General features: G+C 42.0%; 5 protein-coding genes and 2 long non-coding RNA genes across 7 annotated transcripts in view; 4 read left to right on the top strand and 3 right to left on the bottom strand.

The window, feature by feature from the left end:
* The first annotated feature begins 6,071 nt into the window (after positions 1-6,071).
* LOC117433879 (deleted in malignant brain tumors 1 protein-like) lies at positions 6,072-36,883 on the top strand. Its single transcript, XM_059008860.1, has 6 exons — positions 6,072-6,233; positions 11,474-11,540; positions 23,019-23,336; positions 35,035-35,349; positions 35,876-36,190; positions 36,792-36,883. The coding sequence occupies exons 1-6, from the start codon at positions 6,072-6,074 to the stop codon at positions 36,881-36,883; spliced, it is 1,269 nt and encodes a 422-aa protein (XP_058864843.1).
* A 41-nt stretch (positions 36,884-36,924) lies between these two features.
* LOC131696762 (antigen WC1.1-like) lies at positions 36,925-40,423 on the top strand. The gene is made up of 6 exons (XM_059008861.1): positions 36,925-37,403; positions 37,752-38,054; positions 38,599-38,670; positions 38,999-39,316; positions 39,727-39,858; positions 40,317-40,423. The coding sequence occupies exons 1-6, from the start codon at positions 37,061-37,063 to the stop codon at positions 40,421-40,423; spliced, it is 1,275 nt and encodes a 424-aa protein (XP_058864844.1). The 5' UTR covers positions 36,925-37,060.
* A 228-nt stretch (positions 40,424-40,651) lies between these two features.
* LOC117972062 (uncharacterized) lies at positions 40,652-41,717 on the top strand. Its single transcript, XR_009310890.1, has 3 exons — positions 40,652-40,826; positions 40,964-41,050; positions 41,660-41,717. It is a non-coding gene; the product is annotated as an uncharacterized LOC117972062 (long non-coding RNA).
* An 11,332-nt stretch (positions 41,718-53,049) lies between these two features.
* On the bottom strand, positions 53,050-206,451 carry LOC117433802 (scavenger receptor cysteine-rich type 1 protein M130-like). Its single transcript, XM_059008862.1, has 18 exons — positions 206,241-206,451; positions 202,789-203,103; positions 197,381-197,695; positions 196,692-196,778; positions 196,167-196,481; positions 59,268-59,582; positions 58,644-58,958; positions 57,957-58,043; positions 57,432-57,746; positions 56,787-57,083; positions 56,187-56,258; positions 55,538-55,855; positions 55,004-55,141; positions 54,455-54,541; positions 54,045-54,116; positions 53,824-53,910; positions 53,488-53,559; positions 53,050-53,183 (listed from the first exon to the last, which is right to left on the bottom strand). The coding sequence occupies exons 1-18, from the start codon at positions 206,449-206,451 to the stop codon at positions 53,050-53,052; spliced, it is 3,552 nt and encodes a 1,183-aa protein (XP_058864845.1).
* On the bottom strand, positions 124,347-126,507 carry LOC131706944 (uncharacterized). The gene is made up of 4 exons (XR_009310886.1): positions 125,878-126,507; positions 125,416-125,529; positions 124,855-124,953; positions 124,347-124,420 (listed from the first exon to the last, which is right to left on the bottom strand). It is a non-coding gene; the product is annotated as an uncharacterized LOC131706944 (long non-coding RNA).
* A 22,294-nt stretch (positions 206,452-228,745) lies between the features above and the next one.
* On the top strand, positions 228,746-275,809 carry atf6b (activating transcription factor 6 beta). The gene is made up of 16 exons (XM_059009217.1): positions 228,746-229,091; positions 237,254-237,336; positions 237,631-237,712; positions 241,709-241,803; positions 245,188-245,314; positions 245,970-246,149; positions 252,598-252,806; positions 253,150-253,335; positions 253,423-253,520; positions 256,203-256,421; positions 267,150-267,257; positions 267,546-267,642; positions 270,996-271,063; positions 271,705-271,816; positions 274,069-274,153; positions 274,653-275,809. The coding sequence occupies exons 1-16, from the start codon at positions 229,019-229,021 to the stop codon at positions 274,883-274,885; spliced, it is 2,055 nt and encodes a 684-aa protein (XP_058865200.1). The 5' UTR covers positions 228,746-229,018; the 3' UTR covers positions 274,886-275,809.
* A 9,074-nt stretch (positions 275,810-284,883) lies between these two features.
* LOC131706915 (olfactomedin-like protein 2A) overlaps positions 284,884-288,358 on the bottom strand; it is a 9,121-nt gene continuing 5,646 nt past the window's right edge. The window contains exons 3-5 of the mRNA XM_059008863.1: positions 286,337-286,526; positions 286,007-286,195; positions 284,884-285,491 (exon numbers count right to left, since the gene is read on the bottom strand). Coding sequence (XP_058864846.1) covers positions 284,884-285,491; positions 286,007-286,195; positions 286,337-286,526 — 987 coding nt within the window. The remainder of the gene's footprint in view (positions 285,492-286,006; positions 286,196-286,336; positions 286,527-288,358) is intronic.

The raw sequence follows: 288,358 nt of genomic DNA on the forward strand, positions 1-288,358 counted from the left end.
CTGTTCCTCTGGAATCTACCACACTCTCTCCCTCTTCCTCCGCTAAGAACCTCGGAGTCACCCTGGACCCCTGCCTCTCTTATTCCCAGCATATCTCCACTCTGGCACGCACTTGCCGATTCTTCCTGAGCAACATCCGAAGAATCCGACCCTTCCTCACCAACTACGCCACCCAGCTCCTGGTCCAGGCCTTGGTACACTCCCGCCTAGACTACTGCAACTCCCTCCTGGCTGGCCTCCCTGCGTCCGCCACCCGTCCACTCCAGCTCATCCAGAACTCCGCTGCCCGCCTGGTGTTCTCTCTGCCTTGCTTCTCCCACACAACTCCACTACTCCGCTCACTCCACTGGCTCCCGATCACCGCTCGCATCCAGTTCAAGACTCTTGACTAGCCTACAGATGCCTTGACCAGACTGCACCCAGCTACCTCCAGACCCTCATCTCTCCCTACACCCCCACTCGACCTCTCCGCTCCGCCTGCACTAGAAGACTGGCTCTACCTCCTCTACGCTCCCCTGCCTCCAGAGACCGCTCCTTCTCCACCCTCGCTCCGCAGTGGTGGAATGGCCTTCCTACAGATGTCAGGACCACCCAGGCCTCCTTAAGACTCACCTCTTCAGACAGCACCTGTAGAACTCCTCTGTTTTTCCCCTGGGACACTATCACCCTTCCTTAAATGCGCTTTATTTGCTCTTATCTCCCCCCTATTTTACTGCATTTAATCCTGTACTTCAGAGTACTGTAATCTGCCAAGTGTTTAATCTGTAGTATTTTGTATTTAATCATATCCTGATGTAACTATCACTGTCACTGTTATCTGCTGTATTACTGAATTGTATTTTGTCACACTTGTACTTGCTTGAACCAAAGTCATTGTATTTATCTTGCTCTTACTGTAATATTACTTGTACTGTAACACTTGAAATGTATTTGCTTACGATTGTAAGTCGCCCTGGATAAGGGCGTCTGCTAAGAAATAAATAAATAATAATTCGACATTATGAAGCAAAATTGGTTAATTCTATAGGGTCATGCTAAACTTTCGGCCATAGCTGTAGATCTAGGACCACCTTCATAAAACTCCATTTAGTTCATCTAGAGCCTTTATGAAGTGTTATCGCAGCACCTGCTTATTAAGAGCACAGTTTGCCTCGAGGAAAGGTAGCATCGCAGAGAATTAAAGCAGACCAACAAAGCACTTTCACAGGGACACAAACGCATGTGGACTGATCGCTAGCAAGAACATTGCAATTGCAAAGCTCTCAAAGCTGTCGTATTAGGCTTCATGTGTGTGCAAGCACTTAACCACTCTGTGTTTATCATTACTAATCTGGACACCAAGGCAGCCTCGCTATCTCTTTCTAATATCTGACTTGTACAATGGCTGCTGTAACGTTTACATTTCCTAAAATATACCTAAGAGCTCGTCTATAGTAAAGGTGTGTATTCCGTCTATATGTAAGGGTTTAGATTTTCATAAAGCTCACCTTTATATGTCCACGTGTGTCAAACTATACTCAAAAGAAAAAACATGTTTTCATGTCTGCTTTGTCAAGGTAATTTAAGTCATTATTTTGTGTCTTAAATATAAAACGCTCAACTGCTGTGTTTATAAAATACATCATTTAATACATGCGTTTTCCTTGGAATATAGTATTTAAAATAAGATAAACGGATGGGTCCTTGAGTTTAGATTTTGGTTGCCAACATAGAGTGTTTTTTCTATGCTTTGATGTCCAGTAAGTCTTGTAAGAAACTGCATTGCGTCCTTGTGTTCTGTAGGCTTATGTAATTCAGTTTGTAGTTTGTGGATGGACGGTTATGACGTGTCACCATATCTAAGAACATATTTAGCCTGTAGTGTGTTTAACATAGGAAGGGCCAGTGAATACTCAAGTTTGTATCTTTAAAGCTGCACCCTCGATTCTTCAGTTGGTAATTCAGCGGCACAGCCAGTTATGCCAGAGCTCCAGTAATAAAGTGTTCAACAAGAGAGGTTGTCTCCTAAAATGTTCTGTCAGGGAAAGAGGTATCGGTGAAACTTGCTCAGTGGATGTACAGCTATGGTCAAAGGTTTTGCATCACCTAGAATTTTAGGACTGAGACTATATTGAAAACTACAAAGCGGTATGTAATTCAATATGTCAACATAACATTATTCAGCAGGTTTCATTCGACTTTCTGAAACAAAATGAGTTAATCCTCTCTTATGATGCAAAACTTTTGGCCAGTTATTTTTTGTGACAGAGTGCAGACTTTTTTTGTAGGCTGTTGCACATACATAGTAAGTACAGTTAAAGGAACCTTGAATACATTCTCCATGTATTACATTAACCATTTTTGCAACAAAAACACATGCCATCCGCCAGATGTTACAGATGTTAAATTAAACTTTATTGTTTAAAAATAGAATACAGCCGTCAAGCCATTGCACACTCTGCAAGAAATGCTACAAAATTAGAAAGAGTACATTAAAGCAGAATAGATATATTCAAATAATAAAAAAACAAACTAACATTTTAATATAGAAATCATTTTTTATCTGCACACCTAGCTCCAAATGAATTACAAACAGGGTAACTGTCAAGAGTTGGGCTACAGGAATTCTGTAAATCGAAACTTTAGAATGGAATTTCAAAACAATTCATTTTCAAACCAGATCCCCTTTCAAACTGCACACCACCACAATTACAGGCTGAAAGAGGGAACACAGACCCCTATTAAACAACAATCTGTATTTAAAGACTATGGACTGGATTTAAAAGAAAATCTGACCAGAAGAGACATTGCTAGAAAAAATACAGACAGCAGACAGCCAAGTGAATTTCCTTTACACATTCTAACCTTACAAAATTGTTGGATACTTTTGGAAATCTGTATCTACCTTCATAATTGTGAGGGGGGGAGGGGGGTACAGAAAAACCATTGTTATAACAATGTGTTTCCCCAAAGCCCACCCAATGGCTATTAGTTACATTTCTGAACTGTTTGTTACTTTGGTAGTGGATTTTTAAAATATATATATAATAGTGATCTTTGAGGTTGCTTTGCAACACTCATAATTTGATGATTTTATTTTTCTTGGGAAAATATAATTTCTTAGTTTCTTTTAACGTTCAATTATCATTCGAGACGGTTTGCTAATTTGATGCTTGTTTGCTACAAGATGCAATTTTGCAGCATAAAGGGAAACATTCATATTTGAAATGAAGCACTTTTATGAGAAGCCTGCTAAATATTCAGCCAATGGAGTTTCACAGTGAAATCCCAGAGGAAGGCTGGAACTGCAGTGAAACTGTCTGGTAGGTATACAGTTAATGGCGCTCTTACAGATCTAGAACTCTAGGGGGCTCCAGCTGCCCCTCTATTCTCCTCCAGACACACTGCCAGCCTCACAGCGCCCAACCCTCTCCTGGAGACTCCTCCCCAACATCATTGTAGTCAGTCCTGTCAAGGTGCAGCGGGTCCTTCTCTCCTCTCCTCTCCAGGGGGAGTGAGGGGAAAACCTGCCAAAGAGAGACACACACAATCAGGGACTGGTTGGGTTTACGCAGTGGGAGGGTTCACAAAGATCTGGGGTCAGGGATTGGTTTAAGCAATGGGTGTGATTAATGTGCCATGGGTGTTTTCTGAGAGATTCAGAACTAGAGCTGTGCTTTTGTGTTTATGTGTATAAGAGAGTAGTGTCTGTGAAGTTTAAAAGGTGCTGCTTTTACCTGTTTTCAATGGAGAGCTGATAGTAGTTGGAACACCTATAAAACAAAATGAAATGACTCTTAATATTTGCAATGTAAGCAAGTACTCCCTGTCAAACACAACAGAGCATCTCCCCAGTACAGCTAATTCCCCATCTCCCCTGCTCAGATAACCCCCTCTCTCACCTGCACAGGTAACCCATGCGTCCTCTTTGTGGTCGCAGTCATTGTGTCCCAGTGGAGAGTGCCGGCAGTCCCACAGGTGCATCTCGCTGCCCCTGCAGTTCACCTCGTCCAGCCAGATGGTGCCGTTCCCTTGTCCAAACGTAGCCTCACCCCCCCCCTGTGCTCTCTGCTGCCCCACAGCCTAGTTGTCTGCAGACCACCTGGGCGTCCTTCAGGTCCCAGGAGTCATCGCAGACTGTCCCCCAGGACCCCTCGAACCGCACCTCCACCCGTCCGGAGCAGGGACTTGAGCTTCCAGCTAGCCTCAGCTCTGCTGGCTCTGGAATAAAACAGCAGGGCTTACTGAATCAGTTCAGCACAGAGGCTGCTGTGTAAGTAGTAGAGAGTGGCTTGATATCCATTTCTGGAAAAAAATCTAGGTAACCAGTCTCAGAGATCAGAGGCAATCACAATTCAGTGTTGAATTATTAATTTAAAAAGACTCTATTATTGGAAACTATAAGAACCGCTCATTAAAATTAGTTTACAGCAGAAATTTAAAGGCTAAACGTTGATAATATTGTATAAAATGTCAGTACATATCACTGTAAGGTCATGCTTTTGCAATTGTATGCATTATTTTTTAGACGTTGTTAAATAAAAAATAACCTGAGCAGTGCTCTTGAGTGAGGTCTTCAGAACATGACTTGGGTATGCTGGTGACAGACGGCTTCTCTTTCACTGTTAAAGAACAATCAAGTGAATTCAGTGTTTGAAGAAATATACATTGCATTCACACTCTGCTCAAGCATGCTCCTGCTTTGTGTCTCATTTGTTTTGAGCTGAAACAAAAAATGGTGAATGCAAAGTATTCTGAAGATATTGCTGTAGGGGTTTCCATAAGGCCTGGGCATATTTCTATTGGGATCTCTTAAGTTTCATCTCCTCTCTATTCTAAAGAGGCCCTGCTTTTCTGTACTTGAACACATCCCTGCTTAGAAAGGACAGTACCTCCAGTAACACAGCTACCATGTTGTGTAACTTGCTAGGGGCAGCGTGTCCTTGTTATCTCAGGAGGAGGATTCAAACCTGTGGTCTTTAACTGCTGAGCCATCAGGTGCCCAGCAGAGGAACAACAGAGGGAGATCTTTACCTGTGCACTCAATCGCAGCCACCTCATAGTTAAAGCAATTTGTCTGACCCCAGGGTAAGGATGGACACTGCCACAGTGTAGAGTCGTGTCTTCGGCAGTTCACTCCATCAAGCCATTTGTAATCAGAACTGGATTTTGCATTTCTAATGGCAGCACTTTCTCCACAGTTCAGCTGCTGACATATCACTGAAGCTGTAATCTGTGTCATTCTGTTGCCGCAGACACTACGCCAGGTGCCATTGTAGAGAACCTCTATTGGTCCAGAGCAGCCTTCAGCCAGTCTAAGATCCTTGAACTCTGTCAAAACAACATACAATCATGAAAGAAAACTGCACTGCAATGAATGACACTCAAAACTATCCTGATTACAATACTGCTGCGAGACAATATTAAAAAGCTTTTTATATAAAACGTTTTAATACAATCAGCTAGAAATTGGAGAGGTGGTATAAATGGTTTGAAATCTTCATGTATTACAGGATCACCAGTAATCTGCACTGCTTACTGAGCTCCTCCTCTCAGTTTAAATAAGTTGTATGTAGTAATTGATATTGCTTTGGTTTCCACAATTATTATATTAATGGCTAATATAGAGATGACTCACTTTCCACTGGTTAGGCATGGTGAGTTATTGCAGTCCTGTACCTGAATACACGACTCCCGCGTCCTCCTGCAGTTGTGTTGTCACCACCTTCCTGAGGCACACCCCCACAGAATCGATTCGTTCCCCTGACAGCGCAGCTTGTCCAACCAGATGGGTCCGGTCCCCTGGCCGAAGGAGACTGACACTGAGGCGTTGAGTGCCGTCCCACACTGGAGCTGCTTACACACCACCTCAGCATCTGCCAGGTCCCAGGAGTCATCGCAGACCGTCCCCCAGGAGCCGTTGTACATTGTTCACTTGGCAATGTAAGTTATAATGCAAGTTCATTCAGGAAAATGGAAGACCTAAATTTCAATACAGAGAGTTAGTCAGTGTGATTGCACTTAAATAAGTCAGCCTCGTTGCCCTCACAGTTAAATTTATCAGCCCAGATTTGATCACTGCCTTGCCCAAAATGGGCCTGTCCAAGGACGGCTACAGCATATCCACATTTCAGCTGCTGACAGAGAACTGTGGCATCTTGCAGATCCCAATAGCGATCGCAGACCGTCCCCCTGACTCCTTCATGATGCAGCTCCACTCGGCCAGAACAGGAATCAGAGCCATTCACCCACCTGTACTCTGAATAGCAAGTATACAGACAGTAAAGTTAAAGAGTCGCTCCCTATTACCTTTGCAGTGCATACATACCTGTTGCTAGTTGTAAAGCACTATCAGGTAATACATTAGTTCTTGATTCCTGATCATTGGAAATCTGTTTTACTAATCCGATCCTTGAGTCACATGTTCAGTGTATCCTTATTTAAAAATCAGTAATTTATAAGACTGGTTTCTCAACTGAATAAAAATACAGAATTAGTTCAGTATACAAACAATTTATACAAGATGTGTTTTTCATTTCCTTAAGTGAAACGTTTGTCTTCTGGACTACAGTATTTTTAGCTTTATTCACTGTAGAGATGCCCTTTACAAGATAATGGGTTTTCATAACTGTGAAAGAGGATGTGGGTGTCAAGTTGTCACGTGACAGATGGAGAGGTACTCAAGATGTGATGCTGCAACGCCGCCCAGGCATTTATTTACAATGATTTTAGCTGTAGTTGCAGGTGAGCGCCCCCATGGATTCAAACACGGGGTCGCTGGGGTCCTGGATCCAGGAGGGCCCGCTTCGACCCATGGCTCCCCTGGGTCCACCCCGGAACCCTCCCCACTCCCCATGCCCAGCACTCTTAAATCAAATATCTATTAGAACATTTTTTTTATATATATTTTTTTTAATAAACTTCACATATTACAAATACAAAATCGTGCAGTTACGATTAAAATAGAATGCATTCTTCCAGCTCAATTAACAAAGACACCTGGACGTGCAAGCGATTTTCAACTAGGGTTTTTATTTATTTATTTATTTATTTATTAATTTATTTATTTATTTATATTTTAATTATGTGAAGTTGTGTATTTGTGAAGTCAACCTTATTCAGTCATTTATAGATGAAATCTGTTGTGGATCTGTAAAACTGCATTTACATTATGAGAGACAGACAGGTATATTTATCTGCTATTATTATTATTATTATTATTATTATTATTATTATTATTATTATTATTATTATTATTGTTAGTTGTGATTAAGCAGTAACTTATACTAAACACTTCCCTGCTCATATACTGTTGTTATAACACGCATATTGTTCAGGTAGAAAGGAGCTGCTGTGTGTAGAAACAAACAACGATGCAGAAAGTTATCAGCAGTAACATTAGATTCTTACAATATTTTAAATACTGAAAACAAAACTATGGCTGGAAAAATAAAAGTATATTAGGAAATATTCATATTGATATTTGGGGACATTTTAAAAATACTATAATGTGATTTAAAAAAAGAAAATAGAATCAGTGAAGTAAAGATTATTTCATCTTCCCTCGTATTGCTGATTTGAGAGAAATCAAACCTTAATCCGAGCAGAAATATCTCTTTACACAACCTCGCCTACCTGACGTTTTATCTTTATATATTTACACTCTATTAACCAACATTTCCTCTGTCATTTTATAAATGGATCCAGCAGCTGGTAACTTTATACATTTTCTGATTACTTCATGCATTTACTCATGGACGTGGTTATTTGATAAATAAAGTATCATGTTAAAAAATGACAGAGAGATCTGATAGACCCATCAGCCCCAGAACTATTTTGTGTTTTTCCAAGGCAGTTTAATGTTTAAATAACTTTTTGTTAAATCATTTAAATATTTCCCTGTACATTTCCAATATTATTCTTCCACATTGATGATTAAGAACCCTGACACAGCTCTCTGCTAGAAATAAACCCAACATCTGCACCTGGGTGAATAAAACCAGCAGCACCGAGATCACGGATATACAAGCACACAAGATTACACTGCACATTACACATGCCAGATTTGAAAGATAGAATTACGTACTTATCCAGCGTGTCAATTAAACTTGACATTGTCCATCATAAAATTAAACATCTATCTATCAATCACAAACACACACTGAATAACCAGGGCATAGGCAAACATGAGCAGAGGAGCCCTGTTTATTTCCGCTCCAGTACTGTATCTGATCACACACTTTTGATTGATTTCAAAATGTTACAAATCATACAAATCTCACTGGGATGCAACTCCATCAACAAAACAAATCAATACACAAAAGCGACAATTTGAGGAAGCAGCAGTGAGAAAATTGCATCAATACAAGATATACAAATGAACACCATAAGACATAATGTAGACGGGTCGTGCGCCAGCACCGTGAATAATAAGACTGTAAAACACTGAAGTTTATAATAAAATGATCATTCACCATGTAAAATAATAATAATAATAATAATAATAATAATAATAATAATAATAATAAATACAACTTAATAATAGACCACTTCAATTACAGGGGCATCAGATACAATTCAGCTTAAACAAATTGGTCTCAATGTTACAATTCAATTTTTAACATTTTAAACTGCTGCAGTACAACTTGTTCTCCAGTTCAACAGCAGCACTGCCTGACTATTCTGGTAGATTAACACACTATAATCTAGAAGTTACATCTTTGTGAAGTTGCAGGCTCACCAGCAGACACAGCCGTGGCACCATGAAGTGTTATTACTGCAATGCAACACAGCTGGAAATACACTGTGCTTGAGCAGGGACTTTCTTTACAGTGAAACAAATTCAACTTGCACAAAATATACTCAGTATTTTAGATCCCATTTTACTGCATTGAGAGGTTACTGTGTCCACCTGAACACCAGTATCCCCTCACCTCGGCTGGGTTTAGGCAGGTTTGCAGGTGGAACCCAGCCTCCAGAATCTGTACCTCTACAGTTCTATCCCAGTTAACAAACTCAATAAATCAATCAATAAAAACAGCCTTGAAAGGAAAGCATCCTAATGGGCAGTTCTACCCACCAAGTCACTCTGTCCCTGGACCACTGAACCGGACTCCCTGTCTCAGAATAAATAACCGACTCCATTAAAAAGCTGTAAAGAAATAACAGCGTGGAACTTACTGGCTGGTGAGTGCAGAAGCAGGACAGTGAGACAGAAGATGGGCATGCAGCTCTCCATTGTTATCAGGACAGATGAACCCTCCTCTGAGTGAAGTCAAGACCTGCGCTTATCCCCCTGAGCCAACACAGCAACTGAGAGGGTGCTGAACGCCCCATAACACCAGCAGAAACACAGCCCCCCCCCCACCCCCCCCCCCACCCCACCAATCACACTCAGCATGTCCTTTTTGAGACAGAAAACAGGAAGATTTCAAACAGGTGTGCTGACAAATCAGAGGGCTCTTTTCAGTTCTATCCATATATATCGCTAATACATCACTGTTTCCTCCCAGACCGCCCAGCATTGATGAAACACACGATATGGCGAAAGGGGGAGAGCTCTGAAAGTTAGAAAAAGAAAAAAAAAAACATTTTTTAAAATTTGTGTTCATGAAAAGCTTGAGAAAGCTGTGTGCAGAGAGCAAGGAACTTAGTAGTTATCTCTGAGCTCTGGTTTCAGACCCCAGCCAGGCTTCACTCTGCCTAAAGGCCTGGGTTTCGATACTCTTGCATTGCGTATCTCTTCTGGGATGTCTTCTTTTTGTGTGATTGAAACCTAGGATTTCCAGAGCAGTGCTAAGTCTATGAAGCCGTTGTAATACCCAATTCTGTATCCCTACTTCTCTATGCCCTGTCCGTCACACAGCAGAGCCTTGTCTGTACAGGGCCGGGGCGGGATCAAAAGCTGTATTGCATTTGCAGACATGCCTGTCCTGTAGGATGCTTTCAACATGTAAGATACACACCAGGTTATATAGGCCAAACGTAAAACCAATCAAATTAGTTTTTTCTTTCTTAAAGGGCCAGTGGCCTAACCCTGTGAATTCTAATAAAACTGTCCCACTGGCATTTCCGCCCTACAATACACACTTCGGACTCCATTGTTTACCAGCACTGTAGATGATCCTGAAAGTGTGATGTACTGCACCTGCCAGCAGGGGGCGGTGCTACATCACAATTCCATACAAACAAGCACACAAGTCAATTAATTCGAAGGCATTCTTGTAAGAAGTGTTAGTGTGCTGCTGTGCTATTTCTTTAACTGAAATATTTTGGGTTTTTGAATTCCAATTGTGTTGCTGGACAACACTGTAAATAAAATAGAGGTACAAACCCCCTTTTCTGCCATGTATGGGCAGGATAGGGTTACTATAAGGTCAGTTGAATCAAACAGCTTTGAAATAATGGCAAAACTGAGGTCTAGTAGCCATCAAACCGTTCTGAAGTCAAATATGAGCCTAGTTATTATGCTCATAAAGCTAAGGGGGACCCACACATTGGTTTCTTTGACCAACTCCTATTGGATGAGTACCTCTTTGATAATGCACATTTTAAACATTTTGGAGAAAAGGTGATTTTATAAATGTCCCCTCCCTGCTGACATTAAGATGGCCTGAGCAGTAGGTCTGAGCTGTGGAGAGCCCATTCCCTTTGTATAATGGGGGGAGCAGTGGTAGCCAGAAAGGTATCCTCCCTTAGCGGAGCGCAGTTGGCTGGGGGTGAGGCTGGGGTCACGACTGGTGGTAAGTATAGAGGCAGGTATGCTGTTTGGAGGAAAAAATGAAGGTACAAGCCCCTTTCACACTAACTCTCCTACCCGGGTCCCAACCTGGGTTCTGGCTACCCGGGTCACAATACCACGAACTCTGGGTCTGCAGCGACCCACCTCAGGATGTGGGTCGACACACTTTGACCCGGGTTGAGCGAGACAAAATGCATGATGGCTGTTCGTAAGCCGACAAAGCAACAAACAGCCACGCCTGCGTGAAGGTTTCACTTCCAGAAGCAACATTTCTGTTTATTCTGTTGTGCAATATTTTTGTTGATTGAGACACCCCATGAGCCAGATTGCAGCAGGGATGAACATTTGGGTCGACGAGTCAATCCAGAGAAGCTTGTATGGAAGCTGCTTCTTGGGCATTGCGTGTGTGCATTTACTTGCTTCTGTCACCCAGGTCGACCCTGCTTCTACAAAAACCAGTGTGAAATCACGTAGCCCACCCGCGTGACACCAGGTCACAACCCGGATACAGCACGCCAGTGTGAAAGAGGCTTTAATGTACTAGGGGAACAGCGAGTGCAGACATCAATTTAACATACAACTGTGTATAAAACATGAAAGTAAGCATTTTTTTTTTCTTTAAAGAAAAATAATAAAATAATAGTTATACGCAAATAACTTTAAATAGCACCAGCCAACACAGCAGAATTTTATACTTCGTCGTTCAATTCTGAGGTTCTGTAAGTCCCCTCTCCTTAGATCTTGTCACTACAGATTGGGAGCTTACAGCTCTCATCTTCACACCAGCGCGAGACCAAGAGCTGCACCTACTCTGTGGTTTGTACAGAATCTGATAAACAAGCAGCTGTGTGACGTGAAGCTGTGGTCGTCTGTGTGCTGAAGCTGCTGATAACTGCTGCACAGGGTAACAGCACAGGGAGACAGTGTAATGAGAGTATTAGTGCTTGACAAGATGCAGAGAGCTGAGAATGGGATCTTTTAGTTCTCATGAAGGTACAGCACTGGGTGATGTATATGGAGTGCTTTAATGCTCATTAAGATCCTGTAGAGCCTTATACAAATATTATAATAGGAATCATTAAACTATGAATGAAAAGCAATGGGGAACTGTATTTTCAATGGTAACAAGCTACATCTCAATTTCTCAATGGCAAATTTACTATGTATAATATTAACTACCATACATACAGTAATGTTCCAAAAACCAATGCATTTACCAGTGGTATACTGTGCCATTATAACATTGCTTTGGCAAACCAAGCTCTCTGATTGGCTGAAAGGCCTGTACAACTCTGCTAACAATGCAGAGCTGAGGAGGCAGGTCCGAAGGGGCGCTTAACCTAAAAGAAGATCAAAGTGAGTCTGTTAACAACTGTGAAAAGTGTAGCACCGCCATCTGGCTTTCTCACTGCTGGTATTGTAGGCTTTAATAGTATTAGTTATACTGCCCCACTTCTATACGAATTCCTAATCCGTACATAACACAGAATACCTACTGAGTACAGGATCTGTAAATGCTGCCAAAACCACACTGTGTGTCAGAATAGGGCTCTAACCACAGCCAACTGTTCAGAAGTCATCGACTTGAAACAGAAACAGTGGCATGTAGCTATCGATAGATTATTCATTTGATGTGGATTCTCATTACACTGTGCACTTGTAGTGGAGCATTTGCTATGTAGGGGAGTTAAGTTTCAGTCTTTAAATGTATTATTTGCATATGTGGCCCATTGCTGACAAGACTGAAGAAAGAAACGGCTGCAGCTGAGAGCACTTGCCAGAGGAAGCAGGAAAAACCTTCTTTACGTTTATTTTATATTTGTAAAAAAAAAACAGGCAGAAAAATGAGGGAAACTTTCTTTCAACCTGCTTTTTTGTTTTTTTATGACGATTAAGTAGGCTTTAATAAAAATACGTCTGGATTTTAAATGTTACTTAATAAAAATAAGGGTGATGTTAATCTGGTTTAAGAAGATATTTATAAAAATATGAAATTGCATTTTTTTTTGTTAAACAGATTAATATCAGCCCCTGTGGTATCACACCTGCCCTGCTTTCCTTCACTTTCTCTGTCTCTCACTCCTGATATATTGAGATGTTGTGGTACTTCGCTTTGCAAAGCTTTTGATGTCAAAATTCTTGCATGCTTGCAACCCTAACCTCGTTCACATCTAGGTTATTTTAGACGAGACCCACCACGGTGATGAGTTCAGAGATTGTTTGTGGAATAAATACTTCATTTGCACATTATTTTTGTATCATTTTGCAAAATGAACCCTTGACATCCCTTTCACTCATTTCTGGATGTTTGCATTGTTTAGACTGCAATATTCTTAAAGGACTCGGATGTACCGGTAAGGTCTTAAAGGAATTCGATGTGAGGAAACTAAACAAACAAAACATGGCAAGTTAGAAGGAAAGAAAAAAAAAGATAAAGCTGCAGAAATTTTAAAAAGTATTGATTTGCAGCGGAACATGTTCAGTAAAGCAAAAACTGAAAGTGAAGCTTCAGTAAAGGCAAGTTATGTTGTATTGGAGTTTATTGCGCAATCGTCAAAGCCTTTTTCGGAGGGTGCTTTTGTAAAAGACCGCAGGCCCAATATTGATCACAGGGAAAGGCACTAAAATGAAGGCACAGGTTGTTACAGACTACCCATGTGACCCGCATTTCCCGGGTCAGAATCGCAGACCCAGACCCGCGACAGTCATTCACACTTGTGTGTAAGATCACTGTTTGGGTGAGGCAAAAAAATTGAACTTTGTCATTAACAACATGTGATTGTATGTACATTTTATTCATTGATGGGTTCTTAATTTGCCTAACAGGTGATAGGTGGGAGCAAACAGGCACAATCAGACTTGTGTAATGTGATTCATGGGAGCCTGCAGAGTCTGCTGAATCTGTAGCAGCTGCGGCCTCCAGACTCGGGGGTTTCAATGTCAGCATTTTTACCTGATTTCTTTTTTCATCTTTCCTTTCCATTTATTACAATGAAAATACTGTCTCAAGAAATGGATTGTCAGTCAGTAATCTGGAATGCGGGAATACCTGTCCATGCCTGAATTCCGAGATCACTTTTTCCTTCAAAAGGCTTCACTGGACTTGCCTGACCTCAGCACCATGTTACTGGATCCTCAGCTGATGCACTATCCTTGCACTATTGCACTACAGTTAGGTCATTGTAGATACAAATGCTCTTAATCCTTAATTGTTTCTTCTTATCTCATAGTGCATTCTAGTTGTATTTGCACTTACTGTAAGCTACACTGAATTTAAATATTGTATTAGCACTGTAACCTTGCATTGCCAAATAAACTAATAATAATAATAATAATAATAATAATAATAATAATAATAATAATAATAATAATAATAATAATACCTCTGGTACTTTATGTATTTTCTATTTACTGCTTTGTAATCAGTGACTTTTTAATTTTTTTCATTTCTCTATACAGGCAAAAATATAAACGCATTAGAGCCCTTCCAAGCACCACGTGATGTGGATGTGACAGACGTCTCTGTGAGAGATGCCATTTTAAAGGAGGAAGGCTGATAATTCTACCAGCAGTAAAATCAATAAAGAGATTCTGCAGTGAAAAAGCTTTTACTGCTTGAGCCACTAGGGGACATGCTGCTCCTCATTAAAAAGTTTGTTTCGTGCTATGCGGGCTTCTGAATAGCAGGCTGTGGTTAGAGCCCTATCCTGACACACAGTGTGGTTTTGACAGCATTTACAGATCCTGTGCTTAGTAGGTATTCTGTGTTATGTACGGATTAGGAATTCGTATAGAAGTGGGGCAGTATAACTAATACTATTAAAGCCTACAATACCAGCAGTGAGAAAACCAGAGGGCCCCGCTACACTTTTCACAGTTGTTAACAGACTCACTTCGAAATTCTTATAGGTTAAACGCCCCTTCGGACCCGCCTCCTCAGCTCTGCATTGTTAGGAGAATTGTACAGGCCTTTCAGCCAATCAGAGAGCTTTGCTTGCCAAAGCAATGTTATAATGGCACAGTATACCACTGGTAAATGCATTGTTTTTTTTGGAACATTACTGTATGTATGATAGTTAATATTATACATAGTACATGTCCCATTGGGAAATTGAGGTGTATCTTGTTACCATTGAAAATACAGTTCCCCATTGCTTTTCATTCATAGTTTAATGATTCCTATTATAATATTTGTATGACGCTCTACAGGATTTTAATGAGCATTAAAGCACTCCATATACATCACCCAGCGCTGTGCCTTCATGATTACTAAAAGATCCCATTCTCAGCTCTCTGCATCTTGTCAAGCACTAATACTCTCATTACACTGTCTCCCTGTGCTGTTACCCTGTGCAGCAGTTATCAGCAGCTTCAGCACACAGACGACCACAGCTTCACGTCACACAGCTGCTTGTGAAGATGAGAGCTGTAAGCTCCCAATCTGTAGTGACAAGATCTAAGGAGAGGGAACTTACAGAACCTCAGAATTACCTGCCTCTATACTTCCCACCTGTTCTTACCCAAGATTTACCCCCATTTCTGCCAAATAGGAGCAGTCACCATGGGGTAGACCAGATCAGATAAGTAATTTTTTCACAATTATTGCAATGTTAGCCTTGTTGCCAAAGAAGTAACAGAAACTACTGCCTATACAGTGCCTTGCGAAAGTATTCGGCCCCCTTGAACTTTGCGACCTTTTGCCACATTTCAGGCTTCAAACATAAAGATATGAAACTGTAATTTTTTGTGAAGAATCAACAACAAGTGGGACACAATCATGAAGTGGAACGAAATTTATTGGATATTTCAAACTTTTTTAACAAATAAAAAACTGAAAAATTGGGCGTGCAAAATTATTCAGCCCCCTTAAGTTAATACTTTGTAGCGCCACCTTTTGCTGCGATTACAGCTGTAAGTCGCTTGGGGTATGTCTCTATCAGTTTTGCACATCGAGAGACTGAAATTTTTGCCCATTCCTCCTTGCAAAACAGCTCGAGCTCAGTGAGGTTGGATGGAGAGCATTTGTGAACAGCAGTTTTCAGTTCTTTCCACAGATTCTCGATTGGATTCAGGTCTGGACTTTGACTTGGCCATTCTAACACCTGGATATGTTTATTTGTGAACCATTCCATTGTAGATTTTGCTTTATGTTTTGGATCATTGTCTTGTTGGAAGACAAATCTCCGTCCCAGTCTCAGGTCTTTTGCAGACTCCATCAGGTTTTCTTCCAGAATTGTCCTGTATTTGGCTCCATCCATCTTCCCATCAATTTTAACCATCTTCCCTGTCCCTGCTGAAGAAAAGCAGGCCCAAACCATGATGCTGCCACCACCATGTTTGACAGTGGGGATGGTGTGTTCAGGGTGATGAGCTGTGTTGCTTTTACGCCAAACATAACGTTTTGCATTGTTGCCAAAAAGTTCGATTTTGGTTTCATCTGACCAGAGCACCTTCTTCCACATGTTTGGTGTGTCTCCCAGGTGGCTTGTGGCAAACTGTAAACGACACTTTTTATGGATATCTTTAAGAAATGGCTTTCTTCTTGCCACTCTTCCATAAAGGCCAGATTTGTGCAGTATACGACTGATTGTTGTCCTATGGACAGAGTCTCCCACCTCAGCTGTAGATCTCTGCAGTTCATCCAGAGTGATCATGGGCCTCTTGGCTGCATCTCTGATCAGTCTTCTCCTTGTATGAGCTGAAAGTTTAGAGGGACGGCCAGGTCTTGGTAGATTTGCAGTGGTCTGATACTCCTTCCATTTCAATATTATCGCTTGCACAGTGCTCCTTGGGATGTTTAAAGCTTGGGAAATCTTTTTGTATCCAAATCCGGCTTTAAACTTCTCCACAACAGTATCTCGGACCTGCCTGGTGTGTTCCTTGTTCTTCATGATGCTCTCTGCGCTTTAAACGGACCTCTGAGACTATCACAGTGCAGGTGCATTTATACGGAGACTTGATTACACACAGATGGATTCTATTTATCATCATTAGTCATTTAGGTCAACATTGGATCATTCAGAGATCCTCACTGAACTTCTGGAGAGAGTTTGCTGCACTGAAAGTAAAGGGGCTGAATAATTTTGCACGCCCAATTTTTCAGTTTTTTATTTGTTAAAAAAGTTTGAAATATCCAATAAATTTCGTTCCACTTCATGATTGTGTCCCACTTGTTGTTGATTCTTCACAAAAAATTACAGTTTCATATCTTTATGTTTGAAGCCTGAAATGTGGCAAAAGGTCGCAAAGTTCAAGGGGGCCGAATACTTTCGCAAGGCACTGTATAACCTGGTGTGTATCTTACATGTTGAAAGCATCCTACAGGACAGGCATGTCTGCAAATGCAATACAGCTTTTGATCCCGCCCCGGCCCTGTACAGACAAGGCTCTGCTGTGTGACGGACAGGGCATAGAGAAGTAGGGATACAGAATTGGGTATTACAACGGCTTCATAAACTTAGCACTGCTCTGGAAATCCTAGGTTTCAATCACACAAAAACAGAAGACATCCCAGAAGAGATATGCAATGCAAGAGTATCGAAAACCAGGCCTTTAGGCAGAGTGAAGCCTGGCTGGGGTCCGAACCCAGAGCTCAGAGATAACTACTAAGTTCCTTGCTCTCTGCACCCAGCTTTCTCCAGCTTTTCATAAACACAAATTTACAAAAATATGTTTTTTTTTTCTTTTTCTATCTTTCAGAGCTCTCCCCCTTTCCTCCATATCGTGTGTTTCATCAATGCTGGGTGGTCTGGGAGGAAACAGTGATGTATTAGTGATATATATGGATAGCACTGAAAAGAGCCCTCTGATTTGTCAACACACCTGTTTGAAATCTTCCTGTTTTCTGTCTCAAAAAGGACATGCTGAGTGTGATTGGTGGGGTGGGGGGGCTGTGTTTCTGCTGGTGTTATGGGGCGTTGAGCACCCTCTCAGTTGCTGTGTTGGCTCAAGGGGGTGAGCACAGGTCTTGACTTCGCTCAGAGGAGGGTTCATCTGTCCTGATAACAATGGAGAGCTGCATGCCCATCTTCTGTCTCACTGTCCTGCTTCTGCACTCACCAGCCAGTAAGTTCCACGCTGTTATTTCTTTATAGTTTTTTAATGAAGTCGGTTATTTATTCTGAGACAGGGAGTCCGGTTCAGTGGTCCAGGGACTGAGTGACTTGGTGGGTAGAACTGCCCATTAGGATGCAGTGTAATCTTGTGTGCTTGTATATCAGTGATCTCAGTGCTGCTGGTTTTATTCACCCAGGTGCAGATGTTGGGTTTATTTCTAGCAGAGAGCTGTGGCAGGGTTCTTAATCATCAATGTAATATTGGAAATGTACAGGAAATATTTAAATGATTTAACAAAAAGTTATTTAAACATTATACTGTCTTCGAAAAACACAGCCTTGGAGCTGATGGGTCTATCAGATCTCTATGTCATTTTTTAACATGATACTTTATTTATCAAATAACCACGTCCATGATTAAATGTATGAAGTAATCAGAAAATGTATAAAGTTACCGGCTGATGGACCCGTTTATAAAATGACAGAGGAAATGTTGGTTAATAGAGTGTCAATATATAAAGATAAAACTTCAGATAGGCGAGGTTGTGTAAAGAGATATTTCTGCTCGTATTAAGGTTTGATTTCTCTCAAATCAGCAATACGAGGGAAGATGAAATAATCTTTACTTCATTGATTCTATTTTCTTTTTTTTAAATCACATTATAGTATTTTTAAAATGTCTCCAAATATCAATATGAATATTTCCCAATATACTTTTATTTTTCCAGCCATAGTTTTGTTTTCAGCATTTAAAATATGGTAAGAATCTAATGTTACTGCTGATAACTTTCTGCATCGTTGTTTGTTTCTACACACAGCAGCTCCTTTCTACCTGAACAATATGCGTGTTATAACAACAGTATATGAGCAGGGAAATGTTTAGTATAAGTTACTGCTTAATCACAACTAATAATAATAATAATAATAATAATAATAATAATAATAATAATAATAATAATAATAATAATAATAATAATAGCTGATAAATCTATAATAATCTCTGTCTCTCATAATGTAAATGCAGTTTTACAGATCCACAACAGATTGTTTCTATAAATGACTGAATGAGGTTGACTTCACAAATACATAACTTCACATAATTAAAATTAAAATTAATTAATAAATTAAAAAAAGAAAAAAAAAAACCCTAGTTGAAAATCGCTTGCACGTCCAGGTGTCTTTGTTAAACGAGCTCGAAGAATGTATTCTATTTTAATCGTAAGTGCGCGATTTTGTATTTGTAATATGTGGTCAACCCTATTCAATCATTTTATAGATGAAATCTGTTGTGGATCTGTAAAACTGCATTTACATTATGAGAGACAGAGATTATTATACAGGTATATTTATCTGCTATTATTATTATTATTATTATTATTATTATTATTATTATTATTATTATTATTAGTTGTGATTAAGCAGTACTTATACTAAACAGTTCCCTGATTATTATACAGGTATATTTATTTGCTATTATTATTATTATTATTATTATTATTATTATTATTATTATTTAACATTTGTACATATAATATATACAGATATAAAAACAGAAAACAGAATCTTTGCTTTTGCTTCAGGTACATTTCTTATACTGGTATATCTACATTAAAACATTGTGTGAAATGCTACCCAGGTGCAGCTGAATTTAGGCTTTACGACTGACTTGAAGAAATTGTGACTGGCTAATCTGACTCGGTGATAGAAATACAATTTAGCAAGATTTTCAACTGACTTTTTCAACTTAAAAAATAAAACAGCAATACACATATGAATGTATTATGAATTATTTCAATTATTTTTTTAATTGTGTCAGCATAGTTACTGGCAAAGTCAAACCAGACATAACCTTATAGGTCTACAGTAAGTTTTAATGCTTTTATTTTTTTTCTTAATTCATTCTATTATTATTATTATTATTATTATTATTATTATTATTATTATTATTATTATTATTATTATTATTATTATTTCATGTTATGCTACATTGTGTTTCCTTGCTGACCCTGGGTGTGTCAGGGTATTACAGTGCAAATGCATTTAGGGGCAATAGGAAAAGTAAAATAGCGCAGTTTATTTTGAATGTTTATTTTCCTAAGAAAAGCAAAACACTGAAAAAGGCTTTTTTTGCTGCCCTTCATTCAAACAATGTCTGAAGAAGAAAATATATCCTACAGTTGAAACATTCCAGTATTGAAATAAAATAAAGAATTATACTATATCTATAAACACTAACAATTAATATTTCAGCTAAATATCTTTATATGAAATGTGTTTCTACAACAAGCAGTCAGTCAGCAATGGAGCATTTGTAAAACATATTACAGAGATCCATCCACAGCTATTAAACACTCAACAGTGCTGAATTAAGAAATACAATAAATAAATAAATAAATAAATAAATAAATGAGGATCCTTTCGATTAGAACTCTTTGTTTGGACTGAAGACATTGATAAAGACTTCTAGTCGAAACGTTTCTTATTGAATTCTAGTTTCTTTCAGTATTGCTTTGTTACAGAATGCGTCGCATCATATAGTGCAGGGGCTCTCAAACCCGCTCCTCGGGACCCCAGTGTCTTCTGGTCTTCCTTCCGAGCTCTCAGTTACTTAACTAAACCCTTAATTGAACTAATAATTTACTTAATGAGGCCTTTTTAATTGAATTAAGCATTTGTTGTTAAGTAATTGAGAGCTCAGTTGGAATGAAAACCAGAAGACACATGGGGTCCAGAGGACCGGGTTTGAGAAGCCCTGCAAGAGTGTCTAGAGAAACCTGTCTAACCCGGCATCGCATAGGACCAGAAAAGTGTGCTGCCCAATACAGTGTGCTGCTTGATAGAGGGAGCTGCTGTGAAATGTAGTAATGTACCTGAAAAAGGTATAAATGACAAACTAAGTTAACACTTTGAAAATCTGTAGGAGTTCTGTTGACGTAGGACTATACCCTGAAATTCTAACTTTACAAAATTACTTTTATATCATGCAGTAGTTGGTAAACCAGGTAAACTTCTTTTTCTGGGACCCTAAAAAATGATGCCGATACAGAATGCTGGTGTGTAGAGGGGCAGCATTAGACAGGGTTTACTGTGTATTTGGTTATTGACTCCTAAATAATTAAAATGCAATAAAAAGTTTTAAAAAAATCAATGTATTTTTTTCCACTTGTATAGTCTTCTGGTTGTATTCCATGTGCTTTGGTATGATAGCATACCCATTTTATAATCTGATCTTCATATATACTGTGTGCTGTTGCTAATAACTGCACACTTGGGTGGACTGAGAGGCACGAGGAGTGTTCCGTTCCACTTGTATAGTGTTCTGGTTGTGTTCCGTTCCACTTGTATAGTGTTCTGGTTGTGTTCCGTTCCACTTGTATTGTGTTCTGGTTGTGTTCCATTCCACTTGTATAGTGTTCTGGTTGGGTTCTGTTCCACTTGTATAGTGTTCTGGTTGTGTTCCGTTCCACTTGTATAGTGTTCTGGTTGTGTTCCATTCCACTTGTATAGTGTTCTGGTTGGGTTCTGTTCCACTTGTATAGTGTTCTGGTTGTGTTCCGTTCCACTTGTATAGTGTTCTGGTTGTGTTCCGTTCCACTTGTACAGTGTTCTGGTTGTGTTCCGTTCCACTTGTATAGTGTTCTGGTTGTGTTCCGTGTTGTTCGGTGCTGTTCCTAATAACTGCACACTCGGGTGGGCTGTGAGGCACGAGGAGTGGCTTATTGCTGTTATAACATGACTCTCGTGTTTATTATATAAAAAGAAAACTAAAAGAAACTCTCAATTTGAAACTTGAAATCTAAATGTATTCCATGTATCCTTAACATTGTCGGGAAGAACTTGATACTCCTGCATTGTGAATATATGTGTGGAGAAGATCATTTATGTGTTTATTATAGTGTTGTTTGAATGTATTAAGAAATGAATAAATAAAGCTGCTGACTTGCATGTTGTACACAGATGGGTATGGAAAGTTGATGTCTGGTATTTCTGTTTCCATTACTCAGTAATTGCGCTCTGCACTTTACATTTTGTAGCATTCAAAAGCAATGCCGTAGGATGTTACTCATTCTACACAATACTGCTCACTGCATTTTGTAATGCGCACTGCTGTGTAATTCTAATGACATGATGTTCCTGTTAGTGTTTGAATAATAAATAGTTTTGAAAATATCTCATACAGTTGATAAAAATTAGAAATATGTTGATGTAAAAACATCACTGTTCTGGGCATTGTAGAGCTTCTTGTACCATTGCTGCCTTTTATTCTGTCATTCACTTTGCTTCTTTGGACCAAGAGTAACACCTCTGGGTCATTAAGCACTACAGTGTCCTCAGAAACAGCCCTTATTGCTGTATTATTGATGCTAAACGCCTGGGCGGAACATTAACTAGGTGTCTACAGTGGTGTCTGCCAGGACAGTCAGTGTCACAAATAAATCAGTTAGGAGATACAGTAGATGTTGTTTTGCTGGTACTGAGCTGTATATCATCAGTTCCAGGCCTTTTACGTTTTCTTTAAAACTTATATTTATAAGCCACTGCCAGTTATTATGAGGCACAGCAATTACAAATAATACTGACCCCTGCTGGTGAGTCTAGGTAATGGAATATGAACAACAAAAAAAAAACAATTGGCTAGGGAATTGCTGCTTTTGTACATTCTTAGAATATAAAGACCTTCTAAGATATATAGAACTATACAGTCCCACTGATATTTCTCAGGAAACATTACTTAGTCAAGTTCTACACAGAGCCTCAGATAGTCTGATCAACACAGGCTTCTAAATATACAAATAAAACTACTAGAACGAACAGAACCATAATTTTGAGTTCCAAATATGAAGCATCAAATACATGTCAATTACATTTCCTATAATAGTAAGCTTGTATTTCTCATATTGAATAATTATATATGATGTATGCATGCTTATCAGGGTTGTGCTACGTTTCTAGAAAAGTTTAATATTTGTCAGGTACTTTACCTGCTGTAGTGTTATCTCAGAGACTTGGTGGAAACCCTTCTTAGCACATGCCTTATGCAGCGTGTGAACATCATGAAAACATTTCTATACATGAAATATATATAGAGGAGTTTTACTGCTGATGTTTACTTGGGAAGCTTTGTGATATGGAGAATAATACAACTCCATGCAGTGTAAACAGTGTGTGATTATAAACTCGTGTTCTCTTGTGGCAGGGCCTGTGCAGACTCCCTTCTCTGATTCCCTTTTCTCTTTTTAAAGGCGGTGGTGATCTGAGGCTGGTGAATGGAGGCAGTCCCTGTGCTGGGAGAGTGGAGATTCTTCATGAGGGACAGTGGGGGACAGTTTGTAGTGGTGGCTGGGATATAGAGGATGCTGGAGTTGTGTGTAAACAGCTGGGCTGTGGATCTGCTGTATCAGCACCAATCGATGCTCACTTCGGAGCCGGTTCTGGAACCATCTGGCTGGCTGGGGTTTCCTGCAACAGCTCTGAATCTGCCCTGCGGGACTGTGGGTCATTGGGGTGGGGTGAGACCTCTTTCCTCACTCACGCCTTGGACGCTGGAGTGATCTGTTCAGGTAAGAGACACACATTCCATCACAGAAACACTTACTCAATATACAGGGGTCAGACAAACTGGACCACCTGCCCTCTGTAGCACTCCTCCAATGTGCAGCTCATCACACTGATTTATGTGTCATGCAAATGAAATCCCAGACACATATTCAATAAGTCTCACTTGTGTTGTGTGCAAAATCACCACCTCGCTTGATTTTGATGATGTTATAGATGATTTTGTGTCTTAAAAAGCAGAAAAAAAGCCACTTTAAAGTGTATTTGGTGCTGCGGTGCCGATGCGGGGACCGGAATAGTCCTGTACTGGAGTTATAAAACACATCTAGCAAGCCAGGCCATGTAAACAAAGCAACCACTTCTACAGTAAAGCACGTATCAGCAGTGCAGTGTTTCGAATGCTGTTGTGTTTTTACATTAGTATTCACTTGTTTTAGTAATTGTGTTCCCAAGTCTCTATGTTTGTGGGTGTGGTCTGTTTCCTGTCAGAATCCGCGTTTGCCTGGGAGAGGCGGGGACTCAGGATATCAAATTTGCTTTCAGTATGTTTAATCGAAACCAAACTTTGTTGTGGACCTGTGTTTCAGTTTTGGAACTTGTACATTTTAAAAATAGAAGTATCACATTTTCGGATTAAAGCTGTCTACGGTCCCTGGTTCACATTTGACCTGGTGTCTCTTTTTGTTCAATACTCGCTCGTTCAGTTCAGAACATTGCGTGAAAGTTTCTTCAAAATGAATTCATCATAATACAGCATAATTCACAGATTCTAATCAAAACCATGAATGCTATCCTAAACCCTTGTGAGAAAAGAAAAGTTTACTGTACAAGTGTAAAAATTGATAAAACGATATATGGTAAACCTGATCTTAACAAATGGCACGTGTATGGGAGTAAGTGTAAACGTGTGTACATGTCTGCTGTTTGATATTATTCATGTTAGAGGGTAGGGCCTACAAGTGTATGTTTGCCTAGAGTCCAGTGATGGGTTAATCTGGCCCTGTCCCTGGCTCCCTCCATTCCAGCCATGTAAGACTGCAGGACCCTGATTGGTTGACCAACCAATTATTCAATATGGTCATTGATTCAAGGCAGGTGAATATAAAATGATAGTGTCCTCCTCATGCAGGTGAAGAAGTACACATGAGGAGAGTTGCTGGTCCCTAAATACAAAGTGCTGCAGTCTGTCTGTCTGTCTGTCTGCCTGCCTTAAAGAAATCTTTTATTTAAGTTTAATTTTGTTTATTTATTATCATTACAAAATAGTGGGGAAAGTGAAGCCTCGTGAAGCACTGAACTCTTTAAACCAGTGGTTTGGTGAAAAGCTCACCGATCTGAATCTCATGAAGCCATTATGCTATTTGCACATGTTAAACACAAATTAGTCCCGAGGCTGATGGGTCTATCAGATCTCTCTGTCATTTTTTAACATGATACTTTATTTATCAAATAACCACGTCCATGAGTAAATGTATGAAGTAATCAGAAAATATATAAAGTTACCAGCTGCTGGATCAGTTTATAAAATGACAGAGGAAATGTAGGTTAATAGAGTGTAAATATATAAAGATAAAACGTCAGGTAGGCGAGGTTGTGTAAAGAGATATTTCTGCTCGTATTAAGGTTTGATTTCTCTCAAATCAGCAATACGAGGGAAGATGAAATAATCTTTACTTCATTGATTCGATTTTCTTTTTTTAAGTCACATTATAGTATTTTTAAAATGTCTCCAAATATAAATGTAAATCTCCCAATACACTTATTTTTCCAGCCATAGTTTTGTTTTCAACATTTAAAATATGGTAAGAATCTAATGTTACTGCTGATAACTTTCTGCATCGTTGTTTGTTTCTACACACAGCAGCTCCTTTCTACCTGAACAATAGGCTTAGTATAAGTTACTGTTTAATCAAAACTAATAATAATAATAATAATAATAATAATAATAATAGCACACATTGTACCGTTACAAAATTATACCTAGGCCTATTTAATAATCTGTCTCTCATAATGTAATTACAATTTCACAGATCCACAACAGATTTTATCTATAAATGACTGAATAAGGTTGACTTCACAAATACATAATTTCACTTAATTAAAAAAAAAAAAAAATTAAAAATATCGTGCACGAGCAATAGCCAGGTGTCTTTGTTAATCGAGCCTGAAGAATAAAGTAGCCCGTGTCTTAAATTCGAGTACAGTATAGTGATGCGTGCATTCAAATCACCAACAAAAGACAAGACTACCTGAGTACACAAACAGCAATGTGACTGACTGCCGAGAAAAGACGAACAAAGATGTCACTGCCCGAATACACAAATAGCAACGTGACTTACTGCCGAGAAAAGACGAACCAAAACGTCACTCGCTGATCTCGAATCATCCATGACGTACAGGAACCATTTTCTAAGAAGAGTCATTAGCTTCCTGAGGAATTCGAAGAGACGCTTTTACAATTTCAGCGTTTCGTTATTAGGCTCAGTTTTAACAAACAGTACCAGCTTGGACAGACCGGAAATGCTGACCAGACCCCTGTATTTTCCGACATGCTAAGCAATACCACAGTTCACAAATTGGGAGAAAAACAGGTGTGAGTGATCACGAGTGGAAATGAGAAGCACCACAGCACTGTAATTGTGTGTGATAGCAGACGCTCGCAAACTGACTACATATGCGTAATTGAGGTGGTGTCTTTGTAAATGTATATTTATTTGATGTTTTATTTTTTCCTCAAATTGAGGGTGGGAAATGTGGGCTGCGTCTTAAATTCGAAGGCGTCTTAAATTTGAAAGAATACGCTATCTATATTACACCAACATACACACAATCTAGTCTGGCAAGTCTTCATTCCAGTTCTCACCTTTCCCTCACCTCTACAACTCAGTACCAATCAATGGCAATTAGTTTCCGCAGCGAGTGTTTTAAAAGCCGACTGGAAGCGGATTTTCCTCTCATCCAGGACGCTGCCGTTTTTATTGCCGTGTTGCTGTACCGAGGTGTGAGAGGGGAGGGATTTGGACTGACCGTCAGGTGCATGCGGGAGCCTGTAGGGGGTTCGTATTCTCCGTGTATTCACACGCTGTCAGGCAATGTGTTATGACGGGACTCAGCTGTGAGGAAATCGGCTGACGTTCTGTCATTGGCTGGGGGGTGGGACTACACGGGGTGAATGAATTAATAAAAAGGCGCTGTTTTGTATCCTCTCTGGCTCATGCAGGAAACATAGTGGAGCGTGACTTCACGGCAGAATCCTGAACAGTCAGAGGCTCTGGAGCAGCGACTCGGAGACGGAGTGGCACTTCAGCGCCAGGCTAACAGACTCGGGGTGCAAGCAAAGCACACGGGTTCATTTATTGGAAGACTATTTTAGGTAGCGAGTTTAGCGGGACTGAGCCGTCCCACAGTATACGAGAGGGTGCAGAGCAGTGCCTGTTCCTCAGGGCTCCCACCGCTAGAGGGAGCAACGAGCCGCGGAAAAAAACCTGCACACTTTATTTTGTAGTTTTTCCTTAAAGTATTTTGTTTTCCTTTTTCCTTTCGCTTTTTTCCTTCTTGTTCTTTTGGATTACACACCTGTGTGTTGTATGAAGACGGGGCACAATACCATTGTTGGTAGAGTGTCCCGAACTGTAACAAAACACCTGCCAACTGAGCGCAAACTAATAAATCTGGGCGCTACTACACGAGGCTATAAACTTAAATTGTCTTTCAGCTGTCCCTGAATAATATCCTGTAACACAAAACTGAAACTGTGCTTTCTGAAAAAAAAGTGTACAAATTCTACATAAGCAAATGTATTTGAAAATATTCAGAACCCCCCTTCAATACTTAGATCCACAAACAAGGCTGTTGTTACACACGTGTGTTGGCTGATTGATTTGTCAATAAAATATACAAACAAATAAAACATTTCATTGTATTACCTCTTCACCAGAAAACAGGGATTGTGACCCTTTTGTCTTCTCCAGATCCACACAACGTTGTGGTATCTGAACCCAGTATAAAATGCATGTTTCAGGAAAACAATGTAGGATTCTCACATTGTTTCATTCTTCTTATGAACTGGAATATGATTTCCATTACACGAGAGTAGATGTTAAAACTTCATGCTGATTTGAACTCGGCTCTCGCCAAGATAAGCACCAACTAAGACGTAGCTTTACAGTAAACTAATGTGATCCATATGTGTCTCCATCCATTTACGTTTCCTTCCATATGATGATGTAGATATCCTTCTGTCTGGTGTTAATGGCTGAAGTGTAATGCTGGCTCCAGGGATCAGCTTATTTTGCCTCCCTGGCGCATCAGCACACACAACGGCTGCGATGCTGGCTCCGGGGATCAACCATAGTGCGGCCTCCCCAGCGCATCAGCATGACAACCGTCTGGATTGAGCTAAGTAAGGTACATCTCTGGGGTTTTCAAGTGGGCACCTTCCATCCTCAGTGTTTCGTCGACTAGCCCACGACACCTCAAGAGGGCTCGACGGTGATTCTGGCGTCCCAGCATCACCCCCCTCCGTCCCCCACTCAACTCAGCCCAGCTTACTTACCCGTACATCAGCGTTTCTTTCTTTCTATTGTGCTTGAGATCCCCAGCCAGAATCTTTCCGTCTCAACCACAGCCAGTTGCTGCTCCTCTCTGCTGCTTCAGATAAGTTCTTCACTGTGCGACACAACTCTTGGCCACTGAATCCGACGTCTCTGAGAAACCGGGTTTAGAGTGTGCCACAAATCCTCGACAACCCACTTCCACTGGGTAAACCCGAACTCTCCATCCTCGCTGTTCCACTTCAGTGGCTAGTTGAGCATACCGCAGTTTCTTCCTCTCATACGCCTCATCTACAGCATCCTCCCATGGCACTGTTAACTCTACCAGGTGAACAAGGCGTGCTGATCCAGACCACAAGACAATATCTGGTCGAAGGTTAGTGGTGGCAATCTCAGGTGGAAAAATAAGCCGTTGACCAACATCTGCCAGCATTTTCCAGTCTCTAGCAGCTTCCAGTTGTCCTGGGGGAGGATTGGTTTTAACACCTTTTCTTGGTGGTTGCTCTCCTGGGCGGAGGAATGTTGTCTTTTGTGTGTAATGTTTTAATGGAACAGGTGACAACTTATTGGTCATGTTACGCTTGTCTTCCAATGCTAAGGCTAAACATCGCAGCACCTGGTCATGGCGCCAAGTAAACCGTCCTTGGCTAAGAGCAACCTTACATCCTGTCAAAATGTGCCTTAATGTTGCAGGTGATGAACACAGAGGACATGAGGGATCCTCTCCTACCCAGAGGTTTAGGTTCTGTGGTGATGGGAGAACATCATATGTTGACCTGATGAGGAAACTGATCCTGCTCTGTTCCACTGACCATAGGTCTTGCCAGCCAATCTTGCGTCGTTCCACACTCTCCCATCTCATCCATTCTCCCTGCTTGGCCTGGAAATGGCCTTTATGCACCTCATCCTCTCCTCCTGCTTTTGCACCTCATTGACTACCAGCTTCCTCTGTTGAGCTGGGGCTGCCTTGTGCCATGTAGGAGGAGCTGAACGGAGACCAAGACCCCCTCTTCCATGCTGAACTTGCCCCTGATATCACCAATTCGAAGGGCAGCCTTTGCATCTTCCACAGCTTTCTTTGCCGCCCACTTTCTTCCAGTTTTCAACACAGGTGCTGCCTCCCTTACGCATTTGTCGCATGACTCTACTAATGTCATTTCCAGTCTGACCTTGGCGCACTTAAACTCCTCGGTTAGAGCAGAGACTGGTAGCTGCAGTATTCTTTTACCATAAAGTCCCACTCTGCTGAGGCAGCGTGGAACTCCCAACCATTTCCTGATGTATGAACTGATTAAAGCTTCCAGCTTCTCTACTGTTGTCAAAGAAACCTCGTACACAGTCAGTGGCCACAGCAACCTCGGCAGTAGACCAAACTGAAAGCACCAGAGTTTTAGTTTACCTGGTAGAGCGCAGCTGTCTATGCTCTTCAACCATACTATGATACTAGACAATGAATGATAACATATAAGGGCAAGGGCAATTTATTTATTTACCAAGTTTCACCCTCTTTAAATAGATGTACAAATTACCCTCACTACTTTTTGTAATAGGCCGTTTTAACAGCTTGCCTGCAGGATCTTGGCAGAGGTTAGTGCTGCAATGTGTCCGCTAGGTGGCACCAAAACACTGTTCAAAGTTTTTACATTCCAAAGGTCAGACTAATACATCCTGTTTAGCTGCATTAATTGCTGCATTGATCAGTGAAAAAAGAGCAATAATTAGGCTTCCTTTGCATGCGATCAAAACCTTTTGTTATCCTCCTCACTCAACAGCTTCCTCATTAGAAAGTATCAGAACTCCTTCACATCTTTTTTCTGATATGGCAGGGCACCTTGCTGATCTTGTCGAAACCACAATACGAATTCACTCTATTGTTAATATGAGCTAATCTTATATTGCTGCTCTTTCAACAAAGCTCAATGTCCTTTGGATAGGACAGGAAGTGTGTTGTTTGAATAAACAAAGACAGAAACTGACGTTTTAAATTACCAACCCCACACTGCTACTTGTCGTGTGTGTGGAAGCGACATCGTGGGAGAAGTACGAGTGGACAAGTACAACGCAGTTAGAAGCAGTTCGAAAGCAGGTTGACAGCTGCAGAAGCTAAACTAAACAAAAAAAATGGTCTTCAAGCCAGTAATCTGTTACAACTGCATGATGTGGGAAATCCGAGAAAACCCAACACAGCTCAACCAAGTGTGTGTAAAGTGCCGCACCATCCAGGACTTGCTTCAGCGATTAAGCCTGCTAGAAAAGGAGCTGGAGGAAATGAGACAGCAACAGGAGCTTGAGGAGCTGACACACCCACAATTCATGGAAGTCTGCACCCCTGGCAGACTGAAAGCCAACAGGGAGATGGAAGAGAGTCGAAACAGCTGGGTTCAGATAGGCAGAAGCAGGGAAAAAAAGAAACTTCGTCTAACACAACCACCAGAAATCCAGACAGCCAACACATTTGAGCCACTTCAACATTTAGATGACCAAAACCAACATCACGAGAATGAAAGAAACAACACCCAGGACCCTATAAACAGTGCTGACCAGGCAGCAAAAAGAAGGGAGGTCATGATTGTTGGGGACTCCATACTGAGAAACACAGCAAGTTCAGTTCGCAGTTTGGACCCCCTTACTACAACAGTGTGCTGCCTTCCAGGATCCTCAGTCAAGCACATCACTGAGAATGTGGACAGGCTCCTAGAACGAACAGGAGATGACCCGTTAGTAGTCGTCCACATTGGTACAAACAACGTTGGAAGAGACAGGCCAAGATCCCTGCAAAACAAATTCAGAGAGCTAGGAAGGAAATTAAAAGACAAGACCAAAACTGTGGTATTTTCTGGGATACTGCCGGCGCCTTGCAAAGGACCATATGGACAGCTGGAAATACAAAATCAAAATGCATGGCTGAAATCGTGGTGTACACAGGAAGGCTTCACCTTTCTTGAACATTGGAGCACTTTCTACAACAAGGACTATCTATACAGGTGGGACGGACTGCACTTAAACAGAAAGGGAACCAATCTACTCGGAGAAAGGATCCTTCAGGCGGTACAGAAGCATTTAAACTAGAAAGGAAGGGGGGAGAAAACAAAAAAACAGAAGGGAGACTACATCAAAACAAGGGCAACAACTCAGGTAAGACCACTATTAAATGTATTTATCTTAATGCTAGAAGTCTCAGAAACAAAATGTTAGAACTTGAAGCTACTGCACTAACAAGTAACTACGATGTGATAGGTGTTACAGAAACTTGGTTGTCTGAGAGTGATGGAGACGAATATAATATTAGTGGGTACACACTGTATAGGAAAGACAGGCAGGACAGAAGAGGCGGAGGGGTAGCGCTATACATAAGAAATAGCCTTGAAGCCCAGGTGTTAAATCAGGACAAAGAAAACAATGCAAAATCAATATGGGTCAGAATAATGGACACAAATTCAAAGGGCATAATAATAGGAGCATGCTATAGACTTCCAAATTCAGACGCTGAGCAAAATAATCTGTTGTACAATGACATTCGAAATGCGTGTAGAAAAGGAGAAGCCATACTAATGGGGGATTTCAACTTCCCCTCTATAAAATGGGAAAACCCGATGGGGGGCACGACGGACGAAATTGAAATGGTGGAAATGACAAATGACTGCTTCCTAACGCAATTTGTCAAGGCACCGACTAGAGGGGAGGCATGCCTTGATTTAGTCTTTTCAAATAATGAAGACAGAATAACTAAAACAGAGGTCAGAGAGCCATTGGCAAACTCAGACCACAACATGGTCTCATTTGAAATATTTTTTAAAACCCCCAAAGTAATGACTAAAGCTAAGGTTTACAATTTTAGAAAAGCAAACTACGAAGGTATGAAACAGAGACTAATAGAAGTAGATTGGAGTAAAATAGAGAAAACATCCACAGAAAAAGGGTGGCTGTTTTTTAAAAATGTAGTATTAGAGGCACAAAACAATTACATCCCAAAAGTAGACAAATCTAAATCTAAAACAAAATGGCCAAAATGGTTTAATAGATCAATTAAAAAAAATATTCAGCGAAAAAAGGCACTTTACAGAGCGTTTAAAAGGGACCAAAAACAAAGCACACAGAAAGAGTACTTGGAACTGCAAACACAAATCAAAAAGGAAGTTAGAAAGGCCAAGAGAGAGATAGAAATCAATATTGCTAAGGGGGCTAAAACCAATTCCAAAATGTTTTTCCAATATTATAACAGCAAGAGAACATTCAAAGAGGAGGTTAAATGTCTAAGAGACACAAATGGCAAAATCATAGATGAAGAAAAAAAAATAGCAAATATATTAAATGATTACTTTTCACAGGTTTTTACAAAGGAGGACACGGACAACATGCCCCACATGTCGACCTGTTCCTATCCAGTTTTAAATAACTTTAGCATAACAGAGGCAGAAGTGTTAAAGGGACTAGGAGCTCTTAAAATAAACAAATCCCCTGGGCCGGATGAGATCCTCCCAATAGTACTCAAAGAAATGAAAGAAGTTATTTACAAACCGCTACCCAAGATCATGCAACAGTCTCTTGACACAGGGGTTGTACCAACAGACTGGAAAATAGCAAATGTAATACCAATCCACAAAAAGGGAGACAAAACCGAACCAGGTAACTACAGACCAATAAGCCTGACTTCTATTATATGTAAACTTATGGAAACTATAATAAGATCCAAAATGGAAAATTACATATATGGTAACAATATCCTGGGAGACAGCCAGCATGGTTTTAGGAAAGGGAGATCATGTCTAACTAACCTACTTGACTTTTTTGAGGATGCAACATTGAAAATGGATAACTGCAAAGCATACGACATGGTTTATTTAGATTTCCAGAAAGCTTTTGACAAAGTCCCGCATAAAAGATTAATTCTCAAACTGAACGCAGTAGGGATTCAAGCAAATGCATGCACATGGATTAGGGAGTGGTTAACAGGTAGAAAACAGAAAGTACTGATTAGAGGAGAAACCTCGAAATGGAGCGAGGTAACCAGTGGTGTACCACAGGGATCAGTATTAGGTCCTCTGCTATTCCTAATCTACATTAATGATTTAGATTCTGATATAGTAAGCAAACTCGTTAAATTTGCAGACGACACAAAAATAGGAAGAGTGGCAGACACTGTTGAAGCAGCAAAGGTCATTCAAAATGATCTAGACAGCATTCAAAATTGGGCAGACACATGGCAAATGAAATTTAATAGAGAAAAGTGTAAAGTATTGCATGCGGGCAATAAAAATGTGCATTATAAATATCATATGGGAGATAGTGAAATTGAAGAAGGGAACTATGAAAAAGACCTAGGAGTTTATGTTGACTCAGAAATGTCTTCATCTAGACAATGTGGGGAAGCTATAAAAAAGGCTAACAAGATGCTTGGATATATTGTGAGAAGTGTTGAATTTAAATCAAGGGAAGTAATGTTAAAACTCTACAATGCATTAGTAAGACCTCACCTAGAATATTGTGTTCAGTTCTGGTCACCTCGTTACAAAAAGGATATTGCTGCTCTAGAAAGAGTGCAAAGAAGAGCGACCAGAATTATCCCGGGTTTAAAAGGCATGTCGTATGCAGACAGGCTAAAAGAATTGAATCTATTCAGTCTTGAACAAAGAAGACTACGCGGCGATCTGATTCAAACATTCAAAATCCTAAAAGGTATAGACTTGTGAGAATTGTGAGGGTCTGGAACCAACTCCCCAGTAATGTTGTTGAAGCTGACACCCTGGGATCCTTCAAGAAGCTGCTTGATGAGATTCTGGGATCAATAAGCTACTAACAACCAAACGAGCAAGATGGGCTGAATGGCCTCCTCTTGTTTGTAAACTTTCTTATGTCACTAATGATGTTTTTGCTCATTTCACATCTATAGACTACTGCACTGTGGCAGCATAAACTGTTCACTGCTCTGTATATATATATAAAACAAGCATGACTACAAACAAAACAGGAATAGGCAGGGCTTCATTTTGTTGCTTAATAATGGATCATCTAAAAGCCTTTCAGTCAGTATGTGATTGTAACACAATACAAAAATGAACCAGAGAGATAAGTGAATCAGACTTGTCAGGTGCCCAGAGTTTTATAATGAAGGAAATAAAGATGTTTAGGTGGCAGCCTTACTGACAGGATCCTTTATTGCTCTCTTGAACTCTCTGATTCAAAATACGTCTTCTTGCTATCTTGCTTCATCAATGGCATAGTATTTACTTTTATTTTAATTACCATGTGTGACCCAGTGGTTTGCAGTGCTCAGGTGTACAGGTGATGCAGGTGCTGTGATCGAGTGGTTTGCAGTGCTCAGGTGTACAGGTGACGCAGGTGCTCCAGCAACGACAGACACAAAGTTTACGGTTCAAAACAGTTCTTTATTTTCTCTTGGTCTGCTTGAGACCGTTAAATAATAATGCTGGCTCTACACAACGATGTGTATAAACCACAGGGTTCAGTCCCGAAATAATAATACAAAGAACAACACACAACACAGACACTTCTCCTGACAGTGAGTGCTCTGAGTGCAGGTTCGGTGCAAGGTAATACAGTGACAGTCGTGCAGTGTAGTCCGGGCTTGATGCTGGCCTGTAGCGACAGCTCCCGGTTCATGTTAGCTGTCTAACAGTGACAAACACAGACAGTTAGTTTCCACAAACAAACAAAACACTTAATACTGACTATTCGCTTATCACAGTCCGTTTCCTTTCTCACTCATTCTCATAACCACATCAGAGGAACAGATTACATCGTCACATCCTCAATTATACCCTTAGTCATGCCCCCAGCGATAGCTAGTCACGTCTCCTCCAATCCATGACTGACACATCGCCTACCACTTTAGGGCAATGACTTTGGGCATCGTGAATCCGCCCCCTTCCTAGATGGCTGGCTTCCGACTGACCCTGGAATGAACTGCCAGACCAACCAGTACAAGGCACTCTGTTCCTGTTAGACAGCGCCCTCACAGATCGGGAGGGAGATTGTTGTCTAGGATTCATTCGCTCTTTGTCACGTTTGTATGAGGTTTAGTGAAAGAATTAACTGAATAATAATATTTAGATGTTTTCCAAGGTGCACTTTGTAATTATCTGTTAACTGTTGCCCCCAGAGTCTAATGTCTGCAGTTTTGTGATTTCAGGACATAGAGCAGTGCGGTTAAGTGGTGGCAGCAACCTCTGCTTTGGGAGAGTTGAAGTAGTGCATGGGCAGTGCTGGGGAACGGTCTGTGATGCTGACTTTGACTGGCAGGATGCAGAGGTTGTCTGTCGGGAGCTGCAGTGTGGAATTCCTCAAAAGGTGCTGGGAGCTGCTCAGTTCAAGGAGGGGAATGGTACACTTTGGTCGGAGGAGATCCAGTGCTTTGGAAACGAATCCCGGCTCTATGACTGTCGAACTACAGACACAAAGAAGCAGAGCTGCACACACAGGAATGACGTGGGCCTTGTCTGTTTTGGTGAGTCTTTATTCTTGTTTATTAATCAGGGGCTATAAACATTATAGGCGGATAGCAAGCAAGTCATTTAGATAAATGTTTCAATGAGAATTCTTTATCAAAGTTTTTGCAATGTGGGCTCTGTGATTTTGCTTTAGGAGTCTCAAGTGTAAAGAAAGTAAGCATACCATGAAGCATTTTTAGATACAATAGAGCTAATTTTTTTAATAGAAATTGACGAGTTTTATACCGCTAGCTGAATGCTGCTTCATTTTTGGCAGGCCTGTTGTTGATCATATACCCGAGGGTGTGAGGGATTGGGTTGTTCTAGATGAGTGTCACTCTTCAGAAGTCTGTAATTAAATGAATACTGATGCATAACTATTAGAAAGCTAAAGAAATGCATGACCACCAATCATGCCCTTGCAACCAATATTACAAGAACATAGCAACCCTTTTGTGATTGATAGCTAGAGTAAAGCAAACCCCATGTCCTGGTTCTCTGCTTGTGCTGTGCCCTGCTCACACTCTGCTGCCCTGTGTACAGGGTACACTGAGTACAGGCTGGTGGGTGGCCCGGACTCCTGTTCTGGTCGAGTGGAGCTGCAGTACGAAGGTCAGTGGGGGACGGTCTGCGATCGCTATTGGGATCTACAGGACGCCACAGTTCTCTGCAAGCAGTTGAATTGTGGGTACGCTGTATCAGTCCCAGGGCAGGCCTGGTTTGGTGAAGGCAGCGGTGATGTACGGGCTGATATATTCGACTGTGATGGCAGTGAGACACACATATCAAATTGCTCCATCTCTGCATGGGGACAAGGTGCCTGCACTCATAGCAATGATGCAGGAGTGAATTGTTCAGGTGAGTAGTAACCACTCTAATGGGTGGAAGATTGAATAGGTAACTTAACATCCTATCTGCTAAATATATCTCGGTATTCTAGGTATTCAGATCTTCTACTGCCATCTGGTGGAATTGTAAATTAAATCAATTTACTGTTACAGTATTTTTTTATACCCATTAGTATTGATTAACTGTTCCCATATTTGGGGTGTATTAGATGTGTACAGTTTATGATATTTTATACATTATGTATGCATACAAATAAAGCAAACGGTCTCACATTTAAGCTTATATAGTTTGAAATGCTATTTATACTTTTAATTAAGTTTTCAATTATCCATGTTGGTTCTGAGTTCTAAAGCACCAATACCATTATGAGTTTATTCATTTCTCTATAAAGCTAAATCTCTGAATAGCTTTGAGCTTGCTCCAGGTGGAAGAACAGACAGTGCCCAAACAACAGAATTACTCTGAAACCATGTTTATGTTTTAACTGATTCAACATACAAGATAACAAACTGTAGACTGATGTAGAAGCTGTAGATGCAGTAAATAATGGTGCTGTTCCTTCAGCTTTGACGTGTTTCATTCCCCCCCTGCTCACTCTTATTATCTTCAGGTCCATTGCTACCAGCAGAAGCAGGTCGAGTCGGGCCTCTACTAAGTAAATGCAACACCAGTAATGAAGGGACCACGCTGTGCTCAGGTTAGTGCAATTCAAACTCTTGTGTTAATAAGTTATTTCAATGTGACTATTCTGACATTACTGCCATGGGTACAGTCTGTGACAAGGATTCTTATCTGAAAATCGGCATGCATTATCATAGGGTTATTATTTATATTATTACAAACTGATTCTGTGCCTAAGCTGCAGTGATTGTGTTATTGATGTGTGCTTGTGATTCTGTCCCCCTAGATCACACGGCCCTCAGGCTGGTTGGGGGAGGAGGTGCCTGCGCTGGGAGGGTGGAGGTTTATCACAACGGCTCCTGGGGGACGGTCTGCGATGACTCCTGGGACCTGGCAGATGCTGAGGTGGTGTGTAAGCAGCTCCAGTGTGGGACGGCACTCAACACCTCAGTGTCAGCCTCCTTCGGCCAGGGGACCGGACCCATCTGGCTGGACGAGCTGCGCTGTCAGGGGAACGAATCGACTCTGTGGGAGTGTGCCTCAGGAGGGTGGGGGCAACACAACTGCAGACACAAGGAGGACGCGGGAGTCGTGTGTTCAGGTACAGGATTGCAATAACTCACTATACCTAACCAGTGGAAACTGAGCCATCTCTATATTAGCCATTAATATAATAATTGTGGAAACCAAAGCAATATGAATTACTACATACAACTTATTTAAACTGAGAGGAGGAGCTCAGTAAGCAGTGCAGATTACTGGTGATCCTGTAATACATGAAGATTTCAAACCATTTATACCACCTCTCCAATTTCTAGCTGATTGTATTAAAACTTTTTATATAAAAAGCTTTTTAATATTGTCTCGCAGCAGTATTATAATCAGGATAGTTCTGAATGTCATTCATTGCAGTGCAGTTTACTTTCACGGTTGTATGTTGTTTTGACAGAGTTCAAGGATCTTAGACTGGCTGAAGGCTGCTCCGGACCAATAGAGGTTCTCTACAATGGCACCTGGCGTAGTGTCTGCAGCAACAGAATGACACAGATTACAGCTTCAGTGATATGTCAGCAGCTGAACTGTGGAGAAAGTGCTGCCATTAGTGATGCACAATCCAGGCTGAGTTCTGATTACAAATGGCTTGATGGAGTGAACTGCCGAAGACACGACTCTACACTGTGGCAGTGTCCATCCTTACCCTGGGGTCAGACAAACTGCGAAAACTATGAGGTGGCTGCGATTGAGTGCACAGGTAAAGATCTCCCTCTGTTGTTCCTCTGCTGGTCACCTGATGGCTCAGCAGTTAAAGACCACAGGTTTGAATCCTCCTCCTGAGATAACAAGGACACGCTGCCCCTAGCAAGTTACACAACATGGTAGCTGTGTTATTGGAGGATTCTGTCCTTTCTAAGAGAGGTCCATTTGATGTTCCCTCTGCTTGGTGGATGTTAACAACACTTCTGGAAGCAGAGCAGCGGATAGTGTCCCCAGATCCCTGATCAAACCCCTGCACATCAAAGAGGAGAGGCCAGAGCAGGGATGTGTTAAAGTACAGAAAAGCAGGGCCTGTTTAGAATAGAGAGGAGATGAAACTTAAGAGATCCCACTAGAAATATGCCCAGGCCTTATGGACTTCCCTACAGCAATATCTTCAGAATACTTTGCATTCATCATTTCTTGTTTCAGCTCAAAACAAACAAGACACAAAGCAGGAGCATTCTTTCAGCAGAGTGTGAATGCAATGTACTTTTTTTTCCAAACACAGAATTCACTTGATTGTTCTTTGTTTTTAACAGTGAAAGAGAAGCCGCCTGTCACCAGCATACCCAAGTCATGCTCTGAAGACCTCACTCAAGAGCACTGCACAGGTTATTTTTTATTTAACAGCGTCTAAAAATAATGCATAAAATTGCAAAATCATGACCTTATAGTGACATGCATTGACATTTTAGACAACATTGTCAACGTTTGGCCTTTAAATTTCTACTGTAAACTAATTTTAATGAGCGGTTCTTATAGTTTCCAATACTAAAGAGTCTTTAAATTAATAATTCAACACTGAATTGTGATTGCCTCTGATCTCTGAGACTGGTTACCTAGATTTTTTTCCAGAAAGGGATATCAAGCCTCTCTCTACTACTCACACAGCAGCCTCTGGGCTGAACTGATTCAGTAAGCCCTGCTGTTTTATTCCAGAGCCAGCAGAGCTGAGGCTAGCTGGAAGCTCAAGTCCCTGCTCCGGACGGGTGGAGGTGCGGTTTGAGGGGTCCTGGGGGACAGTCTGCGGTGACTCCTGGGACCTGAAGGACGCCAAGGTGGTCTGCAGACAACTAGGCTGTGGGGCAGCAGAGAGCACAGGGGGGGGTGAGGCTACGTTTGGACAAGGGAACGGCACTATCTGGCTGGATGAGGTGAACTGCAGGGGCAGCGAGATGCACCTGTGGGACTGCCGGCACTCTCCACTGAGACACAATGACTGCGACCACAAAGAGGACGCATGGGTTACCTGTGCAGGTGAGAGGGGGGGTTATCTGAGCAGGGGAGATGGGGAATTAGCTGTACTGGGGAGATGCTCTGTTGTGTTAGGCAGGGAGTACTTGCTTACATTGCAAATATTAACAGTCATTTCATTTTGTTGTACAGGTGTTCCAACTACTAGGCCTATCAGCTCTCCATTGAAAACAGGTAAAAGCAGCACCTTTTAAACTTCACAGACACTACTCTCTTATAAACATAAACACAAAAGCACAGCTCTAGGGGGAAATGTTTCTTATTGTGTAGCGTTCTGAATTTGGGAGTCGTGTGGATAAACGATGGGAGGCCTCAGTTAGGGCTTTCCTATGTAAGCAATGTGAATACAGCTTTATTTACAGTACAGTACCCAACTGTTTACAGAAGTGTCTGTCTGTCCTCCTCTCCAACAGAAACCTCTCCATCCAGGCTGCAGCCACAGAGAGACATGACCATCACAGTGATAGCCTGCATCGTACTGGGAGCTCTGCTGGTGTTGGTCCTGTTAGCCGGGCTGCTGCAGCACAACAGGATGTTGAGGAGAGGTAGGGAACAAATCCCTTTAAAGAGACGCGAGCTCAGGAAGGTGACACACTCAGGTCCTAATGCGCTGTTCTAGGATTGTATTCAGTAATGCCCTACACCGGCATTTTAAATCTGCAGTGCTTTCCAGACAACACAAATGCACTACCCAGATCCTTTATAGCAGCGGTCATTGTTCTGTGCATCTCAGATGACAATTTATAAATCATTCTCTTTTATTAATGATCTGGTTAGAGAAAAAGCTTGTCTTGACCCACATGTGCGATACCAGCCTGCTGCAGTAGGGGCAGCAGAGGACACAATCTTGACAAGTTCTGTCATTAACGAGCTGTTAAAATGGCAGTTTTAAATAAAGAAAAGAAATGGTGTTCTTGCACTGTGGATCACTGAAGGCTGTGCTGTTCAGTACAGTGTGTGCAAAGCTGTGTCACTGTGAATGAGAGCCTGTTTCCTCCCATAGAGATTGCTGAGGAGGAGCTTGACCCCTTCCATGAAGCCGTTTACGAGGAGATTGAGTACAAACTGGCCAGACAGGGAACCTATGATGCGCCCAGGAGAGGTGAGTAAGAGGGGAGGGGGAGTGGAGAAAGAGAGAGCCAACACACACATCACACTGCCACACAATCCACAAACATGACTCCAAGCAGCAGACTTGTAAACATCTCATCACAGGAAACACTACAAAGAGTGGGAGACAGACAGGAACAGAGCAGCACACAGTATTTAATATGTAGTTACTTAGGGTGTAGATCACAAAACCACTGTTTTAATTTCCTATCCTGAATTCAGTAATCCAAACATTGAACAACAGCTACAATAGTAGTCAGTGTGCAACAAGTAGCAGGTAGTGAATTTGCAGAGTGAAAGCAGGCAGCACTAACCCTGTTTCCTGTTCCAGGGAGTTTCCTTTCTGATGAGCTGCCCTCTGACTACGATGATGTGGAGGACAGTGAGGGGAACCCCATCCCAGGTAAAGAGGGGCTGTGTTACAAACCTATGAAGAAACAATTCTCTCACCTGTATCACCGATTCTGTTCTCTGTCTGGTTTAGGTGAAGCAGTGCTCTCTCTGGTCTGTAACACTAATGCTGTTCTCTGTCTCTTTTAGGTGAATCGATGCCCTCTCTGGAAGGAGAGACCCCAGGGCACTATGACGATGCCGTCCCTATGAACAGTAACCCAGAAGATTTATCAGGTGAGTTCTTGCAGAGAAGCCCTGTAGAGAAGCCCTGCACCAAACCCAGTCTTGGAGAAAGTAAATGTATTCAATCAGGTTCCTAATTTAGCTCACGTTTGTCAAACCCTCAGTCACTGCATATTGTTTGTGCAGGTAAGTCCCAGGACTGTGCAACATCCCCCGCCATGCCCGTTGAGCAGTAGAGTGGGTTTGATTCTAGGGTGCCAAGTAGTTTTTCTGCATTTGATGGGTTAGTCTTAATGTTATGTAAACAGTTTTATTTAGCACTCTGAACCCTGTAACTCTGTTTGTGGACAATAGGAGGGAGTTAATATTTGTTTATTTAGCAGACGCCTTTATCCAAGGCGACTTACAGAGACTAGGGTGTGTGAACTATGCATCAGCTGCAGAGTCACTAACAATTACGTCTTACCCGAAAGACGGAGCACAAGGAGGTTAAGTGACTTGCTCAGGGTCACACAATGAGTCAGTGGCTGAGGTGGGATTTGAACCGGGGTCCTTCCGTTTACAAGCCCTTTTCTTTAACCACTGGACCACACAGCCTCCTAATATACTGTGGGTGAAAGCAGGTCAAACTCCAGAGCTAACCTTGATTCCTGTTCCTAGGGAGTTTTGATTCTGATGAACTTCCCTCTGGCTACTATGATGTGGAGAACAGTGAGGGGAACCCCATCCAAGGTAAGGGGGACTAGTCTACAGTGGGGAGGGATTGGGAGGGCCCCTTAGATATTCTGCCCCGCTTCAGCAAAGCACACCCTACTGCCCCAGTAGCAGCACGCTGTGGGGGAGCCTGTAACTGCCCCACTCCCACCTCTTCCAGCAGGTGTCACTACCAGGCAGTGGAGTTTGAGAAGTTCTGAATCTCTCAGAAGCCACCCATGGCACTCTAATCACACCCATTGCTTAAACCAATCCCTGGCCCCAGATCTGTGTGAACCCTCCCACTGCATAAACCCAACCAATCCCTGATAGTGTGTGTCTCTCTTTGGCAGGTTTTCCCCTCACTCCCCCTGGAGAGGAGAGTGCCCGGGCCGCACTGCCCCCTGAAGAAGGACCCGCTGCACCTGACAGGACTGACTACGATGATGTTGGGGAGGAGTCTCCAGGAGAGAGTGGGGCGCTGTGAGGCTGGCAGTGTGTCTGGAGGAGAATAGAGGGGCAGCTGGAGCCCCCTAGAGTTCTAGAGCTGTAAGAGCGCCATTAACTGTAAACCTGCCAGACAGTTTCACTGCAGTTCCAGCCTTCCTCTGGGATTTCACTGTGAAACTCCATTGGCTGAATATTTAACAGGCTTCTCATAAAAGTGCTTCATGTAAAAAATGAATGTTGTTGCCCTTTATGCTGCAAAAAATTGCATCTTGTTACAAACAAGCTGGTTAAATCAAATTAGTACACATCTCGAATGCTAATTGAACTTTTAAAGAAATTAAGAAAAATAAATTGTTGATTTCTCAAAGATCAGTATTATGTCAAAAAATCCACTGTTTCTGCTACTAAAGTAACTGAAACAGTTCAGAAATGTAACTAATAGCCAGTGGGTGGGTGTTTTCAATGTTTTTGGGGAACACATTGTTATAACAATGATTATGTATCACCCACCTCCATCACCCATCACAATTATGAAGGTATAAGCCTACACAGATTTCCAAATGTATCCAACAATTTTTTCACAAGTTATAAGGTTATAATGTGTACAGGAAAATAGGTTGTCAGTCTGCTATAAGAAATTCTAAATGCTAGAGAAAGACATAAAAATAAATCTGGCAAATTATTAAAACCAGAAAACGTATTTTAATTCAATATTGCCAAAATGTTGCTGTTATATTTTACTGTGAAGTTCCCCATTAGTTGATTCTGACTCTGTTAAGGTGTAGCTGGGGAGTAATCAGATACCAGTGTCTGGGAATAGTGCATTCTAATTATTAAAAATAAATACATATTGTCTGAATAAAAAGTAAGCTGTATATTTTGTACCTTTTTTTTCTAGCAATGTCTCTCCTTGTCTGGCTTTCTTTTAAATCCAGTCGATAGTCTTTAAATACAGATTGTGTTTTAATAGGGGTCTGTGTTCCCTCTTTCGGTCTGTAATTGTGGTGGTGTGCAGTGTTAAAAGGGATCTGGTTTCAAAATGGATTGTCTTGAAAGTCTATAGTAAAGTTTGGACTTAGAAAATGTTCTGTAACCCAACTCTTGACATTTACCCTGTTTGTAATTCATCTGGAGCTTGTTATACAGAATAAATACACATTTAAATGTGTTTATTTTATTATTTTAATATGTCTGTTCTGTTTTAATGTACCCTTTCTAAGTGTATAGCATTTCTTGCAGAGTGTTCAATGGCTTGAAGGCTATTAGTCTGTTTTTAAACAATAAAATCTCATTTAACATCTGGCCGATGCCATGTGTTCTTATTGTAAAATGTTTTAATGTAATACACTGAATTGATTAAAAAAAAAAACTGTTTTAATGATGTTAAAATGAGCAGAAATGAGAAATGTGGATCAACAGATGTATTTTTAAAAATGATATAATTTTGTCTTAAAAAAAAATAATGAAGAGACAAAACGTTTCAGATAAGGAAATATTTATTATCTCAAGAAAACATACCAGAAACAGAAGCAGTTTCTTGGCAGAGAATGTACTTGTTTCTACAACATATGAGGCTTGATCCATAAAATCTAGCAAGAGTCTAAGAAACTTTTAAATGTTTGGGCACATTTTTCAAACAGCTTGAAATTGAAATTGGGAACTAAATCGTAAGTTCTGGACATTGATAAGATTGCTGCTGGCTTTTATAGTTCAGGCCCACTGTTAAATAAAGTAAAGAAAGTATAAAGTAAAACAAGATATAAGATCCCATTGAAACGCATTGTACTTTCCTGCCTTCTTCAGTATCGTTTGAAATTAATTTCATTGTAATGAATATATAGTACTTCTCCACACCCCCAAGGGGTTTCACCAAAGCTGGCGTTGCTAAAACTGGAAATCCCCCCCCAAAAGAAACATGCACAAGTAATAAACTTTATACTTGTGTGTTACTCAGACAAATGGTCATCTTCATTATTGGTACTCAACTATACTTGTTACAAAGAACACCCATGATGATTTCTAATGAAAATCCCACGTTCCATTCAAATAGATAGTTGTGATTAATATGTTAAGTAAACTAGGGCAGGGTTTGCCAATCCTGGTCCTCAGGGACCCCCTGTGTCTGCTGGTTTTCATTCCAACTGAGTTCTCAATTACTTAATCAAACCCTTCATTGAACTAATCATGTCCTTAATTAGACCTGTTTAATTGTTCTCAGCTCCTCAAAACTTGCAGATTTAAAGTTCCTGTATAGTTAACTTGAAATCTCCAACTGTTTAAAAACTGAAAACAATTTAAAAAAGGTCAACAATTTAAATTTAATTAAACTCATTGCCAGAAAAAAAGTTACCTGGTTAAACATGGGCTTCAGTTTCTTATAATTTTGTCTCTGGGTTTGTGTTTTAAATGTTAGCTTGCGAGGTTCGGGGGGCGTAGAGCTGGGGGGGCCGCTAATCTCTAATCTTTCAATTTTCTAATCTCCCGTTAATTAGTATCTATTTACTATTTAAGACCTGATCACCTGCACCTTTTTTGTCTAGTGTTTCGTTTTTGTAGCAAACGCTTAGACGCCGTCGTTTCGTGCTTCATCGCTAATATCTAAACTTCGTTGCCTCGCTCACGCAGGTTGTTTCTCTGCACATCGCTGCCAAGATATTATCAATCATTTTCTTACATGCTCAGGTGATCTTTCTTTTCATTCAGCTTCTCTTTTCGGCTCCAAGAGCTCCAACGTTACTCTTTCCTGTTCCATCCAGTCTCCACCTCGGCATCATAGCCGTCCAAAGCGCAGCTTCATTACTCAACTTGTCTGCAACCTTATCAGAAAGTCTGGTCCTCCGTTAAACTTTCAAGCTCCTTCGACATGACATCGACATTCCCGTTGTCTGCGATTGCCTTACCTTAGCTCTATTTAATTCTACTACGAAGTTTTGTCGGCGGAATCTTTCTTTACTCCTCGCCTGCAATCAGACGCCCCTCCCCCGCTCCCACAGAGCCAGCACAATTACCGTTTCATCAGAAGATCCTGCCCTGGACCTCCATCTGCTACGTTCAACCTTTTAAAGACGTATCCAGCCCATTCTAAACTCCATTTTTAACCAATGGCGGCTCGTGACTTGACTAGTCACAACATTCTCCAGCGACACTATTGTACTGTAACTTTCGACCGGCGCCTCACAGACTATGGTTCCCACGGCAACGCCCTTATTGAGTGACTGCGGGGAGTGGTAAGTCGTCATGGTGACCAGGCTGCTTCAGCAGGCTCTGCGCCTCAGCACTGCATTCTTCCGGCTTCCTGTTGCTGCGCTTTCACAACTGGCGGAGACGAATTCAGCGCGCCGAACCATGACATCTAAATACTGTGTTAACTTATTTATATTCATGACTATCTGTCCTAAACATGTCTAGAATATTTATTATTCAAATCTAAAGGAATAAGCAAATGTTGTTCTACATAGACAAGGATTTTAATCGTAATAACTTCATAGATTCTACCCTGATTCACTCAAGTCAATGATGTAATTCCAATCATAACCTCTGGATGGCAGTATAATACCACAAGCTCTCTCTCTATACATTAAACCATTTTGGTTTCGCTGCAAAGCTCGGACACTACAGCTTTTCTATCTATTCCCGCGGTTCTCACTCGGATGGATTCTCGGGAGTTCCCCCTCCTGCCTCATCCCCTGTCTATCTATATCAAATGACATTCTTCAATTTCAACTCTTACCCCCCCAGTCTCTCAATGTGAGTTCACCTTTTCCATTTCAAGCAGATGATAGTAGCAGACCGCAGATCGATCCCGTATTAACTGACACATAGGATAGTCAACATCTCATCTCTGCCCTCCATTCCAGTAAATGGAGCACAAAGCGTGCTGAGCTTCCCCAGCAGTCGATTTACAGTTCCAGCTCCCCTTCGGCCTCCACTTTTAGTATTCAAGTTCCGTCGACTGGTCCATCGTTCAGCTAGGGATTTTTTCTTCCCACCATTCTCTCCATACCAGTAGTTTGTCTGACTCTTTGCGGAATCTTCAAAGTCCCCCCCCCCCACCCCCCCCCCCCCCCCCCGCTGCACCTTCCCGCCTGCCCATATCAACAGACATTCTCCATTCACTCATCTCTACTCTTTGGAAAGTTTGCTTGTCCCCTTACGAAGATCTCCTCATCTGCCTAACAGCTGATTCTTAAGAGCCTTCCCTTCTGCCTCACCTTCCCGCTGTCTGCATCAATGACCATTCTCAGTTTGCTCATTCTACTCTTCTGAAACACCACTTCTCCCCATACAAGGATCTACCTATGGAGATCATCTGCATCTGAGCCCTCTTCGGTCTCAATAGGAGCTCAGAATCCACAGTTCTAATTTACTCCATCATTCAGTCGTGTACCTCCAGACGGATCCATTTCAGCGCGGTCAGTTAATTCAGCTGTCAAGCAGATTCCCCTATCTGCCCCTTATTTTCAACGTCAAGGTATCTCATCTGCTTCTCGGCCTTCTTCGGCTTCCTCAGAAGCTCAGAATTCACAGTTCCTTCAGCTTTAAGCTTCCATGCAGCGACAAAGATCTCCTGATCAGCCAACCTCTCCACTCTCCTTTCGAGAGCAGGCCTCCCTCCTCAGCTGTATTCTCTCCATTCATTTCGTATAGGTGCAGCTACCTCCGCTGCGAGAGCCAGCATCAACCACAGTCTGATCAAGACCATGGGCCGCTGGTCCTCTTCCGCAGTAGATTATTACGTTCAGAACTCGCAGTTTCTTCTGCTTCTGATTTACTTCACCATTCGGTCGTACCTCCAAGAGGGATCAATTTCAACGTGGTTAGTCCATTCAGCTGTCAAGTAGAGTCCCCTATCTGCCCCTTTCATCATCAAGGTATCTCCCCAGCAAGAACCCCCCCCCCCAGGACCCTCGGTTCATTGATTCCTCTCGCTCCTATCATCACTCGTCACTGGTTCTCAACCCACCTTCCACCCTCCAGAGCAAGCCTCCCTCCTCTACTTCACCCCCTCATTGATTTCTCTCGCTCCTAGGATCACTCGTCACTGGATTCCAACCTACCTTGCCTCCAGAGCGGGCCTCCCCCCCCCCCCAATCATTCCGTAGGCACAGCCCCCTCTGCTGCGAGGGCCAACATCGCTCACAGCCTTCTTCGGCTTCCTCGGAAGCTCAGAATACACAGTTTCTTCGGCTTCAAGCTTCCCTGCAGCGACAAAGATCTCCTAATCAGCCCACCTCTCCACCCTCCTTTCTAGAGCAGGCCTCCCTCCTCAGCTGTATTCTCCCCATTCATTTCGCATAGGATCCAGCATCAACCACAGTCTGATCAAGACCATGGGCCGCTGGTCCTCTTCTGCAGTAGATTATTACGTTCATTCATCTCCTCCGATATAGTTGCAGCCCATTTTAAAATCGCTAGCATGCCCGGAGTGGGGGCTACCTGTTCGCCGGGGCCACCAGAGGTTTTCCCCTAATCTGCCCCAAGGGGTTTTTTCCTCTCCACTGAGCGGCAGGTATACACATAGTCACATCCCACTAACAAATTTACTAATCTCCCTCTGTTCGTCCTTCTGGTCTTTTGTTTATGTTATGCGTTGGCATGTGCTGTCTTGTTTGTCTCACGGTGTGGGAGTTTTCGTGAGGTGCCGGGGGTCCATCCTTTGGGGGGCAAGTGAGGCTCACTTCCCCGACCTCAGGGCTAGGCAGCCGCCTCCCTTACCTTCAGGGGTTCTCACCGTGTGAGTCAGAGCGGACCCCCGGCCAAACTCTGTCCTGTCGCAGCTCCTGCGCTCATCTCACTCGAGGCTCTCTTCTATTCTGCCTCTCTTCAGGACGTGGTCACTCGTGCCGAGTCCTATACTAACCTCAATGCTTTGTCCTTATTTTCAGGTCCCAGGCAGCGTGATGTCTCGGCCAATCAGGGGTTCTACGAGCGCCCCTTACAGAAGCCTCAGATGCTGGGTACCTCTCTCATCTCCTCCTTCGGTTGCCGGGTCCTCCGCCCCTGGGATGTCGACAGCGTCGGCCCCAGTCGGTGACCTCTTTTTCTATCCTGTTTCCGGTGGCCGGGTCCTCCACCCGTGGGGCCGACGCTGTCGACATCCCAGTCGGTGACCTCTTTTCTATCCTGTTTCCAGTTGCCGGGTCCTCCGCCCCTGGGATGTCGACAGCGTCGGCCCCAGTCGGTGACCACATTCTGTCCTACTAACTGCTCCTTGCTGCTTCTTCTGCCTTATCTTTCCCCCCCAGCTCACGCCCAGTGAAATAGTGGATGAATAACCGTAGTGGTAACATTCATGGCTTACTATACAGCTGCCCTTGTGCTGTTATTGTCTTACAAAAGCACTGCATTGTCATTAGAGATCATTTGTTAAGGGACGTCATGGACCATTTGCAATTCAAACATGGGGAAAGCATAGTGAAGTGCAAAATGAATGCACGTGCGATTTTGGTGCAGTCTGCTTTCCGTTCCAACGGCATTTTGAAATTGATACTTGGGCCCTGTCCACACTATGCCTTTAAACCGTATTAGTTGCATTTAAGCCGGCTTAAAAGTGCTAAATACGGTTTGCGTCCACACTACGCAGCATTTAATACCGTACTAGAGAACCGGACTTGAGACCACCTCAGGAGGTAGTCTCGAGTCCGTTTCTAATTAGATCGCATCAGGTAGTGCGGTTTATCAGAAGTGTGGACGCTGTAATACCAAACTACATTTTTTGTGTATCCTCCAATATCCCCAAATGCTTTGTGGTATGTTTGGTGAAATACTCAGAGCAGGCGCCTGAAGGACTTGCTATCAGTGTACACTCCGCACTAGGTATTCATTTTTATGCTTCAAAAAATCTTTCAGGACATCTCTGTTAAACTAGTGGGGAAAATCGTCATTGTATTTATCTTGCTCTTAACTGTATTATTACTTGTACTGTGATCCTTGAAATGTATTTTTGTTTACGACTGTAAGTCGTCCTGGATAAGGGCGTCTGCTAAGAAATAAATAAATAAATAAATAAATAATAATAATAATAATAATAATAAAAACACAGCGTTAAATTAGGCGACTGCAATAATGAAATGCGAGTTAAAAGTAGGATCAGGGATGAACAAATTACGTAATTTGTCAGCTCTGTTTGAAATAAAATTAAGAGGACCAGAATTAGGCACAGGCAAGATATGAAGGTAAAAACAATGATTGTTTTGTAATTAACAGCTTTTTCTGAGTTTAATTATAAAACAGAATCCGCTCAATTTATTTAAAGGGACTTCACCTAATTAAAAATAAAACCTGAAAACTTCAAGCCCTACTTGTGTGTGTGTGTGTTCGGATTTACTTTTTCCCACAATACTTGTTATATTTCATTTATGCAATATGGACCTCTGTTAATATGGGGCATAACACATTATTTTAAAATAAAATACAGTGCATGGTGGGATACTGTCGTATTAATTTCCACGGTTTGTTGCGCTGCTGGGAATAGTAACTAAACTATTTTAATGGTGTGTGGACGCATTAAGCCTGACTAAACATGAAACGGTACTTCAGTGTGGACGCTTTGAGCTGTAAGTAGAGCGGTTTCGAGTACGGTTCTCGAGATCGGTTATGTAGTGTGGACAGGGCCTTAGAGGAATGATCGCTGGCCACCTCCCCAAAAAAGCCCCAGCAGTCGCATCTTTTAAATCCCAGGAAGGAGTCATTTGTGAACTGTTCCCTTTGCAGGACCTACGATGCGTTCTCTACGTTTTACCTGGGATCGGATAGACTCATTCACTGTCACAAGGTAGACAAGGTGGGTGCTGCTGTCTCTGTAGATGTATATATAGGGTTGAAAACAGAGACGATTGAATAAAGATCATTTCTAGATTATCTATTATACCTCTGGCCAAACGCTTTGCATCACCTAGAATTTAGTCTTCATTATATATATATATATATATATATATATATATATATATATATATAATTAGCTCAAAGAGCCAGCTGCCCTATGTTATATTATATTATGTTATATATATATATATATATATATATAAATAACATAGTTTATGTAATCAAAGATAAACAAAATGATATCGGAAATACAGTCTACCGGAAAAATAGTAATATTGTATTTCATGTTAGATTTAAAAATGTAACATTTTTCAATTGTTTTGCCATTTTTTTCATTAAGTATATGGAAAACTACAACACGCTCTGTCATTCAATGTGTTACCGTCACATTATTCAGCAGGTTTCATTCGACATTGTGAAGCAAAATTGATTAATTCTATAGGGTGATGCTAAACTTTCGTCCATATCTATAGATCTAGGACCACCTTCATAAAACTCCATTTAGTTCATCGAGAGCCTTTATGAAGTGTTATCGCAGCACCTGCTTATAAAGAGCACAGTTTGCCTCGAGGAGAGGTAGCATCGCAGAGAATAAAAGCAGCCCAACAAAGCACTTTCACAGGGACACAAACGCCTGTGGACTGAGCGCTAGCAAGAACATTGTAACTGCAAAGCTCTCAAAGCTAGCATTGTTGTTACTTGCAATGCTCTTGGTCTCGGCCGTGCGAGATGACATCCTTCAATCGGGCAGCGATGTTGTGTTTTTTCACATTAGCATTAAAACCTGATTTGAAATCTTGTTTCTCTGAAGTCGTTTTTTTTTTTCTTGAAAAGAAATATTTTAGTTCCAGGGATCCAAAATGCCACTTCAAGAAGAAAGTTTGCATATAATTAATGCTAATGTAATGGCTACACGGTGATGGATATTAATTTATTAATATGTCATGCGGCGACTGTCGTGTTAGGCTTCATGTGTGTGCAAGCACTTAACCACTCTGTGTTTATCATTACTAATCTGGACACCAAGGCAGCCTTGCTATCTCTTTCTAATAGCTGACTTGTACAATGGCTGCTGTAACGTTTACATTTCCTAAAATATACCTAAGAGCTCGTCTATAGTAAAGGTGTGTATTCCATCTATATGTAAGGCTTTCGATTTTCATAAAACTCACCTTTATATGTCCACGTGTGTCAAACTATACTCAAAAGAAAAGAAAAACATGTTTTCATGTCTGCTTTGTCAAGGTAATTTAAGTTATTTTGTGTCTTAAAAATATGAAAAACTCAACTGCTGTGTTTATAAAATACATCATTTAATGCATGCGTTTTCCTAGGAATATAGCATATAAAATAAAATAAACAGATGGTTCCTTGAGTTTAGATTTTGGTTGCCAACGTAGAGTGTTTTTTCTATGCTTTGATGTCCAGTAAGGCTTGTCAGAAACTGCATTGCGTCCTTGTGTTCTGCAGGCTTATGTAATTCAGTTTGTAGTTTGTGGATGGACGGTTATGACGTGTCACCATACCTAAGAACATATTTAGCCTGTAGTGTGTTTAACATAGGAAGGGCCAGTGAATACTCAAGTTTGTATCTTTAAAGCTGCGCCCTCGATTCTTCAGTTGGTAATTCAGCGGCTCAGCCAGTTATGCCAGAGCTCCAGTAATAAAGTGTTCAACAATAGAGGTTGTCTCATAAAATGTTCTGTCAGGGAAAGAGGTATCGGTGAAACTTGCTCAGTGAATGTACAGCTATGGTCAAAGGTTTTGCATCACCTAGAATTTTAGGACTGAGACTATATTGAAAACTACAAAGCGGTATGTAATTCAATATGTCAACACAACATTATTCAGCAGGTTCCATTTGACTTTCTGAAGCAAAATGAGTTAATTCTGTAGGATGATGCCAAACTTTTGGCCAGTTATTTTTTGTGACAGTGCAGCCTTTTTTTTGCAGGCTGTTGCACATACATAGTAAGTACAGTTAAAGGAACCTTGAATACATTCTCCGTGTATTACACTAACCATTTTTGCAACAAAAAAAACATGCCATCCACCAGATGTTAAATTAGACTTTATTGTTTAAAAATAGAATACAGCCTTCAAGCCATTGCACACTCTGCAAGAAATGCTATACGTTTAGAAATGGTACATTAAAACAGAATAGATATATTCAAATAATAAAAAACAAACTAACATTTTAATATAGAAATCATTTTTTATCTGCACACCTAGCTCCAAATGAATTACAAACAGGGTAACTGTCAAGAGCTGGGCTACAGGAATTCTGTAAATCCAAACTTTACAATGGAATTTCAAAACAATTCATTTTCAAACCAGATCTCCTTTCAAACTGAACACCACTACAATTACAGGCTGAAAGAGGGAACACAGACCCCTATTAAAATACAATCTGTATTTAAAGACTATGGACTGAATTTAAAAGAAAATCAGACCAGAAGAGACATTGCTAGAAAAAATACAGACAGCAGACAGCCAAGCGAATTTCCTTTACACATTCTAACCTTACAAAATTGTTGGATACTTTTGGAAATCTGTATCTACCTTCATAATTGTGAGGGGGGGAGGGGGGTACAGAAAAACCATTGATATAACAATGTGTTTCCCCAAAACGCACCCAGTGACTATTAGTTACATTTCTGAACTGTTTGTTACTTTGGTAGTGGATTTTTTATATATATATATATATATATATAATACTGATCTTTGAGGTTGCTTTGCAACATTCATAATTTGATGATTTTATTTTTCTTGGGAAAATATAATTTCTTAGTTTCTTTCAACCTTCAATTAGCATTCGAGACTTGGTTTGCTAATTTGATGCTTGTTTGTAACAAGATGCAATTTTGCAGCATAAAGGGAAACATTCATATTTGAAATGAAGCACTTTTATGAGAAGCCTGCTAAATATTCAGCCAATGGAGTTTCACAGTGAAATCCCAGAGGAAGGCTGGAACTGCAGTGAAACTGTCTGGCAGGTTTACAGTTAATGGTGCTCTTACAGATCTAGAACTCTAGGGGGCTCCAGCTGTCCCTCTATTCTCCTCCCAGACACACTGCCAGCCTCACAGCGCCCCAACCTCTCCTGGAGACTCCTCCCCAGCATTATCGTAGTCAGTCCTGTCAGGTGCAGCGGGTCCTTCTTCAGGGGGCAGTGCGGCCTGGGCACTCTCCTCTCCAGGGGGAGTGAGGGGAAAACCTGCCAAAGAGAGACACACAATCAGGGACTGGTTGGGTTTACGCAGTGGGAGGGTTCACCCTGGGGCCAGGGATTGGTTTAAGCAATGGGTGTGATTAGAGTGCCATGGGAGTTTTCTGAGAGATTCAGAACTTCTCAAACTCCATTGTAGTGACACCTGCTGGAAGAGGTGGGAGTGGGGCAGTTACAGGCTCCCCCACACCGTGCTGCTCCTGGGGCAGTAGGGTGTGCTTTTCTGAAGCAGGGCAGGATATCTGAGGGGCCCTCCCAATCCCTCCCCACTGTAGACTCCTGTCCCCCTTACCTTGGATGGGGTTCCCCTCACTGTCCTCCACATCATAGTAGCCAGAGGGAAGTTCGTCAGAATGGAAACTCCCTAGGAACAGGAATCAAGGTTAGCTCTGGAGTTTGACCTGCTTTCACCCACAGCATATTAACTCCCTCCTATTATCCACTAACAGAGTTACAGGGTTCACAGTGCTAAATAAAACTGTTTACATAACATTAAGACTGACCCATCAAATGCAGAAAAACTACTTGGCACCCTAGAATCAAACCCACTCTACTGCTCAACATTTACTTTCTCCAAGACTGGGTTTGGTGCAGGGCTTCTCTGCAGGACTTGTCTTCAAGAACTCACCTGATAAATATTTTGGGTTACTGTTCATAGGGACGGCATCGTCATAGTTCCTTGGGGTCTCTCCTTCCAGAGAGGGCATCGATTCACCTAAAAGAGACAGAGAACAGCATTAGTGTTACAGACCAGAGAGAGCACTGCTTCACCTAAACCAGACAGAACAGAATCGGTGATACAGCTGAGGGAATTGTTTCTTCATAGGTTTGTAACACAGCCCCCCTTACCTGGGATGGGGTTCCCCTCACTGTCCTCCACATCATCGTAGTCAGAGGGCAGCTTATCAGAAAGGAAACTCCCTGGAACAGGAGACAGGGTTAGTGCTGCCTGCTTTCACTCTGCAAATTCACTACCTGCTACTTGTTGCACACTGACTACTATTGTAGCTGTTGTTCAATGTTTGGATTACTGAATTCAGGACAGGAAATTAAACAGTGGTTTTGAGATCTACACCCTAAGTAACTACATATTATCTACTGTTTGCTGCTCTGTTCCTGTCTGTCTCCTACTCTTTGTAGTGTTTCCTGTGATGAGAGGTTTACAAGTCTGCTGCTTTGAGTCATGTTTGTGGATTGTGTGGCAGTGTGATGTGTGTGTTGGCTCTCTCTTTCTCCACTCCCCCTCCCCTCTTACTCACCTCTCCTGGGTGCACCATCGGTTCCCTGTCTGGCCAGTTTGTACTCAATCTCCTCGTAAACGGGGTCAAGCACATCATTAGCAATCCCTATGAGAGGAAACAGGCTCTCATTCACAGTGACACAGCTCTGCACACACTGTACTGAACAGCACAGCCTTCAGTGATCCACAGTGCAAGAACACCATTTATTTTCTTTATTTAAAACTGCCATTTTAAAAGCTCTTTAATTAATGACAGAACTTGTCAAGATTGTGTCCGCTGCTGCCCCTACTGCAGCAGGCAGGTATCGCACATGTGGGTCAAGACAAGCGTTTTCTGTAACCAGATCATTAATAAAAGAGAATGATTTATAAATTGTCATCTGAGATACACAAAACAATGACCTCTGCTATAAAGGATCTGGGTAGTGCATTTGTGTTGTCTGGAAAGCACTGCAGATTTAAAATGCCGGTGTAGGGCATTACTGAATACAATCCTAGAACAGCGCACTAGGACCTGAGTGTGTCACCTTCCTGAGCTCGCATCTCTTTAAAGGGATTTGTTCCCTACCTCTCCTCAGCATCCTGTTGTGCTGCAGCTGCCAGGCTAACAGGACCAGTACCACAAAGAGCAGAGCTCCCAGTACGATGCAGGCTATCACTGGGATGGTCATATCTCTCTGTGGCTGCAGCCTGGATGGAGAGGCTTCTGTTGGAGAGGAAGACAGACAGACACTTCTGTAAACAGTTGGGTTCTGTACTGTAAATAAAGCAAAAAAGCTGTATTCACATTGCTTACATAGGAAAGCCCTAACTGAGGCATCCGTTCGTTTATCCACACGACTCCCAAATTCAGAACGCTACACAGTAAGAAACATTTCCCCCTAGAGCTGTGCTTTTGTGTTTATGTGTATAAGAGAGTAGTGTCTGTGAAGTTTAAAAGGTGCTGCTTTTACCTGTTTTTATTGGAGGGCTGATAGTAAACCAAATTAAATGACTGTTAATATTTGCAATGTAAGCAAGTACTCCCTGTCTAACACAACAGAGCATGTCCCCAGTACAGCTAATTCCCCGTCTCCCCAGCTCAGATAACCCCCTCTCTCACCTGCACAGGTAACCCATGCATCCTCTTTGTGGTCGCAGTCATTGTGTCTCAGTGGAGAGTGCCGGCAGTCCCACAGGTGCATCTCGCTGCCCCTGCAGTTCAACTCGTCCAGCCAGATGGTGCCGTTCCCTTGTCCAAACGTAGCCTCACCCCGCCCCGTGCTCTCTGCTGCCCCACAGCCTAGTTGTCTGCAGACCACCTGGGCGTCCTTCAGGTCCCAGGAGTCACCGCAGACTGTCCCCCAGGACCCCTCGAACCGCACCTCCACCCGTCCGGAGCAGGGACTTGAGCTTCCAGCTAGCCTCAGCTCTGCTGGCTCTGGAATAAAACAGCAGGGCTTACTGAATCAGTTCAGCACAGAGGCTGCTGTGTAAGTAGTAAAGAGAGGCTTGATTTCTCTTTCTGGAAAAAAATCTAGGTAACCAGTCTCGGAGATCAGAGGCAATCACAATTCAGTGTTGAATTATTAATTTAAAAAGACTGTTTAGTATTGGAAATTATTAGAACCACTCATTAAAATTAGTTTACAGAAGAAATTTAAAGGCCAAATGTTGACAATGTTGTCTAAAATGTCAATACATATCACTGTAAGGTCATGCTTTTGCAATTGTATGCATTATTTTTTAGACGTTGTTAAATAAAAAATAACCTGTGCAGTGCTCTTGAGTGAGGTCTTCAGAGCATGACTTGGGTATGCTGGTGACAGGCGGCTTCTCTTTCACTGTTAAAAACAAACAATCAAGTGAATTCAGTGTGGAAAAATGTAGACTGCATTCACACTCTGCTCAAGCATGCTGCTGCTTTGTGTCTCGTTTGTTTTGAGCTGAAACAAGAAATGGTGAATGCAAAGTATTCTGAAGATATTGCTGTAGGGGTGTCCATAAGGCCTGGGCATATTTCTATTGGGATCTCTTAAGTTTCATCTCCTCTCTATTCTAAAGAGGCTCTGCTTTTCTGTACTTTAACCCATCCCTGCTCTTGCCTCTCCTCTTTGATGTGCAGGGGTTTGATCAGGGATCTGTGGACACTATCCGCTGCTCTGCTTCCAGAAGTGTTGTTAACATCCACCAAGCAGAGGGAACATCAAATGGACCTCTCTTAGAAAGGACCTCCAATAACACAGCTACCATGTTGTGTAACTTGCTAGGGGCAGCGTGTCCTTGTTCTCAGGAGGAGGGTTCAAACCAGTGGTCTTTAACTGCTGAGCCATCAGGTGACCAGTAGAGGAACAACAGAGGGAGATCTTTACCTGTGCACTCAATCACAGCCACCTCATTGTTAAAGCAATTTGTCTGACCCCAGGGTAAGGATGGACACTGCCACAGTGTAGAGTCGTGTCTTCGGCAGTTCAATTCATCAAGCCATTTGTAATCAGAACTGGATTGTGCATCTCTAATGGCAGCACTTTCTCCACAATTCAGCTGCTGACATATCACTGAAGCTGTAATCTGTGTCATTCTGTTGCTGCAGACACTACGCCAGGTGCCATTGTAGAGAACCTCTATTGGTCCGGAGCAGCCTTCAGCCAGTCTAAGATCCTTGAACTCTGTCAAAACAACATACAACCGTGAAAGTAAACTGCACTGCAATGAATGACATTCAGAACTATCCTGATTATAATACTGCTGCGAGACAATATTAAAAAGCTTTTTATATAAAAAGTTTTAATACAATCAACTAGAAATTGGAGAGGTGGTATAAATGGTTTGAAATCTTCATGTATTACAGGATCACCAGTAATCTGCCCTGCTTACTGAGCTCCTCCTCTCAGTTTAAATAAGTTGTATGTAGTAATTGATATTGCTTTGGTTTCCACAATTAACATACTAATGGCTAATATAGAGATGGCTCAGTTTCCACTGGTTAGGTATAGTGAGTTATTGCAGTCCTGTACCTGAACACACGACTCCCGCGTCCTCCTTGTGGTTGCAGTTGTGTTGCCCCCACCCTCCTGAGGCACACCCCCACAGAGTCGATTCGTTCCCCTGACAGCGCAGCTCGTCCAGCCAGATGGGTCCGGTCCCCTGGCCGAAGGAGGCTGACACTGAGGCGTTGAGTGCCGTCCCACACTGGAGCTGCTTACACACCACCTCAGCATCTGCCAGGTCCCAGGAGTCATCGCAGACCGTCCCCCAGGAGCCGTTGTGATAAACCTCCACCCTCCCAGCGCAGGCACCTCCTCCCCCAACCAGCCTGAGGGCCGTGTGATCTAGGGGGACAGAATCACAAGCACACCTCAATAACACAATCACTGCAGCTTAGGCACAGAATCAGTTAGTAATAATATAAATAATAACCCTATGATAATGCGTGCCGATTTTCAGATAAGAATCCTTGTCACAGACTGTACCCATGGCAGTAATGTCAGTATAGTCACATTGAAATAACTTATTAACACAAGAGTTTGAATTGCACTAACCTGAGCAGAGCGTGGTCCCTTCATTACTGGTGTTGCATTTACTTGGTAGAGGCCCGACTCGACCTGCTTGTGCTGGTAGCAATGGACCTGAAGATAATAAGAGTGAGCAGGGGGGGGAATGAAACACGTCAGAGCTGAAGGAACAGCACCATTATTTACTGCATCTACAGCTTCTACATCAGTCTACAGTTTGTTATCTTGTATGTTGAATCAGTTAAAACATAAACATGGTTTCAGAGTAATTCTGTTGTTTGGGCACTGTCTGTTCTTCCACCTGGAGCAAGCTCAAAGCTATTCAGAGATTTAGCTTTATAGAGAAATGAATAAACTCATTATGGTATTGGTGCTGTAGAACTCAGAACCAACATGGATAATTGAAAACTTAATTAAAAGTGTAAATGGCATTTCTAACTATATAAGCTTAAATGTGAGGCAGTTTGCTTAATTTGTATGCATACATAATGTATAAAATATCATAAACTGTACACATCTAATACACCCCAAATATGGGAACAGTTAATCAATAGCAATGGGTATAAAAAAAATACTGTAACAGTAAATTGATTTCATTTACAATCCCACCAGATGGCAGTAGATCTGAATACCTAGAATACCGAGATATGTTTAGCAGATAGGATGTTAAGTTACCTATTCAATCTTCCACCCATTAGAGTGGTTACTACTCACCTGAACATTTCACTCCTGCATCATTGCTATGAGTGCAGGCACCTCGTCCCCATGCAGAGATGGAGCAATTTGATATGTGTGTCTCACTGCCATCACAGTCGAATATATCAGCCCGTACATCACCGCTGCCTTCACCAAACCAGGCCTGCCCCGGGACTGATACAGCGTACCCACAATTCAACTGCTTGCAGAGAACTGTGGCGTCCTGTAGATCCCAATAGCGGTCGCAGACTGTCCCCCACTGACCATCGTACTGCAGCTCCACTCGACCAGAACAGGAGTCCGGGCCACCCACCAGCCTGTACTCAGTGTACCCTGCACACAGGGCAGCAGAGTGTGAGCAGGGCACAGCACAAGCAGAGAACCAGGGCATGGGGTTTGCTTTACTCTAGCTATCAATCACAAAAGGGTTGCTATGTTCTTGTAATACTGGCTGCAAGGGCATGATTGGTGGGCATGCATTTCTTTAGCTTTCTAATAGTTATGCACCAGTATTTATTTAATTACAGACTTTTGAAGAGTGACACTCATCTAGAACAACCCAATCCCTCACACCCTCGGGTATATGATCAACAACAGGCTTGCCAAAAATGAAGCAGCATTCAGCTAGCGGGATAGACTCACCGAAACAGACAAGGCCCACGTCGTTCCTGTGTGTGCAGCTCTGCTTGTTGCTGGGTGAAGTCAAACACCTACTGACGTGGGGCTCCTTTCCCTGGCACTGCATCTCCTCGGACCAGACCGTACCCTGCCCCTCTCCAAAAGGGGCTCCTCCCAGCACCTCTTTAGGAATTCCACACTTCAGCTCCCGACAGACAACCTCTGCATCCTGCCAGTCAAAGTCAGCATCACAGACCGTTCCCCAGGTCTCTACATGCTGTACTTCAACTCTCCCAGAACAGAGATCGCTGCCACCACTTAACCGCACTGTTCTATGTCCTGAAATCACAAAACTGCAGACATTAGACTCTGGGAGCAAAGCAACAACAGTTAACAGTCAATAACAAACTGCACCTTGGAAAACATCTGATTATTATTATTCAGTTAGTTCTTTCACTGAACCTCATACGAACATGACATGGTAATTCAAATATATTCAATTAAAAGTAAATAATATGCCATTGATGTAGCAAGATAGCAAGACGACATATTTTGAATCAGAGAGTTCAAGAGAGCAATAAAGGATCCTGTCAGTAAGGCTGCCACCTAAACATCTTTATTTCCTTCATTATAAAACTCTGGGCACCTGACAAGTCTGATTCACTTATCTGTCTGGTTCATTTTTGTATTGTGTTGCAATCACATACTGACAAAGGCTTTTAGGTGATCCATTATTAAGCAACAAAATGAAGCCCTGCCTATTCCTGTTTTGTTTGTAGTCATGCTTGTTTTATATATATACAGAGCAGTGAACAGTTTATGCTGCCACAGTGCAGTAGCCTATAGATGTGAAATGAGCAAAACCGTCATTAGTGACAAGTAGCAGTGTGGGGTTGGTAATTTAAAACGTCAGTTTCTGTCTTTGTTTATTCAAACAACACACTTCCTGTCCTATCCAAAGGACATTGAGCTTAGTTGAAAAAGCAGCAATATAAGATTAGCTCATATTAACAACGGAGTGAATTCGTATTGTGCTTTCGACAAGATCAGCAAGCTGCCCTGCCATATCAGAAAAAAGATGTGAGGGAGTTCTGATACTTTCTAATGAGGAAGCTGTTGAGTGAGGAGGATAACAAAATCGCATGCAAAGGAAGCCTAATTATTGCTCTTTTTTCACTGATCAATGCAGCAATTAATGCAGCTAAACAGGATGTATTAATCTGACCTTTGGGATGTAAAAACTTTGAACAGTGTTTTGGTGCCACCTAGCGGACACATTGCAGCACTAACCTCTGCGAAGATCCTGCAGGCAAGCTGTTATAACGGCCTATTTCAAAAAGTAGTGAGGGTTATTTATACATCTATTTAAAGAGGTTGAAACTAGGTAAATAAATTGCCCTTGCCCTTATATGTTATCATTCAGTATCATATTCCTAGTATCATATTCCAGTTCATAAGAAGAAAGAAACGATGTGAGAATCCTACATTGTTTTCCTGAAACATGCATTTATACTGGGTTCAGATACCACAACGTTGTGTGGATCTGGAGAAGACAAAAGGGTCACAATCCCTGTTTTCTGGTGAACAGGTAATACAATTAAATGTTTTATTTGTTTGTATATTTTATTAACTAATCAAACAGCCAACACACGTGTGTAACAACAGCCTTGTTTGTGGATCTAAGTATTGAAGGGGGGTTCTGAATATTTTCAAATACATTTGTGTATGCAGATTTTGTACATTTTTTTTTCAGAAAGTTCAGTTTCAGTTTTGTGTTACAGGATATTCTTCAGGGACAGCTGAAAGACAATTTAAGTTTCTGGCTTCGGTACAGCAACACGGCAGTAAAAACGACAGCTTCCTGGATGAGAGAAAATCCGCTTCCAGTCGGCTTTTAAAACACTCGCTGCGGAAACTAATTGCCATTGATTGGTACTGAGTTGTAGAGGTGAGCGAAGGACACAATGTGAGAACGGGAATGAAGACTTCCCGGGCTAGATTGTGTGTATGTTGGTGTAATATAGATAACGTATTCTTTCAAATTTAAGACGCAGCCCAAATTTCCCACCCTCAATTTGAGGAAAAAATAAAACATCAAATATACATTTACAAAGACACAACCTCAATTACGCATATGGAGTCAGTTTGCGAGCGTCTGCTATCACACACAATTACAGTGATGTGCTGCTTCTCATTTCCACACATGATTACTCACACATGTTTTCTCTCAATTTGTGAACTGTGGTATTGCTTGGCATGTCGGAAAATACAGGGGTCTGGTCAGCATTTCCGATCTGTCCAAGCTGGTACTGTTTGTTAAAACTGAGCCTAATAACAAAACGCTGAAACTCTAAAAGCTTCTCTTCGAATTCCAGAGGAAGCTAATGACGCTTCTTAGAAAATGGCTGCCTGTACATCACGGATGTTTCGAGATCGGGCAGTGACGTTTTGGTTCGTCTTTTCTCAGCAGTAAGTCACGTTGCTGCTTGTGTATTCGGGCAGTGAAGTCTTTGTTCGTCTTTTCTCGGCAGTAAGTCATGTTGCTGTTTGTGTACTCAGGTAGTCTTGTCTTTTGTTGGTGATTTGAATGCACGCATCACTATACTGTACTCGAATTTAAGACACTGGCTACTTTATTCTTCAGGCTCGATTAACAAAGACACCTGGCTATTGCTCGGGCACGTTATTTTTAATTTATTTATTTTTTTAAATTATGTGAAATTATGTATTTGCGAAGTCAACCTTATTCAGTCATTTATAGATAAAATCTGCTGTGGATCTGTGAAATTGTAATTACATTATGAGAGACAGATTATTAAATAGGTATAATTTTCTGTAACGGTACAATGTGTGTTAATATTATTATTATTATTATTACTATTATTATTATTGTTAGTTGTGATTAAGCAGTAACTTATACTAAACACTTCCCTGCTCATATACTGTTGTTATAACACGCATATTGTTCAGGTAGAAAGGAGCTGCTGTGTGTAGAAACAAACAACGATGCAGAAAGTTATCAGCAGTAACATTAGATTCTTACCATATTTTAAATGCTGAAAACAAAACTATGGCTGAAAAAATAAAAGTGTATTGGGAAATATTCATATTGATATTTGGGGACATTTTAAAAATACTATAATGTGATTTAAAAAAAGAAAATAGAATCAATGAAGTAAAGATTATTTCATCTTCCCTCGTATTGCTGATTTGAGAGAAATCAAACCTTAATACGAGCAGAAATATCTCTTTACACAACCTCGCCTACCTGACGTTTTATCTTTATATATTTACACTCTATTAACCCACATTTCCTCTGTCATTTTATAAACGGGTCCATCAGCCGGTAACTTTATACATTTTCTGATTACTTCATACATTTAATCATGGACGTGGTTATTTGATAAATAAAGTATCATGTTAAAAATGACAGAGAGATCTGATAGACCCATCAGCCCCAGAACTATTTTGTGTTTTTCCAAGACAGTATAATGTTTACATAATTTTTGGTTAAATCATTTTCATATTTTCCTGTACATTTACAATATTATTCTTCCACATTGATGATTAAGGTAAATCTAGTTTTGTGTTTTGCATTCTGTAAGTTAAATAAACTTTCACTGTGTGTTAAACAGGGAATAATAATAATGAAATAGGTACTGAACCCAGATCTCCACAGGAAGTGAATATACTTAAACTACAGATGTTACCTGTATGCATCGACAAGCTAACAGTTTTTGGAAACAAAATCATTTTAAACTGTAAGGCAGCCCAATTCTCTTTGTGGTTGCAGCACACATCATGTAGTGCTTATAATCAGGTTAAAAAAAAAAAAGTTTATTCCATGATCTTATTATGTTCTTACCTTGTCAAATGCAAACCATTAAATCATCTGCATGTTGGACTTTGTCGTAACAACTACTGCACTGTTAGAACAGTAGGATCAAAGACTATAGAGTTTATCAATGAAGTTTAACATGTGCAAACAGCATAATGGCTTCATGAGATTCTGATCGGTGAGCCTTTCACCAAACCAGTGGTTCAAAAAGCTCAGTGCTTCATGAGGCTTTACTTTCCCCACTATTTTGTAATGATAATAAATAAACAAAATTAAACTTATATAAAAGGTTTCCTTAAGGCAGACAGGCAGGCAGGCAGGCAGACAGACAGACTGCAGCACTTTGTATTTAGGGACCAGCAACTCGCCTCATGTGTACTTCTTCACCTGCATGAGGAGGACACTATCCTTTTATATTCACCTGCCTTCAATCAATGACTATATTGAATAATTGGTTGGTCAACCAATCAGGGTCCTGCAGTCTTACATGGCTGGAATGGAGCGAGCTAGGGACAGGGCCAGATTAACCCATCACTGGACTCTAGGCAAACACACACTTGAGGGCCCTACCTTCTAACATGAATAATATCAAACAGCAGACATGTACACACGTTTACACTTACTCCCATACACGTGCCATTTGTTAAGATCAGGGGTGCGTTCAATAAGCAGAGATCTCCAGAGCGTTACGTGGTGCTTTCTATTGAACGACTTGCATGCTGAGAGCGCTGCCTAACAGTAGCGAGTCAAACTCAGAGCTGCCTCGCTGGAGGTCCAAAAAGGCCAGCCTGCATTATCAGTGCGGTGGCTGCAAATTGATTTTTTCAAATATGTTTTTGTGTGATCAACACATGTGTGATAAGTAATATTTTTGTTGTAATTTTTGGCTTTTTAAAACTGATTATGTGACGATTGTATTAAAAAAGAAATATGGACTATTTATAACGTGACAAATATGACTCGCGCCTCAAGATGCTAAACACACACAAAAATGGCAACACTCGCTTAAAGCAACTGTTTTAATGCACCACGATGTATTGGCTGCTATTGTGAAATGGCTCGCTCCTAACAGACCATCCAATAACTGCTAACATAGGTTACAGGGAGACACGTGAGAGCACTCTGCTATTGAACGCACGGCTGGGTATTGTTTTACAATTTTTTTTAATTTGTAGAGCAAAATGTTCTTTTCTCACAAGGGTTTAGGATAGCATTCATGGTTTTGATCAGAATCTGTGAATTATGCTGCATTATGATGAATTCATTTTGACGAAACTTTCACACTGACAAGAAAAAAAATGACTGTGTTGAAACAGTGCCAGTGTCAGGGAGTAAAGTTCTACTTTGCCTACGCATTAATCCAGCCCTGACTAGGGAGACAATTTCCATGCAAGGATAGGAAAAGGTAACCCAATCCCTGCCAGCCCATCACCACAAACACACAACACATACATTCATAGTTTACATTAATATTGTGAAACAGGGGACACTTCAGTGTCACAGAATTACTGATGAAAATAATAATTCTGATAAAGTCAAAAGAGTCTGGTGTTTACACACATATTTATACTGTATAATCGTAGTATTTGAGTTTCCTGATTACAATGAGAACGACTCGGAATGATTGCAAGCATCATACAAAGGGAAGGGGGCTGTCAATCAAAGGAAGACTAGAAACTTAACCTGAAGATACTTACCCTTTAAGTACTGCTACAATCTGATGATTTCTAAATTGATAGATTACAAATGTATCTCAAAACCTGTAATACATCCACACAAAGTGCAACACATTTGTAAACTGGATCACAATTTTTTCCATATATATATATATATATATATATATATATATATGTATATATACATGGAAGGAAATTAATCTTAAGTACGCAGTGTCAGAGATGAAGACAATGGCAGAAATAGCAGTAATCTGTGTTGATTGTTTTAATTACAAAAGCCTGCCACCCGAGAATCTACTATCAGCGCTCTAGCCTGTCATATTTAATGTCTTGTCCATGAAGATGCTTTTATGTATTATTGAATATGTGTCTGGGATTTCATTTGCATGACACATAAATCAGTGTGATGAGCTGCACATTGGAGGAGTGCTACAGTTGAGTAAGTGTTCTGTGATGGAATGTGTGTCTCTTACCTGAACAGATCACTCCAGCGTCCAAGGCGTGAGTGCACATATAGACCTTACCCCACCCCAATGACCAACAGTCCCGCAGGGCAGAGTGAGAGCTTCTGCAGAGAACCCCAGCCAGCCAGATGGTTCCAGAACCGACTCCGAAGTGAGCATCGATTGGTGCTGATACAGCAGATCCACAGCCCAGCTGTTTACACACAACTCCTGCATCCTCTATATCCCAGCCAAAACTACAAACTGTCCCCCACTGTCCCTCATGAAGAATCTCCACTCTTCCAGCACAGGGACTGCCTCCATTCACCAGCCTCAGATCATCACCGCCTTTAAAAAGAGAAAAGGGAGTCAGAGAAGGGAGTCTGCACAGGCCCTGCCACAAGAGAACACGAGTTTATAATCACACACTGTTTACACTGCATGGAGTTGTATTATTCTCCATATCACAAAGCTTCCCAAGTAAACATCAGCAGTAAAACTCCTCTATATATATTTCATGTATAGAAATGTTTTCATGATGTTCACACGCTGCATAAGGCGTGTGCTAAGAAGGGTTTCCAGCAAGTCTCTGAGATAACACTACAGCAGGTAAACTACCTGACAAATATTAAACTTTTCTAGAAGCGTAGCACAACCCTGATAAGCATGCATACATCATATATAATTGTTCAAATACAAGCTTACTATTGTAGGAAATGTAATTGACATGTATTTGATGCTTCATATTTGGAACTCATAATTATGGTTCTGTTCGTTCTAGCAGTTTTATTTGTATATTTACAAGCCTGTTCAGAATATTTGGGAGGCTCTTTGTAGATACCTAGTTAATGTTCCGCCCAGGCGTTTAGCATCAATAATACAGCAATAAGGGCTGTTTCTGAGGACACTGTAGTGCTTAATGACACGGAGGTGTTACTCTTGGTCCAGAGAAGCAAAGTGAATGACAGAATAAAAGGCAGCAATGGTACAAGAAGCTCTACAATGCCCAGAACAGCGATGTTATTACATCAACGTATTTCTAATTTTTATCAAATGTATGGGGTTTTTTCAAAACTATTTATTAAACATCATGTCATTAGAATTACACAGCAGTGCACATTACAAAATGCAGTGAGCAGTATTGTGTAGAATGAGTAACATCCTACGGCATTGCTTTTGAATGCTACAAAATGTAAAGTGCAGAGCGCAATTACTGAGTAATGGAAACAGAAATACCAGACATCAACTTTCCATACCCATCTGTGTACAACATGCAAGTCAGCAGCTTTATTTATTCATTTCTTAATACATTAAACGACACTATAATAAACACATAAATGATCTTCTCCACACATATTCACAATGCAGGAGTATCAAGTTCTTCCCGACAATGTTAAGGATACATGGAATACATTTAGATTTCAAGTTTCAAATCAAGAGTTTCTTTTAGTTTTCTTTTTATAGAATAAACACGAGAGTCATGTTATAACAGCAATAAGCCACTCCTCGTGCCTCACAGCCCACCCGAGTGTGCAGTTATTAGGAACAGCACCGAACAACACGGAACACAACCAGAACACTATACAAGTGGAACGGAACCCAACCAGAACACTATACAAGGGGAACGGAACACAACCAGAACACTATACAAGGGGAACGGAACACAACCAGAACACTATACAAGTGGAACGGAACACAACGAGAACACTATACAAGTGGAACGGAACACAAACAGAACACTAAACAAGTGGAACGGAACACAACCAGAACACTATACAAGTGGAACATAATACATTGATTTTTTTTTTCATTTAACTTTTTATTGCATTTTAATTATTTAGGAGGCAATAACCAAATACACAGTAAACCCTGTCTAATGCTGCCCCTCTACACACCTGCATTCTGTATCAGCATCATTTTTTAGGGTCCCAGAAAAAGAAGTTTACCTGGTTTACCAACTACAGCATGATATAAAAGTAATTTTGTAAAGTTAGAATTTCAGGGTATAGTCCTACGTCAACAGAACTCCTACAGATTTTCAAAGTGTTAAATTAGTTTGTCATTTATCCCTTTTTCAGGTACATTACTACATTTCACAGCAGCTCCCTCTATCAAGCAGCACACTGTATTGGGCAGCACACTTTTCTGGTCCTATGCGATGCCGGGTTAGACAGGTTTCTCTAGACACTCCTGCAGGGCTTCTCAAACCCGGTCCTCCGGACCCCATGTGTCTTCTGGTTTTCATTCCAACTGAGCTCTTAATTACTTAACTACAAACGCTTAATTCAACCTATAATTTGCTTAATTAGACCTTTTTAATTGTTCTCAGCTCCTAAAAAGTTGCAGAATTTAAGTTAACTTGAAATCTCCAAATGTTTAAGAACTGAACACAATTAAAAAGGCCTCATTAAGTGAATTATTAGTTCAATTAAGGGTTTAGTTAACTGAGAGCTCGGAAGGAAGACCAGAAGACACTGGGGTCCCGAGGAGCGGGTTTGAGAGCCCCTGCTCTATATGATGCGACGCATTCTGTAACAAAGCAATACTGAAACAAACTAGAATTCAATAAGAAACATTTCGGCTAGAATTCTTTCAGTGTCTTCAGTCCGAACAAAGAGTTCTAATCGAAAGGATCCTCATTTATTTATTTATTTATTTATTGTATTTCTTAATTCAGCACTGTTGAGTGTTTAATAGCTGTGGATGGATCTCTGTAATATATTCTTAAAATGCTCCATTGCTGACTGACTGCTTGTTGTATGAAGCACATTTCATATAAAGATATTTAGCTGAAATATTAATTGTTAGTGTTTATAGATACAGTATATTTCTTTATTTTATTTCAATACTGGAATGTTCCAACTGTAGGATTTATTTTCTTCTTCAGACATTGTTTGAATGAAGTGCAGCAAAAAAAACAAACCTTTTTGAGTGTTCATGGAAACACAATGTACCATCATCATAATAATAATAATAATAATAATAATAATAATAATAATAATAATAGAATGCATTAAAAAAATCTGGGGGCTCCCGAGTGGCGCATCCAGTAAAAGCACTCGCTAGAGTGCAGGATGCGCGCTATAGCCTGGACGTCGCCGGTTCGAGTCCAGGCTATTCCACAGCCGACCGTGGACGGGAACTCTCTCCCACCCCGGACGACGCTCAATTGGCCGAGCGTCGCCCGGGGGGAGGGAGGGTTAGGTCGGCCAGGGTGTCTTCGGCTCACCCCGCACCAGTGTCCCCTGTAGTCTGGCCGGGCGCCTGCGGGCTTGCCTGTAAGCTGCCCAGCGCTGCGTGGTCCTCCGGCGCTGTAGCTCTGAGGCGGCTGCACGGTGAGTTCGTAGTGTGTAAAGAAGCGGGCGGCTGACGGCACACGCCTTGGAGGACAGCGTGTGTTCATCTTTGCCCCTCCCGAGTTAGCGCAGGGGTGGTGGTGGTGAGCTGAGCCTAAAAATAATTGGGCATTTCAAATTGGGGAGAACATAATAATAATAATAAAAAAAAAAAAAACTGATTGGCAACGACTAAATTTAAAAAAAAAAAAAAGAAAGAAAAAAAACCTAAACATTAAGCCCTGCAGTAGACCTATAAGTTTATGTCTGGTTTGACTTTGCCAGTAACTATGCTGGCTGACACAGGATAGCAGATAAATACTGTATACCTGTATAATAATCTCTGTCTCTCATATGTAACTGTAAATGCAGTTTTACAGATCCACAACAGATTTCATCTATAAATGATTGAAATAAGGCTGACTTCACATATTACAAATACAAAATCGAGCAGTTACGATTAAAATAGAATGCATTCTTCCAGCTCGATTAACAAAGTCACCTGGACGTGCAAGCGATTTTCAACGAGGGTTTTTATTTATTTATTAATTTATTTATATTTTAATTATGTGAAGTTATGTATTTGTGAAGTCAACCTTATTCAGTCATTTATAGATGAAATCTGTTGTGGATCTGTGAAATTGTATTTACATTATGAGAGACAGAGATTATTATATATTAATCTGCTATTATTATTATTATTATTATTATTATTATTATTATTATTATTATTATTAGTTTTGATTAAGCAGTATCTTATACTAAACAGTTCCCTGGTCATATACTGTTGTTATAACACGCATATTGTTCAGGTAGAAAGGAGCTGCTGTGTGTAGAAACAAACAACGATGCAGAAAGTTATCAGCAGTAACATTAGATTCTTACCATATTTTAAATGCTGAAAACAAAACGATGGCTGGAAAAATAAAAGTGTATTGGAAAATTTTCATATTTATATTTGGAGACATTTTAAAAATACTATAATGTGATTTAAAGAAAGAAAATAGAATCAAAGAATTAAAGATTATTTCATCTTCCCTCGTATTGCTGATTTGAGAGAAATCAAACCTTAATACCAGCAGAAATATCTCTTTACACAACCTCGCCTATCTGACGTTTTATCTTTATATATTTACACTCTATTAACCAACATTTCCTCTGTCATTTTATAAACGGGTCCAGCAGCTGGTAACTATACATTTTCTGATTACTTTATACATTTACCCATGGACATGGTTATTTGATAAATAAAGTACCATGTTAAAAAATGACAGAGAGATCTGATAGACCCATCAGCCTCGGGACTATTTTGTGTTTTTCCAAGACAGTATAATGTTTAAATAACTTTTTGTTAAATCATTTAAATATTTTCCTGTACATTTCCAATATTATTCTTCCACATTGATGATTAAGAACCCTGAGACAGCTCTCTGCTAGAAATAAACCCAACATCTGCACCTGGGTGAATAAAAACAGCGGCTCCGAGATCACTGATATACAAGCACACAAGATTACACTGCACATTACACATGCGATATCTGAAGGATAGAATTACATAATTAGATGGATGTGTAAGATCCCTTAAAACATTTTTTTAATCTCATCCAGCGTGTTAATTAAACTTGACGTTGTCCGTCAAAAAATGAAACATCTATCTATCAATCACAAACACACACTGAATAACCAGGGCATAGGCAAACATGAGCAGAGGAGCCCTGTTTTTGCCGCTCCAGTACTGTATCTCATCACACGCTTTTGATTGATTTCAAAATGTTACCAATCAGACAAATCTCACTGGGATGCAACTCAATCAACAAAACAAATCAATACACAAAAGCGACAATTTGAGGAAGCAGCAGTGAGAAAATTGCATCAATACAAGATATACAAATGAACTTCATAAGACATAATGTAGACGGGGCACAGTGTATAACAAAACTGTACTGAATTATTATTATTATTATTATTATTATAAATGCAACCTAATAGTTTGCCACTGTGTTTAAATTACAGGGGCATCAGATACAATTCAGCTTAAACAAATTGGTCTCAATGTTACAATTCAATTTTTAACATTTTAAACTGCTGCAGTACAACTTGTTCTTCAGTTCAACAGCAGCACTGCCTGACTATTCTGGTAGATTAACACACTATAATCTAGAAGTTACATCTTTGTGAAGTTGCAGGCTCACCAGCAGACACAGCCGTGGCACCATGAAGTGTTATTTCTGCAATGCAACACAGCTGGAAATACACTGTGCTTGAGCAGGGACTTTCTTTACAGTGAAACAAATTCAACTTGCACAATATATACTCAGTATTTTAGATCCCATTTACTACATTGAGAAGTTACTGTGTCCACCTGAACACCAGTATCCCCTCACCTAGGCTGGGTTTAGGCAGGTTTGCAGGTGGAACCCAGCCTCCAGAATCTATACCTCTACAGTTCTATCCCAGTTAACAAACTCAATAAATCAATCAATAAAAACAGCCTTGAAAGGAAAGCATCCTCATGGGCAGTTCTACCCACCAAGTCACTCAGTCCCTGGACCACTGAACCGGACTCCCTGTCTCAGAATAAATAACCGACTTCAATAAAAAGCTGTAAAGAAATAACAGCGTGGAACTTACTGGCTGGTGAGTGCAGAAGCAGGACAGTGAGACAGAAGATGGGCATGCAGCTCTCCATTGTTATCAGGACAGATGAACCCTCCTCTGAGCAAAGTCAAGACCTGTGCTTACCCCCCTGAGCCAACACAGCAACTGGGAGGGTGCTCAACGCCCCATAACACCAGCAGTAACACAGGCCCCCCACCCCACCAATCACACTCAGCATGGCCTTTTTGAGACAGAAAACAGGAAGATTTCAAACAGTTGTGTTGACAAATCAGAGGGCTCTTTTCAGTGCTATCCATATATATCGCTAATACATCACTGTTTCCTCCCAGACCGCCCAGAGGTGATGAAACACACGATACGGAAGAAAGGGGGAGAGATCTGAATGTTAGAAAAAGAAAAAAAAAACATATTTTTTTTAAATTTGTGTTTATGAAAAGCTTGAGAAAGCTGGGTGCAGAGAGCAAGGAACTTAGTAGTTATCTCTGATCTCTGGGTTCGGAGCCCAGCCAGGCTTCACTCTGCCTAAAGGCCTGGGTTTCGATACTCTTGCATTGCGCATCTCTTATGGGATGTTTTCTGTTTTTGTGTGATTGAAACCTAGGATTTCCAGAGCAGTGCTAAGTCTATGAAGCCGTTGTAATACCCAATTCTGGATCCCTACTTCTCTATGCCCTGTCCGTCACACAGCAGAGCCTTGTCTGTACAGGGCCGGGGCGGGATCAAAAGCTGTATTGCATTTGCAGACATGCCTGTCCTGTAGGATGTTTTCAACATGTAAGATACACACCAGGTTATTTAGGCCAAACGTAAAACCAATAAAATCAGTTTTTTCTTTCTTAAAGGGCCAGTGGCCTAACCCTGTGAATTCTAATAAAACTGTCCCACTGGCATTTCCGCCCTACAATACACACTTCGGACTCCATTGTTTACCAGCACTGTAGATGATCCTGAAAGTGTGATGCACTGCACCTGCCAGCAGGGGGCGTGCTACATCACAATTCCATACAAACAAGCTCACAAGTCAATTAATTCGAAGGCATTCTTGTAAGAAGTGTTAGTGTGCTGCTGTGCTATTTCTTTAACTGAAATATTTTGGGTTTTTGAATTCCAGTGGTGTTGCTGGACAACACTATAAATAAAATAGGTGTTACAAACCCCCTTTTCTGCCATGTATGGGCAGGATAAGCTTACTATAAGGTCAGTTGAATCAAACAGCTTTGAAGTAATGGCAAAACTAAGGTCTAGTGGCCCCCAAACCATTCTAAAGTCAAATATGAGCCTAGTTATTATGCTCATAAAGCTAAGGGGGACCCTCACATTGGTTTCTTTGATCCACTCCTATTGGATGAGTACCTCTTTGATAATGCACATTTTAAACATTTCCTTGAAAAGGTAACAAAGCAATACTGAAAGAAACTAGAATTCAAAGCCTTTTCAGTGTCCAGTCCAAACAAAGACTTCTAATCGAAAGGATCCTCATTTATTTATTTATTTATTTATTGTATTTCTTATTTCAGCACTGTTGAGTGTTTAATAGCTGTGGATGGATCTCTGTAATATCTTTTACAAATGCTCCATTTCTGACTGACTGCTTGTTGTAGAAACACATTTCATATAAAGATATTTAGCTGAAATATTAATTGTTAGTGTTTATAGATACAGTATATTTCTTTATTTTATTTCAATACCGGAATGTTCCAACTGTAGGATTTATTTTCTTCTTCGGACATTGTTTGAATGAAGTGCAGCAAAACAAAAACCTTTTTGAGTGTTCATGGAAACACAATGTAGCATCATCATCATCATCATCATCAAGGGAAGTAATGTTAAAACTCTACAATGCATTAGTAAGGCCTCACCTAGAATATTGTGTTCAGTTCTGGTCACCTTGTTACAAAAAGGATATTGCTGCTCTAGGAAGAGTGCAAAGAAGAGCGACCAGAATTATCCCGGGTTTAAAAGGCATGTCGTATGCAGACAGGCTAAAAGAATTGAATCTATTCAGTCTTGAACAAAGAAGACTACGCGGCGATCTGATTCAAACATTCAAAATCCTAAAAGGTATAGACAATGTCAACCCGGGGGACTTCTTTGACTTGAAAAAAGAAAAAAGGACCAGGGGTCATAAATGGAGATTAGATAAAGGGGCATTCAGAACAGAAAATAGGAGGCACTTTTTTACATAGAGAATTGTGAGGGTCTGGAACCAACTCCCCAGTAATGCTGTTGAAGCTGACACCCTGGGATCTTTCAAGAAGTTGCTTGATGAAATTCTGGGATAAGTAAGCTACTAACAGCCAAACGAGCAAGATGGGCTGAATGGCCTCCTCTGGTTTGTAAACTTTCTTATGTTCTTATGTTGTTATCATCATCATCATAATAATAATAAGAAGAAGAATAAGAATAACAGAATGCATTAAAAAAAAATCTGGGGGCTCCCGAGTGGCGCATCCAGTAAAAGCACTCGCTAGAGTGCAGGATGCGCGCTATAGCCTGGACGTCGCCGGTTCGAGTCCAGGCTATTCCACATCCGACCGTGGACGGGAGCTCTCTCCCCCCCCCCCCCCCGGACGACGCTCAATTGGCCGAGCGTCGCCCGGGGGGAGGGAGGGTTAGGTCGGCCCGGGTGTCTTCGGCTCATCCCGCACCAGTGTCCCCTGTAGTCTGGCCGGGCTCCTGCGGGCTTGCCTGTAAGCTGCCCAGCGCTGCGTTGTCCTCCGACGCTGTAGCTCTGAGGCGGCTGCACGGTGAGTTCGTAGTGTGTAAAGAAGCGGGCGGCTGACGGCACACGCTTCGCAGGACAGCGTGTGTTCATCTTCGCCCCTCCCGAGTCAGGGCAGGGGTGGTAGCGGTGAGCTGAGCCTAAAAATAATTGGGAATTTCAAATTGGGGAGAAAATAATAATAAAAAAAAAACTGATTGGCAACGACTAAATTAAAAAAAAAAAACAGAAAAAAAAAAAACCTAAACATTAAACCCTGCAGTAGACCTATAAGGTTATGTCTGGTTTGACTTTGCCAGTAACTATGCCGGCTGACACAGGATAGCAGATAAATACTGTATACCTGTATAATCTCTGTCTCTCATAATGTAAATACAGTTTTACAGATCCACAACAGATTTCATCTATAAATGATTGAATAAGGTTGACTTCACATATTACAAATACAAAATCGAGCAGTTACGATTAAAATAGAATGCATTCTTCCAGCTCGATTAACAAAGTCACCTGGATGTGCAAGCGATTTTCAACTAGGGTTTTTATTTATTTATTAATTTATTTACATTTTAATTATGTGAAGTTGTGTATTTGTGAAGTCAACCTTATTCAATCATTTATAGATGAAATCTGTTGTGGATCTGTAAAACTGCATTTACATTATGAGACAGAGATTATTATACAGGTATATTTTTCAGTAACGGTACAATGTGTGCTATTATTATTATTATTATTATTATTATTATTATTGTTAGTTGTGATTAAGCAGTATCTTATACTAAACAGTTCCCTGGTCATATACTGTTGTTATAACACGCATATTGTTCAGGTAGAAAGGAGCTGCTGTGTGTAGAAACAAACAACGATGCAGAAAGTTATCAGCAATAACATTAGATTCTTACCATATTTTAAATGCTGAAAACAAAACTATGGCTGGAAAAATAAGTGTATTGGAACATTTTCATATTTATATCTGGAGACATTTTAAAAATTCTATAATGTGATTTAAAAAAAGAAAATAGAATCAATGAAGTAAAGATTATTTCATCTTCCCTCGTATTGCTGATTTGAGAGAAATCAAACCTTAATACGAGCAGAAATATCTCTTTACACAACCTTGCCTACCTGACGTTTTATCTTTATATATTTACACTCTATTAACCAACATTTCCTCTGTCATTTTATAAACCGATCCAGCAGCTGGTAACTTTATACATTTTCTGATTACTTTATACATTTACCCATGGACGTGGTTATTTGATAAATAAAGTATCATGTTAAAAAATGACATAGAGATCTGATAGACCCATCAGCCCCAGAACTATTTTGTGTTTTTCCAAGACAGTATAATGTTTAAATAACTTTTTGTTAAATCATTTAAATATTTTCCTGTACATTTCCAATATTATTCTTCCACATTGATGATTAAGAACCCTGAGACAGCTCTCTGCTAGAAATAAACCCAACATCTGCACCTGGGTGAATAAAACCAGCAGCACCGAGATCACGGATATACAAGCACACAAGATTACACTGCACATTACACATGCGATATCTGAAGGATAGAATTACATAATTAGATGGATGTGTAAGATCCCTTAAAACATTTTTTTAATCTCATCCAACGTGTTAATTAAACTTGACGTTGTCCGTCAAAAAATGAAACATCTATCTATCAATCACAAACACACTGAATAACCAGGGCATAGGCAAACATGAGCAGAGGAGCCCTGTTTTTGCCGCTCCAGTACTGTATCTCATCACACGCTTTTGATTGATTTCAAAATGTTACCAATCAGACAAATCTCACTGGGATGCAACTCCATCAACAAAACAAATCAATACAAAAAAGCGACAATTTGAGGAAGCAGCAGTGAGAAAATTACATCAATACAAGATATACAAATGAACCCCATAAGACATCATGTAGACGGGGCACAGTGTATAACAAAACTGTACTGAATTATTATTATTATTATTATTATTATTATTATAAATGCAACCTAATAGTTTGCCACTGTGTTTAAATTACAGGGGCATCAGATACAATTCAGCTTAAACAAATTGGTCTCAATGTTACAATTCAATTTTTAACATTTTAAACTGCTGCAGTACAACTTGTTCTTCAGTTCAACAGCAGCACTGCCTGGCTATTCTGGTAGATTAACACACTATAATCTAGAAGTTACATCTTTGTGAAGTTGCAGGCTCACCAGCAGACACAGCCGTGGCACCATGAAGTGTTATTACTACAATGCAACACAGCTGGAAATACACTGTGCTTGAGCAGGGACTTTCTTTACAGTGAAACAAATTCAACTTGCACAATATATACTCAGTATTTTAGATCCCATTTACTGCATTGAGAAGTTACTGTGTCCACCTGAACACCAGTATCCCCTCACCTAGGCTGGGTTTAGGCAGGTTTGCAGGTGGAACCCAGCCTCCAGAATCTATACCTCTACAGTTCTATCCCAGTTAACAAACTCAATAAATCAATCAATAAAAACAGCCTTGAAAGGAAAGCATCCGAATGGGCAGTTCTACCCACCAAGTCACTCAGTCCCTGGACCACTGACCCGGACTCCCTGTCTCAGAATAAATAACCGACTTCATTAAAAAGCTGTAAAGAAATAACAGCGTGGAACTTACTGGCTGGTGAGTGCAGAAGCAGGACAGTGAGACAGAAGATGGACATGCAGCTCTCCATTGTTATCAGGACAGATGAACCCTCCTCTGAGCGAAGTCAAGAACTGTGCTTACCCCCCTGAGCCAACACAGCAACTGGGAGGGTGCTCAACACCCCACAACACCAGCAGAAACACAGCCCTCCCCCCCCCCACCAATCACACTCAGCATGGCCTTTTTGAGACAGAAAACAGATGTGTTGACAAATCAGAGGGCTCTTTTCAGTGCTATCCATATATATCGCTAATACATCACTGTTTCCTCCCAGACCGCCCAGCATTGATGAAACACACGATACGGAGGAAAGCGGGAGAGATCTGACAGTTAGAAAAAAAAAAAAAACATATTTTTTTTAATTTGTGTTTATGAAAAGCTTGAGAAAGCTGGGTGCCGAGAGCAAGGAACTTAGTAGTTATCTCTGAGCTCTGGGTTCGGAGCCCAGCCAGGCTTCACTCTGCCTAAAGGCCTGGGTTTCGATACTCTTGCATTGAGTATCTCTTCTGGGATGTCTTCTGTTTTTGTGTGATTGAAACCTAGGATTTCCAGAGCAGTGCTAAGTCTATGAAGCCGTTGTAATACCCAATTCTGGATCCCTACTTCTCTATGCCCTGTCCGTCACACAGCAGAGCCTTGTCTGTACAGGGCCAGGGCGGGATCAAAAGCTGTATTGCATTTGCAGACATGCCTGTACTGTAGGATGCTTTCAACATGTAAGATACACACCAGGTTTTATAGGCAAAACGTAAAACCAATAAAATTAGTATTTTCTTTTTTAAAAGGCCAGTGGCCTAACCCTGTGAATTCTAATCAAACTGTCCCACTGGCATTTCCGCCCTACAATACACACTTCGGACTCCATTGTTTACCAGCACTGTAGATGATCCTGAAAGTGTGATGTACTGCACCTGCCAGCAGGGGGGGTGCTACATCGCGATTCCATACAAACAAGCTCACAAGTCAATTAATTCGAAGGCATTCTTGTAATAAGTGTTAGTGTGCTGCTGTGCTATTTCTTTAACTGAAATATTTTGGGTTTTTGAATTCCAATGGTGTTGCTGGACAACACTATAAATAAAATAGGTGTTACAGACCCCCTTTTCTGCCATGTATGGGCAGGATAAGCTTACTATAAGGTCAGTTGAATCAAACAGCTTTGAAGTAATGGCAAAACTGAGGTCTAGTGGCCCCCAAACCATTCTAAAGTCAAATATGAGCCTAGTTATTATGCTCATAAAGCTAAGGGGAACCCTCACATTGGTTTCTTTGACCCACTCCTATTGGATGAGTACCTCTTTGATAATGCACATTTTAAACATTTTGGAGAAAAGGTGATTTTATAAATGTCCCCTCCCTGCTGACATTAAGACGGCCTGAGGAGTAGGTCTGAGCTGTGGATAGCCCATCCCCTTTGTATAATGGGGGGGAGCAGTGGTGGCCAGAAAGGTATCCTCCCTTAGTGGAGCGCAGTTGGCTGCAGAACTCCAGGCGACTGTCCCTATTGGTGGAAATGGGGGGTGAGGCTGGGGTCAGGACTCTTGGTAAGTATAGAGGCAGGTATGCTGTTTGGAGGAAAAAATGAAGGTACAAGCCCCTTTCACACTAACGCTCCTACCCGGGTCCCAACCTGGGTTGTGGGTATCCGGGTCACAATACCAAGAACCCTTGGTCGGCAGCGACCCACCTCAGGATGTGGGTCGACACACTTTGACCCGGGTTGAGCGAGACAAAATGCATGATGGCTGTTCGTAAGCTGACGAAGCAAGAAACAGCCACGCCTGCGTGAAGGTTTCACTTCCGCAAGCAACATTTCTGTTTATTCTGTTGAGCAATATTTTTGTTGATTGAGACACTCCATGAGCCAGATTGCAGGAGGGATGAACATTTGGGTCGACGAGTCAGTCCAGAGAAGCTTGGATGGAAGCTGCTTCTTGGGCATTGCGTGCGTGCATTTACTTGCTTCTGTCACCCAGGTCCATCCTGCTTCTTCAAAACCCAGTGTGAAATCACGTAGCCCACCCGCGTGACACCAGGTCACAACCCGGACAGAGCATGCCAGTGTGAAAGAGGCTTTAATGTACTAGGGGAACAGCGATTGCAGACATCAATTTAACATACAACTGTGTATAAAACATGAAAGTAAGTATTTTTTTTTCTTTAAAGAAAAATAATAAAATAGATAATAAGCAAATAACTTTAAATAGCACCAACCAACACAGCAGAATTTTATACTTCGCCGTTCAATTCTGAGGTTCTGTAAGTCCCCTCTCCTTAGATCTTGTCACTACAGATTGGGAGCTTACAGCTCTCATCTTCACACCAGCCTGAGACCAAGCGCTGCGCCGACTCTGTGGTTTGTACAGAATCTGAAAGACAAGCAGCTGTGTGACGTGAAGCTGTGGTCGTCTGTGTGCTGAAGCTGCTGATAACTGCTGCACAGGGTAACAGCACAGGGAGACAGTGTAATGAGAGTATTAGTGCTTGACAAGATGCAGAGAGCTGAGAATGGGATCTTTTAGTTCTCATGAAGGTACAGCACTGGGTGATGTATATGGAGTGCTTTAATGCTCATTAAGATCCTGTAGTGCCTTATACAAATATTATAACAGGAATCATTAAACTATGAATGAAAAGCAATGGGGAACTGTATTTTCAATGGTAACAAGATACACCTCAATTTCCCAATAGGACATTTACCATGTATAATATTAACTATCATACATACAGTAATGTTCCAAAAACCAATGCATTTACCAGTGGTATACTGTGCCATTATAACATTGCTTTGGCAAACCAAGCTCTCTGATTGGCTGAAAGGCCTGTACAACTCTCCTAACAATTATTATTTATTTCTTAGCAGACGCCCTTATCCAGGGTGACTTACAATTGTTACAACATATCACATTATACATTATTTTACAGATATCACATTATTTTTACATACAATTATCCATTTATACAGTTGGGTTATTACTGGAGCAATCTAGGTAAAGTACCTTGCTCAAGGGTACAACAGCAGTGTCCCCCACTGGGGATTGAACCCACAACCCTCCGGTCAAGAGGCCAGAGCCTTAACCACTACTCTACTCTGTTAACAACTGTGAAAAGTGTAGCACCACCGTCTGGCTTTCTCACTGCTGGTATTGTAAGCTTTAATAGTATTAGGTATACTGCCCCACTTCTATATGAATTCCTAATCCGTACATAACACAGAATACCTACTGAGTACAGGATCTGTAAATGCTGCCAAAACCACACTGTGTGTCAGAATAGGGCTCTGACCACAGCCAACTGTTCAGAAGGCATCAACTTGAAACAGAAACAGTGGCATGTAGCTATCGATAGTTTATTCATTTGATGTGGATTCTCATTACACTGTGCACTTGTAGTGGAGCATTTGCTATGTAGGGGAGTTAAGTTTCAGTCTTTAAATGTATTATTTGCATATGTGGCCCATTGCTGACAAGACTGAAGAAAGAAACGGCTGCAGCCGAGAGCACTTGCCAGAGGAAGCAGGAAAAACCTTCTTTACGTTTATTTTATATTTAAAAAAAAAAAAAAAAAAAGTCAGAAAAATGAGGGAAACTTTCTTTTCAGCAAGCATTTTTGTTTTTTCACAATGATTAATTAGGCTTTAATAAAAATACATCTAGATTTGAAATGTTACATAATAAAAATAAGGGTGATGTTAATCTGGTTTAAGAAGATATTTATAAAAATATGAAAATGCGATTTTTTTTGTTAAACAGATTAATATCAGCCCCTGTGGTATCACACCTGCCCTGCTTTCCTTCACTTTCTCTGTCTCTCACTCCTGATATATTGAGATGTTGTGGTACTTCGCTTTGCAAAGCTTTTGATGTCAAAATTCTTGCAACCCTAACCTCGTTCACATCTAGGTTATTTTAGACGAGACCCACCACGGCGATGAGTTCAGAGATTGTTTGTGGAATAAATACTTCATTTGCACATTATTTTTTGTATAATTTTGCAAAATGAACCCTTGACATCCCTTTCACTCATTTCTGGATGTTTGCATTGTTTAGACTTTGCAATATTCTTAAAGGACTCGGATGTACCGGTAAGGTCTTAAAGGAATTGGATGTGAGGAAACTAAACAAACAAAATATGGCAAGTTTGAAGGAAAGAAAAAAAGATAAAGCTGCAGAATTTTTAAAAAGTATTGATTTGCAGCGGAACATGTTCAGTAAAGCAAAAACTGAAAGTGAAGCTTCAGTAAAGGCAAGTTATGTTGTATTGGAGATTATTGTGCAATCATCAAAGCCTTTTTGAGAGGGTGCTTTTGTAAAAGATGGGAGCCTGCAGAGTCTGCTGAATCTGTAGCAGCTGCGGCCTCCAGACTTGGGGGTTTCAATGTCAGCATTTTTACCTGATTTCTTTTTTCATCTTTCCTTTCCATTTATTACAATGAAAATACTGTCTCAAGAAATGGACTGTCAGTCAGTAATCTGCAACGCGGGAATACCTGTCCATGCCTGAATTCCGAGATCACTTTTTCCTTCAAAAGGCTTCACTGGACTTGCTGACCTCAGCACCATGTTACTGGATCCTCAGCTGATGCACTATCCTTGCACTATTGCACTACAGTTAGGTCATTGTAGATACAAATGCTCTTAATCCTTAATTGTTTCTTCTTATCTCATAATGCATCTAGTTGTATTTGCACTTACTGTAAGCTACACTGAATTTAAATATTGTATTAGCACTGTAACCTTGCATTGCCAAATAAACTAATAATAATAATAATAATAATAATAATAATAATAATAATACCTCTGGTACTTTATGTATTTTCTATTTACTGCTTTGTAATCAGTGACTTTAATTTTTTTGCATTTCTCTATACTGGCAAAAATATAAACGCATTAGAGCCCTTCCAAGCACCACGTGATGTGGATGTGACAGACGCCTCTGTGAGAGATGCTATTTTAGAGGAGGAAGACTAATTCTACCAACAGTAAACTGAACAAAGAGATTCTGCAGTGAACAATCTTTTACTGCTTGAGCCTCTAGGGGGGGCATGCTGCTCCTCATTAAAAAGTTTGTTTCGTGCCATACGGGCTTCTGAATAGCTGGCTGTGGTTAGAGCCCTATTCTGACACACAGTGTGGTTTTGGCAGCATTTACAGATCCTGTACTCAGTAGGTATTCTGTGTTATGTACGGATTAGGAATTAGTATAGAAGTGGGGCAGTATAACTAATACTATTAAAGCCTACAATACCAGCAGTGAGAAAACCACATGGCGGTGCTACACTTTTCACAGTTTCTAACAGATTCACTTTGATCTTCTTATAGGTTAAGCGTCCCTTCGGACCCGCCTCCTCTGCATTGTTAGGAGAGTTGTACAGGCCTTTCAGCCAATCAGAGAGCTTGGTTTGCCAATGTAATGTTATAATGGCACAGTATACCACTGGTAAATGCATTGGTTATTGGAACATTACTGTATGTATGGTAGTTAATATTATACATAGTACATTTCCCATTGGGAAATTGAGGTGTATCTTGTTACCATTGAAAATACAGTTCCCTATTGCTTTTCATTCATAGTTTAATGATTCCTATTATAATATTTGTATAAGGCTCTACAGGATCTTAATGAGCATTAAAGCACTCCATATACATCACCCAGCACTGTACCTTCATGAGAACTAAAAGATCCCATTCTCAGCTCTCTGCATCTTGTCAAGCACTAATACTCTCATTACACTGTCTCCCTGTGCTGTTACCCTGTGCAGCAGTTATCAGCAGCTTCAGCACACAGACAACCACAGCTTCACGTCACATAGCTGCTTGTGAAGAAGAGAGCTATAAGCTCCCAATCTGTAGTGACAAGATCAAGGAGAGGGAACTTACAGAACCTCAGAATTGCCTGCCTCTATACTTCCCAGCTGTTCTTACCCAAGATTTACCCACATTTCTGCCAAATAGGAACAGTCACCATGGCGTAGACCAGATCAGATAAGTAATTTTTTCTTAATTATTGCAATGTCAGCCTTGGTAACAAACAAGTGACAGAAACTACTGCCTATATAACCTGGTGTGTATTTTACATGTTGAAAGCATCCTACAGGACAGGCATGTCTGCAAATGCAATACAGCTTTTGATCCCGCCCCGGCCCTGTACAGACAAGGCTCTGCTGTGTGACGGACAGGGCATAGAGAAGTAGGGATCCAGAATTGGGTATTACAACGGCTTCATAGACTTAGCACTGCTCTGGAAATCCTAGGTTTCAATCACACAAAAAGAGAAGACATCCCAGAAGAGTTACGCAATGCAAGAGTATCGAAACCCAGTGAGTGAAGCCTGGCTGGGGTCTGAACCCAGAGCTCAGAGATAACTACTAAGTTCCTTGCACTCTGTACACAGCTTTCTCAAGCTTTTCATAAACACAAATTTAAAAAAAATATGTTTTTTCTTTTTCTAACTTTCATATTTCTCCCCATTTCCTCCGTATCATGTGTTTCATCAATGCTGGGCGGTCTGGGAGGAAACAGTGATGTATTAGCGATATATATGGATAGCACTGAAAAGAGCCCTCTGATTTGTCAGCACACCTGTTTGAAATCTTCCTGTTTTCTGTCTCAAAAAGGCCATGCTGAGTGTGATTGGTGGGGTGGTGGGGGGCTGTGTTTCTGCTGGTGTTGTGGGACGTTGAGCACCCTCTCACTTGCTGTGTTGGCTCAGGGGGGTAAGCACAGGTCTTGACTTCGCTCAGAGGAGGGTTCATCTGTCCTGATAACAATGGAGAGCTGCATGCCCATCTTCTGTCTCACTGTCCTGCTTCTGCACTCACCAGCCAGTAAGTTCCACACTGTTATTTCTTTACAGCTTTTTAATGAAGTCGGTTATTTATTCTGAGACAGGGAGTCCGGTTCAGTGGTCCAGGGACTTAGTGACTTGGTGGGTAGAACTGCCCATTAGGATGCTTTCCTTTCAAGGCTGTTTTTATTGATTGATTTGTTGAGTTTGTTAACTGGGATAGAACTGTAGAGGTATAGATTCTGGAGGCTGGGTTCCACCTGCAAACCTGCCTAAACCCAGCCTAGGTGAGGGGATACTGGTGTTCAGGTAGTAACTTCTCAATGCAGTAAGATGGGATCTAAAATACTGAGTATATATTGTGCAAGTTGAATTTGTTTCACTGTAAAGAAAGTCCCTGCTCAAGCACAGTGTATTTCCAGCTGTGTTGCATTGCAGAAATAACACTTCATGGTGCCACGGCTGTGTCTGCTGGTGAGCCTGCAACTTCACAAAGATGTAACTTCTAGATTATAGTGTGTTAATCTACCAGAATAGTCAGGCAGTGCTGCTGTTGAACTGAAGAACAAGTTGTACTGCAGCAGTTTAAAATGTTAAAAATTGAATTGTAACATTGAGAGCAATTTGTTTAAGCTGAATTGTATCTGATGCCCCTGTAATTTAAGTGGTCTATTATTAAGTTGTATTTATTATTATTATTATTATTATTATTATTATTATTATTATTATTATTTTACATGGTGAATGATCATTTTATTATAAACTTCAGTGTTTTACAGTCTTATTATTCACGGTGCTGGCGCACGACCCGAGTACATTATGTCTTATGGTGTTCATTTGTATATCTTGTATTTAGTTACATCCCAGTGAGATTTATATGTTAACCTATAGGTGGGGTTCAGGGGGCGGAGCTAGGCACCAACAACCTATCATCTGCTGTCATCAATTAAACCTACCTTATTTAAACATTAGTCACCTCTACCTCGCTGTCTTGTGTTTTTTCGTTTTTGGCTTAAACCTAAGCGATTTCAAGACCCATCTACATTTGCGTACCTCAATAATGGAGTACTTACAGCAGTTGTCATCGGATTCTGAGGATTCCCAGGATTTTCTGTCATTAACAGATCATTCTCCTTCAGCTTCAATCCAGGGTCCATCCAGTCTCCGTTTTTTCTCCCCTTCTGCTATTTCAGTTACATCTGATCAGGCTCCTGATCAGGCTCTCGACCAGGTTCCAGTTCAAATGTTGCCCACCGTTCCTGCCACCCAAACATCGAATCTGCGGCGATCCAAGCGTCTTCGGCCTCAGGACGCCCCTCCGGATCGATTGTTTTGGAAGGACTGGCCCATGAATAAATTGATAAAAACCCTCCTTAAAAATGGTAATGCGATTCCGGCAGGGAGTGATAGAGAGTCTCTTTTCATTCTCTATTGCAATTCAATCTCAGCAGAACCAGTCTTTCCTCCGAAAAAACATAATCAGCCGCGCCCAGCCATTCAGCGTCCTAAAACAGACAGCAGGCAGTCTATTCCGGATCTAACCACCCCCACAACTAGCACCGCTAACCAGCAGCCAGCCATTGAAACCCAACACTCGCAAATATTCAACGAGATAAAATCATTTATGCAGCCTTTTTCCGATACTCTATCTTCGGTCAGTTCTCAACTGTCGGATTTAGAGAAAAGGGTGTCTGTTATGGAACAGGGAAAACAATCTACAGCGCAGTCATTAATTTCAGCATCAAATACTGCAGCGCCACCTACAGCTTCTTACGGTCCAGCCCTAATTTCAGCCAGCGAAGCAGATCCTCCAATATACAACCTCGCTACTGCATCTACATACGGATCCTCCTCTCCAACTGCAACGAGACGTCACACTATATCTCCACAAATCAGACGTGTCATTCTCGAAGGTAAGGACATTAATCTTGTTTCACTATTAATGACGACTTCGGAATTCTTGGACCATAGAGTAGTCGATTGTGGAGATTTGGCGGTAACTCTAAAATCCAGAGATCCCAGACTGCTTAAAAATCTTACATTAGGGGAGTTTGTCCTTGCTTTCTCCATATTCAGGGATGTGTTATGCTCGGTATACCCTAACCGCAGAGCTGAATTGGAATCTTACGAATATTACATCGTGGAGCTGTCTGTCAGATACGGAGGGACTATGTTTTATGAGTATCATAAAGCATTCTCTGCAAAAGCAGCAGCGATATTGGCAGCAGATAATCACATCGTCAATTGGGCTAAACCTGATTCAGATCTATTTAATAGAATTTTCGGTGGTTTAAGAGCTAATGCATGTGGGGTCTGCGCTTCAACAGCTCATTCAACAGCCCTCTGCCCTAAAGCTGCAATTGCATCAACTTCTAAAGCACCCGGTTACGCCGCTAATTCATACAGATCTTCAGTAACTAATCCTATACATTCTTCAGCTCCCCTCGATCAATCTACAAGGAAAGACAAATACGGACGCAGTATCAGATTTTCAGGAGGAAGACAAATCTGCAACAATTTCAATACTGGCTTCTGTTCGAATAGGCAATGCAATTTTATCCACATGTGCAGCAATTGCGGTGACGCTCACGCTAATACAATCTGCCCTTTAAAACGCAAGTGACTTTCCCCGATGCTCACCGTCTCTACTCCTATAAACATCCTGGCGTTATCAAGTAAATTACAGAATCATCCCGACAGTAACTTAATTAATTACCTGATCGACGGATTAAAAAATGGTTTTTCAACCGGTCTTACTCAAATTCCTTCTTCCTCGTTCCAAAGCAAAAATCTTTATTCAGCGACTCAAGATCCACAATCAGTGCAGTCTCTCATCGAAAAAGAAATTCAAAAAGGATTTATAGTCGGTCCATTTTTAGCTCCTCCTTTTCCAATATATAGAATTAATCCTATCGGCATTGCCACGAGGAAAATGTCAGGAAAAAAGCGTCTCATTATTGATTTATCAGCACCACGGGGGTCAAGCACCAGCAGCATTAACTCATTAATTCCCCAAGATCAATTTTCCCTGCATTACATCACTATTGCAGACGCAATACATTCAATTAAATTAGCAGGTCGTGGTTCCTGGTTAGCAAAAGCAGATATATCAGACGCATTTAAAGTAATGCCAATCCATCCTTCTCTCCGTCACCTGTTTGGTATATGCTGGGAAGGGAAGTTTTATTTTGCCACTCAATTGACTTTCGGCTGCCGCAGCAGCCCGAAGATATTTGATACCCTGTCGGAAGCATTATGCTGGATCCTTCTTAATGTCTATCATGTCCCGTTCTTGCTCCACTTGCTGGACGATTTTTTAGTAATTTCTCCTCCTTCAGATGCACCAGCAGAAGCGATTTCCAATCTTAAAAGCTTATTTTCTGAAGTTGGCGTTCCGCTTTCAGAAGAAAAATCAATCGGTCCCCTTCATTCTTTGGAATTCCTTGGAATCATTCTAGATACAGAAAAGTTTGAAGCCCGCCTGCCTGAGTCTAAACTTAACCATATTCGTTTGCTCATTCAGGATTTTCAGATCAGTAAAACAATTAAAAAACGGGCACTGCTTTCATTGCTGGGTTACTTTAATTTTGCAATACGTATCATTCCACAGGGGAGGACGTTTATATCTCGGCTGCTAGTGCTGGCATCAACAGCAAAAAATCTGGACTCCTATTTAAATATCTCTTCAGAAGCTAGGAAAGATATTAAAATGTGGTCTGCGCTTATTCAGCACTGGAACGGTCTCTCTATGTTTTATGATGATTTCATTTCAGCTCCTCACGATATGGCTTTATTTACTGATGCCTCATCTCTGGGATTCGGAGGTCTATTTAATAATCAATGGTTTTGCAGTACATGGCCTGAGGAAATCGAGAACATATCTCCTCATCTAAAATCCACAGCTCTGCTAGAGATATACCCAATAGTAGCAGCTGCCCAGCTATGGGGTCATCTCTGGTCCAAGAAATCAATACTATTTTACTGTGATAATTCAACTACAGTGCATATTATAAATAAAGGACGTTCCTCCTCCGCTATTATAATGCAATTGCTGCGGCGGCTAGTATGGATTTCAGTCTCTAATAACTTCCTAATACAAGCTCGCCACCTACCGGGCATTTTTAATAATGCAGCTGATGCTCTTTCCCGTTTACAGATTTCCAAATTCCACAGTTTGCTGCCCTCAGCTCTGCAATATCCAGCAGCAACGCCACAGTTCAATCAGCTGATTTTCAACTAAATCCAACTATTAATAAACTTCTTAATTCAGCTCAAGATTACATGGCATCAGCACTTGCCCCATCTACCAGATCCTCGTACTCTACAGGTTGGGCATGTTATGTAACTTTTTGTTTACAAAGCAGGATTAATCCTACTCCATTCAACCAGGACTGGATCATGGCGTTCATAGTGCATGCAAAGGACTCTCTACATCTGGCACCAGCTACAATCAGACTATATTTGTCAGGAATTCAGCATCAATTTCGCTTGATGTCCATCAATTCCCCAACTCTATTATCAATTCCAGCGGTTCGTCTCCTTTTACGAGGAATTTCCAAGTGCTCTCCGGCTCCTTCTTCTGCTCGCCTGCCTATTTCTATAGACATTCTCAGTAAATTGATTTCAATTCTCCGCCATGGCTGTTTTTCTCCATTTGATGATTTAACAATGGAAGTCATATGTCTAGCTGCATTTTTTGGATTTTTGAGATGTTCTGAATATACAGTTCCTTCTATTGCCAGCTTTCCTACCCTAGGTATCCGCTGCAGTGACCTCAAGCTCATCCCAGATTCTCATTTCATCTTATTTCTTCGCATTTCAAAAACAGATCAACTGCGGCAAGGACAATGTATTCAGCTTTCTAAGATCAACTCTCCTCTGTGTCCCTTCACTTCCATGTTGAAGTACATTGCAGAACGCAAAGCCATTTCATCCTCAGACCCTTTGTTTATCAATTCAAGCCGGGCCATTGTATCAAGGCATTGGTTTTCATCACACCTTTCCACTGTGGTATCCAGAGCAGGTCTTCCTTCGCAATTCTACACTCCTCATTCATTTAGAATAGGGGCAGCTACTTCAGCTGCAAAAGCCAACATTAACCAGCATTTAATTAAAAATATGGGGTGCTGGACTTCATCAGCAGTTGAAAGTTATATTCGTTCTTCATCATCTGAAATATCCTCCGCACATCAGTCCATTGCTAGTATGTCCGGAGTGGGGACGACCTTTCTGCCTGAGCCACCAAAGATTTCCCCCTAAGAAATAAAATTAAAGAAAGGGGGGGTTTTTTCTTTCCACTGTGCAGAGGGTCTTCACATAGTCATTAGGGTACAGTCTACTAACCCCTTTGTCACGTTAAGTGTTTGTTTTCTTTCGTCTAAATGTTTTCTCTTTTTCTTCTTTCTTATGCATTGGCGGTTCTCTCTTTTTTCTTCATGTTGCGTCAGCGGGGAGCCAGGGGTCCATCTTTTGGGGGGTTAGTGATTCCACTTTCTCCAACCCTTTGTTAAGCTCCGCTTCATTTACCTCATAGAGGAGGGTTCTCCATGAGTCAGAGGGGACCCCCGGCCAAACCCTTCCATCTGCATGTATGTTTCTTTTGGGATTCTTCTTTCAGGTCTGATGCCTCTATGTGAGGGTCCCCAAGCGGTGGCATCCCTCGTGTTTGTCGGGTCTCCTCAAAGACGGTGGCCCCTCTCCTGTTTGTCGGGTCTCCTCAGCGACGGAACCCCCCTTCTATTATGTTGGGCTTTGAAGAGGCGGAACACCACGCATTATATGTTTTAACAAATACTAACTTTATGTTTTCTTTCCGGTTCGCGAGCCTCTTCGTATGTCGGGTAACCTCAGAGACGGTGCCCCTCTTGGTATGTCGGGTCACCTCAAAGACGGTGGCCCCCCTCCTGTTTGTCGGGTCTCCTCAGCGACGGAACCCCCCTACTGTATATGTTGGGTCAGGAAGAGCCGGAACCTCTTTTGTGTTATTAATACTAATTTGTTTTCTTTCCGGTTCGCGAGCCTCTTCGTATGTCAGGTAACCTCAGAGACGGTGCCCCTCTCGTATGTCGGGTCACCTCAAAGACGGTGGCCCCCCTCCTGTTTATCGTGTCTATCGATCAAGTAAATGTTGGGCCTGGAAGAGGCGGAGCCCCTCTCTCCATGTGTATATGTTTACTAACTCTGTCAATAAACACTATCAGGTGGAATAGCTCCGCCCCGTGAAATGTTAACCTATAGGTGGGGTTCAGGGGGCGGAGCTAGGCACCAACAACCTATCATCTGCTGTCATCAATTAAACCTACCTTATTTAAACATTAGTCACCTCTACCTCGCTGTCTTGTGTTTTTTCGTTTCCTCCTCCTCCCTCCTCCTCCTCTAGCATCTCAACCGCCTTTGCATCGGTCTCCTCTGGGGGGTTAGTGATTCCACTTTCTCCAACCCTTTGTTAAGCTCCGCTTCATTTACCTCATAGAGGAGGGTTCTCCATGAGTCAGAGGGGACCCCCGGCCAAACCCTTCCATCTGCATGTATGTTTCTTTTGGGATTCTTCTTTCAGGTCTGATGCCTCTATGTGAGGGTCCCCAAGCGGTGGCATCCCTCGTGTTTGTCGGGTCTCCTCAAAGACGGTGGCCCCTCTCCTGTTTGTCGGGTCTCCTCAGCGACGGAACCCCCCTTCTATTATGTTGGGCTTTGAAGAGGCGGAACACCACGCATTATATGTTTTAACAAATACTAACTTTATGTTTTCTTTCCGGTTCGCGAGCCTCTTCGTATGTCGGGTAACCTCAGAGACGGTGCCCCTCTTGGTATGTCGGGTCACCTCAAAGACGGTGGCCCCCCTCCTGTTTGTCGGGTCTCCTCAGCGACGGAACCCCCCTACTGTATATGTTGGGTCAGGAAGAGCCGGAACCTCTTTTGTGTTATTAATACTAATTTGTTTTCTTTCCGGTTCGCGAGCCTCTTCGTATGTCGGGTAACCTCAGAGACGGTGCCCCTCTCGTATGTCGGGTCACCTCAAAGACGGTGGCCCCCCTCCTGTTTATCGTGTCTATCGATCAAGTAAATGTTGGGCCTGGAAGAGGCGGAGCCCCTCTCTCCATGTGTATATGTTTACTAACTCTGTCAATAAACACTATCAGGTGGAATAGCTCCGCCCCGTGAACTGATTGCTAACATTTTGAAAACAAAAAAAACCGTGTGATCAGATACAGTACTGGAGCGGGAAAAAACAGGGCTCCTCTGCTCATGTTTGCCTATGCCCTGGTTATTCAGTGTGTGTTTGTGATTGATAGATAGCTGTTTCATTTTATGACGGACAACGTCAAGTTTAATTGACACGCTGGATGAGATAAAAAAAAAAATGTTTTAAGGGATCTTACACATCCATAAGTACGTAATTCTCTCTTTCAAATATCGCTTGTGTAATGTGCAGTGTAATCTTGTGTGCTTGTATATCAGTGATCTCGGTACTGCTGGTTTTATTCACCCAGGTGCAGATGTTGGGTTTATTTCTAGCAGAGAGCTGTGTCAGGGTTCTTAATCATCAATGTGGGAGAATAATATTGGAAATGTACAGGGAAATATGAAAATGATTTAACAAAAAAAAGAACATTATACTGATGGATCAGTTTATAAAAAATGGCAGAGGAAATGTTGGTTAATAGAGTGTCAATATATAAAGATAAAACGTCAGGTAGGCGAGGTTGTGTAAAGAGATATTTCTGCTGGTATTAAGGTTTGATTTCTCTCAAATCAGCAATACGAGGGAAGATGAAATAATCTTTACTTCATTGATTCTATTTTCTTTGTTTAAAATCACATTATAGTATTTTTAAAATGTCTCCAAATATCAATATGAATATTTCCCAATATACTTTTATTTTTCTAGCCATAGTTTTGTTTTCAGCATTTAAAATATGGTAAGAATCTAATGTTACTGCTGATAACTTTCTGCATCGTTGTTTGTTTCTACACACAGCAGCTCCTTTCTACCTGAACAATATGCGTGTTATAACAACAGTATATGAGCAGGGAAGTGTTTAGTATAAGTTACTGCTTAATCACAACTAATAATAATAATAATAATAATAATATTAATAATAATAACAATAATAATAATAATAACACCGTGTAACAATTTATTTATTTATTTTTTGGTTCCTGGGTAGTAAGTGTTATTTCCTAATTGCTTATGCCTCAAAAGTATAGAAAATGGCTATTATTCCCCACAGACTTTGCTTTTGTGACCAGGACAGTGATATTTTGAAATTTACCTATTTTCCAGAACATTCCAGATAGATTCAGTGCTGAGTAAACTTGGAGTAACTTCTAGAACTTTCCAGTAATATAAATAGTAGTATAAATACAGGGGCCTTAAGCCCACCAGTTCAGTTTAGTTCCAGCTGCCTAAGTGGATACATATCTGCATTTTTCTGAGATGGCATCAAGAGGCTGCAAGCATCCGGCAGACGCATTTTGAGACTTCAAAATGGTGGCATTCCTGATGGGTCTCCAAGGCGGTTTTACCAAGTTTCCCTGCTATCTTTGCCTTTGGGACAGCAGGGACACCAAGGCGCACTACCACAGGCGGGACTGGCCACAGCGGACCGAATTCTCTGTGGGCAGGAACAACGTCAAGTGGGAGCCACTGGTGGACCCCCGGAAGGTGCTGATGCCACCACTGCACATCAAATTGGGCCTTATGAAACAATTTGTCAGAGCTCTAGATAAGGAGACGGCAGCCTTCAAGTACCTTCAAGACTTCTTCCCTAAGCTGTCTGAGGCAAAGGTCAAAGCCGGTGTCTTCGTCGGACCACAGATAAAGAAGATCCTGGAGTGCAATGAATTCCCCAAGAAGCTCACTAGTAAGGAGAAAGCGGCTTGGAACAGCTTTGTCGCAGTGGTTCGGGGCTTCCTGGGCAATCACAAGGCCGAAAACTATGTGGAGCTGGTTGAGACTCTGGTGAAGAACTACGGCACAATGGGCTATAGGATGTCCCTCAAAGTCCATATCCTTGATGCTCATCTTGATAAATTCAAGGAGAACATGGGAGCATACTCAGAGGAGCAAGGCGAGCGCTTTCACCAGGATATACTGGACTTTGAACGCCGCTACCAAAGACAGTATAACGAGAACATGATGGGAGACTACATTTGGGGGCTGATTCGTGAAAGTGATTTACAGTATAATCGTAAATCTCGAAAAACTACTCACTTCTAAATCTTTTGTAGTCATTTTTGTATTACTTTAGTATAAATACATGTTAATTTGGATTCATATGTTGTTTTTTTCTGACTTTATGTGAACGAAAAGACACAAATTCGCCCGTTTTCTCATTGGAAATAGGTAAATTTCAAAATATCACTGTCCTGGTCACAAAACCAAAGTTTGTGGAGAATAATAGCCATTTTCTATACTTTTGAGGCATAAGCAATTAGGAAATAACACTTAATACCCAGGAACAAAAATTGTGTTACATAGTGTAATAATAGCACACATTGTACAGTTACAAAAAAATTATACCTAGGCCTATTTAATAATCTCTGTCTCTCATAATGTAAATACAATTTCACAGATCCACAACAGATTTTATCTATAAATGACTGAATAAGGCTGACTTCACAAATACATAATTTCACATAATTTAAATAAAAGACCTAGTTAAAAATAACGTGCACGTGCAATAGCCAGGTGACTTTGTTAATCGAGCTGGAAGAATGCATTCTATTTTAATCGTAACTGCACGATTTTGCATTTGTATATGTGAAGTCAACCTTATTTATCCTTTTCCAAGGTAGTATAATGTTTAAATAATTTTTTTGTTAAATCATTTTCATATTTTCCTGTACATTTACAATATTATTCTTCCACATTGATGATTAAGAACCCTGACACAGCTCTGTGCTAGAAATAAACCCAACATCTGCACCTGGGTGAATAAAACCAGCAGCACCGAGATCACTGATATACAAGCACACAAGATTACACTGAACATTACACATGTGATATCTGAAAGAGAGAATTACGTAATTACCAGAAAACATATTTTTTTGCTTTTGCTTCAGGTACATTTCTTATATTGGTATATCTATATTTAAAAATAGCGGGAATGTTACCCAGGTACAGTTGAATTTAGGTTTTACGATTGATTTGAAGAAATTGTGACTGGCTAATCCGACAAGCTGACAAAAATGAAATTTAGCTGAAGATTTTCAACTGGCTTTTACAACTTAAATGTGGCAAAAAGAAAAAGAAAAGAAAAAAGAAAGAAAAACAGTTCAACACATATGAATGTATTCTGAATGTTTAAATTATTTTCAATGATGTCAGCAATGCTACTAGCAAGTACAAACCACTGGTCTAAGGGTTTGGCTAGCCCGGTCTCGTGCTGTGACATCTGTTGAATTGCAGACAAACTATTGTATTCCACACACAATAATAATAATAATAATAATAATAATAATAATAATAATAATAATAGGAGATAAATATACCTGAATAATAATCTCTGTCTCATAATGTAAACGCAATTTTACAGATCCCCAACAGATTTCATCTATAAATGATTGAATAAGGTTAACTTCACATATTACAAATACAAAATCGTGCAGTTACGATTAAAATAGAATGCATTCTTCCAGCTCGATTAACAATTGCTCGTGCACGTTTTTTATTTTATTTTATTTTTATTTTTTTTATTGAAATTATGTGAAATAATGTATTTGTGAAGTAAACCTTAATCAGTCATTTAAAAATGAAATCTGTTGTGGATCTTTAAAACTTAATTTACATTATGAGAGACAGAGATTATTATACAGGTATATTGATCTGCTATTATTATTATTATTATTATTATTATTATTATTATTATTATTATTATTGATCTAATTAACATTTGTAATTATAATATATACAGATATATAAAATCAGAACAGAATCTTTGCTTTTGCTTCAGGTACATTTCTTATATTGGTATATCTACATTAAAACATTGTGTGAAATGTTACCCAGGTACAGCTGAATTTAGGCTTTACAACTGACCTGAAGAAATTGTGACTGGCTAATCTGACTCGCTGATAAAAATACAATTTAGCAAGATTTTCAGCTGACTTTTTCAACTTAAAAAAAACAAACACAACAATTATGAATTATTTCAATTATTTTTAAATTGTGTCAAACCAGACATAACCTAATAGGTCTACTGCAGGGTTTAATGTTCTTAATTCTTAATGCATTCTATTATTATTATTATTATTATTATTATTATTATTATTATTATTATTATTATTATTATTATTATTATTATTATTATTATTTCATGTTATGCTACATTGTGTTTCCTTGCTGACCCTGGGTGTGTCAGGGTATTACAGTGCAAATGCATTTAGGGGCAATAGGAAAAGTAAAATAGCGCAGTTTATTTTGAATTTTTATTTTCCTAAGAAAAGGTAAACACTCAAAAATGTTTTTTTTTTGTTGCTGCCCTTCATTCAAACAATGTCTGACGAAGAAAATATATCCTACAGTTGGAACATTCCAGTATTGAAATAAAATAAAGAACTATACTACATCTATAAACACTAACAATTAATATTTCAGCTAAATATCTTTATATGAAATGTGTTTCATACAACAAGCAGCCAGTCAGCAATGGAGCATTTGTAAAACATATTACAGAGATTCATCTACAGCTATTAAACACTCAACAGTGCTGAATTAAGAAATACAATTAATAAATAAATAAATAAATAAATAAATAAATGAGGATCCTTTCGATTAGAACTTAGAACTTTTTAGGAGCTGAGAACAATTTAAAAGTTCTAATTAAGCAAATTATAAGTTGAATTAAGCGTTTGTAGTTAAGTAATTGAGAGCTCAGTTGGAATGAAAACCAGAAGACACATGGGGTCCAGAGGACCGGGTTTGAGAAGCCCTGCAAGAGTGTCTAGAGAAACCTGTCTAACCCGGCATCGCATAGGACCAGAAAAGTGTGCTGCCCAATACAGTGTGCTGCTTGATAGAGGGAGCTGCTGTGAAATGTAGTAATGTACCTGAAAAAGGTATAAATGACAAACTAATTTAACACTTTGAAAAACTCTAAAGTACATACAATAGGAGTTCTGTTCAGGTACCCTGAAATTTTAACTTTACAAAATTACTTCTTTGTCTGGGACCCCAAAATGATGCCGATACATAATGCTGGTATGTAGAGGAGCTGCATTAGACAGGGTTTACTGTGTTTTTGGTTACTGTCTAAATGTAATAATAAATAATTAAATAAATAACTAAAATGTAATAAAAAGTAAAAAAAAAACAAGTATTTTGTTCCACTTGTATAGTGTTCTGGTTGTGTTCCGTTCCACTTGTATAGTGTTCTGGTTGTGTTCCGTTCCACTTGTATAGTGTTCTGGTTGGGTTCCGTTCCACTTGTATAGTGTTCTGGTTGTGTTCTGTGTTGTTCGGTGCTGTTCCTAATAACTGCACACTTGGGTGGGCTGTGAGGCACGAGGAGTGGCTTATTGCTGTTATAACATGACTCTCGTGTTTATTCTATAAAAAGAAAACTAAAAGAAACTCTTGATTTGAAACTTGAAATCAAAATGTGTTCCATGTATCCTTAACATTGTCGGGAAGAACTTGATACTCCTGCATTGTGAATATATGTGTGGAGAAGATCATTTATGTGTTTATTATAGTGTCGTTTGAATGTATTAAGAAATGAATAAATAAAGCTGCTGACTTGCATGCTGTACACAGATGGGTATGGAAAGTTGATGTCTGGTATTTCTGTTTCCATTACTCAGTAATTGCGCTCTGCACTTTACATTTTGTAGCATTCAAAAGCAATGCCGTAGGATGTTACTCATTCTACACAATACTGCTCACTGCATTTTGTAATGCGCGCTGCTGTGTAATTCTAATTACATGATGTTTAATAAATAGTTTTGAAAAAACCCCATACATTTGATAAAAATTAGAAATACGTTGATGTAATAACATCGCTGTTCTGGGCATTGTAGAGCTTCTTGTACCATTGCTGCCTTTTATTCTGTCATTCACTTTGCTTCTTTGGACCAAGAGTAACACCTCCGTGTCATTAAGCACTACAGTGTCCTCAGAAACAGCCCTTATTGCTGTATTATTGATGCTAAACGCCTGGGCGGAACATTAACTAGGTATCTACAAAGAGCCTCTCGTATATTCTGAACAGGCTTCTAAATATACAAATAAAACTGCTAGAACGAACAGAACCATAATTATGAGTTCCAAATATGAAGCATCAAATACATGTCAATTACATTTCCTACAATAGTAAGCTTGTATTTGAACAATTATATATGATGTATGCATGCTTATCAGGGTTGTGCTACGCTTCTACAAAAGTTTAATATTTGTCAGGTACTTTACCTGCTGTAGTGTTATCTCAGAGACTTGGTGGAAACCCTTCTTAGCACACGCCTTATGCAGCGTGGGAACATCATGAAAACATTTCTATACATGAAATATATATAGAGGAGTTTTACTGCTGATGTTTACTTGGGAAGCTCTGTGATATGGAGAATAATACAACTCCATGCAGTGTAAATAGTGTGTGATTATAAACTCGTGTTCTCTTGTGGCAGGGCCTGTGCAGACTCCCTTCTCTGATTCCCTTTTCTCTTTTTAAAGGCGGTGATGATCTGAGGCTGGTGAATGGAGGCAGTCCCTGTGCTGGGAGAGTGGAGATTCTTCATGAGGGACAGTGGGGGACAGTTTGTAGTTTTGGCTGGGATATAGTGGATGCAGGAGTTGTGTGTAAACAGCTGGGCTGTGGATCTGCTGTATCAGCACCAATCGATGCTCACTTCGGAGCCGGTTCTGGAACCATCTGGCTGGCTTTTGTTTCCTGCAACAGCTCTCACTCTGCCCTGCGGGACTGTGGGTCATGGGGGTGGGGTGTGGTCTATGGCTGCCCTCATGCCAGTGACGCTGGAGTGATCTGTTCAGGTAAGAGACACACATTCCATCACAGAAACACTTACTTAATATACAGGGTCAGACAAACAGGACCACCTGCCCTCTGTAGCACTCTTCCAATGTGCAGCTCATCACACTGATTTATGTATCATGCACATGAAATCCCAGACACATATTCAATAATACATAAAAACATCTTCATGGGCAAGACATTAAATATGACAGACTAGAGCGCTGATAGTAGATTCTCGGTTGGCAGGTGCTTCTGTAATTAAATCAATCAACACAGATCACTATTTCTGCCATTGTCTTCATCTCTGACACTGCATATTTAAGATGAATTTCCTTCCAATTTTTTTTTTTTTTTTTTAATTTGTGATCCAGTTTACAAATGTGTTGCACTTTGTGTGGATGTATTACAGGTTTTGAGATACATTTGTAATCTATCAATTTAGAAATCATTGGATTGTAGCAGTACTTAAAGGGTAAGTATCTTCAGGTTAAGTTTCTAGTCTTCCTTTGATTGACAGCCCCCTTCCCTTTGTATGATGCTTGCAATCATTCCGAGTCGTTCTCATTGTAATCAGGAAACTCAAATACTACGATTATACAGTATAAATATGGGTGTAAACATCAAACTCTTTTCACTTTTCATCAGAATGATTATTTTCATGAGTAATTCTGTGACACTGTGAAGTGTCTCCTGTTTCACAATATTAATGTAAACTATGAATGTATGTGTTGTGTGTTTGTGGTGATGGGCTGGCAGGGATTGGGTTACCTTTTCCTATCCTTGCATGGAAATTGTCTCCCTAGTCAGGGCTGGATTAATGCGTAGGCAAAGTAGAACTTTACTCCCTGACACTGGCACTGTTTCAACACAGTCATTTTTTTTCTTGTCAGTGTAGGCAGGGCAGTCTCACTTGTGTATATATATATATATATACACACATATATATGTAATTACAACTCCTGTATTTTTGTAATGTAAAGTTAGTGACACTTTTTTTTTGGTTTAGCATCTTGTCATATTTGTCAAGTTATAAATAGTCCATATTTCTTTTTCTAATACAATCGTCACATAATCAGTTTTAAAAAGCCAAAAAATATTACTTATCACACATGTGTTGATCACACAAATCCATATTTGAAAAAATCAATTTGCAGCCACCGCACTGATAATGCAGGCTGGCCTTTTTGGACCTCCAGCGAGGCAGCTCTGAGCTTGACTCGCTACTGTTAGGGAGCGCTCTCAGCATGCAGGTCATTCAATAGAAAGCACCACGTAACGCTCTGGAGATCTCTGCCTATTGAACGCACCCCTGATCTTAACAAATGGCACGTGTATGGGAGTAAGTGTAAACGTGTGTACATGTCTGCTGTTTGATATTATTCATGTTAGAGGGTAGGGCCTACAAGTGTATGTTTGCCTAGAGTCCAGTGATGGGTTAATCTGGCCCTGTCCCTGGCTCCCTCCATTCCAGCCATGTAAGAATGCGGGACCCTGATTGGTTGACGAAACAATTATTCAATAGGGTCATTGAATCAAGGCAGGTGAATATAAAAGGACAGTGTCCACCTCATGCAGGTGAAGAAGTACACATGAGGCGAGTTGCTGGTCCCTAAATACAAAGTGCTGCAGTCTGTCTGTCTGTCTGTCTGCCTGTCTACCATAAGGAAACCTTTTATATAAGTTTAATTTTGTTTATTTTATTATCTTTACAAAATAGCAGGGAAAGTGAAGCCTCATGAAACACTGAACTTATTATTTCATTATTATTATTCACTGTTTAACACACAGTGAAAGTTTATTTAACTTACAGAATGCAGAACACAAAACTAGATTTACCTTAATCATCAATGTGGAAGAATAATATTGTAAATGTACAGGAAAATATGAAAATGATTTAACAAAAAATGATGAAACATAATACTGTCTTGGAAAAACATAAAATAGTCCTGAGGCTGATGGGTCTATCAGATCTCGATGTCATTTGTTAACATGATACTTCATTTATCAAATAACCACGTACATGAGTAAATGTATGAAGTAATCAGAAAATGTATAAAGTTACAGGCTGCTGGATCCGTTTATAAAATGACAGAGGAAATGTTTGTTAATAGAGTGTCAATATATAAAGATAAAACGTCAGGTAGGCGAGGTTGTGTAAAGAGATATTTCTGCTCGTATTAAGGTTTGATTTCTCTCAAATCAGCAATACGAGGGAAGATGAAATAATCTTTACTTCATTGATTCTATTTTCTTTTTTTAACGTTATAGTATTTTTAAAATGTCTCCAAATGTAAATATGAATATTTCCCAATACACTTTTATTTTTCCAGCCATAGTTTTTGTTTTCAGCATTTAAAATATTGTAAGAATTTAATGTTACTGCTGATAACTTTCTGCATCGTTGTTTGTTTCTACACACAGCAGCTCCTTTCTACCTGAACAATATGCGTGTTATAACAACAGTATATGAGCAGGGAACTGTTTAGTATAAGTTACTGCTTAATCAAAACTACGACTACGACTAATAATAATAATAATAATAATAATAGTAATAATAATAATAGCACACATTGTACCGTTACAGAAAATTATACCTATTTAATAATCTCTGTCTCTCATAATGTAAATACAATTTCACAGATCCACAACAGATTTTATCTATAAATGACTGAATAAGGTTGACTTCACAAATACATAATTTCACATAATTTAAATAAAAAAAAAACATAGCTAAAAATGATGTGCACGAGCAATAGCCAGGTGTTAAATTCGAGTACAGTATAGTGATGCGTGCATTAAAATCACCAACAAAAGACGTGACTACCTGAGTACAGAAACAAAGACGTCACTGACCGATCTAGAATCATCCGTGATGTACAGGCAGACATTTTCAAAATAGCGTGATTATCTTCTTGAGGAATTCGAAGAGAAGCTTTTACAATTTCAGCGTATCATTATTAGGCTCAGTTTTAACAAACAGTACCAGCTTGGACAGATCGGAAATCCTGACCAGACCCCTGTATATTTCGACTGTCCTTCACTGACAGCTCATCCAGGAGCCTCAAAGCCGTGCTGCTCCATAATGGTAACAAGTACTCGTCTCTTCCCCTGGCTCACTCGGTGCACCTCAAAGAGGATTACAACAGCATCAAGACCTTGCTAGACGCCTTGAAGTATGATGAGTACGGTTGGGACCCCCGGAAGGTGCTGATGCCACCACTGCACATCAAATTGGGCCTTATGAAACAATTTGTCAGAGCTCTAGATAAGGAGTCGGCAGCCTTCAAGTACCTTCAAGACTTCTTCCCTAAGCTGTCTGAGGCAAAGGTCAAAGCCGGTGTCTTCGTCGGACCACAGATAAAGAAGATCCTGGAGTGCAATGAATTCCCCAAGAAGCTCACTAGTAAGGAGAAAGCGGCTTGGAACAGCTTTGTCGCAGTGGTTCAGGGCTTCCTGGGCAATCACAAGGCCGAAAACTATGTGGAGCTGGTTGAGACTCTGGTGAAGAACTACGGCACAATGGGCTATAGGATGTCCCTCAAAGTCCATATCCTTGATGCTCGTCTTGATAAATTCAAGGAGAACATGGGAGCGTACTCGGAGGAGCAAGGCGAGCGCTTCCACCAGGATATACTGGACTTTGAACGCCGCTACCAAGGACAGTATAACGAGAACATGATGGGAGACTACATTTGGGGGCTGATTCGTGAAAGTGATTTACAGTATAATCGTAAATATTGAAAAACTACTCACTTCTAAATCTTTTGTAGTCATTTTTGTATTACTTATAGTACAAATAACTAGTATAAATACATGTTAATTTGGATTCATATGTTGTTTTTTTTCTGACTTTATGTGAACGAAAAGACACAAATTCGCCCGTTTTCTCATTGGAAATAGGTAAATTTCAAAATATCACTGTCCTGGTCACAAAAGCAAAGTTTGTGGAGAATAATAGCCATTTTCTATACTTTTGAGGCATAAGCAATTAGGAAATAACACTTACTACCCAGGAACAAAAATTGTGTTACATAGTGAATTCAGAAACCCCCTTCAATACTTAGATCCACAAACAAGGCTGTTGTTATACACGCGTGTTGGCTGTTTAATTAGTCAATAAAATATACAAACAAATAAAACATTTCATTGTATTACCTGTTCACCAGAAAACGGGGATTGTGACCCTTTTGTCTTCTCCAGATCCACACAACGTTGTGGTATCTGAACCCAGTATAAAATGCATGTTTCAGGAAAACAGTGTAGGATTCTCACATTGTTTCATTCATCTTATGAACTGGAATATGATACTAGACAATGAATGATAACATATAAGGGCAAGGGCCTTATATGTTACCATTCAGATATTAAGAAAGCAGAACCGGGGAGGCAGGCACTTCTCGAGTTAAGACAGAAGCCATCAGTTGCACATTACTGTACATTTACCGTTTGTTTTGTTTAAAAAAAAAAAAAAAAAGCTTTGCATGGAGATGGTTTATAGCAAACCGCATAGCAACACTGTGTATTTGTAGCCTAATTAATCTCGTTTATGTTTGTTTACTTTTAAAGCAAAAAATGTCCACATGTTTAAAGCAGTTGGCGTGTTGTTTTTGTTCACTGACCTATTTATGGATGTGTAAATGCTTTTTCTATAGATGATCACAAACCCGACTTTTTCACATACCGCCTATACCCCAGTCCACAGGGGGTCGGATATGCGACGTTGTACTGAACTGAATATATAATGATTCCCCTAGCTATTTGTGGTCTTATGCTGCCATCTAGTGGAATAGTAAGATTATGTATTTAAAAAAAAACACAGCTGCCAGATAATACATTACCTTATTACTCCACTAGATGGCAGCAAGTTTTACAAATGTGTGCGATTAATTGTTAGCCCTATTATAAATTATTTTATTTTTAACAGGTCTTGCAAGAGTCTCGTAAAGATCACGAAAGCTTAAATGACAGTGCAGCTAAAGATAGCGTAGAGGACACTGCTGAATCAGAATCGTTTCCTCCAGCAGGGTGTAGTGTAGGAGTAGAAAGATGTCAGATAGCAGTCCAAACACCGAAATAGAGATTGCCTTACAAAAGAGTTGGTAAAAGTTCAATTTAACACGGTAGTAATACAGAAAAGGGACTTTCATAAAAACAAGATACCATCATATTTCACAATCGGGGCACTTACTGAGTTACAGACATAAGTATTGGCACTCCCTGTCTGAACTCAAATAATGTACCTGCAATCTTTACTATTACTTGCTAGGATGCATGAGTGTTCAATAAACTTCAAAACATATCACTGTTAAATAAGTATAGTTTAATTAACAGCATGTATTAAACTAAATAAATTAGTGAATAACATTGTTTCAATTGAAGGATGCCAATACTTTCTTCTGCGACTGAAGATAGATAGAAAGTCTAGTAATCTCGCAGTATACAAGGATACAAAAGGTAAGGCTACACGTCAAACTGACGTGGTTTGGATCGTATTGATTAGGATTTTCGGCGTTAAATAATGTTTCTTCTAAAGTCTCTTTAAAAATGTCATCCTCCTCACTCTCCGAGGTTTCAACATCCTTTTGTTTACAAACACTTGCTAGCTCCCTGCGTAGCCATGCTGCTTCTGTTCAGCTGGGTCCACACCTGAGTCGCTTATGTGGACGTCCCTGCAACTTGAACCAGCTGCTGTAGACATAGCGATCACGTGGCAATTCGAGAACTCTGATTGGTTCTTATAATGCTGACTGAAGGGCTTGCTTACCTGTCATGAAGAAGCTCCAATTTTAAAAATGTCGGCGGTAAAATTAAACGGTTTCGTCCAGTTTTTAAGAAACATTGTTTTTTTTTTTCTTTAGGGAGTATGGCATTTAAAATAACAACAGTTGAAAAAATAATAACAGACAACTATTCCTCGTTAATTACTGCACACATTACGACCTGACCAAAAAAAGTGTCACCTCAGTTGTCAAAAAATAAATAAAAATACAATTCTAAACTTGTAGACACGGTGAAAAGAAAAAAAAAAAAAAAAAGTGTCAACTCAGTTGTGAAAACCAAAACCAAAAAAAAAAACCTAGTCTCAGTATTGTATATGTTACTCTATTAACATGTTATTCTTAAGTAAAGAGGCATACACTCTGACTGCTGGAACCATGTTTTTACTTCAGAACATAGCGCGCCACAAACACACTCCTACATTCAGTATCATTACACTATCGAACCTCTGACCGGAACTATGGTAAACTTACACCAGAAAAGTAGTGCCCTTAATCAATTACACAGATCACATACATAACAATTCCTCCCCACTTAGTTTTAAAATTGCCTTAAATGAATTGCTTATAGTGCAATACAGCTACAGCATATGGGATCTTTTTATACTATAAACAAACATTAATTGTTTCACAAAATGTGAACTACAAATCAAGCCTTTGTGGTGGATTCCGGGTTCTCTCTGGGTAACGTCTGGGTGCAACGGAACAGGCAGTCTCTGGAATTTCAGTTGGGATAGTTACATTTCCACCAAGTGGTTCAGCACTGTCTACAGCCCACTGAGACTCATCCATGGCGGTTATTCCTGGCTCCGGGAACACAGCCGGCGTGGAAGTTGAGGTTTCACTACGCTGGTTCCTGGAAGCTGTAGACAGTAGCTGGTCCACATGCCTACGCCAGATGAGATTTGGACTAATTTTTACTGTATAGCTGAGTGGTCCCAATCTTGTAGCAATTTCTCCTGGCACCCATTTCTGATTACGATAATCCCTTGTTAGCACCTCCTGTCCCACTGCAAAGGTTCGTAAGGGCCCCTTGCTCGTGCGCTGGTCACACTGTTTCTTCTGTACCTCTCTGCGAAGATCAGGCTTTAACAAGTCTAGTCGCGATCTTAGATTTCGGCCCATAAACAACATAGCTGGTGTCTGACTTGTTGTGGCATGTACCGACTTTCGATAAGCCAAAAGAAAGTTGGCTAGCTTTTGCTGTACTGACAGTGGTTCTCTCCCCATTGCTCGCATTGACTGCTTGAACGTCTGGATAAATCTTTCTGCCAGACCATTGGTGGCTGGGTGATAAGGGGCAGATGTTATGTGTTTGATGCCATTTCTCGTCACAAATGTTTGAAATTCTTCTGAAGTGAATTGGGTTCCATTATCACTCACAATCTGCTCAGGCAGCCCAGTCCGTGCAAAGAGTGTTCGCAGACTCTCAACTGTTTTAGCGGACGTAGCAGATTTTACACAGAAAACTTCCGGCCACTTTGAATGTGCGTCCACTGCTACAAGAAACATTCTGTCCATGAAGGGTCCGGCGTAATCAATGTGTACTCGCTGCCATGGGGTGGAGGGCCACTCCCATGTGTGCAGTGGTGCTAGCTTAGGCATGTGTTGTATTTGTTGGCATCCTGGACACCCTTTTGCTAAGTCTTCAATCTGTTGATCTATGCCAGGCCACCAGACGTAGCTGCGGGCCAGTGCCTTCATCTTAACCACTCCCAAGTGGCCATCATGCAACGCCTCAAGCACTCTTGATCGCAGTTTAGAGGGTATGACAACTCTGGTGCCACACATAACACATCCATGATACACTGACAGCTGCTCTCGCCGTGCATAGAAAGCAGACAACTGGGGGTCTCCATGTGTTGGCCAACCTTTTACGGTTATATCATACACTTTAGCCAGGACAGGGTCATTCTTAGTCTCCTTTTGTATCAGAGCATTCGTTACTGGTAACACGTCCATCTGTGCTACGTACAACATGTCAACAGGATCTGGCTCAGTCTCTTGGTTAAGTGTCTCCAGCGGCAGTCGTGAGAGGCCATCTGCATTACCGTGGTGCTTTGTGCCCTTGAATTCAATGTCATAGGAGTGTGCACCTAAGAACAAAGCCCAACGCTGTAGCCGTGCAGCTGCCATTTCCGGAACACCTTTCCTGGGGTTAAAGATGGAGACTAGGGGTTGGTGGTCAGTGACCAATGTGAATTTCTTGCCAAACAAATACTGGTTAAATTTCTTTACTCCCCACACTAGACTTAGGCCCTCTCTATCAATCTGAGCATAATTGCGTTCTGCTGCTGAAAGAGATCTTGACGCAAAAGCTATTGGTCTCTCAGAGCCATCCTGCATCTTGTGCGATAACACAGCACCAACTCCATAGGGGGAAGCGTCACAAGCCAGCTTAATGGGTAAGGATGGATCATAGTGAGTGAGTACCTTCTTTGAAGTAATCAGTGTTTTAGCCTCCTTGAAAGCATGTTTACATTTCTCAGACCACTCCCATTTGCTCCCACTCTGCAGTAAAGCATTCAAAGGGTGTAACACCATGGACATATTTGGCAGAAACTTGTGGTAGTAGTTAATCAATCCCAGGAAAGATCGAAGTTGTGTTACGTTTTGTGGCTGCGGCGCTCTGAGTACAGCATCAATCTTGTCTTGTGACTTGTGTAGGCCTTGCTTATCAATGGTATGGCCACAGTAGGCTATGGTTTCTTTGAAAAAGTCACATTTGTCTTTGTTAGCTCTCAGTCCATACTCACACAGCCTAGTTAGTACCCGTTGCAAGTTCTCTAGATGTTCCTTATCATCCGCTCCAGTCACGATGATGTCATCTAGGTAACACTGCGTACCTGGTATGCCTTGTAGGACTTGATCCATGGCCCTCTGCCAGATCGCTGGGGCTGATGCAATGCCAAACACTAGACGGTTGTACTGAAAAAGGCCTTTGTGTGTGTTAATAGTAAGAAATTTCTTTGATGTTTCTTCCATTTCCATTTGTAAATAGGCCTGAGCCAAATCTATCTTTGAGAATCTTGCACCTCCTGCCAATGAGGCGAAAATATCTTCAATACGTGGCAGAGGGTATTGATCAGCGCGCAGTACAGGGTTCACAGTGACTTTGAAATCACCGCAAATGCGCAGATCTCCACTTTTTTTTATTACTGGCACTATTGGTGCTGCCCATTCACACCAGTCCACCTTAGACAAGATGCCTGCCTCTTCTAAACGCTTCAGTTCAGCTTCTACTTTGGGGCGTATAGCATAGGGTACAGGCCGCGCTTTGTTGAACCTTGGCTGAGCCTCAGCTTCCAGCACAATTTTGGCTTTCATGTGTTTCAGGGTACCAATGCCATCCTGAAACACTTGTGATGACTGGTTTAATAAATCAGTTAGTTTATCATTTGTAGAACTGTCACTTGTTTCTGGCGCCACCCGCAGGGCTTTAATGGAATGCCAGTCCAGTTGAATCTTCCTCAGCCATTCCCGTCCTAACAGTGGTGGTCCTCCGTGCTTAATTACATACAAATCCAGGAGGTACTTGACATTATTGTAAGTTACATTTACAGGAATCCGGCCTATTGGGGAAATCTTTTCTCCTGTATAAGTTTTCAGCAAGACTGGGGTTGACCGCAATTTTACATTTGGAAAACGTTCTAAGTACTCTTCATGAGAAATTACTGATAAGGCAGACCCAGTGTCTAGCTCCATTTTCAGTGTCTTTCCCTCAACTTGTAGTGTGATCCAAATTATTTTGCGATCCGTTTCTTTTAAGCTGAATAGTTCAAGGCAAGCTAAACCCTCTTCGGGTGAGTCAGAATCTGTTTCTGTGACGTGGTGCATCGACGTGACTTTCCTTTTCCACTGCTGCGGTCGTTTTACATTAGCAGCTGATTTACACATTTTCTGAATGTGACCTCGCTTATTACATTGTCTGCAATCTTTGTCTTTAAACCAGCAGTCACTTGCGTCATGTGATTTCTTTCCACAACGAAAACAAGATATCTCTTTTGCATTAGTACGTCTAGCAGCAAGTTTGTGTGTAGCGCATTCTACTGTCGCCTTCTGTTGTAACTCTGTTGCGTCTTTTGCCGCGGTCTCCATTGACACAGCTATTTCAGTAGCGCGGTTTAAGGTTAAATCTCTTTCAGTCAAAAGACGTTTCTGTGCGCTTTCATTGTGTATCCCGCAGACTAACCTGTCTCTTAAAGCATCTCCAAGGCCTTCTCCAAACTGACAGTGTTCCGCTAGCCGTCTCAGCTCTGCTATATACTGAGATATGGTTTCATTTGTTTGCTGGTTACGCTTATGGAAACGGTAACGTTCGGCAATTACCAGTGGTTTTGGAGATAAGTGGTTCTGTAACACTTTAACAATCTGCGTGTAAGTTTTATCAGCCGGCTTCACTGGCGCTGTGAGGTTACGTAACAAGCTGTAGGTTTTTGCACCCATTACGCTCAGTAAGACCGCTACCCTCTTTTCATCAGCGATTTCATTAGCTTTACAGTACTGTTCAAGCCTTTCGACATATGTGGCCCAGTCTTCTATTGTGCTATCAAACACGTCCATTTTTCCCACACAGGCAGACATTTTTGCTTATATTGTTTTTCCTTACTCACGTATGCAGTCTCTTTTTCTGTGTCTTTTTTTTTACGTAGCTGGCTGCTCTCCGGTCCGTTTTCCTTTCTTTCTCGGTTTTTTTTTTTTTTTTTTTTTTTTTAACAACGCAGGCTATCCGACACTCGTCGCCAATTTATTGTATATGTTACTCTATTAACATGTTATTCTTAAGTAAAGAGGCATACACTCTGACTGCTGGAACCATGTTTTTACTTCAGAACATAGCGCGCCACAAACACACTCCTACATTCAGTATCATTACACTATCGAACCTCTGACCGGAACTATGGTAAACTTACACCAGAAAAGTAGTGCCCTTAATCAATTACACAGATCACATACATAACACTCAGTTATCATAAAAAAATTAAACTTGTAGACGCGGGAACCTTGGACACAGCAATTGCGCGATTTCGGGAGCAATTGGGTTGCGCAACTGACCGCTCAGGTGAGGACCCGGCTTTAAACTTCCCTTCCCCTGCGCACGTCATGTAGCAACGGGAGGAGTTACATAGCAACCACTGAAACAGGTTTCCTGTTTACCAAAACGCCGATTTAAAACTTAAAATTAGACTGCTTTCCAGCAACTTTTGAGTAAAACGGAACTTTGGAGGGTTTTTTTTTGTTTTTTTTTTAATTATTTTTTTTTTAGTCGTCGCCAATTATTTTTACCCCGGTTTTCACCCCAATTTAGCATGCCCAATTATTATCTGTATCCCCGGCTCACCGCTCGCAACCCCCCCCCGCCGACTCGGGAAACGGAGGCTGGAACACGCGTCCTCCGAAACATGCTCCTTCCAAGCCGTCATTTTTCGCACTGCAGATCCACAGCAATGCCACCAGACCTATAGTGCCGGAGGACAACACAGATGTGGCGGCTCCGCTGCAGAGCCACAGGCGCCCTATTGGCCACAGGGGTCGCTGATGCGCGGTGAGCCGTGGATTCCCCTGCCGACCTAAGCCCTCCCTACCCGGGCAGCGCTCAGCCAATTGTGCGCCGCCCCCCTAGGAACTCCCGGTCACGGTCAGCTGTGACATAGCCTGGATTCGAACCTGCGATCTCCAGGCTATAGGGCACATCCTGCGAGGAGCATATATATATATATATATATATATATATATATATATATATATATATTTTTTTTTTTTAAAACCCCAAAGTGTTCCTTTTTGCCTTCTCCAGATACAGAGATTGTGTTATAGAAACCCATTTCAGATAGAGCATGTTTCAGGATTAAAATAAAGGACACTGTTTCATTCGTTATAGAATCAGGAAGGAGACATTAAACAATGCATGTTCACATATAGTACTTCCATACTGTTGTGAGGAACACTATTGGATACAAAGGTGTGGCTGTCAGCTGGAATGGCCTCAGAAGGGTGTTTGGTGCCACCACCTTTAAAAACCCGGTAAGGTCTTGTATAAAGGACCATCAATGTCAATGATATTATTATTTATTTGTTAGCCAACGCCCTTTTCCAGGGCAACTTACAATTGTTACAAGATATCACATAATTTTACATACAATTACCCATTTATACAGTTGGGTTTTTACTGGAGCAATCTAGGTAAAGTACCTTGCTCAAGGTTACAGCAGCAGGGTCCCCCACCTGGGATTGAACCCACAACCCTCCGGTCAAGAGACCAGAGCCCTAACCACTACTCCACACTGCTGTATAGTTTAAAATAAGGGTCAGGGTTACATTTAAAACTTTTATATAAAAAAAAAAAAATCAAGCATATATTTCCAGGTAAATAGCTAATTAATTACACAATACAAATACAACTGTTATCTGTAGTATTTTAAAATAATTTTATGCAAATGTATATCCCATTTATAACCTTAATTACTTTCCCCTAAAAAGAGCTAACATCTAACATGCCAGCTTTAATATACATGCAATTTCCACAGACGTGCTAATTAACTAATAGTCAAAACCAACAATCATGACTAATAATTGTGAAAATCAAAAATAAATACATACACAACTACTGAAATAGTGAAACTAACTACTACTAATTAAGAAATGAAGTGAATAATAGATACATAAATAACTTAGGACACAAGTACCAAAAACCTGACACTTCTGCAATTATAATTGTCTAATTAACAAGGTTTAGGAATACACTTGAGCATGATGGAATCTCAAACAGGCTTCACATTTACTGCATGCAAAATGATCTTCACCATAGATTTAAATCTGCAAACCATTTACAGGTTGTTGCTTTGGCACCAGAGTCTAAATATCTGCAGTTTTATGATTCCAGGTCAAGGAGTGCGGCTCAGTGGTGGCAGCGATCTCTGCTCTGGGAGAGTTGAAGTACTGCGTGGGAGCGCCTGGAACACGGTCTGTGATGCTGGCTTTGACCGGCAGGATGCAGAGGTTGTCTGTCGGCAACTTTGGTCGGAGGAGATCCAGTGCTTTGGAAACGAATCCCGGCTCTATGACTGTCGCACTACAGACACGAAGAAGCAGAGCTGCACACACAGGAACGACGTGGGCCTTGTCTGTTTCGGTGAGTCTTTATTCTTGTTTATTAATCAGGGGCTATAAACATTGTGGGCGGATAGCAAGCAAGTCATTTGGACAAATGTTTCAACAAGGATTCTTTATCAAAGTTTTTACAATGTGGGCTCTGTGTTTTTGCTTTAGCAGGCTCAAGTGTAAAAGAAAGCAAGACATGCAAAGTGAGAACTTTTTTTAACCAGATAACATGTTTATATTATATGCATATGTCCAATGTAATCTCAAGAAGCTTAGCATGCCATAAAGCATTATTATATATATTGGATACAATGGGGCCATTACTTTCAATAGAAATTGACCAGTTTTATACCGCTAGCTTAATGCTGCTTCATTTTTGGCAAGCTTGTTTTTGATCATATACCCGAGAGTGTGAGGGTTTGGGTTGTTCTAGATGAGTGTCACTCTTCAGAAGTCTGTAATTAAATGAATACTGGTGCATAACTATTAGAAAGCTAAAGAAATGCATGCCCACCAATCATGCCCTTGCAGCCAGTATTACAAGAACATAGCAACCCTTTTGTGATTGATAGCTAGAGTAAAGCAAACCCCATGCCCTGGTTCTCTGCTTGTGCTGTGCCCTGCTCACACTCTGCTGCCCTGTGTGCAGGGTACACTGAGTACAGGCTGGTGGGTGGCCCGGACTCCTGTTCTGGTCGAGTGGAGCTGCAGTACGATGGTCAGTGGGGGACGGTCTGCGATCGCTATTGGGATCTACAGGACGCCACAGTTCTCTGCAAGCAGTTGAATTGTGGGTACGCTGTATCAGTCCTGGGACAGGCCTGGTTTGGTCAAGGCAGCGGTGATGTACGGGCTGATATATTCGACTGTGATGGCAGTGAGACACACATATCAAATTGCTCCATCTCTGCATGGGGACGAGGTGCCTGCACTCATAGCAATGATGCAGGAGTGAATTGTTCAGGTGAGTAGTAACCACTCTAATGGGTGGAAGATTGAATAGGTAACTTAACATCCTATCTGCTAAACATCTCGGTATTCTAGGTATTCAGATCTTCTACTGCCATCTGGTGGGATTGTAAATTAAATCAATTTACTGTTACAGTATTTTTATATACCCATTAGTATTGATTAATTGTTCCCATATTTGGGGTGTATTAGATGTGTACAGTTTATGATATTTTATACATTATGTATGCATACAAATAAAGCAAACAGTCTCACATTTAAGCTTATATAGTTAGAAATGCCATTTACACTTTTAATTAAGTTCTCAATTATCCATGTTGGTTCTGAGTTCTAAAGCACTCAATACCATTATGAGTTTATTCATTTCTCTATAAAGCTAAATCTCTGAATAGCTCTGAGCTTGCTCCAGGTGGAAGAACAGACAGTGCCCAAACAACAGAATTACTCTGAAACCATGTTTATGTTTTAACTGATTCAACATACAAGATAACAAACTGTAGACTGATGTAGATGCTGTAGATGCAGTAAATAATGGTGCTGTTCCTTCAGCTCTGACGTGTTTCATTCCCCCCCCTGCTCACTCTTATTATCTTCAGGTCCATTGCTACCAGCACAAGCAGGTCGAGTCGGACCTCTACCAAGTAAATGCAACACCAGTAATGAAGGGACCACGCTCTGCTCAGGTTAGTGCAATTCAAACTCTTGTGTTAATAAGTTATTTCAATGTGACTATACTGACATTACTGCCATGGGTACAGTCTGTGACAAGGATTCTTATCTGAAAATGGGCACGCATTATCATAGGGTTATTATTTATATTATTACTAACTGATTCTGTGCATAAGCTGCAGTGATTGTGTTATTGATGTGTGCTTGTGATTCTGTCCCCCTAGATCACACGGCCCTCAGGCTGGTTGGGGGAGGAGGTGCCTGCGCTGGGAGGGTGGAGATTTATCACAACGGCTCCTGGGGGACTGTCTGCGATGACTCCTGGGACCTGGCAGATGCTGAGGTGGTGTGTAAGCAGCTCCAGTGTGGGACTGCACTCAACGCCTCAGTGTCAGCCTCCTTCGGCCAGGGGACCGGACCCATCTGGCTGGACGAGCTGCGCTGTCAGGGGAACGAATCGACTCTGTGGGGGTGTGCCTCAGGAGGGTGGGGGCAACACAACTGCAGACACAAGGAGGACACGGGAGTCGTGTGTTCAGGTACAGGACTGCAATAACTCACTATACCTAACCAGCTCGCCACCAGCCCCCCAAAAAATAAATGCAAAATTCTCATTTAGTATGCTGATGTATCACTCACTACTGTGCCATCTTACTACTGTGACTCTTTCTATGTTACACATGACTCTGTGAATCATACCCTTACACTTCAATTCAATAACTGTACCAATAGAAAGCTGCAGCAAAGTAATCACACACACAAAACTCATTTTGTGTCTTCATACATGCACAGGAAATGAAACTACAGGCTATGCTCATTAAAAAAAAAACACATTTACATTCACTGTATGCACATGTAATAATGTAAGTTTGACACACAAAGTGACTCTCCTAGATAACCTCATGTTGCTTCACAGTTGAATAAGCGCTTCTCCAGATAAATGTAAAATAGATGAAGACGGGTAATTGGTTTTAAAAGAAAGGGAAAAGGCCAGTTGGATAAGACTTTACCTTTCAGTTTAACAGTAGGATTTTGTAAGGTGTTAGTGAGATATGAAAGTTATGAAGGAAGCAATATAAATGAAAACATAAACGCACAACAATGGTTTTAAAATATTTTACTTGAGCTGTTTGTATTTATTTATTGTGATTGCATTTGTGCTTATTTTGATTGCAATTTGTTTAACATTTCCAATAATTAAGAAATCTACCAAGGAGTATGTATGCTCGTCTCCACCGGGCAGGGGGTAGTTAATCCATTTCATGATTTCACTTTTACTGAAAATCTTTTAATGAAGCAGAAGTTTTGTAACCTGGAATGTCTACATGCATCTTGCTAACATATTTCTATTGTTTGTGACACAGAGTTCAAGAAGCTGAGACTGTCTCGGGGCTGTTCTGGACTGGCAGAGGTTTTCTACAATGGCACCTGGGGCAGCGTCTGCTATAACGACATGGATAAAAACACAGTTAAGATGATATGCCGTGAGGTCAACTGTGGAGAGAGTTCTGAAATATCAATGCCACTTCCAGCATCTAGCACTGCACGCAAGTGGCTTGATAATGTTAAATGCAGAAGGCATGACTCTACACTGTGGCAGTGTCCATCTTCACCCTGGGGTCAAAACGACTGCTGGGACAATGAGGTGGCTGAGATTGACTGCAAAGGTAAAGATCTCTCTCTGTTTTTCTTCTGCTGGTGACCTAATGGCTCAGCAGCTAAACAGCCACCTGAAAGACCACAGTTTTAAATCCTGTTCCAGTGATAACCGGAACATGCCTCCCCGAACACCAGCAATACAACGTGAAGTTGTGTTATTGGAGGCACTGCTCTTTCTAAGAGGGGTCTAGTTGATGTCTCCAACCCTAGAGCAGCAGATACTGAGCCCTGACCAAACTTACTGTAATACCCACCACACTGGAGAGGCCAGAGCAGGGCTGTGCTCAGCTATAGTGTTATTTGTTAATTGTTTTAGTTATTTAATCAGGATTAATGCACTACATATTCCAGATTGTAAACTCATTCCTTCAGTATGAGTTTACAAGATGAAACTTTAGGGATACAAGTTGGCATACTGCACCTGTGAGCTTCCCTGTGGACATGTCTCCACTATACTCACCACCAAGAGACACAAAACATACCCATGCTTTAGCAGTGTGAATAAAACACAATTTTGTTGTTTGTTTTTAGCAGTGGAAAAGAAGCCAACTGTCTCCAGCATACCCAAGAACTGCTCTGAAGACCTCAATCAGGAGCACTGCTCAGGTGGGTTCGTATTTCATTGACTTGACCCTTTAGAATTATTAGATTCATTCTAACTGATATCACACATAGAAATATGCAATTGTAAAAGTAATGCATACAATTAGTCATTTTACAGAGAAATACTGTTTTAAGTACAGGTAGGGAAGGGTATCCAAACATGTCAAAGATGTCTTATTCCTACACAGTTGTGAATTGTTACCTGTTTACCATTCATTTGAGCCAAATTTGTAATTTTCTGCTGCAGTGCTGATTAAAATTATCGATCTCATAATTTCCAATAGTAAAGAGACTACAAAGCAGGACAACTTATAACAGACCTTAAGGGAAAGGTTTGTGTCTTTTTTTCAAGTGAACAATGGAACAGTGCATTCCTAGATGTGAATACCAAGCCTACCTCTAATAGTCACACAGCAGCCTCTGTGCTGAACTGATTCAGTAAGCCCTGCTGTTTTATTCCAGAGCCAGCAGAGCTGAGGCTAGCTGGAAGCTCAATTACCTGCTCTGGACGGGTGGAGGTGCGGTTCGAGGGGTCCTGGGGCACAGTCTGCGATGACTCTTGGGACCTGAAGGACGCCCAGGTGGTCTGCAGACAAGTAGGCTGTGGGGCAGCAGAGAGCGCAGGGAGGGGTGAGGCTACGTTTGAACAAGGGAATGGCATCATCTGGCTGGACGATGTGAACTGCAGGGGCAGCGAGATGCACCTGTGGGACTGCCGACACTCTCCACTGGGACACAATGACTGCGACCACAAAGAGGACGCATGGGTTACCTGTGCAGGTGAGAGAGGGGGTTATCTGAGCAGGGGAGATGGGGAATTAGCTGTACTGTGGAGATGCTCTGTTGTGTTAGGCAGGGAGTACTTGCTTACATTGCAAATATTAACAGTCATTTCATTTTGTTTTACAGGTGTTCCAACTACTATCAGCTCTCCATTGACAGGTAAAAGCAGCAACTTTTAAACGAATCAGACACACCTCTCTTATACACATAAACACAAAAGCACAGCTCTAGGGGGAAATGTTTCTTATTGTGTAGCGTTCTGAATTTGGGAGTCGTGTGGATAAACGATGGGAGGCCTCAGTTAGGGCTTTCCTATGTAAGCAATGTGAATACAGCTTTTTTGCTTTATTTACAGTACAGAACCCAACTGTTTACAGAAGTGTCTGTCTGTTCTCCTCTCCAACAGAAGCCTCTCCATCCAGGCTGCAGCCACAGAGAGACATGACCATCCCATTGATAGCCTGCATCGTGCTGGGAGCTCTGCTCTTTGTGGTGTTGGTCCTGTTAGCCGGGCAGCTGCAGCACAACAGGATGCTGAGGAGAGGTAGGGAACAAATCCCTTTAAAGAGACGCGAGCTCAGGAAGGTGACACACTCAGGTCCTAGTGCGCTGTTCTAGGATTGTATTCAGTAATGCCCTACACCAGCATTTTAAATCTGCAGTGCTTTCCAGACAACACAAATGCACTACCCAGATCCTTTATAGCAGTGATCATTGTTCTGTGTATCTCAGATGACAATTTATAAATCATTCTCTTTTATTAATGATCTGGTTAGAGAAAAAGCTTGTATTGACCCTCATGTGGGATACCAGATTGCTGCAGCAGGGGCAGCAGAGGACACAATCTTGACAAGTTCTGTCATTAATTAAAGAGCTGTTAAAATGACAGTTTTAAATAAAGAAAATAAATGGTGTTCATGCACTGTGGATCATTGAAGGCTGTGCTGTTCAGTACAGTGTGTGGAGAGCTGTGTCACTGTGAATGAGAGCCTGTTTCCTCCCGTAGGGATTGCTGAGGAGGAGCTTGACCCCTTCCATGAAGCCATTTACGAGGAGATTGAGTACAAACTGGCCAGACAGGGAACCTATGATGCGCCCAGGAGAGGTGAGTAAGAGGGGAGGGGGAGTGGAGAAAGAGAGAGCCAACACACACATCACACTGCCACACAATCCACAAACATGACTCAAAGCAGCAGACTTGTAAACCTCTCATCACAGGAAACACTACAAAGAGTGCGAGACAGACAGGAACAGAGCAGCAAACAGTAGATAATATGTAGTTACTTAGTATGTAGTGTAGATCCCAAAACCACTGTTTAATTTCCTATCCTGAATTCAGTAATCCAAACATTGAACAACAGCTACAATAGTAGTCAGTGTGCAACAAGTAGCAGGTAGTGAATTTGCAGAGTGAAAGCAAGGCAGCACTAACCCTGTCTCCTGTTCCAGGGAGTTTCCTTTCTGATGAGCTGCCCTTTGACTACGATGATGTGGAGGACAGTGAGGGGAACCCCATCCCAGGTAAGGGGGGCTGTGTTACAAACCTATGAAGAAACAATTCTCTCACCTGTATCACCAGTTCTGTTCTCTGTCTCGTTTAGGTGAAGCACTGCTCTCTCTGGTCTGTAACACTAATGCTGTTCTCTGTCTCTTTTAGGTGAATCGATGCCCTCTCTGGAAGGAGAGACCCCAGGGTACTATGACGATACCGTCCCTATGAACAATAACCCAGAAGATTTATCAGGTGAGTTCTTGCAGACAAGCCCTGTAGAGGAGCCCTGCACCAAACCCAGTCTTGGAGAAAGTAAATGTATTCAATCAGGTTCCTAATTTAGCTCACGTTTGTCAAACCCTCAGTAACTGCATATTGTTTGTGCAGGTAAGTCTCAGGACTGTGCAACATCCCCCGCCATGCCTGTTGAGCAGTAGAGTGGGTTTGATTCTAGGGTGCCAAGTAGTTTTTCTTCATTTGATGGGTCAGTCTTAATGTTATGTAAACAGTTTTATTTAGCACTGTGAACCCTGTAAGTCTGTTAGTGGACAATAGGAGGGAGTTAATATGCTGTGGGTGAAAGCAGGTCAAACTCCAGAGCTAACCTTGATTCCTGTTCCTAGGAAGTTTCCATTCTGACGAACTTCCCTCTGGCTACTATGATGTGGAGTACAGTGAGGGGAACCCCATCCAAGGTAAGGGGGACTGGAGTCTACAGTGGGGAGGGATTGGGATGGCCCCTCAGATATCCTGCCCCGCTTCAGCACAGCACACCCTACTGCCCCAGGAGCAGCACGCTGTGGGGGAGCCTGTAACTGCCCCACTCCCACCTCTTCCAGCAGGTGTCACTACCAGGCAGTGGAGTTTGAGAAGTTCTGAATCTCTCAGAAACCACCCATGGCACTCTAATCACACCCATTGCTTAAACCAATCCCTGACCCCAGATCTGTGTGAACCCTCCCACTCTGTAAACCCAACCAATCCGATTGTATGTGTCTCTCTTTGGCAGGTTTTCCCCTCACTCCCCCTGGAGAGGAGAGTGCCCGGGCCGCACTGCCCCCTGAAGAAGGACCCGCTGCACCTGACAGGACTGACTACGATGATGTTGGGGAGGAGTCTCCAGGAGAGGGTGGGGCGCTGTGAGGCTGGCAGTGTGTCTGGAGGAGAATAGAGGGGCAGCTGGAGACCCTAGAGTTCAAGAGCTGTAAGAGCGCCATTAACTGTAAACCTGCCAGACAGTTTCACTGCAGTTCCAGCCTTCCTCTGGGATTTCACTGTGAAACTCCATTGGCTGAATATTTAGCAGGGTTCTCACAAAAGTGCTTCATGTAGAAAATGAATGTTTCCCTTTATGCTGCAAAATTGCATCTTGTTATAAACAAGCATCAAATTAGGAAACCATGTCTCGAATGCTAATTGAATGTTGAAAGAATCTACGAAATTATATTTTCCCAAGAAAAATAAATCATCAAATTATGATTGTTGCAAAGCAACCTCAAAGATCAGTATTTTTTATATATATATTTTTTTTAAATCACTGTTTCTGGCTACCAAAGTAACTGAAACAGTTCAGAATGTATCACTATTATCTGCTGTATTATTGAATTGTGGTTTGTCACACTTGTACTTTGCTTGAACAAAAGTTATTGTATTTCTTGCTCTTATTGTATTACTTGTATTGTAACACTTGAAATGTATTTGCTTACGATTGTAAGTCGCCCTGGATAAGGGCGTCTGATAAGAAATAAATAATAATAATAATAATAATAATAATGTAACTAATAGCCATTGGGTGGGTTTTGTGAAACACATTGTTATAACAATGGTTTTTGTGTGCACCCCCATCACAATTATGAAGGTATATACAGATTTCCAAATGTAAAGGAAATTCGCTTGGCAGTCTGCTGTCTGTGTATTTTGTGTCCGTTTTTTCTAGCAATGTCTCTTCTGGTCAGGTTTTCTTTTAAATCCAGTCCATAGTCTTTAAATACAGATTGTGTTTTAATAGGGGTCTGTGTTCCCTCTTTCAGCCTGTAATTGTGGTGGTGTGCAGTTTCAAAGGGGATCTGGTTTGAAAATGGATTGTTTTGAAATTCCGTTGTAAAGTTTGGATTTACAGAATTCTTGTAGCCCAACTCTTGACAGTTACCCTGTTTGTAATTCATTTGGAGCTAGGTGTGCAGATAAAAAATGATTTATATATTAAAATGTTAGTTTGTTTTTTATTATTTGAATATATCTATTCTGTTTTAATGTACCATTTCTAAACGTATAGCATTTCTTGCAGAGTGTGCAATGGCTTGAAGGCTGTATTCTATTTTTAAACAATAAAGTCTAATTTAACATCTGGCGGATGGCATGTGTTTTTGTTGCAAAAATGGTTAATGTAATACACAGAGAATGTATTCAAGGTTCCTTTAACTGTACTTACTATGTATGTGCAACAGCCTGCAAAAAACGTCTGCATTGTCACAAAAAATAACTGGCCAAAGGTTTTGCATCGTCCTATAGAATTAACTCCTTTTGCTTCAGAAAGTCGAATGAAACCTGCTGAATAATGTTATGTTGACATATTGACTTACATACTGCTTTGTTGTTTTCAATATACTCAAGTCTCAGTTCTAAAATTCTAGGTGATGCAAAACCTTTGACCATAGCTGTACATTCCCTGAGCAAGTTTCACCGATACCTCTTTCCCTGACAGAACATTTTATGAGACAACCTCTCTTGTTGAACACTTTATTACTGGAGCTTTGGCATAACTGGCTGACCCGCTGAATTACCAACTGAAGAATCGAGGGTGCAGCTTTAAAGATACAAACTTGAGTATTCACTGGCCCTTCCTATGTTAAACACACTACAGGCTAAATATGTTCTTAGGTATGGTGACACGTCATAACCCTCGGTCTCTGGTCACGTGGGAAAGCAGTTTTGATCTCACTGGGAGACTAATCTTGTGGGATTGAGAGGAGGCAAGATTTCAATTAAAAAAAATGTCAGATCTGAAGATGTAACAGCACTTCTAAATGCATACTATGACCTTTATTGCAATATAATTTATTAGTATACAGTTATTTGTAAACGAGCAGGAAACAGTGCAGACAAATGTTTTTTTGTTTTTTTTAATATCCACAAGCTACTGTTTCTCAAAGGGTTTTCTGTCCGGATAGATGAATATTTGAATGCTTTTCAGTTATGATTACACAAAGATTTGAACAGAACAATGTAAAGCTGCATTTTGTTTTTCCTGCAGCAAAGCAGGAGAAAAAACTCTCTACGTTGGCAACCAAAATCTAAACTCAAGGAACCACCTGTTTATCTTATTTTATATGCTATATTCCTAGGAAAACACATGTATTAAATGATGTATTTTATAAACACAGCAGGTGAGTGTTTAATATGTTTAAGACACAAAATAATGAATTACCTTGACAAAGCAGACATGAAAACATGTTTTTTTTTTCTTTTGAGTACAGTTTGACACATGTGGACATATAAAGGTGAGCTTTATGAAAATCTAAACCCTTACATATAGACGGAATACACACCTTTACTATAGACAAGCTCTTAGGTATATTTTAGGAAATGTAAACGTTACAGCAGCCATTGTACAAGTCAGGTATTAGAAAGAGATAGCGAGGCTGCCTTGGTGTCCAGATTAGTAATGATAAACACAGAGTGGTTAAGTGCTTGCACACACATGAAGCCTAACACGACAGTCGCCGCATGACATATTAATAAATTAATGAATTGTCTTTTTTGCATTCATTACCGTGTACCTATCACATTAATAAATGGAAACAGCATTAATTATATGCAAACTTTCTTCTTGAAGTGGCATTTTGGATCCCGGGAACTAAAATATTCCTTTTTAAGAAAAAAAAAAAAAAACGACTTCAGAGAAACAAGATTTCAAATCGGTTTTGAATGCTAATGTGAAAAAACAAAACAAAACAAAAAAACACACACACAACATCGCTGCCCGATTGAAGGATGTCATCTCGCACGGCCGAGACCAAGAGCATTGCAAGTAACAACAATGCCAGCTTTGAGAGCTTTGCAATTACAATGTTCTTGCTAGCGCTCAGTCCACAGGCGTTTGAGTCCCTGTGAAAGTGCTTCGTTGGGCTGCTTTTATTCTCTGCGATGCTACCTTTCCTCGAGGCAAACTGTGCTCTTAATAAGCAGGTGCTGCGATAACACTTCATAAAGGCTCTAGATGAACTAAATGGAGTTTTATGAAGGTGGTCCTAGATCTACAGCTATGGCCGAAAGTTTAGCATCACCCTATACAATTAACCAATTTTGCTTCACAATGTCGAATGAAACCTGCTGAATAATGTGACGGTAACATATTGAATGACAGAGCGTGTTGTAGTTTTCCATATACTTCATGAAAAAAATGGCAAAAAAATTCATATCATTCATATCATTTTGTTGTTTCTTAAAATAAAATACATAAGTTATGTTTATATATATATATATATATATATATATATATATATATATATATATATATATATATATATATATATATATATTATTGAAGACTCAATTCTGAAATTCTAGGTGATGCAAAGCGTTTGTCCAGAGGTGTAATAAATAATCTAGAAATGATCTTCATTCAATTGTCTCTGTTTTCAACTCTATATATACATCTAGAGAGACAGCAGCACCCACCTTGTCTACCTTGTGACAGTGAATGAGTCCATCCGATCCCAGGTAAAACGTAGAGAACGCATCGTAGGTCCTGCAAAGGGAACAGTTCACAAATGACTCCTTCCTGGGATTTAAAAGATGCGACTGCTGGGGCTTTTTTGGGGGCGGTGCCCAGCGATCATTCCTCTAAGTATCAATTTCAAAATACTGTTGGAACGGAAAGCGGACGGCACCAAAATCGCACGTGCATTCATTTTGCACTTCACTATGCTTTCCCCATGTTTGAATTGCAAATGGTCCATGACGTCCCTTAACAAATGATCTCTAATGACAATGCAGTGCTTTTGTAAGATAATAACAGCACAAGGGCAAGGGGGGGGGGGGGGGGGGGGATTTCCAGTTTTAGCAACGTCAGCTTTGGTGAAACCCCTTGGGGGTGTGGAGAAGTACTATATAATGAAATTAATTTCAAACGATACTGAAGAAGGCAGGAAAGTACAATGCGTTTCAATGGGATCTTATATCTTGTTTTTCTTTATACTTTCTTTACTTGCATTTAATTTATTTAACAGTGGGCCTGAACTATAAAAGCCAGCAGCAATCTTATCAATGTCCAGAATTTACGATTTAGTTCCCAATTTCAATTTGCAGCTGTTTGAAAAATGTGCCCAAACTTTTAAAAGTTGCTTAGACTCTTGCTAGATTTTATGGATCAAGCCTCATATGTTGTAGAAACAAGTACATTGTCTGCAAAGAAACTACTTCTGTTTCTGGTTTGTTTTCTTGAGATAATAAATATTTCCTTGTCTGAAACGTTTTGGCTCTCTTCATTTTTTTTTAAAGACAATGTGATACCATTTTAAAAATACATCTGTTGATTCACATTTCTCATGTCTGCTAATTTTTACATCATTAAACAGTTACATGAAAACATTTTACAATAAAACACATGGCATCGGCCAGATGTTAAATGAGATTTTATTGTTTAAAAACAGACTAATAGCCTTCAAGCCATTGAACACTCTACAAGAAATGCTATACACTTAGAAAGGGTACATTAAAGCAGAACAGACATATTAAAATAATAAAATAAACACATTTATTTTTTTTCTGTATAACAAGCTCCAAATGAATTACAAACAGGGTAAATGTCAAGAGTTGGGTTACAGAAAATTTTCTAAGTCCAAACTTTACTATAGACTTTCAAAACAATCCATTTTGAAACCAGATCCCTTTTAACACTGCACACCACCACAATTACAGACCGAAAGAGGGAACACAGACCCCTATTAAAACACAATCTGTATTTAAAGACTATGGACTGGATTTAAAAGAAAGCCAGACAAGGAGAGACATTGCTAGAAAAAAGGGTACAAAATATACAGATTACTTTTTATTCAGACAATATTTATTTATTTTTAATAATTTGAATGCACTATTCCCAGACACTGGTATCTGATTACTCCCCAGCTACACCTTAACAGAGTCAGAATCAACTAATGGGGAATTTCACAGTAAAATATAACAGCAACATTTTGGCAATATTGAATTAAAATACGTTTTCTGGTTTTAATAAGATGCCAGATATATTCGTATGTCTTTAGCATTTAGAATTTCTTAGAGCAGACTGACAACCAATTTTCCTGTACACATTATAACCTTATAACTTGTGAAAAAATTGTTGGATACAATTGTAAATCTGTGTAGGCTTATACCTTCATAATTGTGATGGGTGATGGAGGTGGGTGATACATAAATCATTGTTATAACAATGTGTTCCCCCAAAACATTGAAAACACCCACCCACTGGCTATTAGTTATATTTCTGAACTGTTTCAGTTATTTTAGTTGCCAAAACCAGTGGATTTTTTTAAAATACTGATCTTTGAGAAATCAACGATTTATTGTTCTAGGGAAAATATAATTTCTTAATTTCTTTCAAAGTTCAATTAGCATTCGAGACATGCTTACTAATTTGATGTAAACAGCTTGTTTGTAACAAGATGCAATTTTGCAGCATAAAGGGCAACAACATTCATTTTTTACATGAAGCACTTTTATGAGAAGCCTGCTAAATATTCAGCCAATGGAGTTTCACAGTGAGATCCCAGAGGAAGACTGGAACTGCAGTGAAACTGTCTGGCAGGTTTACAGTTAATGGCGCTCTTACAGCTCTAGAACTCTAGGGGGCTCCAGCTGCCCCTCTATTCTCCTCCAGACACACTGCCAGCCTCACAGCGCCCCACCCTCTCCTGGAGACTCCTCCCCAACGTCATCGTAGTCAGTCCTGTCAGGTGCAGCGGGTCCTTCTTCAGGGGGCAGTGCGGCCCGGGCACTCTCCTCTCCAGGGGGAGTGAGGGGAAAACCTGCCAAAGAGAGACACACACAATCAAGGACTGGTTGAGTTTACGCAGTGGGAGGGTTCACACAGATCTGGGGTCAGGGATTGGTTTAAGCAATGGGTGTGATTAGAGTGCCATGGGTGTTTTCTGAGAGATTCAGAACTTCTCAAACTCCACTGCCTGGTAGTGACACCTGCTGGAAGAGGTGGGAGTGGGGCAGTTACAGGCTCCCCCACAGCGTGCTGCTCCTGGGGCAGGTTATCTGAGGGGCCCTCCCAATCCCTCCCCACTGTAGACTCCAGTCCCCCTTACCTTGGATGGGGTTCCCCTCACTGTTCTCCACATCATAGTAGCCAGAGGGAAGTTCGTCAGAATGGAAACTCCCTAGGAACAGGAATCATGATTAGCTCTGGAGTTTGACCTGCTTTCACCCTCAGCATATTAACTCCATCTTATTGTCCACTAACAGTTACATGGTTCAGAGTGCTAAGTTAAACTGTTTACATAACATTATGTAAACAGTTTAACCCATCAAATGTAGAAAAACTAGTTGGCACCCTAGAATCAAACCCACTCTACTGCTCAACGGGCATGGCGGGGGATGTTGCACAGTCCTGGGACGTACCTGCACAAACAATTGCAGTTACTGAGGGTTTGACAGACGTGAGCTAAATTAGGAACCTGATTGAATACATTTACTTTCTCGAAGACTGGGTTTGGTGCAAGGCTCCTCTACAGGGCTTGTCTGCAAGAACTCACCTGATAAATCTTCTGGGTTACTGTTCATAGGGACGGCATCGTCATAGTACCCTGGGGTCTCTCCTTCCAGAGAGGGCATCGATTCACCTAAAAGAGACAGAGAACAGCATTAGTGTTACAGACCAGAGAGAGCACTGCTTCACCTAAACCAGACAGAGAACAGAATCGGTGATACAGGTGAGAGAATTGTTTCTTCATAGGTTTGTAACACAGCCCCCCCTTACCTGGGATGGGGTTCCCCTCACTGTCCTCCAAATCACTGTAGTCAGAGGGCAGCTCATCAGAAAGGAAACTCCCTGGAACAGAAGACAGGGTTAGTGCTGCCTGCTTTCACTCTGCAAATTCACTACCTGCTACTTGTTGCACACTGACTACTATTGTAGCTGTTGTTCAATGTTTGGATTACTGAATTCAGGATAGTAAATTAAACAGTGGTTTTGTGATCTATAATCTAAGTAACTGATTTAATATCCTTGTGGTTTCTACTTGTTGATGGTGTCTAAGGCATACACAAAGTCATTTGATTGTATGTATTTTTTTAATATAATGCACTTCTCCCATATTATCCACTGTTTGCTGCTCTGTTCCTGTCTGTCTCCCACTCTTTGTAGTGTTTCCTGTGATGAGAGGTTTACAAGTCTGCTGCTTTGAGTCATGTTTGTGGATTGTGTGGCAGTGTGATGTGTGTGTTGGCTCTCTCTTTCTCCACTCCACCTCCCCTCTTACTCACCTCTCCTGGGCGCATCATAGGATCCCTGTCTGGCCTGTTTGTACTCAATCTCCTCGTAAATGGCTTCATGGAAGGGGTCAGGCTCCTCCTTAGCAATCCCTATGGGAGGAAACAGGCTCTCATTCACAGTGACACAGCTCTGCACACACTGTACTGAACAGCACAGCCTTCAGTGAGCCACAGTGCAAGAACACCATTTTGTTTCTTTATTTAAAACTGCCATTTTAACAGCTCTTTCATTAATGACAGAACTTGTCAAGATTGTGTCCTCTGCTGCCCCTACTGCAGCAGGCTGGTATTGCACATGTGGGTCAATACAAGCTTTTTCTCTAACCAGATCATTAATAAAAGAAAATGATTTTTAAATTGTCATCTGAGATGCACAGAACAATGACCGCTGCTATATAGGATCTGGGTAGTGCATCTGTGTTGTCTGGAAAGCACTGCAGATTTAAAATGCCGATGTAGGGCATTACTGAATACAATCCTAGAACAGCGCACTAGAACCTGAGTGTGTCACCTTCCTGAGCTTGCGTCTCTTTAAAGGGATTTGTTCCCTACCTCTCCTCAGCATCCTGTTGTGCTGCAGCTGCCCGGCTAACAGGATCAACACCACAAAGAGCAGAGCTCCCAGCACGATGCAGGCTATCAATAGGTGACTGGGTGGAGAGGCGTCTGTTGGAGAGGAGGACAGACAGACAGACACTTCTGTAAACAGTTGGGTACTGTACTGTAAATAAAGCAAAAAAGCTGTATTCACATTGCTTACATAGGAAAGCCCTAACTGAGGCCTCCCTTCGTTTATCCACACGACTCCCAAATTCAGAACGCTACACAATAAGAAACATTTCCCCCTAGAGCTGTGCTTTTGTGTTGTAAGTTGCCCTGGATAAGGGTGTCGGCTAAGAAACAAACAAACAAACAAACAAACAAACAAACAAACAAACAAATAAATAAATAAATAAATAAATAATAACAACAACAATATCATTGACATTGATAGTCCTTTTTACAAGACCTTACTTGGTTTTTAATGGTGGTGGCACCAACACCCTTCCGAGGCCACACCTTTGTATCCAATAGTGCTCCTCACAGCAGTATGGAAGTACTATATGTGAACATGCATTGTTTAATGTCTCCTTCCTGATCCTATAACGAATGAAACAGTGTCCTTTATTTTAATCCTGAAGCATGCTCTATCTGAAATGGGTTTCTATAACACAAGCTCTGCTATCTGGACGCAAAAAGGAACCCTTTGGGGGGGTTTAATAAAAAAAGAACTATTTTCCATATCCCAAAACAAACTCCAATATTCTGTTTTACTCAAAAGTTGCTGGAAAGCAGTCTAATTTTAAGTTTTAAATCGGCGTTTTGGTAAACAGGAAACCTGTTTCAGTGGTTGCTATGGAACTCCTCCCGTTGCTATATGACGTGCGCAGGGTAAGGGAAGTTTAAAGCCGGGTCCTCAGCTGAGCGTTCAGTTGCGCAACCCAATTGCTCCCGAAATCGCGCAATTGCTGTGTCCAAGGTTCCCGCGTCTACAAGTTTCTTTTTTTTTTTATGATAACTGAGAGCATTTTTTTTGTTTTGGTTTTGACAACTGAGTTGACACGTTTTTTTTCTTCTTTTTCCCGTGTCTACAAGTTTAGAATTTTATTTATTTTTTGACAACTGAGGTGACTCTGTTTTTTAGGTCAGGTGGTAATGTGTCCAGTAATTAACAAGGAAGAGTTGGCTGTTATTTTTTCAACTGTTGTTACTTTAAATAACATACTCCCTAAAGAAAAAAACAACGCCACTTAAAAACTGGACGAAACCGTTTAATTTTACCGCCGACATTTTTAAAATTAGCGCTTCTTCATGACAGGTAAGCAAGCCGTTCAGTCAGCATTTTAAGAACCAATCAGAGTTCTCGAATTGCCACGTGATCGCGATGTCTGCAGAAGTCGCTCAGGCGGTTGCTTGGAAAGTAGAGCCCGGCTCTACTGCAAGCAGCTGGTTCAAGTTGCAGGGACGTCCACATAAGCGACTCAGGTGTGGACCCAGCTGAACAGAAGCAGCATGGCTACGCAGGGAGCTAGCAAGTGTTTTTAAAAAAGGATGTTGAAACCTCGGAGAGTGAGGAGGATGACATTTTTAAAGAGACTTTAGAAGAAACATTATTTAACGCCGAAAATCCTAATCAATACGATCCAAACCACGTCAGTTTGACGTGTAGCCTTACCTTTTGTATCCTTGTATACAGCGAGATTACTAGACTTTCTATCTATCTTCAGTCGCAGAAGAAAATATTGGCATCCTTCAATTGAAACAATGTTATTCACTAATTTATTTAGTTTAATACATACTGTTAATTAAACTATGCTTATTTAACAGTGATATGTTTTTGAAGTTTATTGAACACTCGTGCATCCCAGCAGGTAATAGTAAAGATTGCAGGTACATTATTTGAGTTCAGACAGGGAGTGCCAGTACTTATGTCTGTAACTCAGTAAGTGCCCCGATTGTGAAATATGATGGTATCTTGTTTTTATGAAAGTCCCTTTACTGTATTACTACCGTGTTAAATTGTACTCTTACCAACGCTTTTGTAAGGCAATCTCTATTTCGGTGTTTGGACTGCTATCTGACATCTTTCTACACCTACACTACACCCTGCTGGAGGAAATTATTCTGATTCAGCAGTGTCCTCTACGCTATCTTTAGCTGCACTGTCATTTATGCTTTCGTGATCTTTATGAGACTCTTGCAAGACCTGTTAAAAATAAAATAATTTAAAATAGGACAATTAATCGAACACATTTGTAAAACTTGCTGCCATCTAGCGGAGTAATAAGGTTATGTATTATCTGGAAGCTTGTTTTTTTTTTAAAAATACATACCCTTATTATTCCACTAGATGGCAGCATAAGACCACAAATAGCTAGGGGAACCATTATATATTCAGTACAGTACAACGTCGCATATCCGACCCCCTGTGGACTGGGGTATAGGCGGGTATGTGAAAAAGTCGGATTTGCGATCATCGATAGAAAAAGCATTTACACATCCATAAAAAGGTTAGTGAAAAAAAACAACACGCCAACTGCTTTAAACATGTGGGGGGCTCCCGAGTGGCGCATCCAGCAAAGGCGCTCCGCGCGTAGTGCAGGATGTGCCCTATAGCCTGGATCGCAGGTTCGAATCCAGGCTATGTCACAGCTGACCGTGACCGGGAGTTCCTAGGGGGGCGGCGCACAATTGGCTGAGCGCTGCCCGGGTAGGGAGGGCTTAGGTCGGCAAGGGAATCCACGGCTCACCGCGCATCAGCAACCCCTGTGGCCGATAGGGCGCCTGTGGCTCTGCAGCGGAGCCGCCAGATCTGTGTTGTCCTCCGGCACTATAGGTCTGGTGGCATTGCTGTGGATCTGCAGTGCGAAAAATGACGGCTTGGCAGGAGCACGTTTCGGAGGCCGCGTGTTCCAGCCGCCGCTTCCCGAGTCGGCGGGTGGGTTGCGAGCGGTGAGCCGGGGATACAGATAATAATGGGGCATGCTAAATTGTGGTGAAAACCGGGGTAAAATAATTGGCGACGACTAAAATTTAAAAAAAAAAAAAAAGAAAACAAAAACAAACAAACAAAAAAAAAACATGTGGACATGTTTTGCTTTAAAAGTAAACAAACATAAACGAGATTAATTAGGCTACAAATACACAGTGTTGCTATGCGGGTTGCTATAAACCATCTCCACGCAAAAGCTTTTTTTTTTTTTTTTAAACAAAACAAACGGTAAATGTACATTAACCTGTAACTGATGGCTTCTTTCTTAACTCTAGAAGTCCCTGCCTCCCTGGTTCTGCTTTCTTAAATCTCTGTCACGGTACTTTGCGCCCTTTCTTGATATTGCCAACAGCCGATAAGCAGCTCGGTTGAATATTGCTTCAGCTATTTGAAACAAACGTCCGGTAAGCTTTGCGTTTATGAAGCTTGCTTTGTTTAATTCAAATGCATTTAAATGCTACAACAGCACGCTGCCAATATCTGCAAGCGTGCGCTCCATCATATAAATACATTGCACAAAAGAAAGTTCCCTTTCAAGTCGAAAATAACCATCAAGGTATGGGATATTGCCGTCAGGCAGTAGCGATTGGCTGAGCTTTTATAGCAAAGCTGCCGATAGGCCTCTGCGCGAGCTGCCACGTAAGCCCGCCCCCTTGGGAGCTTACTATACGCAGCGCGCAGAGACTCACTTCCTCTTTTGTCTTCAGCATTGGTAGCGGTAGGTATTAGAGCTCGTAGCTGATTGTACTCGATAAGCTTAAGCTTGAGAAGCTGGTTATTGCCCCTTCTCTGAGTTGATTTCAGTTACACTCTTCGGAGTCGTTATTATTTGTTAAGGATTATATAATTGTGTATATATTTTTATATATTTTATATATTTCCTTCACGCTTTGCTTTGCATCGCGTTGTCTCGTGGTCTCCCGTCTTTCCTGTGTTCATAATTATTTTTGATTATTAGTGTTGTGTTTTGGGTTTTGTAATTAAAATTATATATATTCTGTGTGTATTATATATTTTGTGACGCACGTTGCGTTGGCCTTGGCCGCGCGCGTGTCTGCAGCCCCGGTCTTGCCTTGGCTAGACCGCGTGTGTGGAGCCTGCACTGCTGTCTCCCACGTACCGCCTGCGGTGTGTTAAAAAAAAAAAAAAAAAAAAAAAACAACCTCGTGGTAGTTGTACTGTGCCCACATATATTTGTGCCCCAGTCACATAATCACTACCATTAGTGCTGCTGCAGCATTCAAAAAAAAAAAAAAAAAAAAATCCCATTCACTACACAGAGGAAGACGACCACCAAGCACAATCCCCAGCACCAACAGGTAAGTAGTGCACAGCATCCAGGACACTGTACCAGCACTTAGCGTCTCCGCTCTGCGGGTCAGCTGACGCTTAGGCGTCTGTGCTAGCGTTCTACGCTCGGTACTCACGCTCCGGCGTGCTGCGCTTAGGCGCTTGGTGTCGGCGCTTTGTCGCTTGGTGCAGCGCTTCGGCGCTTTGTGCAGCGCATCAGCGCTTGGTGCTAGCGCGTCTGCGCTTGGGGACTTCAGCGCATCGACGCCTCTACGCTCGGTGCACGCACCTCGATGCTCGACGCTTCGGCGCTCGGCGCATCGACGCCTTAACGATCAGTGCACTCGACGCTTCGGCGCCTCGTCGCTTGGTGCACGTACCTTCACGTTCAACGCTTCGCCGTTCGACGTTCAGGGTCAGAGTGGCAACCATGTCCGGGTTCCACCGTTGCGTCACCTGCCAGGCAAAATTGCCAGCGAGCGATCCCCATGAGGACTGTGTGGCGTGTCTGGGGCCAGAGCACGCTGCATCCGCGTTGGCGGATAGGGCTTTTTGCCATCTTTGTGCTGGTTTCCAGACACGCACCCTCCGCCAAAGGGCGAAGAAAGCAGTGGGTGGGCACTCTCCTTCCTCTGGATCGTCCCACACCATTTCTGCCCCGCCGTCGTCTACGGCGACGCCGCCAGGGCGGCTGCAGCTCTCCAGGAGCCCGTCCTCCCAGCTAACGGCTGGTCAGAGGTCCCCCACCGGACGCGCTCGGGAGCGTAGCCACTCCCCTCGTAGGGTGCGCCCCCGTCGGGAGTCTAGGTCGCACTCCAGATCGCCTCGACGGAGAGCACGCTCTCGTTCCCCTCGTCGGGACAGGCGATACAGAGACAGGTCGGGGGTGGCGGAGCTAACCTCCAAAATGTCTCAATTTATGGAGGTTATGATGGGGCAGCAGTCCATCCTCATGTCCCTAGCAAATGTGGTGCCTCCAGTACCAGAACAACCGACTGGGCCCATTGCTAGTCAGCCAGTGGCCCCTCCACAACCTGCACCGGTCGTCGCTCTTCCAATGCAGTCTCAAGGGGAGTGGGATATCGATGCACTGTCTAGAGACGCATCTGACATCCTAGAGGGGGACAGTACAGAGGCTGAGGTAGCCTCCCAGCACTCTGAGGAAGACACCGAGCTCCACGTGCTAGATACCAATGACCCAACGTGGTCTGTGGTGGACAGAGCAACCCGCCACTTGGGCGTCGAGTGGCCTATGGTGGAACCACCTCGGCGCTCCTTGTTTGAGTCGCCTTCAGCCCAGTCCCATCAGTCCAGGATGCTTCCGGCATTCCCAGACTTTATTAAGGAGGTGCAGTCCACCTGGGGGGCTCCGGCCTCTGCCCCTGCGACTTCTCGCAAGGCCTCGGCCTTTAACATGCAGGGGGCAAATGAGACTGGGTTGGCGTCCTTCCCACCTGTGGACGCTGCGTTCGCCGCGTTGGTGAAGACGCCAACATTATCGGGGCTGACGAAAGGTCCTGCATGCCCCAATAAGCAGTGCAGGACCACTGAGGTACACCTCAAAAAGGGGTACGCTGCGGCCACAGAGGCGGTCAAGCTCTCTAATGTGGCCAGCTTGCTGACGGTCTACCAAGCGGCACTAATTAAAGACCTACCTGAGTGCCCTTCGGCGGCCCTCAGAAGCGAGTTGGGGACTGTCAGTCAACTGCTGGTGAAGCTGGCCCAGCTCAACGCGCGGGCTCAGGGCAGGAGCATCGCGTCTCTGGTGGTGGCCAGAAGGCAGCTCTGGCTCTCACAGGCGAGAGTGCAGGAACCTGATAAGGCCCCATTGCTGGATGCCCCAATTACACCGGGACACACATTTGGTCCAGCGGTGGAGGAGATGCTGCAACGCTCCGCCAAGGCGCGGGAGGCGTCGCAGCAAATGGCGAAAATATGGCCAAAACCGCCGTTCCAGCCGAAGCGGCCTCAGGAACATCAGTGGCGCAGGACACCACCGCAGCACCAGCCACGGCCAGGGGGTACTAAGACCTCTCCCTCAAGCACAGCAGCGCGCGGTCAACCTCCTTTTTCAAGACCGCAGCGCGGAGGGTGGCGCCCTAGAGGTGGTGCCAGGCCACGCCCTCAGGGCTCTGGCCAGGCCCCTCGCGAACGAGCCCAGCCTAAACAGCCCTGAGAACACCAGGCAGCTGTTAACCCACCCCTACACTGTCTCCCAGCTCCAGTTCTGGCAACAATGCACCAACGACATCTGGGTGCACAAAACTATATCCACCGGGTACACCCTTTAGTTCCAGTTAAATCCTCCCCCCTTTCGGGGAGTGGTTGTAACTGCAGTGAAGGACTCGGTTCAGTCCTCAGCTCTGAATGTGGAAATACAGGCATTGCTCAGCAAGCGAGCCATTCAACAAGTAGACCCTGCTCTGATCGACCAGGGGTTCTATTCCAAATACTTCCTGGTGCCCAAGAAGGACGGCGGGCTCCGTCCTATTTTAGATCTGCGAGTACTGAACAAATACCTGCGGGTGTTATCGTTCAGGATGCTTACGCACAGGCACATCATCCAGTCAGTCCGACACGGCGACTGGTTCACCACCGTGGACCTGACAGATGCGTACTTTCACGTTCCCATCTGCCCGGGTCACAGGAAGTATCTGCGTTTCGCATTTCAGAGCAGGGTATACGAGTTTTGTGTCCTTCCATTCGGCCTGTCACTAGCTCCTCGAACCTTTTCAAAATGTATGGATGCCATTCGGGCTCCCTTGCGGGCTCAAGGTGTCCGACTGCTGAATTATCTGGACGACTGGCTCGTCTGCGCGCAGTCGAAGGAGCAGGTGGCACAGCACACAGTGATGGTTACAGACCATCTTCAGCGGCTAGGTCTGAAGATCAATTCAGAAAAGAGCCGTCTAGTGCCGAGCCAACAGACCGAATTCTTGGGTCTGCATCTGGACTCAGTGTCCATGGAAGCGACCCTGTCGACACAAAGAGTTGCCTCAATAGAGCGATGTCTTTCCCTATTCAGGTTGAGACAAACAGTCAGCATGGAGCTGTGTCAGCGCATGCTGGGGTTGATGGCTGCCGCCTCACAAGCCCTTCCTTTGGGCTTACTACACCAGAGACCTGTGCAGGCCTGGTTCAATGCCTTCGCGTTGCATCCGCGGAGAGACAAACACCGCAGGCTAAGGGTATCCCGAGCCTGCTGGGAAGCGCTGCGCTGGTGGAAAGTTCCGTCAAACCTCCGCCAAGGCGTACGCTTGGTCCCATTTTCAGAAGGCAGGTCATCACGACCGACGCTTCCAACCACGGTTGGGGAGCAGTCTGGAACGGGACAGGGACCCGTGGAGTGTGGTCAGGACCCTGGAGGTCAGCCCACATCAATGCTCTGGAGCTCAGAGCGGTGGACCTCGCCCTCCGGCACTTCTTGCCAGTGCTTCTAGGCAAGCATGTGTTAGTGCGGTCAGACAACACCACAGTTGTGGCGTACATCAACCGCCAGGGCGGCTTGCGGTCCCCCGGTCTTCACCGGATGGTAGCACGGATGTTGCTATGGGCACAACCGCGTTTAACCTCTCTGCGTGCGGTTCACCTACCGGGCAGAGTCAATTACGCAGCAGATCTCCTATCCAGAGGAGGCCCTCTTGCCGGCGAATGGCGTCTCCACCCTCAAGTGGTAAAGCGCATCTGGGAATGGTTCGGCACAGCCCAGGTAGATCTCTTTGCTTCGCAAGAGACCACGCACTGCCCCCTATGGTTCTCAGTGAAGGATCTCGACAGCCCCCTAGGAGTCGATGCACTGGCTCACGAATGGCCGCCAGGGCTCCTATATGCATTTCCACCGATTCCGATGCTCCCCGCCTTCTTAGTGAAGGTCAGGGTAGAGCAAGCGACAGTGATTCTAATCGCTCCTCGGTGGCCTCGGAGGATATGGTTCCCGAGTCTGGTGCAGTTGTTGCACGGTCGCCCGAGGGAGCTCCCTCTGCGAGCGGACCTGTTGTCCCAAGCCCAAGGAGGGCTATGGCACCCAAACCCCAAACTCATGCAGTTATGGGCTTGGCCCCTGAACGGGAGCGCCTGTCAGCCTTAGGGCTTTCGACGGCGGTTATATCGACCATTCAGAGTGCGAGAGCGCCCTCTACTCGGTCGCAGTATGCGTATAAGTGGCAATTGTTTCAGAGTTGGTGTCTGGCTGAGGGCCATGACCCGGTCTCCTGCCCTATGGCAGTGATATTACAGTTTCTGCAGAAGCTGCTAGATGAAGGAAAATCTCCCTCTACGCTTAAAGTGTATTTAGCCGCTATTTCGGCTTGCCATGTACGCATTGACGGGTTATCACCTGGTTGCCATTTTCTGGCATCTTAGTTCCTAAAGGGCGCAAGACGCTTGCGGCCTCCAAGGTCGACCAGTTTACCGTCATGGAGCCTTGATGTGGTGCTAGAAGCCCTTACCAAGGCACCGTTCGAGCCTCTCCAGAGTGTGGATATGAAGTTCGTGTCTATAAAGACTGCGTTTTTGCTATCAGTGGTATCAGCAAAACGCGTGGGCGAGTTACATGCACTTTCGGTGCATTCATCATGTACTCGTTTCGCAGGAGACGGTTCTAAGGTCTCCATGCTTCCAAATCCGGCCTTTTTACCCAAGGTCATATCCCCGTTTCACATGAACCAACCAGTCGAGTTGATGGCGTTCCATCCTCCTCCTTTTTCTTCCCCAGAGGAAGAGCAGTTACACATGCTCTGCCCCGTGCGGGCATTGAGGTGTTATATTGACCGCACAAGGACTGTGAGGCAAACAGAACAGCTGTTCATATGCCATGGTTCTAAGACTTTGGGTCAGCCGTTGTCTAAGCAACGCCTTTCTCATTGGATAGTGGAAGCTATTCAGTTAGCGTATGATTCTATGGGCCTTCCGCCACCAGGGCAGTTGAAGGCACATTCCACTAGGGGTATGGCAACATCCTGGGCCCTCTTTAGAGGGGTGCCGATGTCTGACATTTGCGCTGCAGCCAGTTGGGTTACACCGCATACATTTACGAGGTTCTACCGGTTAAATGTTCTGGAATCCTCTGCTCCGTCATTTGGAGCATCTGTGTTACACTCTATGACGCCTCAGGTTGCGGACGTGTAGAGTGGTTGACAATATGGTGTGACTATTCCACCTTAGGACAGGTGTCATTGCGAGCATAGACGCTGAGGCGCAGCTCCGCATATGCGTAGATGTACTGCCTACGCAGTTGCGTTATGACGTAAGTCTGTCCTACTGCCGAGAATCCTCCCTCGCGACGGCTTGGGTACACTGTTCCCATACCTTGATGGTTATTTTCGACTTGAAAGGGAACGATAGGTTGCGGATGCAACCCCGGTTCCCTGAAAGAGAAAATAACCATCAAGCCGCGTGGTCGCTCCAGAAGCCTTCACGGCCTGAAGAGCAAAAGAGGAAGTGGTAGTAAGCTCCCAAGGGGGCGGGCTTACGTGGCAGCTCGCGCAGAGGCCTATCGGCAGCTTTGCTATAAAAGCTCAGCCAATCGCTACTGCCTGACGGCAATATCCCATACCTTGATGGTTATTTTCTCTTTCAGGGAACCGGGGTTGCATCCGCAACCTATCGCTTTCTCGACTGGTGTATTGAAACGTCACTGCTACACCCAGCTGACTGACACACGCACACAGCCCGCCTCTCTTAAAGAGGAACGCACCAAAAGGCTGATTGCTATGACGCTTTCTTTCTGTTTCCATCGCGGAAGCTGCATTTGCTGCCAATGCCATTACTCTCGCAGCCTACTTTTAATATTTATTTATTTAGCAAGGCGGTTAATTGACTGCATAGTTTTAGAGGGCTACAATCATTTGCGTGATTTATTTTAATTGCATGCAGGGGTTGCAGGTGGTGTGTGCCTGCAGGGGTTGCATGGTGGTGTGTGCATGCAGGGGTTGCATGGTGGTGCGTGCATGTAGGGGTTGCATGGTGGTGTGTGCATGCAGGGGTTGCATGGTGGTGTGTGCCTGCAGGGGTTACATGGTGGTGTGTGAGTTCAGGGGTTGCATGGTGGTGTGTGCGTGCAGGGGTTGCACGGTGGGTGTATGCCTGCAGGGGTTACATGGTGGTGTGTGCATGCAGGGTTTGACTGTTGTGTGTGGATGTGTGTGGAGGGCAATCAAGGTACAGGTTTGGCATGAAAGACAGGGCTGAGTGGGGGAAGCGAGTGCAGATAAGGGGTTGCAGGGAGGATTGGGCAAGACAAGAGTGTGAGAGAAAGTTGTGTTCAGGGGAGATAGAGAGAAAAACTACTACATCATTTATTTTCATTTTCGACTCCCAGTTCCCCTTCCCTCACTTTATGATTTTATTTTGTGATTTTATTTTGGTTGCAGTCTAATTTCTGTTGCAAAAAGAACCAGAAACACTACAGTATAGTGATGTACATTACATAAGAAAAGTGTGATATTATTATTATTATTATTATTATTATTATTATTATTATTATTATTATTATTAGTTTTGATTAAGCAGTAACTTATACTAAACACTTCCCTGCTCATGTCCTGTTGTTATAACACGCATATTGTTCAGGTAGAAAGGAGCTGTTTTTTTTGTTGTTGTTGTTCAGGTGTTCTGTGTTTACATGCAAATATCCACTGGTAAGAACTCAGCATTGGAACTTTGTGGATTTCTATTTTTAACAACCAGTATGGGATCAATGGGTATTGACAAGTAGCAATGTGGGGTTGGTAATTTAAAACGTCACTTTCTGTCTTTGTTTATTCAAACAACACACTTCCTGTCCTATCCAAAGGACATTGAGCTTAGTTGAAAGAGCAGCAATATAAGATTAGCTCATATTAACAATAGAGTGAATTTGTATTGTGATTTCGACAAGATCAGCAAGGTGCCCTGCCATATCAGAAAAAAGATGTGAGGGAGTTCTGATACTTTCTAATGAGGAAGCTGTTGAGTGAGGAGGATAACAAAAGGTTTTGATCACATCCAAAGGAAGCCTAATTATTGCTCTTTTTTCACTGATCAATGCAGCAATTGATGCAGCTAAACAGGATGTATTAGTCTGACCTTTGGAATGTAAAAACTTTGAACAGTGTTTTGGTGCCACCTAGCGGACACATTGCAGCACTAACCTCTGCCAAGATCCTGCAGGCAAGCTGTTATAACGGCCTATTACAAAAAGTAGTGAGGGTTATTTGTACATCTATTTAAGAGGTTGAAACTCTGTAAATAAATAAATTGCCTTTGCCCTTATATGTTATCATTCATTGTCTAGTATCATATTCCAGTTCATAAGATGAATGAAACAATGTGAGAATCCTACATTGTTTTCCTGAAACATGCATTTTATACTGGGTTCAGATACCACAACGTTGTGTGGATCTGGAGAAGACAAAAGGGTCACAATCCCTGTTTTCTGCCGAAGAGGTAATACAATGAAATGTTTTATTTGTTTGTATATTTTATTGACTAATCAAACAGCCAACACACATGTATAACAACATCCTTGTTTGTGGATCTAAGTATTGAAGGGGGTTTCTAAATATTTTCAAATACACTTGTGTATGCAGATTTTGTAGATTTATTTATTTTTTTTCAGAAAGTTCAGTTTCAGTTTTGTGTTACAGGATATTCTTCAGGTACAGCTGAAAGACAATTTAAGTTTATGGCCTCGGTACAGCAACACGGCAGTAAAAACGACAGCGTCCTGGATGAGAGAAAAATCCGCTTCCAGTCGGCTTTTAAAACACTCGCCACGGAAACGAATTGCCATTGATTGGTACTCAATTGTAAAGATGAGGGAAAGGTGAAAACTGGAATGAAGACTTGCCAGACTAGATTGTGTGTATGTTGGTGTAATATAGATAGCGTATTCTTGGAGGCAGTTTGCGAGCGTCTGCTATCACACTGAATTACAGTGATGTGGTGCTTCTCATTTCCACTCGTGATTACTCACACCTGTTTTTCTCCCAATTTGTGAACTGTGGTATTGCTTGGCATGTCGAAATATACAGGGGTCTGGTCAGCATTTCCGGTCTGTCCAAGCTGGTACTGTTTGTTAAAACTGAGCCTAATAACGAAACGCTGAAACTCTAAAAGCTTCCCTTCGAATTCCTCAAGAAAATAATGGCGCTTCTTTGAAAATGGCTGCCTGTACGTCACGGATGATTCGAGATCGGTCACTGACATTTTGGTTGTCTTTTCTCGGCAGTAAGTCGCATTGCAGCTCTTGTATTCGGGCAGTGCCGTCTTTGTTCGTCTTTTCTCGGCAGTCAGTCACATTGCTGTTTGTGTACTCAGGTAGTCTTGTCTTTTGTTGGTGATTTTACTGCACGCATCACTATAATGTACTCGAATTTAAGACACAGGCTATTTTTTAAAATTAAAAAAAAAATGTTTAAAAAGTGCATCTTAAATTAGAAGGAATACAATATATAAACAGTGTATATATATATATATACTGTTTATATTGTTTTAATACACCGCGATGTATTGGCTGCTATTGTGAAACTGCTCGCTCCTAACAGACCGTCCAATAACTGCTAACATAGGTTACAGGGCACCACTAGAGAGCGCTCTGCTATTGAACACACGGCTGGTTTACCAGTATTGTTTTACAATGTTTTTTTTATTTATTTAAAGAGCAAACTTTTCTTTTCTCACGAGGGTTTATGATAGCATTCATGGTTTTGATCAGAATCTGTGAATTATGCTGCATTATGATGAATTCATTTTATTATTATTATTATTATTATTATTAATAATATTATTTGTTTGTTTATTTAGCAGACGCCTTTATCCAAGGCGACTTACAGAGAAAGGGGTGCATCAGCTGCAGAGTCACTTATAATTATGCTTCACCCAAAAGAAGGAGGTTAAGTGACTTGCTCAGGGTCACACAATGAGTCAGTGGCTGAGGTGGGATTTGAACCGGCAACCTCCTGGTTACAAGCCCTTTTCTATAACCACTGGACCACACAGCCTCCAAAAACGAAACTGTCACGCATGTGTTGAACTGAATGACTGAGCGAACCGGACAGAAACAGTCCCAGTGAAGACAGTGTGCTAAATACATTTAAAAATAAACCCTGAAGCCTACTTCTAATCCTGTAGAGGAGCTTGATAACCACTTTTCCCAATGTATTGAACAAAAAGAGACACCAGGTCGAATGTGAACCAGGGACCGTAGACAGCTTTAATCCACGTTGTCATCCCATTAAAAATGTGATGCTTCTATTTTTAACATGTACAAGTTCCAAAACTGAAACAAAGGTTCACAACAAAGTTTGGTTTCGATTAAACATTTTGAAAGCAAATTTGATATCCTGAGCCCCCGCCTCTCCCAGGCAAACGCGGATTCTGACAGGAAACAGACCACACCCACAAACATAGAGACTTGGGAACACAATTACTAAAACAAGTGAATACTATTGTAAAAAACACAACAGCATACGAAACACTGCACTGCTGATACGTGCTTTACTGTAGAAGTGGTTGCTTTGTTTACATGGCCTGGCTTGCTAGATGTGTTTTATAACTCCAGTACAGGACTATTCTGGTCCCCGCATTGGCACCGCAGCACCAAATACACTTTAAAGTGGCTTCTTTTCTGCTTTTTTAGACACAAAATCATCTATAACGTCATCAAAATCAATCGAGGTGGTGATTTTGCACACAACACAAGTGAGACTGCACTGCCTACACTGACAAGAAAAAAAATGACTGTGTTGAAACAGTGCCAGTGTCAGGGAGTAAAGTTCTACTTTGCCTACGCATTAATCCAGCCCTGACTAGGGAGACAATTTCCATGCAAGGATAGGAAAAGGTAACCCAATCCCTGCCAGCCCATCACCACAAACACACAACACATACATTCATAGTTTACATTAATATTGTGAAACGGGACACTTCACAGTGTCACAGAATTACTGATGAAAATAATCATTCTGATGAAAAGTCAAAAGAGTTTGGTGTTTACACACATATTTATTATTATTTGTTTATTTAGCAGACGCCTTTATCCAAGGTGATTTACAGAGACTAGGGTGTGTGAACTATGCATCAGCTGCAGAGTCACTTACAATTACATCTCACCTGAAAGGCAGAGCACAAGTGACTTGCTTAGGGTCACACAATGAGGCAGTGGCTGAAGTGGGATTTGAATCGGGGACCTCCTGGTTACAAGCCCGTTTCTTTAACCACTGGACCACACTGCCACCTAAATTTATAGTGTATAATCGTAGTATTTGAGTTTCCTGATTGCAATGAGAACGACTCGGAATGATTGCAAGCATCATACAAAGGGAAGGGGGCTGTCAATCAAAGGAAGACTAGAAACTTAACCTGAAGATACTTACCCTTTAAGTACTGCTACAATCTGATGATTTCTAAATTGATAGATTACAAATGTATCTCAAAACCTGTAATACATCCACACAAAGTGCAACACATTTGTAAACTAGATCACAAATTTTTCCAAAAAAAAAAAAAATTGGAAGGAAATTAATCTTAAATACGCAGTGTCAGAGATGAAGAAAATGGCAGAAATAGCAGTGATCTGTGTTGATTGTTTTAATTAGAGAAGAACCTGCCAACCGAGCATGTCTCTAGTCTGTCATATTTAATGTCTTCTCCATGAAGATGCTTTTGTGTATTATTGAATATGTGTCTGGGATTTCACTTGCATGACAAATAAATCTGTGTGATGAGCTGCACATTGGAGGAGTGCTACAGATGGCAGGTGTTCCTGTTTGTCTGACCCCTGTATATTCTGTGATGGAATGTGTGTCTCTTACTTGAACAGATCACTCCAGCGTCCCAAGCATGAATGCAGTTATAGACCTCACCCGACCCCCATAACACACATTCCCGCAGGGCAGATTCAGAGCCGCTGCAGGAAACATCACGCAGCCAGATGGTTCCAGAGCCAGCTCCAAAGTGAGCATTGCGTGGTGCTGATACAGCAGATCCACAGCCCAATTGTTTACACACAACTACTGCATCCTCTGTATCCCACTCATCATCACAAACTGTCCCCCACCGTCCCTCATGAAGAATCTCCACTCTCCCAGCACAGGGACTGCCTCCATTCACCAGCCTCAGATCACCACCGCCTTTAAAAAGAGAAAAGGGAGTCAGAGAAGGGAGTCTGCACAGGCCCTGCCACAAGAAAACACGAGTTTATAATCACACACTGTTTACACTGCACGGAGTTGTATTATTCTCCATATCACAAAGCTTCCCAAGTAAACATCAGCAGTAAAACTCCTCTATATATATTTCATGTATAGAAATGTTTTCATGATGTTCACACGCTGCATAAGGCGTGTGCTAAAAAGGGTTTCCACCAAGTCTCTGAGATAACACTACAGCAGGTAAAGTACCTGACAAATATTAAACTTTTCTAGAAGCGTAGCACAACCATGCTAAGCATGCATACATCATATATAATTGTTGAAATACAAGCTTACTATTGTAGGAAATGTAATTGACATGGATTTGATGCTTCATATTTGGAACTCATAATTATGGTTCTGTTCGTTCTAGTAGTTTTATTTCCATATTTAGAAGCCTGTTCAGAATATTTTAGAGGCTCTTTGTAGATACCTAGTTAATGTTCCGCCCAGGCGTTTAGCATCAATAATACAGCAATAAGGGCTGTGTCTGAGGACACTGTAGTGCTTAATGGCACGGAGGTGTTACTCTTGGTCCAAAGAAGCAAAGTGAATGACAGAATAAAAGGCAGCAATGGTACAAGAAGCTCTACAATGCCCAGAACAGCGATGTTATTACATCAACGTATTTCTAATTTTTATCACCTGTATGGGATTTTTTCAAAACTATTTATTAAACATCATGTCATTAGAATTACACAGCAGTGCGCATTACAAAATGCAGTGAGCAGTATTGTGTAGAATGAGTAACATCCTACGGCATTGCTTTTGAATGCTACAAAATGTAAAGTGCAGAGCGCAATTACTGAGTAATGGAAACAGAAATACCAGACATCAACTTTCCATACCCATCTGTGTACAACATGCAAGTCAGCAGCTTTATTTATTCATTTCTTAATACATTCAAACGACACTATAATAAACACATACATGATCTTCTCCACACATATATTCACAATGCAGGAGTATCAAGTTTTTCCCGACAATGTTAAGGATACATGGAATACATTTAGATTTCAAGTTTCAAATCGAGAGTTTCTTTTAGTTTTCTTTTTATAGAATAAACACGAGAGTCATGTTATAACAGCAATAAGCCACTTCTCGTGCCTCACAGCCCACCCAAGTGTGCAGTTATTAGGAACAGCACCAAACAACACGGAACACAACCAGAGCACTATACAAGTGGAACAGAACACAACCAGAACACTATACAAGTGGAACGGAACACAACCAGAACACTGTACAAGTGGAACGGAACACAACCAGAACACTATACAAGTGGAACAGAACACAACCAGAACACTATACAAGTGGAACGGAACACAACCAGAACACTATACAAGTGGAACGGAACACAATCAGAACACTATACAAGTGGAACGGAACCCAACCAGAACACTATACAAATGGAACGGAACACAATCAGAACACTATACAAGTGAAACGGAACACAACTAGAACACTATACAAGTGGAATGGAACACAACCAGAACACTATACAAGTGGAATGGAACACAACCAGAACACTATACAAGTGGAACAGAACACAACCAGAACAAAATACATTGATTTTTTTTTTCATTTAACTTTTTATTGCATTTTAATTATTTAGGAGGCAATAACCAAACACACAGTAAACCCTGTCTAATGCTGCCCCTCTACACACCAGCATTCTGTATCGGCATCATTTTTTAGGGTCCCAGAAAAAGAAGTTTACCTGGTTTACCAACTACTGCATGATATAAAAGTAATTTTGTAAAGTTAGAATTTCAGGGTATAGTCCTACGTCAACAGAACTCCTACAGATTTTCAAAGTGTTAAATTAGTTTGTCATTTATACCTTTTTCAGGTACATTACTACATTTCACAGCAGCTCCCTCTATCAAGCAGCACACTGTATTGGGCAGCACACTGTTCTGGTCCTATGCGATGCCGGGTTAGACAGGTTTCTCTAGACACTCCTGCAGGGCTTCTCAAACCCGGTCCTCTGGACCCCATGTGTCTTCTGGTTTTCATTCCAACTGAGCTCTCAATCACTTAACTACAAACGCTTAATTCAACTTATAATTTGCTTAAATAGACCTTTTTAATTTTTCTCCGCTCCTGAAAAGTTACAGAATTTAAGTTAACTTGAAATCTTCAGGTGTTTAAGTGCTGAACACAATTAAAAAGGCCTCATTAAGTCAATTATTAGTTCAATTAGGGGTCTGGTTAAGTAACTGAGAGCTCGGAAGAAAGACCAGAAGACACTGGGGTCCCGAGGAGTGGGTTTGAGAGCCCCTGCTCTATATGATGCTACACATTCTGTAACAAAGCAATACTGAAAGAAACTAGAATTCAATAAGAAACGTTTCGACTAGAAGTCTTTTTCAATGTCTTCAGTCCAAACAAAGAGTTCTAATCGAAAGGATCCTCATTTATTTATTTATTTATTTATTGTATTTCTGTATTCAGCACTGTTGAGTGTTTAATAGCTGTGGATGGATCTCTGTAATATGTTTTACAAATGCTCCATTACTGACTGACTGCTTGTTGTATGAAACACATTTCATATAAAGATATTTAGCTGAAATATTAATTGTTAGTGTTTATAGATACAGTATATTTCTTTATTTTATTTCAATACTGGAATGTTCCAACTGTAGGATTTATTTTCTTCTTCAGACATTGTCTGAATGAAGTGCAGCAAAAAAGCCTTTTTAAGTGTTTAACTTTTCTTAGGAAAATAAACATTCAAAATAAATTGTGCTATTTTACTTTTCCTATTGCCCCTAAATGCATTTGCACTGTAATACCCTGACACATCCAGGGTCAGCAAGGAAACACAATGTAGCATAACATGAAATAATAATAATAATAATAATAATAATAATAATAATAATAATAATAATAATAATAATAATAATAATAATAATAATAGAATGAATAAAGAAAAAAAATCTAAACATTAAACCCTGCAGTAGACCTATTAGGTTATGTCTGGTTTGACTTTGCCAGTACCTACGCTGACACAATTAAAAAATAATTATAATAATTCATAATTCATATGTGTTGTGCTGTTATTATTTTTTTAAGTTGTAAAAGTCAGTTGAAAATCTTGCTAAATTGTATTTTTATTAGCGAGTCAGATTAGCCCGTCACAATTTCTTCAAGTCAGTCGTAAAGCCTAAATTCAGCTGTACCTGGGTAACATTTCACACGATGTTTTAATGTAGATATACCAATATAAGAAATGTACCTGAAGCAAAAGCAAAGATTCTGTTTTCTGTTTTTATATCTGTATATATTATATGTACAATTTTTAATTAGTTCAATAATAATAATAATAATAATAATAATAATAATAATAATAATAATAATAATAATAATAATAATAAATATAATAATAATAATAATAATAATAGCAGATAAATATAGCTGTATAATAATCTCTGACTCTCATAATGTAAATGCAGTTTTACAGATCCACAACAGATTTCATCTGTAAATGATTGAATAAGGTTGACTTCACATATTACAAATACAAAATCGTGCCGTTACGATTAAAATAGAATGCATTCTTCCAGCTCGATTAACAAAGACACCTGGACGTGCAAGCGATTTTCAAATAGGGCTTTTATTTATTTATTTATTTATTTATTTATATTTTAATTATGTGAAGTTGTGTATTTGTGAAGTCAACCTTATTCAGTCATTTATAGATAAAATACCATATTTTAAATGCTGAAAACAAAACTATAGCTGGAAAAATAAAAGTGTATTGGAAAATATTCATATTTATATTCAGGGACATTTTAAAAATACTATAATGTGATTTTAAAAAAAAGAAAATAGAATCAATGAAGTAAAGATTATTTCATCTTCCCTCGTAGTGCTGATTTGAGAGAAATCAAACCTTAATACCAGCAGAAATATCTCTTTACACAACCTCGCCTACCTGACGTTTTATCTTTATATATTTACACTCTATTAACCAACATTTCCTCTGTCATTTTATAAACCGATCCAGCAGCTGGTAACTTTATACATTTTCTGATTACTTCATACATTTACCCATGGACGTGGTTATTTGATAAATAAAGTATCATGTTAAAAAATGACATAGAGATCTGATAGACCCATCAGCCCCAGGACTATTTAGTGATTTTCCAAGACAGTATAATGTTTAAATAACTTTTTGCTAAATCGTTTAAATATTTTCCTGTATATTTCCAAAATTATTCTTCCACATTGATGATTAAGAATCCTGACACAGCTCTCTGCTAGAAATAAACCCAACAAGAAATGAAAGAAGTTATTTACAAGCCGCTAACCAAGATCATGCAACAGTCTCTTGACACAGGGGTTGTACTGACAGACTGGAAAATTGCAAACGTAATACCGATCCACAAAAAGGGAGACAAAACTGAACCAGGTAACTACAGACCAATAAGCCTGACTTCTATTATATGTAAACTTATGGAAACTATAATAAGATCCAAAATGGAAAATTACCTATATGGTAACAATATCCTGGGTGACAGCCAGCATGGTTTTAGGAAAGGGAGATCATGTCTAACTAACCTACTTGACTTTTTTGAGGATGCAACATTGAAAATGGACAACTGCAAAGCATACGACATGGTCTATTTAGATTTCCAGAAAGCTTTTGACAAAGTCCCGCATAAAAGATTAATTCTCAAACTGAACGCAGTAGGGATTCAAGGAAATGCATGCACATGGATTAGGGAGTGGTTAACATGTAGAAAACAGAAAGTACTGATTAGAGGAGAAACCTCGAAATGGAGTGAGGTAACCAGTGGTGTACCACAGGGATCAGTATTAGGTCCTCTGCTATTCCTAATCTACATTAATGATTTAGACTCTGATATAGTAAGCAAACTCGTTAAATTTGCAGACGACACAAAAATAGGAGGAGTGGCAGACACTGTTGAGCAGCAAAGGTCATTCAAAATGATCTAGACCGCATTCAAAATTGGGCAGACACATGGCAAATGAAATTTAATAGAGAAAAGTGTAAAGTATTGCATGCGGGCAATAAAAATGTTCATTATAAATATCATATGGGAGATAGTGAAATTGAAGAAGGGAACTATGAAAAAGACCTAGGAGTTTATGTTGACTCAGAAATGTCTTCATCTAGACAATGTGGGGAAGCTATAAAAAAGGCTAACAAGATGCTTGGATATATTGTGAGAAGTGTTGAATTTAAATCAAGGGAAGTAATGTTAAAACTCTACAATGCATTAGTAAGACCTCACCTAGAATATTGTGTTCAGTTCTGGTCACCTCGTTACAAAAAGGATATTGCTGCTCTAGAAAGAGTGCAAAGAAGAGCAACCAGAATTATCCCGGGTTTAAAAGGCATGGTGTATGCAGACAGGCTAAAAGAATTGAATCTATTCAGTCTTGAACAAAGAAGACTACGCGGCGATCTGATTCAAACATTCAAAATCCTAAAAGGTATAGACAATGTCAACCCGGGGGACTTCTTTGACTTGAAAAAAGAAAAAAGGACCAGGGGTCATAAATGGAGATTAGATAAAGGGGCATTCAGAACAGAAAATAGGAGGCACTTTTTTACACAGAGAATTGTGAGGGTCTGGAACCAACTCCCCAGTAATGTTGTTGAAGCTGACACCCTGGGATCCTTCAAGAAGCTGCTTGATGAGATTCTGGGATCAATAAGCTACTAACAACCAAACGAGCAAGATGGGCTGAATGGCCTCCTCTCGTTTGTAAACTTTCTTATGTTCATATGTTCTTATGTTCTTATCTGCACCTGGGTGAATAAAACCAGCAGCTCCGAGATCACTGATATACAAGCACACAAGATTACACTGCACATTACACATGCCAGATTTGAAAGAGAGAATTACGTACTTATGGATGTGTAAGATCCCTTAAAACATTTTTTAAAATCTCATCCAGCGTGTCAATTAAACTTGACGTTGTCCGTCATAAAATTAAACATCTATCTATCAAACACAAACACACACTGAGTAACCAGGGCGTAGGCAAACATGAGCATAGGAGCCCTGTGTTTTTCTGCTCCAGTACTGTATCTGATCACACGCTTTTGATTGATTTCAAAATGTTACCAATCAAACAAATCTCACTGGGATGCAACTCCATCAACAAAACAAATCAATACACAAAAGCGACAATTTGAGGAAGCAGCAGTGAGAAAATTACATCAATACAAGATATACAAATGAACAACATAAGACATAATGTAGACGGGTCGTGCGCCAGCACCGTGAATAATAAGACAGTAAAATAAACAAGTTTATAATAAAATGATCATTCACCATGTAAAATAATAATAATAATAATAATAATAATAATAATAATAATAATAATAATAATAATAATAATAAACCACTTAAATTACAGGGGCATCAGATACAATTCAGCTTAAAGAAAATGGTCTCAATGTTACAATTCAATTTTTAACATTTAAACTGCTGCAGTACAACTTATTCTTCAGTTCAACAGCAGCACTGCCTGACTATTCTGGTAGATTAACACACTATAATCTAGAAGTTACATCTTTGTGAAGTTGCAGGCTCACCAGCAGACACAGCCGTGGCACCATGAAGTATTATTTCTGCATTGCAACACAGCTGGAAATACACTGTGCTTGAGCAGGGACTTTCTTTACAGTGAAACAAATTCAACTTGCACAATATATACTCAGTATTTTAGATCCCATTTTACTGCATTGAGAAGTTACTGTGTCCACCTGAACACCAGTATCCCCTCACCTAGGCTGGGTTTAGGCAGGTTTGCAGGTGGAACCCAGCCTCCAGAATCTATACCTCTACAGTTCTATCCCAGTTAACAAACTCAATAAATCAATCAATAAAAACAGCCTTGAAAGGAAAGCATCCTAATGGGCAGTTCTACCCACCAAGTCACTCAGCCCCTGGACCACTGAACCGGACTCCCTGTCTCAGAATAAATAACCGACTTCATTAAAAAGCTGTAAAGAAATAACAGCGTGGAACTTACTGGCTGGTGAGTGCAGAAGCAGGACAGTGAGACAGAAGATGGGCATGCAGCTCTCCATTGTCAACAGGACAGATAAACCCTCCTCTGAGCGAAGTCAAGACCTGTGCTTACCCCCCTGAGCCAACACAGCAAGTGAGAGGGTGCTCAACACCCCACAACATCAGCAGAAACACAGGCCCCCCCCCCCACCTCCACCCCACCAATCACACTCAGCATGGCCTTTTTCAGACAGAAAACAGAAAGATTTCAAACAGGTGTGTTGACAAATCAGAGGGCTCCTTTCTGTTCTATCCATATATATCGCTAATACATCACTGTTTCCTCCCAGACCGCCCAGAGGTCATGAAACACACGATACGGAGGAAAGGGGGAGAGATCTGAAAGTTAGAAAAAGAAAAAAAAACATATTTTTTTTAATTTGTGTTTATGAAAAGCTTGAGAAAGCTGGGTGCAGAGAGCAAGGAACTTAGTAGTTATCTCTGAGCTCTGGTTTCAGACCCCAGCCAGGATTCACTCTGCCTAAAGGCCTGGGTTTCGATACTCTTGCATTGCGTATCTCTTCTGGGATGTCTTCTGTTTTTGTCTGATTGAAACCTAGGATTTCCAGAGCAGTGCTAAGTTTATGAAGCCGTTGTAATACCCAATTCTGTATCCCTACTTCTCTATGCCCTGTCCGTCACACAGCAGAGCCTTGTCTGTACAGGGCTGGGGCGGGGTCAAAAGCTGTATTGCATTTGCAGACATGCCTGTCCTGTAGGATGCTTTCAACATGTAAGATACACACCAGGTTATATAGGCCAAACGTAAAACCAATCAAATTAGTTTTTTCTTTCTTAAAGGGCCAGTGGCCTAACCCTGTGAATTCTAATCAAACTGTCCCACTGGCATTTTCGCCCTACAATACACACTTCGGACTCCATTGTTTACCAGCACTGTAGATGAATCTGAAAGTGTGATGTACTGCACCTGCCAGCAGGGGGGCTGCTACATCACAATTCCATACAAACAAGCTCACAAGTCAATTAATTCGAAGGCATTCTTGTAAGAAGTGTTAGTGTGCTGCTGTTCTATTTCTTTGAAATATTTGGGGTTTTTGAATTCCAATGGTGTTGCTGGACAACACAATAAATAAAATAGGAGTTACAAACCCCCTTTTCTGCCATGTATGGGCAGGATAAGGTTACTATAAGGTCAGTTGAATCAAACAGCTTTAAAGTAATGGCAAAACTAAGGTCTAGTGGCCCCCAAACCATTCTAAAGTCAAATGTGAGCCTTGTTATTATGCTCATAAAGCTAAGGGGAACCCTCACATTGGTTTCTTTGACCCACTCCTATTTGATGAGTACCTCTTTGATAATGCACATTTTAAACATTTTGAAGAAAAGGCGATTTTATAAATGTCCCCTCCCTGCTGACATTAAGATGGCCTGAGCAGTAGGTCTGAGCTGTGGAGAGCCCATTCCCTTTGTATAATGGGGGAGCAGTGCTAGCCAGAAAGGCATCATCCCTTAGTGGAGTGCAGTTGGCTGCAGAACTCCAAGCGACTGTCCCTGTTGGTGGAAATGGGGGGTGAGGCTGGGGTCAGGACTGGTGGTAAGTATAGAGGCAGGTATGCTGTTTGGAGGAAAAAATGAAGGTACAAGCCCCTTTTACACTAACGCTCCTACCCGGGTCCCAACCTGGGTTCTGGCTACCCGGGTCACAATACCACGTACCCTGGGTTGGCAGCGACCCCCCTCAGGATGTGGGTCGACACACTTTGACCCGGGTTGAGCGAGACAAGATGCATGATGGCTGTTCGTAAGCCGACGAAGCAACAAACAGCCAAGCCTGCGTGAAGGTTTCACTTCCAGAAGCAACATTTCTGTTTATTCTGTTGTGCAATATTTTTGTTGATTGAGACACCCCATGAGCCAGATTGCAGCAGGGATGAACATTTGGGTCGACGAGTCAATCCAGAGAAGCTTGGATGGAAGCTGCTTCTTGGGCATTGCGTGCGTGCATTTACTTGCTTCTGTCACCCAGGTCGACCCTGCTTTTTCAAAACCCAGTGTGAAATCACGTAGCCCACCCGTGTGACACCAGGTCTCAACCCGGACAGAGCATGCCAGTGTGAAAGAGGCTTTAATGTACTAGGGGAACAGCGACTGCAGACATCAATTTAACATACAAGGGTGTATAAAACATGAAAGTAAGCATTTTTTTTCTTTAAAGAAAAATAATAAAATAATAGTTAATAAGCAAATAACTTTAAATAGCACCAGCCAACACAGCAGAATTTTATACTTTGCCGTTCAATTCTGAGATTCTGTAAGTCCCCTCTCCTTAGATCTTGTCACTACAGATTGGGAGCTTACAGCTCTCATCTTCACACCAGCCCGAGACCAAGAGCTGCGCCGACTCTGTGGTTTGTACAGAATCTGAAAGACAAGCAGCTGTGTGACGTGAAGCTGTGGTCGTCTGTGTGCTGAAACTGCTGATAACTGCTGCACAGGGTAACAGCACAGGGAGACAGTGTAATGAGAGTATTAGTGCTTGACAAGATGCAGAGAGCTGAGAATGGGATCTTTTAGTTCGCATGAAGGTACAGTGCTGGGTGATGTACATGGAGTGCTTTAATGCTCATTAAGATCCTGTAGAGCCTTATACAAATATTATAATAGGAATCATTCAACTATGAATGAAAAGCAATGGGGAACTGTATTTTCAATGGTAACAAGATACACCTCAATTTCCCAATGGGACATTTACCATGTATAATATTAACTATCATACATACAGAAATGTTCCATAACACAAAGCATTTACCAGTGGTATACTGTACCATTATAACATTACTTTGGGAAACCAAGCTCTCTGATTGGCTGAAAGGACTGTACAACTCTCCTAACAATGCAGAGCTGAGGAGGCAGGTCCGAAGGGGCGCTTAACCTATAAGAAGATCAAAGTGAGTCTGTTAACAACTGTGAAAAGTGTAGCGGGGCCCTCTGGTTTTCTCACTGCTGGTATTGTAGGCTTTAATAGTATTAGTTATACTGCCCCACTGCTATACGAATTCCTAATCCGTACATAACACAGAATACCTACTGAGTACAGGATCTGTAAATGCTGCCAAAATCACACTGTGTGTCAGAATAGGGCTCTAACCACAGCCAACTGTTCAGAAGTCATCGCCTTGAAACAGAAACAGTGGCATGTAGCTATCGATAGTTTATTCATTTGATGTGGATTCTCATTACACTGTGCACTTGTAGTGGAGCATTTGCTATGTAGGGGAGTTAAGTTTCAGTCTTTAAATGTATTATTTGCATATGTGGCCCATTGCTGACAAGACTGAAGAAAGAAACGGCTGCAGCTGAGAGCACTTGCCAGAGGAAGCAGGAAAAACCTTCTTTATGTTTATTTTATATTTGTAAAAAAAAAAAAAAAAGTCAGAAAAATGAGGGAAACTTTCTTTTCAACCTGCATTTTTGTTTTTTCACAATGATTAATAAGGCTTTAATAAAAATACATCTAGATTTTAAATGTTACATAATAAAAATAAGGGTGATGTTAATCTTGTTTAAGAAGATATTTATAAAAATATGAAAATGCGATTTTTTTTGTTAAACAGATTAATATCAGCCCCTGTGGTATCACACCTGCCCTGCTTTCCTTCACTTTCTCTGTCTCTCACTCCTGATATATTGAGATGTTGTGGTACTTTGCTTTGCAAAGCTTTTGATGTCAAAATTCTTGCATGCTTGCAACCCTAACCTCGTTCACATCTAGGTTATTTTAGACGAGACCCACCATGGCGATGAGTTCAGAGATAGTTTGCGGAATAAATACTTCATTTGCACATTATTTTTGTATCATTTTGCAAAATGAACCCTTGACATCCCTTTCACTCATTTCTGGATGTTTGCATTGTTTAGACTTTGCAATATTCTTAAAGGACTCGGATGTACCGGTATGGTCTTAAAGGAATTGGATGTGAGGAAACTAAACAAACAAAACATGGCAAGTTTGAAGGAAAGAAAAAAAAAGATAAAGCTGCAGAATTTTTAAAAACTATTGATTTGCAGCGGAACATGTTCAGTAAAGCAAAAACTGAAAGTGAAGCTTCAGTAAAGGCAAGTTATGTTGTATTGGAGTTTATTGCGCAATCGTCAAAGCCTTTTTCAGAGGGTGCTTTTGTAAAAGACCGCGGGCCCAATATTGATCAAAGGGCAAGGCACTAAAATGAAGGCACAGGTTGTTACAGACTACCCAAGTGACCCACATTTCCAGGGTCAGAACCGCAGACCCAGACCCGCCACAGTCATTCACACTTCTGTGTAAGATCACTGTTTGGGTGAGGCAAAAAAATTGAAGTTTGTCATTATCAACATGTGATTGTATGTTCATTTTATTAATTGATGGGTTCTTAATTTGCCTAAGGGGTGATAAGTGGTTGCAAACAGGCACAATCAGACTTGTGTAATGTGATTCATGGGAGCCTGCAGAGTCTGCTGAATCTGTAGCAGCTGCGGCCTCCAGACTCGGGGGTTTCAATGTCAGCATTTTTACCTGATTTCTTTTTTCATCTTTCCTTTCCATGTATTACAATGAAAATACTGTCTCAAGAAATGGACTGTCAGTCAGTAATCTGGAACGCGGGAATACCTGTCCATGCCTGAATTCCGAGATCACTTTTTCCTTCAAAAGGCTTCACTGGACTTGCCTGACCTCAGCACCATGTTACTGGATCCTCAGCTGATGCACTATCCTTGCACTATTGCACTACAATTAGGTCATTGTAGATACAAATGGTCTTAATCCTAAATCGTTTCTTCTTATATCAGTGCATTCTAGTTGTATTTGCACTTACTGTAAGCTACACTGTATTTAAATATTGTATTAGCACTGTAACCTTGCATTGCCAAATAAACTATTAATAATAATAATAATAATAATAATAATAATAATAATAATAATAATAATAATAATAATAATAATAATACCTCTGGTACTTTATGTATTTTCTCTTTACTGCTTTGTAATCAGTGACTTTTTAATTTTTTTCATTTCTCTATACAGGCAAAAATATAAACGCATTAGAGCCCTTCCAAGCACCACGTGATGTGGATGTGACAGACGCCTCTGTGAGAGATGCCATTTTACAGGAGGAAGGCTGATAATTCTACCAGCAGTAAAATGAATAAAGAGATTCTGCAGTGAAAAAGCTTTTACTGCTTGAGCCACTAGGGGGGCATGCTGCTCCTCATTAAAAAGTTTGTTTCGTGCCATGCAGGCTTCTGAACAGTTGGCTGTGGTTAGAGCCCTATTCTGACACACAGAGTGGTTTTGGCAGCATTTACAGATCCTGTACTCAGTAGGTATTCTGTGTTATGTACGGATTAGGAATTCGTATAGAAGTGTGGCAGTATAACTAATACTATTAAAGCCTACAATACCAGCAGTGAGAAAACCAGAGGGCCCCGCTACACTTTTCACAGTTGTTAACAGACTCACTTTGATCTTCTTATAGGTTAAGCGCCCCTTCGGACCCGCCTCCTCTACATTGTTAGGAGAGTTGTACAGGCCTTTCAGCCAATCAGAGAGCTTGGTTTTCCAAAGTAATGTTATAATGGTACAGTATATCACTGGTAAATGCATTGGTTTTTGGAACATTACAGTATGTATGATAGTTAATATTATACATGGTAAATATCCCATTGGGAAATTGAGGTGTATCTTGTTACCATTGAAAATACAGTTCCCCATTGCTTTTCATTTATAGTTTAATGATTCCTATTTTAATATTTGTATAAGGCTCTACAGGATCTTAATGAGCATTAAAGCACTCCATATACATCACCCAGCGCTGTACCTTCATGAGAACTAAAAGTTCCCATTCTCAGCTCTCTGCATCTTGTCAAGCACTAATACTCTCATTACACTGTCTCCCTGTGCTGTTACCCTGCGCAGCAGTTATCAGCAGCTTCAGCACACAGACGACCACAGCTTCACGTCACATAGCTGCTTGTGAAGATGAGAGCTGTAAGTGTGACAAGATCTAAGGAGAGGGGACTTACAGAACCTCAGAATTACCTGCCTCTATACTTCACACCTGTTCTTACCCAAGATTTACCCCCATTTCTGCCAAATAGGAGCAGTCACCATGGCGTAGACCAGATCAGATAAGTAATTTTTTCTTAATTGTTGCAATGTCAGCCTTGTTGCCAAACAAGTAACAGAAACTACTGCCTATATAACCTGGTGTGTATCTTACATGTTGAAAGCATCCTACAGTACAGGCATGTCTGCAAATGCAATACAGCTTTTGATCCCGCCCCGGCCCTGTACAGACAAGGCTCTGCTGTGTGACGGACAGGGCATAGAGAAGTAGGGATACAGAATTGGGTATTACAACGGCTTCATAAACTTAGCACTGCTCTGGAAATCCTAGGTTTCAATCACACAAAAACAGAAGACATCCCAGAAGAGATATGCAATGGAAGAGAATCGAAACCCAGGCCTTTAGGCAGAGTGAAGCCTGGCTGGGGTCCGAACCCAGAGCTCAGAGATAACTACTAAGTTCCTTTCTCTCTGCACCCAGCTTTCTCAAGCTTTTCATAAACACAAATTTAAAAAAAAATGTTTTTTTTTCTTTTTCTAACTTTCAGATCTCTCCCCCTTTCCTCTGTATCGTGTGTTTCATCAATGCTGGGCAGTCTGGGAGGAAACAGTGATGTATTAGTGATATATATGGATAGCACTGAAAAGAGCCCTCTGATTTGACAACACACCTGTTTGAAATCTTCCTGTTTTCTCTCTCAAAAAGGCCATGCTGAGTGTGATTGGTGGGGTGGGGGGGCTGTGTTTCTGCTGGTGTTGTGGGGCGTGGAGCACCCTCTCAGTTGCTGTGTTGGCTCAGGGGGGTAAGCACGGGTCTTGACTTCGCTCAGAGGAGGCTTCATCTGTCCTGATAACAATGGAGAGCTGCATGCCCATCTTCTGTCTCACTGTCCTGCTTCTGCACTCACCAGCCAGTAAGTTCCACGCTGTTATTTCTTTATAGCTTTTTAATGAAGTCGGTTATTTATTCTGAGACAGGGAGTCCGGTTCAGTGGTCCAGGGACTGAGTGACTTGGTGGGTAGAACTGCCCATTAGGATGCTTTCCTTTCAAGGCTGTTTTTATTGATTGATTTATTGAGTTTGTTAACTGGGATAGAACTGCAGAGGTATAGATTCTGGAGGCTGGGTTCCACCTGCAAACCTGCCTAAACCCAGCCTAGGTGAGGGGATACTGGTGTTCAGGTGGACACAGTAACTTCTCAATGCAGTAAAATGGGATCTAAAATACTGAGTATATATTGTGCAAGTTGAATTTGTTTCACTGTAAAGAAAGTCCCTGCTCAAGCACAGTGTATTTCCAGCTGTGTTGCATTGCAGAATAACACTTCATGGTGCCTCGGCTGTGTCTGCTGGTGAGCCTGCAACTTCACAAAGATGTAACTTCTAGATTATAGTGTGTTAATCTACCAGAATAGTCAGGCAGTGTTGCTGTTGAACTGAAGAACAAGTTGTACTGCAGCAGTTTAAAATGTTAAAAATTGAATTGTAACATTGAGACCAATTTGTTTAAGCTGAATTGTATCTGATGCCCCTGTAATTTAAGTGGTCTAATAATAATAATAATAATAATAATAATAATAATAATAATAATAATAATTATTATTATTATTATTATTATTATTATTATTATTATTATTATTATTATTATTAATAGACCACTGAAATTAAATAATCTGTAATATGTTTTACAAATGCTCCATTGCTGACTGACTGCTTGTTGTATGAAACACATTTCATATAAAGATATTTAGCTGAAATATTAATTGTTAGTGTTTACAGATATAGCATATTTCTTTATTTTATTTCAATACTGGAATGTTCCAACTGTAGGATTTATTTTCTTCTTCAGACATTGTTTGAATGAAGTGCAGCAAAAAAAAGCCTTTTTGAGTGTTTTGCTTTTCTTAGGAAAATAAACATTCAAAATAAACTGCGCTATTTTACTTTTCCTATTGCCCCTAAATGCATTTGCACTGTAATACCCTGACACACCCAGGGCCAGCAAGGAAACACAATGTAGCATAACATGAAATAAGAAGAAGAAGAAGAAGAAGAAGAAGAAGAAGAAGAAGAAGAAGAAGAAGAAGAAGAAGAAATTATCTAAGATACTTAATAGTGCAAATACTATGACTAGTTTTTTCTAATAATACTGCTTAGACATTTCTGCATTTATGAAAAGGGTAGGAATAAAACACTGCAATAATAATAAGAACATTAAATAATAATAATAATAATAATAATAATAATAATAATAATAATAATAATAATAATAAAAGCAGATAAATATACCTGTATAATAATCTCCGTCTCTCATAATGTATATGCAATTTCACAGATCCACAACAGATTTCATCTATAAATGACTGAATAAGGTTGACTTCACAAATACATAACTTCACATAATTAAAAAAAAAAAAAAAAAACCCTAGTTGAAAATCGCTTGCACGTCCAGGTGTCTATTAATCGAGCTGGAAGAATGCATTCTATTTTAATCGTAACTGCACGATTTTGTATTTGTAATATGTGAAATCAACCTTATTCAATCATTTATAGATGAAATCTGTTGTGGATCTGTAAAACTGCATTTACATTATGAGAGACAGAGATTATTATACAGGTATATTTATCTGCTATTATTATTATTATTATTATTATTATTATTATTATTATTATTATTATTATTATTATTATTATTATTATTATTTAACTAATTAAAATTTGTACATATAATATATACAGATATAAAAACTTCTCAGAAAACAGAATCTTTGCTTTTGCTTCAGGTACATTTCTTATATTGGTATATCTACATTAAAACATTGTGTGACATGCTACCCAGGTACAGTTGAATTTAGGCTTTACGACTGACTTGAAGAAATTGTGACTGGCTAATCTGACTCGCTGATAAAAATACAATTTGGCAAGATTTTCAACTGACTTTTACAACTTAAAAAAAAAACAGCAATACACATATGAATGTATTATGAATTATTTCAATTATTTTTTTAATTGTGTCAGCATAGTTACTGGCAAATTCAAACCAGACATAACCTAATAGGTCTACTGCAGGGTTTAATGTTTAGATTTTTTTCTTAATGCATTCTATTATTATTATTATTATTATTATTATTATTATTATTATTATTATTATTATTATTATTTCATGTTATGCTACATTGTGTTTCCTTGCTGGCCCTGGGTGTGTCAGGGTATTACAGTGCAAATGCATTTAGGGGCAATAGGAAAAGTAAAATAGCGCAGTTTATTTTGAATGTTTATTTTCCTAAGAAAAGCAAAACACTGAAAAAGGATTTTTAAAAAAAAAAAAAAAAAAAAAAAAAAACAATGTCTGAAGAAGAAAGTGTTTCCTACAGTTGGAACATTCCAGTTTTTAAATAAAATAAAGAAATATACTATATCTATAAACACTAACAATTAATATTTCAGCCAAATATCTTTATATGAAATGTGTTTCATACAACAAGCAGTCACTCAGCAATGGAGCATTTGTAAAACATATTACAGAGATCCATCCACAGCTATTAAACACTCAACAGTGCTGAATTAAAAATCTTTCGATTAGAACTCTTTGTTTGGACTGAAGACATTGAAAAAGACTTCTAGCCGAAACGTTTGTCATTGAATTCTAGTTTCTTTTAGTATTGCTTTGTTACAGAATGTGTAGCATCATATAGTGCAGGGGTTCTCAAACCAGCTCCTCGGGACCCCAGTGTCTTCTGGTCTTCTTTCCGAGCTCTCAGTTACTTAACTAAACCCCTAATTGAACTAATAATTGACTTAATGAGGCCTTTTTAATTGTGTTCAGCTCTTAAACACCTGGAGACTTCAAGTTAATTTAATTTCTGCAACTTTTTAGGAGCTGAGAACAATTTTACAGGTCTAATTAAGCAAATTATAAGTTGAATTAAGCGTTTGTAGTTAAGTAATTGAGAGCTCATTTGGAATGAAAACCAGAAGACACATGGGGTCCAGATGACCAGGTTTGAGAAGCCCTGCAAGAGTGTCTAGAGAAACCTGTCTAACCCGGCATCTCATAGGACCAGAAAAGTGTGCTGCCCAATACAGTGTGCTGCTTGATAGAGGGAGCTGCTGTAAAATGTAGTAATGTACCTGAAAAAGGTATAAATGACAAACTAATTTAACACTTTGAAAATCTGTAGGAGTTCTGTTGACGTAGGACTATACCCTCAAATTCTAACTTTACAAAATTACTTTTATATCATGCAGTAGTTGGCAAACCAGGTAAACTTCTTTTTCTGGGACCCTAAAAAATGATGCTGATACAGAATGCTGGTGTGTAGAGGGGCAGCATTAGACAGGGTTTACTGTGTATTTGGTTATTGCCTATTAAATAATTAAAATGCAATAAAAAGTAAAAAAAAAAAAAGTATTATGTTCCATTTGTATAGTGTTCTGGTTGTGTTCAGTTCCACTTGTATAGTGTTCTGGTTGTGTTCCGTTCCACTTGTATAGTGTTCTGGTTGGGTTCCGTTCCACTTGTATAGTGTTCTGGTTGTGTTCCGTTCCACTTGTATAGTGTTCTGGTTGTGTTCCGTTCCACTTGTATAGTGTTCTGGTTGTGTTCCGTTCCACTTGTATAGTGTTCTGGTTGGGTTCCGTTCCACTTGCATAGTGTTCTGGTTGGGTTCCGTTCCACTTGTATAGTGTTCTGGTTGTGTTCCGTGTTGTTTGGTGCTGTTTCTAATAACTGCACACTTGGGTGGGCTGTGAGGCACGAGGAGTGGCTTATTGCTGTTATAACATGACTCTCGTGTTTATTATATAAAAAGAAAACTAAAAGAAACTCTCGATTTGAAACTTGAAATCTAAATGTATTCCATCTATCCTTAACATTGTCGGAAGAACTTGATACTCCTGCATTGTGAATATATGTGTGGAGAAGATCATTTATGTATTTATTATAGTGTTGTTTGAATGTATTAAGAAATGAATAAATAAAGCTGCTGACTTGCATGTTGTACACAGATGGGTATGGAAAGTTGATGTCTGGTATTTCTGTTTCCATTACTCAGTAATTGCGCTCTGCACTTTACATTTTGTAGCATTCAAAAGCAATGCCGTAGGATGTTACTCATTCTACACAATACTGCTCACTGCATTTTGTAATGCGCACTGCTGTGTAATTGTAATGACATGATGTTTAATAAATAGTTTTGAAAATATCTCATACAGTTGATAAAAATTAGAAATACGTTGATGTAATAACATCGCTGTTCTGGGCATTGTAGAGCTTCTTGTACCATTGCTGCCTTTAATTCTGTCATTCACTTTGCTTCTTTGGACCAAGAGTAACACCTCCATGTCATTAAGCACTACAGTGTCCTCAGAAACAGCCCTTATTGCTGTATTATTGATGCTATACTCCTGGGCGGAACATTAACTAGGTATCTACAGTGGTGTCTGCCAGGACAGTCAGTGTGACAAATAAATCAATTGGGAGATACAGTAGATGCTGTTTTGCTGGTACTGAGCTGTATATCATCAGTTCCTGGCCTTTTATGTTTTCTTTAAAACTTATATTTATAAGCCACTGCCAGTTATTGTGAGGCACAGCAATTACAACCAATGCTGACCCCTGGTGGTGAGTCAAAGTAATGGAATATGAGCACAAAAAAAATAAAAATAATTTGGCCAGGGGATTGGTGCTTTTATACATTCTAAGAATAGGGGTCTTCTGGGATATATAGAACTATATAGTCCCACTGAGCTTTCTCAGGAAACACTACTTATCTACATTCTACAAAGAGCCTCTCAATTATTCAGAACAACACAAGCTTATACAAATAAAACTACTGAGGAAGCTGTGTGGTCCAGCGGTTAAAGAAAAGGGCTTGTAACCTGGAGGTCCCTGATTCAAATCCTGGCTCAGCCACTGGCTCACTGTGTGACCGTGAGCAAGTCACTTCACCTCCTTGTGCTCCGTCTTTCGGGTGAGACGCTGTTGTAAGTGACTCTGCAGCTGATGCACAGTTCACACACCCTAGTCTCTGTAAGGATAAAGGCGTCTGCTACATAAACAAATATTAATATTAATACTGGAATGAACAGAACTATAATTATGAGTTCCATATATGAAGCATATAACCCTTTATTTGAACAATTATATATGATGTATGCATGCTTATCAGGGTTGTGCTATGTTTCTAGAAAAGTTTAATATTTGTCAGGTACTTTACCTGCTGTAGTGTTATCTCAGATACTTGGTGGAAACCCTTCTTAGCACACGCCTTATGCAGCGTGTGAACATCATGAAAACATTTCTATACATGAAATATATATAGAGGAGTTTTACTGCTGATGCTTACTTGGGAAGCTTTGTGATATGGGAATAATACAACTCCATGCAGTGTAAACAGTGTGTGATTATAAACTCATGTTCTCTTGTGGCAGAGCCTGTGCAGACTCCCTTCTCTGATTCCCTTTTCTCTTTTTAAAGGCAGTGATGATCTGAGGCTGGTGAATGGAGGCAGTCCCTGTGCTGGGAGAGTAGAGATTCTTCATGCGGGACGGTGGGGGACAGTTTGTGATAATTGGTGGGGTATAGAGGATGCTGCAGTTGTGTGTAAACAGCTGGACTGTGGATCTGCTGTATCAGCACCAGGCATGGCTCACTTCGGAGCCGGTTCTGGAACTATCTGGCTGCGTGACGTTTCCTGCAACGGCTCTGAATCTGCCCTGCGGGACTGTGTGTCATGGGGGTCGGGTGAGGTCTATGACTGCATTCACACCTGGGACGCTGGAGTGATCTGTTCAGGTAAGAGACACACATTCCATCACAGAAACACTTACTCAATATACAGGGGTCAGACAAACAGGACCACCTGCCCTCTGTAGCACTCCTCCAATGTGCAGCTCATCACACTGATTTATGTGTCATGCAAATGAAATCCCAGACACATATTCAAAAATACAGAAAAGCACCTTCATGGACAAGACATTAAATATGACAGACTAGAGACATGCTCGGTTGGCAGGTGCTTCTGTAATTAAAACAATCAACACAGATTACTGCTATTTCTGCCATTGTCTTCATCTTTGACACTGCGTATTTAAGATTAATTTCCTTCCAATTTTTTTTTTTTTTTTTTTTTTTTTTTTTAAATTTGTGATCCAGTTTACACATGTATTGCACTTTGTGTGGATGTATTTCAGGTTTTGAGATACATTTGTAATCTATCAATTTAGAAATCATCAGATTGTAGCAGTACTTAAAGGGTAAGTATCTTCAGGTTAAGTTTCTAGTCTTCCTTTGATTGACAGCCCCCTTCCCTTTGTATGATGCTTGCAATCATTCCGAGTCCTTCTCATTGCAATCAGGAAACTCAAATACTATGATTATACAGTATAAATATGTGTGTAAACACCAGACTCTTTTGACTTTATCAGAATTATTATTTTCATCAGTAATTCTGTGACACTGTGAAGTGTCCCCTGTTTCACAAGATTAATGTAAACTATGAATGTATGTGTTGTGTGTTTGTGGTGATGGGCTGGCAGGGATTGGGTTACCTTTTCCTATCCTTGCATGGAAATTGTCTCCCTAGTCAGGGCTGGATTAATGCGTAGGCAAAGTAGAACTTTACTCCCTGACACTGGCACTGTTTCAACACAGTCATTTTTTTCTTGTCAGTGTAGGCAGGGCAGTCTCACTTGTGTTGCGTGCAAAATCACCACCTCGCTTGATTTTGATGACGTTATAGATGATTTTGGGTCTAAAAAGCAGATAAAAAGCCACTTTAAAGTGTATTTGGTGCTGCGGTGCCGATGCGGGGACCAGAATAGTCCTGTACTGGAGTTATAAAACACATCTAGCAAGCCAGGCCATGTAAACAAAGCAACCACTTCTACAGTAAAGCATATATCAGCAGTGCAGTGTTTCGTATGCTGTTGTGTTTTTTACATTAGTATTCACTTGTTTTAGTAATTGTGTTCCCAAGTCTCTATGTTTGTGGGTGTGGTCTGTTTCCTGTCAGAATCCGCGTTTGCCTGGGAGAGGCGGGCACTCAGGATATCAAATTTGCTTTCAATATGTTTAATCGAAATCAAACTTTGTCGTGGACCTATGTTTCAGTTTTGGAACTTGTACATGTTAAAAATAGAAGTGTCACATTTTTAATGGGACGACAACGTGGATTAAAGCTGTCTACGGTCCCTGGTTCACATTCGACCTGGTGTCTCTTTTTGTTCAATACATTGGGAAACGTGGTTATCAAGCTCCTCTACAGGATTAGAAGTAGGGTTCAGGGTTTATTTTTAAATGTATTTAGCACACTGTCTTCACTGGGACTGTTTCTGTCCGGTTCGCTCAGTCGTTCAGTTCAGAACATTGCGTGAACGTTTCGTCTTTGGAGGCTGTGTGGTCCAGTGATAATAGAAAAGGGCTTGTAACCAGGAGGTTCCCGGTTCAAATCCCACCTCAGCCACTGGCTCATTGTGTGACCCTGAGCAAGTCACTTAACCTCCTTGTGCTCCGTCTTTCGGGTGAGGCGTAATTGTAAGTGACTCTGCAGCTGATGCATAGTTCACACACCCTTGTCTCTGTAAGTCGCCTTGGATAAAGGCGTCTGCTAAATAAACTAATAATAATAATAATAATAATAATAATAAAATGAATTCATCGTAATGCAGCATAATTCACAGATTCTGATCAAAACCATGAATGCTATCCTAAACTATTGTGAGAAAAAAAAAAAAAACATTGTAAAACAATACTGGTAAATCAGCCATGTGTTCAATCGCAGAGCGCTTTCTAGTGCCGCCCTGTAACCCAAGCAGTTATTGGACGGTCTGTTAGGAGCGAGCAGTTTCACAATAGCAGCCAATACACCGCGGTGTATTTAAACAGTCTATATATATAGTAAGAATGCCTTCAAAAATAGACATGTTAATAGTTTATATTTATCAATTAACAAAATGCAAAGTGAGTGAACAGAAGAGAAATCTACATCAAATCAATATTTGGTGTGACCACCCTTTGCCATCAAAACAGCATCAATTCTTCTAGGTACACTTGCGCACAGTTTTTGAAGGAACTCGGCAGGTAGGTTGGCCCAAACATCTTGGAGAACTAACCACACTTCTTCTGTGGATTTAGGCAGCCTCAGTTGCTTCTCTCTCTTCATGTAATCCCAGACAGACTCGATGATGTTGAGATCAGGGCTCTGTGGGGGCCATACCATCACTTCCAGGACTCCTTGTTCTTCTTTACGCTGAAGATAGTTCTTAATGACTTCCGCTGTATGTTTGGGGTCGTTGTCATGCTGCAGAATAAATTTGGGGCCAATCAGATGCCTCCCTGATGGTATTGCATGATGGATAAGTATCTGCCTGTACTTCTCAGCATTGAGGAGACCATTAATTCTGACCAAATCCCCAACTCCATTTGCAGAAATGCAGCCCCAAACTTGCAAGGAACCTCCACCATGCTCCACTGTTGCCTGCAGACACTCATTCGTGTACCGCTCTCCAGCCCTTCGGCGAACAAACTGCCTTCTGCTACAGCCAAATATTTCAAATTTTGACTCATCAGTCCGGAGCACCTGCTGCCATTTTTCTGCACCCCAGTTCCTGTGTTTTCGTGCATAGTTGAGTCGCTTGGCCTTGTTTCCACGTCGGAGGTATGGCTTTTTGGCCGCAAGTCTTCCATGAAGGCCACTTCTGACCAGACTTCTCCGGACAGTAGATGGGTGTACCAGGGTCCCACTGTTTTCTGCCAATTCTGAGCTGATGGCACTGCTAGACATCTTCCGATTGCGAAGGGAAGTAAGCATGATGTGTCTTTCATCTGCTGCAGTAAGTTTCCTTGGCCGACCACTGCGTCTACGGTCCTCAACGTTGCCCGTTTCTTTGTGCTTCTTCAAAAGAGCTTGGACAGCACATCTGGAAACCCCTGTCTGCCTTGAAATTTCTGCCTGGGAGAGACCTTGCTGATGCAGTATAAATACCTTGTGTCTTGTTGCTGTGCTCAGTCTTGCCATGGTGTACTTTTATCAGTAAACTGTCTTCAGCAACCTTACCTTGTTAGCTGAGTTTGGCTGTTCCTCACCCAGTTTTATTCCTCCTACACAGCTGTTTCTGTTTCAGTTAATGATTGTGTTTCAACCTACATATTGAATTGATGATCATTAGCACCTGCTTGGTATAATTGTTTAATCATACACCTGACTATATGCCTACAAAATCCCTGACTTTGTGCAAATGTACCTAGAAGAATTGATGCTGTTTTGAAGGCAAAGGGTGGTCACACAAAATATGGATTTGATTTAGATTTTTCTTCTGTTCACTCACTTTGCATTTAGTTAATTGATAAATATAATCTATTAACATGTCTATTTTTAAAAGCATTCTTACTTTACAGCATTTTTTCACACCTGCCTAAAACTTTTGCACAGTACTGTATATATATATATATATATATATATATATATATATATATATATATATATATATATATATATATATATATATATATACAGTACATTGCATAAGTATTCACCCCCCTTCGAATTTTCCACATTTTGTAGTGTTACAACCTGGAATTAAAATGGATTTAATTGGGATTTTTACCATTTGATTTACACAACATACTTAACACTTTGAAGGTGCAAAATATTTTTTATTGTGACACAAAAGTTAATTAAACAAAAGAAAAAACATTTGTTGGTTGCATAAGTATGCACCTTTGGCAGCAATTACAGCTGTGAGTCTTTCTGGGTAAGTCTCTACCAGCTTTGCACATCTGGATCCTGCAATTTTTGCCCATTCTTCTTGGCAAAATTGCTCAAGCTCTGTCAAGTTGGATGGGGACCGTTGGTGAACAGCAATTTTCAAGTCTTGCCACAGATTCTCAATCAGATTGAGGTCTGGGTTTTGACTGGGCCATTCTAAGACATTCAGGTTCTTGTTTTTAAACCACTCCAGTGTAGCTTTGGCTGTGTGCTTAGGGTCATTGTCCTGCTGGAAGGTGAACCTCCGCCCCAGTCCCAGGTCTCTTGAAGACTGAAACAGGTTTTCCTCTAGAATTTTCCTGTATTTGGCTCCATCCATCTTGCCCTCAATCCTGACCAGTTTCCCAGTCCCTGCCGATGAAAAGCATCCCCATAACATGATGCTGCCACCATCATGCTTCACCGTGGGAATGGTGTTCTCAGGGTGATGAGCAGTGTTGGTTTTGCGCCAGACATAGCGTTTTGCGCTAAGGCCAAAAAGTTCAATTTTGGTCTCATCAGACCAGAGAACCTTTTTCCACATGTTTGCTGTGTCTCCCACATGCCTTTTGGCAAAATCCAAACAGGATTTGATATGGGTTTTTTTCAGCAATGGCTTTCTTCTCGCCACTCTTCCATAAAACCCAGCTTTGTGGAGCGTCCGGGTTATAGTTGTCCCATGGACAGTTTCTCCCATCTCAGCTGTGAATCTCTCCAGCTCCTTCAGAGTTACCATTGGCCTCTTGGTTGTTTCTCTGACTAATGCCCTCCTTACCTGGTCACTGAGTTTTGGTGGACGGCCTTCTCTAGGCAGAGTCGTGGTTGTGCCATATTCTTTCCATTTTTTAATAATGGATTTAACGGTGCTCCGGGGGATGTTCAAAGTTTGGGATATTTTATTATAACCCAACCCTGATTGGTGCTTCTCCAGAACTTTATCCCGGACTTGTTTTGATAGCTCCTTGGTCTTCGTGATGCTGTTTGTTTAGATATGCTCTCTAACAAACTCTGGGGCCTTCCAGAAACAGGTGTATTTAATCTGAGATCATGTGACACTTTAACTGCACACAGGTGGACTCCATTCAACTAATTATATGACTTCTGAAGGCAATTGGTTGCACCAGAGCTTATTTAGGGGTGTCACAGCAAAGGGGGTGAATACTTATGCAATCAAGACATTTCAGTTTTTTATTTGTAAATAATTTTGAAAAATATGTAGATTTTTTTTCCCCACTTTGACATTATGGACTATTTTGTGTAGATCAGTGACAAAAAATCCTAATTAAACCCATTTTAATTCCAGGTTGTAACACTACAAAATGTGGAAAAGTCCAAGGGGGGTGAATACTTATGCAAGGCACTGTATGTATATGTATATATATATACTGTTTATATATTGTATTCCTTCTAATTCAAGATGCACTTTTTAAACTTTTTTTTAATTCGAGTACAGTATAGTGATGCGTACATTAAAATCACCAACAACAGACAAGACTACCTGAGTACACAAGCAGCAATGTGACTGACTGCCGAGAAAAGACGAACAAAAACGGCACTGCCCGAATACACAAACAGCAATGTGACTTACTGCTGAGAAAAGACGAACCAAAACGTCAGTGACCGATCTAGAATTATCCGTGATGTATAGGCAGCCATTTTCAAAGAAGCGTCATTAGCTTCCTGAGGAATTCGAAGGGAAACTTTTACAATTTCAGCGTTTCGTTATTAGGCTCAGTTTTAACAAACAGTACCAGACAGATTGGAAATGCTGACCAGACCCCCGTATATTTCGACATGCCAAGCAATACCACAGTTCACAAATTGAGAGAAAAACAGGTGTGAGTAATCACAAGTGGAAATGAGAAGCAGCACATCACTGTAATTGTGTGTGATAGCAGACGGTCACAAACTGACTCCATGTGCGTAATTGAGGTTGTGTCTTTGTAAATTCATTTGATGTTTTATTTTTTCCTCAAATTGAAGGTGGGAAATTTGGGCTGCGTCTTAAATTCGAGGGCGTCTTAAATTCAAAAGAATACGCTATCTATATTACACCAACATACACACAATCTAGTCTGGCAAGTCTTCATTCCAGTTCTCACATTGTGTCCTTCCCTCACCTCTACAACTGAGTACCAATCAATGGCAATTAGTTTCCTCAGTGAGTGTTTTAAAAGCCGACTGGAAGCGGATTTTCCTCTCATCCAGGACGCTGTCGTTTTTACTGCCGTGTTGCTGTACCGAGGCCAGAAACTTAAATTGTCTTTCAGCTGTCCCTAAAGAATATCCTGTAACACAAAACTGAAACTGAGCTTTCTGAAAAAAAAAAAAAATCTACAACATCTGCATACACAAATATATTTGAAAATATTCAGAAACCTTCAATACTTAGATCCACAAACAAGGCTGTTGTTACACACGTGTGTTGGCTGTTTAATTAGTCAGTAAAATATACAAACAAATAAAACATTTCATTGTATTACCTGTTCACCAGAAAGCAGGGATTGTGACCCTTTTGTCTTCTCCAGATCCACACAACGTTGTGGTATCTGAACCCAGTATAAAATGCATGTTTCAGGAAAACAATGTAGGATTCTCACATTGTTTCATTCTTCTTATGAACTGGAATATGATACTAGACAATGAATGATTTTTAATAACTTGGCCGTTTTAACAGCTTGCCTACAGGATCTTGGCAGAGGATAGTGCTGCAATGTGTCCGCTAGGTGGCACCAAAACACTGTTCAAAGGTCAGGTTACTGCTCTGTATATATATACAGACGTGCTCAAATTTGTTGGTACCCTTACAGCTCATTGAAATAATGCTTCATTCCTCCTGAAAAGTGATGAAATTAAAAGCTATTTTATCATGTATACTTGCATGCCTTTGGTATGTCATAGAATAAAGCAGAGAAGCTGTGAAAAGAGATGAATTATTGCTTATTCTACAAAGATATTCTAAAATGGCCTGGACACATTTGTTGGTACCCCTTGAAAAGATAATAAATAATTGGATTATAGTGATATTTCAAACTAATTAGTTTCTTTAATTAGTATCACACATGTCTCCAATCTTGTAATCAGTCATTCAGCCTATTTAAATGGAGAAAAGTAGTCACTGTGCTGTTTGGTATCTTTGTGTGCACCACACTGAACATGGACCAGAGAAAGCAAAGGAGAGAGTTGTCTGAGGAGATCAGAAAGAAAATAATAGACAAGCATGGTAAAGGTAAAGGCTACAAGACCATCTCCAAGCAGCTTGATGATCCAGTGACAACAGTTGCAAATATTATTAAGAAGTTTAAGGTCCATGGAACTGTAGCCAACCTCCCTGGGCGCGGCCGCAAGAGGAAAATCGACCCCAGATTGAACAGAAGGATAGTGCGAATGGTAGAAAAAGAACCAAGGATAACTGCCAAAGAGATACAAGCTGAACTCCAAGGTGAAGGTACGTCAGTTTCTGATCGCACCATCCGTCGCTTTTTGACCGAAAGTGGGCTCCATGGAAGAAGACCCAGGAGGACTCCACTTTTGAAAGATAAACATAAAAAAGCTAGACTGGAATTTGCTCAAATGCATATTGACAAGCCACAATCCTTCTAGGAGAATGTCCTTTGGACAGATGAGTCAAAACTGGAGCTTTTTGGCAAGTCACATCAGCTCTATGTTCACAGACGAAAAAATGAAGCTTTCAAAGAAAAGAACACCATACCTACAGTGAAACATGGAGGAGGCTCGGTTATGTTTTGAGGCTGCTTTGCTGCGCCTGGCACAGGGTGCCTTGAATCTGTGCAGGGCACAATGAAATCTCAAGACTATCAAGGCATTCTGGAGCGAAACGTACTGCCCAGTGTCAGAAAGCTCTGTCTCAGTCGCAGGTCATGGGTCCTCCAACAGGACAATGACCCAAAACACACAGCTAAAAGCACCCAAGAATGGATAAGAACAAAACATTGGACTATTCTGAAGTGGCCTTCTATGAGTCCTGATCTGAATCCTATCGAACATCTATGGAAAGAGCTGAAACTTGCAGTCTGGAGAAGGCACCCATCAAACCTGAGACAGCTGGAGCAGTTTGCTCAGGAAGAGTGGGCCAAACTACCTGTTAACAGGTGCAGAAGTCTCATTGAGAGCTACAGAAAACGTTTGATTGCAGTGATTGCCTCTAAAGGTTGTGCAACAAAATATTAGGTTAGCGGTCCCATCATTTTTGTCCATGCCATTTTCATTTGTTTTCTTATTTACAATATTATGTTGAATAAAAAATCAAAAGCAAAGTCTGATTTCTATTAAATATGGAATAAACAATGGTGGATGCCAATTACTTTTGTCAGTTTCAAGTTATTTCAGAGAAAATTGTGCATTCTTCGTTTTTTGTGGAGGGGTACCAACAAATTTGAGCACGTCTGTATATATATATATATATATATATATATATATATATATATATATATATATATATATATATACAGCTCTGGAAAAAATTAAGAGACCAGTTTCTCTGGTTTTACTATTTATAGGTATGTGTTTGGGTAAAATTATCATTTTTGTTTTATTCTATAAACTACTGACAACATTTCTCCCAAATTCCAAATATAAATATTGTCATTTAGAGCATTTATTTGCAGAAAATGACAACTGGTCAAAATAACAAAAAAGATGCAATGTTGTCCGACCTCGAATAATGCAAAGAAAATAAATTCATATTCATTTTTAAACAACACAATACTAATATTTTAACTTAGGAAGAGTTCAGAAATCAATATTTGGTGGAATAACCCTGATTTTCAAGCACAGCTTTCATGCGTCTTGGCATGCTCTCCACCAGTCTTTCACATTGATGTTGGGTGACTTTATGCCACTCCTGGCGCAAAAATTCAAGCAGCTCGGCTTTGTTTGATGGCTTGTGACCATCCATCTTCCTCTTGATCACATTCCAGAGGTTTTCAATGGGGTTCAGGTCTGGAGATTGGGCTGGCCATGACAGGGTCTTGATCTGGTGGTCCTCCATCCACACCTTGATTGACCTGGCTGTGTGGCATGGAGCATTGTCCTGCTGGAAAAACCAATCCTCAGAGTTGGGGAACATTGTCAGAGCAGAAGGAAGCAAGTTTTCTTCCAGGACAACCTTGTACTTGGCTTGATTCATGCCAAAGCTGCCCGATTCCAGCCTTGCTGAAGCACCCCCAGATCATCACCGATCCTCCACCACATTTCACAGTGGGTGCGAGACACTGTGGCTTGTAGGCCTCTCCAGGTCTCCGTCTAACCATTAGACGACCAGGTGTTGGGCAAAGCTGAATATTGGACTCATCTGGGGGTGCTTCAGCAAGGCTGGAATCGGGCAGATTTGTCTTTGTGAAGGATGCATGAATCAAGCCAAGTACAAGGTTGTCCTGGAAGAAAACTTACTTCCTTCTGCTCTGACAATGTTCCCCAACTCTGAGGATTGGTTTTTCCAGCAGGACAATGCTCCATGCCACACAGCCAGGTCAATCAAGGTGTGGATGGAGGACCACCAGATCAAGACCCTGTCATGGCCAGCCCAATCTCCAGACCTGAACCCCATTGAAAACCTCTGGAATGTGATCAAGAGGAAGATGGATGGTCACAAGCCATCAAACAAAGCCGAGCTGCTTGAATTTTTGCGCCAGGAGTGGCATAAAGTCACCCAACATCAATGTGAAAGACTGGTGGAGAGCATGCCAAGACGCATGAAAGCTGTGCTTGAAAATCAGGGTTATTCCACCAAATATTGATTTCTGAACTCTTCCTAAGTTAAAACATTAGTATTGTGTTGTTTAAAAATGAATATGAATTTATTTTCTTTGCATTATTCGAGGTCGGACAACATTGCATCTTTTTTGTTATTTTGACCAGTTGTCATTTTCTGCAAATAAATGCTCTAAATGACAATATTTTTATTTGGAATTTGGGAGAAATGTTGTCAGTAGTTTATAGAATAAAACAAAAATGATAATTTTACCCAAACACATACCTATAAATAGTAAAACCAGAGAAACTGATAATTTTGCAGTGGTCTCTTAATTTTTTCCAGAGCTGTATATATATATATATATATAAAACAAGCATGACTACAAACAAAACAGGAATAGGCAGGTCTTCATTTTGTTGCTTAATAATGGATCATTTAAAAGCCTTTCAGTCAGTATGTGATTGTAACACAATACAAAAATGAACCAGAGAGATAAGTGAATCAGACTTGTCAGGTGCCCAGAGTTTTATAATGAAGGAAATAAAGATGTTTAGGTGGCAGCCTTACTGACAGGATCCTTTATTGCTCTCTTGAACTCTCTAATTCAAAATATGTTGTCTTGCTATCTTGCTACATCAATGGCATATTATTTACTTTAATTTAATATATTTGAATTACCATGTCATGTTTGTATGAGGTTCAGTGAAAAAACTAACTGAATAATAATATTCAGATTTTCCCTTTCAAGTCGAAGACGACCACCAACATTAAGTATGGGATATTCCCTGCCCTTGAGGTAGGTAATACTGAGCTCTCTATATCAGAGCTGCCGAAGGCCCCTTCCTGTGATGACGCACTCGGTCCCGCCTACCGAGGGTATAAAACCGTCACTCACCGGAAGATCTCCCTCTTTTTCCTTCTCAAGACGGTAAGGTAGGACCTCTGTGTCTAGAACTGAGCGTGTTGATAGGAAGAGCCCTCGAGTCGATTCGGGTCTGTTGTAGTTCCTAGCATTTGTGCTGGAAGCTGGCTTGCCGCTTTCCTGGAATCAACGACTCTTTAAAAAGACCGAGTTTTTTGTCTTTCTGTCTTTCAGCGGCCCCCCTTGGTGGGTCGCTCTCTCTTTGCTGTCTGTTGTCTGTGAGTGGCTGTCTGTGCAGCCATCCGCGAGTGAGTTGTCTTTTCCTATAGAGAGCTACACAAGTATCCTCCTCGGGGCTAGGCCTACCGTATCCCCGCTGTCGAATAACCCAGCCGCGCTCCCTTCCTCGGGGCTAGGTACTACCGTATCCCCGTCCGAGCGGAGTCGCCGGCCAAAACTGACCGCTGCGGTGTGTCGGTTCATGTCCGTTCGGTGTGCTCTCTCTCCTTTTCTTCCTTCTTATAAACTGTAATTTTTGCTTGACAAAAACTTCACCCACCGCGGCTTTGGCCTCTGTCCCCCCCGGTACACGCTTCGCACTGACCAGGTGTGTGTGTTGACCACGCGGTCTGGGTACGCACTTTGCGTAGCGTCCTCTCCGGTGCTGCGGTACTGCGGCACACGCATAGCCTGATTCTCTTGGCACAGGCTGCGTATTATCCGATGCCAGTGTAGGAGCTTAACGCACACTGTACTTGGTCCCAGTACGCAGTGTACGCAGAACAGTATTCACAGCACATACAACGCGCAGGCGTTCGTTGCTCCTTCCCAAAAGTTACGCACAGAGCGCAGAGTACGCAGCTACGCTCCCGCTGTACAAGGCGTCTGGAACATTCGAGGACGAGCAGTGCTGTGCATGTTGCTCTCATTGCGTAGGCACTGCGCCGCTAGCGCATATCTCGTGGTGCCGCACGGTACAGTGCAGGCCTAGTCTGTTGCGCATCAGTTCCTAAAAAAAAAAAAAAAAAAAAGGGGGAACTATGCTAAATAAGAACAGTCCCATGCCGGGGTTCCATGTCTGTACGGCTTGTAACGCCAGTATCCCACAAGAGGATAACCATACCCTCTGTGCGCGGTGCTTGGGTGTCCCGCATGCCACCATGGCCCTCGAGAGGGATGTGGCTTGCAGCGTCTGCGAGACTTTTCAGCCTAGGGTGAAACATGCTCGTCTGGAGAGAGCCAGAAAGGAGAGCTCCGCGTCCTACGCGGCAAGGTCGTCGGTGGCCTTTGTGTCCCCCGACGACGCGCCCCTGGACTCCCTGCCTGACATCCCGAGTGCGCAGCGTGACCGCTCCCCGTCTCCAGCCGCAAAGCGCGTAAAACGCTCCAAGCAGGCAAGGGACATTATGGACCTGAAGGCCCAGATGGCCCAGGTCTTGGAGCTATTGTCGAAACAGGCCACAGCATCGGCCCCTGCCCAGGGTCCGCTGCAGCCCCAAGCACCATATCCCCCCTCCCCGCAGGGAGCGCAAGGAGGGTGAGAAGGCTCGCCCCAACTGGCACAGGAGGACACGCTGTCCATAGCCGTCTCCGGTGATGCAGCTTCATTCTCCTCTGATATGCAGGTGGGGGACACCCTTACAGAGGAGGAACCCGGCTCCGAGTGTGTGTCGGAAGCCAATTCCACCCCGTTGCCTAGCTCGGTCTCGGCTCTTATGGAACGTGCTGCAGCGTTCCTGCAGGTTCCCTGGACACCGGCGGCACAGCCGCGCCGCTCCGTGTTCCGGACGCAGGTGCTGGCTCCCCGCCCGCAGTGTTTCCCAGCCTTCCCAGACTTTGTGGAGGAAGTGCGCTCCTCCTGGGATAGACCAGCTTCGGCACCTAGTATCTCCAAGCAGGCTACACCACTCTCCTCCTTGGAGGGCGCGGATAAGCTTGGCCTGGCAGGGTTTCCACCAGTAGACTCCACTATCGCAGCCCTGGTGAGGGCCCCGCTGGTGGGGGGGCTCGCTAGAGACCCAATGTGTCCTAACCCTCAGTGCAGGGTGACAGAGACACATTTAAAATGAGCGTACGCAGCAAGGGCGCAGGCAACCCGCCTGGCTAACACAGCAAGTGTGCTGACTGCATATGTGGATGGAGTGTTGCGTGAAAGAAAGGAGGTTCCGAATGCTGATACACCGTCACATCCTCCAGTCTGTCCTGCCGGACGACTGGTTCACAACTGTGGACATGCGGGACGCATACTTTCATATCCCCATTCGTTCAGAGCACAGGAGATTCCTGCGGTTTTCCTTTCAAGGAAGCGCGTACGAGTTTGCTGTGCTGCCGTTTGGGCTCTCCCTAGCTCTGCGTACATTTTCAAAGTGCGTAGACGCTGTACGCTTGTGCGTCCCTCATATGCTGCCGTTCCTTCTCCCTCGCGACGGCTCTGGTAGACATTATCCCATACTTAATGTTGGTGGTCGTCTTCGACTTGAAAGGGAACGTTAGGTTACTTACCGTAACCCTGGTTCCCTGAAAGAGAAGATGACCACCAACCATGAGGTCGCTCCGGTCGCCCTCACGGGTTCGGCGAAAAAGAGGGAGATCTTCCGGTGAGTGACGGTTTTATACCCTCGGTAGGCGGGCCCGAGTGCGTCATCACAGGAAGGGGCCTTCGGCAGCTCTGCTATAGAGAGCTCACATACTTAATGGTGGTCGTTGTCTTCTCATTCAGGGAACCAGGGTTACGGTAGGTAACCTAACGTTTTCCAAGGTGAAGTTTGTAATTATCTGTTAACTGTTGTTGCTTTGCCCCCAGAGTCTAATGTCTGTAGTTTTGTGATTTCAGGACATAGAGTAGTGTGGTTAAGTGGTGGCAGCGGTCTCTGCTCTGGGAGAGTTGAAGTACTGCATGGGCAGACCTGGGGAACGGTCTGTGATGCTGACTTTGACTGGCAGGATGCAGAGGTTGTCTGTCGGGAGCTGAAGTGTGGAATTCCTAAAGAGGTGCTGGGAGGAGCCCCTTTTGGAGAGGGGCAGGATACGGTCTGGTCCGAGGAGATGCAGTGCCAGGGAACGGAGCCCCACGTCAGTAGGTGTTTGACTTCACCCAGCAAGAAGCAGAGCTGCACACACAGGAACGACGTGGGCCTTGTCTGTTTCGGTGAGTCTATAACTTTGTTTATTAACCCGGGGCCATAAACATTATGGGTGGATATCAAGCAAGTCATTTAGACAAATGTTTCAATGAGAATTCTGTATCAAAGTTATTACCAGGTGGGCTCTGTGATTTTGCTTTAGGAGGCTCAAGTGTAAAAGAAAGTAAGACATGCAAAGTGAGAACTTTTTTTAACCAGACAGCATGTTTATATTACCCCTGTACAGCCTCATTAAATTGGTTATCAGTGTGTGAATGGCCTTGCTCTGCCTTATCTGTCTGAACTGCCCTCTCTTTACATCCCTAGCCACACTTTACATTCTCCTGACACAGGGCGCTTGCAATTCCTTACAAAGGGAGAAAGAGCCTTTTCCTATTATCCTCCTAACCTTTGGAACTCTCTGCTGGCCTCAGTTAGATTTCTCTTTAAACTGTTTTGTGAATTGTGAGCTGCTCTGAGGAGTTGTCTTGGTGTTGCTGCTATTGTTTAAAATTGAAAATATGTTTTTACTGTGCTTCTTTTAAAACTGCACAAAGGAGACCTATACAACTAATGGAAGCTCACACCAGGACATATGGAAAGTAATAAATACAGGGAAGCTCAGGGTGCTGAATAGCATTTGAAATGTTTCTCCCCTGGACAATGTTCATACGGGAATAGGTTTTACAGCATTGCCAGTGGTAAATGCCTGCCTAAATTACATGGTAGACTTTTTTTATAAATTAAATGCCATTTGAAACTGTAATAAACGTACTGTATATGTCCAATACAATCTCAAGAAGCTTAGAATACCATAAAGCATTTTTATATACATTGGATACAATTGAGCCATTACACTTCCTGTCCTATCCAAAGGACATTGAGCTTAGTTGAAAGAGCAGCAATATAAGATTAGCTCATATTAACAATAAAGTGAATTCGTATTGTGATTTCGACAAGATCAGCAAGGTGCCCTGCCATATCACAAAAAAGATGTGAGGGAGTTCTGACATGCCCTGCCATGTCATTTTATAAACGGATCCAGCAGCTGGTAACTTTATACATTTTCTGATTACTTTATACATGTACCCATGGACGTGGTTAAACCACTGAACTCTTTAAACCACTGGTTTGGTGAAAGGCTCACCGATCCGAACCTCATGAAGCCAGTATGCTGTTTTACACATGTTAAACTTCATTGATAAACTCTATAGTCTTTGATCCTACTGTTCTAACAGTGCAGTAGTTGTTACGACAAAGTCTAACATGCAGATGATTTAATGCTTTGCATTTGCCAAGGTAAGAAGATAATAAGATTATGGAAGAAACTTTTTTTTTTTTTACCGCATTATAAGCGCTACGTGTGTGCTGCAACCACAAAGAGAACTGGTCTGCCTTACAGTTGTTTAAAATGATTTTGTTTCCAAAAACTGTTAGCTTGTCGATGCATAGGGGTAACATCTGTAGTTTAAGTATATTCACTTCCTGTGGAGATCTGGGTTCAGTACCTATTTCATTATTATTATTATTCACTGTTTAACACACAGTGAAAGTTTATTTAACTTACAGAATGCAAAACACAAAACTAGATTTACCTTAATCATCAATGTGGAAGAATAATATTGGAAATGTACAGGAAAATATGAAAATGATTTAACAAAAAATTATGAAACATAATACTGTCTTGGAAAAACACAAAATAGTCCTGAGGCTGATGGGTCTATCAGATCTCTATGTCATTTGTTAACATGATACTTCATTTATCAAATAACCACGTCCATGAGTAAATGTATGAAGTAATCAGAAAATGTATAAAGTTACCAGCTGTTGGATCCGTTTATAAAATGACAGAGGAAATGTTGGTTAATAGAGTGTAAATATATAAAGATAAAACGTCAGGTAGGCGAGGTTGTGTAAAGAGATATTTCTGCTCCTATTAAAGTTTGATTTCTCTCAAATCAGCAATACGAGGGAAGATGAAATAATCTTTACTTCATTGATTCTATTTTCTTTCTTTAAAATCACATTATAGTATTTTTAAAATGTCTCCAAATATAAATGTGAATATTTCCCAATACACTTTTATTTTTCCAGCTATAGTTTTGTTTTCAACATTTAAAATATGGTAAGAATCTAATGTTACTGCTGATAACTTTCTGCATCGTTGTTTGTTTCTACACACAGCAGCTCCTTTCTACCTGAACAATATGCGTGTTATAACAACAGTATATGAGCAGGGAAGTGTTTAGTATAAGTTACTGCTTAATCAAAACTAATAATAATAATAATAATAATAATAATAATAATAATAATAATAATAATAGCAGCACACATTGTACCTTTACAGAAAATTATACCTATTTAATTATCTCTGTCTGTCATAATGTAAATACAATTTCACAGATCCACAACAGATTTTATATAAGGTTGACTTCACAAATACATAATTTCACATAATTTAAATAACAACAACAAAAAACAGTTAAAAATAACGTGCACGAGCAATAGTCAGATGTCTTTGTTAATCGAGCTCGAAGAATAAAGTAAACCGTGTATTAAATTTGTGACTTACTGCTGAGAAAAGACGAACCAAAACGTCACTGACCGATCTCGAATCATCCATGACGTACAGGCAGCCATTTTCTAAGAAGCGTCACTGGCTTCATGAATTCAAAGAGAAGCTTTTACAATTTCAGCGTTTCGTTATTAGGCTGAGTTTTAACAAACAGTACCAGCTTGGACAGATCAGAAATTCTGACCAGACCCCTGTATTTTTCGACATGCCAAGCAATACCACAGTTCACAAATTGAGAGAAAAACATGTGTGAGTAATCACGAGTAGAAATGAGAAGCAGCACTTCACTGTAATTGTGTGTGATAGCAGACGCTCGCAAACTGACTCCATGTGCGTAATTGAGGTGGTTGTTTTATTTTTTCCTCAATTTGAGGGTGAGAAACTTGGGCTGCATCTTAAATTTGAAAGAATATGCTATCTGTATTACACCAACATACACACAATCTAGTCTGGCAAGTCTTCATTCCCATTCTCACATTGTGTCCTTCCCTCACCTCTACAATTGAGTACCAATCAATGGCACTTAGTTTCCTCAGCGAGTGTTTTAAAAGCCGACTGGAAGCGGATTTTCCTCTCATCCAGGACGCTGTCGTTTTTACTGCTGTGTTGCTGTACCGAGGCCAGAAACTTAAATTGTCTTTCAGCTGTACCTGAAGAATATCCTGTAACACAAAACTGAAACTGAGCTTTCTGAAAAAAAATGTACAAAATCTGCATACACAAATGTATTTGAAACAATATCCACCACCGTGCAACCCTGCATGCATACACCACCGTGCAACCCTGCACACACCACCGTGCAACCCTGCACGCACACACCACCGTGCAACCCCTACACACACACACCATCGTGCAACCCTGCACACACCACCGTGCAACCCTGCACGCACACACCACCGTGCAACCCCTACACGCACACACCATCGTGCAACCCCTGCACGCATACACCCACCACCGTGCAACCCCTGCATGCACACATCCACCGTGCAACCCCTGCACGCACACACCACCATGCAACCTTGCACGCACACACCACCGTGCAACCCCTACACGCACACACCATCGTGCAACCCCTGCACGCATACACCCACCATCGTGCAACCCCTGCACGCACACACCACCATGCAACCCTGCACGCACCCACCATCGTGCAACCCCTGCACGCACACACCACCATGCAACCCTGCACGCACACACCACTGTGCAACCCCTGCATGCACACACCATCGTGCAACCCCTGCACGCATACACCCACCATGCAACCCCTGCACGCACACACCACCGTGCAACCCCTGCACGCACACACCACCATGCAACCCTGCACGCACACACCACTGTGCAACCCCTGCACTACACACCATCGTGCAACCCCTGCACGCATACACCCACCATGCAACCCCTGCACGCACACACCACCGTGCAACCCCTGCACGCACACACCACCATGCAACCCTGCACGCACACACCACTGTGCAACCCCTGCACGCACACACCATCGTGCAACCCCTGCACGCATACACCCACCATGCAACCCCTGCACGCACACACCACCGTGCAACCCTGCACGCACACACCACCGTGCAACCCCTGCACGCACACACCATCGTGCAACCCCTGCACGCACACACCATCGTGCAACCCCTGCACGCACACACCATCGTGCAACCCCTGCACGCACACACCATCGTGCAACCCCTGCACGCACACACACCATCTACACTATCCTGATTCCCCAGGATCACTACAATATAGTCATGTCTAGAGGTTTATCAGATCTCAGAATGAATGGAATGGTGGAGCTCAATATATTTTATTCACCTATCACATGCAAAAACAAAAATACAATAAAGGCCTATATCAGCTCTTTCACTTATAGAATAGATAAGGAAAATGTTGACTAATACAATACAATAAGATTTATTTGAAGTTGTTGAAGGGCACTGGTCTCTTAAACCCAGGAGGTCTGATAAACCCCTACGCATGACTATATATTGATGGACATTACACAAGCAAATGAGATGTCCTTTTTTTTTAGAATACCATGTTCCTTCTCAAAAATGTGTTTTAATATTAGCCATTAATAAAGGAAAAAGACTGCTTTCATGAATATTCATCTATTTCAGTGCAATGTAGTTTCTTCATTGTAATAAAGAAATACGTGTTTAACATTTACATTTTATTTCTGCTTCTTCATAAAAATGTTTTAATGAGATTAAAAAATACATTAATTTTGATTCATGTACTAAGGGTTACTCTTAAATGAATTCACGATTCAGTTCTCGTGTACCTTTTTATGGTAAACTGAGCATGCATGACTTAGAAACTCAGCTGTCAGCAGCCCAGAATTTGGGACGTTATAAAAGCAAATTGGTCCAGAATTTGGGACGTTCTCTGAAAACCCCAGAACCCTGAAAACCGTGATAACATTACAGATAAACTAATGAATCCTGTAACAAAACTGTAATAACGGTCAGCATATATATTTGCAATTAAAATAAATCACGCAAATGATAGTAGCCGTCTAAAACTATACAGTGGAACGTAGCATATCCAACCGTCACATAACCGCCCTAATCAATTAACCGCTTCGCTAAATAAATAAATAAATAAATAAATATTAAAAGTAGGCTGCAAGAGTAATGGCATTGGCAGCAAATGCAGCTTCCGCGATGGAAACAGAAAGAAAGCGTCATAGCAATCAGCCTTTTGGTGCGTTCCCCTTTAAGAGAGGCGGGCTGTGTGTGCGTGTCAGTCAGCTGCGTGTAGCAGTGACGTTTCAATACACCAGTCGAGAAAGCTTTCTTTTGTGCAATGTGTTTATATGATGGAGCGCACGCTTGCAGACATTGGCAGCGTGCTGTTGTAGCTTTTAAATGCATTTGAATTAAACAAAGCAAGCTTCATAAACGCAAAGCTTACCGGACGTTTGTTTCAAATAGCCGATGCAATATTCAAACCGAGCTGCTTATCGGCTGTTGGCAATATCAAGAAAGAGCGCAAAGTACCGTGACAGAGATATTAAGAAAGCAGAACCAGGAAGGCAGGGACTTCTTGAATTCACATTACGACCTGACCAAAAAAACAGTGTCACCTCAGCTGTCAAAAAATAAATAAAATAAATACAATTCTAAACTTGTAGACACGGGGAAAAGAAAAAGAAAAAAAAACCCAAAGTGTTCCTTTTTGCGTTCTCCAGATGCAGAGCTTGTGTTATAGAAACCCATTTCAGATAGAGCATGCTTCAGGATTAAAATAAAGGACACTGTTTCATTCGTTATAGGATCAGGAAGGAGACATTAAACAATGCATGTTCACATATAGTACTTCCATACTGTTGTGAGGAACACTATTGGATACAAAGGTGTGGCCTCGGAAGGGTGTTTGGTGCCACCACCTTTAAAAACCCAGTAAGGTCTTGTATAAAGGACCATCAATGTCAATGATATTATTATTATTATTATTATTATTATTATTATTTATTTATTTATTTATTTATTTTTAGCCGACGCCCTTATCCAGGGCAACTTACAACTTATAAACAAACACAAAAGCACAGCTCTAGGGGGAAATGTTTCTTATTGTGTAGCGTTCTGAATTTGGGAGTCGTGTGGATAAACGAAGGGAGGCCTCAGTTAGGGCTTTCCTATGTAAGCAATGTGAATACAGCTTTTTTGCTTTATTTACAGTACAGTACCCAACTGTTTACAGAAGTGTCTGTCTGTCTTCCTCTCCAGCAGAAGCATCTCCTCCCAGGCTGCAGCCACAGAGAGACATGACCATCCCAGTGATAGCCTGCATCGTGCTGGGAGCTCTGCTCTTTGTGGTGTTGGTCCTGTTAGCCTGGCAGCTGCAGCACAACAGGATGCTGAGGAGAGGTAGGGAACAAATCCCTTGAAAGAGACGCGAGCTCAGGAAGGTGACACACTCCGGTCCTAGTGCGCTGTTCTAGGATTGTATTTAGTAATGCCCTACACTGGCATTTTAAATCTGCAGTGCTTTCCAGACAACACAAATGCACTAACCAGATCCTTTATAGCAGCGATCATTGTTCTGTGCATCTCAGATGACAATTTATAAATCATTCTCTTTTATTAATGATCTGGTTAGAGAAAAAGCTTGTCTTGACCCACATGTGCGATACCAGCCTGCTGCAGTAGGGGCAGCAGAGGACACAATCTTGACAAGTTCTGTCATTAATTAAAGAGCTGTTAAAATGGAAGTTTTAAATAAAGAAAAGAAATGGTGTTCTTGCACTGTGGATCACTGAAGGCTGTGCTGTTCAGTACAGTGTGTGCAGAGCTGTGTCACTGTGAATGAGAGCCTGTTTCCTCTCATAGGGATTGCTGAGGAGGAGCTTGACCCCTTCCATGAAGCTGTTTACGAGGAGATTGAGTACAAACTGGCCAGACAGGGAACCTATGATGCGCTCAGGAGAGGTGAGTAAGAGGGGAGGGGGAGTGGAGAAAGAGAGAGCCAACACACACAGATCACACTGCCGCACAATCCACAAACATGACTCAAAGCAGCAGACTTGTAAACCTCTCATCACAGGAAACACTACAAAGAGTGCGAGACAGACAGGAAGAGAGCAGCAAACAGTAGATAATATGTAGTTACTTAGGGTGTAGATCACAAAACCACTGTTTAATTTCCTGTCCTGAATTCAGTAATCCAAACATTGAACAACAGCTACAATAGTAGTCAGTGTGCAACAAGTAGCAGGTTGTGGATTTGCAGAGTGAAAGCAGACAGCACTAACCCTGTCTCCTGTTCCAGGGAGTTTCCTTTCTGATGAGCTGCCCTCTGACTACAGTGATGTGGAGGACAGTGAGGGGAACCCCATCCCAGGTAAGGGGGGGGGGGGGGGGCTGTGTTACAAACCTATGAAGAAACAATTCTCTCACCTGTATCACCGATTCTGTTCTCTGTCTGGTTTAGGTGAAGCAGTGCTCTCTCTGGTCTGTAACGCTAATGCTGTTCTCTGTCTCTTTTAGGTGAATCGATGCCCTCTCTGGAAGGAGAGACCCCAGGATACTATGACGATGCCGTCCCTATGAACAGTAACCCAGAAGATTTATCAGGTGAGTTCTTGCAGACAAGCCCCGTAGAGAAGCCCTGCACCAAACCCAGTCTTGGAGAAAGTAAATGTATTCAATCAGGTTCCTGATTTAGCTCACGTTTGTCATACCCTCAGTCACTGCATATTGTTTGTGCAGGTAAGTCCCAGGACTGTGCAACATCCCCCGCCATGCCCGTTGAGCAGTAGAGTGGTTTTGGTTCTAGGATGCCAAGTAGTTTTTCTGCATTTGATGGGTCAGTCTTAATGTTATCTAAACAGTTTTATTTAGCACTGTGAACCCTGTAACTCTGTTAGTGGACAATAGGATGGAGTTAATATGCTGTGGGTGGAAGCAGGTCAAACTCCAGAGATAACCTTGATTCCTGTTCCTAGGGAGTTTCCATTCTGACGAACTTCCCTCTGGCTACTATGATGTGGAGAACAGTGAGGGGAACCCCATCCAAGGTAAGGGGACTGGAATCTACAATGGGGAGGGATTCGGAGGGCCCCTCAGATATTCTGCCCCTCTTCAACAAAGCACACCCTACTGCCCCAGGAGCAGCACGCTGTGGGGGAGCCTGTAACTGCCCCACTCCCACCTCTTCCAGCAGGTGTCACTACCAGGCAGTGGAGTTTGAGAAGTTCTGAATCTCTCAGAAACCATCCATGGCACTCTAATCACACCCATTGCTTCAACCAATCCCTGACCCCAGATCTGTGTGAACCCTCCCACTGTGTAAACCCAACCAGTCCCTGATTGTGTGTGTCTCTCTTTGGCAGGTTTTCCCCTCACTCCCCATGGAGAGGAGAGCGCCCGGGCCGCACTGCCCCCTGAAGAAGGACCCACTGCACCTGACACGACTGACTACGATGATGTTGGGGAGGAGTCTCCAGGAGAGGGTGGGGCGCTGTGAGGCTGGCAGTGTGTCTGGAGGAGAATAGAGGGGCAGCTGGAGCCCCCTAGAGTTCTAGATCTGTAAGAGCGCCATTAACTGTAAACCTGCCAGACAGTTTCACTGCAGTTCCAGCCTTCCTCTGGGATTTCACTGTGAAACTCCATTGGCTGAATATCTAGCAGGCTTCTTATAAAAGTGCTTCATTTCAAATATGAATGTTTCCCTTTATGCTGCAAAATTGCATCTTGTAACAAACAAGCATCAAAGTAGCAAACCAAGACTCGAATGCTAATTGAACGTTGAAAGAAACTAAGAAATTATATTTTCCCAAGAAAAATAAAATCATTAAATTATGAGTGTCGGCCTGTAATTGTGGTGGTGTGTTAAAAGGGATCTGGTTTGAAAATGAATTGTTTTGAAATTCCGTTGTAAAGTTTGGATTTACAGAATTCCTGCAGCCCAACTCTTGACAGTTACCCTGTTTGTAATTCATTTGGAGCTAGGTGTGCAGATAAAAAATTATTTCTATATTAAAATGTTAGTTTGTTTTTTATTATTTGAATATATCTGTTCTGCTTTAATGTACCATTTCTAAACGTATAGCATTTCTTGCAGAGTGTGCAATGGTTTGATGGCTGTATTCTATTTTTAAACAATAAAGTCTAATTTAACATCTGGTGGATGGCATGTGTTTTTGTTGCAAACATGGTCAATGTAATACACGGAGAATGTATTCAAGGTTCCTTTAACTGTACTTACTATGTATGTGCAACAGCCTGCACTCTGTCACAAAAAATAACTGGCCAAAAGTTTTGCATCATCCTATAGAATTAACTCATTTTGCTTCAGAAAGTCGAATGAAACCTGCTGAATAATGTTATGTTGACATATTGAATTACACACCGCTTTGTAGTTTTCAATATAGTCTCAGTCCTAGAATTCTAGGTGATGCAAAACCTTTGACCATAGCTGTACATTCCCTGAGCAAGTTTCACCGATACCTCTTCACCTGACAGAACATTTTATGAGACAACCTCTCTTGTTGAACACTTTATTACTGGAGCTCTGGCATAACTGGCTGACCCGCTGAATTACACTATGTAACACAATTTTTGTTCCTGGGTAGTAAGTGTTATTTCCTAATTGCTTATGCCTCAAAAGTATAGAAAATGGCTATTATTCCCCACAAACTTTGCTTTTGTGACCAGGACAGTTATATTTTGAAATTTACCTATTTCCAATGAGAAAACGGGCGAATTTGTGTCTTTTTGTTCACATAAAGTCAGAAAAAAACAACATATGAATCCAAATTAACATGTATTTATACTAAAGTAATACAAAAATGACTACAAAAGATTTAGAAGTGAGTAGTTTTTCGAGATTTACGATTATACTGTAAATCACTTTCACGAATCAGCCCCCAAATGTAGTCTCCCATCATGTTCTCGTTATACTGTCCTTGGTAGCAGCGTTCAAAGTCCAGTATATCCTGGTGGAAGCGCTCACCTTGCTCCTCCGAGTACGCTCCCATGTTCTCCTTGAATTTATCAAGATGAGCATCAAGGATATGGACTTTGAGGGACATCCTACAGCCCATTGTGCCGTAGTTCTTCACCAGTCTCAACCAGCTCCACATAGTTTTCGGCCTTGTGATTGCCCAGGAAGCCCCGAACCACTGCGACAAAGCTGTTCCAAGCCGCTTTCTCCTTACTAGTGAGCTTCTTGGGGAATTCATTGCACTCCAGGATCTTCTTTATCTGTGGTCCGACGAAGACACCGGCTTTGACCTTTGCCTCAGACAGCTTAGGGAAGAAGTCTTGAAGGTACTTGAAGGCTGCCGACTCCTTATCTAGAGCTCTGACAAATTGTTTCATAAGGCCCAATTTGATGTGCAGTGGTGGCATCAGCACCTTCCTGGGGTCCACCAGTTGCTCCCTCTTGACGTTGTTCCTCCCCACAGAGAACTCGGTCCACTGTGGCCAGTCCCGCCTGTGGTAGTGCGCCTTGGTGTCCCTGCTGTCCCAAAGGCAAAGATAGCAGGGAAACTTGGTAAAACCGCCTTGGAGACCCATCAGGAATGCCACCATTTTGAAGTCTCAATATGCGTCTGCCGGATGCTTGCAGCCTCTTGATGCCATCTCAGAAAAATGCAGATATGTATCCACTTAGGCAGCTGGAACTAAACTGAACTGGTGGGCTTAAGGCCCCTGAATTTATACTACTCTTTATATTACTGGAAAGTTCTAGAAAGTTCTAGAAGTTACTCCAAGTTTACTCAGCACTGAATCTATCTGGAATGTTCTGGAAAATAGGTAAATTTCAAAATATCACTGTCCTGGTCACAAAAGCAAAGTCTGTGGGGAATAATAGCCATTTTCTATACCTTTGAGGCATAAGCAATTAGGAAATAACACTTACTACCCAGGAACAAAAAAAAAGAAAAATTTGTTACACGGTGTTACCAACTGAAGAATCGAGGGCACAGCTTTAAAGATACAAACTTGAGTATTCACTCGCCCTTCCTATGTTAAACACACTACAGGCTAAATATGTTCTTAGGTATGGTGACACATCATAACCGTCCATCCACAAACTACAAACTGAATTACATAAGCCTGCAGAACACAAGGACACAATGCAGTTTCTGACAAGACTTACTGGACATCTGTCGTTAGGATTTATACGATTATTCTGTCTAACTGTCGGTCTCTGGTCACGTGGGAAAGCTGTTTTGATCTCGCTGGGAGACTGAGAAACTGCGCTTTACAGAGGCAACATTTCAATACAAAAAATGTCAGATCCGAGGATGTAACAGCACTTCTAAATGCACACTATGATCTTTATTGCAATATAATTTATTAATAATTTACAGTTATTTTGAAAGGAACAGGAAAAGATGCAGACAAATGTTTTTTTTTTGTTTTGTTTTGTTTTAATATCCACAAGCTACTGTTTCTGATATCCTGTTTGTTTGTTTTTTTCATTTTAACAAAAGGTTTTCTTTCCGGATAGATGAATATTTGAATGCTTTTCAGTTATGATTACACAAAGATTTTAACAGAACAATGTAAAGTTGCATTTTGTTTCTCCTGCGGCAAAGCATAGAAAAAACACTCTGCGTTGGCAACCAAAATCTAAACTCAAGGATCCACCTGTTTATCTTATTTTATATGCTATATTCCTAGGAAAACACATGCATTAAATGATGTATTTTATAAACACAGCAGGTGAGTGTTTAATATGTTTAAGACACAAAATCATGACTTAAATTACCTTGACAAAGTAGACATGAAAACATGTTTTTTTCTTTTCTTTTGAGTATAGTTTGACACACATGGACATATAAAGGTTAGCTTTATGAAAATCTAAAGCCTTACATATAGACAGAATACACACCTTTACTATAGACGAGCTCTTAGTTATATTTTAGGAAATGTAAACGTTACAGCAGCCATTGTACAAGTCAGATATTAGAAAGAGATAGCGAGGCTGCCTTGGTGTCCAGATTAGTAATGATAAACACAGAGTGGTTAAGTGCTGGCACACACATGAAGCCTAACGACAGTCGCCGCATGACATATTAATAAATTAATAAATGGACTTTTTTGCATCCATCACCATGTAGCCATTACATTAACAAATGGAAACAGCATTAATTATATGCAAACTTTCTTCTTGAAGTGGCATTTTGGATCCTGGGAACTAAAATATTCCTTTTCAAGAAAAAAAAGACGACTTCAGAGAAACAAGATTTCAAATCGGTTTTGAATGCTAATGTGAAAAATGTTACCTTTCCTCGAGGCAAACTGTGCTCTTAATAAGCAGCTGCTGCGATAGCACTTCATAAAGGCTCTAGATGAACTACATGGAGTTTTATGAAGGTGGTCCTAGATCTACAGCTATTGGATTTTATGGCTCAAGCGTCATATGTTATAGTAACAAGTACATTGTCTGCCAAGAAAATGCTTCTGTTTCTGGTATGTTTTCTTGAGAAAATAAATATTTCCTTGTCTGAAACGTTTTGTCTCTCTTCATTTTTTTTTTAAAGACAATGTGATATCATTTTAAAAATACATCTGTTGATTCACATTTCTCATTTCTGCTTTTTTTTTTTTTTATCAATTCAGTGTATTACATGAAAACATTTTACAATACAAACACATGGCATCAGCCAGATGTTAAATGAGATTTTATTGTTTAAAAACAGATTAATACAGCCTTCAAGCCATTGCACACTCTGTTAGAAATGCTATACACTTAGAAAGGGTACATTGAAGCAGAACATACATATTAAAATAATAAAAAAACACATTTAAATGTGTATTTATTCTGTATAACAACCTCCAGATGAATTTCAAGCAGGGTAAATGTCAAGAGTTGGGTTACAGAACATTTTCTAAGTCCAAACTTTACTATAGAATTTCAAAACAATCCATTTTGAAACCAGATCCCTTTTAACACTGCACACCACCACAATTACAGACCGAAAGAGGGAACACAGACCCCTATTAAAACACAATCTGTATTTAAAGACTATGGACTGGATTTAAAAGAAAGCCAGACAAGGAGAGACATTGCTAGAAAAAAGGATACAAAATATACAGATTACTTTTTATTCAGCAATATTTATTTATTTTTAATAATTTGAATGCACTATTCCCAGACACTGGTATCTGATTACTCCCCAGCTACACCTTAACAGAGTCAGAATCAACTAATGGGGAATTTCACAGTAAAATATAACAGCAACATTTTGGCAATATTGAATTAAAATACGTTTTCTGGTTTTAATAATATGCCAGATATATTCTTATGTCTTTCTCTACCATTTAAAATTTCTTATAACAGACTGACAACCTATTTTCCTGTACACATTATAACCTTATAACTTGTGAAAAATTTGTTGGATACATTTGTAAATCTGTGTAGGCTTAGGTGGGGGATACATAAATCATTGTTATAACAATGTGTTCCCCCAAAACATTGAAAACACCCACCCACTGGCTATTAGTTACATTTCGGAACTGTTTCAGTTACTTTAGTAGCCAGAAACAGTGGATTTTTTAACATAATACTGATCTTTGAGAAATCAACAATTTATTTTTCTTAATTTCTTTCAAAGTTCAATTAGCATTCGAGACATGTTTACTGATTTGATTTAACCAGCTTGTTTGTAACAAGATGCAATTTTGCAAGATAAAGGGCAACAACATTCATATTTGACATGAAGCACTTTTATGAGAAGCCTGTTAAATATTAAGCCAATGGAGTTTCACAGTGAAATCCCAGAGGAAGGCTGGAACTGCAGTGAAACTGTCTGGCAGGTTTACAGTTAATGGCGCTCTTACAGCTCTAGAACTCTAGGGGGCTCCAGCTGCCCCTCTATTCTCCTCCAGACACACTGCCAGCCTCACAGCGCCCCACCCTCTCCTGGAGACTCCTCCCCAACATCATCGTAGTCAGTCCTATCAGGTGCAGCGGGTCCTTCTTCAGGGGGCAGTGCAGCCCGGGCACTCTCCTCTCCAGGAGAAGTGAGGGGAAAACCTGCCAAAGAGAGACACACACAATCAGAGATTGGCTGAGTTACGCAGTGGGAGGGTTCACACAGATCTGGGGTCAGGGATTGGTTTAAGCAATGGGTGTGATTAGAGTACCATGGGTGGTTTCTGAGAGATTCAGAACTTCTCAAACTCCACTGCCTGGTAGTGACACCTGCTGGAAGAGGTGGGAGTGGGGCAGTTACAGGCTCCCCCACAGCGTGCTGCTCCTGGGGCAGGTTATCTGAGGGGCCCTCCCAATCCCTCCCCACTGTAGACTCCAGTTCCCCTTACCTTGGATGTTCGTCAGAATGGAAGTTCCCTAGGAACAGGAATCATGGTTAGCTCTGGGGTTTGACCTGCTTTCACCCTCAGCATATTAACTCCCTCCTATTGTCCACTAACAGAGTTACAGGGTTCACAGTGCTAAATAAAACTGTTTGCATAACATTAAGACTGACCCATCAAATGCAGAAAAACTACTTGGCACCCTAGAATCAAACCCACTCTACTGCTCAACGGGCATGGCGGGGGATGTTGCACAGTCCTGGGACTTACCTGCACAAACAATATGCAGTGACTGAGGGTTTGACAAACGTGAGCTAAATTAGGAACCTGATTGAATACATTTACTTTCTCCAAGACTGGGGTTGGTGCAGAGCTCCTCTACAGGACTTGTCTGCAAGAACTCACCTGATAAATCTTCTGGGTTACTGTTCATAGGGACGGCATCGTCATAGTGCCCTGGGGTCTCTCCTTCCAGACAGGGCGTCGATTCACCTAAAAGAGACAGAGAACAGCATTAGTGTTACAGACCAGAGAGAGCACTGCTTCACCTAAACCAGACAGAGAACAGAATCGGTGATACAGGTGAGAGAATTGTTTCTTCATAGGTTTGTAACACAGCCCCCCCCCCCCCCCTTACCTGGGATGGGGTTCCCCTCACTGTCCTCCACATCACTGTAGTCAGAGGGCAGCTCATCAGAAAGGAAACTCCCTGGAACACGAGACAGGGTTAGTGCTGCCTGCTTTCACTCTGCAAATTCACTACCTGCTACTAGTTGCACACTGACTCCTATTGTAGCTGTTGTTCAATGTTTGGATTACTGAATTCAGGATAGGAAATTAAACAGTGGTTTTGTGATCTACACCATAAGTAACTACATTTTATCTACTGTTTGCTGCTCTGTTCCTGTCTGTCTCTCACTCTTTGTAGTGTTTCCTGTGATGAGAGGTTTACAATTCTGATGCTTTGAGTCATGTTTGTGGATTGTGTGGCAGTGTGATGTGTGTGTTGGCTCTCTCTTTCTCCACTCCCCCTCCCCTCTTACTCACCTCTCCTGGGCGCATCATAGGTTCCCTGTCTGGCCAGTTTGTACTCAATCTCCTCGTAAACGGCTTCATGGAAGGGGTCAAGCTCCTCCTCAGCAATCCCTATGGGAGGAAACAGGCTCTCATTCACAGTGACACAGCTCTGCACACACTGTACTGAACAGCACAGCCTTCAGTGATCCACAGTGCAAGAACACCATTTCTTTTCTTTATTTAAAACTTCCATTTTAACAGCTCTTTAATTAATGACAGAACTTGTCAAGATTGTGTCCTCTGCTGCCCCTACTGCAGCAGGCAGGTATCGCACATGTGGGTCAAAACAAGCTTTTTCTCTAACCAGATCATTAATAAAAGAGAATGATTTATAAATTGTCATCTGAGATGCACAGAACAATGACCGCTGCTATAAAGGATCTGGGTAGTGCATTTGTTTTGTCTGGAAAGCACTGCAGATTTAAAATGCCAGTGTAGGGCATTACTGAATACAATCTTGAAGCTACAGCACTAACAAGCAACTACGATGTGATAGGTGTTACAGAAACTTGGTTGTCTGAGAGTGATGGAGACGAATATAATATTAGTGGGTACACACTGTATAGGAAAGACAGGCAGGACAGAAGAGGCGGAGGGGTAGCGCTATACATAAGAAATAGCCTTGAAGCCCAGGTGTTAAATCAGGACAAAGAAAACAATGCAGAATCAATATGGGTCAGAATAATGGACACAAATTCAAAGGGCATAATAATAGGAGCATGCTATAGACCGCCAAATTCAGACGCTGAGCAAAATAATCTGTTATACAATGACATTCGAAATGCGTGTAGAAAAGGAGAAGCCATACTAATGGGGGATTTCAACTTCCCCTGTATAAAATGGGAAAACCCAATGGGGGGCACGACGGACGAAATTGAAATGGTGGAAATGACAAATGACTGCTTCCTAACGGAATTTGTCAAGGCACCGACTAGAGGGGAGGCATGCCTTGATTTAGTCTTTTCAAATAATGAAGACAGAATAACTAAAACAGAGGTCAGAAAGCCATTGGCAAACTCAGACCACAACATGGTCTCATTTGAAATATTTTTTAAAACCCCAAAAGTAATGACTAAAGCTAAGGTTTACAATTTTAGAAAAGCAAACTACGAAGGTATGAAACAGAGACTAACAGAAGTAGATTGGAGTAAAATAGAGAAAACATCCACAGAAAAAGGGTGGCTGTTTTTTAAAAATGTAGTACTAGAGGCACAAAACAATTACATCCCAAAAGTAGACAAATCTAAATCTAAAACAAAATGGCCAAAATGGTTTAATAGATCAATTAAAAAAAATATTCAGCGAAAAAAGGCACTTTACAGAGCGTTTAAAAGGGACCAAAAACAAAGCACACAGAAAGAGTACTTGGAACTGCAAACACAAGTCAAAAAGGAAGTTAGAAAGGCCAAGAGAGAGATAGAAATCAATATTGCTAAGGGGGCTAAAACCAATTCCAAAATGTTTTTCCAATATTATAACAGCAAGAGAACATTCAAAGAGGAGGTTAAATGTCTAAGAGACACAAATGGCAAAATCATAGATGAAGAAAAAAAAATAGCAAATATATTAAATGATTACTTTTCACAGGTTTTTACAAAGGAGGACACGGACAACATGCCCCACATGTCGACCTGTTCCTATCCAGTTTTAAATAACTTTAGCATAACAGAGGCAGAAGTGTTAAAGGGACTAGGAGCTCTTAAAATAAACAAATCCCCTGGGCCGGATGAGATCCTCCCAATAGTACTCAAAGAAATGAAAGAAGTTATTTACAAACCGCTAACCAAGATCATGCAACAGTCTCTTGACACAGGGGTTGTACCAACAGACTGGAAAATAGCAAATGTAATACCAATCCACAAAAAGGGAGACAAAACCGAACCAGGTAACTACAGACCAATAAGCCTGACTTCTATTATATGTAAACTTATGGAAACTATAATAAGATCCAAAATGGAAAATTACTTATATGGTAACAATATCCTGGGAGACAGCCAGCATGGTTTTAGGAAAGGGAGATCATGTCTAACTAACCTACTTGACTTTTTTGAGGATGCAACATTGAAAATGGATAACTGCAAAGCATACGACATGGTTTATTTAGATTTCCAGAAAGCTTTTGACAAAGTCCCGCATAAAAGATTAATTCTCAAACTGAACGCAGTAGGGATTCAAGGAAATGCATGCACATGGATTAGGGAGTGGTTAACAGGTAGAAAACAGAAAGTACTGATTAGAGGAGAAACCTCAAAATGGAGTGAGGTAACCAGTGGTGTACCATTAGGTCCTCTGCTATTCCTAATCTACATTAATGATTTAGACTCTGATAGTATGCAAACTCGTTAAATTTGCAGACGACACAAAAATAGGAGGAGTGGCAGACACTGTTGAAGCAGCAAAGGTCATTCAAAATGATCTAGACAGCATTCAAAATTGGGAAGACACATGGCAAATGAAATTTAATAGAGAAAAGTGTAAAGTATTGCATGCAGGCAATAAAAATGTGCATTATAAATATCATATGGGAGATACTGAAATTGAAGAAGGGAACTATGAAAAAGACCTAGGAGTTTATGTTGACTCAGAAATGTCTTCATCTAGACAATGTGGGGAAGCTATAAAAAAGGCTAACAAGATGCTTGGATATATTGTGAGAAGTGTTGAATTTAAATCAAGGGAAGTAATGTTAAAACTCTACAATGCATTAGTAAGACCTCACCTAGAATATTGTGTTCAGTTCTGGTCACCTCGTTACAAAAAGGATATTGCTGCTCTAGAAAGAGTGCAAAGAAGAGCAACCAGAATTATCCCAGGTTTAAAAGGCATGTCGTATGCAGACAGGCTAAAAGAATTGAATCTATTCAGTCTTGAACAAAGAAGACTACGCGGCGATCTGATTCAAACATTCAAAATCCTAAAAGGTATAGACAATGTCAACCCGGGGGACTTCTTTGACTTGAAAAAAGAAAAAAGGACCAGGGGTCATAAATGGAGATTAGATAAAGGGGCATTCAGAACAGAAAATAGGAGGCACTTTTTTACACAGAGAATTGTGAGGGTCTGGAACCAACTCCCCAGTAATGTTGTTGAAGCTGACACCCTGGGATCCTTCAAGAAGCTGCTTGATGAGATTCTGGGATCAATAAGCTACTAACAACCAAACGAGCAAGATGGGCTGAATGGCCTCCTCTCGTTTGTAAACTTTCTTATGTTCTTATGTTCTTAACAGCGCATTAGGACCTGAGTGTGTCACCTTCCTGAGCTCGCGTCTCTTTAAAGGGATTTGTTCCCTACCCTTCTGAGCATCCTGTTGTGCTGCAGCTGCCCGGCTAACAGGACCAACACCACAAAGAGCAGAGCTCCCAGCATGATGCAGGCTATCACTGGGATGGCCATGTATCTCTGTGGCTGCAGCCTGGGTGGAGAGGCTTCTGTTGGAGAGGAGGACAGACAGACACATCTGTAAACAGTTGGGTACTGTACTGTAAATAAAGCAAAAAAGCTGTATTCACATTGCTTACATAGGAAAGCCCTAACTGAGGCCTCCCTTCGTTTATCCACATGACTCCCAAATTCAGAACGCTACACAATAAGAAACATTTCCCCCTAGAGCTGTGCTTTTGTGTTTATGTGTATAAGAGAGTAGTGTCTGTGAAGTTTAAAAGGTGCTGCTTTTACCTGTTTTCAATGGAGAGCTGATAGTAGTTGGAACACCTGTAAAACAAAATGAAATGACTGTTAATATTTGCAATGTAAGGAAGTACTCCCTGCCAAACACAACAGAGCATCTCCCCAGTACAGCTAATTCCCCATCTCCCCTGCTCAGATAACCCCCTCTCTCACCTGCACAGGTAACCCATGCGTCCTCTTTGTGGTAGCAGTCATTGTGTCCCAGTGGAGAGTGCCGGCAGTCCCAAAGGTGCATCTCGCTGCCCCTGCAGTTCACCTCATCCAGCCAGATGATGCCGTTCCCTTGTCCAAACGTAGCCTCACCCCCCCCCCCCTGTGCTCTCTGCTGCCCCACAGCCTAGTTGTCTGCAGACCACCTGGGCATCCTTCAGGTCCCAGGAGTCATCGCAGACTGTCCCCCAGGACCCCTCGAACCGCACCTCCACCCGTCCGGAGCAGGGACTTGAGCTTCCAGCTAGCCTCAGCTCTGCTGGCTCTGGAATAAAACAGCAGGGCTTACTGAATCAGTTCAGCACAGATGCTGCTGTGTGACTATTAGAGGTAGGCTTAGTATTCACATCTAGAATACTAAAAAAGACACATACCTTTCCCTTAAGGTCTGTTATAAGTTGTCCTGCTTTGTAGTCTCTTTACTATTGGAAATTATGAGATCGCTAATTTTAATCAGCACTGCAGCAGAAAATTACAAATTTGGCTCAAATGAACGGTAAACAGGTAACAATTCACAACTGAATAGGAATAAGACATATTTGACATGTTTGGATACCCTTCCCTACCTGTACTTAATACAGTATGTCTCTGTAAAATGACTAATTGTATGCATTACTTTTACAATTGGATATTTCTATGTGTGATATCAGTTAGAATTAATCTCATAATTCTCAATGGTCAAGTCAATGAAATACGAACCCACCTGAGCAGTGCTCCTGAGTGAGGTCTTCAGAGCAGGTCTTGGGTATGCTGGAGACAGTTGGCTTATTTTCCATTGCTAAAAACAAACAAAAAAATTGTGTTTTATTCACACTGCTAAAGCATGGGTATGTTTTGCGTCTCTTGGTGGTGAGTATAGTGGAGACATGTCCACAGGGAAGCTCACAGGTGCAGTATGCCAACTTGTGTCTAAAGTTTCAGCTTGTAAACTCATACTGAAGGAATGAGTTTACAAGCTGAAATATGTAGTGCATTAATCCTGAATAAATAACTAAATCAATTAACAAATAACACTGTAGCTGAGCACAGCCCTGCTCTGGACTCCAGTGTGGTGGGTATTACAGTAAGTTTGGTCAGGGCTCAGTATCTGCTGCTCTAGGGTTGGAGACATCAACTAGACCCCTCTTAGAAAGAGCAGTGCCTCCAATAACACAACTTCACGTTGTATTGCTGGTGTTCGGGGAGGCATGTTCCGGTTATCACTGGAACAGGATTTAAAGCTGTGGTCTTTTGGGTGACTGTTTAGCTGCTGAGCCATTAGGTCACCAGCAGAAGAAAAACAGAGAGCAATCTTTACCTTTGCAGTCAATCTCAGCCACCTCATTGATCCAGCAGTCGTTTTGACCCCAGGGTGAAGATGGACACTGCCACAGTGTAGAGTCATGCCTTCTGCATTCAACATTATCAAGCCACTTGCGTGCAGTGCTAGATGCTGGAAGTGGCCTTGATATTTCAGAACCCTCTCCACAGTTGACCTCACGGCATATCATCTTAACTGTGTTTTCATCCATGCCGTTATAGCACACGCTGCCCCAGGTGCCATTGTAGAAAACCTCTGCCAGTCCAGAACAGCCCCGAGTCTCAGCTTCTTGAACTCTGTGTCACAAACAATAGAAATACGTTAGCAAGATGCATGTAGACATTCCAGATTACAAAACTTCTGCTTCATTAAAAGATTTTCAGTAAAAGTGAAATCATGAAATGGATTAACTACCCCCTGCCCGGTGGAGACGAGCATACATACTCCTTGGTACATTTCTTAATTATTGGAAATGTTAAACAAATTGCAATCAAAATAAGCACAAATGCAATCACAATAAATAAATACAAACAGCTTAAGTAAAACATTTTAAAACCATTGTTGTGTGTTTATGTTTTCATTTATATTGCTTCCTTCATAACTTTCATATCTCACTAACACCTTACAAAATCCTGCTGTTAAACTGAAAGGTAAAGTCTTATCCAACTGGCCTTTTCCCTTTCTTTTAAAACCAATTACCCGTCTTCATCTATTTTACATTTATCTGGAGAAGCGCTTACTCAATTGTGAAGCAACTTGAGGGTATCTAGGAGAGTCACTTTGTGTGTCAAATTTCCATTATTACATGTGCATACAGTGAATGCAAACGTTTATTTTTAATGAGCATAGCCTGTAGTTTCATTTCCTGTGCATGTATGAAGACACAAAATGAGTTTATGTGATTAATTTGCTGCAGCTTCCTATTGGTACAGTTATTGAATTGAAGTGTAAGGGTATGATTCACAGAGTCATGTGTAACATAGAAAGAGTCACAGTAGTAAGATGGCACAGTAGCGACTGACACATCAGCATACTAAATGAGAATTTTGCATTTATTTTTTGGGGGGCTGGCGGCGGGCTGGTTAGGTATAGTGAGTTATTGCAGTCCTGTACCTGAACACACGACTCCCGCGTCCTCCTTGTGTCTGCAGTTGTGTTGCCCCCACCCTCCTGAGGCACACTCCCACAGAGTCGATTCGTTCCCCTGACAGCGCAGCTCGTCCAGCCAGATGGGTCCGGTCCCCTGGCCGAAGGAGGCTGACACTGAGGCGTTGAGTGCCGTCCCACACTGGAGCTGCTTACACACAACCTCAGCATCTGCCAGGTCCCAGGAGTCATCGCAGACCGTCCCCCAGGAGCCGTTGTGATAAACCTCCACCCTCCCAGCGCAGGCACCTCCTCCCCCAACCAGCCTGAGGGCCGTGTGATCTAGGGGGACAGAATCACAAGGAGACATCAATAACACAATCACTGCAGCTTAGGCACAGAATCAGTTAGTAATAATATAAATAATAACCCTATGATAATGCGTGCCGATTTTCAGATAAGAATCCTTGTCACAGACTGTACCCATGGCAGTAATGTCAGTATAGTCACATTGAAATAACTTATTAACACAAGAGTTTGAATTGCACTAACCTGAGCAGAGCGTGGTCCCTTCATTACTGGTGTTGCATTTACTTGGTAGAGGCCCGACTCGACCTGCTTGTGCTGGTAGCAATGGACCTGAAGATAATAAGAGTGAGCAGGGGGGGAATGAAACACGTCAGAGCTGAAGGAACAGCACCATTATTTACTGCATCTACAGCTTCTACATCAGTCTACAGTTTGTTATCTTGTATGTTGAATCAGTTAAAACATAAACATGGATTCGGAGTAATTCTGTTGTTTGGGCACTGTCTGTTCTTCCACCTGGAGCAAGCTCACAGCTATTCAGAGATTTAGCTTTATAGAGAAATGAATAAACTCATAATGGTATTGGTGCTTTAGAACTCAGAACCAACATGGATAATTGAGAACTTAATTAAAAGTGTAAATGGCATTTCTAACTATATAAGCTTAAATGTGAGACTGTTTGCTTTATTTGTAAGCATACATAATGTATAAAATATCATAAACTGCACACATCTAATACACCCCAAATATGGTAACAGTTAATCAGTACTAATGGGTATAAAAAAAATACTGTAACAGTAAATAAATTTTATTTACAATCCCACCAGATGGCAGTAGAAGATCTGAATACCTAGAATACCGAGATATGTTTAGCAGATAGGATGTTAAGTTACCTACTCAATCTTCCACCCATTAGAGTGGTTACTACTCACCTGAACAATTCACTCCTGCATCATTGCTATGAGTGCAGTTACCTCGTCCCCATGCAGAGATGAAGCAATTTGATATGTGTGTCTCACTGCCATCACAGTCGAATATATCAGCCCGTACATCACCGCTGCCTTCACCAAACCTGGCCTGTCCCGGGACTGATACAGCATACCCACAATTCAACTGCTTGCAGAGAACTGTGGCGTCCTGTAGATCCCAATAGCGATCGCAGACCGTCCCCCACTGACCATCGTACTGCAGCTCCACTCGACCAGAACAGGAGTCCGGGCCACCCACCAGCCTGTACTCAGTGTACCCTGCACACAGGGCAGCAGAGTGTGAGCAGGGCACAGCACAAGTAGAGAACCAGGACATGGGGTTTGCTTTACTCTAGCTATCAATAACAAAAGGGTTGCTATGTTCTTGTAATACTGGCTGCAAGGGCATGATTGGTGGGCATGCATTTCTTTAGCATTCTAATAATTATGCACCAGTATTTATTTAATTACAGACTTCTGAAGAGTGACACTCATCTAGAACAACTCAATCCCTCACACCCTCGGGTATATGACCAACAACAGGCTTGCCAAAAATGAAGCAGCATTCAGCTAGTGGTATCAAGCTGGTCAATTTCTATTTAAAAAATGGGCTCTATTGTTTCCAATGTCTATAAAAATGCTTTATGGTATTCTAAGCTTCTTGAGATTGTATTGGACATATACAGTACGTTTATTACAGTTTCAAATGGCATTTAATTTATAAAAAAAGTCTACCATGTAATTTAGGCAGGCATTTACCACTGACAATGCTGCAAAACCTATTCCCATATGAACATTGTCCAGGGGAGAAACATTTCAAACGCTATTCAGCACCCTGAGCTTCCCTGTATTTATTACTTTCCATATGTCCTGGTGTGAGCTTCCATTAGTTGTATAGGTCTCCTTTGTGCAGTTTTAAAAGAAGCACAGTAAAAACATATTTTCAATTTAAAACAATAGCAGCATGTGGCGGAGTGTCCCGCCCCTATTTATTATTATTTGTATTTTTGTTTGCGGCGCGGGTAAAAGCGCCGCGTCTTTTATTATTATTTAAAAACCCCGTGAGGATGCATGGCTGATCAGCTACTGATTACTTAAATAGCTGACAGTCATGCATCCTTACCAAACGCGTGCAGACTCTGGCCGGGGGATAATAAGATAATTACCAACTAGTTAATCCCTCGGCCAGAGTATATAAACCTGCAGCTCTCTGCACTTGATGTTGGGGTGTTGGAGTAGAGAGTACGGGGAGCGGAGAGAAGGAATAATATTTAAAAAAAAACAATTGCTAATACGTGCTGGATTATCCAGCACGGCACTTACTTGTTTGTTTATTTATTCGTTTGGCCCTCGTGCCCTTTTGTTTGTATTTTGTTTAAATCTTTTGTTTGTTTGTTATTAAATACGCTGAGTGCTTTTGCACTCAGTTTCACCCGCCCATCCACTGTTTGGAGTCAGTTACTTCCTGGTCCGTGACGTCATCCACCACACCACTGCGAGCCAGACTGTCACATATGGTGTCCTGCGTGGGACAAAACAAACGCCTCCAATAGCCGGACCAGGAAAGAAAAGCTCGTTTTTTTTGTTCGTTTTTTTTTTTTTTCTTTCAAAGTGTTTTTGTGTGTTTTTGGGGAAAAAAAAAAAAAAAAAAAAAAAATATGGGAAGAAGCGGACGGAGGAAGCAGCAGCTACAGCAGCGTGGGGCCGGTCGCAGGTCCCACTGTAGCTCAACCATGCTGGACGTCTGCCCCACCTGCTTGAAAGGTGAGGAGTGGTGCTTCGCTGTTGGGGAAGTGGGTCACATAGCACCCGACCAACCCCCTCCATGGCAGGAGAAAGAGGAGCCAGAGCGTCCAGTGAGGGAGGACCTGCATCCTCCAAAGAGGACGAATGCACTCTCCTCTGAGGGAGTCTGGGACTGGCTGGTGGAGCCGGGGAGGGATTATGAGGAAGCCCTCCCTGCAGTGATCAACCTCCTGTGGGCAAGAGATGGGGAGCGCTGGGAGGCCTGGGAACAGCAACACCACCCAGCTTCCCTCCCAGACATCGCAGCCATGGTGTTCAACTACCTGGCTGCGGATATGGGAGAGACCCTGCTGCTGCCATCTCCAGCACAAGAGGGAGAGGAGCCATCGCTGCCGTCTCCAGCGCCAGAGGGAGAGGAGCCATCGCTGCCGTCTCCAGCGCCAGAGGGAGAGGAGCCATCGCTGCCGTCTCCAGCGCCAGAGGGAGAGGAGCCATCGCTGCCGTCTCCAGCGCCAGAGGGAGAGGAGCCATCGCTGCCGTCTCCAGCGCCAGAGGGAGAGGAGCCATCGCTGCCGTCTCCAGCGCCAGAGGGAGAGGAGCCATCGCTGCCGTCTCCAGCGCCAGAGGGAGAGGAGCCATCGCTGCCGTCTCCAGCACAAGAGGGAGAGGAGCCATCGCTGCCGTCTCCAGCGCCAGAGGGAGAGGAGCCATCGCTGCCGTCTCCAGCGCCAGAGGGAGAGGAGCCATCGCTACCGTCTCCAGCATCAGAGGGAGAGGAGCCATCGCTACCGTCTCCAGCATCAGAGGGAGAGGAGCCATCGCTACCGTCTCCAGCATCAGAGGGAGAGGAGCCATCGCTACCGTCTCCAGCATCAGAGGGAGAGGAGACATCGCTACCGTCTCCACCAGCAGAGGGAGAATGCCTGCTGGTTTCGCCTCCACAGCCTGGGGAGGAGCCCGAACGTCCTACGCCCGAGTGGGAGGAGCCCGAACGTCCTACGCCCGAGTGGGAGGAGCCCGAACGTCCTACGCCCGAGTGGGAGGAGCCCGAACGTCCTACGCCCGAGTGGGAGGAGCCCGAACGTCCTACGCCCGAGTGGGAGGAGCCCGAACGTCCTACGCCCGAGTGGGAGGAGCCCGAACGTCCTACGCCCAAGAGGGGGGAGTCGGTGCGTCCACAGCCCAAGAGGGAGGAGTCGGTGCGTCCACAGCCCAAGAGGGAGGAGTCGGTGCGTCCACAGCCCAAAGAGGGGGGAGTCGGTGCGTCCATAGCCCAAGAGGTGGAAGTCTGCGCTTCCACAGCCTTAGGACCCAAGCTGCAGTCCCAAGAGCCAGAAGGGGAGGAGTTACAGGCTCAACCCCCTGAATTTTTCTGGGGGGGAGAAGGGCAGGATGCTGGTGTTCCCCAGCAGCCTCTATTTATGCTGCTGAAGGGAGCACGGCACACACCAGCCCAGCCGCCACAGCAGAGGGAGCCAGCACCGCCACAGCCTCCCTCTGAGTGGACAGCATCCGCCCCATCGCCTCTGCCTCCACCACCACCAGGAGCAGAGCAGCAGGAGCTGCCTCTGTCTCCACCACCACCAGGAGCAGGGCAGCAGGAGCTGCTTCTGTCTCCACCATCACCAGGAGCAGAGCAGCAAGAGCTGCCTCTGCCTCCGCCACCTCCACCAGCAGAGGGTGAATGCCTGCTGGTTCCACATCCACCGTCGTGGGAGGACTGCTTGCCCCTCCCACCTCCACCAGCAGAGGATGAATACCTGCTGGTTCCGCCTCAGCCGCCGTGGGAGGACTGCTTGCCACTCCCAGCTCCACCAGCAGAGGGTAAATACCTGCTGGTTCCGTCTCAGCCGCTGTGGGAGGACTGCTTTCCCCTCCCACCATCGCCATTGCCTGGGGATGGCTGTTCTGCATCGCCTGGGGCTGCCTTTTGTTCTCCACAGGACACAGGGTACGAGGGAGAAGTGGAGCTCCCGCTGCCGCCTCCATGGCCAGGGGCTCCCCTCCCGAGTTCGCCTTCCGAGGGTCCGCTGCTGCTGCCGTCGCCTTCCGAGGGTCCGCTGCTGCTGCCGTCGCCTTCCGAGGGTCCGCTGCTGCTGCCGTCGCCTTCCGAGGGTCCGCTGCTGCTGCCGTCGCCTGGGGTCGCCAGGGATCCTGCTTCGCCTGGGGTCGTCGAGGGTCCGGCTTTGCCTGGGGTCGCCAGGGATCCTGCTTCGCCTGGTGTCGCTACACGATGGCCGGAGCTCCATGAAAGGGAGCTGCCAGAAATGAAGAAAGGGGGGGAGGTCAGGAGACCAGCTCCCCCAGCCGCACTTTCGCGGCTGGAGATCATGTGGTCGGAGCCCCACGGAGGGGAACTGCCGGCCATGAAGAAGGGGGGAGAGGTCAGGAGACCAGCTCCCCCAGCCGCACTTTCGCGGCAGGATAGAGTGTGGCGGGAGCCCCGGAAGAGGGAACTGCCGGCCACGAAGAATGGGGGGGTGCCAGAGATTCCACCATGGCCACCCCCCAGAAGTAACTTGCTTCCCCCTCTTCCGGGACTTTAAGACTGAGGGGGGAGGTGGCCGTTGGGGCCATGTGTGCTGCGCACAAGGGGGGGCATGTGTGGCGGAGTGTCCCGCCCCTATTTATTATTATTTGTATTTTTGTTTGCGGCGCGGGTAAAAGCGCCGCGTCTTTTATTATTATTTAAAAACCCCGTGAGGATGCATGGCTGATCAGCTACTGATTACTTAAATAGCTGACAGTCATGCATCCTTACCAAACGCGTGCAGACTCTGGCCGGGGGATAATAAGATAATTACCAACTAGTTAATCCCTCGGCCAGAGTATATAAACCTGCAGCTCTCTGCACTTGATGTTGGGGTGTTGGAGTAGAGAGTACGGGGAGCGGAGAGAAGGAATAATATTTAAAAAAAACAATTGCTAATACGTGCTGGATTATCCAGCACGGCACTTACTTGTTTGTTTATTTATTCGTTTGGCCCTCGTGCCCTTTTGTTTGTATTTTGTTTAAATCTTTTGTTTGTTTGTTATTAAATACGCTGAGTGCTTTTGCACTCAGTTTCACCCGCCCATCCACTGTTTGGAGTCAGTTACTTCCTGGTCCGTGACGTCATCCACCACACCACTGCGAGCCAGACTGTCACACAGCAACACCAAGACAACTCCTCAGAGCAGCTCACAACTCACAAAACAGTTTAAAGAGAAATCTAACTGAGGCCAGCAGAGAGTTCCAAAGGTTAGGAGGATAATAGGAAAAGGCTCTTTCTCCCTTTGCTAAGGAATTGCAAGCGCCCTGTGTCAGGAGAATGCAAAGTGTGGCTAGGGATGTAAAGAGAGAGCAGTTCAGACAGATAAGGCAGAGCAAGGCCATTCACACACTGATAACCAATGTAATGAGGCTGTACAGGGGTAATATAAACATGCTGTCTGGTTAAAAAAAGTTCTCACTTTGCATGTCTTACTTTCTTTTACACTTGAGCCTCCTAAAGCAAAATCACAGAGCCCACATTGTAACAACTTTGATACAGAATTCTCATTGAAACATTTTTCTAAATGACTTGCTTGATATCCGCCCATAATTGTTTATGGCCCCGGGTAAATAAACAAAGTTATAGACTCACCGAAACAGACAAGGCCCACGTCGTTCCTGTGTGTGCAGCTCTGCTTCTTGCTGGGTGAAGTCAAACACTTATAGATCTGGGGCTCCTTTCCCTGGCACTGCATCTCCTCGGACCAGACCGTACCCTGCCCCTCTCCAAAAGGGGCTCCTCCCAGCACCTCTTTAGGAATTCCACACTTCAGCTCCCGACAGACAACCTCTGCATCCTGCCAGTCAAAGTCAGCATCACAGACCGTTCCCCAGGTCTGCCCATGCAGTACTTCAACTCTCCCAAAGCAGAGGTTGCTGTCACCGCTTAACCGCACTGCTCTATGTCCTGAAATCACAAAACTGCAGACATTAGAGACTCTGGGACCGAAGCAACAACAGTTAACAGATAATTACAAACTTCATCTTGTGAAAATTTAAATATTATTATTCAGTTAGTTCTTTCACTGAACCTCATACAAACATGACATGGTGTGACAGAGAGCGAATAAATCCTAGACAACAATCTCCCTCCCAATCTGTGAGGTCGCTGTATAACAGGAACAGAGTGCCTCGTACTGGTTGGTCTGGCAGTTCATTCCAGGGTCAGTTGGAAGCCAACCATCCAGGAAGGGGGTAGAGTCACAATACCCAAAGCCATCGCCCTAAAGTGGTAGGCGATGTGTCAGTCATGGATTGGATGAGACGTGACTGGAATAGCTATCGCAGGGGGCATGACTAATCTGTAATCTGTTCCTCTGATGTGGATATGAGAATGAGTGAGAAAGGAAACAAACTGTGATAAGCGAATAGTGAGTGTTAAGTGTTTTGTTTGTTTGTGGAAACTAACTGTCTGTATTTGTCACTGATAGACAACTAACATGAACCAGGAGCTGTCGCTACAGGCCAGCATCAAGCCCGGACTTCACTGCATGACTGTCACTGTATTACCTTGCACCGCACCTGCACTCAGAGCACTCACTGTCAGGAGAAGTGTCTGTGTTGTGTGTTGTTCTTCGTATTATTATTTCGGGACTGAACCCCGTGGTTTATACGCTGGCAATACACATCGTTGTATAGAGCCTGCATTATTATTTAACGGTCTCAAGCAGAACAAGAGAAAATAAAGAACTGTTTTGAACCATAAACTTTGTGCTGCGTCACCTGTACACCTGAGCACTGCAAATCATTGGGTCAAACATGGTAATTAAAATAAAGGTAAATAATATGCCATTGATGTAACAAGATAGCAAGAAGACGTATTTTGAATTAGAGAGTTGAAGAGAGCAGTCAGTAATGCTGTCACCTAAACATCTTTATTTCCTTCATTATAAAACTCTGGGCACCTGACAAGTCTGATTCACTTATCTCTCTGGTTCATTTTTGTATTGTGTTACAATCATATACTGACTGAAAGACTTTTAAATTATCCATTATAAAGCAACAAAATGAAGACCTACCTATTGCTGTTTTGTTTGTATTTATACTTGTGAGAGCGAGAGCGAGAGAGAGAGAGAGAGAGAGAGAGAGAGAGAGAGAGAGAGAGAAGTGAACAGTTTATGCTACCACAGTGTAGTAGTCTATAATGTAAAATGGGCAAAACTGTCATTAGTGACAAGTAGCAGTGTGGGGATGGTAATTTAAAACGTCAGTTTCTGTCTTTGTTTATTCAAACAATACACTTCCTGTCCTATCCAAAGGACATTGAGCTTAGTTGAAAGAGCAGCAATATATGATTAGCTCATATTAACAACAGAGTGAATTCGTATTGTGGTTTCGACAAGATCAGGAAGGTGCCCTGCCAATGGTCACAATCCCTGTTTTCTGGTGAACAGGTAAGACAATGAAATGTTTTATTTATTTGTATATGGGCGCTTGCGCTCCAGAGGGACATTGTTATTGCTGTTGCATCACTGTTATTGTTTGCTGTTATTGTAAGGTGCACGGGCTGTGGGGTGTAGTTAGCTGTGGGGAGGCTCTGGGAGAGTTTACGGGATTGGAGAGCCATAGCGTGTGTTGTGTGTGAGTGTGGGTGTCTGTGGGTGCTTGGGGGTGGGAATGTGCGGGAGGTTGGGGTGCCTAGACTGAGGGGGTATAGACGGGTGTTTGCTGCCCCCCCCCCCCTTCTTCTGAGGGTCTGGTGGTCCCCCCCGGGGACTGGCGGAGCACAGTGATTGGTGGGAGGGAGCTGGGGGGGGGGGGGTGGCAGGCGCAGTGGTCTGGTTGGGGGAGGAGGGAGTGTTTCGGGGGAAGGAGGGGGAGATGGTGAAAAGAGAGTGACAGAGAAAGACCTACTGTGAGATTGTGAGATATAGAAAAAAAAAGTCTGAGACCTATCTGGTAACTGTGTGTTACTGCATGCAAGAACACAGGAGCGAGGATACAAAAAGTGACAGAGAGCGCTGCTGGATAGGATTGAGGGTTGTTAGAGGGTCTTCTTATTTTGATGGTGTGGTCCTGGCCCAAACAGGAATCGGTAGTGTGTCTCGGAGGGCATTAAAAAGCTCCACAGAGCATTGCACCTGCATCAGTGGTCTATCTATTCCTTCTAAGAATCTGAAAAGAAACCCAAGTTCAAATACAACAACCGCGGTCATTACAATATTTTAAAACAGCCAACACACTTGTATAACAACAACAACATTTGTGGATCTAAGTATTGAAGGTGGTGTCTAAATATTTTCAAATAAATTTGTGTATGCAGATTTTGTAGATTTGTATTTTCTCAGAAAGATCAGTTTCAGTTTTGTGTTACTGAATGTTCTTCAAGACCAGCTGAAAGACAATTTCATTGTCAATTTGGCCTCTGTACAGCAAAACAGATGAGAGGAAAAAAGATTGGAATCAAATTTTAAAACCTTGTTTTGAAATCAACACGCTAATGAATGGATTTATTTATATATTTAACAATGACAAAAATTCAAACCCACCAAAGAAAATAATGACAGGTACAGATTTAAAAGGAACCAGCCACTGCCAAAAAAACACAAGAGACAGCAGGAAACAAACATGGACATGCAACTGCTAGTGAAAGGAAAGACACAACGTGAGAAAACTGGAATGCGCACTTGCCAGACTAGATTGTGTGTATGACGGTGTAATATAGATATTCACCCCTACTGTTCAAGCAATTTTACAACAATAATCCACGTTGCTACAGTTTACACCATGGCAATTGAATGTTTTTCAAAGGAAAAAAAGTTGGGTAAAAAAATAGAAACATCTGCCATAACCTATTTAATAGAGGCTAGGGTCTTGAATATGGAAGCATCTGCCAAACCATGGATAACCCTCAATCCCATTCTGATTTGCAACAGGGAGAACCCGATTTTTACATTGCACAATACATGTCAGGGATGCCATTTCCCCCCCAAAAAAGAAACCGGTCATGTGATGGGCGGCCTGTTAAAACATGTGTGCTACAGATGGAAGGTGGTTCTAATGTTTTGTCCAAACTCCTAAGAGATATATTTATCTGATTCCTACCTGAACAGATCACTCCAGCGTCTAAATGGTGACCACAGTCATGCTTTCCCCACCCATTAGAGCTACAGTCCCGCAGAGCTGAATCAGAACTGATGCAGGAAACATCATCCAGCCAGATTGGTCCAGAACCCTCTCCGAAGTGAGCCCCGCCTGGTGCTGATACAGCCGATCCGCAGCCCAGCTGTTTACACACAACCCCTGCATCCGTCATATCCCACCTATCCTTACAAACTGTCCCCCACTGTCCCTCATGAAGAATCTCCACTCTCCCAGCACAGGGACTGCCTCCATTCACCAGCCTCAGATCATCACCTCCTTTAAAGAGAAGAAAGTGATGCATTGATGTCAACAGATTTTGGTATCAAGCATCATTCATATTTTGGATTAAGTGTCATTCACATTTTATTACCAGTAGTCAAACCGGTGGTAGAACCCTGAATATTTCTGATGATCGTGCTGCCATAGTTATGGTTCCAACTTTGTTTCTGTGTTAAACTATGATTTGCGATTATTAATGCCTTGGTAATGGTAGGGGGTAAAGTAGTGTCCTTCAGAATATAAAAACGTTGTGACATTGTCTCTTAAAATCTATAAACAGTCTTTTAATAGGATTAGTATTTTAAAAGTTAAGGGGGTCAAAATGTAAACATGTGTACAATGCCATTGCGAATTATAATCTTTCAGCCGATCTGGAGAAAAAAAAAAAACTGTAATGCCCCAGCTATAGTACTCGGCATCGAGATAGTCTTTGTTGACTTAATTTTCTATGGTGGTTAGAATTTGACTGGATTTGTAGTTATCTTGGAGTTCTGTCCCCATTCATTTCCCATAGTGGTGGATTTTCTGAACCCTGTTTTTGGCCCTTGTTACGAAGTTATTTTGTGTTCCTGCCTGTCATTTTTCTAAAGATTATACTGGATCCAGTATATGATGGTGCGAAGTGCTTGTCCTATTTTCCCTGACAGGGTGGTATGAAAACAATATTAAGTATTTATATAAATGCTTACCCATAATAATAATAATAATAATAATAATAATAATAATAATAATAATAATAATAATAATAATAATTCTAGCAGAATGGCAATTTATGGAAAAGGAGCCCTGGAGCCTGGAGCCCAGGACGCCTCACTTTTTGACAAAAGAAACACGTGCACAGTTTGGAAAAAGGGTGCATGTGTAGCACACCATGTTTAGTTGCAGTTACACTCTGCATCCTAAATAAAAGCAAGGCGCTAATTATATCATATAGGAACCTTACTATCCTGGTGTCTACTGCTGAGCTCAGCTTTTCGTGCCTTCGACGGTTGAAACATACCAACGATCGTCCACGACTGAGGCTGGTCTTTTCACGGTTATCACAGATTTCACAATTTTCAAGAAATGTACCCATTGCCGTGTAATAGAATGTGTTTAAAAGGTGGACATAAAAAACGAAATATTCTGCAATTTAGCATTCTGTTTTTCAGGTAATCATTTCAATATTTAGGAACATTTGTTGCATAATAACTCAAGAGAAAATGATCAATTTTGAAAGTGACAATGCCCGCTTTAATACAAGGTATGTTTAATTGTGAACTAAATTGAAATACCTATTTATTATTATTTGTTTATTTAGCAGACGCTTTTATCCAAGGCGACTTACAGAGACTAGGGTGTGTGAACTATGCATCAGCTGCAGAATCACTTACAACTACATCTCACCCGAAAGACGGAGCACAAGGAGGTTAAGTGACTTGCTCAGGGTCACACAATGAGTCAGTGGCTGAAGTGGGATTTGAACTGGGGACCTCCTGGTTACAAGCCCTTTTCTTTAACCACTGGACCACACAGCCTCCTGCATTTATACTGAATGCATACACACAATATTTAGTTAACACCGGGGCATATTACTGTAGTTTAAATAAACTGCACACTGTTTCATGAATATTTGAAGTCCATCCTTTGTACTTGATTGATGAACTGTATTTGAACCCCTTTACGAATGGTACTATATATATATACCATAATTAAAATACGACATAATACTCTAATATAAAGCAAGGTTCACTTTGTACGGAAAGTCCTAATGTTAATTAAAAAAAAAAAAACAACAACAAAAATATCTCCTGCGTAGGACTTTATATCTGCTGCGTAGGACTTTATATCTGCTGCGTAGGACTTTTTAACTCCTACTTAGAACTTTATATCTCCTGCGTAGGACATCAGTACTGATTGATTGATACAGTATCTGTAATTGGCTTAATGTTACATAACAGCGCAGTTCTCTGGTTTTAAAACTGTCTTCCTGATTTTGTCATCTCACCGTGAACCTTCAGCATTACATATACATTACATACATACATTATTTGAGATCATCCAGCCTTGGCATCTCTGCGGATCACCATCTTCAATAATATGAACTATGTAAAAGGGTGCGTGTTATACTCCGAAAACATACATACATTCTTCATTATGTTTAGGCGAATGTGTGTGTGTGTATATATATATATATATATATATATATATATATATATATATATATATATATATATATATATATATATATATATATATTAATATGCTTTTGGAGAACTCATGGGCGTGAGGCTGAAGAGGTATAAATAATAAACAATACCGGTTGGTATACACAAGCCTTTTATTATTATTATTATTATTATTATTATTATTATTATTATTATTATTATTATTATTATTATTATCCATTATAACTGTGTTGTTTTTTTATACATAATTGGAAATTATTTACTTTTTATTATAGTCTTTTTAATGCTATTTTATTGTTTTATTATGCTGTGTGTATTATGTTTTCTGTACCTTGGGGGCTATGACCTAAGGTGCTATATAAATGAAATGAAACAAATAAATGAAATAAAATATGCGCTTGTAATTTCCAGATTTATTTAAAATGTTTAACAACACTGTATATGTGTGTGTGTGTGTGTGTGTGTGTGTGTGTGTGTGTGTGTGTGTAGGTGTGTGTGTGTATATATATATATATAGATATACTCTTTTTCAGCATGACAATAAATATTGTAATAACACTGTGCATTTCAACACAGCACGAGACCGGGATAGCCAAATCCTAAAATCAGTGGTTTGCACCTTGCTAGTAAGTATGCGGACACAATTAAAAATCATTAAAATAATTCGTAATACATTTATATGTGTTGCATTGTTTTTTTTTTTTTTGTTTTTTTTTTGTTTTTTTTTGCATAGTCACATCTAAAGTCAGTTGAAAATATTCAGCTATATTGTAATGTGCAGTGTAATCTTGTGTGCTTGTATATCAGTGATCTGATATACAAGCACACAAGCTGGTTTTATTCACCCAGGTGCAGATGTTGGGTTTATTTCTAGCAGAGGGCTGTGTCAGGGTTCTTATAATCTTGATACAAAATGGGGCTAAGGTGGGTCTATTAGAACACTGTGTCATTTTCTACATGATGTTTCATTGTCTTGATGTAGTATAAACGATACCTGGTGATCGGTCAATTTATCAAATAACCAAGTTCATGGCTAAATATATAAAAGTAGCAAATAATATATTATATATATACACATGTTAATGAGTGTATTATGAATAATAATAATAATAATAATAATAATAATAATAATAATAATAGCACATATGGTACTGGAACAGATACATATGTATAAAAATCCTAAAATGTAAATGCAGTTTTACAGATCCACAACAGATTTCATCTGTAAATGATTGAATAAGGTTGAGTTCACATATTACAAATGCAGAATCGTGCAGTTACGATTAAAATAGAATGCATTCCTCGAGCTCGATTAACAAAGACACCTGGCTATTGCTCGTGCACGTTATTTTAAACTATTTTTTTTCTTTTTAATAATAATAATAATTATTATTATTATTATTATTATTATCATTATTATTATTATTATTGCTGTGAATTGTCATAAAGATAATCGGTATAGATGTTGAAAGGCGGGCCAGAATTTCTGAGAGAAATTAATTCTAACACAAACACATCTTCCTTAACATAGTGTTAGGGTTAGGGTTAGGGTTAGGACCATAGAAGAATCGCAATTATGGCAATTGATTGCAATTTTTTACACTCGATTACAGTCAGCGGCAATTTCACTTACCATCTGCCAAAAATTCAAATTCAAAAACAAAATTCAAATAAAAAAAATTTAAAAATTAATAAAATATAAGATGACATTTAGAAATGAGCTTGCATTTGTCTTTTTTTGTTTAGTTTTTTCATTCAGTAAAGTAAGAAATGTAGGCTACCTTTTATTATTATTATTATTATTATTATTATTATTATTATTATTATTATTATTATTATTCATAATACACTCATTAACATGTGTACATATAATATATTATTTGCTCTTTTATACATTCACCCATGGACTTGGTTATTTGATAAATTGACCGATCTCCAGGAATCTTTTATACTATACTAATACAATGAAACATCATGTAGAAAATGACATAGAGATCTCATAGACCCATCCTAGCCCCAGGACTATTTAGTATCAAGATCAGTATGTTTTTCCAAGGCAGTGTAGTGTTTAAATATTTTTTTGTTAAATCATTTTAACATTTTCCTGTACATTTCAAATATCATTCTTCCACATTGATGATTAAGAACCCTGACACAGCTCTCTGCTAGAAATAAACCCAACATCTGCACCTGGGTGAATAAAACCAGCAGCACAGAGATCACTGATATACAAGCACGCAAGATTACACTGCACATTACACATGCCAGATTTGAAAGAGAGAATTACGTAATTAGATGGATGTGTAAGATCCTGTACAATAAAATTGGACATTTTTTTCACGCTCCAGTACTGTATCTGATCACACGCTTTTGATTGATTTCAAAATGTTACCAATCAGACAAATCTCACTGGGATGCAACTCCATCAACAAAACAAATCAATACACAAAAGCGACAATTTGAGGAAGAAGCAGTGAGAAAATTGCAGCAATACAAGATATACAAATGAACAACATAAGACATAATGTAGACGGGTCGTGCGCCAGCACCGTGAATAATAAGACTGTAAAACACTGAAGTTTATAATAAAATGATCATCCACCATGTATAATAATAATAATAATAATAATAATAATAATAATAATAATAATAATAATAATAATAATAATAATAAATAAAACTTAATAATAGACCACTTCAATTACAAGGACATCAGATACAATTCAGCTTAAACAATTTGGTCTCAATGTTGCAATTCAATTTTTAACACTTTACTATGTAAAGCTGCTGCAGTACAACTTGTTCTTCAGTTCAACAGCAGCACTGCCTGACTATTCTGGTAGATTAACACACTATAATCTAGAAGTTACATCTTTGTGAAATTGCAGGCTCACCAGCAGACACAGCCGTGGCACCATGAAGTGTTATTTCTGCAATGCAACACAGCTGGAAATACACTGTGCTTGAGCAGGGACTTTCTTTACAGTGAAGTTACTGTGTCCACCTGAACACCAGTATCCCCTCAACTAGGCTGGGTTTAGGCAGGTTTGCAGGTGGAACCCAGCCTCCAGAATCTATACCTCTACAGTTCTATCCCAGTTAACAAACTCAATTAATCAATCAATAAAAACAGCCTTGAAAGGAAAGCATCCTAATGGGCAGTTCTACCCACCAAGTCACTCAGTCCCTGGACCGCTGAAAAGGACTCCCTGTCTCAGAATAAATAACCGACTTCATTAAAAAGCTATAAAGAAATAACAGCGTGGAACTTACTGGCTGGTGAGTGCAGAAGCAGGACAGTGAGACAGAAGATGGGCATGCAGCTCTCCATTGTTATCAGGACAGATGAACCCTCCTCTGAGCGAAGTCAAGACCTGTGCTTACCCCCCTGAGCCAACACAGCAACTGAGAGGGTGCTCAACGCCCCACAACACCAGCAGAAACACAGCCCCCCCACCCCACCAATCACACTCAGCATGACCTTTTTGAGACAGAAAACAGGAAGATTTCAAACAGGTGTGTTGACAAATCAGAGGGCTCTTTTCAGTTCTATCCATATATATATATCGCTAATACATCACTGTTTCCTCCCAGACCGCCCAGAGGTGATGAAACACACGATACGGAAGAAAGGGGGAGAGATCTGAAAGTTAGAAAAAAAAAAAAAAAACATATATTTTTTTTAATTTGTGAAAAGCTTGAGAAATCTGTGTGCAAAGAGCAAGGAACTTAGTAGTTATCTCTGAGCTCTGGGTTCGGACCCCAGCCAGGCTTCACTCTGCCTAAAGGCCTGGTTTTCAATACTCTTGCATTGCGTATCTCTTCTGGGATGTCTTCTGTTTTTGTGTGATTGAAAGCTAGGATTTCCACAGCAGTGCTAAGTCTATGAAGCCGTTGTAATACCCAATTCTGTATCCCTACTTCTCTATGCCCTGTCCGTCACACAGCAGAGCCTTGTCTGTACAGGGCCGGGGCGGGATCAAAAGCTGTATTGCATTTGCAGACATGCCTGTACTGTAGGATGCTTTCAACATGTAAGATACACACCAGGTTATTTAGGCCAAACATAAAACCAATTAAATCAGTTTTTTCTTTCTTAAAGGGCCAGTGGCCTAACCCTGTGAATTCTAATAAAACTGTCCCACTGGCATTTCCGCCCTACAATACACACTTCGGACTCCATTGTTTACCAGCACTGTAAATGAACCTGAAAGTGTGATGTACTGCACCTGCCAGCAGGGGGGGTGCTACATCACGATTCCATACAAACAAGCTCACAAGTCAATTAATTCGAAGGCATTCTTGTAATAAGTGTTAGTGTGCTGCTGTGCTGTTTCTTTAACTGAAATATTTTGGGGTTTTGAATTCCAGTGGTGTTGCTGGACAACATTATAAATAAAATAGTGGTACAAACCCCCTTTTCTGCCACGTGTGGGCAGGATATGGTTACTATAAGGTCAGTTGAATCAAACAGCATTAAAGTAATGGCAAAACTGAGGTCTAGTGGCCCCCAAACCATTCTAAAGTCAAATATGAGCCTAGTTATTATGCTCATAAAGCTAAGGGGGACCCTCACATTGGTTTCTTTGACCCACTCCTATTGGATGAGTACCTCTTTGATAATGCCCATTTTAAATATTTTTAAGAAAAGGTAATTTTAAAAATGTCCCCTCCTTGCTGACATTAAGACGGCCTGAGCAGTAGGTCTGAGCTGTGGAGAGCCCTTTGTATAATGGGGGGAGCAGTGGTGGCCAGAAAGGCATCCTCCCTTAGTGGAGCGCAGTTGGCTGCAGAACTCCAGGCGACTGTCCCTGTTGGTGGAAATGGGGGGTGAGGCTGGGGTCAGGACTGGTGGTAAGTATAGAGGCAGGTATGCTGTTTGGAGGAAAAAATGAAGGTACAAGCCCCTTTCACACTAACGCTCCTACCCGGGTCCCAACCTGGGTTCTGGCTACACGGGTCACAATACCACGAACCCTGGGTCGGCAGTGACCCACCTCAGGATGTGGGTCGACACACTTTGACCCGGACTGAGCGAGACAAAATGCATGATGGCTGTTCGTAAGCTGACGAAGCAACAAACAGCCACGCCTGCGTGAAGGTTTCACTTCCGCAAGCAACATTTCTGTTTATTCTGTTGAGCAATATCTTTGTTGATTGAGACACCCCATGAGCCAGATTGCAGCAGGGATGAACATTTGGGTCGACGAGTCAATCCAGAGAAGCTTGGATGGAAGCTGCTTCTTGGGCATTGCGTGCGTGCATTTACTTGCTTCTGTCACCCAGGTCGACCCTGCTTCTACAAAAACCAGTGTGAAATCACGTAGCCCACCCGCGTGACACCAGGTCACAACCCGGACAGAGCATGCCAGTGTGAAAGAGGCTTTAATGTACTAGGGGAACAGCGATTGCAGACATCAATTTAACATACAACTGTGTATAAAACATGAAAGTAAGCATTTTTTTCTTTAAAGAAAAATAATAAAATAATAGTTAATAAGCAAATAACTTTAAATAGCACCAGCCAACACAGCAGAATTTTATACTTCGTTGTTCAATTCTGAGGTTCTGTAAGTCCCCTCTCCTTAGATCTTGTCACTACAGATTGGGAGCTTACAGCTCTCATCTTCACACCAGCCCGAGACCAAGAGCTGCGCCGACTCTGTGGTTTGTACAGAATCTGAAAGACAAGCAGCTGTGTGACGTGAAGCTGTGGTCGTCTGTGTGCTGAAGCTGCTGATAACTGCTGCACAGGGTAACAGCACAGGGAGACAGTGTATTGAGAGTATTAGTGCTTGACAAGATGCAGAGAGCTGAGAATGGGATCTTTTAGTTCTCATGAAGGTACAGCGCTGGGTGATGTATATGGAGTGCTTTAATGCTCATTAAGATCCTGTAGAGCCTTATACAAATATTATAACAGGAATCATTTAACTATGAATGAAAAGCAATGGGGAACTGTATTTTTAATGGTAACAAGCTACACCTCAATTTCCCAATAGGACATTTACCATGTATAATATTAACTATCATACATACAGTAATGTTCCAAAAACCAATGCATTTACCAGTGGTATACTGTGCCATTATAACATTGCTTTGGCAAACCAAGCTCTCTGATTGGCTGAAAGGCCTGTACAACTCTCCTCACAATGCAGAGCTGAGGAGGCAGGTCCGAAGGGGCGCTTAACCTATAAGAAGATCAAAGTGAGTCTGTTAACAACTGTGAAAAGTGTAGCACCACCGTCTGGCTTTCTCACTGCTGGTATTGTAGGCTTTAATAGTATTAGTTATACTGCCTCAGTTCTATATGAATTCCTAATCCGTACATAACACAGAATACCTACTGAGTACAGGATCTGTAAATGCTGCCAAAACCACACTGTGTGTCAGAATAGGGCTCTAACCACAGCCAGCTATTCAGAAGTCATCGACTTGAAACAGAAACAGTGGCATGTAGCTATCGATAGTTTATTCATTTGATGTTGATTCTCATTACACTGTGCACTTGTAGTGGAGCATTTGCTATGTAGGGGAGTTAAGTTTCAGTCTTTAAATGTATTATTTTCATATGTGGCCCATTGCTGACAAGACTGAAGAAAGAAACGGCTGCAGCTGAGAGCACTTGCCAGAGGAAGCAGGAAAAACCTTCTTTACGTTTATTTTGTATTTGTAAAAAAAAAAAAAAAAAAGTCAGATAAATGAGGGAAACTTTCTTTCAACATGCATTTTTGTTTTTTTACAACAATTATTTAGGCTTTAAAAAAAATACATCTAGATTTTAAATGTTACTTAATAAAAATAAGGGTGATGTTAATCTTGTTTAAGAAGATATTTATAAAAATATGAAAATGCGATTTTTTTTGTTAAACAGATTAATATCAGCCCCTGTGGTATCACACCTGCCCTGCTTTCCTTCACTTTCTCTGTCTCTCACTCCTGATATATTGAGATGTTGTGGTACTTTGCTTTGCAAAGCTTTTGATGTCAAAATTCTTGCAACCCTAACCTCGTTCACATCTAGGTTATTTTAGACGAGACCCACCACGGCGATGAGTTCAGAGATTGTTTGCGGAATAAATAAATACATTTCTGGATGTTTGCATTGTTTAGACTTTGCAATATTCTTAAAGGACTCGGATGTACCGGTAAGGTCTTAAAGGAATTGAAAGTGAGGAAACTAAACAAACAAAATATGGTAAGTTAGAAGGAAAGAAAAAAAAAAGATAAAGCTGCAGAATTTTTAAAAAGTATTGATTTGCAGCGGAACATGTTCAGTAAAGCAAAAACTGAAAGTGATGCTTCAGTAAAGGCAAGTTATGTTGTATTGGAGATTATTGTGCAATCATCAAAGCCTTTTTGAGAGGGTGCTTTTGTAAAAGATGGGAGCCTGCAGAGTCTGCTGAATCTGTAGTAGCTGCGGCCTCCAGACTCGGGGGGTTTCAATGTCAGCATTTTTACCTGATTTCTTTTTTCATCTTTCCTTTCGATTTATTACAATGAAAATACTGTCTCAAGAAATTGACTGTCAGTCAGTAATCTGGAACGCGGGAATACCTGTCCATGCCTGAATTCCGAGATCACTTTTTCCTTCAAAAGGCTTCACTGGACTTGCCTGACCTCAGCACCATGTTACTGGATCCTCAGCTGATGTACTATCCTTGCACTATTGCACTACAATTAGGTCATTGTAGATACAAATGGTCTTAATCCTAAATTGTTTCTTCTTATCTCATAGTGCATTCTAGTTGTATTTGCACTTACTGTAAGCTACACTGAATTTAAATATTGTATTAGCACTGTAACCTTGCATTGCCAAATAAAATTAATAATAATAATAATAATAATAATAATAATAATAATAATAATAATAATAATAATACCTCTGGTACTTTATGTATTTTCTATTTACTGCTTTGTAATCAGTGACTTTTTAATTTTTTTGCATTTCTCTATACTGGCAAAAATATAAACGCGTTAGAGCCCTTGCAAGCACCACGTGATGTGGATGTGACAGACGCCTCTGTGAGAGATGCCATTTCAGAGGAGGAAGGCTGATAATTCTACCAGCAGTAAACTGAACAAAGAGATTCTGCAGTGAAAAAGCTTTTACTGCTTGAGCCACTAGGGGGCATGCTGCTCCTCATTAAAAAGTTTGTTTCGTGTCATGCAGGCTTCTGAATAGCTGGCTGTAGTTAGAGCCCTATTCTGACACACAGTGTGGTTTTGGCAGCATTTACAGATCCTGTACTCAGTAGGTATTCTGTGTTATGTATGGATTATGAATTAGTATAGAAGTGGGGCAGTATAACTAATACTATTAAAGCCTACAATAGCAGCAGTGAGAAAACCAGAGGGCCCCGCTACACTTTTCACAGTTTCTAACAGACTCACTTTGAGCTTCTTATAGGTTAAGCGCCCCTTCGGACCCGCCTCCTCTGCATTGTTAGGAGAGTTGTACAGGCCTTTCAGCCAATCAGAGAGCTTGGTTTGCCAGAGTAATGTTATAATGGCACAGTATATCACTGGTAAATGCATTGGTTATTGGAACATTACTGTATGTCTGATAGTTAATATTATACATAGTACATTTCCCATTGGGAAATTGAGGTGTATCTTGTTACCATTGAAAATACAGTTCCCTATTGCTTTTCATTCATAGTTTAATGATTCCTATTATAATATTTGTATAAGGCTCTGCAGGATCGTAATGAGCATTAAAGCACTCCATATACATCACCCAGCATTGTACCTTCATGAGAACTAAAAGATCCCATTCTCAGCTCTCTGCATCTTGTCAAGCACTAATACTCTCATTACACTGTCTCCCTGTGCTGTTACCCTGTGCAGCAGTTATCAGCAGCTTCAGCACACAGACGACCACAGCTTCACGTCACACAGCTGCTTGTGAAGATGAGAGCTGTAAGCTCCCAATCTGTAGTGACAACATCTAAGGAGAGGGGACTTACAGAACCTCAGAATTGCCTGCCTCTGTACTTCCCAGCTGTTCTTACCCAAGATTTACCCCCATTTCTGCCAAATAGGAGCAGTCACCATGGGGTAGACCAGATCAGATGAGTAATTTTTTCTTAATTATTGCAATGTCAGCCTTGTTGCCAAACAAGTAACAGAAACTACTGCCTATATAACCTGGTGTGTATCTTACATGTTGAAAGCATCCTACAGTACAGGCATGTCTGCAAATGCAATACAGCTTTTGATCCCGCCTCGGCCCTGTACAGACAAGGCTCAGCTGTGTGACGGACAGGGCATAGAGGAGTAGGGATACAGGATTGGGTATTACAACGGCTTCATAGACTTAGCACTGCTCTGGAAATCCTAGTTTTCAACCACACAAAAACAGAAGACATCCCAGAAGAGATACACAATGCAAGAGTATCGAAACCCAGGCCTTTAGGCAGAGTCAAGCCTGGCTGGGGACCGAACCCAGAGCTCAGAGATAACTACTAAGTTCCTTGCACTCTGCACCCAGCTTTCTCAAGCTTTTCATAAACACAAATTAAAAAAAATATGTTTTTTTTCTTTTTCTAACTTTCAGATCTCTCCCCCTTTCTTCCGTATCATGTGTTTCATCAATGCTGGGCGGTCTGGGAGGAAACAGTGATGTATTAGCGATATATATGGATAGCACTGAAAAGAGCCCTCTGATTTGTCAACACACCTGTTTGAAATCTTCCTGTTTTCTGTCTCAAAAAGGCCATGCTGAGTGTGATTAGTGGGGTGGGGGGGCTGTGTTTCTGCTGGTGTTGTGGGGCGTTGAGCACCCTCTCAGTTGCTGTGTTGGCTCAGGGGCGTAAGCACAGGTCTTGACTTCGCTCAGAGGAGGGTTCATCTGTCCTGATAACAATGGAGAGCTGCATGCCCATCTTCTGTCTCACTGTCCTGCTTCTGCACTCACCAGCCAGTAAGTTCCACGCTGTTATTTCTTTACAGCTTTTTAATGAAGTCGGTCATTTATTCTGAGACAGGGAGTCCGGTTCAGTGGTCCAGGGACTGAGTGACTTGGTGGGTAGAACTGCCCATTAGGATGCTTTCCTTTCAAGGCTGTTTTTATTGATTGATTTATTGAGTTTGTTAACTGGGATAGAACTGTAGAGGTATAGATTCTGGAGGCTGGGTTCCACCTGCAAACCTGCCTAAACCCAGCCTAGGTGAGGGGATACTGGTGTTCAGGTGGACACAGTAACTTCTCAATGCAGTAAAATGGGATCTAAAATACTGAGTATATATTGTGCAAGTTGAATTTGTTTCACTGTAAAGAAAGTCCCTGCTCAAGCACAGTGTATTTCCAGCTGTGTTGCATTGCAGTAATAACACTTCATGGTGCCACGGCTGTGTCTGCTGGTGAGCCTGCAACTTCACAAAGATGTAACTTCTAGATTATAGTGTGTTAATCTACCAGAATAGTCAGGCAGTGCTGCTGTTGAACTGAAGAACAAGTTGTACTGCTGCAGTTTAAAATGTTAAAAATTGAATTGTAACATTGAGACCAATTTGTTTAAGCTGAATTGTATCTGATGCCCCTGTAATTGAAGTGGTCTATTATTAAGTTGGATTTATTATTATTATTATTATTATTATTATTATTATTATTATTATTATTATTATTATTATTATTATTATTTTACATGGTGAATGATCATTTTATTATAAACTTCAGTGTTTTACAGTCTTCTTATTCACGGTGCTGGCGTACGACCCGTCAACATTATGTCTTATGGTGTTCATTTGTATATCTTGTATTGCTGCAGTTTTCTCACTGCTGCTTCCTCAAATTGTCGCTTTTGTGTATTGATTTGTTTTGTTGATGGAGTTGCATCCCAGTGAGATTTGTCTGATTGGTAACATTTTGAAATCAAAAGCGTGTGATCAGATACAGTACTGGAGCGAAAAAAAAACAGGGCTCCTCTGCTCATGTTTGCCTATGCCCTGGTTATTCAGTGTGTGTTTGTGATTGATAGATAGATGTTTGATTTTATGACGGACAAGTTTAATTGACACGCTGGATAAGATCTTACACATCCATTAGTACGTAATTCTCTCTTTCCAATCTGGCATGTGTAATGTACAGTGTAATCTTGTGTGCTTGTATATCAGTGATCTCGCCTCTTCTGTCCTGCCTGTCTTTCCTATACAGTGTGTACCCACTAATATTATATTCATCTCCATCACTCTCAGACATCACAGACATCACTCTCAGAGATTATATATATATATATATATATATATATATATATATATATATATATATATATATATTGAATCCTATGTAGCCACCCTTGTCCATTTTTGCTCATTTTACGTTCCTGCTTCGCATTATATTTAATGTGAGCGCCATCTTTAAACAGCTTCAGTCTCCACCTGTGTTGTTCAGCAACAAAACGGGATGCGAGGGAGTGTGCGGCGCTTGCGCACTGCCCCTCATGGCAGGACATTTCTAGACATTTCTGTATGAGTGGGAGTCTCCTTAGAAAAACAACACAAGTAAAACCGGGATAATTCAATCAGAAGTAATATCCCCTGTCAGCCTCGACGCCCTTGGTCCCCTCGGGTCCTCGGTGCCTCAGAACCTCGGTGACTTATAGCCTCAGCCATTGCCTCGGTGCTTCGGCATCCTCAAGGCCTCAAGTGCCCTCGATGCTCCCGACTCCTCAGAGCCTCGGTGCCTATCCCTCAGTGCTTAAACACTCACTGCATCGGTGCCCTCGCTGCCACGGTGCCCTCGATTCCCCGTCTGTAGGCAGTGCCCCATGCCATTGCAAGCTACACGCTGCCCCAGTTGTGTGACTGCACGCAGACCAGGCTAGACACCCTTGTCCAGTTGCTGTGATCGAGCCTGTGTCAAACAGCTCTCTCTCTCGAGTTCCCTTTCAAGTCGAAAATAACCATCAAGTAAGGGATATTGCCGTCAGGCAGTAGGGATTGGCTGAGCTTTATAGCAAAGCTGCCGATAGGCCCCTGCTCGAGCTGCCCCGTAAGCCCGCCCCCTTGGGAGCTTACATTACGCAGCGCGCAGAGACTCACTTCCTTTTTTGCCTTCAGCCTATGTAGGACATTGAGCTGGTAAGTTTTCTCTCTGAGAGATTTACATCACTGATTGTACTCGTCAGCCTTGAGCTTGAGAAGCTGGCTACCGCCCCTTCTCTGAGTTGATTTCAGTGTTCGCTCTACTGAGCATTATATATATATATATTTATACAGTGCCTTGCGAAAGTATTCGGCCCCCTTGAACTTTGCGACCTTTTGCCACATTTCAGGCTTCAAACATAAAGATATGAAACTGTAATTTTTGTGAAGAATCAACAACAAGTGGGACACAATCATGAAGTGGAACGAAATTTATTGGATATTTCAAACTTTTTTAACAAATAAAAAACTGAAAAATTGGGCGTGCAAAATTATTCAGCCCCTTTACTTTCAGTGCAGCAAACTCTCTCCAGAAGTTCAGTGAGGATCTCTGAATGATCTAATGTTAACCTAAATGACTAATGATGATAAATAGAATCCACCTGTGTGTAATCAAGTCTCCGTATAAATGCACCTGCACTGTGATAGTCTCAGAGGTCCGTTTAAAGCGCAGAGAGCATCATGAAGAACAAGGAACACACCAGGCAGGTCCGAGATACTGTTGTGGAGAAGTTTAAAGGCGGATTTGGATACAAAAAGATTTCCCAAGCTTTAAACATCCCAAGGAGCACTGTGCAAGCGATAATATTGAAATGGAAGGAGTATCAGACCACTGCAAATCTACCAAGACCTGGCCGTCCCTCTAAACTTTCAGCTCATACAAGGAGAAGACTGATCAGAGATGCAGCCAAGAGGCCCATGATCACTCTGGATGAACTGCAGAGATCTACAGCTGAGGTGGGAGACTCTGTCCATAGGACAACAATCAGTCGTATACTGCACAAATCTGGCCTTTATGGAAGAGTGGCAAGAAGAAAGCCATTTCTTAAAGATATCCATAAAAAGTGTCGTTTACAGTTTGCCACAAGCCACCTGGGAGACACACCAAACATGTGGAAGAAGGTGCTCTGGTCAGATGAAACCAAAATCGAACTTTTTGGCAACAATGCAAAACGTTATGTTTGGCGTAAAAGCAACACAGCTCATCACCCTGAACACACCATCCCCACTGTCAAACATGGTGGTGGCAGCATCATGGTTTGGGCCTGCTTTTCTTCAGCAGGGACAGGGAAGATGGTTAAAATTGATGGGAAGATGGATGGAGCCAAATACAGGACCATTCTGGAAGAAAACCTGATGGAGTCTGCAAAAGACCTGAGACTGGGACGGAGATTTGTCTTCCAACAAGACAATGATCCAAAACATAAAGCAAAATCTACAATGGAATGGTTCACAAATAAACATATCCAGGTGTTAGAATGGCCAAGTCAAAGTCCAGACCTGAATCCAATCGAGAATCTGTGGAAAGAACTGAAAACTGCTGTTCACAAATGCTCTCCATCCAACCTCACTGAGCTCGAGCTGTTTTGCAAGGAGGAATGGGCAAAAATTTCAGTCTCTCGATGTGCAAAACTCATAGAGACATACCCCAAGCGACTTACAGCTGTAATCGCAGCAAAAGGTGGCGCTACAAAGTATTAACTTAAGGGGGCTGAATAATTTTGCACGGCCAATTTTTCAGTTTTTTATTTGTTAAAAAAGTTTGAAATATCCAATAAATTTCGTTCCACTTCATGATTGTGTCCCACTTGTTGTTGATTCTTCACAAAAAATTACAGTTTCATATCTTTATGTTTGAAGCCTGAAATGTGGCAAAAGGTCGCAAAGTTCAAGGGGGCCGAATACTTTCGCAAGGCACTGTATATATATTGTATTCACCTTCACGCTTTGCTTCGGCATTGCGTTCTTTCCGCGTTGGCTCTCCGTCTTTCTTACATATTAATATTTTATTAATATTGTTTAAATTCTTTGTTATTTGGGTTTTTTGGTATTGTCTATTCTCTCCCTAGGTATAGAATAGAGTTTAGAGGACACGTTGCGCGCCTGGCTAGGCCGCGCAATTTTTTGCAGCCTCGGTCTCGCCTCGGCTAGACCCAGAGTGGAGCCTGCTGCTAGCAGCCACTCCAATAATACCATCCGCGGATTGTAACATCACACTGCGTGGTTGCTGTACGACTGTAGCTACGCTACAAATATATCTGCACTTTAGTGCGGCTGCAGTTCCTCTAAAATAAAAAAATAAAAAAAATAAAAAATAAAAAAAGATTTTTTCCCCATACAATACATAAGGAAGACTACCGCCAACTGCTTTTTTCAGTTGCCCCTTTTAACAACAGGTAAGTATAACACAACACCATTGTCTTTTAGACTAAGACACTGTACTAGCACTTAGCGTCTCTGCTCTGCGGGTCAGCTGACGTTTCGGCGTCTAGTGCATAGCGTCTTCACGCTCAGTACATGCGCTCTGGCACATAGCGCTTCGGCGTTTTTCGGTGTTAGCGCCTTGGCGCTTTGGTGTAGCGCTTCTGTGCTTGGTGCTTAGTGCCTTGGTACTTGGGGCTCGGTGCACGCACCTCGAAGCTCGGCGCTTCGGTGCTCGACGTTCGGTGCTCGGCGCTCTGTGCACGCACCTCGACGTGTCGGCGCTTGCTGCTCGACGCTCGGTGCTCGGCGCTCGACACTTCGGCGCTCGGCGCTTCGGCGCTTGGTGCACGCACCTTGACGCTCGACGCTTCGGTGCTCGACGCCTCCGCTCGGTGCACGCACCTCGACGCTCGACGCTATGGCGCTCGACGCTCGGTGCCTTGACGCTCGGTGCACACATCTCGACGGTCGGCGCTTCGGCGCTCGACGTTCGGTGCCTAACGCCTCGGCGCCCGGTACACGCACTTCGACGAACCCATCGGCACGCGACACTTCGGTACGCTGCGTACGCTTGTGACCTATTTTCCGGAGGGAAGTCATCATGACCGATGCTTCCAACCAAGGTTGGGGAGCAGTCTGGAACGGGACAGGGACCCGTGGAGTGTGGTCAGGACCCTGGAGGTCAGCCCACATCAATGCTCTGGAACTCAGAGCGGTGGACCTCGCCCTTCGGCACTTCTTGCCAGTGCTTCTAGGCAAGCATGTGTTAGTGCGGTCAGACAATACCACAGTTGTGGCGTATATTAACTGCCAGGGTGGCTTGCGGTCCCCCGGTCTTCACCGGATGGTAACACAGATGTTGTTATGGGCACAACCGCGTTTAACCTCTCTGCGTGCGGTTCACCTACCGGGCGGAGTCAATTACTCAGCAGACCTCTTATCCTGAGGAGGCCCTCTTGCCGGCGAATGGCGTCTTCACCCTCAGGTGGTAGAGCACATCTGGGAATGGTTCGGCACAGCGAAAGCAGATCTCTTCGCTTCGCGAGAGACCACGCACTGCCCCCTATGGTTCTCGGTGAAGGACCTCGACAGCCCCCTAGGAGTCGATGCACTGGCTCACAAGTGGCCACCAGGGCTCCTATATGCGTTTCCACCGATTCCGATGCTCCCCGCCTTCTTGGAGAAGGTCAGGGTAGAGCAAGCGCTGCGTAATGTAAGCTCCCAGGGGGGCGGGCTTACGGGGCAGCTCGTGCAGAGGCCTATTGGCAGCTTTGCTATAAAGCTCAGCCAATCCCTACTGCCTGATGGCAATATCCCATACTTGATGGTTATTTTCTCTTTCAGGGAACCGGGGTTGCATCCACAACCTATCGTTTTCTGGAGTTCCCCTGCAATTTTATTGCTGGAAGCCATCTTGCCATTTCCCTGGAATCAGAAACTCCGCTTCTGTGAATTGAGCTATAACACAACAGCGCTGTGTTTAACCTTTTTCTTTTCAACAGCCGACGTAGCTTTCCGATTGTAGTCTGCTTTTCTAACCCTACAACACTGTCTGTTTTGTGTTTTCTCCTCTGCTATTGCAGTTAAAAAAAAAAAAGAAAAAAGAAAAAGAGGCGTGTGATCCTCCATCGGGCTCCGGCTCTGTGCGCTTAGAAATTCAGTTCACCCGTGTTGCTGTGGTGACTGTTCTATTTACCCTCACAGCTTTACTGTTGTGTGCGTGTATGTGTGTTTTTTGTTTTTTCTGGCTTGCAGTTTAAAAATAAATAAATAAAAGAGAGTGCGATTCCTCCACCGTGACCCAGCTCTGCTGCGCTTGGTCACCCGCCTGGCGTGGTAAATGTGTTTCTCTTATAGCTGAATTGCTGTGTGTGTAAGCCTCTATGTTTTACCTATTACTGCCTTTGCAGTTAAAATAATAATAATAAAAAAAGGAGTGCACTTTTCTTCCTGTCTAACATGCCGCAACTCGAGCCTGTGCTCCAGTCCGGCATATGCTATGCGCTGCTCCGTAGTGTGACTGCACGCTGTCCAGAACCATGTTATCGCTGTGCTGTACCGTGCGCTCCCGTCTGCTCTCCTGGTTGCCTACCCCAGCCACTCGAGCCTGTGTATCCACCCCGGTGTATGCTATGCGCTACCCCGGGTTGTGTTGACGTCACGTGGTTAAGGCTAGGTGCCTCTCAGTGCTTCGGCGTCCTCGGTGTTTAGATGCTCCATGCATCGGTGCTTAGCGTCACAGCATGTGAATAACACCTGCACTCGGTGCCCTGATGCTTCAGTGCACCAGTACTGTATTCTACCTCAATCAGTGTCCACGGTGCGTCTGCACCCTTAGTGTCTGAGATCTTCAATACACAGGTCTACACCCATCTTGCTCGTTTGGTTGTTAGTAGCTTATTTATCCCAGAATCTCAACAAGCAGCTTCTTGAAGGATCCCAGGGTGTCAGCTTCAACAACATTACTGGGGAGTTGGTTCCATAACCTCACAATTCTCTGTGTAAAAAAGTGTCTCCTATTTTCTGTTTTGAATGCCCCTTTATCTAATCTACATTTGTGACTCCTGGTCCTTGTTTCTTTTCTCAGGTTGAAAACGTCCCCTGGGTCGACATTGTCTATACCTATTATAATTTTGAATGCTTGAATCAGATCACTGCAAAGTCTTCTTTGTTCAAGACTGAATAGATTCAATTATATTAGCCTGTCTGCATACAACATGCCTTTTAAACCCAGGATAATTCTGGTTGCTCTTCTTTGCACTCTTTCTAGAGCAGCAACATCCTTTTTGTAACGAGGTGACCAGAACTGAACACAATATTCTAGGTGAGGTCTTACTAATGCATTGTAAAGTTTTAACATTACTTCCCTTGATTTAAATTCAACACTTCTCACAATATATCCAAGATTCTTGTTGGTCTTTTTTATAGCTTCCCCACATTGTCTAGATGAAGACATTTCTGAGTCAACATAAACTCCTAGGTCTTTTTCATAGATTCCTTCTTCAATTTCAGTAGCTCCCATATGATATTTATAATTCACAATTCTGTTGCCTGCGTGCAGTACCTTACACTTTTCTCTATTAAATGTCATTTGCCATGTGTCTGCCCAGTTCTGAATGCTGTGTAGATCATTTTGAATGACCTTTGCTGCTACAACAGTGTTTGCCACTCCTATTTTTGTGTCGTCTGCAAATTTAACAAGTTTACTTACTATACCAGAATCTAAATCATTAATGTAGATTAGGAACAGCAGAGGACCTAATGGTACACCACTGGTTACCTCACTCCATTTTGAGGTTTCTCCTCTAATCAGTACTTTCTGTTTTCTACATGTTAACCACTCCCTAATCCACGTGCATTTCCTTGAATCCCTACTGCATTCAGTTTGAGAATTAATCTTTTATGCAGGACTTTGTCAAAAGCTTTCTGGAAATCTAAATAAACCATGTATGCTTTGCAATTATCCATTTTCAATGTTGCATCCTCAAAAAAGTCAAGCAGGTTAGTTAGACACGATCTCCCTTTCCTAAAACCATACTGACTGTCTCCCAGGATACTGTTACCATATAGGTAATTTTCCATTTTGGATCTTATTATAGTTTCCATAAGTTTACATATAATAGATGTCAGGCTTATTGGTCTGTAGTTACCTGGTTGGGTTTTCTCTCCCTTTTTGTGGATTGGTATTACGTTTGCTATTTTCCAGTCTGTCGGTACAACCCCTGTGTCAAGAGACTGTTGCATGATCTTGGTTAGCGGTTTGTAAATAACTTCTTTCATTTCTTTGAGTACTATTGGGAGGATCTCATCCAGCCCAGGGGATTTGTTTATTTTAAGAGCTCCTAGTCCCTTTAGCACTTCTGCCTCTGTTATGCTAAAGTTATTTAAAATTGGATAGGAATAGGTCGACATGTGGGGCATGTTGTCCGTGTCCTCCTTTGTAAAAACCTGTGAAAAGTAATCATTTAATATATTTGCTATTTATCTATGATTTTGCCATTTGTGTCTCTTAGACATTTAACCTCCTCTTTGAATGTTCTCTTGCTGTTATAGTATTGGAAAAACATTTTGGAATTGGTTTTAGCCCCCTTAGCAATATTGATTTCTATCTCTCTCCTGGCCTTTCTAACTTCCTTTTTGACTTGTGTTTGCAGTTCCAAGTACTCTTTCTGTGTACTTTGTTTTTGGTCCCTTTTAAATGCTCTGTAAAGTGCCTTTTTTCGCTTAATATTTTTTTAATCTAGTGATCTATTAAACCGTTTTGTTTTAGATTTAGATTTGTCTACTTTTGGGATGTAATTGTTTTGCGCCTCTAGTACTACATTTTTAAAAAACAGCCATCCTTTTTCTGTGGATGTTTTATCTATTTTACTCCAATCTACTTCTGTTAGTCTCTATTTCATACCTTCATAGTTTGCTTTTCTAAAATTGTAAACCTTAGCTTTAGTCATTACTTTTGGGGTTTTAAAAAATACTTCAAATGAGACCATGTTGTGGTCTGAGTTTGCCAATGGCTCTCTGACCTCTGTTTTAGTTATTCTGTCTTCATTATTTGAAAAGACTAAGTCAAGGCATGCCTCCCCTCTAGTCGGTGCCTTGACAAATTGCGTTAGGAAGCAGTCATTTGTCATTTCCACCATTTCAATTTCGTTCGTCGTGCCCCCCATCGGGTTTTCCCATTTTATACGGGGGAAGTTGAAATCCCCCATTAGTATGGCTTCTCCTTTTCTACACGCATTTCGAATGTCATTCTATAAGATTATTTTGCTCAGCATCTGAATCTGGCGGTCTATAGCATGCTCCTATTATTATGCCCTTTGAATTTGTGTCCATTATTCTGACCCATATTGATTCTGCATTGTTTTCTTTGTCCTGATTTAACACCTGGGCTTCAAGACTATTTCTTATGTATAGCGCTACCCCTCCGCCTCTTCTGCCCTGCCTGTCTTTCCTATACAGTGTGTACCCACTAATATTATATTAGTCTCCATCACTCTCAGAGATTATATATATATATTGAATCCTATGTAGCCACCCTTGTCCATTTTTGCTCATTTTACGTTCCTGCTTCGCATTATATTTAATGTGAGCGCCATGTTTAAACAGCTTCAGTCTCCACCTGTGTTGTTCAGAAACGAAACGGGATGCGAGGGAGTGTGCGGCGCTTGCGCACTGCCCCTCATGGCAGGACATTTCTAGACATTTCTGTATGAGTGGGAGTCTCGTCAGACAAACAACACAAGTAAAACAGGGATAGTACAATCAGAAGTAATATCCCCTGATCTCGACGTGATTCACCTGTCACGGTTATTTTATTATTAGTTTTTTTTACTGAATAAAAACGTTAACTCTGAAATAAATCGCTTCCTTACATTTGTTCAATCTCCATGTCTAATTCGATTGGAAGCCGCATTGCTCTCAAAAACAATAGCAAACCTCAACTGGCTCAAAAGATGCCATTTAGAAGGAAAAATCTGAATTCTGATTCAATTTGCTTTTGGTGGTGTCACTCAGGGACCTCGGCCTCTGATTGGACTAACGGACTTCCTGATACACGCTTTCTGACAGTATAACGTAATTAGTCACGCCCCCTCTCATATTGATCTTTGAACTGCACCAGAGAAACTAGCCCCCTGAAGATTGGCTGTTCTTGAGTGTCAACCAGATATCAAGCCTCTGATTGGCTAGATATTGAAAAAAAGGCGGGGTTCTGATGTAAAGGGGAGGGTTATAGTAAGTACTGTAATGTTTCCTTGTATCAGCGTGAGGCAAAACGATATTTTTCTTTGGCTGGACACAAAATATATAATAGAAATAGTTTTATATCTAAGATTACTTTTTTTATGAATAACGGCTTATATCTAGTCAGGCGGTTTCATCTCAGTATATTCACTGTTTGTTTTTTTATTTATATTATATTGTAAATCTTTATTCGCGTCGATGGGGACTGAGTTGCTTTCTGAACTGGACAGTCGCTTTTTTGCTGACAATCTTCTGACAAGCGAAGACTGGGGTAAGATACTAGATGTAATACATTCATATATGTATAAATATGCGTGTTTGAAGACGGGTAAGATACTAGATGTAATACATTCATATATGTATAAATATGCGTGTTTGAAGTTGAATTGATTTCTGTAAATAGTGGGTTGTTGGTTTGAACGCATTTTTCTACGTGATACAAATTACGTTTATATTGTGGTCTTTGTTATTATTTATGCAGCTGAAGCTACTATTGCAAGAAACAGCAATGATGTAAAATTCACATGATTCAAACTCATAATTGTCATTAGTTCTGCACAAAAAAAAAAAAAATAATAAGAAAAAATAAGTTTGACTTGTGAAAAACAGCGGTACCGCTGCTGTAGCGAATCCGACCATGTCTAAACAGAATAGAGAGTCATAAACTAATACATAGTTTACACAGACACGTTTAACATATATAAAACAAGTTATACAGTAGTATACATTTAAAAAAACAAACAAAAAAAAAACCTAATTTATTTTGCTGGGTCTGCGCTCTGTGGATAAACACTCTAGTTGGTCATAATATTAGCGCAGTTTTTTTTATAGGATTGGGTTGTCCTTCCTCACACGCTTATTATGGTTTCGTTATTGATGTCACAGGCGTTCTAACATACAATAAATACAAATACACTATTCGGGTCATGTTAAAATTAACATTTTAGACATAGTCATGTTTCTTGTGTTACTGAAGTTTCCTTTACCGTTTAAATTCAGATGTACTGCAAATGGGTGGTGGGTGAAGACAGTATATGAAAGTTGCAGTCTCAGTAATGCTGGGACAGATCGGACAGACAGAGACAGGGCCTGATGGTTGGAGGTGCTCAGTTGGCAGGTGCTTCCTTCATGATTGAAGACTTGAGTGATGATTCTGTGGAACAGAACTGGCTGCAGCCTTTCAAATACAATGCACTATAATACAATACAATGCAATACATCTGGAGCATACAGGGTCTCATCCACTCCACCATGGAGAGGTCACAGTGGTTGCCATGTGGGCTCACTGTGTGCTCTGACCAGAGTGGGCTGTATTTTTTCATGGTAACGCACGGCTTATTTCACAGAATTTCTGGAAAATAGCTTACAGCTCGCTGGAACGTCACGGCATCAACTGTGAATCAAACTCACAATCAATCCACGCAAGGGCCGGCTTTTTCATTTTCACTTGCTGTACTGAAAGCTCAGTTCACATCTATTTGACAGCAAATACTAAACAGAGAAACAACTGGTCCAATTAGAATTATCCACCCAAACCAGCCAATCAATACTTCGTACCGACGAAAGCAACCAGTCCTGTACTCGCAACTGCCGAGTCAGCCAATCACAGCCGGGCAGCTCGACTGGAGCTCAGACAGCATCTTAATAATAATAATAATAATAATCTTTCAACAACAGCAAAGCGAAACACAGACAGTTCAGTAATATATTAGCTTCATTCAGCTATCAGGCACTGCCCAGATAAACTAGAAGCAGCTCTGACAAGTAAAACAGCTATTTTAATAAAGTTATTAGTTTTTTTCTCTAATTATGTATGTGATCCTTTATGAACAGTTTTTGGGACTATTTTTTCGTTGACCCTCGAGAGATATATATATAATGTAAAGTTTGAGAAAAATGAAAACTGCTGTGTACCAAAATAAGAAAAAAGAAAAGGATATTTTAGGTACTTAAAAAGGTAGAATAATTGATTACAAATCAATTATCAGGACGTTTCAGACTACAAGTCCTTCATCGGCTGAATACAAAAAAAACCAGTGCTTTAAGTTGATATATATATATATATATATATACACACACAGTATTCACCCCCTTGGATTTTTCCACATTTTGTAGTGTTAAAACCTGGAATTAAAATGGATTTAATTGGGATTTTTACCATTTGATTTACACAACATACTTAACATTTTGAAGGTGCAAAATATTTTTTATTGTGACACAAAAGTTAATTAAACAAAAAAAAAGACATTTATTGGTTGCATAAGTATTCACCCCACTGAGTCAATGGTAGAAGCACCTTTGGCAGCAATTACAGCTGTGACTCTTTTTCTGGGTAAGTCTCTACCAGCTTTGCTCAAGCTCTGTCAAGTTGGATGGGGACCGTTGGTGAACAGCAATTTTCAAGTCTTGCCACAGATTCTCAATCTGGTTGAGGTCTGGGCTTTGACTGGGCCATTCTAAGACATTCAGGTTCTTGTTTTTAAACCACTCCAGTGTAGCTTTGGCTGTGTGTTTAAGGTCATTGTTCTGCTGGAAGGTGAACCTCCGCCCCAGTCCCAGGTCTCTTGCAGACTGAAACAGGTTTTCCTCTAGAATTTCCCTGTATTTGGCTCCATCCATCTTGCCCTCAATCCTGACCAGTTTTGCAGTCCCTGCCGATGAAAAGCATCCCCATAACATGATGCTGCCACCACCATGCTTCACTGTGGGGATGGTGTTCTCAGGGTGATGAGCAGTGTTGGCTTTGCGCCACACATAGCGTTTTGCGCTAAGGCCAAAAAGTTCAATTTTGGTCTCATCAGACCAGAGAACCTTTTTCCACATGTTTGCTGTGTTTCCCACATGCCTTTTGGCAAAATCCAAACGGGATTTGATATGGGTTTTTTCAGCAATGGCTTTCTTCTCGCCACTCTTCCATAAAGCCCAGCTTTGTGGAGTGTCTGGGTTATAGTTGTCTCATGGACGGTTTTTCCCATCTCAGCTGTGGATCTCTCCAGCTCCTTCAGAGTTACCATTGGCCTCTTGGTTGCTTCTCTTGCTTGTTTTGATAGCTCCTTGGTCTTCATGATGCTGTTTGTTTAGATATGCTCTCTAATAAACTCTGGGGCCTTCCAGAAACAGGTGTATTTAATCTGAGATCATGTGACACTTTAATTGCACACAGGTGGACTCCATTCAACTAATTATGTGACTTCTGAAGGCAATTGGTTGCACCAGAGCTTATTTAGGGGTGTCACAGCAAAGGGGGTGAATACTTATGCAATCAAGACTTTTCAGTTTTTTATTTGTAAATAATTTTGTAAAATATGTAGATTTTTTTCCCCACTTCGACATTATGGACTATTTTGTGTAGATCAGTGACAAAAAATCCTAATTAAATCAATTTTAATTCCAGGTTGTAACACTACAAAATGTGGAAAAGTCCAAGGGGGGTGAATATGTGTGTGTGTGTGTGTGTGTGTGTATATATATATATATATATATATATATATATATATAATGTGTGTATTTTTTAAATTCCCATGGAAAAATGTATATAAATTTAAAATGCAAAATAAAGGGCCTTGAAGACTAGGCCTATGCCTTACATTAAGATCAGCTCTGTGGGGGTGCAGGTGGTGGTCTTGCTTAGCTTTGCCTGGTCGTTGCTCGGGGTGCAGGTGGTCTTGTTTAGATTTGCCTCGTCGTTGCTCGGGTGCAGGTGGTCGTCTTGTTTAGATTTGCCTGGTCGTTGCTCGGGGTGCAGGTGGTGGTCTTGTTTAGATTTGCCGCGTCGTTGCTCGGGGTGCAGGTGGTGGTCTTGTTTAGCTTTGCTGCGTCGTTGCTCGGGGTGCAGGTGGTGGTCTTGCTTAGCTTTGCCTGGTCGTTGCTCGGGGTGCAGGTGGTCTTGTTTAGATTTGCCTCGTCGTTGCTCGGGTGCAGGTGGTCGTCTTGTTTAGATTTGCCTGGTCGTTGCTCGGGGTGCTGGTGGTGGTCTTGTTTAGCTTTGCCTCGTCGTTGCTCGGGGTGCAGGTGGTCGTCTTGTTTAGATTTGCCGCGTCGTTGCTCGGGGTGCAGGTGGTGGTCTTGTTTAGATTTGCCTCGTCCTTGCTCGGGGTGCAGGTGGTGGTCTTGTTTAGATTTGCCTCGTCCTTGCTCGGGGTGCAGGTGGTGGTCTTGTTTAGATTTGCCTCGTCGTTGCTCGGGGTGCAGGTGGTGGTCTTGTTTAGCTTTGCTGCGTCGTTGCTCGGGGTGCAGGTGGTGGTCTTGCTTAGCTTTGCCTGGTCGTTGCTCGGGGTGCAGGTGGTCTTGTTTAGATTTGCCTCGTCGTTGCTCGGGTGCAGGTGGTCGTCTTGTTTAGATTTGCCTGGTCGTTGCTCGGGGTGCTGGTGGTGGTCTTGTTTAGCTTTGCCTCGTCGTTGCTCGGGGTGCAGGTGGTCGTCTTGTTTAGATTTGCCGCGTCGTTGCTCGGGGTGCAGGTGGTGGTCTTGTTTAGATTTGCCTCGTCCTTGCTCGGGGTGCAGGTGGTGGTCTTGTTTAGATTTGCCTCGTCCTTGCTCGGGGTGCAGGTGGTGGTCTTGTTTAGATTTGCCTCGTCGTTGCTCGGGGTGCAGGTGGTCGTCTTGTTTAGATTTGCCTGGTCGTTGCTCGGGGTGCTGGTGGTGGTCTTGTTTAGATTTGCCTGGTCGTTGCTCGGGATGCAAGTGGTGGTCTTGTTTAGATTTGCCTGGTCGTTGCTCGGGATGCAGGTGGTGGTCTTGTTTAGATTTGCCGCGTCGTTGCTCGGGATGCAGGTGGTGGTCTTGTTTAGATTTGCCTGGTCGTTGCTCGGGGTGCAGGTGGTGGTCTTGTTTAGATTTGCCTGGTCGTTGCTCGGGGTGCAGGTGGTGGTCTTGTTTAGCTTTGCCTCGTCGTTGCTCGGGGTGCAGGTGGTGGTCTTGTTTAGCTTTGCCTCGTTGTTGCTCGGGGTGCAGGTGGTGGTCTTGTTTAGCTTTGCCTGGTCGTTTGATTTCATCTTGGCTGTGTGTTCATTTGCATGGCAGTGAGGGGCAAGACATTGTTACACTGCTTCACTTTCCAGCAGTTCATTTGCTTAAACAAAGCAGCCCAGACTGGCTGAGTGAAAGTAGGGGGACGGGGGAGTGCAGACCTGGCCCCCTGTACTCGTGTCACTGTGCCTCTGTCAGTGTGAGTGCTGTCTCCTAGCCTCGCTGAGGGTCTCAGCAAACTCATAGCAGGGTTCCCCCCCAGGAATTCTGTACAGCCGGGCGCCACAATATTACAGCCGGGAGCACTTTTAACAGAAAAATAAACTTGTCTTACATTAAATATATAATACGACAAAGAGTATAAATAATGTGTTGTCTTCCGTTGACTGTATCTGTTTGCACTTTTTATGTTCTACATTTTCTTTTTCATTTCTGTTTTTTATTATGGTAAATTACCTGCTTATTTAGGCACTCTACGATTTGACTGGGGAAAGATAACGTAGGGTTATTGGAGTTAACAAAAAAACTAATGGTAACCTTTTCACTTCCCCTTTTAGCTTCATTATTGAGCTCATTGCTTCATCTAAATTGTTTTCTTTAAGTTTTCAGGGCATTTTGTTAATGCCTATTTTTGTTTTTCGCTGTTCTACATTTTTTGAATGCAACTCTTCATTTTAACACAACAGCACTCTCACACGTTTGGTCACCATCATAACTGTTGCATGAAACCGCAGTGTAATAATCCAGCACCTCTGCGTACAGCCTCTATAAATGAACCCCCAATATCTCTCACAAGCACCTGGGTACATATTGTTATGATATCACAACAAAAGGGATATGCTTTGTTTTTTGGTGCATGTACAGCTATTATGTACTAAATATCACCTTATAGTACAATAATACAACAAAAAATGGACAATGATAATACCCGAAAATAATCGTAATATTTTTGTAATAAAGTAGCCGGTGCAAATATAGTATTAGGCGGTGGATTGTGCTGATCATTGGCTTATTTTGACCCCCTGCATTCATTGTCACTATTTTTGCTTTGAAAATAATTAGTTATTTTTTTAGCAGTCATTTTTAACGTTTTAGCCTCTCGAAGTGCTTAACACAGAAGACCCACCCCTTCAATTCTCTGATTGGTTAAATTTTGTGTCAAGACGTAACACAGCTGTCATGTGGTTCCAAGATTGTTTGTTTTTTTTCACCCAGCGATGTGCACCTGATCCAGTCTGCTAGAAGCGCATCCTTATTGTTAAAGGCACAGGAGCATCTGTAAGACGGGCGGATCGGGTTTTTTCAGCCGGGCGGCGACAGCCACTTTGCCGGGCGGCCCGCCCAGCTGAAAAGACCTGGGGAGAACCCTGTTATAGTGCAGCTACCAGGGTGAAAAAAAAATACAATGTAGTAAAAGATGATAAATCCTGACAAACCTACCTAATGAGGACAGAGGCCATGCTCAAAGATGTAGAGGTGCGTTTCAAAGTGTTACAGTAGATGCTGCTTATTAGCAACCTCTCTGTTCCCAGCAAAAAGTTATTAACCAAACTTTTGTCAAGTGAAAAGCCACATTTCCAAGCGTATGTATCTGGAAAAACGATGTATACTATAGTTGTAGAAACAGCGCACTGAAATACACGTCTTGGTTCATTACAGTGTTAAAAAAAATAAACACCAAATATCAGAACAAACAACTTTTTACTAATACTACACAGATGTGTGAAACAAAAAAAGGATACCCGGCCAGTACTGTATTGTACACACAGTACTACAACAGCGTACTATCAATATCTTTAAACACAGTAAACACTCTTGGTGTACAGGACTTACATTTAATACAGAAGTTCATTTTAAAAGAAGTAGTTGTCCAGTGTTTGTAAATCACTCTCAATTTTGCGTGCAGCTTTGTAGCCAATTTCAAACTGAAGGATACTACAGATTTTGAGATTCCAAACTTTTCTGCTCCCCGTACTTGTTTAAGAACATAAGAACATAAGAAAGTTTACAAACGAGAGGAGGCCATTCAGCCCATCTTGCTTGTTTGGTTGTTAGTAGCTTATTGATCCCAGAATCTCATCAAGCAGCTTCTTGAAGGATCCCAGGGTGTCAGCTTCAACAACATTACTGGGGAGTTGGTTCCAGACCCTCACAATTCTCTGTGTAAAAAAGTGCCTCCTATTTTCTGTTCTGAATGCCCCTTTATCTAATCTCCATTTGTGACCCCTGGTCCTTGTTTCTTTTTTCAAGTCAAAGAAGTCCCCCGGGTTGACATTGTCTACACCTTTTAGGATTTTGAATGTTTGAATCAGATCGCCGCATAGTCTTCTTTGTTCAAGACTGAATAGATTCAATTATTTTAGCCTGTCTGCATACGACATGCCTTTTAAACCCGGTATAATTCTGGTCGCTCTTCTTTGCACTCTTTCTAGAGCAGCAATATCCTTTTTGTAACGAGGTGACCAGAACTGAACACAATATTCTAGGTGAGGTCTTACTAATGCATTGTAAAGTTTTAACATTACTTCCCTTGATTTAAATTCAACACTTCTCACAATATATCCAAGCATCTTGTTAGCCTTTTTTATAGCTTCCCCTAGATGAAGACATTTCTGAGTCAACATAAACTCCTAGGTCTTTTTCATAGTTCCCTTCTTCAATTTCACTATCTCCCATAAGATATTTATAATGCACATTTGTATTGCCCGCATGCAATACTTTACACTTTTCTCTATTAAATTTCATTTGCCATGTGTCTGCCCAGTTCTGAATGCTGTCTAGATCATTTTGAATGACCTTTGCTGCTTCAACAGTGTTTGCCACTCCTCCTATTTTTGTGTCGTCTGCAAATTTAACGAGTTTGCTTACTATATCAGAGTCTAAATCATTAATGTAGATTAGGAATAGCAGAGGACCTAATACTGATCCCTGTGGTACACCACTGGTTACCTCACTCCATTTTGATGGTTCACGTAGTGCCTCCAGAACCCGAACTTTACCGGCTATAGAAAGGTCGACACGTTTTGAACGCATGATGACAGACGACAGTCAGACTCAATAAATGTACAGCTGTGTTATGAAAACTGATAGATAAATAGACGCTGCGATACGTGTGCGCGATGTAGTCATGTGCGTGCCGTAGCCATAGAAACTGTAAACAAAAACAAAAAAAAAAGTTGTCATTAAGCGGCAGACAGTTGCTAATATCCGAGATCCATTAACATTGTGTCTATGTGATGGGATTGGATCCCATGAAAATGTTGTTAATAACCGAAAGTTGTCTTTATCAGGGCTGCTAATAACAGTGTGTGTGTGTCACTGTGTGTGTGTGTGTGGCACTGTGTGTGTGTAGAGATAGCTCAAGTGGGAAGTGTGTTTGCGGTTAGGAGGATGTGTGTTAAAATAGCCTCTCTTTCACAGTGAAGTCACAGTACTGAAAATCTCTCTCTCTCTGTCTCTCTCTCAGATGCCTGTCTGTATAACTGTGAGAGTATGGAGGAAGGAGAGGAGCCTGCTGACTGTCTACAGAGACTGCACTACGACTCCATGGTAAACATGCAGCCCAGGGTCTCGGACGAGCTCCTCAAACCCACTGCCTTCCACACTGCAGCCCAGCACTTTCTCTAACCACTGATCTGCTCAACCCACTGCCTTCCACGCTGCAGCCCAGCGCTTTCTCTAACCACTGATCTGCTGAAACCCACTGCCTTCCACGCTGCAGCCCAGCGCTTTCTCTAACCACTGATCTGCTGAAACCCACTGCCTTCCACGCTGCAGCCCAGCGCTTTCCTTTTTTCTGTCTCCATTATAAACGCTCTGTTTTCCTTGTCTTCTGGTTCTTAGTTTGATAATGATCTGGTTTTGACGCTGGACCCAGAAAATGTGCGGTCTCCATGGAAACAAGCAAACGAAGACATACTGACAGGTAAGCAAGCCCAGACCTGTCAATAGACAGCCAGTGCACACCTGATACCTTGCAGTTTTAGAAGGAGGCAAACATTGTTTTGAGCAATTTAAGTACTTTCTCTTGGCAATAAAAATGGACAGTGTGTCACTAATTGAGGGTTAAGGTGTAGGTAAGCTTTTGCTATAGGTATACAGTGACAGTTACTAGTTTGATTTGAAAATGGGGCGCAAGAGGAAAACACTTCATGAATATTGTGCACAATACCCTGGCCGACGGCTGAAGTCTCCGCGGCAGGACGAGACAGGCCCGTCTGCCTTGCCTTCCAGTGACTCTGAGTCCAGCTGTGCTGAAGCAGGAGAGGGGCGGAGCTCAGACTCCGAATAATCAGTGCAAGTTAGTTCTGTTCTATGTTTTGTCACGTGCGTATTATTTTTACTTGGAAATGTATGCTATAAAAGTCTGTGTAATACACTTTTATATGCTGCGTTTTCTCCGGTTTATTTGAGACCATTTTTAAATTGTATCTATATGAGGTATAGCTCTGCTGTGATCAAACGTTATTTCAATTAGAATGTTGGTAACCATGTGTGGCGGAGTGTCCCCCCCCCTTTGTTTATTATGTATTTATATTAGGAGTCATATGTTTATATGACGGTGAAAGCCAATGTTATTTGTTATTGTTTTGTATTTGTGATTTATTAAAACCTTGTGAGGATGAGTGGCTGATCAGCTACTGATTATTTAACTAGCTGACAGTCACGCATCCTTATTAAACTCATGCAGACTGACCGAGGGGTAATAGGATAATTAATTAATAGCTAGTTAACCCCTCGGCCAGAATATATAAGCCTGCAGCTGTCTGCGCTCAGGAGGAGGGTTCAGAGTTGAAGAACGAGAGCGGAGACGGTAAAGAGATAACGATTGCTAAGGCTGCTGGTTTAAACACCAGCATGAGACTATTTGTTATTTGTTTATTTGTTTGGCCAACAGGCCTTTTTGTTTTGTAGTGTTTTGTTTTGTTTAAACTGTTTGTTTTATTATTTAATAAAACACTGAGCGCCGTTGCACTTCAGTTTTGCCCCGACAAAAAAAATAAAAAATAAAGCTGTTGCTTGCTATTTGGTTGCTGCTGTCTTTATAATTAAACAGAGTTCCACAGCTTAAAGCCAGGCATTGCAGGTCCTGCTTGATCTCGACCTTATGACTTTAAAGAGCTTGCCACTGCTGTCAGCCGGCGGAGGCCTCTGTCTGCAGCCTAGCCCCCACCACGCTCTGACAGCAGGTCTGACTCGACGTGCTCGAGGAGGGCGGTCAAGACTGCGCCATGAAGCGGGTCTGCGGCGCCGCAGGAGAGCGGAGCAGAGGTCAGAGTGACGACGCGATCGCCACCTAGTTGAACACAAGTTCTGCATGGCGGATATCCAGGGCCGCTGTATTCTGGGGCTGGACCTGCTGGCCAAGGTGGGGGCCACCCTCGCCCTGGCTGCTGGGGATGTATTCATCGACCAAGACCGTCTTCATCTCGCCGCGGACCGGGAACTAGGGGAGGAGAGCCGGCTGAGCAAGCCAACATCGGAACGTCACCTGAAGAGGAGGGGGCTCGTCAGACGTGAAGGGGCAGGACCCGGCCTCTCTCAGAAGCAGATGACAGCGCCCCCTTGTACAGCACCACGTTGACACTGGCAGTGCAGTCCCGATCCGGGAGCAGCTGCATCGCTCTTCCTTGCTAACAGGAGGCGGCAGTGGCTCTCATACAGGAAATGGCCGCCGTAGGAGTTATCGAGCCATCGGCCAGTCCATGGGCTGCACCTGCTGTGCTTGTGCGGAAGAAGGACCGATCACTGCGATTCTATGTGCAGTGACCCGTAAGACTCGTACCCCCTTCCCAGGTTCGACGAGGCCCTGGACTGTATTATGGGCTCTCGTTGGTTCAGCTCCCTCGACCTGCGAAGCAGCTACTGGCAGGTCGAGCTGGTTCCTGAGGCGCTCCCAAAGGCCACATTCTCCATCGGCCAGGGTCAGTGGCAGTTTTCAGTGATGCCGTTTGGAATGTGCAATGTTCCAGCAACATTTGAGCGCCTGATGGAGCATGTACTGGCTGGAGTTCTCCGGACGGCCTGTGTGGTGTTGAGTGTGGCACACGCCACCACATTCTCGGACTCGCTCGCAAACCTGTGGGCAGTGTTGAGCGTGTCCGGGGGGCCGGGCTGAAACTCCACCCGGGGAAGTGAAACCTATTACGAAGAAAACGCACTTCCTCGGCCATGTCGTTGGGGCTGATGGCATCACTACAAACCCTGCCAAGGTGGCCTCTGTAAAAGACTGGCCGGTCCCCAGGACTGTGACTGAGGTGCAGAGCTTTTTGGGCCCGGCATCGTACTACAGGCGGTTTGTTAAGGATTTGCCCGGATTACCAGGCCCTTGCACTGCCAACAGAGGGGGGCCGGTTCACCTGGGACTCTCACTGCGCAGCCGTACTTTGGAGAGTTGCGGAAGGCCCTTGCACATGCCCCAGTCTTGGCGTTCCCCAATCCCCTGAAGACTTTCATTCTGGATACGGACGCAAGCAATGCGGGGATCGGGGCTGTGGTACAGGACCACGCCTCCCTGCAGTGGCTACTCCATGTCCGTGAGCCTGAAGGACAAGCGGCCCACTGGATTTATGCTCTGCTGGGGTACGACTGCTGCGTCCTCTGTCCGCTGGATTGAGGCTCTGCTGGGGTACGACTGTTGCATCCTCTGTCCGCTGGATTGATGCTCTGCTGGGGTACGACTGTTTCATCCTCTGTCCGCTGGATTGAGGCCCTGCTGGGGTACGACTGTTTCATCCTCTGTCCGCTGGATTGAGGCCCTGCTGGGGTACGACTGTTTCATCCTCTGTCTGCTGGATTGAGGCCCTGCTGGGGTACGACTGCTGCATCCTCTCTCCATATCATTGTTTTGAATGTAGCCTATTCATTTCCATTTTAAAGTGCTTGTTGGAATTAGTGGCTGTTGACATTGAGTGGCACTGCACAGTGGAGATGACGTAAGGAGGAGTCTAATATGAAAAAAAAAATTACTCTCGTTCTGACGTATTAACGTAAATAATATGAGGATTTACTTTTCCAGTTTTTTATATACAGTGCTCCCTCGCTATAACACGGGTCGGGGGGGGGGGGACGGGGGGGGGGACAATATGAGCGTTATAACCTAAGAAGAGCGTTATAAACGGGAGGGGGGCGCCACTGGACCCATAACAACACACATCTAAAATACAAAATTAAAATAACTCCCTCTCTATAATGCACATATAGTGAAGCAACAATGTAACTTTCTGTGAATTAACCATGCATAAAGCACCATGTAATCAATGCTATAGGTAACATTCCCACTCGTGGATCATTTTGATTAGCAATTCTATATAAACTATAAATAGCCTGGTTAAACGGTGGTCGGGAGTTCAGTTCAAAGCGACACACAGCAAACCAAGTGCGAGGGGGGGAGGGGATGGACTCGCCCCAGATTCAGCTGCCAGAGCGGGGCTGAAGCGTCTCGTCTCCCAGAGAAAGCAGCAGCTCCTCTCACAGCAAAAAAAGTAAGTACATTAGGAAAGATAACCACGCAATAGGCCTAATATTTATTTAGTTATAAAACGAATTCTGTATAAGATGTCTGTGTTATAAAGTGCCAAATCAAAAGAGAGAGACAAAAAACAGAAGTTAGACTGAGAAGCTGTTTACAGTTTGAACAACACCGGTACTGTATTTACTGTAGAAATATTGCATGAATCACTAGTATAGGGAATTGGGGGACATGCTGTAGGAGCGTTATATCCGGGAGCCTTATCGCTAGGGAGCACTGTGTGTGTGTGTGTGTGTGTGTGTGTGTGTATATATATATAATAATTTTTTTTTGTGTATTGCTGTCCCCTTGCCTCTTCATGACGTTTGCAGTATTTCTGAGTGGTTCTTTTTATTTCAGATAACTCGATTGCTCTAAATGTTCATGTATCTCGTGTTCTTTGTGTTGCAGTTCTTCAGGTGAAGTCTGAACCAGCCTCCCCAGCCTCCTCCCACTGCTCAGCTTCCTCCCTGTCCTCCAACACAGACACACTCCTCTGCCAGCAGGTAAAACACTCACTCGTCTCCATTGCTTCCTCCCTCTCCTCTACCAGCAAGTGAAACACTCACCCTCCTCCCTCCCTCCCTCCCTCTCCTTGTGACGGATGTGAGTGGTGTCTGAATAAATAACAGTCCTGAAACAGTATTTCTCCCACAAAAACGACTGTGTTTATTAAAATAAACCTCCCCTTTACCTGCGAGGGTATGGGGGGGGGGGGGGGGGGAACACAGCTGGCTGTCAAACAAAAATACAAAAACAAACAGAAAGTGTCCACAATGAAATCCCGAGTGTCCTGTGCATGAGAGTGCTCTGCAGTCCACACTTGGTGTGCTGATGTTGGTGAAGGGAAGGTAGTGCTCTGTGATCTGGAACTGGCTCCATGGCTGCAGTCCCGCGCTCCTACTCCGCCTCTGAAAACACACAACAAACAACACGTAATCCAAAAAACACAACGCTCCGGCTGGAGGTTCAGTTTCTCAGCGCAAGAGGAGGAACTGACGCAGCTGCTTCCCCTTTGTACCCAGCAAACTCCTCCCTGCAGTCAATGCGTCGCCATGGTTTCTCCAATAGAGGGCTGCCCCGCAGCTGACTGCAGTGGAATCGTCCTGAGTACTTGCAGCTACGCGCTCCCCCTAATATGGTTACCTTCCGGTTTCCACCTACCACCGAGGTGGTAGATCTAGGAGGCAGCGTACCTTCCCCCTTACACAGCGTGCTTTCTAATCGGGAGGGAGATTTACAGCATCGATCCTTTCTCTATCACACTCCTCTACCAGCAAGTGAAACACTCACCCTCCTCCCTCCCTCCCTCCCTCTCCTCTACCAGCAAGCGAAACACTCACACCCCTCCCTCTCCTCCCTCCCTCCCTCTCCTCTACCAGCAAGTGAAACACTCGCACCCCTCCCTCTCCTCCCTCCCTCCCTCTCCTCTACCAGCAAGTGAAACACTCACACCCCTCCCTCTCCTCTACCAGCAAGTGAAACACTCACACCCCTCCCTCTCCTCTACCAGCAAGTGAAACACTCACACCCCTCCCTCTCCTCTACCAGCAAGCGAAACACTCACACCCCTCCCTCTCCTCCCTCCCTCCCTCTCCTCTACCTGCAAGTGAAACACTCACACCCCTCCCTCTCCTCTACCAGCAAGTGAAACACTCACCCTCCTCCCTCCCTCCCTCCCTCCCTCTCCTTTACCAGCAAGTGAAACACTCACCCTCCCTCCCTCCCTCTCCTCTACCAGCAAGTGAAACACTCACACCCCTCCCTCTCCTCTACCAGCAAGCGAAACACTCACACCCCTCCCTCTCCTCTACCTGCAAGTGAAACACTCACACCCCTCCCTCTCCTCCCTCCCTCCCTCCCTCTCCTCTACCTGCAAGTGAAACACTCACACCCCTCCATCCCTCTCCTCTACCAGCAAGTGAAACACTCACCCTCCTCCCTCCCTCCCTCCCTCTCCTCTACCAGCAAGTGAAACACTCACACCCCTCCCTCTCCTCCCTCCCTCCCTCCCTCTCCTCTACCAGCAAGTGAAACACTCACACCCCTCCCTCCCTCCATCCCTCCCTCCCTCTCCTCTACCAGCAAGTGAAACACTCACACCCCTCCCTCTCCTCTACCAGCAAGTGAAACACTCACACCCCTCCCTCTCCTTTACCAGCAAGTGAAACTCACACCCCTCCCTCTCCTCCCTCCCTCCCTCCCTCTCCTCTACCAGCAAGTGAAACACTCACACCCCTCCCTCTCCTCCCTCCCTCCCTCTCCTCTACCAGCAAGTGAAACACTCGCACCCCTCCCTCTCCTCCCTCCCTCCCTCTCCTCTACCAGCAAGTGAAACACTCACACCCCTCCCTCTCCTCCCTCCCTCCCTCTCCTCTACCAGCAAGTGAAACACTCACACCCCTCCCTCTCCTCCCTCCCTCCCTCCTCTACCAGCAAGTGAAACACTCACCCTCCTCCCTCCCTCCATCCCTCTCCTTTACCAGCAAGCGAAACACTCACACCCCTCCCTCTCCTCCCTCCCTCCATCCCTCTCCTCTACCAGCAAGTGAAACACTCACACCCCTCCCTCTCCTCCCTCCCTCCCTCCCTCTCCTCTACCAGCAAGTGAAACACTCGCACCCCTCCCTCTCCTCCCTCCCTCCCTCTCCTCTACCAGCAAGTGAAACACTCACCCTCCTCCCTCCCTCCATCCCTCTCCTTTACCAGCAAGCGAAACACTCACACCCCTCCCTCTCCTCCCTCCCTCCCTCTCCTCTACCAGCAAGTGAAACACTCACACCCCTCCCTCTCCTCTACCAGCAAGTGAAACACTCACACCCCTCCCTCTCCTCCCTCCCTCCCTCCCTCTCCTCTACCAGCAAGTGAAACACTCACACCCCTCCCTCTCCTCTACCAGCAAGTGAAACACTCACACCCCTCCCTCTCCTCCCTCCCTCCCTCCCTCTCCTCTACCAGCAAGTGAAACACTCACCCTCCTCCCTCCCTCCCTCCCTCTCCTCTACCAGCAAGTGAAACACTCACCCTCCTCCCTCTCCTCCCTCCTTCCCTCTCCTCTACCTGCAAGTGAAACACTTGCAACTCTCCCTCCCCCTCCCTCGGCTCCATCCCTCTCTTCTACCAGCAGGTGAAACACTCGCACCTCTCCTTCCCCCCCTCCCCCTCTTTCTCTCTCATCTCACACACACACACACACACATACCTGACAAATCCCACCTTATAAGGACATAGGCCATGTCCCCTTAATCTTTAGACTATTTTGAAAATAAAATAGTGTACCATAGTGTGTGAGGACAGCAGATAGGTGACCACACTGTACTGTGTTACTGTAGTGTGTGTGTGTGTGAGGACAGCAGATAGGTGACCACACTGTACTGTGTTACTGTAGTGTGTGTGTGTGAGGACAGCAGATAGGTGACCACACTGTACTGTGTTACTGTAGTGTGTGTGAGGACAGCAGATAGGTGACCACACTGTACTGTGTTACTGGCTATAAATCAAGAGGACACCACACTGACTAAAATACAGAGAGACAGAGAGCAGTACAGCATGCTAACTATTCTGTAACTCCTGCTCGCACACAGATAAGACTAACACTGCTGGACACTCACAAGAGCCCTCCTGTACCCAGTCCAGGTATGTGCAGGAGCTTGAACAGTCAGCCCCCTGCTCTGAATGAGCTGACTCTCATCACAACAGGAATCAGTCTCCCTGTGTCTGTAGGGTTCCTAATTGAGTTTATGCAGCTATAGGGGAGTACAGGGGACATGTCTGGCTCCTGATCATTTCTGTAATCTACTTCATTGACTGGGTTATTTTGCAAAACTACTGCTATTTGAGGTAATGTCTTCATATTAGCAGGGTTATAATCTCAAGCTTTCTTTTCTCAGGGTGTGGTCTCTAACGGGACAGTTGATGGGGTGAAGGCTGAGAACCCCCCTACACCCCCCTACATGTTTGGGGACATCCTGACGCCCCCCCTCAACACCGTGCAGATCAGCATCCCCACTACCACAGGTGAGAGGGGGAGAGAAGAGAAGGGAGGGCGGAGAGAGATGAGGGGAGAGGGATAGGGGCTGGTTTGTTTTACCAGAGGATACCAAAATAGTAAACTTTAAGAAGGGGTTGGTTCATTATCTTCACTGTGCCTTAATACACTTTGAGAAGGGGCTGGTTCATTATCTTCACTGTGCTTTAATACACTTTGAGAAGGGGTTGGTTCATTATCTTCACTGTGCCTTAATACACTTTGAGAAGGGGCTGGTTCATTATCTTCACTGTGCTTTAATACACTTTGAGAAGGGGCTGGTTCATTATCTTCACTGTGCTTTAATACACTTTGAGAAGGGGCTGGTTCATTATCTTCACTGTGCTTTAATACACTTTGAGAAGGGGCTGGTTCATTATCTTCACTGTGCTTTAATACACTTTGAGAAGGGGCTGGTTCATTATCTTCACTGTGCTTTAATACACTTTGAGAAGGGGCTGGTTCATTATCTTCACTGTGCTTTAATACACTTTGAGAAGGGGCTGGTTCATTATCTTCTCTGTGCTTTAATACACTTTGAGAAGGGGCTGGTTCATTATCTTCACTGTGCTTTAATACACTTTGAGAAGGGGCTGGTTCATTATCTTCACTGTGCTTTAATACACTGTGCTGTGCTTTTACCAGGGGATACCAAAGCACCTCTTCATTCCACGAGCTCTCGGAAAGCCAGTACGATCCTGAGCAGCAAGCCGGCGATCCAGCCCAAACCAGTATGTGTGACCGCCATCCCAGTAGCACAAACCAGCAGCCCGGCCAAAACCATCATCCTGCAACCAATACAGAGCATCGAGCAGACACTGCCAGGTACTGGGAGAGGGAAACGGAGACTGTGTGTGTGTGCGTGCGTGTGTGTGTGTGAGAGTGAGTGTGTCTCTGTGTGTCTGTGTGCCTGCCTCCCTGTTTGTTTGTGTGCATGTGTGTGTGTGTGCGCGTGTGTCTCGGCGTGTGTGTGTCTCTCCGTGTGTGTATCTGTTTCTGTGTGTGTGTGTGTGTGTGTGCGCGCGCGTCTGTGTGTCTCTGCGTGTGTGTGTGTGTGTGTCTCTGCATGTGTGTATCTGTTTCTCTGTGTGTGTGTGTGTGTGTGTGCGTCCATGTGTCTCTGCGTGTGTGTGTGTCTCTCTCTGTGTGTGTGTGCCTCTGCGTGTGTGTGTCTCTGTGCGTGCATGCGTGTGTGTGTGTGATGGAGCAGATTCCATTGTCCATCACTACCGCGGAACACTGACTGTTTAAAACCTGCCCCGCACTTTGCTATGTATACCATCCTTTTTAAAATGCGTATTGATAACATCAACGGTATTATAAAATGTGTGCTGCTGTTTGTCAATGGGGAAAAAACATTATGTACAAAGATTGTGAGAAACGTGAATAATAGTTATACCTGTTTGTTTACTTACTTGAGTCGGGGAGGTCGGGATGCTGGCGGCCTGTAAAAGAAATACAATGTTACTAACACAGTTGGCATGGCGTGCTGGAAACTATTTTGCATAATAGGTGCACATATGGTGTAAAATAATGCCCAGTACTGCCTGCAGTGAAACTCTGTTGTTTTAAAATAATTAATTTAATTTGAAAATACTTCCTATTCTCTTTGGATCCGGAGCGGGGGGTGCGCATGCATGTTGACGCTGGGGGAGGGCTTTAAGGGGGCGCATGCACGGACGGCTGCGCTCAAATACACAGGCACGCGCCCAATGTTAGTGAATGGGGGAGCTGATTATAACTTAAAATGAGTAACTAATTGTGTAGAGTGGGTTATGCAATTGGGAAAAATGTTAACTATTGTAATGTTAATGATGCTAGAGAACTGTAGGAAGTTTAAGCATTATGAACATAAGAACATAAGAAAGTTTACAAACGAGAGGAGGCCATTCAGCCCATCTTGCTCGTTTGGTTATTAGTAGCTTATTGATCCCAGAATCTCATCAAGCAGCTTCTTGAAGGATCCCAGGGTTTCAGCTTCAACAACATTACTGGGGAGTTGGTTCCAGACCCTCACAATTCTCTGTGTAAAAAAGTGCCTCCTATTTTCTGTTCTGAATGCCCCTTTATCTAATCTCCATTTATGACCCCTGGTCCTTTTTTCTTTTTTCAAGTCAAAGAAGTCCCCCGGGTTGACATTGTCTATACCTTATAGGATTTTGAATGTTTGAATCAGATCGCTGCGTAATCTTCTTTGTTCAAGAGTGAATAGATTCAATTCTTTTAGCCTGTCTTCATACGACATGCCTTTTAAACCTGGGATAATTCTGGTTGCTCTTCTTTGCACTCTTTCTAGAGCAGCAATATCCTTTTTGTAACGAGGTGACCAGAACTGAACACAATATTCTAGGTGAGGTCTTACTAATGCATTGTAAAGTTTTAACATTACTTCCCTTGATTTAAATTCATCACTTCTCACAATATATCCGAGCATCTTGTTAGCCTTTTTTATAGCTTCCCCACATTGTCTAGATGAAGACATTTCTGAGTCAACATAAACTCCTAGGTCTTTTTCATAGTTCCCTTCTTCAATTTCACTATCTCCCATATGATATTTATAATGCACATTTTTAATGCCCGCATGCAATACTTTACACTTTTCTCTATTAAATTTCATTTGCCATGTGTCTGCCCAATTCTGAATGTTGTCTAGATCATTTTGAATGACCTTTGCTGCTTCAACAGTGTTTGCCACTCCTCCTATTTTTGTGTCGTCTGCAAATTTAACGAGTTTGCTTACTATATCAGAGTCTAAATCATTAATGTAGATTAGGAATAGCAGAGGACCTAATACTGATCCCTGTGGTACACCACTGGTTACCACACTCCATTTTGAGGTTTCTCCTCTAATCAGTACTTTCTGTTTTCTACCTGTTAACCACTCCCTAATCCATGTGCATGCATTTCCTTGAATCCCTACTGCGTTCAGTTTGAGAATTAATCTTTTATGCGGGACTTTGTCAAAAGCTTTCTGGAAATCTAAATAAACCATGTCGTATGCTTTGCAGTTATCCATTTTCAATGTTACATCTTTAAATTTGGAGTTGCTTTAATAATTGACACATGATGATAATGTTTTTTCTTGTATTTTATAATGGACCAGTCCAGGGGTGTGGTTATATAGCCATCCTCTATATATAGGAGAGGTGGGCTCATTTACAGGGAGGCTCGCCAGAAGGTAACAGCAGGATGCTGTATAGTTAACAATGCTTTAAAAATGAAAGTATAGGATAGTTGAGTATCCTGGTTTGGTTAAATGTTTTTAGTTTTTCAATGCAGTGCTGTATTTATTTATTATACTTACTTGAAAACTGTTGTGGACAAAAAGCAACGTTCGTGTGGCACTCAGCACTTTAATAAACTTGTCAAGTTTGCACTTTAACCTTGTCTCCTGAAGCCTTTCTGCTCCCAAACACCAGCCGCCCGATCAAACAGCCTTACAGTGTGCGTGCGTGTCTGTGTGCGCCCGTGCGTGTCTGTCTGTGCGTGCGTGTGCGTGTCTTTGTGTGTGCGTGTCTGTGAATGCGTGTGCGTGCGTGTCTGTGTGCGCGCGTGCGTGTCTATGTGTGCGTTGGTCTATGTGGGTCTGAAAATAGGAGGCTTGGTGGTCTAGTGGTTAAAAAAAAAAAAGGGCTTGATACTAGGAGGTCCCGGTTCAAATCCCTGACTCGCTGTGTGTGACCCTATTGTCCGGCCCCAGAGCAGGAGCCCCTGTTCTCCACAGTGCTGGTCTCCCCTTCAGTGTCAGAGGAGGAGCAGGAGCCGCCTGGCAGACTGCTGTCAATGGGCTGAGAGACAGAGGTGGATCTCCACACCGCAGAAAAGAAAAGTTGTATGAAATCAACTGAAGGACCTGGTGGACACTAAGTGGAGAGCTCACCTCTCTGTCCCTGATGATGTAACAGGGTTCTCCCCAGGCCTTTTCAGCCAGGCGGTCTGGCTGTCGCCGCTCAGCTGAACAAACCCGATCCGCACGTCTTGCAGATGCTACTGTGCCTTTAACAGTAAGGACGAGATCACCTGCGTGTTGCTCGGTGAAAAAAAAAAAATCCTGGAAACACGACAGCTGTGTTACGACCTGACACAACATCTAACCAATCAGAGAGATGAAGGGGCAGGTTTTGTGTGTTAAGCACTTCGAGAGGCTACAACATTAAAATTAAAAAGGTTATCCATGGGATATCAGCTAAACACTTGTTAGCTGACATACAAATGCTTAAGGGTAGAGGTGCTGGATTATTACACTCCAGTTTCATGCAACAGTTATGATGTTGTGTTACTGTTGTGTTAAAAAAATGGTTAAAATGAAGAGTTGCATTTGCAAAATGTAGAACAGCAAAAAACAAAAATAGACGTGCATTAACAGAATGCCCTGAAAACTTAACAAAGAAAACAATTTAGATGAAGCAATGAGCTCAATAATTACGCTAAAGAGGAAGTAAAGGGTTACCGATTTTGTTTTTTTTTGTTTGTTTGTTTTCTGTTAACTCCAATAACCCCACGTTATCTTTCCCCAGTCAAATCGTAGAGTGCCTAAATAAGCAGGTAATTTACCAGAATAAAAAATGTAGAACATAAAACAGAGCAACCAGATATAGTCAATGAAAGACAACATATTATTCAAATTCTTTGTCGTATTATATATTTAAGGTAAGACAAGTTTATTTTTCCCTTAAGTGCTCCCGGCTATAATGTTCTGCCGCCCGGCTGTACAGAATTCCTGGGGAGAACCCTGTGTAACCCCTGTCTGGAGGGTAATGTACCGTACAAGCTGCCCCTGCCCGAGCGCTCTGGAGACTTGCAGTGGAGAGTGCTGCATGGTGTCATAGCCTCTAACCGCTACCTGAACCATGTGGACCTCGACATCTCCACTGACTGCCCAGGGCTGCAGCCCAGTTCACTTTTAGACAGCGGGATTGATGGTTACTGGTTAACTTTGTATTGGTTTAAGCGAAGTTGGCCATTTTTAAATCCCAGAAAAATAAGATTTTAGCCACTGGTTTTAGCAATCCTATTGGTGTTTGTAGAATCCTGATGGTCTCCAGGATTAAGATAGATTTCTCTTTTTATCACATGGTACACTTGGACACTTGTAAAGCTCATGTGTTGGGGAGGGTGGGTGTGTGTGTGTGTGTGTGTGAGTGAGGAGGGGGGGGGAGTCGTGGTGTATTGGGGAGGGTGTGTGTGTGTGAATGAGGAGGGGAGTCGTGGTGTATTGGGGAGGGGGTGTGTGTGTGTGAGTGAGGAGGGGGAGTCGTGGTGTATTGGGGAGGGTGTGTGTGTGAGTGAGGAGGGGGAGTCGTGGTGTATTGGGGAGGGTGTGTGTGTGTGAGGAGGGGGAGTCGTGGTGTATTGGGGAGGGTGTGTGTGAGGAGGGGGAGTCGTGGTGTATTGGGGAGGGGGTGTGTGAGTGAGGAGGGGGTGTCGTGGTGTATTGGGGAGGGGGTGTAGTGGTGTATTGGGGAGGGGGTGTGTGTGTGTGTGAGGAGGGGGAGTCGTGGTGTATTGGGGAGGGTGTGTGTGTGAGTGAGGAGGGGGTGTCGTGGTGTATTGGGGAGGGGGTGTGTGAGTGAGGAGGGGGTGTGTGAGTGAGGAGGGGGTGTCGTGGTGTATTGGGGAGGGGGTGTGTGAGTGAGGAGGGGGTGTCGTGGTGTATTGGGGAGGGGGTGTGTGTGTGTGAGGAGGGGGAGTCGTGGTGTATTGGGGAGGGTGTGTGTGTGTGTGTGAGGAGGGGGAGTCGTGGTGTATTGGGGAGGGTGTGTCGTGGTGTATTGGGGAGGGTGTGTGTGAGAGGAGGGGGAGTCGTGGTGTATTGGGGAGGGTGTGTGTGTGTGTGAGGAGGGGGAGTTGTGGTGTATTGGGGAGGGTGTGTGTGTGTGTGAGTGAGGAGGGGGTGTCGTGGTGTATTGGGGAGGGTGTGTGTGTGTGAGGAGGGGGAGTCGTGGTGTATTGGGGAGGGTGTGTGTGAGGAGGGGGAGTCGTGGTGTATTGGGGAGGGGGTGTGTGAGTGAGGAGGGGGTGTCGTGGTGTATTGGGGAGGGGGTGTCGTGGTGTATTGGGGAGGGGGTGTGTGTGTGAGTGAGGAGGGGGTGTCGTGGTGTATTGGGGAGGGTGTGTGTGTGAGTGAGGAGGGGGTGTCGTGGTGTATTGGGGAGGGTGTGTGTGAGTGAGGAGGGGGAGTCGTGGTGTATTGGGGAGGGTGTGTGTGTGTGTGAGTGAGGAGGGGGAGTCGTGGTGTATTGGGGAGGGTGTGTGTGTGAGGAGGGGGAGTCGTGGTGTATTGGGGAGGGTGTGTGTGAGGAGGGGGAGTCGTGGTGTATTGGGGAGGGTGTGTGTGAGGAGGGGGAGTCGTGGTGTATTGGGGAGGGGGTGTGTGAGTGAGGAGGGGGTGTCGTGGTGTATTGGGGAGGGGGTGTGTGAGTGAGGAGGGGGTGTCGTGGTGTATTGGGGAGGGTGTGTGTGTGTGTGAGGAGGGGGAGTCGTGGTGTATTGGGGAGGGTGTGTGTGTGTGAGTGAGGAGGGGGTGTCGTGGTGTATTGGGGAGGGTGTGTGTGTGTGAGGAGGGGGAGTCGTGGTGTATTGGGGAGGGTGTGTGTGTGAGTGAGGAGGGGGAGTCGTGGTGTATTGGGGAGGGTGTGTGTGTGAGTGAGGAGGGGGAGTCGTGGTGTATTGGGGAGGGTGTGTGTGAGTGAGTGAGGAGGGGGAGTCGTGGTGTATTGGGGAGGGTGTGTGTGAGTGAGGAGGGGGAGTCGTGGTGTATTGGGGAGGGTGTGTGTGTGAGTGAGGAGGGGGAGTCGTGGTGTATTGGGGAGGGTGTGTGTGTGTGTGTGTGTGTGTGTGTGTGTGTGTGAGAGAGGAGGGGGAGTCGTGGTGTATTGGGGAGGGTGTGTGTGTGTGAGTGAGTGAGGAGGGGAAGCGCACTGTGTTTATATGAAAGGTCTGGTAAGACTCTAAAGTGACTTTAGAACTGATGCAGTGCTGGTTTTACAGGGGGTTTATTGGTCTGTAATAGTTTTGTTCTTGTACTTGTATATTTTAATTATTTTTACTTTTTTAAAATATTTATTGTGGCTTTAGTTATGAAATATTTATAATGATAAAATAAAGGGATTTTAAAACTCAAAACTATCTCTCTCTGTGTCTCTCTCTCTCTCTCTCTCTCTCTCTCTCTCCCTTCCCTCTCTCTCTCTCTCTCTCCCTTCCCTCTCTCTCTCTCTCTCTCCCTTCCCTCTCTCTCTCTCTCCCTCTCCCTCTCTCTCCCTCTCTCCTCTAGTCTCCATTCCCCCAGTTGTTCTGTCCCAGTCAGACCTGCTGCACCTCGGCCCAGTTCCCAGTTTGATTAAAGTGGAGCCCACATCACCAGTCACTGGAGCCACTGGTCCCAGCACCACCCCCTTCAACAGCGCTGCCGGCAAAGCAGTAACCAGCAAACCCATTGTACCAGCACCTTGTCATACTGGGACCAGCAGCTTCGACATTGATGTGAGTTTACATTGAGCTAGAATACACTCACCTGTACATTCATTCATTTGTATTAGAGACGGTAGTCTGGTACCATAAGAGACAGTTTAGTTTAGTGAGAAGACAGGCAGTTCTTAATCTGAAGGAGTCGGCTTTGTTTCTGTCCACTAGGTGTCAGTGTAGACCAGTGTAAAAACCCAGGTCACAGTTTGAGATAAAAAAAAATAATAATAATAATTCCATTATATGAATTGACTATGCAGCTATTGTAGTTTTGATTAGTATGAAAATAAAAACCTTTCCTTATTGTATCTCTGCCCTAAAATTGAACTGAAGGGGTGTATTATTTCTCTGTTTGTCTCAGGTGAAGGTGCTGAGGAGGCAGCAGCGCATGATAAAGAACCGCGAGAGCGCCTGCCAGTCCCGCAAGAAGAAGAAGGAATACCTGCAGGGTCTGGAGACCAAACTACAGGAGGCGCTGTGTGAGAACGAGAGGCTGAGGAGAGAGAACACAGCGCTCAGGAAGAGACTGGACTCCTTCATCACAGAGGTGAGGGCCTGGGAGAATGCGTGCGTGTGTGTGTGTGTGTCTCTCGGTGTGTGTATTCTGACTCTCTCTCTCTGTCTCTCTCTGCAGGGTTCTGATACGGTCCGGTTGGGCTCGGCTGGCAGCAGGAAGGCTGTGTGTGTGATGGCCGTGCTGCTCTTCATCGCGTTTAGCTTCGGACCCGTCAGGTGAGTACAGAACCGAACAGAACTGTGCAGTACAGTACAGCGAGGCTCTGGCCAGCACTGGATTACAACTTTATAAACACCTTGCTGGGTATCTGCTGTAGTTCTGTACAGGGTGTTATAGTGTTATATAGACACCATGCTGGGTAGCTGCTGTAGTTCTGTACAGGGTGTTATAGTGTTATATAGACACCATGCTGGGTAGCTGCTGTAGTTCTGTACAGGGTGTTATAGTGTTATATAGACACCATGCTGGGTAGCTGTTGTAGTTCTGTACAGGGTGTTATAGTGTTATATAGACACCATGCTGGGTAGCTGCTGTAGTTCTGTACAGGGTGTTATAGTGTTATATAGACACCATGCTGGGTAGCTGCTGTAGTTCTGTACAGGGTGTTATAGTGTTATATAGACACCATGCTGGGTAGCTGCTGTAGTTCTGTACAGGGTGTTATAGTGTTATATAGACACCATGCTGGGTAGCTGCTGTAGTTCTGTACAGGGTGTTATAGTGTTATATAGACACCATGCTGGGTAGCTGCTGTAGTTCTGTACAGGGTGTTATAGTGTTATATAGACACCATGCTGGGTAGCTGCTGTAGTTCTGTACAGGGTGTTATAGTGTTATATAGACACCATGCTGGGTAGCTGCTGTAGTTCTGTACAGGGTGTTATAGTGTTATATAGACACCATGCTGGGTAGCTGCTGTAGTTCTGTACAGGGTGTTATAGTGTTATATAGACACCATGCTGGGTAGCTGCTGTAGTTCTGTACAGGGTGTTATAGTGTTATATAGACACCATGCTGGGTAGCTGCTGTAGTTCTGTACAGGGTGTTATATAGACACCATGCTGGGTAGCTGCTGTAGTTCTGTACAGGGTGTTATAGTGTTATATAGACACCATGCTGGGTAGCTGCTGTAGTTCTGTACAGGGTGTTATAGTGTTATATAGACACCATGCTGGGTAGCTGCTGTAGTTCTGTACAGGGTGTTATAGTGTTATATAGACACCATGCTGGGTAGCTGCTGTAGTTCTGTACAGGGTGTTATAGTGTTATATAGACACCATGCTGGGTAGCTGCTGTAGTTCAGTACAGGGTGTTATAGTGTTATATAGACACCATGCTGGGTAGCTGCTGTAGTTCTGTACAGGGTGTTATAGTGTTATATAGACACCATGCTGGGTAGCTGCTGTAGTTCTGTACAGGGTGTTATAGTGTTATATAGACACCATGCTGGGTAGCTGCTGTAGTTCTGTACAGGGTGTTATAGTGTTATATAGACACCATGCTGGGTAGCTGCTGTAGTTCTGTACAGGGTGTTATAGTGTTATATAGACACCATGCTGGGTAGCTGCTGTAGTTCTGTACAGGGTGTTATAGTGTTATATAGACACCATGCTGGGTAGCTGCTGTAGTTCTGTACAGGGTGTTATAGTGTTATATAGACACCATGCTGGGTAGCTGCTGTAGTTCTGTACAGGGTGTTATAGTGTTATATAGACACCATGCTGGGTAGCTGCTGTAGTTCTGTACAGGGTGTTATAGTGTTATATAGACACCATGCTGGGTAGCTGCTGTAGTTCTGTACAGGGTGTTATATAGACACCATGCTGGGTAGCTGCTGTAGTTCTGTACAGGGTGTTATAGTGTTATATAGACACCATGCTGGGTAGCTGCTGTAGTTCTGTACAGGGTGTTATAGTGTTATATAGACACCATGCTGGGTAGCTGCTGTAGTTCTGTACAGGGTGTTATAGTGTTATATAGACACCATGCTGGGTAGCTGCTGTAGTTCTGTACAGGGTGTTATAGTGTTATATAGACACCATGCTGGGTAGCTGCTGTAGTTCAGTACAGGGTGTTATAGTGTTATATAGACACCATGCTGGGTAGCTGCTGTAGTTCTGTACAGGGTGTTATAGTGTTATATAGACACCATGCTGGGTAGCTGCTGTAGTTCTGTACAGGGTGTTATAGTGTTATATAGACACCATGTTGGGTAGCTGCTGTAGTTCTGTACAGGGTGTTATATAGACACCATGCTGGGTAGCTGCTGTAGTTCTGTACAGGGTGTTATAGTGTTATATAGACACCATGCTGGGTAGCTGCTGTAGTTCTGTACAGGGTGTTATAGTGTTATATAGACACCATGCTGGGTAGCTGCTGTAGTTCTGTACAGGGTGTTATAGTGTTATATAGACACCATGCTGGGTAGCTGCTGTAGTTCAGTACAGGGTGTTATAGTGTTATATAGACACCATGCTGGGTAGCTGCTGTAGTTCTGTACAGGGTGTTATATAGACACCATGCTGGGTAGCTGCTGTAGTTCTGTACAGGGTGTTATAGTGTTATATAGACACCATGCTGGGTAGCTGCTGTAGTTCTGTACAGGGTGTTATAGTGTTATATAGACACCATGCTGGGTAGCTGCTGTAGTTCTGTACAGGGTGTTATAGTGTTATATAGACACCATGCTGGGTAGCTGCTGTAGTTCTGTACAGGGTGTTATAGTGTTATATAGACACCATGCTGGGTAGCTGCTGTAGTTCTGTACAGGGTGTTATAGTGTTATATAGACACCTTGCTGGGTAGCTGCTGTCTTCTCTACAGTGCTTTATAGTCATGTAGGTGTTTTTTCTTTTGTTTTTTTAATTGGCTTTTTTTTCTTGATTTTACCCGCACAGTATCACGGACAGGAAGTTGAAGCCGGCAAGACAGGAAGGAGCAGTGCCTCCTACAGGAAGACACCTTTTGGAGTTCCAGCAGAGACAGGAAGTGGAGCGAGAGCAGGAAAGAGAGAGGGAGAGAGCGATCACATTGCAGGAGGAGGAGGAGGAGGAAAAGAGGGGGATGGTTGAAGGCGATGAGCAGAGCGAGAGAGCTGGTAAACGAGCACTGTTCAGGTATTGTCTCTGAGATTATTAGCAAGACTCTTTACAGTTTTACACCGATCTATAGAACCACTTGACTGATTGATGAAACGTGTTAACAACATTCTTTGGCACGAGTTCTTGAAACTCTGGGTGTGTGGAGGCTGTCTGTTACACACGTACATGTTTACATCTAGAGAACTGCCGCTTCAATTTGACATTTCCTGAGAACATGATCGAGTTCACCAGCACCTGGGGGTATATGGAGACTCCCTGTTTTTGTCTGTCTTATAGCATATAATGCAGTCCGTGTGTGAGTGTGTGTGTTTTGTTTGCCCCCATGCTGTTCCGTGGTCTCCCTGGCGACGGTGATGTGCAGTGAGCGTATTCCAGGTGTCTCCTCATTCGTCTTCACTGTGGTTTAATAGCCATGCCCCAACAAGCTGCTTGGAAACAATGGGTGGTCTTGTGCTTTCTCTATTATCCCTGATTGGGGTGCAAAACTCGGGGCTCACTGAGTCGTCTGTGTGTCGCCAGACCACTTCGTAACTACAGAGTCGCTTGATCACAGATTCTAAAACCAATTCAATACACTGATGATGAAGAAGGCATTTGCAGAAATAGTCGTCTACTTTACTTTTTTTATTTATGTATTTATTGTCAGGGATGGAAATAAGACTCCTATCGCATAGCAGTTCCACCTATTCCAGGTTTTTCTACAATCTTGATTAGCTGCAGTGTACAGGTAACAATCTCAGGTGTGGAAACTCATAGTAAAACCAGGAATGGATCAAACTGCTATGCAATGGGAGTCTTACTGCCATCCCTGATTTGTATTATATTTATATAGACGCGGCTCTAGATATATGTTAAAATGTAAGCATGTGTCCGGTTGTGATAAGACACTCTTTAGCACAAGTCATTGAGAGCATTGCACTTACATGTTGATATTGGCTATACCTAGAGAATCTAATTGTCCAACTGTGATTAAACTTGCGTTAGGGTTAGGACAAGGTTCATCTTTATGTAGAAAGGACTATAAATAAAGGTAAAAATAATAAATAAAAAGTTTAGCCACACAGTGCTGAGAGGTGCAGTTTGGCACTGAACTGAAAGAGAGAGGTAGGCTACTGAGATCCCTGAGGCGACGAGCTAGCCCTACTGTTTTGGAAAGCAAGCATGTTTTACACAGTAGCTAAGGAACAATCCCTGATATAATCCGACAAAAACTAGAAGAAACTGTCCTCTTGTGGTGAGGAAGGGGTTAAGGCCGCAGTTCTGAGCAGCAGCTGCTCTCTATCTCTGCAGTTGTTTTTTTTATAGATAAGGTTTCAGGGAATACGGGCTGAGGGAGGGCGAGAATGTGTTGAACTGCATTCCCTGTGACGAGCTTGTTAGAGTCCCCTTTCAGAGTAACTGGAAGCATTCTGCACTGTGTCACCCAACTCGTACATACACAGAAAACCCATTCTCATAGACGCACTGTAATGTATCTGAAACAGAAAAACACTGGAAATATGAAAAAGCGCCAAGTTATCAAAGTGCCCAGCCATTTAAAGTGGAGATATCAAAAACACAACCCAAGTTTCAAGAAACCATTGGGGACAACCTTGGCCAGCACCAAGCAAATAGGCACAACTGTAAAAGCAGTGGGGGTCAAGGTGGCCCAATTGCTTCTACTAACTTGGCTTGTGTTTTTGATGCAAGTTCGATCAGCTTTTATTGTGCCTGAAAAACACAAGCCAAGTTAGTAGAAACAATTGCGGCACCTTGACCCCCACTGCTTTCCAGTGTGTTTTTGTTTCAGATATCACTTCTTTTTTCACTTTATACATATATAAAGTCCGATAGAAACTGAGAGAAGCCAAAAAAAAAAAAAGGGGGGGGGGGGGTGCGGATCTGAGCAATACGCATAGTCCCTTCACCACAGACATAACACAGATATAAACAAACAAGACAGCTGCTTCCGCATCCAGCACTCAAAGAATATCACAGACATCTGCAGAGCTTTTTCAGATGTTAAAGTAATAAAATAATGACTTGGATCGCATTATTGAGGAGTTTGGTGATCAAACGAGTGATCAGGAGATGATTTATCAACAAACCAAGTGTCTGGGTCGTTACAATATATTTTTTAATTTGAAAGTAAAAATATATGAAAGCATGATGACAATGTACAAAAATCTTTGCTAGTGTACAATTGAACAAGGTCTGTTGAATATTTATTTTTGTTTCATACAGTATTAAATGGCAGTGTTTATTTATATCTGATAGTGAAAAATAAATATCAAGATAGATAAATAAATGTCTATGTATTGATTTATGTATTCATTTATTTCAATATTTATTAATGTATTTATTTATTCATGTTTTACTTTTTACCAAATATATAGGCTTCAGCATTATTAGCTAATTCTCAGAAATTAACATTCCTTTTTGTCTAGTGGGGACCACAAATAGCGTTACTCTCATCAACCAGTATCAAAAGGAACCGTACTTCCTTGCGCCAGTAGGGACCACAATGAGCGTTACAATGACAGGAAACCAACATTTTTCAGAATGATGATTATATGATGATTTGAAAAAATCTCCAATATAGTCCCTAGAATCTCAGCTGGCTGACTTTATCTTTCAAAATACTGCTTGTTTTCTCAGCTAATCGTGTAGCACTGACAATAACACAACACGTTATAGATTCAAATCCCACGTATACCAGACCTTTTTTATATATTTATATAAAGAAAGATATTTTTTGCAGGCAAATGTTCCATTTTAAAACAGAAACAAATGATTTAATATAAATTATATAGACTTCACAATAAGTGCGTTCCCTAGTATATTTCCATGTTGACAAAGCAAGTTAATTGTCATTAAACTCGGATGTCCTGCAATATACATATGTGTGGATTAAAACTCAATGGGTTTTGCAAAAAAATATGTTGGGAGAAGGAGGAGGAGATGGACATTTTTACCTTACTTGGTGACTTATTTCTCTTACTGTATGACAGGTATTGACTTTTTCTTCTACTTTTCTCTGGGGGTGTACCGATAAGGATTTTCTGGGCCGATACCGATAACCGATGAAGACCCAACCATATCGGCTGATATCGATATAATATTAAGTAATAGTGCAAGTCATTTCAAAACACTAAAGTAAATGTGAAAAATTTTGTTTGCATTTATAAAACGTGCACACTTTTATTTTTGCCTTACTGCTTCTAGATACATTTGGAAGCAAAAATCCACACAAATATGAGCTTTTAAACTTTTACTTTTAAAACATATGCAGAAAAAAAATGGCCAAATCAAAACACTTTTGCCTTCAAGATGAACAGGCTTTAAATCTAGATTAAGGTGTTACAATTACAAAATAAAAACAGTGTATACTAGTCATCACAAAAACAACAGCAATAATAGATAGATAGATAGATTAGCCAATTTAACATTTTGCTAAAGTAATGTTAATATTTATATATATCTCTGTGTCCGATTTACATTCTTGCCTCTGGCATACAATAGCTTACTCATATATTTAGCATAAATGAGTGAGTGGAAGGTTTTAACAAATAGTAGCATTTCTGCTTTTTCACACATTAGCCTGTTTCTCTTCTCGTCCACAATGTGCGAAGCTGCACTGAACAGCCGTTCACTGTCAACGTTACTGCAGGGGGCAGACAGAAACTTCCATGCAGATTCAGCTAGAATGGGAAAACTACCATTGTTGGTTTCCCAGTATTTTAGCTTATCTCCACTTCTTTGAAGTGTGGGCTCGCTCAGGTAGCTTTGTTTCTGAAGCATAACACTACTGCTTATAGCATCAGTTACTACCCCACCGGTACTTTCTTCCAATATCTCATCATACATCGAACGTAGGTTGTGGCTGGGTTTTGTAGTGCCGTCATCTGCTTCCTTTGGTTTCTTCGAAGCAGGCTTCGTTAAGGCTTGCATGTTTTCCAGGTGTGTCACCAGCATTTGTGTAGTCAGCAGCTTTTTGTCATTACCAGTGAAGTACCTGTCCTTGTATCTTGGGTCCAGCAGGGTTGCAACGCAGTAGAGAGGTTCAGTTTCAGTTTTCTCAAAGTGTGTTTCCAAGGCTTCCAGCAAAGTCTGTTTAATAGTCTTTACTCCTTGGTCTGAATCTGAAACTTTTCCTCAAAAGCCGTTTTAAAGCTACGATGGAAGGGATGACATCAGAAGCAGAGGCCAAGGATGAACTCAGTTCACAAGTTAGTTCTTCAAATGGTGCTAGAACTGTCACTATTCCATCATCCCCTACTGCTGTACAGTGAGTTGTAGGGATTTCATGGTCAGCAGCACATGCTCCAAGCGCAGGCTTCTGCTCCCAAAGGCTTTGCAGCATGTAGTGCGTGCTGTTCCAACTTGTCTGTACGTCCTGCTGTAACCTCTTCAAAGGCATTCCGAGCAACGCCTGCACCCTTTGAAGACGAGAATACGCCAACACAGAGTGTTTAAAGTGCCCAACAATTTTTCGTGATGCTGCCAGTAAATCGGACACGCTGCACTGTGATAACTGTCCTTCATTCACAACAAGCTGGAGTGTATGTGCTACACAAGGTAAACTTGGTAAACTGGACTCTTGCATAGCCTTTGCTATGTTTCTTGCATTATCTCTGATAACGGCGTTTTTTCCTTCAGAATTTTCCATGCTGCAGACATATTATCAAATGCTATTGAAATAGCCTCCGCTGTATGGGAAGTGCTGAGCTCCTGTGCCTTTAGTACTGCCCTACGAAATTGAAATTCACGTCTATCCATTGTGCAGTTAAACTCAGCATTGACATTGGCGACACATCAGAGCTCCAAATGTCTGTCATAAAGCTTAGTACTGATACATGATCATCTTCAACCAGTGTCTGTATTTGTTTTAAAACAACGCTGTAGAGCTCAGGAAGTGCAGTCTCAGACATAAACTTTCTACTGGGCAGTGTGTAACGAGGCTCAAGGCATTCAATGAGACGGCGAAATCCAGTATCTAGTACAACAGAAAATGGCTGATCATTCAGAGCTATAAATTCCATTAACCCTTTGCAGTCCATTTATCCAGCACGTCTCAGGCGAGTCAGGTCTAATTTATTTTCACACGTGCAGTTTATTTTAGACGCACTGTTTTAAAAGTATTTTTTTCACAGTAAAACAGGTTTAAAAGGCACTGCATATCAACAGGACACTCAGTACTGCATCTCCAGCCCCGCCCCACCCCTTGTTCGCTGTATTTTTCACATACCTCTTCATAGTCGTGCATACTGATAAATCATCTCCTGATCACTCGTTTTATCACAAACTCCTAAATAATGCGATCCAAGTCATTATTTTATTACTAGAACATCTCAAAAAGCTCTGCAAATGTCTGTGATATTCTTTGAGCGCTGGATGCAGAAGCAGCTATATTGTGTTTTTATGTCCGTGTTATCTGTGTGGTGCCGGGGTTAAGTGTATTGCTGAGATCCGCCCCCTTTTTTTTTTTTTTTTTTTCCGGCTCCTATCGGTCTCACTCGGCCAGTGAATGGTTTTCTCGGCTTTTTCCAGAGAAAAAGCGACTCAAGACCTGTTTTTTACGTCTTACTGATGATGTCGGACAGGGTCTGACATTGGACCGGAAAGGGAAAATTGCAATGTGGGACCAGGTCTGACATAGAACCGCAAAGGGTTAACCGATTTGTAATTTCTTTAGCCCTGGCATCCCCACTTCCAAATTTTTGTGTACGTTTAAGTGTTTCATGTAGTGATAGTTGCTTCGGCGCAGCTCTTTCCTCCCCCTCTTTTCTTTTCTGTAGCCTTTAAGTAGTTCTTGTATTCAGGGGCATGGCGCGTCTTGAGGTGATGAATTAAGTTTGCTGTGTTGAAATCTGCTGTTGCCACCACGTGAAATATTTGCACCACATAGCTTGCAGTCAGCTGTTTTGGAGTTCTTTACAGGCACTTAAAAAAAATTCCAAACTGTACTCCTTAATTTAGACATACTTACAACTGACTATCAGCGCACTTACACACTATAGCGAATATATTCTTGTCTCACGGTTTATACGTCAACGCATAAATATCGGTAAACATTATTGGCTATAAATAGCCGATAATGTTATTTCCCCCTTTATCGGTGCCGATCCGATAACCAACCGATGTATCGGTGCACCCCTACTTTTCACCTACAAATTAAAAGTGGAATGGTGCTTTTGGCTGCGCCAATACCCTGAAAACACGTAACCTGTCCGTGCTGTATAGAGTCTCATCACTGGCAGTTCGCTGATAACTTGGCATGAGGAACTACCGTTCCTCTCAATTACAGAACAGGAAATGCTGTACAGATTTTATAGTAATAAATGTTAAATGTTCAAGATCATAAATGCTTTTGCTTTTGCAGCCAGTGCATAAACTAGCAATGTCACGCAGCTAGCAATGTCACACGCGGTTAGGACTTTGCCTGATCGTGTCGTCCGTCAGTCCGTCCGTCCGTCTGTCTGTCCGTCTGTCCGTCTGTCTGTCTGTCTGTCTGTCTGTCTGTCTGTCTGTCTGTCTGTCTGTCATGCTCTGTATGCTGAAGAACGTCACTGCCTTGATTTTTGCACCGATCTTCACCAGTCTTTTATCACACACTCCCAGCCACCTGGAACCAACTCCCCAGTAATGTTGTTGAAGCCGACACCCTGGGATCCTTCAAGAAGCTGCTTGATGAGATTCTGGGATCAATAAGCTACTAACAACCAAACGAGCAAGATGGGCTGAATGGGGCCTCCTCTCGTTTTGTAACCTTTCTTATGTTCTTATAGATTGTCAGAATTGCACATACTTTTTATACATGTATCAGAGCAGTAGTAGTGCTCTTCAGTTTATTAAGTGCTTTAAAAATTGGATTGGTTGGTTGTGCAGACCATCGTAAATCCCAAGTAATAAGCAGTCTGGGTGATCCAGTGCTTTTACAGGTTTAACAGCATTAGTACTTCAATACAGTAATACAGATATGGTTATCATATGCTTAGCCTTCAGGCTATAAAATGCAAAAAGCTGAAGCGCCCACAGCTACGTCCTACAACATACAATACATCACTCTCCACAGCTAAAATATAAATCCCATACCTTATAGCAGTGCATCTAATATAAACGAGATATACATTCAAATATGTGGTTACCTTCCAGTATATGGAAGTGTAGTGTAGGATATATTGAAAAATAAGAACTGTCTTCAAAAGGCAGACTTGACTTCAAACAAACAACAATCAGTTTTTCAGAGACCCTCAGAGCATGGACCACGTCAACTTGCAAGATCAAGTTCAATGGTATCGAATGGGGTCTTGCTCTGGGCTTATATAGGATTTTCCCCCCATTGAATATATCAGGAGTCCCAATTAAATCTGATCATCAATCTGCCTTGACAGTTCTTTGAGTTAATGATATATTCTAGAAGGATCCGGTCAACTCTTTTCAAAACTAATTGGAGCTATATAACAATATTCAAAATTAATTGGATATAACTTCTTTCCAAACACATAGTTCTCATTTGTCAACCCCTCCTTTCTCTAAAAAGTCAGGTGAACCAAAGTTTACAGGATCCTTGCTACCAAGTACATTACAATACGATACAAGTTTATATGTGTATTAAAAGAGATTATGTTTTATATATACATCAACTTTTTGTGTGATTATATTAACCTGGGTCTACAATATATTTCCTCTGAGCAGTATACCACATTACCTCCTTTAAAACTTTACAATGCATTAGTTAGACCTCACCGAGAATATTGTGTTCAGTTCTGATAACCTCGTTACAAAAAGGATATTGCTGCTCTAGAAAGAGTGCAAAGAAGAGCAACCAGAATTATCCCGGGTTTAAAAGGCATGTCGTATGCAGACAGGCTAAAAGAATTGAATCTATTCAGTCTTGAACAAAAAAGACTATGTGGTGATCTGATTCAAACATTCAAAATCCTAAAAGGGGACTTTTTGGACCTGAAAAAAGAAACAAGGACCAGGGGTCACAAATGGAGATTAGATAAAGGGGCAGTCGGAACAGAAAATATGAGGCACTTTTTTACACAGAGAATTGTGAGGGTCTGGAACCAACTCCCCAGTAATGTTGTTGAAGCTGACACCCTGGGATCCTTCAAGAAGCTGCTTGATGAGATTCTGGGATCAACAAGCTACTAACAACCAAATGAGCAAGATGGGTTAAATGGCCTCCTCTCGTTTGTAAACTTTCTTATGTTCTTATTACCTGTTCAGTTTACTTTATTTTCATATACAAATGTTTGTTAACAAAATATTGGACAAAGACTAGGGGTTTGTCATAAGCCTTTGAATAAAAACACTGATCATACAGTGGTTAGTTCAGTTATTTTCATTTAAATTTAAGCTATAATTAACATGTTAAATATAATAGCCTTATTTAACTGAGCCATTCTTGGACCAAGCCTGACCTCTGTTTCTAAAAAAATTGCCTACACAAGCAGGTTTCAGACACTCTATTACTTGCCAAGACTAGTTTTTAATTAATATGAAACTTGTAAGCGCTTTTCCAAATTCACCGCTTTCAAACATTTTCCCAATTAAGTCGCTACCTGATAAGAACTGATGCTGTAGACAACTTTTCTAATTTAAATGAAATGCTCGCTTCGGCTGCCAAGTTTTCACTAATTTCTATGATGTAATGAAGAGAGTTAATTTTGCTCATTATAGAAAGGCCATTGATTCAAAACTACTGACGACAAATAAATCTCACTTTGACTTTCCAGCTCAGCACCGCTCTGCTGCAGGCAGATAGAAGCGAGACTATTAATTTAATTATTTTTAATAAGTCTACGGTGTACTAAAATTATTAAATACAGTTTACACTTTATTGTCTTATATTCAAACCTAACAGTTCCTGTTTTTTTTTTTTCATTTGCAGTAAAAACCTTTATATAAACTAAACATTTATATTCTTTGGTTTAATTTATATTATAATGTCTAAAGACTTTTTGTTTAGTTGGAAACAGAAACTGAACTAATTCTTAAACTGATTAAATTAAATGAACATTATCTCAAATGTGTTTTAGCAATGTGTCTACAACATTGTCAGTGTCAAGCATCTGTAATTATAAACTTTTAATATGTTCTTTCAGCAGTTTAACTTTAAATGACTTTATAACATGTATTTCCAGTTCAGATACTTCAATAATTTTATTTTACTCCATTGATCTGTTATGAAGTCATTTAAGCTTTTAATGGAAGGTCCAGTTATTTTCATCTGTTGTTAACATTTTAGAATGTAATAGTTTTATAGTGACTGAACTAAATCTGACCTCTTTCTCTGTTCATACAAAATCCTGTTGAAGCAGGTTTTAAGACATCCTAGCTTTTTGCCAGTTTTCAGTGTTGATTAATATGAGACACTACTGTAAGCATTTTCTAATACTCATTATTTTAAACCAATCTTTAGCTTAATTCAGTAAAACCGTTCTACGCTCTGTGCCTCCATCTCTTCTTGCCAGGTTCAAATTCATTTCTGTTTATTTTAATATAAACTCCTATCTTCTGTTATCTGAAAGGTATTTCGTTCGTTAATATTAACGAGATCGCTCATTATAGAGAGGATCTTGGCTTTTAAATCGCTGACCATCAAAAATTCCCAGCTTCATCAGCCAAAACCAATGAGTCATCTTCAACACTGCTTTTACTACAGGCAGGTGAGGACGAGGTTACAAAATAAGTTCACTGCATATGTAAAGTTACAGTTTATAATGATTTTATAACATGTATTTCTAATTCAGATAATTCAATATAGCAATCTCTTGTACATTGTAATAGTATTTTACTCCATTGGTATACACAGAAGGCAAGAGGTTAATTTTTAATTAGGCACCTGCTTAGCAATAAATACAACCTTGAATATTAAAACGTAGGACTGCTCATACATTTACTTAATGTTATTATATTAAGTTTCTTATTTAAGTACTTTTGTTTTTTCTTACTATAATCAAACCTAGTTCAATTGCTTCTGGCTTATTAATTCTGTTCCATAGAGGTTGCCATTCTGCTCTCGCTGGATCAGAATGTTTTAAGGCTCTGAGTCTAATTAAAAAAGATGCTTTTGCCTGATAAGGGAGGTTTGGAACTTTCAGCAGGTCGGCCTGACCTTTTGATACCAGGAGCTCTCTTTTTCAGACCTTACACAGACTTAGTCAAAGGGATACAAAATACAGGATCCAACAACATTACTATTAGCAATGTATTTCATTCTATAGCATCCAATCCATATCCAGTAAGTCAGCTTGTTCACACCAAGATTCAAATTCTCCTCCTGGCTCAGCTCGAAGTGGCTCTGTGAACACCACAGCAGGCCTGTGCATCCAGCGTTTTACATCATAGGTGTGGGCAACCAGGGCCTTTACTTGATACCTGCAAAACTTCAGTCTTGTTAGCTGGGCTCCCATCTCTACATTCTCATTCCCATCATCAGTGGGCAAACCTTAAATAAATTAAGCTGCTTCTATCAAAGTCAGACATTTATACCGCATATACCTTTGACTCAAAAAAGGTGCTCGCAAGTTGTACAAGGGGAGACGGGTTTTGGGGTCACTCCGTGACAAGATGTTTCAGATTGCAACTGTTAGTGATTATGAGGACCCCCTGTGTGTGCGTGCATGCACAGGTTCATTTCCTTGTTGTTTGTGTGTGTGGGTGGGCGGGCGTGCGTGCGTGCGTGCGTGCGTGCGTGCGTATTGATTCATCTGTTTATCCATTCATTCTTCTCTGCGTTGTTCCTCTCAGGAATGTGACGGCTGCGTTCTCGGATGTGAAGGACCTTGTTCTCAGAGACATCGACCGGCTCTTCACCTCCACAGACTGCCGGCAGTTCAACCGGACCGAGTCTCTCAGGTACAGCCTCCTGCCTGCCTACCTCCCTCCCTGCCGCCCCTCAGATGTAATTAAACACCTGGATATAATCCAGAATTAGCTTGGCTGTCGTGCCCCTTTGAAGTCACTCGGATCTTTCTGCTGTCCTGTAATTGTTGCTGAATAGTTGCACAAAGGGACCACACATTTGCATGAGTTGCAGGTCGGTTGATGAATGCCCCCTGGCCCGTGTCTGGGCTGGGATCAGCCAGGATCCCAGTTTCTGCTCTTTTCCCTAGTTTCACCCTTTTTCTTCTTGTTTGCTCACAGGCTGGCTGATGAGCTGAGGGGCTGGGTCCACAGGCACCAGATCAACCGCAAGAAAGGAGAAAAAAGCCCCAGGGCAAAGAAAGCCAAGATAGCTCAGGTATCCCATCAACACTGTACATTATACACTGCAGAACTGTAACTCCCCAACACTGTACATTATACACTGCAGAACTGTAACTCCTCAACACTGTACATTATACACTGCAGAACTGTAACTCCTCAACACTGTACATTATACACTGCAGAACTGTAACTCCTCAACACTGTACATTATACACTGCAGAACTGTAACTCCCCAACACTGTACATTATACACTGCAGAACTTTAACTCCTCAACACTGTACATTATACACTGCAGAACTGTAACTCCTCAACACTGTACATTATACACTGCAGAACTGTAACTCCTCAACACTGTACATTATACACTGCAGAACTGTAACTCCCCAACACTACATTATACACTGCAGAACTGTAACTCCTCAACACTGTACATTATACACTGCAGAACTGTAACTCCCCAACACTACATTATACACTGCAGAACTGTAACTCCTCAACAATGTACATTATACACTGCAGAACTGTAACTCCCCAACACTACATTATACACTGCAGAACTGTAACTCCCCAACACTGTACATTATACACTGCAGAACTGTAACTCCCCAACACTGTACATTATACACTGCAGAACTGTAACTCCCCAACACTGTACATTATACACTGCAGAACTGTAACTCCTCAACACTGTACATTATACACTGCAGAACTGTAACTCCCCAACACTACATTATACACTGCAGAACTGTAACTCCCCAACACTGTACATTATACACTGCAGAACTGTAACTCCTCAACACTGTACATTATACACTGCAGAACTGTAACTCCTCAACACTGTACATTATACACTGCAGAACTGTAACTCCTCAACACTGTACATTATACACTGCAGAACTGTAACTCCTCAACACTGTACATTATACACTGCAGAACTGTAACTCCCCAACACTACATTATACACTGCAGAACTGTAACTCCCCAACACTGTACATTATACACTGCAGAACTGTAACTCCTCAACACTGTACATTATACACTGCAGAACTGTAACTCCTCAACACTGTACATTATACACTGCAGAACTGTAACTCCTCAACACTGTACATTATACACTGCAGAACTGTAACTCCTCAACACTGTACATTATACACTGCAGAACTGTAACTCCTCAACACTGTACATTATACACTGCAGAACTGTAACTCCTCAACACTGTACATTATACACTGCAGAACTGTAACTCCCCAACACTGTACATTATACACTGCAGAACTGTAACTCCTCAACACTGTACATTATACACTGCAGAACTGTAACTCCCCAACACTACATTATACACTGCAGAACTGTAACTCCTCAACACTGTACATTATACACTGCAGAACTGTAATTCCTCAACACTGTACATTATACACTGCAGAACTGTAACTCCTCAACACTGTACATTATACACTGCAGAACTGTAACTCCCCAACACTGTACATTATACACTGCAGAACTGTAACTCCTCAACACTGTACATTATACACTGCAGAACTGTAACTCCTCAACACTGTACATTATACACTGCAGAACTGTAACTCCTCAACACTGTACATTATACACTGCAGAACTGTAACTCCTCAACACTGTACATTATACACTGCAGAACTGTAACTCCTCAACACTGTACATTATACACTGCAGAACTGTAACTCCTCAACACTGTACATTATACACTGCAGAACTGTAACTCCCCAACACTGTACATTATACACTGCAGAACTGTAACTCCCCAACACTGTACATTATACACTGCAGAACTGTAACTCCCCAACACTGTACATTATACACTGCAGAACTGTAACTCCCCAACACTACATTATACACTGCAGAACTGTAACTCCTCAACACTGTACATTATACACTGCAGAACTGTAACTCCTCAACACTGTACATTATACACTGCAGAACTGTAACTCCCCAACACTGTACATTATACACTGCAGAACTGTAACTCCTCAACACTGTACATTATACACTGCAGAACTGTAACTCCTCAACACTGTACATTATACACTGCAGAACTGTAACTCCTCAACACTGTACATTATACACTGCAGAACTGTAACTCCTCAACACTGTACATTATACACTGCAGAACTGTAACTCCTCAACACTGTACATTATACACTGCAGAACTGTAACTCCCCAACACTGTACATTATACACTGCAGAACTGTAACTCCCCAACACTGTACATTATACACTGCAGAACTGTAACTCCCCAACACTACATTATACACTGCAGAACTGTAACTCCTCAACACTGTACATTATACACTGCAGAACTGTAACTCCCCAACACTACATTATACACTGCAGAACTGTAACTCCCCAACACTATATTATACACTGCAGAACTGTAACTCCTCAACACTGTACATTATACACTGCAGAACTGTAACTCCCCAACACTACATTATACACTGCAGAACTGTAACTCCTCAACACTGTACATTATACACTGCAGAACTGTAACTCCCCAACACTACATTATACACTGCAGAACTGTAACTCCTCAACACTGTACATTATACACTGCAGAACTGTAACTCCTCAACACTGTACATTATACACTGCAGAACTGTAACTCCCCAACACTACATTATACACTGCAGAACTGTAACTCCCCAACACTACATTATACACTGCAGAACTGTAACTCCTCAACACTGTACATTATACACTGCAGAACTGTAACTCCCCAACACTACATTATACACTGCAGAATTGTAACTCCCTAACACTACATTATACACTGCAGAACTGTAACTCCTCAACATTGTACATTATACACTGCAGAACTGTAACTCCCCAACACTACATTATACACTGCAAAACTGTAACTCCCCAACACTGTACATTATACACTGCAGAACTGTAACTCCCCAACACTACATTATACACTGCAGAATTGTAACTCCCCAACACTGTACATTATACACTGCAGAACTGTAACTCCTCAACACTGTACATTATACACTGCAGAACTGTAACTCCCCAACACTGTACATTATACACTGCAAAACTGTAACTCCCCAACACTGTACATTATACACTGCAGAACTGTAACTCCTCAACACTGTACATTATACATTGCAGAACTGTAACTCCTCAACACTGTACATTATACACTGCAGAACTGTAACTCCCCAACACTGTACATTATACACTGCAGAACTGTAACTCCTCAACACTGTACATTATACACTGCAGAACTGTAACTCCCCAACACTACATTATACACTGCAGAACTGTAATACTGCAACACTAACAATGTACACTGTCTGTGAGTGTTGTACGCAGCTCAGCTCTGTTACTGATCTTGCTGTGTGTTACAGAAAGCCCAGCAGAGGAAGATTAACCTGGCAAGATACCTTCCAGTACATCCACAGAGGACGCTTGACAGGTGAGAGAGAGAGAGAGAGAGAGAGAGAGAGAGAGAGAGAAAGAGAGAGAATGAGAATGAATGGAGGAGGAGGAGGAGGAGGAGATTGAAAAATTGAGAGGAAAGATAAGACAAGATGACTGGATATTATGACCATGATTTATAAAGGTCTGTTCACCACAATGAGCAGCATGTCAAATCACATTGACTTATACTGTCCGCTTACCTTTTTATGATGTTTTTATTGGAATCACTTGAATGACCCTGTTAGGGTGCTTTGACACGGATGGAAATAAGACTCCCATTGCATAGCAGTTTGATCCATTCCTGGTTTTACTAGGAGTTTAATGAGATAGACCTGGACGTCTTACCTGTAGACTGTGGCTAATCAAGCTGGTAGTAAAGGCTGCAGTGGATGATGCTCTGCAGGGGTCTTCCTTCCATCCCTGTTTAACTGAGATCAGGAGCTGCTCTTCAGTTCTAGCTGCCTGCCATAGATATGTAACAAGGACTAGATCACCCAGTGTCTATATAGGAGTGAGAGCCAGTCCATCTAGTGCTCTGCCACTTCAGGTTAAGTATTTGCTGGGAGTACACTAGCTGTGGACTCGATGGTTCGGCGCTTAGGCATACTAATATAAACCCTCCCTTTCTCTGCTCAGAGTCCCCTCCAGTCAGCTGCAGCTCTACCCCGGACTCCAGCCCAGGCACCAGGACTTCATGGAAGCCATCGACCGCAGAGAGGACACTTTCTATGTGGTGTCATTCAGGAGGGTGAGAGAGGGGGGAGGGGGTGTAGGGGCAGAGGAGGGAGGGAGGGAGGGACGGAGGACAGGACAGGACAGGACACCTATGTAGTGTCACTCATGAGGGTGAGGAGGGAAAAACTGTAACCTTTCAGTACGAAATGTAACCATTACCGTCTGGGTGTCTACCTCCTAAAGACCCAAATCCTGAATATTGACATGCCAAAGCTGCTCTCTGAGCCAGTGACACAGTCATGACCCGCCCCCGAGGGCACAAAAGCACTGCGCTCACAGATCTCAGTGCCATTTTTCCTTTGAAGACTGACCCGATGGGAGAGCCTAGTTCAAATAAGTACATTGTTGCTTCTATCTGTATATATTTCGCAATTATTCTGTTTTTACACAATTATATGTGATATTAGTGTGTGATACTACTACTAGTCATTGTAGTAGTTTTAGCTAATTACGGGTATTGTGTGCACCGCAGCCTGTTGCTTGTTGTTGTTTTTGAACAAATGAACACAAATCCATCTTGAAAGCAGGTATATATGCATGTTTATATTCATGAAACCACAACTTTAATACACAGGGGACGCAACTTCTTCATATAAAAAATCACAATTTTCTTACAGCCTTATTAATGACTGTTTTTTGTTGAGTTTTTTCTCTTTGTGTGTTGTGTGTTTTACAGACACCACCCGCAGGCCTGTCTGCAATATGGTACTCGTGCAGTAAGAGCAGCTGCTGGGCTGAACTGTGCAGGACCGCAGCTCCTGAGCCATGGAGACTGCCCAAGCACCGCGACCTGCTTATTCATGCAGCTCTGTGTCTGGCCCCTGAATGGCAGCATTTGAGTCGCCTAGAGCTTTCTAATAGGGTCATTGACACCCTACAGAATGCCAGAGCAGCGTCCATGCGTTCTCAGTATGGGCACAAGTGGGATGTTTTCCAGACATGGTGTCTGCCTCGTGGGTTTGACCCCACGACCTGTCCCATGGCAGTGATCATTTTTGCAGGACCTGTTTGACGAGGGGAAAGCCCCCTCCACGTTAAAGGTCTACCTGGCAGCTATTTCAGCTTGCCCCGTCAAAACTGACTTGGTCGCCCCAGGAGCTCACTTCCTGGCGGGGCAATGTTTGAAAGGGACTCGGTGGCTTCAGCCGCCTATGAAGGACATTGTTACTTGCTGGAGGCTAATCGTGGTGCTTAATGCACTCATGAAGCCTCCATTTGAGCCCTTGCATTCAGGAGCTGAATTTTTTATCATTTAAAGTGGCTTTCTTGCTCGCTATCACCTCTGCAAAGCGGGTGAGTGAGATGCAGGGATTCTCGATAGCGAAAGCTTGCTTAATTTTTACAGGGGCCAGGACAAAGGTTACACTCCGTACCAATCCTGCCTTTTTTCCGAAGACGATCTCGGCATTCCATGTCAACCAGTCTGTGGAATTGGAGTCTTTCCATCCACCTCCTTTCCAGTCTGACAGTGAGCGACAGCTCCATGTGCTCTGCCCAGTGCGGGCCCTGGAGTAGTACGTTGATAGGACGAAATGTTGTTGGCAGTCAGAACAAATTTTTCTCTGCTATGGGGCGAAGCCCTGTCAAGCAGCGGCTGTCCAAGTGGATAGCAGACACGGTCAGGACTGCCTATAAGCTGGCCTTGCCCCCTCCAGAAAAGCTCACTGACCATTCCCCCATGGGCATGGCAACTTCGTGGGCTTTATTCCAGGGTGCATCTGTCAGGGTCATTTGCAATGCAGCGGGTTGGGCTACTCCCCATACCTTTACTGGAACTAGAGTGTTAACTAGAGTGTTAAGAGTGGCTTTTCAGTCGACCCTTACAACACAGGAATAGAGTATTCCAGCCAGTCTGCAATCTTGCCCTTGCGACGGCTTTGGCTCACTCAACCATACGGTAATGGTTACATTTCGTACTTGATTGCAGCAGGCTTGAAGGAAAAAATGGCACTGAGATCTGTGAGCTCAGTGCTTTTGTGCCCTCGGGGGCGGGTCATGACTGTGTCACTGGCTCAGAGAGCAGCTTTGGCATGTCAATATTCAGGACTCGGGTCTTCAGGAGGTAAATACCCAGACGGTAAATGTTACATTTCTATTTCCGGGAACCAAAGTTATGATAGTAACCAAACATTTGTATTAATTTCACTAAGGTGAGAGCGGGAGAAGAAAGATCTGTTTATAAAGTGTCTCCCATGAAGGAGGGACAGTTTAGTCCGGTGCATTGCAGTCCTGTGTGTCTCTAATTCCTGTGCTGTGTCCCCCCAGGATCACCTGCTGCTCCCCGCTATCAGTCACAACAAGACCTCGCGCCCCAAGATGTCTCTCGTCATGCCAGCCATGGCACACAACGGTACCTAACCAATGCACCCTGAAAACATCACCCCTCACCCCTCTATGTCTCTCTCCCTCACCTTTCCATCTCTTTCTCTCCCTGCGTCTCTCCCTCACCTTCTCTTTCCGACATTCTTACTCTACCACCCTCTTCTCTCTCACCTTCCCTCTATCTACTCCCCCCTCGCTTCTCTCTCCTCTCTCGCTCACTCTCCTGTCCCAGCTTGCTGTATCTTCTTGCCTCTTCTCTTATTGAATGCTCTGCTTTGTTGGCTTGTTTGTTTTATTTAGCCCTGGAGGCTGTAGTGTGTGTGTGTGTGTGTGTGTGTGTGTGTGTGTGTGTGTGTTAATGTTCAGACTGAAGCTGACTGATATCAGTGTGGCTCAGTGCAGTGAGCTCAGGACCAGCTGGCTGAGGGGACTTTTCTGGGCTGAGTTCTTGGCTTTTCAGGGCTTTATGATGGTAGGGGTTTGGGTTACTGTGTTTAAAGCCATTATTTTATTCCTCTCTCTCTCAGAGACTGTGTATAACTCCTCTCGCGGGTACGAGGTGATGATGCAGATAGACTGTGAGGTGATGGACACGCGCATCATCCAGATAAAGAGCTCCACAGTGCCCCCTTCCCTGAGAGAGCAGCACAGCACCCACAATGGCACCGCCTCCTCCCTGCACAGTCACCAGGGAAACCAGCATGCCACACCCACCCAGCCTGACCCCGCCCTCTACATCACACACGGGGGCGGAGACTGAAACAGGCTGCAGGACAGAGGAAACTTCATAAAAACGTTTACAAATTAGGCCATTTAGCCCATCAGTGCTGATCAGAAACATAACTAGGTAACCCATTCCGTACCTGTAATATCAGGGATGGAAATAAGACTCCCATTCTGCTTTTACTATGAGTTTAATAAGCTTGTTGCCTGTTGTTATTATTATTATTATTATTATTATTATTATTATTATTATTATTATTATTAATTAGTCATTTAGCAGATGCTTTTTTTTTTATCCAAAGCGACTTACAAAGAATAGGGGGTGAACTATGCATCACAACTGCTGCTGCAGAGTCACTTGCGGTTAAGTGACTTGCTCAGGGTCACACACAGCGAGTCAGTGGCTGAGCTGGTAACAAGCCTCTTTGTTTAACCACTGGACCACCAAGCCTCCTATACACTGTGGCTAATCAAGCTTATATTAAAAACCTCCAGTGGGTGAAACTGCTATGCAATAGGAGTCGTATTTCCATCCCTGAATATAATTTCAGATTCACTTTTTTAATCTAATCCACACTAGATGGCGCTGGCTCCTACTGTTATATCCACATTTTGACTTTGGTCATCTAGCCTGTGTTGCATGTATCTGGGACAGGCAATAAGAAGCTCTCAGAATGATTGCAAACATCTGAAAAAGGTGAGGGGGGCAGTAAAAAAAGAAAATAAACATAATTTAACATCTTTTATTATTACAAAACTGAGAACAACTTGAGAAGGTAAAGAGAGCTTGAATTAGATTTGCTTGTTCAAAAAAAGTATGAGTTACTGCTGTTTGAACCCATGAAACGGACATAGGTCAAGATAGACACCGGCAATCAAAAATCAAATCAGAGAATAATCCTGTGCTTCAGGAACTGAGACGGGATTAAAATTGCCCTCTTTTTATTTGTGTGTGTGTGTGTGTGTGTATATATATATATATATATATATATATATATATATATATATATATTCATTTTTTTTTTGATCATTTAGTGCGCGTTATTCGCCCTCTGTCTGACCCTCAGCGTCCCGTAATTCATTCCCTGTGGCACTATTTGAATATACTCGAGTGAATGCAACACAATAAGTGCAGCCGTCGTTTGAATAGAAAGTTAGTCACAGAACTGCATTATGGAGCAAAGCACTAAACGTGAAGGACTTATGAATGGGAAGTTTATTTAAAAAAACCTTCCTGATGGTTCATTGGATAGAAAGAGGGTTACTTGTATCTACATGATACAAAGCGAGTTCCAGTATCACAGAAGTGCGTCTAGTCTGCTGTACCACCTGCGTGCTAAACATGCTTTCACTTCTCAAAATACACCTTTTTTTGCTATAGACAACAACAAACGAAACTTTTTTTTTTAATTCAGGATCTCTGCAAGCCTGTGCATCAAGCTACATCATGTCAGTATGATACAGTGTCCCATGTGAAAGTAGCCTCGTAAGTATTTCAGTTAGATGTTGGCATTCAGTCCATGTGCACGTTGGGAATGACATTCCTGTATAAACCCAGTTTGTAATAACGAGGATTCCTGTACAAGTCATGAAGAGGGACCAACAATAGGAATCCAGAAATAAGAAAACAGGGTTTTTAGATGGGCTGCTTTTTAGATAATAATAATAATAATAATAATAATAATAATAATAAATAATAATAATAATAATAATAATAATAATAAAAAAACAAATTTGACACTGATGAAATCAGTAATTGTATCAATTAAATATGCAATTAAAACCAAGATTAACTCAGAGTAAAAATTGTAATCGCAAGATTAATTGCGATTTATATTAGGGCTGTCAAGTGATTTACAAAAATATTTCATGGATACAATTACTGCATCCATCTCATTTAAGTTTGTTTATCATCATCATTGCCATCATCCAGCATAAAAACCCTGTTTCCAATTTCTGGATTCTCTTTATAGTTTTATATTTATTTACAGTCCAGCATTTGTTGTTAAGTTGTTTGAACAAACTGCTAAATCACAATGGAGTCAGTTTATTACAAGTTGTATTGCATTTACAATTATCAGTTTCCTTTACACATAAACTGATGTTCCCACCATTGCCGTTTTTAAATAATAATAATTTAAAATTCTCTTTTTTCATAACTTGAAATTGCCTAAGTAAAACGAAACATTCACTGAGTAACAGTTATATCCTCCTTAATTGTAAATAATATAATTTAAAAATAAATGTGGTTATTGAAATAAAACAAAGCTACAGTGTTAACGGGTCTGCAGTCTGTAGCAATCCAACAGCACTGGTTATACTTATAGGATCGTACTTGGCTTGATTCATGGGTTTGCAGCGATCCTGAATTTCTAAGAGTACTCTGTCCAATCTGACGGGTTTCATTTGTTGTTGTATTGTTGTCTATAGCTGCTAGTGTATTTTGAGAAGGTGGTACAGCAGACTAGATGCACTTCTGTGATACTGGAACTCACTTTGACAGCAGATTCAAGTAACCCTCTTTCTATCCAATGAACCGTCAGAAAGATTTTAAAAAATAAACTTCCCATTCGCAAGTCTTCGCAAGTCCTACAGTTTGAGTGCTTTGCTACATAATGCATTTCCGTGACTAATTTTATATTCAGACAATGACTACACTCATTCAATCCTGGCATGCATGAAAATGGTGCCGCAGGAAATGAATTGCGGTACGCTAAGAGGGACAAGACAGGAGTGCGATTATTGTGTGTTAAAAAAATTAATCTCCTAAAAAATGAACACATTAATCACAGAAGTTAATTGGGATTAATTGACAGTCCTAATATATATATAAATATATATATATATATATATATATATATATATATATATATATATTATATATATACAGTGCCTTGCAATTGACCAATTCTCTCATATTACTGAATTACAAATGGTACATTGAAATTTCATTCTGTTTGATATTTTATTTTAAGACACAGAAACTCAAAATCAATTATTGTAAGGTGACATTGGTTTTATGTTGGGAAATATTTTTAAGAAAAATAAAAAACTGAAATATCTTGCTTGCATAAGTATTCAACCCCCACACATTAATATTTGGTAGAGCCACCTTTCGCTGCAATAACAGCTTTAAGTCTTTTGGGGTAAGTATGTACCAGCTTTGCACACAGTGTCGGAGTGATTTTGGCCCATTCTTCTTGGCAGATTTGCTCTAGGTTGTTCAGGTTGGTTGGACGATGCTTGTAGACTGCAATTTTCAAATAGTGCCACAGATTCTCAATAGGATTGAGATCAGGACTTTGACTGGGCCACTGTAGGACATTCACCTTTTTGTTCTTGAGCCACTCCAATGTTGCTTTGGCCTTGTGCTTGGGATCATTGTCCTGCTGAAAGGTGAATTTCCTCCCAAGCTTCAGTTTTTTAGTGGACTGAAGCAGGTTCACAGCATGATGCTGCCACCACCATACTTCACTGTAGGGATGGTGTGTCTTGAGGCATGGGCAGTGTTAGGTTTGCGCCACACATAGCGCTTTGAGTTTTGGCCAAAAAGCTCTATCTTGGTCTCATCTGACCACAAAACCTTTTCCCACATCGCAGCAGGGTCACTCTCATGCTTTCTGGCAAACTCCAGACGTGCTTTCAGATGGTACTTTTTGAGTAACGGCTTCTTTCTTGCCACCCTCCCATACAGACCAGTGTTATGCAGAGCTCTTGATATGGTTGACTGGTGCACCATTACTCCACTCCCAGCCACTGAACTCTGTAGCTCCTTCAAAGTGATTGTTGGCCTCTCTGTGGCTTCTCTCACAAATCTCCTTCTTGTTTGAGCACTGAGTTTTGAGGGACGGCCTTTTCTTGGCAGTGCCTGGGTGGTGTGATGCAGCTTCCACTTCCTGATTATTGATCCAACAGTGCTCACTGGGATATCCAAACACTTGGATATTATTTTGTACCCTTTCCCTGATCTATGCATTTGTATTACTTTATCTCTAACTTCTGTAGAATGCTCTTTGGTCTTCATTTTTCTTAAGATTCACAGCCTGACCAATGATCCTTCAACAGTGGGGTTTTTATCCAGAAAATGTGACAGCAACTTTAATGGTTCACAGGTGGAGGCCAATGGTAAGGTAATTGTGTCTTCGTTAGGGCAATTTCTTTCATCGGTGTAAACTGGGGGCTTCCACAGCACAGGGGTTGAATACTTATGCAAGCAAGCTATTTCAGTTTTTTATTTTTCTTAAAAATATTTCCCAACATAAAACCAATGTCACCTTACAATAATTGATTTTGAGTTTCAGTGTTTTAAAATAAAATATCAAACAGAATGAAATTTCAATGTACCATTTGTAATTCAGTAATATGAGAGAATTGGTCAGGGGTCTGAATACTTTTGCAAGGCACTGTATGTATATCCAATCATTTTTTTAAATCTCTTGTAAATAGCTAAAAAAAAAAAATAAAAATAATGAATAATCTTGAAATTCCAGCCAGCCCCAGCCTTATTTCATGTTTGTAGTGTGATTTCTAAAATGTAGTTTTCATTTTTTATTATTATTGTTGTAATGACTATCAGTTGTCTGTTATTATTGGTAATTTGTATATTTGTGTACGTGTGTTTTTTTTAAAATTTTTATATGTAAAAATATGTATATATCCTAACTCTCTCCCCAACAAATATGTCGGACAGATAAGAACCCTCCCACTCAGACCCCTCCCTCTGTCACTCAGACCCCTCCTCCTCCACTCCCGGTCACTTAGACCCCTCCCCTCCTCCCCCTGTCACTCAGACCCCTCCTCTCCATGTCACTTAGACCCCTCCCCCTGTCACTCAGACCCCTCCCCTCCTCCCCCTGTCACTCAGACCCCTCCTCCCCCTCCCCCGGTCACTTAGACCCCTCCCCCTCCCCCTGTCACTCAGACCCCCCCTCCCCCTCCCCCGGTCACTTAGACCCCTCCTCCTCTCCATGTCACTTAGACTCCTCCTCCTCTCCATGTCACCTAGACTCCTCCTCCCCCCCTGTCACTCAGACCCCTCCTCCTCCTCCCCCTGTCACTCAGACCCCTCCTCCTCTCCATGTCACTTAGACTCCTCCTCCCCCCCTGTCACTCAGACCCCTCCTCCTCCTCCCCCTGTCACTCAGACCCCTCCTCTCCATGTCACTTAGACTCCTCTCACCGCCCCCCCCCCCCCCCCCCCCCGTTTCAACATGTATTTATTTATTGTGTGATACCGTTTGGATAATGATCATAGTGAAATACTAAAAGAAACAACACATTTTTTCCAGACAGTCATTTGAAGACGTTGAGAAAGACTTCTAGTGGAAACATGTCTCCTTGAATTCAATTCCATTTTCTTTTATATTTCTAAATTTGAGCACTGTGGAGTGAATGATAACAAAATAAAACATGTTTTTTTGTTTTGTTTCATTTCTTTGTGTAAATGTTGATTATCTGTTCAATAATATTTTATTATGTGAAATAGATTAGTGAATTCATAACGCTGTTTAGGAATTGTTAAAAAAAAAAAAAAAAGTTACATTTTGTTTTTAAAGTAAAGGGGGGTTGAGGTTTAAAAAATGACAAGCAGAGATACTCCTCTACAGATGTGGGATTGTAAATATTAAACACTTTAGTGTAAGCTTGTCTATCGTTAATCAACAGGAATCATAACACATGTACATATATTTCTGTTTTAACAATACCTGAGATGTATAATCCAACTGTGTGATACTTTGCTAGTGCCTTCATCAGTGTGTGCGAGTGCTATATAACAATTTACTCGTGTTTCTTAGTTTGTTGAGCAGCTCTTGCGATATTATAGGTAGTTTAATCTAGAACTTCAAAAAACACTCAATTTTGAAATTCTGCACAAAAATAGAAGAAACTAAGAAAGTCTGCTAGACTCTTCTGTGTCTGTAACACTGATGAAGGCACTAGAGCCCAAACGCTTGTCTGCTTGACTCTGTTTCTTCTAGTTTCAGTAACGCTGATGAAGGCATTATCCAAAATGCTTCTGTGCTTCTAGTAGTTATTTCATTGTATCACAAGCTCTGAATTGTAGTGCAATAAACTGAGACTTCCCTGAGTATCTCTGCACGGCTCAAATCTTTCAAGTTGAGTCGGATGGAATATATTTCGATGTGTGTTTGTTTTTTTGTTGCATTTTGTCCTGTACAGAGACAGTAAAGTTGTCAGTGCATATTTATACAGGGCAGGACAGTAAAGTTGTCAGTGCATATTTATACAGGGCAGGACAGTAAAGTTGTCAGTGCATATTTATACAGGGCAGGACAGTAAAGTTGTCAGTGCATATTTATACAGAGCAGGACAGTAAAGTTGTCAGTGCATATTTATACAGAGCAGGACAGTAAAGTTGTCAGTGCATATTTATACAGGGCAGGACAGTAAAGTTGTCAGTGCATATTTATACAGAGCAGGACAGTAAAGTTGTCAGTGCATATTTATACAGAGCAGGACAGTAAAGTTGTCAGTGCATATTTATACAGAGCAGGACAGTAGTTTTTTTCTAGCAGATTGAATTGTGTTCAAGCAAAGTCTCACTGTATCTTTTCTCTTTTTTAAAAAACACATTTTATTAGTTTGTGAAAGAAAGAAAGGCTGAGTGAGAACACTAGTTAGAGGCAAGGTAAAGAGAGCTCGTATGGGGTTCTTTTAGTTTGTTAAAAAAAAAAAAAAAATACGCTTTTTGAACCCGTGAAATCGAAATAGGTCAAAAATTAAATCAGAATAATCCTGTGCTTCAGGAGCTGAGACGGGATCTGGTTTGAATTCAGTTCAGTGCAGTCACCCTGAGAGCTGTGAATCCAGTTCAGATCAGCGGGACTCCAGATTAATCCACTGCAGTTAAAATCGCCAAATGTTAGATTTTTCAATATTTAGATTTTTGTTTTTTTTAAATTATTATACAGTAAAAAAAAATACTTCTTGAAATTCTCAGCAATGTTTAAAGTAAGCAGGTGATTCCACCCATGCTCTTGTACAACAGACTCCTTTATAATGAATGGCAGCAGGAACGATTCGGCACCACTGCTGTGCAAAGAGGAAAAAAAAGAACCCTCCTCTGAAGTAAAACAAATCATTTCTGTTTCTGTCAATAAATTATACGACGACGGATTAAGGATTGTTTTGCGTTGTAGGCAGTGTGATGTGTAAATATATATATTTTTTGCATTGCCGTTGCTGTGTTCCGCTTGTGTGTAGAGGCAGCCCGTTGAATATTTTATATTCTTTTACCTTAGTCTCTTACCTCTTATCTTTTCCTTGTCTCTTGTCTCTTACAGTACAAGACATAGTAAGATACATGAAAGAGGCAAAATTGGTTTGGCTAGATTTCTATTTTTCATTGCAGTTCTTCTTTCTACCCCTGGTTTATTTCCCTGGTTTTACTCAATGACGCTCCTGGTGTGGATGGCTCTCGCTGTCTGATGAAGAGACAGAGAGAGAGACAGGGAAACAGCCACTGACAGACTCCCAGTCCTGTGCCTGCTCTCTGCTCTGTGTGTACTCTCTCAACAGATCTCTCCAGCGCTCAGTGTTCACTTCACTTCAGCGCCTTCATGTTTGGATCTGTTGTGTTTTTATCTCTCGTCGCCCGGTCTCTTATCAGTACTTTCCTGATTTTGTAAGGCAGCACACAGTGTTTTTGTTTTTCTGTGTAAATATTTTGTAGCTCTGTTGCAGTCGTTAAGGAGATATTCAAATTACAGACATTAAAAGGATGGAGTGTGCCAGCCAGCAGGCCTGCCTGAGGCCCCTCTCGTCTGTGCGGGCGTGTGAGAAACCTGCCTTCCCTGCAAGGATTAAACCTACATTCTGAACAGCAAACAAAGCAGGAGCGTCATGAACCTCAATCTTCAAACAATGAGTCAAACAAAACAGCAGCGTCATGAACCTCAATCTTCAAACAATGAGTCAATCAAAACAGGAACGTTATGAACCTCACTCTTCAGGATATTGAAGCAGCTCTTCAACATGCACACAACTTTTAAAATAGATTTCTTTATTAAAAACAAGATTTCCTGAGTTCCAATTAAAAATCTCTCTATGTCAATACACATACAGTTAGATATACAAAATAACAGTGAGGAAAAGAGAAAGTATGTAAAGAAAGAGTGTAACCCTGCCGATATATCACTAACTCAAATGATCTTTCTTTTCTCTCCCCTTCTACTTTAGTCAGTGTGGTTTCCTCTTGGTTTAATATCAGTAATACGACTGTGTGAGGTGAGAAAGAATGAGAGATTCAGAGAGAAGGGGGAGGGAGGAAGAGAGATAGAGGGAGAATGATCAGAGATCACTTTTTGTCCTATATACAGACGTGCTCAAATTTGTTGGTACCCTTACAGCTCATTGAAATAACGCTTCATTCCTCCTGAAAAGTGATGAAATTAAAAGCTATTTTATCATGTATACTTGCATGCCTTTGGTATGTCATAGAATAAAGCAAAGAAGCTGTGAAAAGAGATGAATTATTGCTTATTCTACAAAGATATTCTAAAATGGCCTGGACACATTTGTTGGTACCCCTTAGAAAAGATAATAAATAATTGGATTATAGTGATATTTCAAACCAATTAGTTTCTTTAATTAGTAGCACACATGTCTCCAATCTTGTAATCAGTCATTCAGCCTATTTAAATGGAGAAAAGTAGTCACTGTGCTGTTTGGTATCATTGTGTGCACCACACTGAACATGGACCAGAGAAAGCAAAGGAGAGAGTTGTCTGAGGAGATCAGAAAGAAAATAATAGACAAGCATGGTAAAGGTAAAGGCTACAAGACCATCTCCAAGCAGCTTGATGTTCCTGTGACAACAGTTGCAAATATTATTAAGAAGTTTAAGGTCCATGGAACTGTAGCCAACCTCCCTTGGCGCGGCCGCAAGAGGAAAATCGACCCCAGATTGAACAGAAGGATAGTGCGAATGGTAGAAAAAGAACCAAGGATAACTGCCAAAGAGATACAAGCTGAACTCCAAGGTGAAGGTACGTCAGTTTCTGATCGCACCATCCGTCGCTTTTTGGAGTCCAGGAGGACTCCAGTTTTGACAGAAAAACATAAAAAAGCCAGACTGGAATTTGCTAAAATGCATATTGACAAGCCACAATCCTTCTGGGAGAATGTCCTTTGGACAGATGAGTCAAAACTGGAGCTTTTTGGCAAGTCACATCAGCTCTATGTTCACAGATGAAAAAATGAAGCTTTCAAAGAAAAGAACACCATACCTACAGTGAAACATGGAGGAGGCTCGGTTATGTTTTGGGGCTGCTTTGTTGCGCCTGGCACAGGGTGCCTTGAATCTGTGCAGGGCACAATGAAATCTCAAGACTATCAAGGCATTCTGGAGCGAAACGTACTGCCCAGTGTCAGAAAGTTCTGTCTCAGTCGCAGGTCATGGGTCCTCCAACAGGATAATGACCCAAAACACACAGCTAAAAGCACCCAAGAATGGGTAAACATTGGACTATTCTGAAGTGGCCTTCTATGAGTCCTGATCTGAATCCTATCGAACATCTATGGAGAGCTGAAACTTGCAGTCTGGAGAAGGCACCCATCAGACCTGAGACAGCTGGAGCAGTTTGCTCAGGCAGAGGGGGCCAAACTACCTGTTAACAGGTGCAGAAGTCTCATTGAGAGCTACAGAAAACGTTTGATTGCAGTGATTGTGCAACAAAATATTAGGTTAGCGGTCCCATCATTTTTGTCCATGCCATTTTCATTTGTTTTATTATTTACAATATTATGTTGAATAAAAAATCAAAAGCAAAGTCTGATTTCTATTAAATATGGAATAAACAATGGTGGATGCCAATTACTTTTGTCAGTTTCAAGTTATTTCAGAGAAAATTGTGCATTCTTCGTTTTTTGTGGAGGGATACCAACAAATTTGAGCACGTCTGTATATATCAACATTCATCAATATTTCTGTAGATTTGCTGCATTAATTTGGCAGTGCTGACCTGTTATGAATTTAAATTGGAGAGGGAGTCAGGCTGGCTCGCTGGCTCGTCCTCAGTATGTGAACTCCAGGCTGTAGGTGAGGAGCGCCCCGTCGTCCCAGCCGTACAGCAGCCTGTCCCGGGGGTTGTAGGAGAGCTGTGTGAGGAGTGTGGTGGCGGGGCGAGCTGGGAAGGGGAGTGCAGGGGAGGTGTGTGATCCTGTGTGTGAGTCGAAGGCGTGGAAGACCACCCCCTCACTCTCCGCCCCCCGCTCCAGCACGTAAAGCACCCCGCACACCAGGAAGCAGAGCCCGTACCTTTGCCTGCCCAGCCCTGTGCTCCACGCTGCCTTCTCCCCTCCCTCCCCTCTCCTGGGCAGCAGCTCCTCTGAGTCCAGCTTCCTCAGCATCAGCTCCCCCTCCAGCAGAGAGGGGTACGCCACCCACAGCCCCCCCTCGTCTGCCCCCAGCGTGACCTCATTGTGACCCCGCCAGCCATGCCCGTGCGAGGGGGAGGGCAGCTCACTGAGCTCGGACCAGGCGCACAGGCAGCGCTGGACCAGGCTGTAGCGGATCAGGGTTCGAGTGAAAGCCTTCAGGTAGTAGAAGGAGGAGTTGTAGACTGTGTGTCCTGAGCCGGAGTAGCTGGCGGGGAGGGTGTGAGGGGGGGAGAGGGGCTCACCTGGGGGGAGGGGGGGTAGAGACTGATTAAAAACACAGCACTGACTGATCTTTATCAGTGATGAATAAATAAAGACCAACAGAAATATGAATGAATAATTGATAAATTAATGAAGAAAGTATGGAATGATGAATTAAGGTATAAATGGATAATGGATGAATAGATGATGGACAGCTAAGTGAATGATGGATTTATGGACGTATCCAATTATGGATTTATGAATGACTGAGTAAATTGATGTAGATAATGAATAAAGTTTGAATGTGTGATGTATGATTGCTGTAGAGATGAATGATGGACGCATTAAATAATTATGGTATATGAAGAATGAATGACTCGCTGAATAGATGGATGATGGATTAATAAAAGATGGGTGAATGAATAACATTAATAAAATGAATGACTGACTGGTATAGAGGTGGGTGATGAATACATGCTGTGGAGATGAAGGGATGAGTGAATTATGGATTAAATGATGGGATGAATGAATGATAGACAGCTGAACCTGCTCTCACCCCGCGCCAGCACATCCATGTCTCTGAACTCCAGCAGGGTGCTCCCGAACAGCAGTGGAGCCACGTAGAGGGGGCTGTCCTGGGACATGGGGTCCGAGAACCAGGCTCCCTCCCCACTCCTCCCGAAAACACTGCGCCGGAGAGGGGGGCTCACCGCGGAGAGAGATCCAGAGCAGCCATCCTCACACACTAGGGGGAGAGAGAGAGGGGTGAGACAGAGAGAGCAGCCATCCTCACACACTAGGGGGAGAGAGAGAGAGAGCAGCCATCCTCCCACATTGAGAGAACGAGGAAGGAGGCAGTGAGTGTGTCAGAGTGTGTCTGTATTACCTGTGTTAGACAGCTCCCCCTGTCTGTCTGTCTGTCTTGTCTCCTCACTCCGGGAGGATGTGGTTGTGTGGTTAAGGGCGGGGCTAGGGGAGAGGCTAGGAGAGGAATGTTCCTTTCCCGCCCCAGCTTGCTCTTTGACCTTTGCTCCCCTGTCCTGTTCTAAGGTGATGTTACACAGATTCTGATCCCCCTGTCCGGGAAGAGAAAACAAACAACACAAATGTTGAGAAGAGTTTCTGTACAGTCTATACAAGGTGCACACTCGGTATACTCAGAACACCATGAACTATATAGTATGCACCACTGCTAGCATACAACAATGATGTGCATTGAAGATGGAGTCTGCTCTACTGTGTCTGTCCTGTGTTCAATGTCTGTTCTCATGCACAGTGCGTCTGCCCTGTGTTCAGTGTCTGCTCTCACTCAGTGTGTCTGCCCTGTGCTCAGTGTCTGCTCTCACTCAGTGTGTCTGCTGTCACAGTGTGTCTGCCCTGTGTTTAATGTCTGCGCTCACTCAGTGTGTCTGCCCTGTGTTCAATGTCTGCTCTCACTCACAGTGTGTCTGCCCTCACTCACGGTGTGTCTGCCCTGTATTCAGTGTCTGCCCTGTGTTCAGTGTCTGCTCTCATTCACAGTGTGTCTGCCCTGTGTTCAGTGTCTGCTGTCACTGTGTGTCTGCCCTCTGTTCAATGTCTGCTCTCTCACAGTGTGTCTGTCCTGTGTTCAGTGTCTGCCCTGGGTTCAGTGTCTGCTCTCACTCAGTGTGTCTGCCCTGTGTTCAGTGTCTGCTATCATTCACATTGTGTCTGCCCTGTGTTCAATGTCTGCTCTCACTCAGTGTGTCTGCCCTGTGTTCAGTGTCTGCTCTCACTCATAGTGTGTCTGCCCTGTGTTCAATGTCTGCTCTCACTCACAGTGTGTCTGCCCTGTGTTCAGTGTCTGCGCTCACTCAGTGTGTCTGCCCTGTGTTTAGTGTCTGCTCTCACTCAGTGTGTCTGTCCTGTGTTCAGTGTCTGCTGTCACTCACAGTGTGTCTGCCCTGTGTTCAGTGTCTGCTGTCACTGTGTGTCTGCCCTCTGTTCAATGTCTGCTCTCTCACAGTGTGTCTGTCCTGTGTTCAGTGTCTGCCCTGGGTTCAGTGTCTGCTCTCACTCAGTGTGTCTGCCCTGTGTTCAGTGTCTGCTATCATTCACATTGTGTCTGCCCTGTGTTCAATGTCTGCTCTCACTCAGTGTGTCTGCCCTGTGTTCAGTGTCTGCTCTCACTCATAGTGTGTCTGCCCTGTGTTCAATGTCTGCTCTCACTCACAGTGTGTCTGCCCTGTGTTCAATGTCTGCTCTCACTCAGTGTGTCTGCCCTGTGTTCAGTGTCTGCTCTCACTCTGTGTGTCTGTCCTGTGTTCAGTGTCTGCTGTCACTCAGTGTGTCTGCCCTGTGTTTAGTGTCTGCTCTCACTCAGTGTGTCTGTCCTGTGTTCAGTGTCTGCTGTCACTCACAGTGTGTCTGCCCTGTGTTCAGTGTCTGCTGTCACTGTGTGTCTGCCCTGTGTTCAATGTCTGCTCTCTCACAGTGTGTCTGTCCTGTGTTCAGTGTCTGCCCTGGGTTCAGTGTCTGCTCTCACTCAGTGTGTCTGCCCTGTGTTCAGTGTCTGCTATCATTCACATTGTGTCTGCCCTGTGTTCAATGTCTGCTCTCACTCAGTGTGTCTGCCCTGTGTTCAGTGTCTGCTCTCACTCATAGTGTGTCTGCCCTGTGTTCAATGTCTGCTCTCACTCACAGTGAGTCTGCCCTGTGTTCAATGTCTGCTCTCACTCAGTGTGTCTGCCCTGTGTTCAGTGTCTGCTCTCACTCTGTGTGTCTGTCCTGTGTTCAGTGTCTGCTGTCACTAGCGGTGTGTCTGCCCTGTGTTCAGTATCTGCCATGTGTTCAGTGTCTGCTCTCACTCATAGTGTGTCTGTCCTGTGTTCAGTGTCTGCCCTGTGTTCAGTGTCTCCTGTCACTCACAGTGTCTGCCCTGTGTTCA

This window comes from Acipenser ruthenus, chromosome 38 (genome assembly GCF_902713425.1).
Source record: "Acipenser ruthenus chromosome 38, fAciRut3.2 maternal haplotype, whole genome shotgun sequence".
In the NCBI taxonomy this organism is placed as follows: Eukaryota; Metazoa; Chordata; class Actinopteri; order Acipenseriformes; family Acipenseridae; genus Acipenser; species Acipenser ruthenus.

Bases quoted from the DNA above. Each gene is read 5' to 3' on its own strand.
- LOC131696762 (XM_059008861.1), top strand. From the start codon at position 37,061: ATGTGTGCTTGTGATTCTGTCCCCCTAGATCACACGGCCCTCAGGCTG. The intron at 37,404-37,751 runs GTACAGGATTGC...TTGTTTTGACAG, and splicing joins CGCGGGAGTCGTGTGTTCAG to AGTTCAAGGATCTTAGACTG. The intron at 38,671-38,998 runs GTTATTTTTTAT...GTTTTATTCCAG, and splicing joins CACTCAAGAGCACTGCACAG to AGCCAGCAGAGCTGAGGCTA.
- LOC117433879 (XM_059008860.1), top strand. From the start codon at position 6,072: ATGGGCCTGTCCAAGGACGGCTACAGCATATCCACATTTCAGCTGCTG. The intron at 23,337-35,034 runs GTAAGAGACACA...TTGTGATTTCAG, and splicing joins CGCTGGAGTGATCTGTTCAG to GACATAGAGCAGTGCGGTTA. The intron at 36,191-36,791 runs GTGAGTAGTAAC...TATTATCTTCAG, and splicing joins TGCAGGAGTGAATTGTTCAG to GTCCATTGCTACCAGCAGAA.
- atf6b (XM_059009217.1), top strand. From the start codon at position 229,019: ATGGGGACTGAGTTGCTTTCTGAACTGGACAGTCGCTTTTTTGCTGAC. The intron at 245,315-245,969 runs GTGAGAGGGGGA...TGCTTTTACCAG, and splicing joins CAGCATCCCCACTACCACAG to GGGATACCAAAGCACCTCTT. The intron at 274,154-274,652 runs GTACCTAACCAA...TCTCTCTCTCAG, and splicing joins GCCAGCCATGGCACACAACG to AGACTGTGTATAACTCCTCT.
- LOC117433802 (XM_059008862.1), bottom strand. From the start codon at position 206,451: ATGACGGATGCAGGGGTTGTGTGTAAACAGCTGGGCTGCGGATCGGCT. The intron at 196,482-196,691 runs GTTAGTGCAATT...CTGTCCCCCTAG, and splicing joins AGGGACCACGCTCTGCTCAG to ATCACACGGCCCTCAGGCTG. The intron at 55,856-56,186 runs GTTATTTTTTAT...GTTTTATTCCAG, and splicing joins CACTCAAGAGCACTGCACAG to AGCCAGCAGAGCTGAGGCTA.